The sequence below is a fragment of the Epinephelus lanceolatus genome, chromosome 15 (assembly GCF_041903045.1).
Source record: "Epinephelus lanceolatus isolate andai-2023 chromosome 15, ASM4190304v1, whole genome shotgun sequence".
NCBI lineage: Eukaryota > Metazoa > Chordata > Actinopteri > Perciformes > Serranidae > Epinephelus > Epinephelus lanceolatus.
In genome coordinates this window covers 20999942-21288299 of record NC_135748.1, presented here as the reverse complement: position 1 = coordinate 21288299, position 288358 = coordinate 20999942, and the positions used below count along the sequence as shown (strand labels likewise).

Genomic DNA, 288358 nt, shown 5'->3' with positions numbered 1-288358 from the left:
AATGTTTTTTCTTAAGTCCACTTCACCCAAAATTATTTCGATCTCCGCTTCGGAAAAATTATTTTTTCTTTCTCTGTCTTTCTTTGTTTGCGCCATGACTGACAGGTCGACTGGATGCACCTACACCTCCTTATATGGTGGTCATTGGCTATTCATGGGCGGGGATTTATGCTAATTGCTGATTACCGGGAGAGCGCTGTCACTTTACGATGGATTGGCATTCATGATCATACACACGTGTTTACGATCAAATCTGAGTTTCCCGCGGCGTTCCTGAATCCAGAGTAGATTTTTAGTAGAGTAGGCTTTTATGTGCAAATCTACACACAGATTTACTCACTTTTCATGAATGAGACCCCATAAGTTTTCTCCTTAAGTATGACACTTAATTTCTCCATAGCTGAGGAACTTACATTGTTGCACAGAATCCCCTAAAGTTCTCCTTTGTTAAGTAAATACATTTTAACTCATTTACTGCTATGAAAGAGATTTAACAGCAGCAAAAGTTTCCATGGAAATTGTTTGTTTGCTTGAATTGCACTTGTGATGCCTGTTATTGTCTCACAAAGTTGGCTTATATTTATGTAGTGAAAAAATGGCAGAAGACGACAATAAAACTATACTGGTCAGAAGAAAGATGGATTTTACCTCTGGAGGAATACAATCTTAGAAAGCACAAACTACAAGGTAAATCAAATACCAGAAATCAGAAAATGATTGTAGAAAGAATCGTATCCAAAAAGTGTATCCATTGGGTTCTCTTGGTCACAGGATACTCTCCTCAGGGTGTCAGTTTTTTTCATTTATCACCATAAACTTGTTCATGTTGCAGTTAGGGTAGAGTCAGAGATACCTCAATTTTTCTTTTTACATTGCTTTACTTGCTAAGGGCTTTTGTGCAACGGTCTAGGGATTCCATAAGTATACTGTAAGACCAAGACAAGGAGAACATTTTAAAGAAACCTTAAGGAGAAGACTAAAGGGTGTTTTGTGAAACTGATTTTATTCTGACAAAACCTTAACTAGGACTTTAAGGAAAATCTTAACGTCAGGTGCTTTGTGCAACAGGCCCCCGGAATTTAAGAACAGAAAGTGTATGTTGGTGGACCTGCCAAAGAAAACTTTGGTCAATCAATACCATTCCTACATTTTAAAGCAGAGGTATCAATTTGCTTACCTAATTCCTGGCAAGACATTTAATAACAGTATTTCCCAAGATGGCAAATTATCTCTTTAATATTGTTCTTCTATGTTGTATTGGTACAGTTTCTTTGGTCAACCCACCAAGATCCAGCGAAATACCTGTCAACATGTTGGAACTATACACAGTTTGATAGCCGAAACATTGCTAATATTACAAAGTAGTGGCTAAAATCCTCACAATATTTCAAAATATAAACAAATAAATTGTACAGTGCTTACAATGATCGAAAACCAGACACTGTAAGAGAGGGTTTATGCTGGCTAATCTAAGTATGTATGGCTTTGTTTCCTCTCTTAATCACTCTAATTCAAAAGGATGCTGCGCAGCATTCTTGTAAGATTTCTGAGACGCTCTGAATGTCAGGGAGTTCACAAAAGAGAATGAGATATATCAAGGGCTGGCTGTGTGGTGGCACTGTGGGACAGGCTAGTGTTTCTGCAGATGTGAAGGGCAGTTTGAGGACAGCAAGCTATAAATACAGAGCGAGCAAACAGAAGCCCTGACCCAGTCCACTGGGAGTGAGACTCAACTTGTATGTGAGCACTTACAGTAGCAGACACACTGTGCTAAAGCACTGAGGTTATTGTTTGTTAACTTCATTAGGTCTGCATCCACCTAAGTGCTTAGGAATTACACAGAGTGTGATGTCACATCCTGTAGCTTTTATATTATTTATAAGCTGTGCTGATGCGATACTGTAACCAGGGCTCTGTTTTCAGGCTGCACTTTATAGCTTTGAATAAGAATTACGGTCCGTGTAAAAGCATTTTAGCCTCACAGTGGTAACCACAATACATTCAGAAACATTCAAGAACAGGCATTCACTGTTGTAGGTGTGGCCGTGGAAGACTAATGGCAACAGCTTAGGCACAAGGAGTTTCAAACCACACTACAGAAATTACAATGAAGGCCAACCACTAGTAGTATTTTAATGATTATACATTTTGAACACCCCAGGGAGCGGTGCATACAGGCTCATGGGCCAGCATGTAAAAGGCTGGGGGATAGAGGGGGTTTGAGTGCCGAATTGACTTTTCACAGCACGCCCTCCGAGGTAATCAGTCATTTTGACTGGCAGTGTTTGTGTTAATGTTCACGCCTGTTCAGTGGCCCTCTGCCTCATGCATGTTCCACCAGCAAGTTCCTTCCTGCCTGGAAATTATGTTGTGATCTCTCACTCCACCGAGACAGTGCCGCAGAGTGATGCGTGTGTCCTCCTTTGCCATGGCAGCAAGAGCATAACCGTAACCAAATCCTCTAACCTGTGCTAGGGAAGAGTACACAAGCAGCCTTTGTCTCTACCCACACACATATCAGTATGTAATTTCCCCCTATCGGATCCTCATTGGCTCAAGATAAGACAGTAATAGCAGAGTGAACGTCAGGGTTGCTTTAGGGTTGAGTGTCTCTGTTGGTGGTTTTTTAGTCGAATGAAAACATCCCCTCTATAAACATTATTAAAAAGGAAGTGTATCTCGATGGAGGATTTCTCAACGCTCCCTGGGTTTCTCTGTGGCAGGTCCTTCTATCTGCAGTGCCTGTGCTCTCTCACTGACTCTTATCACTGCTCACCCGTCCCTCAAACAAAACCTGTCAACAAACAATCACAGCAGGAAGAGAAGAGGTCACCTACACCCACATACTGATGGCTTCCTGCGCCTCTGCCCCAGTAATGATATCCTAAAGAGAGATATGGGCGCATAAAGAAGACAAAGCCAACATATTCAAGACTGGCCCTGCTATATCTACAGTGCTGTAAAAACAACATTATTTAGGCGCAATGCAGTCATGAGATAGATGTTAAAACGGGAAAATAGGATTATGGCAGTAAAACAAAGGACAGAGTAAATGGAGTTATGGAATTCTTCCATGTTATTTTTTATGATTCAATCATCGTTCCCAATGACCTTTTTACCACTGCTGCCTAGTGGTGCCATTGTGCAGGTTGACTCTAAATGCTCAGATTGAAATTCAATTATTGGAGATATTAATCTAATAAACTACACAACAACAGATATTGTAGCAAAACAAGATTATAGTTGGGCATTTTGCTTTGAGCTAAATGTTAACGTCAGCATGCTGCTCAAGATGAAAGTTATAACATACTGATATGTAGCAGATACAATCTTTACCGTCTTGTGTTAGCATGCTCATGTATTTCATAGATTTTATTCAGTTTTTGTTGCTGATTCCATCTCCCTACATCTCTGTGTTGTTGTTTTTTTACATGGCTGCAAGACAAATTTCCCTTCGGGGTCAATAAAGTTAAAGTTGAAGTAACATTCGCTAAGTAGCCCAAAGTCCAAAGCACATCTAACGATGATGGCAATGCCATTAGTTTTGCAGGTATTCAGCCACAAACCAAAATATAGTGGAAACCAAGCCTATATGGATCAAAAGCTTAGGACAGAATCATTCCTATACAAATGCTTTTTCAGTCATTCGCTTATCAAGTAGTCGCTCACATGTTCATTTCGGGTCTTTTCACACAAGACAGTTGTAACAACTTGTCAGGTGTCATCTCTGTGCTGTTGATTTACCTGTCTGTGTGCTCTCTCAGGTGATTGTTAGGGCAGCTGGGAACACCTGAGAGTGCTCCAGGTTATTTAAGCCTGTGTGCAGCTGGTAGCTCAGTCTTTAGTTCAAACTCCACTTCATCTCCCCTCCTTGGTTTGGTTATGTTTTGCTTTTATACGCCTTTACAACACCAGCACATTTCCACTCCTGCACCACATACATTTTTGACACCACTGACTTCCACACTCCACACTGTTAATATTACATTAATCTTTAATTTGGTCTAATTTGACCGGTTTCATTTGATTAAATAAATACATTTTGTTCAACTTTATGATAGTGTGTCTCTGTTTGCTGTGGCCATTTGAGCTGGATCATGACACAACATCTGGAAAACTAAATAAAACTACAGTAACTCTATACATTTTATTTCATTTTTTTTACTTTACTCCCATGATACTTTGCCTCGTATTAACCTGTCTGGTCCTGTGTGGCTACCTGAGGCTGGTGCTGTGTGTGCATCGTTAGGAAGGTTACTTTTGAAGTGTGATAGGTTAAAGATTACCAGTTACCCTGTTAAAATGTAATACGTAATTTTAATTATTTTATCAGAGTGATTTAACTTTAACATGTGATTGCTTTCTGATGACTCTTCCAATACATATTTTAAACTGGGTGAAAGTTTAAAAATGTCCAGAAACATCCTCTGTCAAAAGAATCGGTGACTCAGCCTTTTTACCCTAACCACTCAGCAACTCTCAAAACTCAGCAATTTTTTAACGGAGTCTGGTACCTGGTCACAGATTTTTGTGTCTCACCTGGCATTCCTGCACTGCGAAAAGATGCAAAGCAACAGAATGGTTATTATATTCTTCATCTAAGCTTTTTAAAGAAAGGAATATAATTGGATGAAACCCCTTTGTAATCACCAGTATTTTGATTAGTAACTGTAATTTAATTACATATTTTTTTGCAGTTACTGTAACAGATTACAATTACATAATTCCATTATATGTAACTAGTTCCCCCCAACCTTGAGTGTGCGCAATAAATTCATGACCGGAAAAGAAAGTCATTTTCTCAAAGGTGAAACGTAGTCTCCTCGAGGCCTATGACAAACTGCCAAACACGAGCCAACAAGATGCAACAACGGAATTCGGTGTTCTTCAGGCTACTCTGTGAAGTCATGGCTGCTAGTGATGGAGACAGAAAACCAGTGCAAACAGTAAAAGCACCTGTGGTTAAAGCTGCCCTCATCAACTGGACTCATAACACCCAGTCATGTTATAGCCCCTTGAGTGGGCCCTTGGTGAGCATTTGAAAGGGCTGTACTGTAGGCTACTGTATTTTGAGACAGTCGATACAATTCAGTAGATAGAGAAGCTGTCCATTTTATTACTTTATACTCATGTTATGACTATACAAATGTGAATTAGGTGGTCTGCAGGAGAAATAATAAAAAATGCTTATAATGATCAATAAACTGCTTGTCATGAGAATCCGTCCTCTGTGAACTTTGAATGTCTGTATAAAATGATCCAATCTATCCAATATTTAATATATTCTACAGGACAGGTGAAATATTTGACTGCTGGTGGCACAAGGGAAAAGGTCATCTGATGTCCAAAGTCACTAGGATTCATCCTCTGGGGATCAAGAATGTCTGCAGCAAATTTTATGGCTATCCCTCATATAATTGTTTAGATACTTCGGATAGACTGATTGACAGACATTACTATCCCAGAGCTTTATGACTTAAGCATAAGTTAAGCACAGTTATGCAAAATAAATTCATCAAAATACAAAAGATAGTCAGTTTCTTTTAGCTCTGGAATATTTAAAAAAGAAAAAAATAGTACTTTAAAATGGAAACAACCAGTACAAAGAATTTTTGTTGTACAAAGTAGAGCAAAATCTATTTTATGTTACACTGCCACAAAGCAATCAACTAACCATCAACAGCTGAGCCTTTGCCAGTCTTGGAAATGTATACTGTCACCTAGAAAATGGTATGGCGACAGGCCATTACAGAAGAGTCACATTATTCTGACTGCGTCACCAGCTGATCTATCTCCATGAGGCTAGGTCGAGCCACTTGATTGACATGGCGAGCACAATGCTGATCTCCAGCACTCGAAGCAGCTCTCTCTCACTGTGTCAAGGACAATTACAGGGCTCCTCAGCTGCCATCCAGCAAAACGCTGCTACATGTATCCAATACAAACAAGCCAAGCATGGAGAGATGGCAAACCTCTACAACAGAAAGAAGATAGTCCAGCCATTCAATGTTTTCTGGCACACAACACACTGCTGACTGGTGTCAAAATGACCATTTGGAGAGAAGAGGCTGTCACTGTGAAGGAGGGGGGAGGAGTCTCTTATGCTGAGATCATTTGGCACTGCAGCTGTTGTGGTAATATCAATTAACAATCTTTGCTGATAGCGACAGTTAAAGCAAGTTGTTTTATTTGGGGTCCCTTTGTGCTTATACCTTTGTCCAGGCACACCGAACATCAATTATCGGACTACACATACTGCTTTGAGGTGTTAAGTCAAACAAAAGTATGTATTCAGTGTGTTTACTGTGTGTGATCATGATCAACAGGAGATCAGCTAAAGAATATGGCCACCCATAGACACAGCATATTTGCTGGCTCAATGGCTGTAAACCTTAAATTGATTTTCAATTTGTTACCCTTTCTGTATGGTGACCTCACACTATATGATGCACTTACTGGCTGCCTTTTCCACCTAAAGGAATATTTCACTGCTGGAAAGATGGTCTTTTTATAAACTGGGCTGTCTGTGTGGTAAAAAGATGCTAGTACTTTTTTAAATTGGTGCTACATGACCAGAGAAACGGGAGAAAAGGGCTGTGGCATTGGCTTTTGCTCAAGAGGTAGAAAATCTACAACTACCAGAATGCACTGCAAAGCACCAGACCAATAAACACTGTTGGTAGTGGATGACTCAATGTGAGCTTTGCCATTTTTCCACAGGAAACTTTATGGCAGCCAGCTGGTAATAAACAATCTCCGATTACAGTTAAACAGTTAACTAAAACATGTTTATGAAAACATTTTAGGCAATATATAGGCTATACAGTAACAGAATCTTGGTTCATATTTGATCAACACTGCTTAGTTTTACCATCTGATTTGTTTTTTCAGCCTCCTTTTTAACAATACAGGAAACAGTATGGCGAAAATGTTTGGTGGAAACGGGGCTGTGTGTATTATGACAACAGAGTGAAAAAATTGAATTTCCCTTCGGGAATTAATAAAGTATATCTTCTTCTCCTTCTTCTAGTTTGGTCTGAGTTTGAAAGAGAGAGGGGTGGGTCTCTTTTGCAATCCACTTTGTGTCTGTGGTGGGGAGCATACAAAAATGCAGAGGTACAACCCGTAGTTCAAGCAACAGACCTAGAGCTGACAAGAATCCACTAGATAACGCAAAATGCATCACCCAGCAGATTTGAGCTGAGAGATCAGCAGGAAGGTTTGGGCGCTGATAAGATGAAGGAAGGTTTACCACAGTTACGCATGCTACCCACATTGTTATGATATGAGGGTGGTTGAAAAATCTGCAAAGAATCTCACTCTCACCTTCACATATTTAACAGTATGTTCATTCTGCTATGCTGGGAATCACATGACCACTTGTGATCACAATATATAGCTCTTAATACTGGTACAGTATTATGATACAGGTGTTTCACTGATATGCAATAAAGGGTGTAGACTTTAAACTTCAATAAACAGATTTAATAATCAGATCTGTAAAGTTGTATATAAAACTTTAAATTAGTTTTTACATAAATGCAATGAATGCACTCACTTTTAAAGTGTTTTTTAATTAGTTGCAAACACCGTTTTTAATATAAACAAAACAATAAGAAATCCCTAGATATATTTGTGGTACAAAACTGCTCTAGGACAAAGAGTGACTGATTGAATTCACTTATTCACCAAGTCCATCTGATTACAGTTTTACTTCCGGCACAATTACAGGTCAGAGAGTTCACTCGCAGGAATATCTGCAGTGTAGTTTTCCCTTCGTGCCCTGAAGGCAGATTTTACCCTTTGTAAAACTATGCCATATAAAAATACCTGCTGGGTTACAGAAAAAGTGCTATGGTTTGGATGAAAAGCCAGCTCATGCAATAGATAATGATAGTCATGAATGATAATTACAAATGCGCCATCTTGTTAAGTTGTCATTGCCTGTGCAGCTTGTAACCTCAGGTCCTGTTCTATCATGCAGCGCCTCTCCTTCCACAGTTAGCGGTGTTGCTGCCTGTCCTCTATGAGAGGATCCTTTCACAGCACCCTGGCACTTCCCTCCCAACCTGCACCCAACCCAAACCCAGATAGCTCAAACCGAAGCCCTGTAATCACAAAGTCCCTGCAACATTTATGACCCAGTGAATCAGGAGCATGGACAGATTTACCCATGGGCCTCTGAGGGCCTGTTCCCAGCATCTTCCTGACAAGATCAGACACAACCCCCTGCTCATGACAGCTGAAGCAAGCCTCAGTGAGGGATGGCTTTCCTTTACAGCACCACCTCACCTAACCTGATGCAAATGTTCTTCTGAATTTATCAATAATTGAGAAAATATTGAGACCAAGGAACAGAGCGGAGGGTTCATTGTAGTTTCAGCTTATATTAGAAGCCACGGCATCCCCAAGCAGCAGGAAGCAGACTTCTTGCCACCTGTTATGCGAGCACTCCCACATGGTGCATTTTGGCCGGTTGATGTTCACACTATCCACAAGTGAGACTCTCTGCTCAGAAGTAGCGGACACTAACAGACACTTTTCCTGATCGATGCTCATTCTGTGTGTCACGAGGGAGTTGGAAGCACTTTCCCTGCTCTTCCCTCTTTTGTTGCTGTCTTCTCTTTTCTCCTCCACCTCTCTCTTTATCTCAGCCTTAAGTCTCCACGGGTTCTTCCCATTAGCCACTCTGCCTGCTTTCCAGTCTGCAGAAGTCTCCTTTTAAATCAGTCTGTGGAGTGACTGTAGCCTGAGGGCCTTGAGGGACCGCATCCTCACCATATCCATCTTCCACCTGGAAAACAGCAATCAAATGGCCTTGGAAGAAACTCATTACTGTCGTATTCCTCTGCGGTTCTAAATTGTGATTGGAGGGATTGTGAATTTCTTATCAAGTTTTCAACAGAGCAAAGAAGCATGGAGAGATGCATACCATGTCTCCTAGATTAATCTGGGCTCGGCTGATCCCAGCAAGTGACAGCGGCGGGAGTCTCCAAGATGCCAAGCGATGCAGCTCAGAGGAGCTGATAAACATAGCACACAACGCACAGAGACTCTCACTGAGCTACAATATGGCAATGTTTACACTTGCTCCGAGCCATGTACTAGAAATCCTGCCCTGCATAATCAGGGAAGTTTAATTTAATTCCCTGTAGTGTGTATCACCTGACAAAATTAGGATCCAAACAAGCAGAGCAAGCTATTGCTGAATTTTCCTGCAATCGTGAAATGAATACCAGCTTGAATTTAATATATGAAATTAATATAATGATTAATAATGTAGACAAAGCTTAATGTGTAAATATTAACATTCTTTTAGGGCAATGCAAATTAGAATTGTTCTGAATCTGAAGTTATGGCTCGACAAGTCTGTTTCCTAAATTATTTCTGACTAGTGTATGAACTGTTTTTGCGTGTGTGTGTTCCCCACAGTGCAGGTACAGGAAATACAGTAAATAAATACAAGATGCAGGAGCTCTAAACTCTGAATGCACCTGTCCCATGTAGTGAAACATAAGGGATGACTTTTCTGTGTACTTACAGTATGTGTATGTAATTAGAAATTCTCAAACTGCCCATTATGGATCTCTTAGCAGCAGGAGGTGACAGAGGTACCATGTCGTCCACTCATGATCCCTAATGAGTGCTGTTTCAGACACATAAATTGCATTCATGTGTCAATCAGTGCTCCAACAGGAGTGCTCCTTGTCCCATCTACTCTCACCATCTGATATGGGATTCCAGCCCGAGGCAATTTAGTCTCCGATGCTCCTAATAAGACATTCAGTCCTCCCCATTTCTCATTTACCTGACATTGTTCAGTAGTTGAAGCCATTTCCTGTCCTCATGACCCTTGGATGTCTTTCACTCCGTATCATCTGACATCATGGTTGCAGAATTCAATTTATAGAGGAGAGAGCATCCTGGCAGGGGTGTTCACAGATCCTATGAGATCATGTTGTAGAGATAATATGCAGTCTTATGTACTAAAACGAACTGAAAGTACCAATTTCAGAAAGTTGGAGATAGAATTGGGCAATATGTTGGCATTATATCAATACTGTGCTAATAATAATAATAATAGGATAGAAAAATGGTAAGTGCTGCCTTTACCTGGTTTTAAAGGCTGCATAAAAGAATTTCTCTGAACTTACCAGATTGTTCTTCCTGTTTTATTATTTTCCTTTATCCACTTAGTCAGTATACTCACATTATTGATGATTATTTTTCAAATATCTCATTGCGTAAATATTTTGTGAAAGCAATAACAGGTAACTCAACAATATCGGCATAATATTGATATAGAGGCATCTGGTAGGGCCATTCCATATCTATCATGTGAATGGAAGCATTCAGTGGTGTACACTGCCCCCAGATGCCACAGGCATGTCGTATAGCCATACTTTCAAACCTTTTGGTGGGATCTCGGCAGGCTGAACTGCAAACTGTCTTAGGGCCTGTTTATACGGTTCCGTATATATTTCTGAAAACAGGTATTTATCTTTGCGTTCTATCATTTACACATAACCGGCGTTTTTCTCGTCGAAAACGGAGATTTTCAAAAACGGCTTCCAAAGTGAAAGTTTTTAAAATATCCGTTTCTGTGGAGACGTATAAACAGGATAGACGGAGATTTTGGAAAACGATGACATTGCAACCCAGTTCATGCATGCCCATTAGGCGCCCGGTAACCACAACAACAATGCCGGATATATGCCAGGTCATTTACATTTTATTAGCACTTTTGGGACTACTTCGAACTTACAAATGAACTTACAACTGCTGCATCAACATCACCACTGCTACATCGCCGAACAAAGACATCTACTGTGCCCAATATTAGTAAGTGCATAGCAACATTTTCGGTGATTTGGTTTTTGGTTTTCAAGCACAACCACATAAAGAGGCATTTTTTTCTCGATCTGGGCACAAAAAGGATCAAAGGCAGGTATTATGTGACTGGCGAAGTTGTGATAATACTTGGGTTATTTCGGTCGATACCTTAAAGATATTGAGTACTGATACCCAGCCATAGTATTTGGTCAAAAATATTTTGATGTTTGATTTCTTCCGTATCGCCCAGCCCTAGTTAGAGACAATCAATTTACATCTGAAAAATGCATCATTGCAGTTTTACTGCTTGAATGTTACGTGAGGGTCAATTAATTATTCAATTTAGATATTAATCTCTGAATCAGAAAAGTGATTTTAATTCAACTCACTCTGATGTAAAATGGAACTGTTTGGTTGAATTAGCCTGGATTTGCATTTAGTCACACACTGCTTTCCATTTGATTATACACATCGCAGCCAAACAGAAAACATTTGAATTGAAACTCAGATGGGTGCATAACATTATGGTTTTTCTGAGCAGCTTGTTTAATTCTCAGGGGAAATCAGCTGGGAGAAAACAAGCAGACTAATCTGTCAATAATTGGGGATAATTTACAGCTAAAGTATGGACATTTCCAAACAATAAAACTATTTGCTGCTATTCATTACAAACTATTTGTTATGTGGAGGGTATCTCTTTAATTGGACCCAGCATGTAATCGATGTGATTTCTGACCAATTGCCCATGAGTCATCTCACAACAACAGTACCAGCGATCACAAATTTACACAAGTGTCAATACACTTTGCTAAAATGATATATTTACTGTATTTCCATACGCATCAATTTTAAGCCTGTTGACACAGTGTATTGATCTGCCTATGCCCTACGGAATATTAAAAGCCTCTCTCAGGTATGTGGATGTCGTCGTTTGGCTTTAAGCCCAAATTCTGTATGACAGCAGCCTGAGGAGGTTACTGTGGTTTGAGATTCAGGGAAGTAATGCTGCCAACCCATTCATCTGAATCATATTATGGAAGTGTCCTTCCCACGAGAGCATGTGCACGCTGTCATTCAGGATGCTCAGGTGTTGCTCCACTATCATTAGTGGTCAGTGTTTCTGGGAAGAACAGCCCAGGATGTGAGGAAATGCAGGGACGGTGGTGGTGGTGAGCTGAAGGGCTGTTGCTTGGAATGGCTCATGTTTTCCACCTCTTGGGTAATAGCTATGGATCGCTATGTAATCATCGCTCTTTGTTATGTGCTACGACTTGGCTGCTGTGCTGTGATGGGGGGTTGCAGAGGGATGAGGCTGCCAGTACAGACCTGGACCATAGTCAGGTTGAGAGAAAAAAAACCCAAAGGAAAATACATGCAGTTAATTGTATATCAAAACTTTGGATGAGCTAGAAAAAAACCCATCTGCACTTGAAGAGTTGCAGAGCACATTTTCAAGCAGCAGAATCATAATGGAGTCACAAATTAGGTGTTGCTTTTGGGAAGCTTCTTTGAACATTGAGCAAAAAAAGCACAGGTGACCTAGAAATCAGAGTGGAAACTGAGCAAACAACTGAATAAAACAGATCATTAATTTAATATGGAAAGAGGTGAATTCATGTTGAGGCATCTTGCACTTCTGTGCCAAAACATTATGATTATCATCACGAAAGGGAGAAAAAAAATGGAGGGGCACTGGGTTCATACACAACTATTTTCCTACACCACATTTATTAGAGGGCATGCTCTCATGATGAGAAAGAGAAGCTGCTCTTATTTACTTACACTATGATTTACTACTTGGCAACTGTCTTTTTCAAAACTGCCTGAAACAATTTCATTTTTTTTTCTGTCCTTGGGACTGGCCAATTAACGACATGATGATTGATAAATGATAACGTCATCATCACTACGATAAAAAGTAATTCACACATGCATTTGAATATCTAGGTCATGTCGTCAGGAGGAATTTCCCTGTCACGAAATATATCAGTGACCCTGCTGTTCTGCCAAGACAGTATTTTATGTAGCGCTGCTTTGGTTTGATGCTACACCAAGGAAAACAGACATATCAGACGTATCCATAACATTTAGTGTTTAAAACCCAAGTAATAAAGACAACTCTACAATTAGCATCTCACTGCCTCCACAAACCAGTCAAGTGGCAGTTATAGTTTATAGCCACGTCTGTCAAGACTCATATGTAACCATGACAGTTGCAAATGCTTCAAATATAAATGTTGCTGCAAAGAAGCTATATATTCCGAAACCTTGAGGCATTCTTGAGATATCAGATTCACAAGAATGGGATGGATGGATGGATGGACAACCCTAAAAACATAATGCCTCCGGCCACGGCTGTCACTGGTGTGGAGGCATAAGGACATGTCAGGAAAATGTAAAGAACAGGACAAAATGACTCTGAGGGAATCTCTGGTAACAGCTAACGGGCCATACACACCAAGAATGATATCTGTATAACTATAACCATAACAATGTGAGCTTCCACACTGATGAAAGATAATGTTCTGTAAACAGTGGTGCCAGCTACATGCTGCATGATCCAGATATGTTGGCAGGTTAGGAAATGATTGTCTGTCAGTGTTGTCACCGTTCATCAAACCCCTGTAAAAGTTATGATACTGTTCACCACTGATCTGATATCAATATGTGCCCTAGACTTCACGTAAATTAAAAAAAAAAGATCAAATTAAAATCCATAATTTGCAATGACCAGCTACATCTGAACATCACCTCGCCAAGCATAAACATCTACAAATGTGTTTTGCTACTGTTAGCCAACTATAACTGCCTGGGAAACAGTGACACAAAATGGGTCGGTTTTTGAAATGAAAAGTCATGTGGGAGACAACCCCGCACCAGTCAAAGCTCCAAAGCGTGTGGTGAGGAAATATGACCCTGAATACATTAAATTTGGATTCATAATGGCAGGCAGTGATGCTGAGCCGAAAGCACAGTGTGTTGAATGTGGTGAAATCCTGTCAAATGAGGCGCTAAAGCCATTGAAGCTCCAGAGACACTTAAACACAAAGCAACCGGGATGTGCTGGGAAGCCAAAAGAATATTTCTTAAGGAGAAAAGAGGGGCTTCAACAGAAAGTCATCACAACATTAACAGCTGACAGAGGCATAATATAAATTTACAGCACAGTATTTTTTCTCCTTTTGTTGTCCTGTTATTTGGGAAGGTGGTCCTCGGAATTTTTTTTTTAAATCAATCAGAAGCGGGCCTTACCCTACAAAAGGTTGAAAACTCCTGGTTTAAAGAGCTGAAAATGCTCAGAGACTGGGGCACAGAGGGGGGTACAACATCTGACAAAGGAGCGGGATTTATGTACCAGCCACATGAGCCTGATTGCACTTTAATCCTTCAAACCTCCAGGATTAAACCCCTGCTTTTCATCACTGTTTTTTTCCCCAGCATTTGGTCAGTTTGTTGTATTTTTATGGTGAACATGTTCATATTTTTGACTATGTCATTGAGGGGATTCAGTGGGGGCAAACTGAAATCAGGATGTAATACTGCCCTAATTATAGGATTGATCTAAAAATCTATTTCATAAAGTTTATGAAGAAAATAAACTGTTGAATAAAGTTTGCCAAAGTTTGTTGGATTATTATCATTCCTCAAATACCAATATCAGTCTCAGTGCAGCTCATTGTGCAGCTGATGGTAACATAGTGGGCAAAAGTTCATTTCAACAGCACAAGAAGTGACTTGTATCAAAAGAAGAGCTTACTGGCTGCACATAAGTAGCCACTGGTTTTAAGCAGGGTGCCCTCTCTTTGCCCTCCTGATCCATGTGTGTCCTCCTCTCACCTCCAGATCTGAAAAAATGTTGTGGAAATCTGAGAGTCATGGTGTAAAACAACTGCAGAATTGTTAAAATTTGGTTAACACTACTAAATTATTATTCATGCATAAATCTGGACACATACAACTTAAAAAATGTTTTAAACCAGTTGGTCAACAACAGACAAACCATTCAGAGAAAAGTATATCTGCTTTTCACACTATTACAATCAATCCACACAAAGTAGCAACAGCACACATATCTATATAGCCATATAACATTCAACCATATAGCACCTAACACCATGGCACACTTTACATAAATGTCACAAGCCAATAAAGGATCTTCTCCACTTCCCCTCCAGGATTATGGGAAAGCCTGTTCAAATATCTAAATGTCAACTGCGCATAAACACTTTCCAATCACGCTTTATGCAAGCAGCAGCTGGGGGGCAGGGGTCACACACATGCTTTGTCAAGCCCTCAATCCCCATTGGGGTTTGATCACACCACATGCACAGAATTCACAAATTACAGAATGGAAACATCTCATCATGCAACAATTAGTCACTGAAAATACAATGGAGCTCAAGGGAAGACTTGGAGATGTCAGAATAAAAAATAGTATAAAAAAATGTTGTTTTTAAATGTTTATCTGCAGATTTGGGTAGTGACCCTGAAGATAAAAGCCCCCACTTGTGACAGCAGCGAGCAGAGTTCAACTACCCTGTCTTCCTGCAATCCTCTCATGTGTGCCGGTGATGATGTCTGCTGGCTGCCTGTCATCACCGCCCCACCAGCACACATGTCATTATTGTCACAGCAGATGATGGGTCATTTGTGCCTCACAGGGGGCAACAGGCATCGCTGGACCTTTTCTGACCCGTCTCCTAATTACACCCTCAGGATATGGGAAGAGCCAATCAAGAAATGGCTGCTTGGATCAGCACTGTCCAACAGTGGATCTCCTGTCTGGTTGCCAGTCAGATATGAGACTACTGTTGTCCTGCAGACATGACCGCAAAATCTCAGGAAAGAGAGGATCTCCTGCAGCTTGGAGACACACATAGGCCTTGAAGAAGCTACTCAAAGTACTGGGCTTTTTAAGAGGTTTGCAGAGTGTTTCTGACTTCATGTCCACTGGTAAGATGATCTGTGGGGCTAATGCAGATGAGGTCTTTTTAGTTGTGTTTCCACAGGCTAATTGCCCAGGTTATTAGCATAAATAGCAACCCTTATGCCCTAGACTGGGAGGAAGAAATCCCTGCCCAATTATTACAGCCACTGCTATGGTGGCAGCATGTACTCCCAGCAGCCTGGTTAATACTAGTGTTAGCTAACAGTTCAAGAGAAGGCAACAGCTGGCAGTCTGGTCTTAATGTAGACTTGTGAAACTGCAGCAAGATATCTACAACGGTCTAGCAATGCTAAGATGATGGTAGGATATGAGAACATTCCTTTAAGAGGGACTCACTCAAAAAGAAAAAAAAACAACACATTTTGTAAGTGCTTCATATAATAGTGTGTTGACTGAATCATGCTTTCAGCCCCAAAGTGCTACCCAGTTCAGTGGCATATAAAATATGTTTATATGTTCCATTTGCAGTATTGTACAGTATTTGGCGGTATGGCTCTGTTTTGGGGCCTCTCTGCCTTTCCTAGGTCTACAGTACATGTGCCTACGTGGAAAGCCTAAGGCAGGGAGAGCAGCAGCAAAGATGCCCCGGGAACAGAACAGAGCAGCATCAATGACAAACAGAAAGGATATTGATAAGTCAGACACAGCATGAAAAAGAGGAGCTGGGGTGGAGGCAGGTTGCAAAGCTGCTTGCAGAGGAAGCAGCAACAGTAGGCAGGCCAGAGCAGTTTAAATAGGGCACCCTGAATGAGATTCACCAATAGGTTGCATAGAAAAGAATCATGTGATCTATCAGCTGACTCCCTTCCATCAATCAGCTGCTCCATCAGTTGACTGGGCTATCTGACATCAACTTATGTAGCTGGGATGTGTGCTGAGCTTGATGTGTGTCCTGCCTGAACTGATGCAATGCTCAATATTTGATTTAATATGAATTATCATTTCAAATTGCTCTTACAATATTTTTTTTTTGGACAATATTAAACCTTATAGAATAAATTGTGCTCAATTGTGCCTGTTTTCTGAATGTTTCACTTTTAGACTAGCTGAACATTTTAGATTTTAAATAAACATAAGGTAAATTAGTTGTTCATCTCTAGTTTTGCTCGGGATGAAGGCAGGAAGTGCCACGTGGAGACTTTATGTATTAAATATTAAAGTTGTCTTTCCGAAGTTCTTTACCAAGCTGACAACAAGCTAACAAGGAAGTCGAGAAGATGTGTCCAGAATCACCCTCACATTCACTCATTCACTACTCCCTATATACAGTAACACTTAAAGCTTGCAATGATGTGCCAGGTGGCCTGCTGACCATTTTGTAATTGACAGTTAAAATTTATTGATTCATACTGGGAGTTTTCTTTCTGTACTTGGAATGTAAATATACCAGAATGAATGAAAAAAAGCATCAAAATAAAGCTTGTTTAGGAAAAAAGGGGCCAGGGGAGGATCCCCAGACCCTCCAGCAGAGGTCTAGCCTAAGCCCTGAATGTTCTCAAATCCTAGAAACGCCCCTGCATACACCTGACTTGTGCAAAAACAGAAAATTCAATGAAAAAATGGATAGATGCCACCTCATACCAGTCCTCAAGCACTGTGCAATGCTTGTTTATTTACTGGCCCCTGCCCCCTGGCCTCGATTTTGCAAAAGTGGCCCCTGGAAAGAGCAGGTTGAATATCCCCGGTGTACTGGTCATAAAACAATAGAGATTTTTGACACAAATCACCATTTGGGTCATCACTGACAGGTGCAGTCAAATGATTTTGGACATAGTCCATCTTTGAAATGATAAAAGAAGCAAGTTGTCTCACTCTGACAGGTGCAGAGAACCTAACCAGAGTCAGGAGATTTCATTCCGAGAACCTAACCAGAATCGGATGACATTCAAAAAGTGTAATTAGCAAATAAGTGAAATCACTTGTGTGCATCCACACCATGACCTTTAAAGGTTTTGTTTTACGGTTTAAAGAGTTTATGTTTTCAGATGAAACATTTTCCAGATTGTAACATATATCCAATTTGAAAATCACTTCAATCACTATCAATATTTTCACAACTAGTTTCTAAGTTACCATGGTGATCTAGCCAGGTTAAATGAGAGCTACCTTCCTGACACTGAAAATTCTCACTCAACATACCTGGCTAACCAACTCCTCTCTATTTGTGGTACACCCCTCTAATATACAAATTTGTTGTGGCTCTAGAACTGTTAGATTTCAACCAGCTTGAGCTCAGGGGATTTTTCTCCTCGCTGCAAATTTACACTGACTACTGCAGTCATGTGCTGTTTGTGTTTACACTTTCTCAGCACTCCCAAACAGATAAATCCAATGCAAAGAATAAATGTGCAAATACTTCTGAATCTGTGTACATGAGGTTGCTTTTACATTTATGTATTGCTCTCACATTTTTACACAGCGTATAAAAACATTTCCCAGATGTCAGCCTTCACAAACATGTTTATATATGAACAGTTAAGTAACAGGACCCTCCTAAGGCAAATTAGACCATTTTTAGTGGTAGTACCTGAGTAAATCTTGTGGTTATTTGCAGTTGTACTACACCTAAGTGCAAAAGCCGCCAGCAGCAGAATGTTATTCTGGCTTTAAAGACTCAGCAGGGGGAGATATTTCAGTGCTGTGATCCATAGAATAAACACTTCATTCACTCCTAACTCCACAGGGTCAGTTGACTGCACAACGAGGGAGAGGAGAGAGGAGATCTCACAAGATGCTCAAAGATATTTCATTACAGTGTCAGTGGCAAGGTTAAATGAAAGGTAGGCTCTTAATAAATTGTCTGTACAGTAGGTATATCTGACGTGTTGGTCTGTGTGATAATCTGTAGGTGAGTATTTATCCCCCTCATGGTTAAAGAACATCAACAGGTCATCCAGGGTAACAAGAGAGGGATACACAGAGTATCCTGTCATTAAAACTGGAATGGTGATCCAGGAAGAAAACACTTAGACCTTTCAGCCCCTATCTTCTGTTTTTTATTCACTCTTTCAATCCCTCTCTCCTCAGGCTGCTTAAGGTTCTGGCCCCGTGCCAGATCAGATGTGTGCGAGCACTTCTCCTGTTTCTCCTGAGGACATGCTCAACGTACAAATTATTCAGCACCCTTGTCCCCCTACCAACCCACCCCAGAGTCCTTTGTCAGGAGGATCACTGCGCTGCAGGGCATGGGCAATAATAATAATAAGCCTGGGTACAAGCACATTCTTAGGAGCCAACATGAGCCAAGAACAATAGGACAGGCTCGCCTGCATGGCTGCTGTCATGTAAACAACAGCTCTATGAAGTGCTTTTTTCTGCACATCGTACCCTTTGACATCTGAATCCACATTACTCTTAGAAAGACAACAACTGTGTATTGTATATCATGAGGGAAAGTCATTAAGGTGTTATTGTGAGGTTTGCACAGCCAACTCCTTTTAGATACTTGGCTGCTGCTGTGTTTGCCTAAGAAGGCATGCTACACACCAACTGTATTTCTCATTTGACCTTTTTGGTTTCATTACCTGTGACTGATGAAATAGTCTTTCATATAACACATCTGTTTTGTTCCTGATGCAAGGTAGGAGGTAGTTAGGTCAGACAAAGATGGAGAATTGGGGTGGTAGGAATTATAAATCAAGTTTAGAAAAATTCATTAAATAGCAATCTGCATCTACTTGTTATTGTAGTCTAGTGTGTCTCATGGGCATTAATAATAAGGATGATGTCTGGTGTCATGTTAATTTCACAAATATTGCATTTTGGCCTCTCATTCAGTCTATTATATGAAAAAGAAATCCTTAATAACTATGCCTTAGCCTGGAAAAAAAGAGGATATTTTTACTGTGAAAGTCACTAATGTTTACATCTGACTGATAGATCCTTTATAATCATGCTGGCAAAATGCTTTTCCTCCAAAACAATCAACAATGTCCATTTTTCTGTGATGAAATTGTGAGTCAACCATTATTTATGTTGCATTACTTTGCAGCACGACTGCTTCTGACGAGACCGTAATACAACAGAACCAATGTACCAGATAAGATCGGTCATTCTGTGCCTTCAAGCTAAGCATCCCAATCAGTCAGAGGACAATATATGTCCATGTGTCTGACTGGAATATTGCGTTTGTAAGCCTGGACCTCGTTTCTAAGACAATCTACAGCCTAGACATCTCTCTATCCCTCAGCTACTTTTCATTTATCTGTTTCAATATCCTGTATCCTGATGAGGCCGGGAACGGGGTGTTGACCTGACGTTTAAATCCCAGGCGAGTCCATTATGGTAAGACAGCAAAAAGTGCTGATAGAGGAGAGAGATACAGCTCAGAGGACAAAGAACATACACGGCCACCTGGCTTTACGGTCCAGCAGGACTATCTTTGTTATGTGTGTGCTGTTGGTGTGTAGAATATCTGCCTGTGTGTGTGTGTGTGTTCATGTGATTGTAATGCACAGACTGAGCCATGGGGTCACCAGAACATACCATACAGAGAGTTATGGTCAGCTCCACTGTGCTGCCTCCATTTCCCAGTGAAGCCAAATCTCTCCCAGCGGACCAAATCCTGTCAGATAAGAGCCGACAGCTATCGCTCCAATTCATCCACCCAGACACGCCAGCTCCGTGGCGGGAGAGATTACTCCGAAGGAGAGGGTGACAGCCCTATCTCTAGGCTTTGGGGATCTGTGTGGCAGTGTCTCGCTTATCAGACCTGCTCTGATGTCTCTTTACTAATACATCAACAATGACATCAGACACTTGGAGACTCGTATTTAAATATATTAGTATTTCAAGTTCTTACCAACAAGCAGTTCACCAATTTTAAGTTACGACAAAGACACCGAATCAAGCTTACAACAATAAATGACAATCAGTGCAACCTTCTCAGGTCAGTTTATTTAAAGGCCAAGTCTGACATCACCAGACTGATTCGTAAATGCAAATAAGTCTGAACCTCTCGGTTAATTTACAGTTTCCAATGTTATCAAGCAGCAGATCAAACGACTAGACGCAACTGGACAGACCTACAACCAGTCAGATCAATGAAATACATGATGTAGTGCTGAGTGATGGAAAGATGTAAACATACTACAGTGTGCTGAAATGAGCTGTGACGGTATAACATCAATAAATCTGAATGAGTGCCTTCAGAAATCGGAAATAGCACTTCAACAGAAAGTTCCACATCAGCCGCAGCCATCTTGGTTGCTTTCAAAAATGCCTCAACGGCGCTCCTCTTTACTAAACTAGATTTATGCTCAGTGTCGTTTCCTCAGCACGAGCCAAAAATCACGTCAACACATATTTTGCGTTGAGTGGGAAGGCTCCACAAGTTGTCAGTTATCTTATCAAATCCACCCCATATTAGATCATTGGTTGTGATTGGGCCCAAGCGGGTCAGGTCGGGTGGAACTCTGTTTGAACGGGAGGTGGAGCAGACGTATCTGCCAGAGCAAATAATACATGTGCTCTAAGGTTCATGTGGTTCCCAGGCTAACTGAAGCCATTTCTCATCTATGTGTATGACATCAAATATTCTTACAATACGATCTGACTTGATTTTGACTCACAGGCCACAACTGTTACACAGAAAACAACATATTTCACATCTAGAATGATTAAAGTCTAAAATACATTGTCAGTACAAAGCCAAAATATGTGCACTCAAAACATAAAAACCCCTATAATCTAAAAGCAGACTAAAGCACATATCTGCCCATTTTAAATAATGAATTAAAGCCGTGTATTCACCCTCATTAACTCTGGAGCTCGTAAAAGGACATATAGTGGAGAAGCTTTTTACTCTGTTTCGCATATTCATTAGTTTCAATTTTCAACAATAAATCCGACCTTGGAGCCACTGACCTATGGGCTTGTAAACATAAAGCAATTTCCAACATGCTCTTAAAATGAATAGCAAATTAGTAGTAAAAAGCCACATGAGGTAATGAAAAATATTCATTGAATATTTAGCCTTAAGCCGGGCTATTTGAAAAGCCTGTTACAGGGAAGTCTCAAATGTTTTGTGGAGCAATGCATCATCTCAAGAACCACTACCGAGAACTGAAAATAACATGAAAAACTCACCGACAAAAACAAGAAACGACTCTCAAAGGGTTTTATGCAGTATACCTCGAACGGCATATTATTGCAAATTACTTCTGCAATGAAGTGAAACAACACTCACACTTAGAGTTATTAAGCTGCACTTGAGCAATTTAATGTAATCCAATGCAACAGTGCTGCAATAACTATGACTTTTGTAAAGCTTATAACGTTCAGGGTTTTGTTTTGTTCAGAATTTATGGTCATGTTTGAAGTTGTGGATAGCGCTGGTGTTTAGTGCTGCACAATTATGGCTTGCAGATTATCACTTTTTTGCACTTTCACAATTAAATATACAGAGTACTACTTTCACTTTTTGATGTGCAACACTTCTTTTAATGTACAAATCTTTGCATTAAAATAAGACTGGTCCTTGTTTGCGGTGCATCAATTGTAAATTTCTCCCAAAATTAAAGCAACGAGCACTGCTGCATTCCTAATAATAAATAAATAAATAAATATGTGCATCAAAGTACGACTTAAATAAGATTCTTCTTCACCTGGCAAAGGCAAAAAAATAATTAAAACTGTACCCAAAACAGCTTTAGCTTTAGCTAACTAAAAATAAATATACCCTTACAGTTTGCAACCAAATGAAAACAGTGTTTATTGGACACATATCTTTGGCCAAATGAATCGCCATTGCATTTTTTATTTAAAGCAGCTGTGCGGAACTTTCCGTTTTCGTTGATTATAGCGCCCCTTTTGATCGAAGCGGTATGACATCCACAGCCTGGTGTCGTAAAATTCCGACTGCAGCCTTTGGCTTCATTTGTAAAATCTCGACTGCAACCGGCAATTACTGCATGCATTTGTTTTGGAGAGCGAGAGGAAAATCATAAATGTTCTGGTGTAGCTCTGAATTTCTTATAAACTGAGGACAACTGCCTGCTGTATATTTGTGTTCATGGTCACAGTCACAGATAATTTTGTGGCATTTGTTGTAACGTTACTAAACAAAAGAGGTTCACATCAGCTAACGTTACATTTAGCTTGCTTATAACTTCCATGTCGTCATATACTGAAGTGAAACAACGTCCAACAAGTTGCGGTATATTCTCTAAATAAATACAAAAATTACATACCTGTCAATTAGGAAAAGGGCCAACTCGGGGTCAGTTTTAAAACCTTTCAATTCTCTCAGCTCTCTCCACTTGGTGAATGCCCGACCGAGGTTTACACGCGTTTGGGCTTGAGCCCTATCACTGTCCCGTTTAGCCTTCTTCTGTTCTTCTGTTCTTTTAGATGGTGTTCCTTCTTTATCCACCATGACATCGAAAGTACAACCAAGTCTGGTACATCTGGTAAAACTGTTACGTGTTCTGCAATACCCACTGCGTACCGCTTACTCGAAGAACACTCTCTGTAAACACGGCTCTTCTTCTTCTCTCAATTTATTGGCGGATCGCAAACAACTTCCAGGTGCATACCACCACCTACTGTACAAGAGTGTGCAATGTGTCCGAAATCATTCACTACTCCCTACTACATATCATTTAGCCTGTTTCTTAAATCCTACTCGTAAACACGGCTCCTTCTTCTTCTGTGGTTTAATGGCTGCGGGCCACTGCGGGCGTGCAGACTTATTTCCGCCTCGGGGTGTTGTATTCTGGTTTGCTGACTTCCACTGTGTCCGACCCGACTGAGGCTACGCTAAATAGCCATATACAGAAAGGCTTTTTTTGTCACTGTTGGGTTCAAATAAATATGCGGATCTTCAAGGGGGGATGATACGAACTAGGGACAGTTTCATAAATGGTAAAAAGTTCCGCACAGCTGCTTTAAGTCTATCTTTGTGAGCTAAATGGACACATATACACTGGCGTATTTTTTATTCTTTTTACAGCGGTCACAGTGCCGTGACAGGCTGTACAACATCATTATTATGCATATCTAAGTTGACCCTGGACGGGGATTCAGGTAATATTAGCATCATCATTCTTCTTGGCCTTCATGCATCCATCTTACTGCAGTCTGTGGTGTTTTTTAGGTGGTCTACATGTCAGTTGTGTCGGTGTGCAGCACCAACACAAGTCTCATGCACTTTTTGCACATGATTTGTCCTCTCCTAAATCAAAAATACTGACCAACAACGGATGATGATGGTTGATTAATGGATGCTTTTCGTTTTGCCCATTTGCATTTCCAAAAGTTTTTCACAGGCTGCCACTGCAGGGTGCGCGTGTAGCAGCATGACAGTTCTTCAAAAGTGGAGGCTGGCTGTTAGTTTAGGAAGCTCTTGATTTAATATGCAGCTGAGTTTTCAAAGAGCGGAGCATTCCGTCTATCGTGTTCATCTAATTGTGGGAAGCCAGAATTGTGATTGTGATTAATATTTGATTAATTGTGTAGCCTTAGTGGTGTTGGATTGGACTCAGTTATTGTGTGTATTGTTATTGACATTTGGGACAATGGTGTTACAGGGTTTTCCCAGCCTAATGCCAAAAAGCAGGGTTAAAACAAATTAGTATGAGCATCACTAAAGACATTGTTACAGAAGGACATAAGTGAGAGACAGAAATAGCTGTGTCTGCTCTTTCAGTACATAGAGCTGCTACCATACTGTCACCTTCTGTGGCCTTAATGCATTAACTTTTCTAATTCATTTTAATTCATAAATGTGGAGGTAGAAGTTTCTGAGGACTTTTTATTGTCCAGTGGTTTACAGTCGTTCAGGCAGGACTGGGTTTAGAAAGAGGGTGTGATAACTTCAGCTGCTGATGGTGCAGATGATAGGCTATTGATTTGTTGGTTCATTGTTCTGCTGGCTCCATAAAATGTGACTGACAGAAGCTTCCAGACTTTAAAGCAAACCCAGCAGCTCCTTTCTTTAAAAGTCATGATCCAATGAACACCGAAACTATATGCAAAGCCAGCCATTGTTCCATATATCAGATGACATTATTAAAATCTTTTCTCCCCCCAGTTGCTTTTGCACTAAAAAGAACTTCTCTTCATCTGCATGCTGCTAATTCATAAGATGGCAAAGCAGGCAGTTCCCATTTGTGTTACATTGCTTCTTTCAAAGCACTGACCATCCAGCACAGCAGCAGCGTTCAGCAGAGCCTGAGGGGATTTTATTAAAAACACAGAATTCTCAACCTCCAAACAGATGACTGGGATAAACGCACAGCTTTCTGTCAATTATTATCTTGCTTTCCATTGTACACATTCCATTTACAGAGATAACGACTTCTCACTACCCCCAAAAAGCACTGCAAAGTGGGCTTTATGGATGAAATCTCTGCACCACACAGGTATAATTGCAACCTCCAATCTGACATTAAACCACTCAAAACGTATAATGCAATTTGTCCTTTTTCTGCGAGTTCCATTTAACAAAAAAAGCCACAGAAACACACTCTGCTTCATAGAAAGCTGAGCTTTTACAACGTGCATGTGCAAAGGCTAAAAAATAAAAATCCCTTGAGTGAAAAAAAAAATTAAAAACCTTTGCAGAGAATCAATTTTAACAATATTCAAAAGAGGAAATGGATAAGGATACATGAATGCAAAAAGTTATCACTTTTAAGGAGATGAAAAGCAAAGTCAAAAACCACATGCAAAACCCGGATGCTCTCTGAAATAAAATGCACGGCTCACAATTACTGGCAATTACATCACACTGTCAGATACTCCTTAGTGTTTCATCTGATTCAAGGAAACTAAATATTCTGAGTTGATCTTTAGATCACTACATGCAACATGACAAACTATTAAAGGTGCTGATGGATAGCAGAAAATAACTAAGGTCTTACTGAGGGGAAGTACAGCAAAGGAGTGAGGAAGTGCGATCTTTTAGCCTCTCCATTTTCACTGAGAAAGCCTGGAGGGCAGATCCTATTAGCCACTGGGGAACTCTCCCCTCATATCTGATGTTGTTTTATCACAGTAGAGCCAGGGGAATGGGGGAGAATAATCTCCATGGAGTACTGTGGCACTCTCTTATTCAGCAGGGAAACGAAAGTACAGCGGTGACCAGCATTCCCCACTATTTAGGACATCACTGAAGGGCAAACACATGCTGTTGAGGTTGACATGCTCATTTAAAAGGGCATGCTTGCTGTGGCTCCTGACCACTGCATGAGGGAGTATGCATCAGCATGCTTTTACTGCTAGCTCACCTAGCACCACTGAGCTAGCTAACGTTACAGCTCAGCCGAGGAGGACACCATTAATGTTTATATCATGCGCTGTCACAAGCACAAGCCTCTCTTCCATGAGTAGATGCACTCTTCCTTCTGCACAGTGATACAGTTGGAGGGTGTAGTTCAGTAGACAGGGAATAGTTCCTACATGAAACTGCTCACAACAAGGTCTGTGGATTATCTTGAGTAACTGGGTCAAGATTTCTGGAAAGAGACATTGCTGGTGAGTTTTTAAAATGTGTTTCTTTGGGGGGGGGGGGGGGGGGGGGGGGGGGGGTTGCTTTGAGTAGCACAAGCCGAGCACCATCTAGTTCCATAATAATCAAAAGAAGGCAGACATCTCTACAGCCTCTCCAATACTCAGCAACTCACACCAAAACAGTCTAGATTAATAAACAGCACTACAGGTATTTTGGGGTGAACTGTCCCTTTAAGAACACTTAAACTTAACTTTTGATTATGCACGTAATTAAATCTCATCTTACTCTCTTGAAAGGCAGGTGAGCATTTTACATTTCAGATATCTGAGACAGCTATCATGGTTCAAAGAAACTGTCTCTTCTGATGTGGTAGGCCGCTTAAAACGTGCTCGCTGCCTTCTCCAGGCCCAAGTCATCACCTATAGTAAAGGTCATGGGCGACCATGATGGATGGGTACTGCTGTGGATTTAATTTAAAATAAAGAGCAATAAACACAGGGCTCGAGCTAGTGGCACAGGGGATGATGAAGGATCCATTAGTTAAGCAAAGGTCGCAGGCTCCTCCCCTGACAGTGGCTGTCACCATCAGATCACAATCGGTGACATGGGACAAGGGGCCAAAGAGGGTCACGGGGTGACATCGGTTCCACAGAGGTTCCTCTCTGTCAGAGCTGTCTTGTTTATCAGCTGTGTCAGAGAGGTTCAAGCTCACACCTATTGGTTAACGATAAGGGAGTGACCTCCAGGAATCTGAGGTTGTTATGAATACCAGACAGTGTTGTTAGGATTCAGAAACTGAGACGCATTTTAAATGTCAGTTCATTGGCATGCACAGAGGGTAACCTGTTAGCACTGAATTCAAAGTAAGGAGGAAATCCTCTCCTGTGTTTCAAAATAACAAAACAATTAATGGCAGCAGGTGTCCCTCGTGATTGTGAGTATACTTTCTGAGTGGGAGCGTGCATTTAAATTGGGACATTAGGATGCATTTTATGTGTAAACGCACTGCACAGTCTTGATTTAAGTGAGTGTACGCCAAAAGCTAAAGATAAACAGTGCTTATAGTTCACAATCCATGTCAGAGCAAACATTTTGAAAACACTAATGCTAAAACCCGTGTAGCACATGGGTAATTTGCTGCCTTCGAATGCTCCTCACTAATGGCATTTAATAGGTTCAGGGGGCCAAAAATGTGACAGCATGATGTATTTGGCCAACGAGCCAAGCTAATGACTGCCATCAAATGTGATTTGAGTTTTCAGCCGTGGTTATCTCAGTGGAGCCCAATTTATTTAGTGTCACCTTTTAACTACAGCGTTTGGCATAGACACATGGCCAATGAAAACATGAGTGAAGGCTATCTCCTATTAGCGGTGCTGATTGGCCAGTGATGGAGATATCTCGTTTGTTTCCGATTTACAATATGAAGCCTGATGGCGCTACTTGCCGCAGGAGGAGGTGACAAATAGATGAGGTGAGAGTCTGGACACAATATGACAAACAAGATGACGATTTGGGCTTGTTGATTGTGAAAAGTTCAGATGTGACTGAGGAGCTGTGTAATGCATACTTTAAATGTTAAGTGGAGAATGATGAGGTCTCAGATGGATAGTCCTCATCTTTTTCAGCATATTGATACTAAATCAATATTTACACCTGGTTAATCAGAGTTTAACAGTCAAAAAAATTAGAAATGCATGAGCCAGTGCAACAGCATACGTGTGGAAAATTTAAAATGCCCAATGCAGACTGGTATCAGCATTTCATATTTTACATAAAAAGAAAATTACACATAAAAACAACTACCGGAAATCATTAAAATCTAACACGGACATGCTCCACACACAACTTTTCATTCCATCACTTTTCTTTGCTCTGTCATTTGCAAAATACATGTATTAGGTTTCCTGAAATGTGAATAACACCCCCCTTCTCCGCTCTTTGTAAACAACATCTGAGCAAACAGACATTCTTTTATTGTTGTGACACATTCCCGAACCACGGCACATTCATTTTGCTCTCTTCCATTTGACTTTCACTTATCAGATGGCTTTTTAAAAGCAGACCCGTTTTTGAGCACTCCCACACTCGCAAGCCTTTATCAGATTACCATTCATTTACATGTATAATTATTACAGCCGCTTCAGGAGCCGTTTGCTAAAAAGCTTTATGCAAATTGTAATTAACGGTAATTAAAAACCAGGCTGCCTTGAATGGGAGCCATGGTACCAGTGCATCATTTACAAAACCAAATTGAATCTTATGACTTTACTGTGTGAAATCAGCAGGGGGTCTGAGCCGGGGCTAAAGATGTCCTGTCTGACATGAAGACCAAAGACCGTAGCAGCGAAGTCGTATTGCTACATGTCTGGATGTGAGCCAACTGTTGATGCTAATCTTTAAATGCTGTAATTATTCACTCAAACAATTAAACATCAATATACGCAATATGTGAAGATATGAAACTCAATGCCTGGGAGTCCTGCTTTCGGATTTCCCAGCCGAATAGGCCTTTAAACTTTTAATTGATTATAGTAAATTATCTAAAGTGTGTTCAGCTGGTGTGTGTGCCCTTTCCTTCCTGTTTCACAATGACGTTTTCTCTTTCAAGAGGACTGACTGATGAAGCCAGTGACAGATCATTGTAATCACCATCTCCTTTCATCTAGCATTTAGTTTAATTGTGTGTGAAACACCTCAGTTTCTTAACAGAAATTTTAAAAATGACTGCCAATCCCTGCTACAGCTCGCTCTTGTTTTGGACAGCATCCCAAAAGATTAAAGGCAGACAGACAACCTTTTTAGGCCTGCACACTTCAGCTAATGCATTTTGTCTCTGAAACAGCTGCAGTTGACTGTCTCTTCACAGGAACACAGACAGATACACAGAGAGGGTTAATTGAGCACAATTGCAGCTCTGGTGGAGCAATCCTGGATCTCTCACTGGATCTTAGCCAACACAAATACCACAATAATGTCATATCAGAATACAAAATCACCTGCCAAGAAGCTAAACATATATTTGAACATAACAATGCAGTTGACTTGCCTAGACATTATCTCTGGGAATGCAAAAAGAAAAAGAGAAATGACTTACAGATCTTAGAGGGCTCACAGGTAGGCTGCTGCAGTTAAACAAAAGGGAGAAAATACTCTTAAAGAAGAATTTAACCGCTGGAAAGTAGACAGTAGACAGACAGATACTTTTGAAATTGGTGCGACATGACCATAGAAAATAGAGGAAAAGGGCTGCGGCATTTGCTTTTGCTCAAGAAGTAGAACACCTACAACTACTAGAATGCACTGTGCCACACTGGACCAATAAATGCTCCCGCTGGTTGGTGATGTAATGCTATGCTTGGCCGTTTTGCCACAGGAAACAATATGGCAGCCAGCTGGTAAAAAATTATCTTGAATTACAATAAGCTAAATTATGTTTCTGAAATCATTTGAGGTGAGAAATAGAAAACGCAGACACAAAATCTTAGTTCAGATATGATCAACACAGCTGAGCTCTACTGTTTGATCTGAGTCTGGTCTGCATTTGCTTCTATACTCATTGTGTCTGTGGTTGCAGGGATTCGAAAATGCTTAAGTACAACCTATAGTTCAATCAACAGCCCTAGAGTCAGTGAAAATCCACTGCATGACACAAAACTGAGCTGAGAGATGAGCAGGGAGATCTGGGCGCTGATGAGATGGAGGTAGGTTTATCACAGTTCATTTACACATGCTACCCACACTACTACGATACAAAGCTGGTTGAAAATCGGCAAAGAATCCCTTTATGCACGGCAGCTTGTAAACAACTATGGGTAAAATAGTAATGGTAGTTTGCCTTTACAACAGAGCTTACTGTCCTTTCTCTCATGAGGCATCAAAGAAGTAAAGCCAGTTAAAAAAGCTAATAAACTTCAAAGGGAATTCTTTATGTAAACAATATGGGCCTCCAGTTGTTCTCCTTGGTGAGGACATGCTTTTTAAATTTGTTACAGATTTGCTGTAGATCAATTCCCTCAAAGGGAAAAACACACTAGCATAATGGTGCTGTCACTTTTTAGTGTCGCTCTCTCACACAAACATGACCACATATAAAAGTTACCACATGGCCTCACATGCACTCCATGGCTAACACGACAGAACTAAAATGTAAACTCCAAATGTTTCACTGGAATCATCAGACCGTAGTCATCTCCATGATTTGGGGGAGTATATACTCCTTATCTCACAGCAATGTGCCCGTGCAGCATAAATGAGATTAGATGCATATGTTGGGACCAAAGCTGTCACTCAGCATGCGTGAGGCCAAAGTGAGCTACTGAGTTAGAATCTTAAACTATGCAAATCCCTCTTAAAACCCTGATGTTGCAGTGCGGTAAAATCACATTTGGATTTCTATGTTAATGTTATTCATTGATAGTTTGTGGCTGCATCTTATGGAATTAGTAGAGTCCAAATTACTATTGGAAGAAATGTCATGTCTTTCTTTGAATTTCCTCTCTGGTTACACTGGTATGCATCAAAGAAATTGTTTGACATTTGGGAAATATGCTTACTTGGTTTCTTGCCGAGAGTTAGATGATAAACTTGATACTACGCTCATGTTTGTACAGCAAATATGAACCAGCTTATGCTATCTTAGTTTAAGACTGAGACGGGGAAACAGCTAGCCTGGCTCCGACCTAGTAACAAAATCTGCACCAGCACTTCTAAAGCTCACAAATTGAGACCTTATATCTCATTTGTGTAAATTCATACAAAAAAAATCCATTTTGTGGAGGCGCCATTTCTATTTTCTTTGGACACAGCCCAAGGCCAAGCCTTCAAATTGCATGTTTTGACCAATCCAAAATCCCAAGATATTCAATTCATAATAATAAAAAGCAGGAGAGAACATAAAAGTTTCACAATCTCACATCTGAAAAGCTGGAGCCAGCAAACAGTTTAAAAATTTTTCCCTGATACGTGACTTTGACAAGAGAGTGGTTTCATCTAACTAAGAAACTAAACTGCATTTTTCCAAGATGTCAAACTATTCCTTAAATAAGAGTGACATGTCTCCCTTCACTATGTTAACAGGCATCTCAGCCACATTTTCAGCGAGGCAGCTACACGAGAACACTAGTCTACCTTACTTTTGACCTATTTTCTTTGCTGTGTCCTGGACTGAACTTGGCTGCAGGCTGGCAGGAGGAGAATGGCACACCTCACACATTTCACACACATCTTCCATTCTTTTCAATTCCCTCTCCATTGCTCATCTGTCGGTCAGCCGGGTATAGATATCAGGCCTCGCTCTATAGACTCTATACCCACATGTCTTAGGGCCATTAAACTGTCAGCCAGGATTTACTCAAGATGGGCGGAGAAAACAGCCAAGAAATTATCTCCTCCTGCACATGTAAGGGGACAAAGAGTGAAGAAAGGGAGGGAGACAGAGGCACCAGTGTGAAGAAAAACGCTTGAGAGTAAATAATGTGTATAACAGCACGTGGTGATTGACTCTTGATGGCCAAGCTCACAGCAGGAGATTATGACTATACAATGCAATTCAGCTACAAGGAGAATGGAGATTTAAGTGAAGAAGAAATGAAGAAAGAGAGATGATAGCTTGTTAGGGCACTTTCCATCAGCTCACATATCAGTATCCTTAAAGCAATTGTGCATAGAGCTGTTCTCTACTCAAGAATCTCTTGTTAACAATATATTAATAATTTTTATTCAACTGTAAGCCCAAAAATGTGGACAACTAAACCATTACCATGGGTAAATGCTTTAATGTGCAAGTATGCAAAAGCTATTTCACAGCAAGCGCAGATTTTCATTGGAAAAATTCAAACAGAAATTCATAAAAACTGATTTGTAGGTTTTTATGAATGCTTGCAAAGCCTGCATTTGTACAGAAGAAAAATATTCAGACAGATTTTTATATCAGTGGATTTCTGCCTGTGGAAAAATAAGTTGGACCAATGAAATCCTTTGCTCTAAATGATGACGTACCTCCAGGTCATAGCTAGCTTGCTGCCAAAATGGGGTAGCGTCTTATCAATTTGGTTCCTCAACACCTCGACTAGCTAATCAACCAAGTAAAGGCCGAGTTCGCCTAGGAGCAGGGATACGATGAAGATGATAATGTAGCTGACATGCATTTGCTAATATGTTGGTCACAGAACAAGGCTAGCCACAACAGCCAGGGTTAACATCAAATTCGGGGTCGCATTAGTTTATATACTGTGTTCGTCTGGATAGGACATTTTCCCACTGGTTAATAAACGTGTGACAATGCCAGTGTTACCAATTACACTGGACGTTTCACAAGAAAAGATATTCGTTGATGATGCTTAGTATTTGTTAAGTGCTGCACTGAGTTAGTTTTGATTTCAAACTGAACCTTTTCTACTGCTGCAGCTTCATATTTAACTGGGAAAAGACAAGTCCACTTTTATGAGGTGATCACAGGAAATGCAATGTGTTTGTCAGTGAGATTAGCACTACCACTGTTCATCAAAAATGTGGCTACAAAACAAGACAGTGGTCATTTTCAGCATTTGTTGACAGTAGGAAGTATTGCAGGAATTAAGGAACAAGAAGGAGCAGCCACATTGAGGTGTGAGAGGAAAAGCTGCAGGTGACAGGCTGAACACCTCCAACTTCTTTGTGATGTGAATCTCCTTTTCTATTGCTAACATCATCAGATTCTCTATTAGCATCGGGTTTAAAGTCGAATAACTGCCAAATAGGTGCTTTTGCTTTTCACTTTGACACCAAAATCCCCTGCCATCTTTTTGTCGGTCCACTCTCCATAAATGAATCCAACTCCTACTACTCTGTGATGGGACTCTGCTGCTGTTCGGAGCAGACACTTTCAGTTTATAATTGAAGTGTCTGACGCCTAAAGGGGCGGTGAGCAAGTAATGTAATCGATGTAGTCTTGAACACAATGTTACATAGGTAACACCGATAACGCCGGCAGGCCTAAGACAGGAACTACTTAGAGGAAAAGTCATTGGGCCTCATTTACGAAAATGGAACACGACAACAGAGATAATTTGTACTGGACCCAGCATACATAGTTGCCATGCAGAAAATTTGCATGCAGATTTTTCATATTCCTGGTGAGAAATTTTAAATGCGAGGTGTTTATAATTTGCATGCTGGTTTTGGGGTATCAGAAATCTCAAAATCTGCCATACTGTATGGCAAATACCCCTTTGGCTACAATAGTGTGAGTCTATGATGTTCTGAAACAGAAGCAATGGGGCACTGGTGTACAGACAGGCACAGAGGCTCTAGAGTATTGTCACCCACTTCCAGCAGAAAATGCTCAAAGATCTCACACTCTGTCGAGTTATTCATAAACCTCCCTCTTACCAGAACACACACACACACGCGCGCGCGCGCGCGGTGGAACAAGGTGTGACGGACTGAATGAGGCCAAGGATGTGTATATTGATGGCTCTATCAGGACACTACTTCTCATAAGGCATCATCTGCTCACTTATGTGTGTAATACTGACAGCTAGAATAATAATAGCTGTCAGACATCAGTGAGGGAACTGTTGGACCTTCACAGCACAGAATATATTGCACTTGTTTACCCTGTACAGTTTCTTAAAAATGGTGGGTCAGCAGAGCTTGAGGACTACTCATCAAACCTAAACCTGCTCAGAGGAAGGTGATACCTGCTGCCTCTGACGTGACAGATGCTAATGATTCCACATCTGCATGCATTATCTCAGGTTTTGTTGTAGAAGCTATGCTGACTGAGAGCATTGTGATGCAAGACGAGACAATTTTATTGTCTGGCCTGGAGTGAGGGATTAAAAATCAGGACTTCTGTTGCCCTTAGCGTTGCAGTTAACTCTACAGCCTATGGTCACAAAAAAATAAGGAATGGCTAGTTAATCAGACATTTCTTCAACTTGTGTTACAATATTAATTTCAAAATAAGATAACCATATAAAGTGAAGATGAAGTGTAATACAGTGCCAATGTTAGTCAGTCAGACCATCCAGGGTTGCTTGAAAAAAAAAAGACAACAATTTTATCATAGGTCCTATAGATATTAGTAAATAAGTGAGAGGTATATAAAAAGAGGTAACCACCATAGAGTTCTTGTAGGCCTCCATGCTGCTTTCTACTGCTTACTAACCTGGAGTCTATTGCCTATTTTTAGTGTGTTTTCCCATGTTTAATTAATTTGGTGGAAAAGGGGTATCAGTGAGTTTTTTGAAGCCTTTAATTCAAAATATCTTTTTACAGAAACAGCTTTTTTTAGTTCAACCTTTTTATACAAGATTGAACTTTGCATTTTTATCAGGCTGATAATGTAACCGTCATGTCATTCTACTCTCTGGTTGGCGTTTCCCACCAACCCTCACTCTCCACTGCACTCCCAGATATTGAATAACCTTTAAAAAAATACTATCTGATTCTGCAGAGCCTGAAATAGGGCAAGCAGACACACCTTTAGGCTCCTGATGTATTATGTGTTACTGTGCATTGTCAGCTTATCATAGGGATAGGTAGGAACAGGCAGATTTAAGAACATCAATCACTGAGGCAGTACACTCTTGCATGAAAAGAATTATAAAAGTCCGTAATTGTTATTCATGAAAAATACAATCTGACAAAGTAGGAATTTCCGATCCAGAATAGGCTTGCCAAGAGGTGCAGTGAAAGAACATGCGCTGCTTTATTGACAGCCCAGGGGAACATGATTCCCTTCAATGAATATGATTTGGCATATCCCCATCCCACGCCTTCAATAATTTACAGTATTGATTCGAAACAAAGTCATACACTGTGAAGTGGATAGAGGAATACAGTGCCTTCATTTAATGCTTTAGTGATCTGCAGAGTCTGATTTGGTACACAACAACCGACAACACCAAAACATACATCTGAATTTGGCCTGTAGGGAGCGGTGACACACGCATCTGTCAATGTGAAATAGGGACTCGAAGAAGAAAGATGATATTCACCACTGATACTTCACATGTGACATCCTGGTGCCACCAAGCAGCATGATGAAATGCATTATGGGCCAAATAAACACAATATAAAAAGGAATCACTTAATATACTTTTTTGAAGAGTCCTACAAGTTATTAATGACATTGCCCCACGTCTTTGACATTTCCAATCAATTACAGATTGTATCCAGGTGATTTAATTTGATTTCCTGTTGCAGTGGAGCGATTTTGGGATGCACGGCATTAATCAAAGAATTATGCGGAGTGAAACACAGGGGAAGCCTGTTGTCACTGTTACAGCCAAATCAATCAGACTGTGCTGAGCCCCCCTCTGAACACACAAGCCATTTTTATTCTCCTGATATCTAGGTGTCTTTCTGTGCGTATCCGTGATACACAGGCCTTCCTGCTGTGTTTGACACAGTCTTTTCTTAAACACCAGGAATATGTCAAAGAATAATAGACATATATTTAAATTATATATATTTTAATTCAATCTGGTCTATTTCAGAGGTAAAATAATGCATTTTATGTGACATAATTCCTACACCTGGCATTTATATACTCTTTTTGTATTACCTCATTCTTAACCAAGAAGTACAGAAGGCTTCTTATATTGTGCATTATATGAGTTATAGAGTGAGCTGCTTCCTCTATCCCCCCCGGCACTTCAGAATAAAAGGCTTATAGCATTTTTTTCTTATTATATGGAATATCAAACGTGTTACATCCTTTTCCACAAGCCCACCAGTGAATTAAACTCATCGCTCTCATCTTGATGGGTCTCATTCTTCTTTCTCCAGAGAGATTGATGCTTGTACTCGCCAGGTGAAAGTCATATTCTACCACCCACTTGGTGCATGTGTAGGTCTGTGTGTGTGTGTGTGGTTCTGTACACAGTAGGCAGAAAGCTGTGAAGCCAAAATATAAAACAGTTAACTCCCAAATCCGACCTCCATGTGTTCAAAGTTGCATCAGTGTGTAGGTAGTTAAATCTGACTCATGATTTACACCTGGAGCTTTTCCAAGATGCTCATCTAACCGCAGAGCAATTAGCACAGCGCTCCCAGACTGTTTTCACTGTTCAGCTTATCTGATCCCATTGCTAATATAACCTAACAAATTGAAATCAACGCAAAACAAAAGGTCACTAGTGGGCAATTTCTTTCAGATACTGCAAATGATTATCTAATATATATGCCACAGACCTTGGCTTGACTACCACGCAGCGCTATCATATGATACAAATCAGTGGAAGCGTACGTTTTTTTCTGTGCCGTCTGAATTCGCTTCATGGTAAATCATGTGGAAAGCCTTCTCTTTCTTTAGGTCTACCAGCAGAAATCCAACAGCAACCCCCCTGAGATCCGACTCCATTCACACCTCTGAATGACACACACTTCACCCAGGCTGGGATGACGAGTATAAATTATTAAATCCAGGCACTGTCTAATCTCTCCACTTCATGAAATGCTGCACTTGCTTCATGAGCAAACCCCAGTGACAGCCAGACGCTATCAGCGTCACCAAACCATCTTTGAATAAGTATCGTATTGAGAGCGATAACGTTCTGACAAACAGTTAGCTAATAACCCAAAGTGATCCTTTTTTAATTTGACTAAATCGCATGGAGTCCCTCTTATCAACAGTGTCATATGTTCTGTGTGATGCCTCTCCAACAACAGGCTCCCAGCAGGGGAGCCAAGGATTAGAGGAGGATTCCTCTGACATCTCTGGAAAGCAGACTACACAGCCAGCTGTCTCCAGTCTACTGGCAGAGGCTGCAGCCCATTCAGACCCAGGCCTCTGACTGAGGCACACGCAGGCCGCCAAGCCAGCTGCCCAGTAATTAGCCTATTAAAATGGAGATCCAGGTACAAGTAGAACAGCAATATGAAGATCAACCACGTCCATATCTTAAGCCCTGGGCAATGTCAAAATGGATTTGTACGGCAAGTCTTTCTTCTTTTTAACCGCAGACTTCAGTCATATTTCCAATCAGATCGTTGTCCAGCTATGGTAAAATCATTCTTATATGGTACTGAATCATACAGCTTTGCTTTTCATCACAGACTGATTTAACACAGTAAAGTTTGGCATACATTTCGGCACAGCCTTGTAAATATAGACCATCTCCATGGAGTCATCTCCACTGCTTTGGGAAACACATTTAAGAATTTTAGCTGGATGAACTGAAACTTGCAACTACTTGCAATGCGCCTGTCTGCAATGTTCTGAAAACCTGCCAGTTTACACCAATCTAACTAGACAAGACTGCATTTCATCTCCAAAGTAACGACTCTATGTACTTTCATTCCTACAGTTGCATATCTAGTAGAGATAAAATGATGAAAACAACAAAATGACCTTAGCTTAAGATGGACAGTATTCATAATAAATATGCCACAATAATAAAATAAACCCACGCCAATAAATCACTCAATGTGTATGTGAGACGTGTGCATACAGTGAGCAGCAGCAGTAACCCACTGTCAGACACGGACACACAAGGATGACTGACATACGTGTCAACAGACGCAGGGATGTACATGAGACAGACTCAGGCTTGGCGGGGACTGAAGGCTGTCGTCAGAGAATGCCACAGCAAGTGAAAACGCTTTGTTTAGGGGTGCAACTTATCATTCGCATTAGTCATTAATCTGCACATACACTTGGTTGCCGATTTATTAGTACAGTAGGTAAACCTAGCTAGAGCTAACACAGTCTGAACCAGCCTTACATTATATCCTACCTCAATGAATATGAGTTTTAGTTGGAACTGTTTTAGAGTTGTTAATTCAACTGTGTCATCATATTGGAGGATGTGGTTTGTGGTGCTATTCAACTGTATTACATTATACAGAGAGGTGTTTCTGTTATTATTCCCTGTGCACAGGGAAGCCAAACATCGTATTGCAGATACCTCACATCCTCAGAGTTTGAACTAATCCTGATTTAGGGTCCCAAGGGCCGGCCAAGACATATATAAGAAGTCCTTTATTCCCTATGCCATACAGGCATTGAACACAGAATGACTGTGGCAATGAAACCTTGTTATATTTACAAGATGTGCCCTCTTTTATTATTTATATAACATTGCTGCAAACTGCCCATTTGCACTATTGAATCTTCAATATTGTATGTCTGTATGGTGTATTGTTTATGTGTTTGTATGCACCTTTGCTGTACTTGAGAGAAGCCAAAGACACATTTCCACTGAGTGTGACAATAGAGTCAATCTAATCTAATTTAATGTTCATATTTTTTGAGTGATTGATAATTTGGTCCTCAAAAATACAAAACAGAAAAACAAATTATAGGAAAAATGCCAAGAAAAACAGCACAGATGCCATTTCAAAGTGTGGCATAACATCCCAGAGCCCAAGGCCACATCTTCAAATTGCTTATTATGTCGAAACTCCACAGATATTCACTTTACAATTGTATAAAATAGAGAAAAGCAGGTGATTCTCACATCTGAGAAGCTGGGAACAGCAAATGTTTGGCATTTTTGCTTATTGAATAACAAAAATCTTGAACTGGTATCAGATTTCTTTAAAGGTTTTCTGTAAATCAATGTGAGTTTTGTCACATACCATCTGAACTAGCTTTACACTGATAATAAAACCAAGAGTAGTCCAGAAGAGAGTTTGAATGAACCACCCGTATGACATCATTAACTCCAGCGAGAGAGACCATCCCTCTCCTTGAGGAATTGCTGCGCGTCTGCACATCAGTTATAGAGGAGACATCAGTCTCTGGTATAACAATGTTGAATCACTGGCTGTATCAACCGCCTGGAACGACAAAATTAAGCTCCTAAATTTCCCTAACAGTGTCTGATGAGTGATGGATCCCTCTAGCTCCCGGGCACTCTCATCCTTTACCACAGACACGCTGATTGTCTTTAGATGGTTCTGTGTCTGACACACAGACTGATAGACAATGCAGTTGTATTTAGTGAGATGCAGAGTGGAGCAGTTTAAAAATACAAAACTGAAACTGTGCAAAATGATCTACAGTGTATCTTTATGTTTCTTTGACTTAAAGGGACACTTTGCCGATTTTCAACCAGCTTTGTATTATAACAATGTGGGTACTATCAGTAAATGAACTGTGGTAAACTTCCCCCCTTCTTACCCTGCCCAAATCCCAGCTCAAATCTGCCAGATTTGGGTGAAACATATCCAGGAAGTGGGTGCCATACTGTTTCCTATTTTGAAAAAACAGAGGCTGAAAAAAAAACTGAGATGAAACTGTAAAACTAGGCAGCACTGATCAAATATGAACCAAGATTCTGTTGCTGTATTGCCAATTTCTCCCCTAAAATGTCTTCAGAAACATATTTTAGTGCACTGTTTGGCTATAAAACAAGAGTTTGTGGACAAGAAGTGAATGCAAAACTGTATGTGCCATGTGTTTCCTGTATTGTAAAAAAGGAAGGCTGAAAAAACTGAAAACAGACAGTTAAACTAAGCAGCACCGATCAAATATGAAACAAGATTCTGTGACTGCGTTGCCTATTTCTCACCTAAAATGTCGTCAGAATCACATTTTATCTTACTGTTTATCTGTCATTTGAGATCATCTGTTACCAGTCGGCTGTCATATTGTTTCCATGTCAAAACAGAAAAGTTTGCACTACCTCTCCCACCCGGGGGATCATTTATTGATATGGTGTGGCGCAGTGCATTCTGGTAGTTGTAGGTTTTCTACCTCTTGAGCAAAAGTGAATGCTACAGCTCCTTTTTTCTGTTTTATCTGGTCATATAGCACCAATTTTCTACTGCATAGACCATATTTTCAGCAGTGAAATACTTTTTTAAAAGGGTATTGACAACATATTAAAGTGGTCAAATGGTGGTGTGTGTGATCTGAATAAATTTACTCACTTTTAATGCTGCAGCAGCTCACACTTCTGAGGACATTAATCCAGGTAGCTCTCATTAATGAAGTGTGCATTAGACTGTGAATTGGAAAGCGCAAATGAACAGAATAGATACATTAAGTATTGATTTACGCAGGAGACGCACACTAAAAAGCTCTGAGGAAATGTATGCGTCTCACTGATTGGACTGGGAACGGCACAAACCAGCACTTCCATCAAAGATGATTCAACCTTTCTTAAATGCACTGTGACGACACGGAGCAAGAATGCAAGCTGCCTTCAATGAGCATCACACAAAACTGTGGTGATAGTTGAGAAACTAAATGATGACAGAGAAGATTGCTCAGGTTAATTTTCTTGGGCTCTAATCTCCCCATGCCTCGGCTGGCAGTTGAGTGAGGAGCTGAAAGTAGAGCACTAATGATGTACATTTAACACATGACCTGCACAGACATGCCAGCTCTTCTGTTTGACTTCAGAACATCGCATGAAAAATTTACATTCTAGATCACCTCAATCAATACTCCCATTAAGTCCTAATCAATTGACCATTAACAAGCTGTTTCTCAGAGAATCGCTAGCCAAAGATTGCCTCCGACTTGTTATGTAGAGCAAAGCACACGCACTGTAAAACTATCAAGTCAATTATATGAGACACAAGTCTGAAGCCGAGCTCGGTATATGTTCTAAAAAGAGCATACCTATTCAATTTGATTGCTGAAGGTCATCACATCAATTTTCTCTCTCTCACAAACATGTCAATCTTTACATAAATGTTTAATGACCCTGAGAAGAGGTCTGAAAAGGGCTGACAGTGTAGACATCCTGTTATTGCCCCTTAAACTCTCTGAAGTCATGTAATAAAGTTGCATGTGCAAGACTTTCTCTGGTGCAATCGAGTGAAGAAATAATGTGAAATGTCAAATCATGGCTACCATATGAATTCCTTATAGTAAAAAGTTACACTAATTAGCTCCCTGACAAGACTTCTACATGAACAAGAACAACTCGAAGACAGAAAGTAGTTGATTGAGATTAAAAGCATATTTTTATCCACATATACATATATATATATATATTTACACTCACATGCAATTTAAGTGTGGGTGAAGTTTTACTTTTTTATCCTGTCATGGTCCATAGTGTTTGAAAGAAGCTTTTACTGTTTACTCTGCTTGACGGTACAAAAATGAAGGAGGGTTATGTTCATTTTCATTTGGCTGACGATAGGGTAGGGGACCATTTTGAGGGGGGCAAAAAGGTTCTGTTTGTTCTCATCCCATATTTTGTATTTTATTTCAGGCCTTTGCAATATTATAAATAGTTACAAAGGTCATTATTTTAAGTAGTCAACTTTGACTTTCACAGTAGTGCATAAATGTGCACTCTGCCATATGCAAAGCACAACAGTTCTGTCTCTGTATCAGTGATATCATTAATGTGTACACTGGAGCTGCACATTCGAAGTTCTATTAAGATAATAAACTTTAAATTTGGGTACACAATTATTTTAACACAGTCAAAGATGTAGAATTTGGTAAGGGCAATAGAGATATGCCCCTACCAATATCCAGTTACTCTCTAATAAATTAAAATTAATAAATTCAAAATGTAATCACTGTTGTCTGTCAGTGTGTAGTTAATGTTTTTGATCCACAGGAGATCTTGTTCTCCAAGGCGAGTCCCGCCTCCCTAACCCAATTTTGCTGTAATGATTGGCTTTTGCGTTTCTTGCTAAAGTGTAAGATGCTGTAGTTACATCTGGTCGTAAGAAGCACCATCAACTAGACATGAATGTAGGATAAGAGAGGAAGTCACCATCCTTAAACTAACAGTTCTTGGCACTAAAATACAGGACAAATCACGTCTCAGATTCATTCTGTAAGGGATAGCGCTTTTTTTTTTTTTCAACACAGGACGATTAGGCCCCCTGACCCAAATTCATTTTAAGTTGCGGACTGGTGTCACGGTTGGTGTGACCCTATTGTGAGATGGTCCCTAGTCTTATATTTTGAATTGTCACTTGGGGTCTCATTTATAAACATTGCGTACACTTAAAACGCATGCCACTTCCCACGCAGAAGTTGTGATGTATAAAAACAGACTTGATGAGAGCAACTTTGACCCATGCTTGCCAACATATTGGAGACAGGAAATTGACTATGCAGATGGTGAGGTGGAAACCTGATTGTAGAAACTGAAATTTCTAAGACACGCCATTTTTGGCATTTTGTCCATATGTACATTTTTAGTATGGATCCTGCGCCTAAATTGTGTTTTTTTTCCTTTCCTTTTCTTTTTTTAAGATATTAAAACCAGGCCTTTGCCAAGGACTCAGCCTACATGGGGCGCATGCTCTACCAGGTTAGCTTAAGTTCATCTTGATTTTTGTGTTTTCTTCTTCATAAACATATTTCCACCATGAAATAACGCAAAAAAGGAGCAAATTAGTGCATCAAAAAAATCACCAGAATGCAGACAAATGAATGGTTTAAACCTGAAAATTTCCCACGAGAAGACCCACAGACCTCGCGACTAATATGTGTTCCCCTCCAGTGTTGAAATTAAACCTATGCCCTTCAACCTAGCTGTATTATTTTTGACATATTTTGGGGATATTTTTCAAAGTCAAGATGATATAAATATATGGCTAACCCTGGGGATTATTTTGCTTCTTCACAGGTGAAACATAAGGTCAGCCTTGCTCGCCCCCCCAACAAAACCTGCAGTATCAGCGATGTGAAAGCTGAATCTAGAAACACTCCGTCTCTATATGGCCTCTAAACAGGCACAAAAAGCTAATCCTACACACTGCACCTCTAATCTCCATATAGAAGACAAGTGCACAAAGTGGAAACAAAGATGGTTTTATCCATGCGCTCTCCCACTGTCTGGGCTCCAGAGGTGTGGGTGCAGAGATAAACGAGGTGGAAGAGGGATTAAAATGTCCCCAACGTTGGGGCTGTTTAATTGAAACCTCCCCTGGGACACCGCAGAGGGGACCGGGGGGCGGGGAGGCCGTCCAGGGAGCCACCTCTGGGGTTCCTCGTAGGTGAATCCATTCCCTCATCGCCTCTCAATAGGAGATGATGAATAGTGTGACATCAGTATCTCGCAGGGGAACAGGCGTGTGGCACTGTCTGCTGGAAAACCTGAGTGCTATGTGGCCTTTGTGTCATAGATGGAGCATGGGGGGTGAGGGGGGGTGTCCTGCTGTGATCAATAATTTATCAAAACATTAAAAGCATTTTCTTTTTTTTGACAGGCCAATTGGAGCATCTGTCTTATAAATAGGAAGGCAGAAAGAGTTTCTTTCAGGGATGTGGCACACTTTTCCATTTATGGCCTGGCTGGAAACTGTTCACACACATCTTGATGGGGAAAAATATTAAAGGGGCAATGCAACAGTTTTCTTGCATTACAGAGAGTGTAGGATCAAGTGTTTCTGCAGTTTGACCCATATTAAACATTACAAGTCAAGATATCTGCGCCTCTGCTGCATTGCTTTTGACTTCTTTTTAAATTTCTCTCTCAAAATTGCTTAAGTACACATTTCTTTATCGTAAAATTATATCTTTGATAAGAACAATGGACCCATTATACATGAGAATCTGCTGAATCTGCTGAATACCTTAATTAACATTTTCAGTTTTATGACAATGAGGTTCTTGAGGTTGCTGTCCCATACAAACACCTTTCAATATGATACAAACTAATTAAATAGCCTTTCAATATTTTTTTCATTGTCATCAGGTGTTGATTAAACATTATGGTAGTTTTTTGAGGCCATAATTTGTAGGGATGCACCGAAATGAAAATTTGTGGCCGAAGCCGAAGCCGAATAATATTAAACGCTTGGCTGAATACCGAGTATCGTTGTTTAGTTTTTCATTAGTTTTTGCAGATGAACCCTCTCCAGATTAGTGTTGTCACGGTACCAAAATTGGATCCCACTGTACGATACCAATGAAAATATCATGGTTCTGAGTAGTATCACGATACCACAGCGAAAATGAGGCAGATGTGCCTTTTGTCATTTATGAAAAGATAAATCACTTTTCTATAATATATCACTGATATTTCAATGGAATAAATTACTTACTGACTTATTCATACTTCAAAAACAGCATCAATAAGTAATTAACATAGGGGGGATCAAAATAAAATAAATAAATACAATAAGAATCAACCAGCCACCCTCCTCCCCTGACAAGTCCCTTCATAAGTAAAGAACAGTCCCTAAAGTGCGGTGAGGTTTGTGGGCCGTGAACGGCTCGTTTCTCCTCTGACACGTCACATACCTGTGTTCAGCTGGCTCGGCTGTTCACGTACTTCTGGGCAGTCCACACGCCAAGAAGAGGATATTATTGGAGCCGACTTATCCGTCGCCAGTAAGCCGATGGCCGCCATATTTGACAGGAATACGTATTCCTGTCTGTGTCTGTGACCCCCGTTCAACCCACAATCAGTGGGATTCGCCTTTCGTTTCTGCTGCTGGTTGAAATCTGTAGGCTGCTCGCACAGCGTGCTGAATGATTTAAGCCTATTTTGCTCGCTCAAAACTATTTTTAGTTGCAAATGCGAGTGCAGTGATGGATCGCCACACTGCCGACATTTTACTTCGCACGTCACGGCACGCTGTTTGATTGCGTTATCAAAACACGCTGCTATTATTCGGCCTTGCTTTTAACTTATTCCACCGAATACCGAATGTGTGTTTTTTTTAAATATTCGGCCGAATATATTCGGTTACCGAATATTCGGTGCATCCCTAATAATTTGTACTGTTTTTGTTTTGACAACCACAACATGGAATTTTGCCCTTACTTTAGGAGGGTTAAAACCATCTCTCACCAAGCCCTATACCTTTTCATCCGCATTTTTTTCGGTTCATCCTCTGATAAAAATCATGCACAGAAAAAGTACACGCTGAGTCCAGTGTCTTTTATTGTTCTATTCGTTATGAAAATTCGCAATACCAGACACCTCAGCTATAAGAGGGGCTAAGCTATCCTCCCTCTCTGTCTCTATGCGGTCCACATAATCTATTACATCCTTCTCCTCGCTTTCATCATCCATCTGAATATTACCGTCTGACCTGTTGAAAGTAGGCTGAGTTGTGCAATAGACTGTGCACCCAGTTCCTTTCTTTGCAGATGTATGTTCTCTTTGTCAAACACTTTTCTAAAGGCTTTCAACGAATGTGAAAAAGAAAGCAGTAAATCAAACACTATAATGTCGTCTGAAGTTTCTGAGTTAGTTTATAAACGTGATTGGCACAATGCAAGGTCTCATCTACTTTTAAAATGACAATTTCTGAGTAAAAAATATGGATTTGGTGTGCAAAGGCCTTAAGAAGAAAAAGCAGTTTAAAATCCTGTCACTGAGGCCACCCCAGTATCTGATTTTTGTGCTGCCCATCCCTCCTATAATAGAGCACTGAACCATGCGACATGTGAGTGATGGCTTTTGTCAAATCAATGAGATGTGAACAAGTGCTGTGATAATGTTGTTAGCGGCATCATTTTCTCTTGTTCCTGGTTGAGCTGTTGATTGATAGAGGTGGTCGCCATTCTGTCCAAGGTCAAGAACTGAGAGTGTTAGACATAAACTTGCTGTGCAGTAGGTGTCCTTGGGAGTGCACCACAACAAAACAGCAAGAGTGACTATCGAGCTGTCAGGATCGCTGACACGTCAGTTCTGAAAAGGACGCTTGAAGTCAGTGGATTTCATTTTTTAAAAATATCTCCAGCAAGGGGGAGTAGATCTACCGTTCAGCCAGTGTGCAAGGATGTGAAAATCAGACAGATTTATTCCTGTGAGATTCACCGACACATCAGTGACACATCAGTGCTGTTAAATGCATCCAACTTTGACCGATGAAAAGCAAGGGAGATGAATAAAGAGCCTGGAAGCCTGGAAACAAAGGCAAAAATGGTTTCCCAGATCCATGTTCATTGAATGCTGACAAAAATGGCACTTGGCTTTGATTCACAGTAGATGCAGTGTCCATCAGGGTGAGAGTCACAAAGACTCACAGCACCCATTTGATGAAAAGAAGCTTCTTTCTAACACTAACGTTAACACCACTTCTCTTTCATGACGAGCTAATATGGTTATAATGATTCTAGGAAGAGGTGTCAGAAGCAGTTGCAGAGGCGCTAAAGTTGAATGGAGATTTGTATAAACGTCAATTTAATCTCAGTGCTTAGTTTGGCTTCTGGTAATATCTTGAGAGTTTTTTTCATTGGTGGTACTTTTAAACAAAAGCTTTAAATGGCTTAAAACACTGAATAGCCCATCAGCTCTATTGTTACTTTCTACATGGCTCGGGGTGGTGTGATTATGTGGGTGCTAAACTCCTGTCAGTCTTACTTCACACATAACTCACCAGTGTATACCCTTGTTTGGATTTTTAATTAGCTAAATGGTGAATATTAATTAGATGAGAAAAACTATTTCTTTTTGTTTAACAGATTAGAGATGCTTACTCGATTCTCAATTAGTTGCTGAAATTAAGCTGTATGCATTTGTTTGTGTGGAGCCCAGTTTGCTCCAAAGCTAATACCCAGTATGCAAATTTTGTTTAATACAGCAGTGCAGGGTAATTCAACAAGAGAGACAGAAAACAAATGAATCAGTCTGGGTTTAGTTCCTTTGATCAACAGAGAAGTAAAGCATGGCGGTCATTTTCAAAGAGAAAGTTTGACAAATCATCACTGTAGCATCAGGAAATCAGGGACTTGTTTTCCTCAGGGAAATCTTTGGTTAAGCTATTATAACAACAAAAGGTTCGTGGGACTTCTAGTGAGCGGTGATGGGTGAAATGCTGTTTCCACACTACAGTAAATCCAACAAGTTTTACTCAAAATTCTTTTAACAAAACAATATTTATGTAAAATGAGAAGAAAATGTTGTCAGGGTGCACCTGCAATTAAAAGGCAGTCTGTCTTCAGTAACATATGAGCCTCAAACAGCAGCTTTTATCCCTCAACCTAACAGTTTTCTTTTAATTGAATAATGTTTATGTACTGTAGGATAGATTTTAATGTCTCCAAATGGTAAATGTTGCCACAGAGTGCACACTGTGCGTGCCTCCCAAGTATAGATGCATAACCATATAGATACAGAATACTGCTTTACTGTTACTAACAAGAATTTAGCACCAGTGAGTCAGAGTAGTTTCCATTAGTGGCACAATGACATACAGAACACTGTAATGGATTATTACAAAAGGAGGCAGGGTGGAAAATGACATCTTCACTTCTGCTCTTAACCATCTGGTGGCACTCTTCCAGCTTTTAAGGACCCAGGAGTGTGCACTACATGTACAGTCCCATAATGGGACCAAAAGCTGTTGCACCCACTGAACAAAGGCTTTTGTGATGGAGATCACATTCACTTTACTCTTACAGTAACACAATCAGATAAAGCATCCATGCACAGTGCAGCTCCTGTTTACACTGCCCATTCTTATTTGTTCTGTTATCCTGAAGTTCAAACACAACCGAATCAAAAATGCATCATCTGTGACAATCACATCATGATTAATGAGATGCATCATCTAATGATGATATCAGTGATGAAGACCAACTCTGGAGATGACATTTCTGCACTGAAATTCATTATGCATAATTGGTGAGTGGTTTCATGGTTAAGATATTGTAATAATTCAGATTTTTTCTTTTTTTGGATGATCTTTAGAATATTAATGTTTATGCCTGATTATCATTTTCCTCATACTGGTTGCACTAATTCTCTGTAGCTTCACAAGACTTACTGATAAGACACACATATGTGTGGTCAGATAATATCAGTTGCTAACACTATGAATGTAAAAAACTACAAAATATTCATGTGAGACTTAGGTATGGATAAAACTCTAAAAGATGGAAACACTTAACTGCACTACGATGTGTCCAAATTGATGAGGCAACATTGTGCCAGCGGAGTTAATGCAGCCCTTATGGCAGCTGTCCTTTGTGCAACATGATGATTTAGCAGCAGTAAGTCGCATCATGAGCTAATGTCTCCTACAGAATCAGAACGGCCCTTGTTGTGAGGGGACTTTAGCCGAGCCCCTTTTTTCTCTGAGTGGCGGCGACCCCCTCTCTCCACGCCCACTGTTTTGACTGTCAGCAACCCCTCCTCTCCTCCCCTCCTCAGCCCTAATGAGCCATCTCCTGGGGCAGGGCTTTAACCCCGCTAGGGGTAAAGAGGCCATCATGTTGCTCATCTAAAGACGACACATAGCCATGACTTCCCCTAATTGTGTGCCTGTGTTGGCTCATTTGTTTTCGTCGTTAAAAATTCACCCCCATATTTTCCCCTCCCCACTGATAGACCGGCTGTAAGCAATTTGGGGGAGCAGATCGTCTCTGCTGGCTTGGGAGGGCTTTGAGGCCTCTCTCCCTCTGATGTATGGAAACACCCACAGACACAAAGACAGACTTGCAAAGTACAATGAAAATATTAAACACAAACATTCTTCATTATGCATACACACAGACAAACACACACTAGTGCACACACACACATGCCGGTGAACACCCTTGGGAGTGTTTGCATCTGTGGCGAATTTCAAAGTAGTAAACATCAAACCCAGACTGACTGCGACCTGTAGGAGAGAAGACCTTTAGCTGGCACATTAAATATTGATGTGGTAAAGTTATGCAGATTGTTTATTGACCGGCTTCAGAGAAGAGATGGGGGAAGGAAAAAGAAAAAGAAAATCACCCCTGTCTGGCCACCTCCATTTCTGGTGTAATTAGTTTGGTTTCTGAATACTATTTAAATGTACTTCCACTTCCTGACAGTTGTGGGCTGTAATTCCAGAAACAAGCAAACAATTGAGAAATAATTTAAAAATATGCTGCCTTGCTTAAGTGCTTCTTTGCAGTAATGCTCCGGTTTGCGCAGAATGGATCCCATGAATGAAGACACAATTAGTCTGTAATACCTCAATCACACACAATTACGGCTGATTCAATGTAAACACGGCCCTCCCCTCTGTCACTTGACTTGGCTGTGACATTTGCCAGGTGGTGTTTGCCATCACCATGCTCAGGCTATTATTAGTCTAATGCCCTCGAAGCATCCTGTTTATCTGACTGAAGGCAATTAGTACACATCAATGCTGCATCTTCTCACAGACGCTAAAGTTAGTAGGCCTGCAATTTACGCAAATCTTGAGTTCATCAATTTGGAAGTGGACAGATTCAGATTTGGTATATTTTAGGAGAACATATTCAGGTATAACAGCAAAAATAAACATTCATTCAATGGGGTACCCTCTAGATGTGGAATGTTTCATGAAACTAAAGCTGAATCTGCAGATTACTGTCTGAATAAATACAATTTGTCTGTAAAATGTCAAAAAACTGTTTTCAGATGTCTTGTATCGTCCCTTCCATAAATGACTAACCAACATATCATCACAATGAAGAAGCTGGAACCACTGAGTTAGGACATTTAAGAAAACAGTTGCTCAATAATTTTCTGTGGATCAACTTACTGATTATTCAACTCATTGCTGCAGCACTAAAGTCAGTGTAAATAAATTAGGGATTCAAATCATTTATCTCAATAGAATCCCACATTGTTGACATATTTATTAGCTCAGTGGTTCCCAACTGGTCCAGTCACAGGGTCATGGGGTCTAGTTTTGTCTTTCGTCATTAGTTCAGGGTAGGGCATTAACAGAAAAGTCGATTTGTCGACATGTCGACGTCAGTGGCACAAGTCGACAACCCCCAGGAAGAGTTGACAAGTCGTGTGTTTTTTCCCTCTCTCTCTGTGTGTGTGCTTGTGTATGGAATGCAATTGCTGCCTCTGATTGGCTTACGCTGATACTTTATCCTTGACTAAGTGAACATACTCGGGCGTACTAAGCGGAGCAGACTCCGCGAGGAATGTCCGCAGTCATTCGGGCTTTCATAGTCGAGCGCACTTCCACGTTGTAGTTTCCTGTAAAAATCCCCGCGATGTGAAAAATACATGCCAAGCAGTCACTGGTGCACAGAGTGGAGTCTGCGCGGTCGTAAAATCTGAGCTTTGCACGGACAGGGCTTGCCGTGTCAATGTGATGACGTCATCAAATGACTTGTCGACTCGACTTAGACTTTATTGACAGATAAGTCGACCTGAAAAAAATCAAAGTCGTTCATGCCCTAGTTCAAGGTACACACAGTTTAATTCATTCAGCGTCATACTTAGATCTGGCCATGGTGTCGAGTTAGTTTGTCTGTCAAGTAGCTGTCCATTATTCACTCGTTCTACTGCAGGAAACGACACTTCAAAATAAAAACTGTGCCACAACATTCATGTTTGTGAGTCACTTGTGGTCCATTCAGAATGGACCCGAGACCCACTTCTAGACTGCGAACCACCAGTTGGGAACCACCCTCTTAGCTAGTTTCATACCATGCTGGCGATAAGTTAATGTTCAACAATGCACTGCCAACACGTTTTCATCCCAGGTCATCAAATACCAACACTTTCTCGTGCCTTCAGCATGTGATATGGACTCTGAAGGCACCCTTTGGTGTCTTTGAGACACATCCTTTCAAGTCTGTAGGCGACACACAGCTGTCTCCTGGATGAAATCCGCTGTAAAATGTTGTCAGAGTTGTCCAATGGTAGCAGCTTGGTTCATTCAACAAAACTACTTGTTTAGGTTTTGGAAAAAAAACATGTCATAAGAGTGACATCAGTACGTGACTGACGAACATTTGTTACTTAGAGTCATGTTAATACAGCATTGACTTTATGTTACAGCGGCACTGACTTGGTTTCACACAGGAAACAAACAGCAGCATCCTTCGTAGTGTTTGTTTGACCCATCCACCAGCCCTCCCACACACCATTCACAGACTTTCTTGCTCTTTATACCACACCAGTAGTGCCTTAAAAAGATGTCAAAGGGTGCCCTCTGTGTTGGACTCACATGCTGCTGGGCATGACAGGGCATCAGTATTTGACGACATGGGAATGAGAACGAGCTGGTACTGTACACGCAGAAATGCTGGTGATTAATTTGCACCGTCTACTGTACATCAGAAAGTGTAGGACTGCAAATACTGAACGTTAGATCTGAGTCTCTAAAGAAGCCATATGTTGCAATGGATGTATTCACACATGGACAGTGATTTGTGTATCCATGGATCATTATGTCACCGTCAACCCACGTCTGAAACGGTTTTAACGGCATCATTAACTTCATCTATTCATGGCGCTAACTGATCTTGGGGAGAGCTATGCTTTCTTTCTTCTGTCTGATTATCAGAGCTTTATCCCCTCTAATGAAGGGGTAATTAATAACCAATTTGTAAATATTAGATTACCCAACATTTGTAAAGCAGTTGGCAAATCATGGGCAAAAGGGCATGAAGGATACTCTGAGATAACTGAGATAGAAGCTGGAGAAAATCAGTGAGGAAATAGATGCTGCTCTGCCTGCCTTGGTCACCTCACAACCTGACCTGAGTAAGCAGCTGATGAGCAGATGGATGGATGTGTTTGGATGTGTTGTGCGTTAAGATCTTTAATAGGGAAAAAATATATAAAAGGCTGAAATTAATGGCTTCATGCTTAGTGCATGTTTTCTATTCATGCAAAGACATACAGTATACCATACAGGTATGATACTAATGAATGCTGAGGTGTTTAAAAAAGGTGCCAACTGCATAATGTTACATGCCTGATGAGGATATTACTTTTTGTCCTGTTAATAATCAAAACTGTTAAATTCATCTTAAATTGCATTTCAAGTACATGAGCATGAGACTCCAGGAGTCAGACAGCTAATGATGTCAGCTTCCTGTGAAAGACACATCCTACTGTCAGACAGCGCTGACATGTAAATTAATCTTACAGTGTTTAATCAAGGAAGAGATGCTCTATTGTTTTACATTCAGACTATCTGCTTCACAGAGCAGGGATGATGAGGAGGGAAGAGGGTTTAGAGATGTAAGGACAGGCTGAAAAACATAATATGATGACTCAGATAGTGCGCAGTATAAACAGAGGAAGGAGAAGATGCATTTATGACTTTTTTTTTTTCCAGAAATATTCCCAGTCTATTTCCTTATCTGCTCATTTTCATGTTAATGTCACATTCCACCGTGTAATCTGCAGTCACTGTGAAATCTCACATCTACCATTAGGCATGGTAGGTGACATTACAGATCAAATCCAATTTGCACTAAAGATTTACACTGTGCAGGCTCACTGTGTGATACCTTGATGAGTAAAAGGAATAAAAATCACTAAAACACACCCAGGTGAGTCACCTAAATCAGATACTGGGCAGATACTGGCGCCTGTTCTGGTCTCCAGTGCCTGGCACCGCCTGGGTGCTGTCACCAGCATTACACAATGTTGTGGCATGTCCTGACCTTCTGTTCATCCAGCCAGCCCAGCATGAGCACATTGCTGGGAACGTGTCCAAGATAGGCAGCACCATGTGGTTAATCCCAAGGAAACTATAGCGCCAAAGATACCCACACAGTTGGCACAGTGGAGGAATATGACAGAGACATAGCCTGGGTACCAAATTCACTACCATGTTTCCGCTTTATCCCAGAGAGCTGGAACAATAGATAAATACAGAGAGATAAAGGGAAAGACAGTGATACAGTGTTTTTGCCTTAGGTGAGACACCTTTTACTGTCTTGACATGACAGAGAAAATAGAGATCAGAGAAGATGCTCAGGAGAATGGGCTTGTGCTTTGTGTGTGCATAGCTGAGCTCCAGCAGCTGACACAGTTGTTCATCACCCCTTTTTTCCAGGCTTCTGTTATTTCACATGCACACAAAAACAGTCATGCAGATGCACACACTCACTCCTCCAGCAAGTACACCTACACTTACAACACCACAGACGATCACAAGCTTGGGCAAAAGGTCCTTTTCACAGCTCCTCTTGTGTAAATCAATAGCTTTAAAAAACAGCAGACAGAACACTCCTCATTTTTGCTCCTATTTTCGTTGATACAAGTGTTTCTAAGGATGTCACCTACTTTAAATAACAGAAAAACAAAATTCTGTTTGACACACACCCAACAAGTTGAGAGTGGGTAAATCAATGCTGGCAGCCATGCGAGAGTGAGCAGACATTAAATAGAGTCAGTGTCAGTTTACCTCCATGTTTAGGTAAGACAATCCCTCTGACAAAACACACGGATATCTGCCACGCTGAGTGCAAAGTACACACAGAGAAAATTGAATTAGTGCCTGTTTTCAAGTGTTGCCAGCACATGAATGGATGTTATGATGGGCATATGTGTCCATACCTACAGGGGATACACTGTGAGAGAAACACTGATGAGAAGAGTGCGGGAGAGAAGGCACATGTTTGTGTGTGAGTGTATGTAGGTGGGGGGGATTAGCCTGATTGGCATGCAGGTGGAGTACTGCCTTCTCTGAATGCAGCAATATTTTGCAGCAACCTTCTGACAAGCAGGTGCCACTCAATCACGTGAGCCCCATTCAAACCCGTTCCTCAAAGCACAGATGGTGCAGGACTGAATAACGATTCCACCGCTGTTATTCCTCCCGAAATCAACACAAACACATACAACCATAAACAGTATTTCATTTAATAAAAAAGACAGCTCACATTCAGCTCAGTAAAACAATGAACCGCTTCAGCTTAAGTTGATAAAGACACAAAATATAGAGCAAATTACTCCACATGAAATTATGTGTACGAGACTGTCTTCTCAGCAATTCATACCAACATGACAGCTTACAGTGAAATTCCCTGAGCGCCAGCAGCTGATCTCTACTGTTGCACTGTGCCTTCAGGCGAGGTTTTCGAGAGGTAACTTCCATTCCCACCCTGCACTCACACTCAATATGGTGACACAGAATGTGTCAGAGTCAGACTCTACTATCAAGCTCCAGATAATTGTGTGGCCTCATGGAGAGCCGGCACATGGCGTTTAAATTCGCCTTCAGCTATAAGCACACAGCAGCACTGTCAAAACCAAAATGACAGGAACGCAGACAAAGAGAGTGAAGACACTGAGTATGCTGCCTTAAGGGAACGATATAACCTTTCTTAACGGGTCCCTTGTTGAAGAGTATTTTAGGGATTTTGGAACCAGAGCAGGTATCTTAGATTGTCTCACATTTGGGTGGAAACCAATTCCGGTGACAATTGTATCAGAGACTTTTTTCCACAAACTGTGACTGCTGTGTAGATTACAAACTGACACCTCTCCGGCCAATCCAACAGAATCCAACACCTTTAGATGTCCTTTAATCCAGTTTATCATTATCACTCTTTCCTCCTTTTTTTCCTTCCTTTCATTTGTTCCCTTTCTCATCTGTGCCCAGACCACGAAGTGACACCTGACCCTGTGGGTCCCCAAGGTTAACGCAAAGCCTAATGACTTTGAAAAGTGACAGTGCCATTTCTGCCCGTAAAGCAGAGAGAAGGGGAGGCAGTAATTGAAATTTCTAAAACTGAACAGGATCAGCAAAATTGAGGGAAAGGAATTAAATACAGCAATCCTTCACAATGTGACATGAAGTTTCTATCATCAGCTCTGTAAACAACTGTCTTCGACACAGTGTTTACTAAAGGATCAAGTGTATTAGAAGAAGCTATGGCAGCCTTTGTCAAAATCAATGCATTGCAATCGAGGGGTTATCTCCGGTCTGAAAGGTGAAGCCAATGCAGTGCCTTAAACTTGCACTCTTTCTAATGGCCACCAGGGGGTGACACCACTGCTTGCAAAAGAAGTCTGATCGTATATAGGTCCATGCAAAAATGACCCTACCTCTTACTTTATTTGTTACCACAGTAACTATTTTCCTAAAGAGTTTATGGTCCCAATTACTAGTTTCAAATCTTCTTCTACATAGAATGATGTCATTAGGCTTGGGCGGTGCAAAGGTATTACAGTATACCAGGTATTCAGAAATCCCTAAGGTATGATTTTCAATACCATCAAAAATACAGTTGCTACTCTGTCTGAAACTGATATGTAGATGCTGTATTGAGGGGATGTATGGTAGTGCACAGCACGTGCCACCAGAGGTCAGCAGAAAAGGCAGCTGAGCTGAGAAAGATGGCGACTGCAAGTGGTGGGGATAACATTACAGGACTGGTCAATAAGAAAACTGCCTCTGCTCCTTTTTGTGAGTTTGGCCTCGTATATTTTTATCTTTAGATGACTTCTTCCACCTACAAAACCATTTTAAGCCACATTTTATGCAACACACAACATCTCTGTTCAGCTCACTAATATGTCAGTATCCACTGCGGCAACAAGTGTCATCGGGTCCTCCAGCAAGAAGGGCACATATTTCCTGCCTATTCTTTATTGTATGGGCTATAAGTATTTAAACCCAGAGAGACTTGTCTTAGGGGGTCAATTTCATACCAGAAACACAGTATTGTAGGTTAGACATCGACATACTGTACATGCTACAATGATTTCTATCCCATGTAGCTCAGCTTTTACCATTGTTTTGTACACAGATACTGTCATACACCAGATACCATCCCTAAATGTCAGGAACATTCAAAGGAAAGCCTCCTCTGCATGTTGTAAATGATGGTCCCATTTGGAGTAAAATAGATGATTAGTGCAGGTTATGATTTAGGGCGTGGCTATCTTCTGATTGGCAAGTCACTACCACAGCGGTGTACTTGGATTTTCAGGCAGATCCAACCCTCACTGCTCCACTCTCTTGTTCAAATAAAGTTACTTCTGGCTTCAAAAGAAACTAAATGCCAAACTTGAGGAATCAAACCAGGAGTTTTACAAACCAATATTTGATGTCATGGTGGCTGCATCCACTTCTTTTTCACAGTCTGAGTGTCAGCTGTCTGCTTCACCGGTCAGTATATCTCCCAAACAACCAGGACCGAACACTAAAATGTGCTTGTATTAAAATTTTGCCCCCAATGTATGTACCTGTGGATAACTGAATATTATGACATAGCATTAATTTGTGAATCCAAGGCTTTTAAAGTTGCATCACAGATGACTGATAGTCTAGCTAAGTATTTATGTTCTGCTGTTCATTGCATTAATACATACTGACACAGAGGCATCTGGTCAAAATGATCAAAACAACAGAATAGTTTGTTAATGATTCCTGGCCCTACTTTATTTTCTGTTTATTTGTTTGCAATTGCTGCACCATTTCAAATGAAATCTTTCTTGATGGGAGAGGATTCAGTGTCTTGTCATGGAGTAACTGCTCTAGTTTATAGTCCTGCCAGCATTTCGGATCCGGAGGGGCTTGCAGTAACATGCTGACACCATTTTATCCATTTAGTTGAAAATGAGAGGAGAGTGCCTTGCAGTTTTATGATCTTATCCCACTTGGCGAGATTTCTGTCGCTCCTGGTATGTCTAACGCCCAGGGCATGGAAAATAGAAAATATGCTCTAGTGCTCTCCCTCCCTCTGTCTCTGTATGTGTGTTACAGTTACAAACACCCACACACAAAAATGTTTGTCTGCACACTAAAATATTTGTGTGTAGGTGTTTATAACCCCTGAGTGCCTGCCCTTTGCTTAAAAAAACACAGCAAAGCTTCTGTACTGCTGTACCTGTCATCTCCAAGCCTCTCAGCTACATTGTTTACCCCTTCCTGGTATTCCTCCCTCCTGGACTGAATGGTCCGCTATGTGCAGTGTGAGTCAGCAGATCAGAGGAGAAGGCAGGCTTCAGGTTGAGTGCTAGCTGTGTTTAGAGTCAGAGCCAAACCTTGGCTCCATGATGAGTGACCTGTAAAGAGGAGTTGACAGTCAGAGACACATACCACCTACAGCAGTCAGCTACAGACTGTCTAACACAGACCTACATCCTGAAGCCCTCTGCCCTTTGTGTGCCACCATGACTCCAGTGGTGTTAAAAACAGAAATATTCCTGCATTAGTTCCTCAAAGGTAAACACATCCTTACATATTGTAAATGTAGCTACTAGGTGTGTAACAACACATGTGCTTGTACTGAATCATTCAGTGTGAAGCTTTTGGTTTGGTACACACTACAAAACCACTGATATTTTGCATTATCCTCTTACATTTGGAAAATAAAATACACAGCTTAAATTGTGTTTAATAATGTTCTTAGTGCCACTGTGCTCAACAAGTCAGCCCACAGGACAGAGGAGGCAACATACTGTCTGTCCCTCCCTCCCCCAAACCAAACACTCTACACCAGTGAGACACATGAGGGGCACCGCATGCTATGCTAAGCTAGCTCACTGCAAGGTGGTTAGTAATGCCATTACCAGACCAGAAATAGAAGATCATCCTGGTGTTTGGAGCCACTTTGGTTTCACTGTGAATTATGAGGGCGATGGCGAGGGAGTGGTGAACAAAAAAACAATGGTATGTCACATCTGCCGCACGACAGTAGGTTACATAAGTTGGAATACTTCAAACATGTCAACTAATTTACGCCAACATCACCCCAGTGTGTGAAACTAGGCTGAAACAAGAAGCAACACAAACACTACATGCTAACGTTATCCTAGCAGCATTTAGGCAGCCATTCCCAACTGGTTAAGACAGGGTAAAAGAAATTGCCACAGTGATTCCTACATTTATAGCCACGGACATGAGACTCTATTCTGTAGTGGAACGCACAGGCTTTATGAACATGTCTAGTGTATTCAAACCCTGTCACACTGTTCCTCCACGAGCCTATTTAAACCAGACCATAATTCCTGCTTTGGACAAAAAGAAATGCTCAAATGATTATGATGTTATTCAGTCAGGAACACTTAAGTCAAAGAAAACTTTAATTCCATTTGCAGTGTTATATTCGGCGGTACGCCTACTTTTGGCCTACGTGGAAAGCCTCAAGGCAAAGAGGTCACACCTCTCTGCCCTTCCACACGCAAACAAGGAAAACCTGAGGCAGAGAGAGCAAACCTCCCTGCCCTTCCATGCGCCTACATGGAAAGCCTAAGGAAATCAGAGCAGCAGCAAAGACCCCCTGGGAGAACGGAGCATTAGTGACAAACAGTAATGACATTGGTAAGTCAGACACAGCATTAAAAGGAGGAGCTGGGGTGGTAGAAGGTTGCAAAGTGGCTTGCAGAGGAAGCAGCAACAGTAGGCAGGCCAGAGCAGTTTAAATAGGGCACCCTGAATGAGATTCATCAATTGGTTGCATAGAAAAGGATGATGTAGCTGGGAAATTTCTCTGGCATTTGTTTATAATGTTATTCTTTATTCTTTATTTAGGATCCCCATTTGTTGTACACAGACTTGTTGTACACTACTCTTCCTGGGGTTCACACAAAATACAAAAAACATGACATTAAATTATCACATTGTTGATACTTTACAACATCAACAAAAATAAAACAAAAACAAGATACAGCAGTAGTTATCTCAGTCTGTTTTTCTGTAAAGACGGACATCTGGAACCCCGTGAGTTCTTCTATACTGTCAAACATAAAAAAAGCGCCGTACAAATGGCATGTAAACCAGTTCAGGCAAATTCATTTGTAGCATACAACAAAACGCCTCCAAGAGCTTCAAATAAACCTTATAGCCATAGGGTTGCAGGGTGTAGTGATGGGGGAAGTGCTACAACATAGCAGAGAGACAAAGAGAAGAGCACCACCAAAAGACTATCTGTGATTACATGTCATAACATACCGTGCTGAAGACTGCGGGTGTCCTGCCAGAGTGTAAATCACTGCCTCTGCTCCCTTGGGCTCTTCTCAATAGGTGACAGCTCCAGACCTTGTCTCACCTACTCCACACACCTCCCCCCTAAAACACACAGTGACCAAAGTATAAACACTCCGCATAATAAACACAGAGACAGGATGACAGTTAATGTAATCTCGTATCTGTGCTGGCAGTTAATCAAAACTTCCTGCATATAATTACACTGGAGGAGAGGTGGGTTGTTAAGGTGGACATATATAACTCTCCTTTGGGTTTCTTACTTACAGAAATAAGATAAGACAAATCAGCCATTAACTAAACTTATTAGAGTATCATTTTTAGGAAGTAAAAGTGTAATTGTGTTAATGGGAGTGAAAATAAAAATCAGATTAAGCTTTAATGAGTGAGTCAAATATTATAACACAATAATGCAATTTAGCTTTGATCCTCTCCAAAAAGAAGAACAGACATTTCTATTTACATAAGTATCATTACTTAAACTGATCATTTCTGGTAAATAATGCATTTGTTTAGCAGATAATTATCAAGTCCGAGTAGAAAAACTGTTGGACGCACTGTGCATAGAAACATTGTCCCACTGCTTGGCCAGAGGAAATCAAAGGGCAAAAAGAATTTCCGCCTAAGTCGGTTAAATGAACTATATCAAAGGCTATGGTGAAGATTTTTTATTTTCCGCAGTGAGACAGATGTACAGAATGCCATGAAACCCACGAGACACCAGGCTCTGAATCCCTTCTTCGCACAAACACAATAATCACTTAGTGCTGCGAGTGACAGTTCTGCTTTGTAACAGAAATGTATGTGCCTGTTTATCCTCCATCTGTGGTGGCATCTGTTTCATATTGTGCTCTCTCTCGGTTTGCCAGTGTTTGGCATCAACACATTTCAAATGTTATTTTTAATCCGAACACACAACGAGAGTCAGGGGGGCTGCCTCTTGCTGTATGTAAGGTTTGTTTGGTTGTATGTGCCAATTTTAGATGACAAATTTGAATCATACTAATTAAAACCGGTAAGTAAGGCTGACTGTCAAATTGATGGCACGTATGTGTTAGCTCCAAGAATAAATGACTGCCCTTGTGGTCTCATTATTGTGTGTGCCTTTCAAAAGAAAAGAAAAGGGAGCTCTTCATCTGTCAGTGTCAGGTGGAAGTGCATATAAAAACCACTTGTGCTAAAAGCCAGGGTCAGTGTGAACCTTATGTCTTCCATGTTCCATCTTCCACAAGGTCGAGATCCTGTCAAGTTCAATGACCCTGGTCAAGATTACGGTCACAGGACACAGTGTGTTTTGGATGGATGTCCATCTGTAAGCTGGCCACGAGGGTCACGGACACTTTAATTTGATAGCAACAGCGTGCTTCACTATGTGCAGCTCTCTTACTACTACTTGTCTTGGATTGCAGTGTGGCATGTCATGCAGCCATAAATTTCAATCCAAGACATAAAACTGTCCAATCAAGACCACACAACTACTGCTTAGAGGTGTTTTTCCCTATTTTGCTTTTAAATGTCACCATAATTACATTTTAAATTCACATTTCATCTGAAGCAAAACTTGTTTGTTTACGGTTTACATATTTTTCTTGGGTGGTGTGTTCAAACATAACCAACAAAACTATCATTTGCTCCGACATGCTGGCAGCCTTTAACATACATTTTGCCTTTAAGCATGGTCCAGATTGAAGAGTAATGGAGCCTAAGAAATCAAAAGGGGTGCTAGCCATGCTAAAAGAATAAGAAGTGGGATTCACCACACACCATTTCACACATACTGGACCCAGAGCAGCCGGAGAGTGTCAGAGGTATGTGCTGTTCAAGAACCTATGCATTTATACGGGCTTAACCCTCGCTCAATACAGAGGGGGATGGTGCACTGTGCCAACCATGAAATGAACTATTTCTGAGACATATCAGTTTAAAGAAACCAATGCAGCTCCACACACCTGTAGGGCTACAAATTCCACTCCTGCTGAACCTCAATGTAAACGTGCAGTACATGACAACAGTGGTGTGTACACTATTGTGAAAAATAATTTTTGCTTTTAATACTACCTGAGGGCAATCCATCCTCACAGTGCACCCACCAGTAGTGGAGGATTATCTTGGGCGTCTAAACCAGTGACCATATATAAAGATGGACAATGTGTCTAGACTTCCTCCCACTGTACTATGAAACCAATATATTCTGGATATGGCTGCTGCGATCTAAAAATGTATCATTTTTAGAATTTATTTCGGTCTGCAAATAGAAATAAGGACATCATGTATTAATCTACGAATTCACGTAAATAAAGCCACAGCCTCTCACAGGAAATGGCTTAATTTAGACACTTCTGCAGTCCGAAAAAGATGTAGGCTGAAGCTACAGCTTCTAACACCTACCCTTTAAACACTACATCATATTTAGCAATCAGTAACCAAACAAACCAAAACATGCACACAATAGCAATGAAGACAAAATATGACTTACAAAAGGCAACTTACACACTTAAGGTTCCTGTACCCTCTTCCTCTACGTCAGTATTAAAGTCTGAAAATCCATTTTCATATTTGATCAATATATTATTTTTAACACTTTCACTGGTGACGTCATTCGAAGCCAGAGTCTGTGCAGTAAAAATCTCCTGGGTATTGAGTTCCTGCCCATACAAACTTCCAACCAATTGTGAGCAGCACCATTGATCCCAAGCACACCAACTGGCAAACACAGCTGTCAATCATAACATCAAAGATCCTTTTTAAAGTTATAAATTAACGTATAAATAACATAATAAATCAGAAAAATGAATATCTGAACAGACATAAGAACTACCTTAAATGACAGAAACCATCTTTTGGGAAAATTTTATTTGAGAGGGGGTGGGGATTTATGACCTATACTGCAACCAGCCACCAGAGGGCATTCTAGATGTTTTGGGTTTATTGTTAACTCCTTAATAACGAATCTAGATTATGAAGGATTAGAATAATACAAATAAAGTTAATGGCATTGTTTTCTTGACTGAATTTAGGTAGCCAGCAGCCGGTTATCTTGGCTTAGCATAAAGACCGGAAACAGGGTAAACAACTAGCCTGGCTCCAACCAAAGGTAAATAAATTTCACCTGCTAGTACCTCTGAAGCTCATGGATTAGCACCTTATATCTTGTTAGTTTACCATCACAAAACCTGAATGGTAAAAAAGCTTGGGGGGTGGTGGGGTGGGGTTGTTAGCATTTGACAGAGTCCATTTGCCACTGTTTCCAGTCTTTGTGCTTAGCTAAGCTAACTGACAGCTGGCGGTAGCTTCATATTTATCATTATATTAATGTTCTCATTTAACTCTGGGCAAGAAAGCAAATGCGCATATTTCCCAAAATGTTGAACTGTTCCTTTAAAAGTATAGTAACCTTATAGAAATAATATGTGACTGCACATTGTGCTGTTATAATGGAAACTTCCTCTCCCTTCATTTTCTTAAAAAGGAAGCTGCTGCTAACTTGCTGTTGAAAAATTAATTTTGACACATTGGAAATGGGTCTGAAAAAGGGATGCAAGTTTTTTTAATCTGTGCTGTGGGTCAAACAAAGGCCACATCGTTGCAAACTCAATAATGAATGTTCCGATTTAAATAGAGTCACAGCACTAATTAACCAGACAGTTTTCCTGTAAAACCAGAGGAAGTGACAGGAATGAGCCAGACTTAGCATATGAGCGAGGTGTGGCCGCTCAGCTTTCTTCTCATCTGCTCTCATGTCACCCTGCTGTGCGTTGGTATTGTAACACTCGATGTCATTACAATGCAGACAGAGTAAAGAGATGTGAAGAGGTCAGTTTTACCATGCAAAGCTGTAAACCTATTTCATGGTGACTTTCACGAGGCTCTCACTACCCTGTCACTCTTTATCTGCCTAGTAGCCGACACACCACAGCTCCACCATAACCTCTGACCTCTCTCATATTCACTACTTGCAACCTCTTTGAATTTCAAATCCAGCTGGAGTCCAGGAAGTTGAAAGCTCAGCCTTTGAAGTTGGGTGTGATTAACACATAATAACAACTCCATTTTCTTTTTTAACTAATCATGCTTCAATAGCATCGAACAGCTGCACTGTGGTCATATTCACACAGACTGAGCTGGCTTTATGTGACAGCATTAGGGGGAAAAAAAAGCTACTCATTTATGTGGCCATATCCCTGTGAATTTATAGACCCTGCTGCAATGGTGTTATTGCTTACAAAGGTGACTAATGAGCATGAGGTGAGAAGTGAAACTTGTCATTAGAGTGAAGAATATGAGAGGGGCAAGCCGAGAGGGTCAAGCCTTGTGTGAAAGGAAACAGGGATGGTGATTGAAACTGCCAAGTAAAACTTGAGCTATGGGGTTGTGATTAAACTGAAAGGACAGACATTATGGCCCTCCTATCATTTAACACCTTGATTGCATGCCTGCCATGTCGCTGTCAGACTGACTACTTCATCAGACAGTCTTTGTCTGGTACAAGTACCCCATTTGGTCCCGGGCCCTTCCCTGGAGACCACAGAGGACAAAAAACTGGTCAGTGAAAAATGTCCAAAATTTTATATATCTGAGGCTTTGCAGTTAACCCTTAACAGTATCACTAAAATGGCAGTATTTAGTGTGACTGAATAACTCAACGCTCCTCAGATTATGAACTGTGATATGTGACTAATACAGTGGTAAAAGTAAAAGAAAAACTCATCGCACAACTATGATTTGATAAAAACTGAAGTCACAATGTTTCATTGACAAAATCAATTATTTATAGCTGTGCTACCAGTGTGGCTTTATGGATGGCTGTCAGTTGGCTGGTGAGTGAGTCCACCACATTGATATATCTGAACAACTACTGGATGGACTGCCATGAAATTTTGCACAAACATTCATGTTCCCCAGAGAATCAATCCAAAATGACTTTGGTGATCTCGACTTTTCTTCCAGCAACACTAGCAGGTACAATTTGTCTACTTATCCAGTGAAAAATCTCAACATACACTGGACGAATTACAAGAAAAGGTTATACAGACATCAAATAACAATTTCAATTTGTGCGATACTTTGTTTTATGAGCAAATACCTGCAAAACTAGTGCGACTGCCACCAGCCTCAGCTTTGTGTTTTGTGTTAAATAGCAAATTGTAGCATGCTAACTAGCAGTGCTGGGCTGGGCAACTGTAGCTCAAAGGTAGCGCAGTTCGTCCACTGATTGGAAGATCAGTAGTTTGATCCCCGGCTACTCCAGGGCGCATTTCAAAGTATCCTTGGGCAAGATACTGAACCCCAAATTGCTCCCAAAGGCCATCGGTGTGTGAGTGAGTGTGAATGGTTACTGAGTTACAGGTGGCATCTTGTTCGGTAGCCTTGGCCACCAGTGTGTGAATGGGTCAATGTGACATGTAGTGTAAAAAGCGCTTTGAGTGGTCGGAAGACTAGAAAAGTGCTATACAAATGCCATCCATTTACCATTAACCATTTTAAATCAAGATAAAAAAAACTGGTAAACATATCAGCTAAACGTTGGCATGTAATTAGTTTGGTGTGGCAGAATACATGGTACGGAGACGCACGAAATGTGGAACTTCTAGGTGTGCGCTGTAAGCAACATATGCTGAGGTTAGCACAACAAGTGGATTAACGTGCAAGTCAGTCAAACTAAGGTGAGCAGAAATGAAACCCCAGAACTGACAGACACTCCTGCAGGTTCCCAGCAAGCTACAACAGCAACAGAGAGAGAAGTATATAGAAGACAAGGACGATGTGTGTCGGCATTGGTCCGCCATTATAAGAGAAGTGAATGGAAACTAATTAACTGATTAATATTTGCTATTCTATTTATTTTGTATTTTCAATTTCATAGCATAAGAGATTATTTTTCTTATGGTTTTATAGTCTGTTGTGACCCATTGTCTTTTGGAAAAATGTTCAGTGTACATAGTTTTATACCCAAGTGTTTGAAATGTTCCCTATTTTCATACTGAAAATAGTTCACCAATGTTGCCAGTGGGTAAAATGCTACCTCAGACTCCACAAGAGGATTTTGTCCGTCTTTGCCACTTGAACTACTGTGTGTTACAAATAAATGAAGAGAAATGCATCCATGTTCATTTGTTTTTTGTTTTTGAGGGATCTTCCAAATGCGACTGAACTGTGACTCCCAAACCGTGGTATGAACCAAACTGTGACTTCAGTGTACTGTTACACCCTGACTGATGTTAGCATGTGCCTTTTAGCACAGTGTGTGCCACAGCTTCACAAAGCCGCTTTTTGGATTCTGCATGCAAGTAACATGAAAAGTTTATATCCCCAGATGCCTCAATATTGTTTTAATGCTGTTCACAAAAAGGTCTGTAATCAAGCTTTTTCTGTTTGTTTTGTTTTTACAGGCTGCACTCACCATTAATGAGCAGGAGTACAAATGTTTTCAGCCAGTATTATAGGCCTGGGTAGAACAGGGATGAACTGATACAAAAATTACAGTTTTTGGTGAAGTATTCCCATAAGATGGAGATTAAAAGCCCATTTTGAATTGAGATAGGGAGCAAATTATGTCCAAATCACTTCTCCTCTTTGTGCTTTCAATAAAAAGCCTCACAAATTGGTAAAGGGTTATGGGGTGCCACATCAAAATGACAGAATAATTACGGCAAGGGCTATTTCATTGGTATAAAAAGGGATTGTGAATAGAGAGAGGCCACAGAGGTGGTCTATCTGTGTGATGTAACAGTTCTTATATTTCATTCTGCATTCTCTCAAAATAATAGAGTATTTAACAGCTTGTTACAACATTCAAAAAAAATGAGGGCATAATTTATTGTACACTTTTGGTCTACATCTTCATTCTCTTTATCGTCAGTGTTCATAAAGCTCAGACACCCCATTCTGGTCCCCACCCGGGAGGTCTGGCCCTCCCAGTGACCCCAGCGTACCCCGTCAGACTAAACAATGATGCTGGGTCACCTCCTCATGGCCCAAGACAGATGGCTGGCTCCTCTCTGCGGTCGCCACCATGGCCAAGGTCACCTCCCCTGCTCTCAGTGCACCTGCACCCCAACACTCCCATCATCATCATCTTTATTCCTGCTACACCTAGCACACGCCACTGCGCAAACCCTTCCCCCCTCCCATGTTAACAGAGGAGAAAATGAACCATTTAGATTCTGCTGGTGTGTGTCACACCATGCTGAGAATTACATACCACCTACAAAAAAATACCTGTTTTACAACAGTGCAAATACAAAACCACTCAGATGAGGAAAATCTCACCAGAGGACATTTTTTTAAGAGTTGATCAGTTGATAGATGTATTTCTACAGTCATTACTGAAGAGCTGCTCTGTTTTCACTAATGAAGATGTGATGCAAGGTTGGCAAAAGACAACAACGGAATGGAAAAGCAATGAAACCACACTAAAATAACGTTAAATTACAACAAATGCCTCCCTTGCATTACCTCAAATCAATGGGCACCTGTGTCGCTCCACAAAATGCTCCACAGCAGACCACTGAAGTGGGGGAGCAGTATTGACGAGAGGCTGTGATCCATGAGACAGGCTACCTGTCACCATCACTAGAGTCCCTCCCTCACGCATTCAATACAGCAAACCATCAGATCAATGTCCACAGACACAGTCCTCCCCCCTGCAAAACTAATTATCTGAGCATTTTATACTGCCAAGTCCCCTCCACGTTTTGTTTATGCAGGCCGCAATTAGTCAAAGAGTCAATAAAAAACTGGGGGAGGTACCGGTTTCAGAGGAACAATGGCAGAAGGTGAGAGGTGGAGTCTCAGAAAAGCTGCCACTGTACTGACAGCACCAGCAGGCATGAAGGCATTAAGGCAGGGCTGAATGTGTGACAGAGCAGACTGTATACTGGGAATTTTTTCACGACACCAATCTCCAACACGGACTGTTCCTGTGAGTTTCTCAAGTCCGAGTGAGGTGCCAAAGTACTCTGTTCTGTAGCATCAATTCCCCAGAAGTGTGATGCTGCTGGGTCTTTATATCACTTCAGCACGCACAATTAAGTTGCTGTGAATATTTATGACGGGTTTAAAGACATCCTTCCCAGTCCCCCAGGTGTCACAAAGTGGCTGTAATCAGGATTCAGAGGAGTCTCCTGCTCTCTGTCGATAGCCTGCTCGTCTACTGAGAGCTGTAAAATCCAGAGCTCCACTCTGCGTCTAAAGGTCTGGTTAAGTAGCAGAAAGCTACATTACAGCAGCAGCTCGGGTTCTCATACTGCCATTGCCACCATTAATGCTGGATATGCACATAAGAAGTGCAGTTCTTCCAAGTTTCTCAAAAAGAAAAGCTATTAAACAGATGGGGAGGATAAAATAACTGTTGATACAATGGCGCCATTAGACTTTTTATATACACATTTTTAATTGGAGGCTGTAAACTCTACCAAAGAAAATATCATGATAACACTTTGTCTCCCTATTTAGCATTTCTAAGCAGTATACACACATAAAATAAATGGTTTATAAAGACATTACAATAAAAGGAGTTTTAGTTGTTGAAGAATACATAAAACACATATCTGCTTAGGCTACATTATAGTGTTTTATAAACAGGCTGTTCTCATTTCGTCAAAGGACGTCAAATAAAGCGGTGTTTGATTACGACGCACAAGACACCCTTTAGTGTACTGGGCTATCAGCTAACTCCAATGTAAACCTATCCACGGCATTGGGGTTGGGCACCAATCACATGTGAACTGATAAGGGGGATCGGTGACTGTAATTTGGTACCTGTACTCAAATTGTACTTTTTTTCTGCACTTAACTTTCTCTGTGATAACAGAAGTGTAATTTTTGAACAAGCTGCAGGAGTGACAGAGTGAAAAGCAGTTCTGCTCCTTTGCTCTTTTCTAATCACACAATGAGCTAATCCCCTGTTTCCTTCTGTGTGTGTGTGTGTGTGTGTGTGTGTGTGTGTGTGTGTGTGTGCGCGCATGTGTAATACTAGGCTATTACTAAAACAAAATAGAAAAGAGACCAGACATCAAAACTACTGGGGCAGATCAGCACTGCAGTGATAGTTCTGGCTGAATGGGAAGCCGACAGAGTGGCTGACAGAGCTCTGTGGACGGCTTCCCGGCTTTGGGGCGCTTCCGCCTCCTGTCTGAAGTTGAACCTGGGGGCTTCACAGAGCTCTGTTGCTGGCCTTGGAGGTCCGTGGCTGGCTTCCAGGCTTCAGGGTGCTTTGTGGCACTTCCACCTCTTGCCTAAACCAGGTGATCTCCCCCCGATGTGCCCTCAGGGACTGGAATTAGGCCCCAATGGATTTCAACTGAATTTGTACTTTTTTTTTTTTTTTTAAATTGGTAAAAGTTGAGTGTTCAGTATCCAACGCTAGCGGCAATGACAGAGCGAGAAAGTCAGAGGGGCAATGGATGGGCCAAAAGACACAGGACTTACACCCAGGAGACTGGCTTTCCTGTCCTGTGTGAAACATTGAGGGTTTTTTTTAACATCACATGTCATACACATCACATACTTCAAGTGACATGGCTGTTAACTTACGCAAGTTATGTTGCAAATGTGGTTTATTTACAGAGTAGTTTTGTTGCTTAAACCTAAAGTAGCTTTGGTGACAAAACCATGTAACCATGCATATAACAAACTGAAATTGACATGCTGTCCTTGATCGTCCAAAACTGACGCTAGAAGGGTACCTAGAATGTTATAATTTGAAGCGTAGGGTCACTGACCAAGCTGCCATGCTGGTTATAAGCCAGTTATTAAATGTTTATATACTTTTTATAAAAGCTAAATGGGGCACTTTACATAAAATGTTACACATCATATAACAGATATTAATGAATGTGAAACAGTCAATCCAAAGACTACCATGAGTGTAAATTTTGCCTCCTGTGTGTGTGTGTGTGTGTGTGTGTGTGTGTGAATGTGTTTAATGCATTTCTGCTTGAGTGCAACACAGCAGGGGACGGGAGAGCAAAAAGATTCAAATTAGACTTTTTTTCCACGGGGATATAATGATTGTGTTCACGGCAGGTCTAAGGCCTGCCATCTGTCAATAGAGCTATTTTGGGTTCGTCTGAAAGCTCACCCGTGTGGTTGAAATTCTGGAAGCAGATTCACGTAGCAGATACAAATCTGCAGCTATGTCTATCCAAATCCTGATTGTTATGACAGATAGTGAACATTGTAATGCTCATGAATGGTGACACTGTAACTCTACGAAGTGGCAGAGCCCATAGATTTCCATGTTAACAGTAGAGCAGTCAGTGTTTAATTTCCCTCTAGGGAACCACTGAGCATGGGCCACCAGCTTGTAAAACCTAAAGACCTACACACTGCATTTCTTCGTGTGCAGTCTTATCTTTAATTAAATTAAAACCTTGATTTCCCCAAGCTGAGAGTTGATTTCCTCCTGGTATAATTATGCAGGTCTAATGTGTGCACTGGTGTGTTTGGTCACTGGCAGATGATCTATCCAGAGAGCATTGATCCCTGACCGTCGTAGCTGAGAGCATTCATTACCTTAGTTTACATCGGATTAGAGCATACCAAACTACGACAGTCAATCTTATTATGCCCAACTAATATTTACCAATGAGACGTGTACATTGATGCTGATGATAACAGCTCCATCTATGATAATTAACAGTTTTACAGTATTAACTACTTACAGTTTTAACCAAATCATGTCATTCGACATAGCATTTGAGAATTAACACTTATGATGGATAATTCCGGTCCTTGTCTGTTTCTGGGGATAATTAATATACACCTATGTGATAACAAATGACATGAACTGAGTATCACCACTTCTGCCGTGGCTAAAAAAGGTCAACCTGTCCACTAATTTGGTCCAGATTGAAATCTTAAGAAACTGAATCGACTGCCATGAAATTTTGTCCAGACATTCATGATCCCCAGAGGATGAATCACACCAACTTTGGTGATCCCCTGATTTTTCCTCCAGGACTACCATAAAGTAACTTTTTTGGTTTTTAGTATAACAACTTTTTGATGGATTTCCATGAAATAAGGTCCGGACATTAATGTTCCCCACAGGGTGACCACACAGATAGTATAAAAAAATGGATATAGCAACCCAGACATGACCCATTGGTTTGTGTACGTTTTGAAGCCTTGAGCTTGGCATTTTGGCCGTCACCATCTTGGATTTTTGGAGCCAGAAGTGACCATACTTGGCCTGGAGGTTGGAGTTGTCGAGAAGCAAGGGATGGATCTGACTGAGAGCCCAAGGACACTATGCAACACACAGCCTGCCACTCAAAGGTTGTCATGAGTGGGGAAATTAGCCACAGATGCCAAAACAGTTTTTGTACCAGGCTGTAGACAAGTTTATTTCTGCTGTTAAGTTGGGCATTTTAACATGGGGGTCTATGGGGATTGACTCGCTTTAGGAGCCAGCCTCAAGTGGCCATTTGAGGAACTGCAAATTTTGGCATTTTCAAGTTGGCTTCATTTTTTTTTGAGGATGACCTGTAATAATTTTGGTGATATGCTAACTTTTCATGAAGCGTCTTCATCAGGTTAAAATCCTCTCTCCTTTCAACAGTGTGTTTTGCAGTTAGGACAAATAACATAAAATAAGCCAACATCTTGTTTATGTTGCATATATTATACAACACAAAACTGTAGGTGTTTCAGCTGAAAATGAGTGATTTGAAGCTTTGAAAGTGACAGATATTTCTCATCAGCATTCAGGACTAGGGAAGCTGTCAAGTAATGGCAGTACATATTTTAAAAAGCACAGCTAGAAATATGCCAATTATTATTGAGCAGCACATAAGTATAGTCTAAAAATTATTATTGAAATATTACTCTTTTACAAAGACTAAAACTAGCTTTTTACACTGGTTTCTTTCATTTTTTTAGGATGACAAGGGTATTAAACTCCCAAAGCTTATGAGTAAAATGATGGGCTACATGTCAATCTCTGATTTTTCTTTGTTTTCTAATTGTTTCCTCTCAAACATAGGGAGTAAACAGTATGTGGCTTGCTGACTAACTTCCACTGCCCTACAGGTATGCAGACAATTAGGAAAGCCTCTCTGTTTGGTATTATTCCCTGCAGCCGCTCTGCTGAAGGCAGGAGAGTGGTGGTGCCTTTTAATCAGCACCGACGTAGGAAGCTCCCATGTGTGACCAAAGCCCACGAGACAATCTAAAATGAGTCAAGAAAAATAAGTTAGCCCCATACTCCCTCACAATCTGTGCTTTACTTCTCTTGCCTTCTCCCATTTCTTAGCCTTTCTCCAATTGCTCTGTGGCATTAGGTTGGCGACTCCAGCCTCAGTGTTATCTCCAGACAGCAGCCATGGAAGCGAGAGCCAAAGTGTGGAAAACACAAGATCCTGTCTCAAACGCAAACTCAGAACGGAGCCTTATCAAATGCCAGGTATGCCTCAGATGCCTCAAATAGCTTGAAAAACATCAAAAACCTGCCATACAAGTGCTGCAGACATCTGTGAGCAACTATCTTCTCTTCCATCCATTTATCCCTGCTGATTCACATTCAGGATCACTGAAGCTGGAGCTTTACCCAGTATAAACTGGGCGGAAGGCAAGTAAACAACCTGAACAGGCCTCCAGACCATCACACAGACAAAGCATTATTTTCTTTCCCATCTTTAGGGAAGAGTGTGCTGTTTTCACATTTGGTTAGGACTCACCATCTGAAATTAGGTTCCCCAGAACAAATCACAGTAATACTAAGCGTTTTTTCTTCTATAATTTGTTTTGGAAACAAAACAAAGGGTTCCCAAACTCAAACAGTTTCCTGACATCCTCTGCACAGCAGAAGGAAGCTTCCTCCTCCCCTTATCTTAGAGGAAGACGCTCTTTGTTCTGAACACAGTGGTGAGAATCTTTGACAACATCAAAGAGTTGCAGAGCGTTTCTCCAACTGGAGTGCTAATGAGAGACGACCATCCTGCACGAGTGTGATTACAGCAGCTTCATTAAGGGGTGAACTGATATCACGCGCTCAGCTCGGGAACTGCTGCCTTTGGGAGCTCTTCTCCTACACAGAACTCACATTCATTGAAGATCAGGTCTGTCAGTGATGAGTGACTGGGTCAAAGCACTTCTCAGATGACGTCTGATCTTGTGAAAAAACAATAATGAGTGCTTTCTATTGTAAAATTTTAAAAAGATATGGCAAGCATGTTGAAAGAAGACTACATGTAAGATTACTATCCAACAAAGGCAAACAGAAAAATCTCTACTCTGGTGCAAATTCTCCTCAGGGTGTGTGCAGCGGAGCCGTTTATCATTACCTTGAGAGCTTGATAGCTACTCACTCAAAACAGAGGGGAATGGGAAAAACAAAAGGGACTCGGTTAGCACTACATGTCACAAAACATAAACTCAACAAATCACCAGAAACCAACTGAGAGTAAGAAAGAGGGTAAATGAGAACAACTTGACCCTGAATTTCATTCCTTCAGCGAGGGACAACACAGTAAGAGTTTATTTCCACCACAGTCTTCAGCAGTCAAGCATCACAGCATCGAGCCTCTGTATTTACAGCCTGGCCATGCACTGACATTGTTATGGATTATTCTGCAAAATTGGTTTGGGTAATTTATCGTGGTTTATGGTAAGATTAATTGCTTGACCTTTTTGGCCATGTTTGTGCGGGAGTCCTAGTGTGCGTGGGTGTGAGTGTGGAAGAGAGGGAAAAATAGACATGTTCATTTTGCAAAATTCTGCCATTTCTAAAAATCTAATCATAAAAAAACAATGTATAAAATACAGTTACCAGATGAGTGATCACATTCACTGACCCATATTACCTGCTATAGAGGCTTCTAGCTGAATCAATTAGTGACAATAGATCTGACTCCACCTTTTGATACACAAACCACTGTCTCCTCCCCCTCCTCTTCCTCTAAATGGGGGTGAATGATTCAAGCCTCCCTTCACGTCCCCTCCCTCATCCTATCTTGCTATAATTATTTGAGTTGCATTAGGTCTCCCATTAAAATTAGCAATGTTTTATGGTAATTCCTTTTAAAAAACCCTGTTGCTGAGGGAGATAATTATCTTGATTATTCAGGCTCTCATACCCAAGATGCATAGGGCACAGCCTCCCGTTTGCTTGGGGCCGTTCTTACCCACAAGTGGAAATAATTGAAATGTGGCAGATGTTTAATTATTGCTATTTTAAAACACAGTAGATCGTAATGAAGAGTGTATCGTTCTAACATTACCAAGTATGATAATCACATATTTCATACAGGCTGAGAGTAATTATTTTCTTAGTAATTCAAATGTAGAACTAGTGAAATGTTTATCGACTTCATGATTCATCACAGCGAGAGAAACCCTGAATCAATTCCAGCTGGCAGCAGAGCAAAAAGAAGTGATTGTAGACTCCCTTTCAAGAAGACACATATAGTATTGACACCGAGATAGCAATTCGGGACAGTGACATACACAACAGCAATATGGAAAATGTCAAGCCCAAATATTACAGCAGACAGGAGCAGAAAATACAACATATCATATATGATGATGTATGGTACGTGCAACACCAAGGCAACATGATGGATCAGTGGTCGGTTTTGAAAAAGGCTTTCCAGTAGGACGCCAAAGGAAACATGCTGGCCTGATATGATCTGGAATTCTCTCAATAACAAGGGTAGGCACAAGGGCACTGGTCTCAAAGGACATCATCTATTATTCATCTGAAGATCTTATGAATTAACAATGAGATAATCTCACCATATATGTTTTACATCATAAACAGGAAAACCACTATTATCACTGAAAGTGTCGTATTTTCTCACACAATTATAATTCTAAAAGGGACAAGTATATGCTGCACATAGGCAATATTAATATTTGATTAAAATGGAAATAAGAGGGAAAATCTTGTCAGATCCATCAAGTCAGTCATCTAAAATTAGAGATTAATTACAGAGAGGTTTCAGTTGATTGTAAGTGAAGGGGCAGTACGGCTGCTGTATCCTTGTAAATGACGAACTAATATGTTCCTTTATTATAGTGAACATGGGCATTGTAGTTTATTTGAAAGCAACCCTACAACCAGCATCCTGCTGCCAAATATACTCACCAACACACCAAATATGTATTAATCCACTGCTAAAAAATAGTCCCCAACAAATACACAACTTACTTGTGTTGGAGTAATATTTGCTGAAAACTATAATTGCCACCTATTTGGGAGATGGTTTAGCCTTTTATGAAAATAGATGTGAAGTGTATTTAATTGTGACCTATATTTAAGATTTACATTGACTATATTTACATGCACAGTAATAGTTCAATATTATTATTATATGACAATCTTCTGAATTTGACACAGGTCATGTAAACAGCATACCTCGTTTGGATATTCCAAGTGAGGCTTTTTTCCAAAAGTAATTGCTAATTCAACATGTGGGATATACCGATATCAAATCAGGTTTTGCAAGCGTTCTTTGGACATGTATACAGCAATGTTTGGAATATGAGGTTGGTTGTTTTGTTTTGTTTTGGAGACACAGCTTCTTTACCGTTTACAGACAGCTCTGTGCATTGTCATGGATACACAAACCACATAGCCAACAGTTTGCAAGGCTGGAGTTGAGATGCATGCCTAAAAGAAAAGGTCATATTTCTAGTCAGAGGACAAAACACACCTACTTTTTGAAAGTACTTGAAAGTATTGAGGCGGATTAACACATCGTCAGCTTTGGTCTTTTCACAGGATTTGTTGACCATAGTGGACAGATAGAATATGACTTCCTTATCCTTTAAGACCAGATAAGAACTGGCCATCATACACCTTCACACTTCAGGTAATAACATATTCTCATCTTCATATTAATTAGCATTAAAGGACCCCACAAAGGTGTCCATCTGTCTTTGTGCTTGTGAGGGCAGATGTCTCTCACCCTATGGTCCACCTCTCACCCTCTGAGCCTCCCTCCTCTGAAGCAGGTCTTTTAATTAAAACATTGTAGTAGGACTGTACCATGTGTGTAACACCCCCTCTTTCCATTAGAGGAGCAGGTCGAGCCCAGCATCAAGCTGAAGTGGATGCACAGGGCCTGCCGGGACAGAGATGTGATAGGAAAAGACATGATACAAGTACTTCACTGCAGGGTGGAGTGAGGACATGAAGACACGGCCATGGTCCAGCTGTCCCTCACATAATGCCAAAGAAAACATTCAGTGCACCAGCAGACAAAATCAACATTTAACTAATTTGCTAAAGCTGAACATTCATTTAATTAAAATCAAGCGCAGGATGTGATTTAGGGCAAAAAGATTGAAGCAAGAAATTACAATTAATCTTAGCTTTTCTCAGCACTGATTTCTGTAGAATTTGTCAGCGCTGTTGGCTTGTCAGTCCGTGAACAGACAGAACTACAATATCCATCATGTTTTATGGACAGTTCAAACAGAGAGCGACAGCAACAAGTAAAATCAGACTGGCATGCCCCGCGGCTCTCTGCTCCTCTCATGGAGAGGTAGCACCCTCAATCAGTCACAGAAACAACCATTGTTCACATCTGTATGCTCACTGGTGTAAATGTTTAGAACAAGCTATCTATGTAGTCATTATGTTACATAATTACTGCAATGAATTTCAATTGGAGCTATGATCAACATCTTATTAGATGGGTGTAAGTCAATTCCACAACCTGGTCCAGCTGAGACTTTGTCAAGAACAGGTCCAATGAATTTAAGCCATTGTCAACAAAAAAACCAGACATGATTCTATAGGTGTAAGCAAATAAACTATATTAATTTCATCAGGCCTCACAGTGATCTTATACTTTGTGTACTTTGTGTACTTTGTGATCTGGGACACAAAATAAGTAAAGTGGATGACATCATCATACCAGCATTACTGTGGTTGGTGAGGTTCGAGTCTGATAAAGGCAGACGCTCTCAATTAGTAAGCATATCTGCAATCTCTGAGCAAACCATTTTCAGATGCAATTTTACTCTTCCAAATTAAACAAAGTTGAAGAGGTGCATTTGTGGAGGAGAAAGATTGACATTTGAATGAAATTGCTCTGAATGCAAATTGTGCTGATAACTTGAACATATGTGTAGGTGTTACACAGCAATTGCATATGGGACAAGATTTGTATGCAGGTTTTTTTCCCCAGGAGAATGCAATTACAGACCAATTTACACCCCCTCATTTTTCTATGCTGCATTTATCTTCAGCAAAGTGCACTTGGGTTGAAATGAAGCATGGCAATGGTCTCTGTTTATGAACGCTATCAAAACACACCGGAATTGTCTGCCATATGCTCCACCATGCTCAGGTTGCCCATCAAAATGACTTCAAATTAGAGCGAATTCATCCCTCATGTTCCTATTTGATTTGGGCTTTCACTCTAAGTCCACTTAGCTTCAACAGATCACTGCTAATTGGTGTTTTTTTCCTTGCTGGGTTGGCAACCACATTGCTGGAGCATTGCACATTTCTTGTTGTCTGAATGTCTACAAGACATGCTTCTGTTTAGCTGTTAACACGCACGCACAATACCACATTTCACACTGCAGCACATGGAACTGTTTTCCACTAATGCTTCTTTGGATGAGTAACCGAAGAGCAAGGGTAAATCTCCCGAAGTGGTAATATGTCTACAAATACTATTTAACAATGCCTGATGAATATTCAGAGTTCTCTTGCCCAGGCAGGAAATCCCTATCAGCCATTTTACAAAGTATAGCACATAATTATGTCACCTCTAAAATGGAGATCTAAGGCCCAGTCTTGTCTGATGCCCCCCAGCTTTTAATTAACTAAATTACTGCATACTTCTCCCCCCATTGATTACTGCTATGGGGATTGATTTTTTCCCCACAAACACACATGCACAGAACTGCTGCAGGTGTGAAAACTAGTTCTAATGAGAAGTGTTTAAACTGGAGAAAATCATGACAAAATTAAAGTAAAATATAGACATTGTGCAGGATCCAGGTTTCATCCCATCATTTGACCTCATTTGCAAATCAAACGTGTTACAGTTTTTGCTAGTGGGGGCATAAAAGTCCTCTAAGCACAGATAGAGGACAGATGTCTGGCTATAACCACAGTCTTAGCCTGGATCACCGTGGGGTGACACAGAACCACGGCACACAGATTACAGTTTATGACTGCAGCGATGAGGGGGAAACCATATTCGCCCCACCTATGCTGCTATATTACCCGACACGTGAGCTGGCAAAGTTGCATCTATTGTCCTTCATGAAGACGGACATTTTGAACGAGAGTGAAATTGAGTAAGACTGGATGGAAAATTGCTGGCAGTGTTTTGCCTCCTGGTGCAGAGGGAGTGTAGCCTTAGGAAAGGGTGGTGTGAACGTGATCATTCAGCAGCACTTCCTCTGAGTCTCCAGTTACTGATCAGACTGGTTCTCATTTCAGCCCCTCCTTAAGGTCCTTTGCAGTTTGAAGTAGCGTTATTACGAGCTGAGTAATAGATCTCAGTCTTCAACCACACCTTAATTGAAAGGTAATGATTAAAGGCCGTTAATCAAATAGTCAAACTTCGCTAGCTGCTACACAGGTAAGGCTTAGAGGAAAACAAATGTCAAGAGAACATATGTTATTAGGATAATATACAAATCACAACATATTTACTAAAGAGACTATGTGAATTAGATGGTTGTAATTCCATACAGGAATACTCCCACTAACTGTATGGTTTACAATTAATCACATCATCATACAATGCGAGACTAAGCCTGAGGCTTCCTTTGAGCGAGCTGCGGGGCTTATGCTCTCTGAATTACTGTTAACTACACTGAAAGGCTGATAAGACAAACTGAAACAACAATTCAAAACTTGTAAGTCAATTTAAATACGTACTCATATGCAGGCACAAACACCATTTTCCACCTGTTAAACTCCAACTGACTGTGAATCTATTGACTTTTCTCTTGCATCAGAGGACACATCAGATGGCGACACATCCATCCAGACGCTTGCTGACCATTATCATTTTCATCCAACAGAGCAAATGCTGCAGCTGTATGCATATGGCACCTTTTGTGACATTCAGAAGAGATGATTTGCAAATTTCTCCACCACACTGACATTCAACAACACGGGCTCCATGTTAGGATAGGATCTCTCTCTCTCTCTCTCTCTCTCTCTTTTTCCATCTCTGCCCCCCTTCTTCCCCTCTTGGGCTCTCAGAGAGATGGTACAGGCTGCGGCTGCCACAGCCCTGCTGTCAGACTGCCATAGCAGCATCTCTCTCCCCCTCTCAGCCCATGGGGTACAGCTGACAACACATGATCCTCAGAGCCAGACAGCCAGCTCGAGCACAGCAAGAGAGCCTTCAGCTAGTGCTGACATATTCCAGGGCCCATTTCAACAGATGGAGTTTTTACAGGTACCGTTTGGGGTAAAATACCTCGCTTGAGGGTACAGCATCTGGTCCATCACAAATTGGATGGTGTACCCCCTCCTACCCCCCCTCCACCTCACATTTTCAACCCCTATCACCTCACTCTTTCTTGCCTTTCTCCTTCCCCATTATGTCGTAGATAGGTACTGTCCATTAGATTGAACACTACATCGCTTTAAGTAGAAAACTCTCGCTGTAGAGGACACACAGAGCCGGTGAAGTATTACTGTGTTGATTCATTTTCAGATAAAGTTTCAGTCCATAATTTCTACCAATATAACGCACTGAAAATCTCAAGCACTGCATCAACAGATACAATTCAGTTCCACTCAGATTTTTTTTTTCTCCTCTGCTCGGCTAAGGTCTATGACATGACACAGTGTTAAATCTCATTTCCGCGGCAACTTGAGCCTTGTGGACCACTCCAAGTCTCCATCACTCACGCTGCGCTCAATAACCTTGGACTCATATTTCTCTGGCAGTGATTTAACGACTTGCAAAATTACATTGCGGTTGGTTGAGCCTGTGTTGATGTTGATATCTCTACTCTTTACTGTCCTGTGACCTGTCAGTCCACTCCTGTTATTTATCATGACTTACGCCGTGACACATGAGCAACGCCCAAACGGCCATTCATCTCTCTGTTAAATAATACGCGCCTGGGCCCGGTCCAGATCAGAGGAGCAAGGTGAACTATGAGGTTTTGAAAACTGCAGCAGATGAATTACAGCCATCAAGGAGTTCCTCTGAAGTTGTGCCACCAAGCGTCTTGCTACGGCCTGACAGGCTGTAAAACGAAATTTACACATGCAAGGCAGTTACTGTGGTTAGATTAGTGAGCTGCTTAATTCTGTTAGATGGAATTTATGTGTTTTTATATTACAGAATGCCACAAAATTACCAATGTCTTGCGTAGGAGCTGATGCAAATACTGAGCTTAATCATAAAAAGGCACTGGAGGAATTTTAAACAAGAAACACACTTACTATTGTAGCGTAACTACCTTTTCACGCTCCTTTGTTTCATATGTCACAGAAAAGGCTAAATTGGAGGTTCGCTGCATAAAAACACAATTGGAGAGAGGGAGAAAATCAATATTTGAAGAGTCTCGGTCTGTGCATTTTAAGTAGTCTATGGGAGAAAAAGCATGCATATTCCACCATGTCTGAATTATTAACAGGTCTACGGTTTGACTCAGTGTTGTTGGAGTATAATGTCATGAATGTAAGAGGAAAAAAGCAAAATTAACTGTCAGCAATAACATGTATTTAAAGTCTTAGCAGTTGCATTCATTTAGTGGCAATACATACACACTTGTTATGAAATGTGAATACATTTTAGAAAAAATAGGGGCAGTTGTTGTATGTTCAAGACTACTTTAAGATACTTTACATGAGTCGTAATGAGCACATTTAAAAATATATTGATACCCTTGTTTATCTTGGTCCAACACCCTATTATAATATAAATATTCTGGGAAGCATTACTTTCACTTGATATCCCCAGTGACTTCTTATTCATTTACTCATACTAATCGTTATTCAGTCCGCACCACTCCTTCATGGTTATAACCATATACCGCACATTTCAGGTAATTAATTCACTGAAAATGTGGTGCAGCAGCTAAATACATGAACATATACAATACTGTATGCATGGAATGATACACAATTTGCATTTCAACATGCTGTCTGTGGGCATTTTGATGGGCCCACCTTGCTTCTGCCAACATGGTTTTGTACAGCAGCGAGGAAAGTGTGGACAGAAATCATTGTCACCATAATGAGGGCTTCACTAGCGCAACCTTTGTTTTACAAGAATCTAATTTTACTATTCATCTGAATGGAAACACAGCAAAATGTCTCTAACAATACATTTCACAAGAATTAGAAAACTGAATGTCCTTTTTAACTGAACACTGCTGAATAGAGTTATGTTATTTTGAGGTTTGTACTGTGGGTGTGAATTAGATCTCACAGACAGGATGAAAAGATGAAGGCTGACAGGGTAGGCAGAGACATGCAGTTCCTTATTAGACATCTGAGGCATGGATGTACTTAAGGATTCAAAATTGGTCTTACATAAAGAAATATATGGCATCCTATTACAAAGACAATCCTACAATAATGTTACTGCAGAATGTTCTTTTATTCCTTTGTCACATCTGATGACGATATGATAGGCAGCTCCCACAATGAGATTAACGCTGATATGACGGCAAGACAATCATGGCAGACAAATGGCCTGTAATTCAATCACTGGTGCAGGACATGTCATGTCAGCCAGTCTATTGACTGTGACAGGCTGCACGAGGTGCTGGCAGACCTATATTGACCCGGGGCACACTAAGTGCTGATGCATCATTGTGGAAATTACAATGAGACAGGTCTCCTTCACCTTTGACAAACAGCTTAGGAGAGGAAGACCTAAAAATTAAAGAGAAGAAACTCATACCTTCTATTCCACTAGAATTAGTGAGTCTGTGCAGGTTTTTTAAAATCGTGTTAAAAAATACATGGTAGACTGCTTTCCCATTGCCAGCAGACCAGAGCTGTGTATACAGCTCTGCAGTTGACAAGTATACCTTTCTGATTTTTTTCCATTTTTCTTTGGTTTGTTTTGGTGTGTCACGTTCTAAGTAACCAACAGGCCAGAAAGTAGGTTGGTAAACAGTAAAAAGCATCTTAGAAGCCAGTGAAAAAAGCCAGTTGTGATTATTTCTTTTTTTTAAAATATCTGTCACTTATACAGTCTCTCTTTCAAACTCAGTGCCGACTAAATGGAGATGGACGGTGTTTTGTGGTGGTCTGTCATTGCGTTGTGCCGGCAAAGGCTCTTCAATTAGTGGGTCCACGTGTATTTTGAATTTCCATCACTGTTGACTGAAGCTACAGGGGACAAATTCCTGTTATTTGTCTCAGAAGTTAGGATGTCCCCTCATTGTCAACCAAATATTAGTCGATCAGAAAGGTCATTAGTCACAGAAAAAAAAAAAAAAAAAAAAGTAAAACTCTATTGGGAGCTGCGCCTTGTCAAAATACATCAAAACCTACATGATTAGACCATGTGGGAATTTAATTTCAAAGGACAGATACATAAAGAGGCCACGACAGGAGTCGTGGAGGAGACGTTATAAACCAAACACAGCCGACCGATATCCTTCCCCTCTTCTGTAAGTATCGGTCTGTGATACATACAGAAAAGTTGATCATGTTAGTGCAGGGCTACCCAGAGCTTTATATCTGTCCCACAGACGATAGGCCTACAAACTTATAAACAGCGCCTGGAAGAAGATCAGCTCTGCACTCAGGATTTCAGGTAAATAGACTGTACAGAGGTTGTTAAGATTGCTTAGCAACCTTAGACACAACCTGCTGCTGTACTCTTGAAAGCTGGCACAACAAAGGCACAAGAGTAGCGCCTAGCACCCGACTATCGCATTTTCAAGGCGGTTAAAGATGCTGCATGTGTACGGCCCCTAATTTACAGGGCTGGTACCTGCGGTTATTACACAGGCTATTTTTTTTTTTTTTTAAATATCATTTTTTTCTGGCATTTTTGCCTTTAACGGACAGGACAGAGTGAAATGGGCTGAGAGAGAGAGCGGGGGGGTGACACGCAGAAATAGTCGCAAGCCGGAGTCGAGCCTGCGACCGCTGCAGCGAGGCATCACCTCTGTACATGGGGCACCGGCACTATCCACTACGCTACTGACGCCCCTACACAGGCTAGTTAATAACATGTCGAGTCGGGAAATGCAAAGTGTGGAATCATTTTGAGAAGGTGAAGGATGAACCCAAGGTGATATGTAAACTCATCTTCATTGGTCGACTACAAACATGACGTATCATCTGAAACATGGAAGTAGCTACATGCCCATTAGCCACTTAGCACAATCATTACTGCTTTGCCGACAGCGTCATTAACAGGCAGCTCGCTCAGTGTGTGACGTGCACTTGTAGATAAAATATAGGCCTATATTAATGAAGGTTCATTAGTACGGTTTTGTATTTCTCTGTAATGTAGCACAGTGTTAACAATGTTACTGATACTATTCTTTCTCCTACTTTCAACTCAAACCATTGTGTTGCCCTGCCCAGAATATATAATTTGATAATTAAATTAATATCATAAACATGCAGGTGACTAGTCAGCTAATGGCCCTATATGATGACTATTGGTTGACGAGGAAAATTCTTCGTTGGGGGCAACCCTAGTGGAAGTGTTTGATGATTGTAACCTTTCCTAATAAATACAAAATCCAGATCTTCGTGTGTGTGAGTGGGGGTTGTATGCAGTGGGAAAGGGGCTTCAGTGCACCCACTCTTGAGCGGGAAATATTGTAATTTTATTATTCTTGGTGCCACAGACAGCTACGTGGAGTATATTTAACACTGGCATAACAAAAAACAAATGTATTACACAAAATATAACACAGAACACAAAACCAATCTGTAAAATGACCTATGAGAGAACTGCTCAGGTATCTGGAGAAAAATTACATTTCAAAATTTGAAAAATCACTTCTAAATTCCCTGGAATACCAGTATTAGTGGTCTCACTTACCCAAAACAATAACTACTGCTACCATGACAGACAAATCCCTGTATATATTAGGAAGTAATTTTAGTGAAGTAATATTAGAAGAAAAAACAACATCCTATATCCCTTCAGTTCCCATTTCCATCACAGCTCAGCTGCACACACAGCCACACCAGATCCAGATGCCATTCATTAAATAATTTACGTCCGGCTGAGATGAACTTTGATTTAATTGATCTGGGCAAGCCTGGTGGAGAAAAACTGATGGGCCACAATGTTTGGATTTGATTCAAAACTGCAAGACAATCAGTGTGTCCAGAGGATTTACTGAACACATTACAGCAGGAAACAGAAACAAGCGCCCCTCACCAGCATGACTAATACCATTACAAAACAAAAACCGTAGTTTGTGTTTAGGTAATTACTGTTCGAACACAGTGATGGACAGAGTAAACACTGTTGATTAACGCCCACATCCATCCGCCATGATAAAACACACAGCGTCATTCAGCCTATTCATTTTACTGCCATCTAAGCCCTGCTGGTAATTGAAACATGTTTTGTCCAATTTTTTCCTCTTTTCCTGGGGCACAGCTGAGTCTGATATGCATAGCTGCCCAAAAAGGATGCTCATCTAACATCAGAGAGAGAGTGTGTGTGTGGAGGGGAGGGACGAGGGTGGGGCTCAATCATGGAGAACTCTTAATCAATTTTCTTACCTTTGTTCAAAGACACTTACAAAGGCTTCTGCAGAATGAAAAACTAACAAAGAAAGGTGGAGGTAGGCAGGTACTAGAAGTGACAGACTGCACAATACGGCACATAAGAATGGGCGAAGGTAGGTGGTGATACCTGTGCCATGACACCTCAGCTGCACAGCTTGTATGAGGCAGGTGTTGCCAGCCTCAGGGGTTGGACCGTCTTTCACCTTACTGTACTCGATATTATTCCACCGCCCGATGCATGCAGAGTAACACAGACACCGTGCACACAAACATGGGCAAACAACTGTACACACAATGAACAGAGAGGTGGATGGGGGTGGAGACACAGGCAAGGCGAGCAAAAGAGAAGGCACAGCACAAAAAAAGCTGCTGCTGCTGCTGCTTGTGTAAATTGGCTGTTGCTGCCTCCTCTTTGCCAGATTAACTCCACAGGGCAAGGAAGAGGAGGAGGGAGGGAAAGAGTGCGAGTGGGGGGCTGGGTTCAGTCCTTTCATCAAAAGGGCCTTTCTTTCCCCCTTCTCTTTCTTTCTCTGTGTGAGGGAGTGCCAACTCCAGAGTGGGCAATCCATTCTGTGATTGCATGTCAAGAGGTAAAAGCTGCATTGTCTACGTTAAAAATCACACCTGACAAAAATAACAAGCTTTGCCCAAAGTCTTGAGCAACATTATGCATCAATCACACTCTTCCACATTCACAATTTTGCTTAAATCTGGTGCAACAAAAATAAACTGCAGAATTTGTATGGGAGTCCACCCAGTGGAAGCACTTAAAGCAAAGGCAGAGCACTGGAATAACAACAAATTATATGCATCATCCTCACGTCCCATTATTCCAGTTCGAGCTCCTGTGTCCTGTATTAGGGTGTGCTGTTTCCAGGCTCTATGGCCAGGATGTTTTAATCTCTTGTGCCTGGCCTGAGGCCATGAGGCCGACCCTCAACCCAGAGAGACAGGTCTGCTGACACTCCTCTGCTCTCTATTGTGGGGCTGTCACATCCCTCTCTCAAATCCCCAGCCCACTTCTGTCATCTGCTCTCCCCTGAGTGGGTGTAATTACATTAAGGAGTCAATCCCTGCTCAAACTTCCTCTACCCACATCTCCATCCTGATGCATATCTTAGCATTAGCTTTTCCATAATCCTGACCTTGGGCAATAATAATGACCAAGGGGCCACCCCCCCCCCCCCGTTAGCTCCAAGACTTTGCTCACCTCCTCTAGAAGTAACAGCTCACTCTGAAACAAAATGTAATTAAGAAGTATTAATCTGGTTCAGTTTAGGATTTAGTCAAATATCTGCTAAAAACCTGTGGTTGAAATGACATTAAAAATGGATCCATGTCTGTATAGATATAAAAGAGATGCAATATAATGTACTGAATGAGATATGGCCTGTGAGGCAGAGTTATAACAATAGTAGGTTTAAGTGGGTGTCAATGACAAATTTCTGAATATTAATCTTGCTGTAAAAGACAAATCAAAGGCAAAGGAAGGTGCAGACATGCTGGATAAATTATGTCTCATTCAATCCGGAGGGGTTGAAGTTCACCATTTTAATCTGATTTGGGAATATTCACCCAGCTTGATAACTGCTTTAGCACCAAACCTGTAGTTGTAATTACATCACTTGGTTAATATCAGCATTCAGCTACTGTTAATCTAATTCTGTATGAAGTGGGTGAGCATTGCTCTAAAGTTGTCCAAATTGAGTTACAGGCTATCGTTTTCAGCAAATTCACCCAGATTTCCACAGCTCTAAATGGATGATTTGCTGGTGTGCAAAGTCCCCGAGGAAATCAGAGCCTGATAAAACATGAAACTAAAGTGACAAAAGAATTGCTGCATCAAAATAAAACATTTGTCATTGCAGTTTTACAGCTGCTTTAGAGTGGAATATGTAGTATTAATAATGAGCTATTTATTCTTGCTTCATCATAGTTCAGCAGAAATAGATATAGAGAATAAACTTGTTACATGCTGTAATATATTTTAATAAAAGGTTTTGGAATCCAGTTTGAAGTTATTTGACACTATAATGATTTTTACATATCATCACCAATACTCATTTCACATGGGCTACAATAAAAAAAATTGACAATAAAATTAGAAATCTATTCAGTCCTTCCTACGTTTTTTAAGCAGCTCTGATGTCTGAGGGATAATTGTAGTTCTTTCACATATCTGTCACTGCTTGAGTCTTAAATAATGACACAATATGATGTTATGGAACCAAAAAAAAGATTTCAGATCAGTAAAATTGTTACTTCCACAACTGTAAAGCGAGGATAGCTGAGGAAATACTGCTGTAACAGCTTCCACATGTTTGAATTATCTCATGAAAGATCAAAGTGTTGCAGCCCTATGTTCAATCATGTACAGCCTCACTGAATAATTCTCCATAATTCTTCCGATTGATTAGGTGGGAAAGATCAGCGGAGAGTATTTGAAACATCTGTGGCATCTCGCATTGCTATTGGGGAGTAAGAAAAAGAAAGGAAAAAAGTTCCAGCAAAAGCGAAGGCACCATCCCTCTCTTCTCCTTATACATACGCTTCAAAAATATTTACCCATTCTCTGACTTTGCAGGGAGGAAAAAAAATGAATTTTGCATGGATTCACTCCAAAGACAAAAGTGCCAGGTTTGTGAAGAAGGCTGGCATTGTCATGCCCCCCAGAATCCACTCCAGACCCCCCGCAAGGAACCTCGTCTGAAGTTACTCTGAGAGGAGAGGAAATGCCTGCCTGCCTCATCGAGGCCCTGCTACTCCATATTCATGTGTAGATTTGGGGGAGGGGGGGACTCACTCATCAAACACGGCAAAAAGTCAAACTCTGAGCAACTCCTTTTTTGGATATGAGGGCTTGTTTGATGTTTGCAGGGGTGCACTGTCATGGAAAAACTACAAAATAACAGGCACACTACTGTGTTTTCTTTTGTGGTGCAGAGAATTAGTCCCCCTGTAGTTAGTTCCTCATATCCATGAAAAAAAAAAAAAAAACTTCAACATATTTTGTGTGTGAGATTTTGGTCACAGTGACATAATGCTTTTATACAACTATCCATTCATTTTGTGATCAAGGTGCGTAAATAGTGTGCAAAGATCTTTGTTTGGCAGCTGTTAAAACTGACACTTAATTATACAGTTCACTTGCACATTTTGCCAAATGTGAAATACATTAAAGTTACAATCGCGACGATGTGCGTTTCGTTCTCCTTGGCAGCAGCTATAATGGAAAGCCGTAACTGCAGATGTGTTTTTGGATCTCACTTTCCAGAGATCCAAACAGTGTTGCCAGTGTGACATCAGTCAGTTAGCATCAGTCAGTTAGCAATAATAATCAACGACTCACAATGCTAGGTGAGAGCAACAGTACACTGCTTCACATACAATTGAGCTGAAGACTGAGTGCTGCATTAGCTCCGCCTTCCCTCTCTGGTGGACTATGGAGCTTTATCCCTATCTTTAATCAAGAGAGTGGTCTATCAGTTTGAGAGCATTATTTATTGATTTCATGTTCAAAAACCCTGCCCTCGCGCTCAAATCGCCTCTGCTTGCACTTGGATCTACTGTTTCTGCTCAAACTGTGTGCTCGCACTCAGATACCATGTTGCACGCACTCAGATACCATTTGCTCGCGCAGATTTCCTGCTCGAGCTTCGGCTTTTCTCCTCGCGCTCAAACTGTTTCTGTGCGCTTGTGGAATTTCTGCTCTCAGATTTCTGCCCTGCGCTTGGACTTTTTTGTGTAACAACCCCGTCAAAATCCCCCAACCAATAGAATGCCAGATTTACTGTTGACCAATGAAATGATCCCTGCCTCCTTGTGGGCGCGCTCGCCTTAGTTTAACTGGGTTCATCCACTCCCACCCTCTTCCCTGTCGGAAGTTATTTTTCAACAGTCACCGGCTCATTCATATATTTTATATATATATATATATATATATTCAATTCAATTCAATTCAATTTTATTTATAGAGCCCAATATCACAAATCACAATTTGCCTCACAGGGCTTTACAGCATACGACATCCCTCTGTCCTTAAGACCCTCACAGCGGATAAGGAAAAACTCCCCAAAAAAAACCCCTTTAACGGGGAAAAAAAACGGTAGAAACCTCAGGAAGAGCAACTGAGGAGGGATCCCTCTTCCAGGACGGACAGACGTGCAATAGATGTCGTACAGAACAGATCAGCATAATAAATTAACAGTAATCCATATGACACAATGAGACAGAGAGAGAGAGAGAGAGACAGAGAGAGAGAGAGAGAGAGAGAGAGAGAGAGAGAGAGAGAGATGCAGGTAATGACAGTAGCTTACAACAACATTAATGAAAGTAATAATATTATAGTTATAGTTCTGGCTACTGTGGTACAATATGTTGAAAGTATGTATTAATATCTGACAGTATACTTGTGTGACAATAGTCATATGTGTATAATAACAGTAGAAGTATGACTAATGACTAATGATGGCAGCAGCAGCAGGAGGCATCTGGCAGGACCACGGCAGCAGCACAACCACACACGTCACGCTGTCCAGGCACCGCTGCGGTATGAGTTATTCTGAGAGACAGTGGAGCACAAAGGCTATATATATATATATATACACACACACATACACATATACATACATATATATATATATATACATATATATATACACACACACACATATATACACACACATATATATATATATATACACACACATACATATATACATATACATATATATATATACATATACACACACATATATATATATATATATACACATATACACACATTATATATATATATATATATATATATATATATATATATATATATATATATATATATATATATATAGTCGAAGACAATTACAGCCGTGTGATGATATGCAGTACAACGTCACAACCTCTCATGTGATATTGCTTTTATACAATAGTTCAACAACAGCTTAAACAGCAATGCTGAGTAAGGAAATGTCAACAAAAGGTGATGAAATAAATGATTTAAGTATGTTATGTAGCTCCGCGAAAAAAAAAGTTTCCCCCAGTCTGTTGCCAAGCAACGCAGCACACACGCCAGGAACTCACAAGCTACTTTGTATTTACATTGATCTGCAGCTGTGTAACTTCGGCCAGTTCAGCTGATGAAACGTTGGCAAACCTGGATGTTGGCACGGCCGGATTCGAACACACCTGGAGGTCTGCACAGAAGAGTCCTGGCTTTCCTTTTCCTCGTCCTCTCCTGTTGACCACTCATAATTTAATTCAAATGTAATTTTGGGGAAAATATCCATCTTCTTGGTGTAACGCTAGTGTCAGTTTGCGTCAATGTAGCGAGTGTGACAGTTGGTTAATTAACGGTTGTATTTATAACACCTGTGAGTGGAGTGATTTTACTGTTACAAGTCCCAGTGATGTTATACTCTATATCAGCACTCACCCCAGATAGCACACCTGGCCGATGTCGGCCCGATGTATCAAGTTTAGATCGTTAACACATAGCAGGGAGAACGTTTGCTCATTGCCAAGTCGTCGCTGAGTCATCGGCCTTTAATCGAAAATGACCACCACGCGACGTTCAAATGTATTCATATGATTCGTTATCTACGACCATTATTCATTTAGGTTGGACTTTTCAAACTACAAATAGGCTATTTCACCTTTCAATGTGAGAAATCAATGCTAACATTCAAAACTAGCTTGACTGTTACCATATTTCGTGTGTAAGTGTGCACAATGAAGAGACAAAAGTCAATTTGACAAACTTTATTTTCAAATTTCCACAAACAATATCTGATGGCCAGTCCGCTTCTCCTGGCAGCCTGCAAGACACAGAAAAGATGATGAGCACATAACTTCAAGAAACAAATCCCAACTTCACCACTGTATTTTTTAAATTATTGTTTTGTTAGCATTTCAGCTGTATTTTAGCCAGATTGAAGGCTTTGGGTCCGTCACTCTCCTTAATTTATTGTTGGAACGGTTAAATTATGAGATCCGGCATTAACTCCATTAACTGTTAACAGCAGCTCAACAATCAGTCCTTCATCTCGGAAAAACAGTGGTTTCAAAACTGCGCTATTACCTGTAGCCACCGGGTCAGTTTGCTTTGCAGAGGAGGAGACCTCAACTGATAAATTGCTCATAAAATCACATTAACAACATATCGAAGGCATCCTTAAATTTCACTATTTGACCTCCGTGGTCCTCTCCGTTCCTCTCACCCACAATTGAGCACCCGTTCTAGGATACACAGTGTCGGCCCGCCCGGCCTGATCTCCGCGCTCTTCTCTGCTCCTCTGCCGCACTTGAGCATCCGTCCAGGCCGCGGAGGTCAGGCCGGGGGGCTGCGGAGGTCAGGCCCGGGCGGGACCATAGATGAGTGGATCCCAAGTCTCGAGCCCTGCCCGGGACCATGGGTGGCAGCTCTGGGCACTTCCACTTTAACCCAAAACGAGTGCTCACGATAACCAGATGAGCAGATAACGTCAGCTAGGGAAAATAAAATGAAAACACCATAGTTGTAGCCTGTTAGCTAATATGAGCTAAACTAGCTAACAGCTAACGAAAGATAACATTAGCTGGTGGGGACCTGTGCTATATACACCCAATCGTGCCTCGCCACTCACCAGGAACCTCTTTTAACGGTCACAGAATAAACAACAAAGCTATTTTCTGCCAATTTATTCCAGTTAGCTTATATGAAACCAACTGCGATGAGATGCTGTGTCCCGCGAGCTCAGTTCCAAACAAACACCGCGGAGATGAAATTCTGTCTTCTGTGGCGACTTCCGTATGTGGGCGGGTATATTCTACGGCACTGGGCCAACCCAAAGCCGACGTTACAGAGACGTTTGATGAGTTGGGACAAAAGAGTATTAAATTTAAAGATATCATATATATATGGCGCACGTGTGTAAATGAACAGTCCCTTTATTCCAAAAGTGGTAAAGAAAGCAAGAGAAGAACATTTAATTTACAGGGCTTTCCCTGGAGGGTGGGAGTGGATGAACCCGGTTAAAGAGTACTTGCCCGGCCGGGACGCTGTAAAACTAAGGTGAGCGCGCCCACAAGGAGGCAGGGATCATTTCATTGGTCAACAGTAAATCTGGCATTCTATTGGTTGGGGGAGTTTGACAGGGTTGTTACACAAAAAAATCCAAGCGCAGGGCAGAAATCTAAGAGCAGAAATTCCACAAGCGCACAGAAACAGTTTGAGTGCGAGGAGAAAAGCCGAAGCTCGAGCAGGAAATCTGTGCGAGCAAATGGTATCTGAGTGCGTGCAACATGGTATCTGAGTGCGAGCACACAGTTTGAGCAGAAACAGAGTAGATCCAAGTGCAAGCAGAGGCGATTTGAGTGCGAGGGCAGGGTTTTTGAACGTGAAATCAATAAATAATGCTCTCAAACTGATAGACCACTCTCTTGAATAAAGATAGGGATAAAGCTCCATAGTGGACCAACCATTGCTGGGTGATGGAAAAATGCACTCCAACCTTATCACATATTGATGTTTAGTCATGGACTTTCCATGTCCACATACGACATGCAAGGTACCCCGGGTGTGTTGGTTGTCGACACTCTGGGACGCTGTGTCAAGTTCTGCCTGTTACATGCATTGTCTTCTTTCAAGATACATTTCTGTTTTCACTGGAAATTTACCGTTTGCATAGAGTCTCTTTCAAAATAAACACACTACATCGGTACAAAACCGCGCGTTGACTTTTTTTTTTTCTTCAACAACAAACAGACATGGTTGGGTTTAGGCAACAAAAGCACGTGGTTGGGTTTAGGAAAAAAGAACAGGTTTGGCTTTAGAATCTTACTGGACGTGAACACAGCTCTCTCAGGTGAAAGTCGTGGTTTGTTGGACCCATCCATCACCCCTCCCACCCCAGTCGGACATTTGCCACTTTAACTTTCATCCAGTCTCGCTGCAATTCCCCCTGATGCTGCCTGGCACCATTAAACTATAATGGCAACCGGCCTCGTATCATGCCAACATTAAAGGACGTCGTCTTTCATCAGTTTCTGATGCCACAAGTCACTGCCCAAGTGCTGGATTTTGACGACTTCGAAGTGAGACTGGGCTCAAAAATGTGTCACTACCTGTGCACCACTTGTGATTTTTCCTGCGAATGTCACCACAGACACCAAGTTCTAGGGCTGTCGATTCGAGTCATCAGTCAGAGACCCCTCAGTTAACTGAGATTCCTCAAGTTGAGCAGTAGCTGTAGAGTGAGCGCTCGTCACTTTGACGTTGTTCTACAGTACAGGCAGCTGCAGACACAGACCCAGAGTGAGTCTGAGAAGATGGAGGCAGCTGCTCTTCCGGAGGAAGAGAGGCTTTGCCCAGTTAGGCTCTGAGATAATGTTATCTTCTTCCTTTTGCTTAGAAATGGTGAACTTACAGCTCTCTGGCTTTAGCTCAGTGGGCTAACTTGGCTCGTTCAATATATTATGTGAACATAGTTGTCACCCTGAATGCCCCACTGGAGCCATTCGAATGGTCAAATTTTCCTATTGAGCAGCCAAATTCCATGTGACTGACAAAATTCTAAACTGGATACAGCCCTACCACCCACCCTACCTAGTCTGTAGGAGAGCAAATGCAGCGGCTATCATCACTGAGCCATAGGCTCAACCATCATTGTGTTATCTCATTCAGCAATAGTGACTCAGATATCGATTTAAATTAAAATCCTCAAGAACTATACTGTAGTCTTTGCCACATGAAGTGTAATCAATAATCCATTCTTCAAAGTTCCATAAACAAAAACACACATCAATGCAGAGGTGATGCTGGATGTACATATGAAACTTTGGGTCATATCTTAATCTAAGGCTGCATTCAGACCAACAACAGCACTGCATCGGAAAAAAAAAAAAACACAAAAGAGGCTGCTTTGATTTTGGTGTCTTGCTACAGATAATAAGAAAATGAAATACAGAGATGTTCACTTCAAAGCAATATCAGATGAAAAGACATCATGCAACAGTTTATATTCATCTACGACTGGATTTTAAAACCTACTGCTTGTAAGATAAACACAGTCAAGTAAATTGCATTTCTATAGCCCCAAATCCCCAAATTTCCCTCAAAGGGCTTGGCAATCTGTATGCAACCCCACAAACAGTGCAGCACTACAAGCTTTCAGTACATGCTACAAGGTACCCAGTAAGGTTGGAGGATGTTGCACAGCAGTGTGGCAGCAGCTGAGCCAGGAGCAACTTTTTGATGGACAACCCTGTGTTTTTAGCCAGAGCCCTCTGTGGCAGCACCTTGCTTTGCCAGTGCATTGGTCTCTTTGAAAGAGAATGTGCCTGTGTTGTTTGACGCAGTGCTATTGTTGGTCTGAATGTGGCCCCGGGATACACACGGCATGTTCATGTGTATCACAAACCAAAGGCATAAAGGTTCCTATTCAAGAACACTACAGATGGTTAGAAGGTCTTTCTAAAAAGGCAACAACACACACCAAGCACTTGTGTGTGTGTTTCATGGCTGTGTATGGCTTTGTCAGGGAGGACAAGAGAGGATGGGGCTGGCTGCCAACAGACTGCCAAAATGCCCTCAGTGCAGAGTCCAGCTGCTGATTGTGCCATTTAAATGTGTTTTGCGTTTTGCTTTTACCCTTCCATTTTTTCCAGAGATGGAGATGGGGGTGGGGGGGGGTGGGGGGGGGGTGGGGGGGGGGGGGTCGGGGGGGGCGGTGCATTATCATCTCGGATTACTATTCAAAAACTATTCCAGTTTTGGGAATTAGCCATATACCCCAGAACAACTAGCCACTTTTCACACTGTCGTTACATCCAATTATACTGCAGTTCTGTAGACTCTGACAATCATACTCAAACATCTTAGGGCGATCCCTACAATCTCTATAGTGCAGCAGTTTGTCAAAAGTGGGTACTGGAGTTTAATATGTGCCCTCATTTTTTTAAATGAATAGATGTCAAAGCTTTTCTTCCCCATGCTGAGAGGGGGCAGTTTTCTATGTGCTAAAGTCCATTGCAGCTGTGCACAAGTGCCTGTCAACGTCTCAGCCAAGATAAACTGTGTCTGCATGTAACTGCATCCAGCCTTGTCACATGAGATGTTTGAGGCTGTTAACACTGCTACACAACTGCAGAGTAATATAGGACCCAATCAAATCTGCAGAACAAGCAACAAACTGAGAACCCAGTGTTTTTCCTCTCAAGAATTGTTTGTCTTCTTGACTTCTGCCGGTTGTTATCGCGTTACCTTCTTTATCAGAGCATTTGGAGGTTTTATGGTGATGTGATTTATATGGGCTTGTGGCACGTTAATGATGCCAGGGAGCCTTGCCTGCCATCCATATTCATGAACAACTGTGTTTGGGGAGCTGTGGAGATGGAAGGAGGAGGAGGGACCGCCACACGTCCGCCAAAAGTCTCCCGAGCACAAAGTGTGGATGGTGGAGCTACTGAGGCCTCGAGTTCACATGCCTGTAGGCACTGGCCCACCTGTTCATCCAGACTAGTCGCATTCCCAGAGAGAAGATCAATGATTACGAATGAACAAAGAAACAACATGCTGGGGTCTGGATATTCAATGTGCAATTGCCAAACATTAAAGGGACAGTTCACCCCAAAATCAAAAACAAATGTTTTCCCTCTTACCTGTGGTGCTAATTATCAATCTGGATTGTTTTGGTGTGAGTTGCAGAGTATTGGAGATACTGGCTGTAGGGATGCCTTCTTGTAAATATAATGGAACAAAATGGAAGGGGACGACACTCAGTTTATCGTGCTCAATGTACCAAAACAAGTACATTTTAAAAACTCAACAGCAATGCCTCTTGTGTCTATTTTTTTTAAACCAAATTGCACTCACCAACCTTATCACCGCGCAAAAGGAAGCGTGCATGTACTCATGGACGAAAGGCTTGTGCACATGACAGCATGTGATATGAACATTAATGGCATCCTCCTCGGCTGAGCTGTAATGTTAGTTAGCTCAGAGGTGCTAGGTGAGCTAGCAGTGAAAGCACAGTTTCTTTCGCGCATTGATACGGTTAGCAGGTGTAGTTTGGTGGAATGGAAATAGGTTCTACATGAAACTACTCACAACAAGGTCTGTGGATTATCTTGAGTAACCGGGTCATGATTTCTGGAAAGAGACACTGCTGGTGAGCTTGAGAGTCATCTAGTTTCAATATATTTGAGCGAAAGCAGACATCTCTACGGCTGACACCTACAACACTTGGGAACTTGCACCAAAACAATCTACACTGATAAATAGCACTACAGGTGGAGGAAAAAATGCATTTTTGAGTTTGAGGTCAACTGTCTCTTTAACCTTATGTAATGGTTACCTGCAGAGGATGCAAACTTACAGACTGTACCTAATCATTAGTATGGTTATATTTGCTTTTTTTAACTTCAAGAATTTAGTGGTGTTTTTAATAATCAATGTGGGTGAAATCAAAAAAAGGAAACCCACCACTGTAGTTTAACCGTTTTTAAAATTAGCATTATTTAGATGGACTCTAAATATTCGTTTTTTGATTAGGTGTCATTTTCCTACTTTGAGATGTCCTTGTCACAAACGATCTGGGTTACTGTAAACTGCAGTGAACAGTGAAGCAGGAAACAAAATGCATGTGGATACAACATTCATAAAAAGCTCTTCTGCTCTTTTTTTCTATTTTTCTGTGAATGGTGAAAACAGAAGCTGATGAGGCAAATCATATGGAATTACAGAAACAGAACATGACACATGTGCTACTGCAGGGAGTCATAGTGGTAATACTTTACAACCATCTTCTTAATCCAGTCATAACACATCCCTCCAAAAATGCAAAGCCAGAATGAAGGATGTAACCCTGTAGTTCACAGTTAGAGTAACTGCGTAATTTGGACAGTAAGACACAAAAATCAAGCCTGATAGCTTTCTGTGAGCCAACTGGGAGGACATCACCCGACTGCATCTCACAGCAACAGATTGGCCAAACAGGGTTCACTGTATAATTCCATATTGAAAATCAGCATGGTAAGCACATCTCTCACAAATTGATGAGTTCCCCACGATGGGCACTAAAAATGTTCACAACTCAAATGTGACTGTAAAACACTGATATTACAGATTTGCCTATCTAAACGCTTAACTCTGAGGTCTGGAGCAAATTTAAAACCGCCATTCATTCTCGTCTATATCAATAGAGAAGGCAGCAGGATTTCACGTCCTATTAGTGATCATGACCTAATCAATGAGCTGTGCCTTAAAACAGCTGACGGCTAATTACGAGGGCAGCTCTCTGTGTGCCATGCCATTCAGGTAACCAGTGGTAATTAAAGAGGAGGAAGAAATATCTGTTGAAGGTTGTTCGTAGCGCAACAGAGGCAGTGCAGAGTGAATTGCATGGACACTCCAGGGCGAGGCCTAATTTGCTCCTGAGCAAATCAATAAAACCATTTCATCTCAGTTGCTATGGAGCAACATATACTAAAACACAATGAACATTACCTTGGGGAAATTCGCACCAGAAATTATCTCACTGCTGCTGTTTTGAACAATGTCTTGTTTCTTCATTTGGAAAAGAAAGAGGCTGAGCGTTGTCAAGGACATTATGTTTTGTTCTACCCTCAGAGGGGCTCCCATACAGTTTCATTACCGTAACAAAGAGGACCAAAGTCAAATTACTTTCTTGTACCACAGTACGAAATAAAAAACATGCACTTTTTTGTAAAAATGAGCCTCACTATATGACAACTAACTAAACAGTGTTATACATTCTATGATACCAATCATAAAAAAAGCAAGCTGGTAACCAGGCGCTGTGATTTTAATACCTTTGGGATCTGCATAACTGTACTAGCTTCCATGTGGGGCTCCACAGAGAAATATAATCATAAAAGAAAATAATTAGCAGGGTCCTGTAGAATAAATGTCATCCATGAATCTTGATATCCGGAGATCTTTGCAGGTACACACACATGTAATAGGTTATTCTTCACTTTCAGTATACAACTATAAACTTTTCAAGTTTAATGTTTGCTGAAAATCTCTGTCACTGTCATCCAAAAGCCCATCCTGTGTTTCAGCAGTGCTGCTCATTACTGCAGTGGTGAGAGGTCCTTCACTCAGGGTGACGGGAGTGGATGTGTGTTTCTCTGACAGGTCAGAGAGGTCATACTTTAAAGTGAGCTAGATGAAAGCTGGAGTTGTGAGCTCAGGCAGCCGAGAGACAACACTGTTGACATGTAGGGAGCAACCACTGGCAGCCATATGTTTCAAGTTGTAGACAAGGGTCATGGTGTTGAAGTGTCAGCACATGAGGGGGGCCGGTCGAGAATGCCTTATCTCACTGTGCGACTTTAAGAGTTTGTCTCTCAAACTGAAACTGAACCTCAGTATGCTTCATCCAGACCTACTTTGTCGAATGCAGCAGCAAACTAACAAGAGTATTCATTGATCAGGAGGATGACTGTAAAATCAGAACTGACTGATTAAAGTATAAACTATAAAGTATAAACTATATTATATTATATTTCTGAGTATGTTTGCACTAGGCAAGTACCAGAAATGTAGAAGTCCAATACAGGTGAAATTCCACTAATCTCATTACCCAATGTGATACCACGGTTAAAAACAAAAACAAGACAATAAATCCCATGCATCTAAACATACACTCCTTTATTAAAACATTTCAATTAAATTTTATTTCTTTATCATTTTATTTTATTTTATTAATAATCCCTGGTGATCTGTCTCAAATGCAAAGTACTAGTGTATGTGGGTTTTTGAGATTTTGTGTGTAGAGGACACATTTATATGTAGCCTACAGTATATTAACATATTTATCTTCTGTTGTTGTTGTTGTTGTTGTTCAGCACTTGTACATGTAAGATGCGATGGTTGGTCTATGTGGTCTTTTGTTGTGCTGCCCCTCCTCTACTGTGATTGGATGACTGGGTAAAAGTGACATTGAGGAGGGCAGCATTTTACCCAGAGATGAACATTTTTCAACTCTTGGTGACCAGGAAAAAAATGCTAAATGGAAGCGCTCAGCGCAGAATAGATGCTCAGCATCTCGTCACGCTGCTGGAGATTGTAGCATAGTATAAATACACAGCACTCCCATTGCAAAGAATTAACAAAATATGCTGGCCTCAGGAAAAATGCTTTTTTTTCAACAAGTAGAGGCAGAGCTGTCGTGGCAGCTGCAATCGTCACCATGTTCAACATGTTCTTCTTCTTCTTCTTCCTCTGGCATTTAAAGGTATACTAGACCACTTGCAGGTAGGCTTGGGTGGTATCTGTTTTTTCATTACTTCATATCTTCCCCAGGGTATCAGTCTATGAAACTGACAAAATGACAAGAGAAATGTAATATACTTACACATATTTTCCTTATTAAATACCGAGAGACAACAGTACACCTTCTGAATTCAGGTTTCTCTCTTTCCCGAACTATGACTAACGTTAGCTTAATTGCCCAGTTAACTCATCCTAAAACACACTAAAACACACACATCCACAAAAACTAAATAAAACTCACCAAATCCGTCTCAGTTAGTCTTGTTTGTAGTCTACTTAGTTAGTTTTCCCGAAGTCTCTCTGCTGTCGTGGCTGTTTGTAGTCTTGTATTGTTATCCCCACTACAGTGTCTTACAGTAAAGCTATTCCACCTGTGGAGACCAGACACTGACCTCTGCTGGTGCGTGATGTGCACTACATACAATGAGTTTAATAAAGACAGCGCCTGTATTGTTGACAGCACTGAAAATCATACTGTCAGAATTTCTAAATACCCTAATATACTGTAAGACTGTGATACAACCCAAGCCTACTTGCAAGCACATATGCTGCCCAGTCTGAAATAATTGCATCTTGATACCTACTACACCTATGGTACTGGAGAACAATAAGTACCATCACGTTTTCAGAATTTTGGCATCGACTTCGTACCACAGTATTGGTTCTCATGACATCCCTACTTTAAAAACATTTTGGAAAATACATTAGTTTCTGCAAAAAGCGCTCCCCTTTAAATATTTACTCATTTCATATAAAACCTTTGAAGAGCACAATAATATACCTCATGTAGCTCTTTCTAGGGCACTGGAATAAAAAAAGACCAGCTACTCTAAGTATTCTGCTATATTGTTCACTTGAATGGTACACAAATTGTTTCTCTTTGAACATGATTGTCAGCTTTAATGAAGCACAAACCAGACACAAGTATGATCCAGTTTATCAGCAATTCAGAGAACACATTTATTCTCCACCTTCTTTCTGGCTATGAATGAACAGCACTAAAAGAGAGGGGGGACTGTACCAGCCTGCCAACCAACTCAAATAGGCAAACAGCAGGACACACAGTCCCTGCCAGACAATCCACCATCACGGCAACTGTTGCCACGGCACAGAGCTGCCAGCCTACTCTTGATTAGCGAGTGTCTTGGATGTGATTGGCTACAGTATGAATGGTGAGGCAAAGAAGGGTCTTAAATGTTGTGTAATTAACCTCTTCACTTGCACATATTCCACTTCATACATCACAACTACTGACAGCCTCCTGTCAGCAACCTGCACCAATCAAGCTCTAATCTGGGAGACAGAGAGGGAATACAAAGAGAGTGTTTGGGCTGTCACCACTGTGGTGCATCTGAAACTGTCTGATGAGACAATGCACTGTATCTCAGTGTTGACAATGAAGGGGCCCCTCACTGCTGCAATGGAAAAACCCAAAGAAAAAAAACGCCTCACAGCTATAATCATCATCATCTACATGTGTAAATGAAAACAGCACACATAATCAAAAGGTGTGAGTGAGGGGCAGACGAAAGCATCAACCATAGAACAAGGCTCCGTCTGATTGGTGGATTAACCCGGAGGCTGGACCGTGACAGTATGATTATATTTTTTAGTCACGGTAAAAACATGCAAACTATGAATGCAATGCATGTGGTATCACAATAAGGTGAACCAGAGTGAGAAAAATACAAAAGAAACGGGAAGAACAGAATCCAAATATATACCATTGTTATTGCATGAATTACACTGCAGGAAATTCTCCTTTCTTTCTGAGAGGAGTGAAGACACAGTGTTGCAAAGATCTCCAATCACATGTGATATGTAATTACGTTCCCATGGTGTGTGATTTAGTGTGCAACAAGGCTACTTCAAGTTATAATATGGACACAAGAACAGTTTGAGTTTCACGCTTATCTGCCAGTTTGTAATGCACGCCTTCCGCTGCTTTTGAGGTCTGCATAAAACCCTACAATGTGGTGTTGCCGATTCCAAAGTATGCAAACAAATCAAAGAGCATATTGTGTTAAGATACTACTTGGATGGATTTCTCACACTTAAAATGGTTATTTACACAAAAGGCAGCAAGCTTAATCCAATGCATAAGGGTTTCTGAGAAAGCAATCACAAGCCCTGAAAAATCAAACACACCTCTTCAACAAGGTACACAAAATGATTCTTCCTGGTTAAAAGAGAAAGAAACACATGCAATTTTGCTGTCCAATGACGACTACAAAGCCAGGTCATTTTACTAGCAGCCATAATGGAGACCTGAAATCACATAAGCCTTTGCATTTCACAAGTCCTAGTTTATTTGGGAAAAAATAGAAAAGTGCAACGCTCTTATAATCTCACATGAGCTGATCTAACCACCAAAAAAGACAGGATATAAAGAAAAGTACTGAATGTGAAGTCATCCAAGCAGAAAGACGCTTAGAATAAAATGTAGTCTGCAATCTGCTGATGCAAGTATCTCCCACACAGCCGGTCAAAATGCAACACCCAGGTGCTAATCTTTCTGAAACTATATGCTGATATATGATTTTATTAAATAAGAATGACTGCAGTGAGTAAGACACGCTACCTACTTAACACACACAACATTCCGTTTTGTCTTAACCACGTCGACAACCATAACATTCTGACCCACCTCTACAACGTTACATATCTTGGCTGTTAGCGTGACCCTTGATTCCCACACAGAGCACAAAGGTACCAGATTAAACAGAGTAAAGACCTGTCAGGCACGAGCCTCTCTCCTTGTGTCCTTGGGCTACGTGTCGGCTCAGTGGAGTGGGGAGCCACCCTGTAGCCTGGGTTCTGCTGTCCACCAGATGGCTGCTGCTGGGAGCCAGCTAAGAGCCTGCCTGGTGGCCACTGAAACTTAAACGTAAAGGGGGCTGCTGGTTATGAAGAAACGTCTTCAGACAGACTAATTAAAAAGGTCTTTTTCATCACGCCTGCCCATCTGTTAAGAGAGCACAACCTGATGCAATGGCTGGCTATTCAGTTTCACTGTGCAATTAACAGCAATATCTCAGCGAGCACTTTTTCTGGAATTACATTATTTAGCTTCTTCTATGGGAATAATGAAAGTTTTTATGGCCGGTTATCTCCCGAGTGCAATTTGAAGATCTTTAAAAAGGCGGAACCCTTTTTAAAAAAACACCAAGTCATTAACCTGACTGAAGTGTTCTGCAACATATCCAACAACTGATGTAATCAAGGACTTTACACTGTCTATTTTTCCTGCTCAATTGTGTAGAATCCTTTTTTTAAATCATGAATATTCATTGCGCATTAACTCCTCACATCAGTATTCGAAAGGCATTTTAAAACAGTGTTTCTAAACAAAGCCTTTATGTAAATCAGCAGTTATCTACAAGCAATCTGGACCAAGGGACTACAGGACCACTGATAGAACAAGGTCAAACTAGTGATGGAGAAAAGAGTTCTCCTCGTCATTCTTTGACAAGGTCAGTGTATTATGTACTGACCGAACATAATGAATGAACTCGCATTTTGAATCACATGCTGTAGGGCTGTAACAGTTCATGTTTTTGTTCCAAACCGCCACAGTGTGGGGGTCACGATCTGGTGCATGCAGAATAATCAGTTTGCAGCAGTGTTACCAACTTGGCACCTATCTCCTTAGATTTAGCGACATCTCAGACTATTTCTGGAAAGCAACAAGCAACAAATTTAGCAACTTATTCAGACCATCAGAAAAAAAGACAGATATATTCTGCCATTTATTTACATGCATGCAGCTAACAGTAATCCAAGTCCATGTCTCAACTACCAGCAGTGCCAGGTCTCTTTCATGGATGTATGAAGAGGCCTGGATACAAAATTGAAGGCGGGACCTTGTTCATTCCATGAAAGTTGCTCAGTGGTATATGAAGCCAGAAACATTCAGCTGCAGCTTTAAAAAAAAAAAAAAAAAATTCACCCAGATGATTGGCGCTGTTTCCACATTACTGGGCCCATGGAGCACAAGTGTTTAAAGTGTTACATATTTTTTTTATGTAAATAGTTTAACAAACATGTTGGTGAAGATTCTCAGTCATGCAGATCATGGTAATCTTAAGTGCTATGTCCTGGACAAGACTTGCTTGAGTTTCTTGAAGACGTTCAACCTCTCATCCAAAAGGCTTCTTCAATTCTAACTAACCCTTCGTTAAGCCCTACCACTTTGTGATGGTCCGACTGTAACTAACAGCTAACTAGCTATTCTGAAGAAATATAATCAGAGGCCTACTTTACATTACATGGTTCAAGTGACCCAATTCCGATTTTTTCCTCTCAAGTGGCACAGATCGGATCTGTAACATGAACGTGTAAACAGGAAAAAAACGCATGATATCGGATATTGTCACATCAGATTCAGGCCTTCTTCATATGTGGAAATATATCGGATATGAATCAGATATCTGCCAATAGGTCTGTGATCTAAACAGACATAACAGATATTTCCTGGCAATCCACATCGTACGTCATGAATAATGCGACGACAGTGCATTTTGATGACGTGTTCATGAGCAAGGGAAAGGAAGGAAAGCCAAATAAATCGCACGTCAATCAAAAACTATGAAGAAAAGCACAATCTATCCCGAGTGAGACAAACTGCTTGACCCCGTCTCGAGTGTACCAGCAGAGAACCTGCAGAACCGAATCAGCAAAAAAAACACACCAGGCTACACAGCCTCTCTACCTGAGCAGCTGAAGCTGTGGCTCGCACCCTCGACACACAGACACAGAGACGGTGCTTCTGTATGCCAGCCAAACGTGTGCGCAACTGTGAGAGATAAATATGTGAGGTGTATGCTGCTTTTCTATCTTTCTTTCTTTCTTTCTTTCTTTCTGTCAGCGACATACACTCCTAACACAGGACGGGTTGTTTTTATTGACTGAGTTGATTATTAAGCCATAGTGATGCGTAGATTGGCTCTGATAGCACCTGAATCAGCACGGACATTTCCACCGCTCTGTGTAAGTTACCTTTTAAATTATGTGGAGCAGCACCAGCTTTCCAGGTGATTTATTCTTTAATGATTAACTTCAGATATTTAAAGTTAGTCCTTAAAATTGCTTTCAGTAATGTAAACATTTCAATGCGTGCAGTAATGTCACTGTAGCAAATACCGTGGGACATTTACACAGTGGTCAAGAGTGCTGGACCAGAAGTGTCGCACAAAAAACACGGAAGCTGGCTGCGTTCTGTTTTGCTTGTTTCTGTGAAAAATAAGGTGAATAAAACATGTAAACAGCAGTCAGGAAAAATCGGATATAGGCAACCAATCGGAATTGGGCATCAAGACATGGTAGTGTAAAGACAGCCAGAGAGAAGTAGACAGAAGGGTCTATAAAATGCACTTTAAGGATATATATATATATATATATATATATATATATATATATATATATATATATATATATATATATATATATATATATATATATTGGCTACAGATCACAGTGTAAAAGTGAACCACCACATCACTGGTGATCGCCACAGAAGACAATGAATATAAAGGGAAACTTTGCCGATATAGAACCAGCTGTGTGGCATCGCAGTGTGTGCAAATGAGCGGTGTCCCCATGCCGCTGACAGCACCCAGACCTCTGCTGCCGGACAAGCAGGGATCTCCGAAGGAAGTCAAACAACGTTCATCTGCACACAATGCAATGACACACAGCTGGTGGAATATCAGCAAAGCTTCCCTGCTTCTCTTCACTGGTTTCTGTACAGCAGGGTCGGCCTTTTTTTCACTGTTATAATCATTAAAAAGCAAAAGCAGCATGTGCAGTAGGCTATATCTTCAGTAGCTAGCTAGCTAACACTAGACTTTTCAGGGTTTGACTTTGAATGTATGTATGAATGTATATCTTTTTCCAGCCTCTCCAGGTAACGAGTATTTCGCTTCAAATCCACAAAACCAGCCTGAAATTGAAGGAAATCTTAAACAATTGCATTAGAGTAAATGGAGCACAGCTTTGTTGTTGTTGGACCCTGGTCTGAGCAAGCCTGATGCTACGTTATGATTGGCCAGTCTGTGTCCAGGGGCGGGTCAATGACTGGAACAGAGTTGCAGGCTTTAACCTCTGTGTGGGTGTGAACCCTTACAGGGTAGCCTGCGACTCTTAAATGAGAGGTGAAACCTCTTCAAGAAACTCAAACATGTCTAGTTGCCTACAACATAGCACTTACGATAGTTTTCCAAACCTGCCAATGGACAAAATGCCACCTCAACCCCCAGCAAGAGGATTTTGTGTTTCCATGACACTTGAACTACTATCCGTTTAAAATAAATGAAAAGAAACGTAACCTTAAATATAATTTTTTGTTGTACCGCACTAGCACCAAACCATTACTCCTAAACTGAACCGTACTGTGTACTGTCACACTCCTCACATACTGTCATGAAATCTGACGCATCTTGTGCAACAAAAGAGAAAATAACGTAAGGAGAAAAAAATGTAACTCTTCATCCTGGCAAGAAGATAAAACCCCTCCTGTGACTCATTCCTCCACCAGCACTTTCTGACTACCAAATAGGATGACACTGCCAGTTCACTGTCAGACAGCATCAGAGACTGGCTGTGCGTGCGCGTGCATCTTCATCATCTCGACACTCATTACTTTGCCAGCTTGCAGGTCAACACATAACAGGCTGTTTGAACCCATGACCCGCATCCTGCTCCTCATTACCGTTCAAACCAGATAGGCTGGATGAGGACTCGGGGAGTTCAGTGATGGTAATACGAGTGAGATGATTCACATTACGGTTTGTACCAGTATGGTAAATTATTAGCCTTACATCATCTACATCATTACAACCTATAATGGCAATGCTTGCCAGTTCCCCAGCCTCTCTTACCCCAAAGCTTGCTAAATTACATGTAGTAAACAAGGTTAAATCTTCAGTGGTAGATCATTTCAAGTTGTCTCTGTGAGGCTAATTAATTCACTTTCACTTTATGGATTGCGTTGGTTTGATTTACTGCCTGTGGCGTTATCTCAGCTCAGTGGCATGTTGTTGGACTTGTATGGCCACCCATCCTGAATTTACAGTACATATGGGGGAAAGCCTTCAGGACTACAACTCCTAAAAGGTTTCTGTCTTGGTGCAAAACTCCTCACACATGCAATCTGTTGTGAGGATGGAGATGTCAATGGTTACGACCCCCCTGAAGCACGACCACGCAGGCAGAGAGATCGTGTGTGTGTGGGGCTTAAATCGTGCCTAGCCTCTGATAATTTAAGGACTTTTCTTCACGGCAGCTTGTTTTAATTACTGAGAATAAGTGGCAGCATTTGGTCAGGTTTATGGGCCTTCTTCAAAGAGCAAGCTTGGTTAAGACAGACCAATCTGTGGGACTGCAGAGCTGTAAATCCAAAAGTGAGCAACTACAACCACTAACAATGCCCAGGGCTGATGCAAGAAGCCTAACAGAGGCGGAGGGGGGGATAGAGAGAATTCAAAAAGGCTGTTTTACTTAAATATATCTGAAGCTAATTGGCATTCAGTCTGACTAAAAACATTAGGTCATCCAAAATGTGGAATACCAAAGGAATTAAAACGTCTAAACGCAACTTTCTTTGAGAGAATTGGACCGGCATTTGTAGGATTTCAACATCTTTTAAGTGTCAGAGAGAACTCTCGTCTCTGCTCTGACTTAGTTTTGACAGGAGAAACCACTTTGAACAGTACAGACACTGGAATGTAAGAAGACGATAATGGAAACAAAAGACATAAGACGTGAAGAAAGGGAAAGATATCAAACGGACAGAGAATTGGAGTGGATTGGGATTGCTTTTGGATAAAAATTCAGAGAGGAGTGAGTTAGAGTTCACTGCTGGGTTGGGGTGAAGGGTGACAAGGGACTCCTGACTTTTCAGTGAACTCATTCCTGCTCTCATGCAAGACCCAACTCCCTGCTAATGATGAGAGCCCTGAGGCAAAGTGGGCTGGGACACAGGGGCTGACTGTGCTCAGCAGCCATCAGACGTCTGCAGCAGGCCTGGCCAACTGTTTCCACTCAGACACCGACTTCCTACCAGCAACGAGGTACAGTCTGAGCTGACAGGATCTTGAATGATTTGTCAAAAGGCTTTTGCTGTCTGCAGGCTGAGGACTGACTGAATACTAATTTTAAAAAGGGTTACAATTTCCTACATTTTATTTGCCAAAATCACATGTGGTGGCACATTTGATTTGATTCCTCTGTACAGTAAACTCTGTCTGGGGCTGTCTTCATACGGTGTCTAAGAGCACCAAAAACCACTAAGCCTGAACGAAATAAAATCACTAGAAAAATTTGATTTGAAACACAGTGACCAGCTGGTCTTGCAAGTCCGCCAAATTAACCTCTTATGCTTTTGATCAAAACAGAATTAACCAGGGGGAGGCAAGATGTTATTGCACAGCAGGGTTCAAGTTCTAGCTCAACACACTCACACATCTACAGTAAAACACTCAACAGGACTCCATGTATCACACTGAGCAGAAGGCCCTCCTGATACAGAGAGTAATTAATCACTCTGGACCTGCACTCTCTCTTTTTATCTCATTTCCTATTTATCAAACTCAGTGTTTTAACAATTTTGCCAATTTCCTACTGTTGATTCAAGCAGAGACAACTGTATGTTCTCCCACAAGCAGCAAAATGTCATCCACAAAATGTAATTTTGTTTGGGAGTTTGCGAGATATATGGTTCTTAAACACTCCTCCAAGCTAGGCAGTAATAATATATATACACAGGCGGGGGACACAATCCTCCCCAGTATTCAAATATGCTCAAAACATCACCCTCAATATACTGATAGAAAAATAATTGCTCTGCTACGCACTGCAGTGCAAAATAATTATTTACAAATGTAATCATGATCATAAATAAACTTTACAAATTGCCATTATTATTACGACTGGTTCTATTGTTAGTGTATTGGCGTTCTGCATTTGGTTTTGTTCAAGTGGCCCCGCCATAACCCTGGAGAAGCCGTTGTCTGTCTGCTGTTGATAGGTACAATCAGTGTCAATGGTGAAGGTATCATAAGTATACCTGGGTTGCAGAAGGTGTAACGCTGCATTCAAAATGGTCTCCCCCAAATGTTAAATACACTCACCAGCCACTTTTTTTTTTTTTTTTGGTAGGCCTACACCTTGTTAGTACCGGGTTGGACCCCTTTTGCCTTCAGAGCTGCCTTAATTCTTGGTGGCATAGAGTCAACAAGGTGCTGGAAACATTCCTCCGAGATTTTGGTCCATATTGACATGATAGCATCACACAGTTGCTGCAGATTTGTCGGCTGCCCATCCATGATGCAAATCCCGTTCCACCACATCCCAAAGGTGCGCTATTGGATTGAGATCTGGTGACTGTGGAGGCCACTGGAGTACAGTGAACTCACTGTCATGTTCAAGAAACCAGTTTGAGATGATTTGAGCTTTGTGACATGGTGCGTTATCCTGCTGGAAGTAGCCATCAGAAGATGGGTACACTGTGGTCATAAAGGGATGGACACGGTCAGCAACAATACTCAGGTAGGCTGTGGTGTTTAAACCATGCACAGTTGGTACCCCCACACCATTACACCACCACCAGCAGCCTGAAGCATTGATACAAGGCAGGATGGATCCATGCTTTCATGTTGTTTACACCAAATTCTGACCCTACCATCTGAATGTCGCAGCAGAAATCGAGACTCATCAGACCAGGCAACGTTTTCCCAATCTTCTATTGTCCAGTTTTGGTGAGCCTGTGTGTATTGTAACCTCAGTTTCCTGTTCTTAGCTGACATGAGTGGCACCTGGTGTGGTCTTCTGCTGCTGTAGCCCATCTGCTTCAAGGTTCAGCGTTCAGAGATGGTCTTCTGCATACCTTGGTTGTAATGAGTGGTTATTTGAATTACTGCTGCCATGCCATTTTATTGAACCAGTCTGGCCATTCTCCTCTGACCTCTGGCATCAAAACTCAGTGGATATTTCCTCTTTTCAGACTCTGTAAACCCTGGAGATGGGTGTGTGTGAAAATCCCAGTAGATCACCAGTTTCTGAAATACTGGCACCAACAACCATGCCACATTCAAAGTCATTTGAATAACCTTTCTTTCCCATTCTGATGCTCAGTTTGAACTTCAGCACGTCATCATGACCATATCTACATGCCTAAATGCACTGAGTTGCTGCCACCTGTTTGGCTTATTAGCTATTTGCATTAATGAACAGCTGAACAGGCGTACCTAATAAAGTGGCTAGTGATTGTAGGTGATTACAGCCCTGCCTCCAAGAACAAAAATACAATCTTTATTATCAACCTGCATACTGGGTCCAGACATCACTGTAACCTACAGTAGCTGACAATTATATTGACTCAATTTGATGTTAAAACTGCTACAACGTACACCTTTAGGCAAAGATATAATATGAGCATGGAATAAACCAGCAGTGGTGTGTCTTTTTGTGTGGTGTAACAAAATAGCCAGCTCATTCTTTACTTGTTACCTCCTTCACAGACAGGTTTATCTTAATTAAATGATTTTAAAGTACTGCGTAGGGACACAGGTGCTTTCAATTAGGGCTAATTAGACCTCTGCTCAGGCTAATGTTGGACACAGCTATGCTAGCTAGGAAATGCACGAAGTCGAACGTTAACGTTACAAATATAAAATGCTAACGGTGTAAGCTAGCTGTCAGTTGAACCATATTAAAAGAATAAAAAATAACGTTAACTCATATGGTGACACTACCGTCAGTGGTGTCTAGCCGTGCATTTACCTGGTGGTTGACTTTGTTTACAGGTGTCTATCTGAGATGTCTGTCGTTATCCCGGGTCAATACTGGTCCATGGTCACGTTATGTTGTTCTGGTGCTAACTTAACAGAGACATATTAGCCTCCATTTGCAAAATGAAACCTCTTGATAAAACTTCCCCATAACTCTGGATAATCCACACAAAAAGGCGTGAACACGTCACCTCACGTCACTTACAGGGAATAAACTGTCCACAGTGTGCTCAGGTGCATCAGGAGAGCCAATCAACAGTGACACGCCCACACAGAAGAGGTCAGGGGTCATAACACTGGCATATCTCCATATACCTTGATGTTTTTAGCCAGTTATTTGTTATTTATTTTTTAGTCATTTTTCTTACAAATATAGTTAATGGTTGACTTAGAATTAGAGTCAGAATTATTGCTGAGGATGTGTGTAGACCTTTTTTTATTTTGTGCAACAAAATTAATTTAAAATGTGGCCTAATTGTTACATTTTGTCTGATGCCTACACCACCATATCGCCTTCTGTGTTATTTTATGTTCTAACTAACTAATGGAATTCTATAAAGATAGAAAATCAGCATTCGTCACCACTACAGTGTGTCAGACAGAGGTGAAAGAGGGGGTGGCCTCTGGGGCTCCAGTCCCATTTTTTTTTCTCAAAAGCTCTGAATCTTTTAGGTTTTTAAAATATCATCCACTTTGTGTCATTCAGATTAGAGCCCTCAGTCTCAGCCGAAGCCCCTGTAATTTTTTTGGCCCGTTTTGAACTCTAATACAGAAAATGACATATGCCCATGCTGTTTATCCTACTATGCTATTCACTGAAGAATGTAATATCACTGAGTAAATTTTCTTCTGTTGGTATAACATTAAATTTAGACTATTGAGGAACATACTTGACACTGTTGGAGACCCTTTGCATTTAGAACAGCTCATGTTATTATGGCATGGATTCAAATGTGTTCACAAAATTCCTGCCCTACCAAAGTTATGTCACTTAAACATAGTGACATGAGACAATGTATGCCTCTTTTAAGGTAGTGAGTGAAAATTAGTATTGCTCAACATGTGTTGTTTTATGGTTTCTGATTGATGAAGCCAGTTGGGGAAGAATTAGATGCAAAACAGGATGTAAGCTCTACAGGATGACTGTTTTCCCTTGGCAATTTTAATGGTTTCCCAAATAAAGTACAGATTTTTAGGTATTCAATCATTTCAAATGGCTTGAAAAATTGTGCATATTGTTGCCGTAGATGGGAAAAAAGTCTCCCATACAGCACAACTTGGCTTTTTGATCTTCCATCTCCCACACCACTTGTGCTCAGATTTCCTTACTGCCTACGTCACTTACCTTAGAAGGTCAAGGGGCACAGTGCACCATTAGGACGTCCACACTCTCGCTAGCACATTAGCAGTTGTGTCAGTACAACTGGAGATATTGCTTTAGCAGAAATCAACACATCTCCATCCATAAGGCGAAAGGACGGATGTTCACGCAAAACTTCATTCAATTTATAAAACGGGAAAGTAGAGCATTAGCCCCTTGTCACCGACATAACCGTCATAGCCAGCAGTGATGTTGTTGTCCTTGTCAGGGATGCTTCAGGATGCATTAGCGTTTACGCTTCAAAAGATATGTGGTCAAATACATCTAAGATCACCTCAGCAAATGGTTTGAGTGATCGCATCACAATGCTTCCTGGTGGTTGTTACACTTGTCCACTGTCAACTTGTGATCTGATCTGATCACTCAACTCACTTTTGTGGCTCAGGTTGTGAATGAGACAATTATTGAAAAAAATATTAAAGAGCAAGTGGACCGGTCATATGATTGTTTGTAGAGAGAGTGAAGTTAAGCTGAAAAAATGTAAATGGTCAGATTTCCCAACAAGATTGCAGACTTACAGGGAGCGCCGGTGGCTTAGTGGTAGAGCAGGCACCCCATGTACAAGGCTGTTGCCACAGCGGCCTGGGTTCGACTCCAGCCTGTGGCCCTTTGCTGCATGTCTCTCTCTCTCTCTCTCCCCCCTTCACACTTGTCTGTCCTATACATTAAAGGCTAAAAAGCCCCAAAAAATATCTTAAAAAAAAGATTGCAGACTTACAGAAACAGTGCTTTCAGCCTTTTCTTCTCTGCAATGGTGTGTGAATAAACAATCCCATGAATATCAAACATGTGAACTGTGGAAAAACATCTAACTCTGAATCATCAGTAAGAAGAAACATTTTATTCACAGGTACTGTAAAAGTAAAACACAAGCTGCCATATCATACATTTATACACAGGGTTTGAAAATCCTATACAAAAACAAAGATATTCGAAAATATGAGTTTTGATATGAAATATGACCTCACATATAATAATTTCTTGGAAAAAAGGTCTTGGTTTGGTAATAGTTATTTAATTTATGAGCCTAACCCCACATTAGTGAAAACTGAAGTTATTGTAAAAAATTAGAATGGTAAAAATGGAGTAGAAATCATCCTTAAAAATGACTAAAAAATCTCATGCAGCATCTTCAGAGAGGGCCTGAGAGAGTACATCTTTGTAAAAGAAAGAACACAAAGTCAAATTTGTCACAGATATAGAAACCAAACATACCAAAATACAACAAAGCCTGTTTGTTTTTCATCACAATCATTTTCAGCGATCATCTTTGTTCTCTCTGTGTCAGCCGTTTGATTCATAACAAGCACATTCTGGCAGCTACAAAGAGCTGATATCATGATTGATTTTCCTAAACAATGTCCCGATCATTTGCTCTTACTCACTGCATCATCTCACAGGAAACTAACAATTCTTGAGTCCTTGTTTGAGACACTGGATCAACTTTGTTAATAATAATAAAAAAAATTTTAAAAAAAGTACAGGGGGCAAAAGGGGCCAAACTGTGTTGCTGCCCTAACGTCAGCATTGAGGTTGTTACAGTGGTTGCAGTAAATGTATTGGAATGCATAGAGCCGAGGCTTGGTAGCGCTTTAAAGAGTATTTTCTAAGAGGCTTGTGCTATCTCATCTGTGCCTCTTTGTTTTACAGTGTATAGATAGCACCCAGTTCAAGCCCATTTGGAGAGAAACTGGGCTCACTGATGAGCGCTGCTATCAGTGTACCCACTCATAATGCTATCCTCATAGGCTAGTGTAGGGAAGGTTAAGTCTCTCAGGGTTGCATGACCACATACTGTATTGAGGCACCGGAGAGAATGGCTGAACCAAGAATAATCACTCACTATCCATCACAGTGGCCCTCTGATTGATATGTTTTGGCGTAATCTCTCATTTTCAGTGAGATAAACACGGGCGAGCACAGCTTGAACGAGCCCTCCGTCCCCCCCTGACATGACTGCTGCTCTACCTTAGTGCATCCACTGAGACCCATTTTGATCAAGGCAACTGGAGGGAAAACATTCACTCAGCCCTGCTAGCTTTCACAGGCCAGCTGGCGGGCGATGAGTGACAACAGCAAATGCAGTCCTTGATGAGATAACATAGTCCAGTTTGAAAATCTAGAAAACTACAGAACCAGAGAGTTAACATAAGGCGCAAGAGGCTGAAAGAACATGGATAAAATGCTGACTGAGGTTTGAAACAAGAGAAAAGGCAAAGTCTGGGAGCGCAATAACATTAGCTTATTGCTTTTTCTTTTTTCCGCTTTATTTTTTTCCCGTAAAAGGATATTTGTACACACCACATAATCATATAAATACACTATACAATGCAATATAAAATATTTTTTCTTAAAAGCAATATGTTCAGGGTTTGCTTAGGTACGCTAAGGATACCTGCACCATATGAAAAATAATGACTCAAAGCAAAACAATACAAAAGGCACTTCCAGGTGTTGTTCATTGACTCTTGAGTTAAGTGATGGCCACTGCTTTGCCATTACAGGCAACAGCGTTTGTGCTCACGTTTCATTTCTCTCTCATGTCCCGGACAACGAGGCACTGTAGCTGGGTGGTTAAGATTTCCTCTGTTTTCATGCAAAGATCCACTCATCGTCGTCGTCATCATCATCTCATCTCCGTCACTAGTTGTTCTTCATTCCAGTGATAACTATAGACTGACTGCTACATTTTATCATCCTTTGTTTTCTCACTTCCTCATTTCTCGACCTCGACTTGCTTTTGTCCTCACACTTCGACTTCACGCAGTCCCTCCTGAGCACCAGATTTTGGCATGCTGATGTCAAAGCAGGTCACCATCATGACACGGGACTTGCATAGATTGACACAGAACTCCAGCTCCTCTGTGGCCTGCGCCAACGCCTCCAGGTACTCCGGAGACTCCTTATCCAAATTCTGGTCCACCTCAACTGTCGAAGAGAAGAAATTAATGTTTGGTTACATGGTTTGTCTCTATAGATCTTTTAAAACTGAGACATCAACTCACAGTAAAAGAACATTTAGCAGTTACTTACACTCTCCCATCCACTTGCTGGGGTCCATCATCAGTCTCGCCTTGGTGTCCTCCAGCTCCTCCAACAACACCTCATACTTTGCCCTCAGTTCCTTGACTTGCTGTTGCCTTCTCTCCAGCATCTTCAGCTTACTGTTGAAATACAGCAACCCCTGAGAGAAAACGAGAGGGTATTAAATACAGTTACCTCAAGAGCTCAGTTGACTTAAGAAGCAGGAAGTAAAAAGTCAACAAGAAGTTCAAACGGGCACAGCATAAAGTAGGAAAACTGCCAGTTACAGTCAGTCTTAAAGGTAGTTGGTAACTTCAGTCACAATCACTGCTCATGAACTGTGGTCAAACTGTCGAACTAGGCAGCGCTGATCAAATATGAACCAAATTTCTGTTACTGCATTACCTATTTCTCACCTCAGATGTTTTCAGAAACGTATTTTAGTGCACTGTTTAGCTGTAAAATGAGAAAGTTGGTACAGTTGGTGGGAGGTTTTTGGTGCGTTGCTCAACTATTTCCAACTTGGTGGCCAGGTCACAAACGTTCTCATTTTACAGCTAAACAGTACACTAAAATATTTGAGGTGAGAAATAGGCAATGCAGAAACAGAATCGCCGTCTAGGTAGACAGTTTGACTGCAGTTCACAAGCAGTGATTATCATTTACAGCTGTGTTAGAGACTGATTGGTTGTCTTTGATGCGATTCGGTAGATTCTAGTGAATGCCATTACAGGCAGTAAGAAGAGGAGGGGGGACATGATTTTTTTACAGACCATCTGTCTCATGTGCTTCATTCAGATTATAGTGATAGTTTAAGCAAATATGACGCAAAGTTATTTTCATTAAAGTTACCAACAGCAGCTTTAAAGCTAAAATAGAAAACCCTTTGGCTGCCATCTTAATTAAAAGTCATGTTTTATAACCATGACCCCAAAGACTACACTGATTTTTTTTTTCTATAAAGTAGCCAATTACAATAAAATGAAAAGAATTTTGCTCTAAATGTGAGAATTGTTCAGGTTAAGTAATGTCAAAATGTTTCCTCCACCGTGTGCTGAATTATGAAAATGCTTATGTAACTACTGTAATACACCCTGTGCTGCTAACAATGAAACCTCATTTACCATTACAAATTAGCTCACCTTGTCAACATCCTGGAATGGTTGCTGAAAAATAGAGGGAAGAAGATGAAACAAGTTAGCATGTTAAATGAGACAGAATATTATATGACTAGCATATCATATAGTATGTGAACAGTGTGTTAATATACTGTAGACAATAGCTACTGATGCAGATGCACACTATTCCAATGCTAATTTTAAAATAGTGAGGGAAAGTCACGAAAAGCAAATTTGTCATTCAGGCAGTGATGTCAGGGAGAGAAAAATGAAAGATCTTTTTTTCCTAATTGAAAGTAAATCAAACCACCATCCAACTGATTTAATATCTTCTCTTAACAAATCCCTGTCTGGCTGCGCCGAACTTGTGGGAGCAGTTAATGATCCACAGAAAGGAGGCAGCTATAAAAAGCGATCAGGCGGCCAGTGATGAGTGCTAGCGGTGAGCTGATTTGGGCTTATGCTGGGTGCCCCTGCATTCATCACACATTCCCTGACCAGTCTTCTCACGCCATCTCCACACATACACACACACATGCGCACGCACATACACACACACACTTCACCAGCACTATCGTCAGCAGAACGCAGTCATCATCACTTATATCCAAACCAATTAACCCTCGTCAGTAATTGCCTCCTGAACTCTTGACATTCCTGAGGAACGCTGCCAAAATACCAAGCTCTGGGAATCTGAACGTAGACATTTTAACTCCGGGATTTGCCACTGAGCTGACTGAAGGTCAGACGTCTGAGACATGTTATTAATGTCTTGTTCTTTAAAAAGAAACTGGGAAGAAAGGAGCTAAGACATTCCCACAACACATGTCAATGCGACACATCTTGAGCATGCACACCATCAATGTCACACATGCAAAATATTGCTGAGGCTTAGCGACAGGGATTCACAAGACTTTGACCCAGACATAACATCATTTTAAACAAGTATAGCAAGTTGTACCAGCATGTAGAACAAGTCCACAGTGACCCTCTGCTCACCTCTGTGGTTTCCTCCTGACGCCGCCTCTGGAGCCGCTCCACATCGTCGATCTCATACACCTTGATCTCAAAAGGCTCCTTCAGAGGTCCTGACATCGGAGGCAAGTCCACCCACTGGCCTGCTGTGCCTACCTTCTTCCCCAGGGAAGAGGAGTCTGGGAGGGGTGCCGGGATAAGCCGCCTTCTCTGGAAACCTACAAAGCATTGCATATGGTCAAATAGGCACCAGTTGTGTTGTTGACATACAGTGGTAGCATTTGCTGGGATTTATGAGTAAATATGTATGAGCCTCACTCTGAGATGTAAAGTGATGCAAGGCTTTACACCGAGTTGTGGTGATTGCATATTTATAAGGGTTTCATGGGTTGCTATTCTGTATCTACACAGCCCGAATAAATTCAAAAGGTTGGTTTAACACACATGAATTTAAATTGTTATATATACAAGGTTACAAAAAACCTGAACCAGGTCGCTGCTGCTCCTGTTCCACTCATCTTATTTGATCATCACATAGTTGCAAGTTGTCTTGTTTGAAACATTCATTATCATTTTCCCATGCACTGTAGGCATGAATAATGTATTCTGCTGATTCAGGAGAAGAAAAAATCCAATGAAACTCCAATTCGTGAATGTAATAAGAATGGATTCATAAAGTTAGAGCCGCTATATGGCTAATTTCCTTGGAGAGAGCATTAATTTCTGGATGCTATTTCATTTGTGCAGCTTCACAGGCACGCACTGTTTGATAGCTCTCACATACACTGCTATTACCAAGTTTGACATGTGTGAATATTACCTGTCCCTGCATTGTGTAAAACCCCAAAACCCCAAATTAGTTTCTCACCATTTGCTCTCTTCTTGGGATACTTGGAGCTCCTTGTTCTGCCTGAAGATGACATGCCGCTCTCGCTCATGGAGTCATGGGCAGAGGAAGCGCTGCCCGTGGCCTCGCTGTCACGGATCATGCTTTCATATCCGCTGCTGCCACCACTGTGGTAGAACAGAGCTGTGCGGCCCATAGCTGGAGGCAGCTCCCCGCTCAACACACTGCTGTTGTCGCTGCCATGGCCACTGCTGTAGCGCTGAGGCCGCCTGGGTGCTGTAATTTTGCTGTACGGAGAAGGCAGCATGGCTGTGGGGGATTTGTCATCACTCACGTTCACCCCGCTGTCATTCCCGCTATCAGAATCGCCTGAACCTCTCATGTGTTTGCCTGATATGTTGCCTGTTGCCAATTCGCTCACACGGCTGTTGGCAGCCCTCATGGCCTGCTTCGTGCCCATGATAGTTCCTCTCCCGGGCTTACTGCTGACAGCAGCAGTTGTTCGAGGAGCTGACGTCCGTCCTGATGGAGGGAGGTTGGCATTGGTATTTCTGGACACTGGGGCGGCCAAAGATTTGGTGGAGGAGCTTAGGCCCTTGGAGTTGTTGACTGACAGTGACCGTGCCTTACTACCATTGACTGCTCCTAATGCTCTGGGATTTACAGAGGCTTTTACTTGACCAGGTTTGCTAAGACTTCCTCCACTGGTGGGTGATGGGCAGGTAGCTATAGGAGAGCTGGATGAATTAGGAATACCAAATCTAGGAATGGACTTACTGGATTTGCTACTGCTGCTGCCCAGACTTGCCCCACTATTCTCCCTACTAAGCGCAGCTCTGGAACCCGATAAGGACAGGCTTTCACACCTTTCTAGGGACATCTGACTGCCATAATGCTGCCCAGCCTCTCCTCTAGGCCCTCTGGCCTTCAGGCTGGAGGTAACTTTGGCTGTGTTGAGGCTGGAGGTTTTGAAACTAGTAGAGTCCACTCTGTGACGTACCTCGAGCTCATCCTCCGATACAGCTGCCCTTACTCCAGAGGCCCTTCCTGCTTCCCCATATGCTGACTTTAAGGCACTTTGGGGCAGCAGGATCTTAGTTTTATGGTCAAGACTGGACTTTCTCACTGGAGGAGGGGGAGGTGAGGTGCAACCAGGTTTGGGAAGGTTGCTCGCTTTTGGTGAGTTAGCCTTGTTGTTTTTCCCCAGGGAGGAGTATTTAAGGCTTGTGGTAGATGCAACAGTATCTTGGGTTATCTTGTAGTCAGTGGAGGAATGGATGACTGGTACTGTTCCCAGGGTGGTGGCACCTCGTCTCAGCTGAGGCATTTTGCTAGGTGGATTCTTACTGGCTGACTTCTCACAGCCGTCGACCACCCTCTGGGATGAGGTAGACCCCTGCACCTTGGGTGGGCGAGGTACACTGTTGCTGGATGTTTTGCAGGAGGGGATGCCACTGGGGGGATTTCGGAGAAATTTGCTGGTGCTGCTGGAGTCGGAAAACTGAGGCTCTGGGTGGTTGTCAACGCGCTGCCAAGGATCGCCCTGCTTCGCCTCTTGCCTTGGTGGCTCTCTGTTGCTGCTGCTGCTACTGCTACTACTATGAGAGATGGATGAGGTAGGTTTAATCTTCCTGGGAAGGCTGGAGTGGACAATGGAGGGGCTCTGTGGGAGTTGGGAGGAGCTAAGCGAGTGAGCTTTAGTTATTTTAGATGTGAATCTGAGGGAGCCTTTGGCTGATTCCGGAGATGGGGGGCACTTTGTCAAGGATAATTTGCTTGAGGCGGCACTATCACTGTCTAGTTCAGAAAAACCAAATCCACTGTCATTTAGGGAGTTCTTGGCATCTCTAGGGGAGGACACACAATGGAACATATCCAGGGAGTCAAAGTAAAAGGCAGCCTCTGGTCCCATGTGTTTGGCCTGTGGAAGGAAGACATCTGTGGAGTGAGCCCCTTCGCTCTCCAAGGTGCAGACACTAACCTCACTCAGCCACGAGCTGATAGATGAACCCCTGCTATCTATACACTCCATTGCTCCTTCCTGGAGGGGTGTGACCACTGCGATGTTCACCTCTGATCCTCCAAGGGTTGACGTGTAGGCATCAAATTCATCATTGATGCTGCTGATGATGCTGACAGGTCGGGAACCAGAGGCCAAGGCCTGAAGGGAGCAGTCACTGTTAAAGCTGATAATGCTGGATGGCCGACCCTTATCTACAATACTGCCTATAGACAGCTCCTCCACTACAGTGAACACCAGCTCATCCTCTCCATTCAGCTCCACAGGCTGCTGCAAGGTGACAGTAGCTCTAAGGATGTCCCGATCCAGACATCTCTCCCTCAAGGCCGAGCGCACCTGGCACACCTCCACCGGTGCTCTGAGCAGAGGGGAGGTGTAAGGATCTCTCCTTTTCACAGCTTGGTGGCTCATTCCTACAGGAGGCATCCTGGTGCTGGATCTTTCCTCATTGTCAGCATTTTCCTTGCTGGAGTCTCTCTGCTGTGCAGGAGGTGGGGCTGGTTTGGGCAAAGCTTTCTTGTTGAAGTACACCTTCTCCCTCACCACAGGCTCAGAATTAGGCCCTGAAGCAGTTGCCAGTTTGTTAATGCTAACTCTGCTTTCTGGAACCAACGCTTTCTCACCATCAGCACTGGTTCTGCACACATTTTGAACACTGTCTGATGCCATTTCTGCAGGTGTGCATTGCATCTTGGTATTGTCCAGTTTAGATTTTGTGTTGGGACTGCAGGACGGTTGTGTGGCAACAGATTTGGGGGATTGTTTGGGTGAGATGCCCTCTTGGGTGTAAGAAATATTTGCTACAGTCTTTGGTGAAACAGAGCCTTGGCTCTCCTTAGATTTGTCGGCCTTGGGACTAGCCTGGCTTCGCTTGCCCTCCCCAACAAAGGCTGTGGGCTCTTCACTGCCATCTATACACTCCAGCCTCTCCTGCAGCTCAGCAAATGTGTTGCATTTAAAGAACTGGTCTCTGTCCAGAGGGCCCTCTTTTGCAGGCTTCTTCCTGTTCAGGGAGGGGATGATTGGAACAAAGGCAGGTGGGCCTTCATTGTCACTAAGCTCCCTGTCTGAGATCGCAGTTCCCCCAGGGCCCACGTAAATGACAGTGTCACAAGACTGTTCGCTACTGGAGGAGTAGTCTGGGTCACTGAGCATGGTGGGCAGGTCTGGGTCCAGGGCTGTTGTCCGAGGGTGGAACGGCCTGAGGTGGGGTGGCCGACGGATCCTCCCTTCCTCACAGGAACTCTCCCCTCCAGATGAACTGGATGCATACTGCAAAGCAGAGATAAAGCAGAGGAGAAATTGGTCTTTTAGGCTTTAAAAATGATCTCATTAGGTGATGACAGTAATGTGATTCTATCTTATTACAATATTAATGTAGCAATCTTTCTTACAAAACCATTTTATTCCTTGTAATTCACAGCAGATTCATTTCTTAACAATTTCATCGTGAAATCAATCTCAGGGCAAATATTAATTCCTGTGACATTACCAGTCGATATTTATCTAAAGGTTAAAAGTGCACATCAATAGTCACACAGAAATTAATGTCAATAATATAAATTGCTATATGTGGACTGCATTATAATCATGCCAGACTGGGACCAATACCAAATAAATACATGCTGTCATTCCACCTAATTATCTGGAGCATATATTTCCCTAATCCGAAGGAATGCATTACACACTTCCTTGGGCAATGGTATTGATTACATGATTATGTGTTGAGGAGCCGAGAAAAACTAGCTCTGAGTTACTGCACTAATAATCTTTCATTTGCAGAAGCATTCACACATTCATTTGCTTAATAGCTCCAAAATTACAGGAGGAAGAAAGATTTAGGGACGTGAGTTGTGGCATGAAATATGATGAATGCAATTAAAGTTGCACACGCACATTAGGAATGTAATTGGTCTGATAGCAACACTTAAATATAATGTTAAATAACAATTACTCTGCATTTATAAACATAAGCGGCATTAAATGGAACACAGTTATTGTAGGGATCATTACTTAGAAGTATTACGATTTGAGATGCTAAATGCCTAACTTGTAAAAATGTACCCACTGGGTTTTCATACATATCTTCATACATACTTATTTATCAGTTTATCACTACATATGTTTCACCATATTTACCAGTGCTAATCTGTTTATTAGTGTACCTTAGTCTTCTTCTTCCTCATGCGGTGGATGCGAGATGCCAGCTGGATGGTGGTGAGTGAGTCAGCATAGTTGGCGGGGGAATCAGAGATGTGGGCGATCATGGTGGTTCTGCAGTTGATGTTGCCAAGGGACTCCCTCAACAACATTGTCAGTTTGCTGTCCCTAAAGGGTTCATTTACACTGTTATTAGCTCGCATGGCACAGTAATATTTCAAAAAGACAATAAAGGTAGCTGACTTGATTTTCAGGAGGAGCCATTTTGAATTCTCTGAGCTGACAAATACTCCTGTGACGAGTCATTACTCTTTTAATACCTGAGCAACTTAAATATAATCTTGTGCAACGCCGGTGAAAGCTATTATATGAGGCTAACTAAACACACTAAATAAACAGTCACACAGCAGAGCTGCAAGGCTGACGACACATGCAGCAACTTGCCTGAAACTATTACTTATAGATACAACTTTACAGAAGCTTAAACACAGTAAAAGAGACTGTAAAACTAATGGCGGTTTTCTTACCTGTAAGGTACATGTTTTGCTCCATTTGCTAAAGCCATGATGACATTTCCCAGTGCGTTTAGAGAAAGACACAAGCCTCCCCCTCCGTCTCTGCTTTTGCTCAAGATCTTTTCACAGCTTCCGAGGTCGATGAGGTGCAGCCTGCTCCGTCCGCCTGACACTGTGCCAATGACAGAAGAAGAACCAGGTGAGCGCAGCGCAGACACTCCCTCTCTGAAGTCAGCTGCTCACGCACAGTGCCATGATGACAGGAGTGGCACAGCTCAGCCCAGACTAGACCGGTGACTGTCAGAGCTGTCTGATTTATTTATGAGTAAGATTCTCACACTGAAGTGATTCAAATTGCAGCCTGGCTGGTAAACTCCCACCAGATGTGTAATTCACAGTAACAAGGAGGCGCACATACAGTCCCCTTCTTCTGATTTAAAATACAGCGAGAGGGAATCGGCTGTCATTGTAAAAATCACAGGGCTACATTTTGTTATGTGGGCGACTGATGTAAGTGCTACTGCAGCAGCAAGACATTAAACTCCTGTCAGCAAGGCTTCAAATCTTCATTCGCTCTCGACCAAGGCACAATACATGTATACAAACACATTTCTTTCTTGCAGTGGCCACAACCAATTCATCCATAAACATCGAAAATAAGGGACTTGTCTGATGCTCCATTCATTCTTGTAGTGCAATTTTCTACCACCTAGCCCACACACAAAAACATCTTATGATTATTCAGTGTGAAAGAGAGGTCACCGTTGAATAGCTATAATTAGGTGAGAAAGTGTTCAAATAAATAGTACCGCAGTTAAAATCATTTCAACACATATGCTAGACTATGTGTGAAAGTGCTGTGAAATTGAACAATGACCACATTAGTTTATTGCAGTGGTTCTCAACCAGGGGTCCAGGGACCACAGGGGGCCCTTGAGGGAGTTCCAGGAGTCCCCAGAAAAATGGGGAATTATGATCCCAATGTAATTAAGAGTCATAAGAGTGAGTATTCAGATCATGGGTTTCCTTTCCTCCACGTTTATCTCTGCAACTGTATATGACAGCTATAGAATTCTGGTCTACACATATCAAATTTGTATTAGATGGAGGCTCCTGAAGCAAATCTTATCAAACAGGGGTCCTTAACCTAATGTGTATAATTCTGGAAATCTTTGACATAAAACAACCTGAGAACCAGTGGTTTATTGCATAAAATGTGAAATGACAAGTTGTTGGAACACTTCCAGAGCTGTAGATGTGGTAATGTTATGGTACTAACTTCCTCCCTTGCCACTCTTCTCCATGCGGTACTGGTAAATGTGCAGAGTGAACAGCATGTGGGAGTTGCGCCGCTCCTCCTCTTCTACATTAGGTCTGCTGGTGCTGCGTGCGGCAATGGCAGCATCCAGGAAGAGGGCGGCTTTCTCAGCTGTCGGGGCACGTAGCTCACTCTGATTCTGGAGCTGTGGGGGCGGGAGGAGACAGAGAGCAGGGTTAGGGCAAGCAACAGAGACCACATAGGGCTTGAGAAAGAGGACAGATGTGAAAAGGATACCGGAGAAGAGAGGGGAGCCAGTTAATTGGACCCCGGTACACTTTCTTGCCCATTAGATTGGGTCTCGGGGGCGATTAAAACAGCAGATATGCACACAGAGGGAGGAGGATTAGGAGAGGTAATTGTGGAGCAGGAGGCAGGGGCACTACGCTCACCATGGATGTGATGATGGTGGTGGTGAGATACAGCACGACAGGAGGGGAAAAGGAGGAGACAGAAGAGAGAGAGAAGGTGGGGGGCATCATGAAGGAAGCCCACACGTGGCTATTGAGAGGAAGAGCAAGAAGGCGCTTCACAGAATAGCACAGCCTTTGAAGTCAGGGTCCATGCAGATCCCCCAAAAACAACATCTGACAGCAACACCTGTGAGTGCCTTCAAACCTACAGTGTTCCACCATCCCCCCAAAAACACTTCTATTGTGCTGCAGAGGGCTAGCGCTAACACACGGGTAATAGATGCTGATGGATGCTGACAGCAGAGTCAATACAAAGGTAAGAAGAAAGCCATCAATACCACAGATGGGTTTGGTGGAAATATAAAGCGAGGATTTGAGAGGCGGCTAGGATAGAGCGAGGCGGACCGGCAAGTCCTGAGAGATAGAAAGCACACACACATACACACACACATGCACTCACAAGAAAAAGTCAAACATCTTTTGGAGAGGAAGAGGTGGATCATAGACAGAAAAAAGATCAATACTCAGACAGACTAAGACTGTATAACCCACAGAGAGAATGAAAGGATCAGCCAACAAAGAAGGATTCAAGAGGCTTCTCACCTGAGTGCCACAGATGGGATCCTCTCTCAGGTGGATGCCGGGGGACTGGCCCTCCTGCAGGCTGCCTGTGGACACCTCAGACAGCAAGTCCTTCAGCTCCTCATCTTTCCCAAAAATTTCCACCGCAGACACTCGGACAGAGAAGCGTGTGCCCGTCTTCTCCTTGCGCTCATTGATGAGCTTGAAGAGCCAGGAAATGGCACAGGGCACAATGCCTAGGCTCTGAGTGGAGCTGTCCTTGCCAATCATGGTGTATGTCTTGCCTGGGGATGTGTGAAAGAGAGAGGGGGATGGAAATGGAAATATTGCCTTGTGTCTGAAAGGCGGCTACACTCACTTTATGTTCAAACTAAAATTACTCCTTTCATCAAGCTGTCTGGAACCAGCAGAACGTTGGGAGACGAATCGACATTGACATTGGCTATTTTCTGATGGTTATTGTGTTTAACAACTGCTGATGAAAATGAAATTAATAGTAGTTGATGTGGGGCTTTGGAGGTAATATCCAGTATGTGCAAAATAAAAAGAAAGCTAATCCAAGGACCCATTCCAGAAGCAGTAATTCGGTGGAGAATTATACCTGGTGGAAACAGCAGCAAGAAGAGAGCAAGCCCTTCAGCCTAAGAGCACTGCCCAGGCCAATTACTAAGATTTTAATTACAGGCTGAGCCCTGAAGCTTGGATGCAGCAGTTCACCCCCCCTCCTAGACTCACTCCCCATTCCTTTCCTCCAATCTCCCATTCCTTGACTTACCCCAGTGCACCGCTAAGCCAATTGTGGACATCAAGTGCAGCTAACAAAGAGCAATGAGAGTTTTCTTTAGCTAACAAAGGCTCTCGTCTAATCTCTTGCCAGTGGAGGAGCTTACCGAGCTTGACTTGGCCGAAGCAGAAGATGCAGCCGTCTGCACCGTTCACCACAGACTGGATGACCTCAGCTACTGTCCCTGAGCACACCTCAGCCTGTGTAAAAGAAAAAAATCACACAGAGACCCTCACAGTCAATTTACAATTCAGCCACATCCAAGAAATACCATCAAACAGGCATACTGAGAACAATGAATCCAAAACGATATCCTATAAAACTAAACAGTTATTTGGCATCGGTTGCACCCAAATCGCATTAATGGCGTCGGTATTTTTCATCACTCAGGAGTACGTGCGTTTATGTGTGTATGTGTGTGCTGCAACGTGTGGCTCATTTTTGCAATCTGTTTCAGCATGGGTCCTCTGGGGCAAGGCTTCTGCAGCAGAGGCTCTTTCCCCATACATCACACTGCAAACAAGGCCTCTAACAGCAGAACAGCTTGCTGTTACTGTTAGCCACCAGCAGTGCTGTCTCAGCGGCACAATCTAGCAGCTTGGCCTCGGCTCTGCAGCAGCAACATTTAGGCTTTAGTTATCAGCAGCTTACTTAGGAAAATATTTGGTCCAAGTAGGTGGTCTGGTAGAAAAACTAAGGCTCTCATCACTGTGGAGACACAATACTCTCTAATCTGCTCTCTTAGCTATTTACAGTTTACTGCACCAGGGGAAATGCATCAAATACTTGACCTCAGATTTCTGTCTCTATCTCTCTCTAAGATTTAAGCTGTGGAGAGAGCAAAACAGGTCTCCTCCCAAGTTAGTATATCGTAAACATGTATCTGACCTTTGTCTTTTGATCTCGGTGGGTATGCCTGCTCTGGGCTGCAGAGGGCCGAGGTTAGATATAGCTGTTCTATGAAAGGAGAGGTTAGATATAACCGCAGTGGATTCAAATCATTCCCCAGAGGGCTTAAAAGGCCCAGCTGTTAGGCCCACACTGGTAAGAATGCCCTCTGACCCAAGACAGGCATTTTTCCTCTAAGCCCCTGGCCACACCCTGCCATGAAGACATCCCTTTGCCCTTGAGAGGCTGAATTCCCACTCGACACCTTAATAAAACACACACATGCCGGAACACACACACAGTACATATCTCCCGCTGTCCCTTACTTGTGAGGCATCCTGGGTAAAAACAGCATCGAAGGCGAATATCTTTGGGACGGCCACAGTGGCAGATCTCCTGTGTCCTGAACTGGAGTGTGGGCTGGATGCGGGATCGTAGAGGGTCAGCTGCTTCTTCCTGCTGTCCACTTTCAAGAAAGACTGAGACTCTGAGGAGTCTGCAGTCTCCAGAGACGGACAGATACGCATCATCACTTTCACCTACATCACAGAGTGAGACAGAAAACAAAGGAAAAAAAAGGTGGATTAAAAAGTGAGAAAGCATAACTCATAAAAAATGTGCAGACGGACTCAGCAGAGAGATGTAAGAATGCATTTTTCAGGTTCAGCACAGAGAAGGAAAAAATACAGACCAAGCTTAACATCTTTCACTTACAGTTCACTGGCAGAGGAAAGAAATGTTTTGTAGGCTCTCTGAACATAGGTTATAGGTATTCAAACTGAGAGCATGGCTCAGCGTTGTGCATTAACATCACATCCACTATGTCAAAGGTGATGGACATCGACGGTTGCCATGGAAACACTCAATCTCACATTGACTGGTGAACCGGATGGGTCAACACATTGCCTAATGGTGTCAGTGAAAGGCAGCAAGGTGCATATTGAAAGTCACAGCAGAAAATGGTGGAAATTAATGTGTGTGAAGCGCCACGCTGGGGGATTATCCCTCTAGCAGGGTTGTTTTTCTGGACCAGGAGCAGCTCACCAGCATGGGAGTGCAGAAGCATATGGCCCCCCTCCTATCCAGCCTACTCACTCTTCCTCCTTCTCCCCTCCCTCCTCCCCTATGATGCCTGGAAAATGGCAGCTCCACATGAAGAAGCTCGAAACCCACCCTGTTGCACTCTGAAGCTTGATATTCATAAAGTGAGCTTACAGTCTTAACGCATTCCACAGGTCATGGTACAGCTTATCATGCCCGCACTGCACGCTAAATAAGATGGTGACTTATATCATAGGGTGTTGATTCACCACTGCTCTGACAAGCCCATTCATGTCTAATGTTATTGCCGTGGTTACAGGAGTCTGCCTGTTATAAATAGTGGCACCCAGGACTGTAGTCAAGACCAACTTGATGGAGTCCAGCAAGTCAGAGTCAAGATCAAGTCCAAAGGCCGTAGAGACCAAGTCAAGACAGAGTCCAGAGAAAAATAAGTCCAGTTCAAAACTATAATAGTAGTGTATTTTTTCATTGCTAATATAGTGATTAAGAAGTTAGGATTGACAGAAATAATCCGTCTATATACAAGACTGATCTTAAATTTACATTTGACTTTGTGCTTCCTTCTTTTAACGAACTGCTCACAAACTCTTTGTGGCTAGTGAAACCAAATTTAATTATGGTGGAATTTATGGACATTTGGCCATCTAACGTTAGCTGTGGAAACTAGCTAGTGGCTGGCAGTAAGTGGTGTTACTGTTAGCAGTCTCTAGCAGGAAGTGCTGAGCTCAGAGCTAGCGTTTCTTGCGAAATTGGCGCAATTCCAGAAAGAAGAGGCGGGAGGAGGGGTAGCCATTTGCACACATCGTCTTGGTAGAATCAGGCAACATTCTGTACAGCTGATCCCGAATCAGCAGCCAAGAACAAGCTGACTAGTTCTCAGTAGCTGAGTCTGAGCCCAACACCCTTTCCCACCAAAATTAGCGCGCGAGTGCAAGTTTTTTTTAAAATATGGGGAAACCTGTTAAAAATAGATGGTAGACTGCTTTTCCATTGTCATCAGTCGATGAGTGTGTCAAGTTCGACGTCATCAACAATCCAGAAAACAGGTTAGCAAACATTAGAAAGCAGCATGGAGGCCTGTGAAAATATTACGGTGGTTACTTCTTTTTTGCATCACTTACTTATTCAGTCTCTCTTCCTAACTCAGTGCTGACTAAATTTTGGACGATGCTCAAGCGCTGCTTAGATTGAAAAAAAAAACCAAAACAGTATTTTGTGGCAGCTGGTCTTTGCATGGCATTTGCAAAAGGGTCTACCTGGGTGTTGTATTTCCATCACTGCCAGTCGAAGCCGATCAGAGCCAGAGCCGATAAATACCAGTAACTACTGAAGAGTCATTTGTTCCAGGACCAAATGCCTCATGTTAGTGGGTGTTAGTGGGTTTTTTTTTTAGTCCCTTTCCAGTGAGAAAGGGACTCAAAACTATTCAGAGTCCAACTAGGCATGAGATCAAGACATGTGCAAGACTTCCAAAAAATATGGACCGGACTCAAGTACTACGGTCCTAGTGGTAGCTCTTTGAAAGCAAGCAAGAAAAAATTTCACCATTATCTTGCCTCTACCGTGCTGTACAGATGTACTGCATGTGGTTTGTGTGGGTGTGGTCATGCTTGTGCATGTCAGGCTATATGACACCCTCTTTTACAACCACCTTCTATTGTAATTCTGACAGCTCTTTATTGCCTTGCAATCTGTTGGTCAGAAATACACCTCTACGTATATCTCCAAAGGCAGTGCAGAAATCTATCCATGACTGACAGGAGATATAAACGGCTCTTGGGATATGTATAGCAGTCTTTTGAGTCCCTGCCAGCTCCCTGAGTGTTTAGTGTTACGCCTATAGCATTATATCAACAGAACAGTCTCTATATCCTACATGTGATAGGGAACTCAATCCTGAGCCATTTCAAAGCTTCTTGAAAAAGTTCCTATGATGCCTCTCAGGCATTGAAATAAAAGCCTTAAAATATAGCAAACTCCCTTCCCTTTTTGACAGAGGACTGTTTCACTCAGCATGGGACTCCACCGTCTTCACACCTACACAAAAGGCCCATTTTTCCCACGACTAATGTATAAATATTGCTGTAAACCCAGGCTCCAGCACTCTGAAACAAACAACGTCACCCCTTTTTTTCAGTGAGTGAATTCATCTTGCATTCTGCAGGCCAAGTGCAAACTCTCTTTGTGCTCCGCAGGGGGCTGTTATCGTGACTGACGAGTGCATATGTTGGGTAAATTACATTTGCTATGACATTTAAACTGGGCTTCTACATATGACTGCTGAGTCTCTGTCTACCAGACGGAGGCTAGTAGGCGAGCTAATGTCTCAGTTTTATTTATGTTGGCAGAGATCAGATACTGGAGGCCACGGAGGATTGGCTACAGTATTTTCACACCTCGGACTCTCTGCTAATGGTCCTGTTTCCCTGTCCCTTGATCCCCCACAAAATCCATTAGTGAGGCTTGGCATTTCTCCATCCACTCAACTGTCTATGCTTGAAAGAACTGTGTCTAGGTCAAAAGTGGAAAAGTGGAAGTGACCCACATACGGTTGATGGAAACGAGACATTCACCAAAGTCTCAGGTTGAATAGAAAACAGACGCAGGCAAAATCAATCATGGGGAGGCTACTGGAAATGTTATTGCAACTAGGACTCCACAAGTGAAAGAGACAGGGACAAAGAATCAAGGTAAGCACATTGATGTATTTGCTTTATATAAGAAAACCTAAAAGTCTGGCCTGATAGGTTTGGAACAGTGTCATAAATCTTGATTTCCCCTTTAAAGCCAGCCCATTTAGCTGCACAGATGTACAGTATAGCTCAGGTGTGGGCTTGAGGAGGCTTGTTAATAACACAGGTTTTTTTTTATGAAGTCCGTGTGTCAATGAGAGATTTACAATATGTGGCAAAATCTCAACCGTCTGGATACCTGGCAACAGAAGCGAGCATTTCCTATCCAGGTGGGATCTAATCTTGTTAGGGGACTTCTTCTGCTTTAGAAATACAGGACGCCAGCTCAGTCAAACAATACCCAATAAACCACAAAGGAAGAGCGACGTGTTTGTACAGCTTTGTTTAATGACCATCCTATTGCTGCCAGCCTGACTTTCATCATTGCACACTGCACCTAAAATGGAATTAGAAATCCTGCTGTGAAACCTGACTGCAGATTTGTGGATTATAGTTTTCGCTGCCATTCTGTGTTCAGACAGAGGAATGCTGGTCTCACAAACTGCATGAATTCATGACATTCCAAGAGGCTTATCTCATCTGTGTGGACTGGACCAGACGGCATGCTGCCTGTGGACCAGTGCGTCGCCACCCTGCATTCCCCCCTTCAAACAGGGGTCTGTGTGTATATACTGTATGTTTGTGTGTGTGGTTGTCTATGTGGGTGATGGGGGCAGAGCCTGTTTAAAAGCATTAAAATCACACAATCAGCTTTGAGTATACTGATGTACATCTGCTCTCACCTTTCCCATCCCTGGGTTTTCTTTCACTTTGGACACTGCTCGTAGCAGGCATGGCGGAGCAGGGGGCGGCGAGACCTGCAGGATGCCGCTGAAGTTGGTGGGGTAAATGGAGGGCTCCTGTGGGTGGAGCAGTGAGGGCTGGTGCTTCTTCCGCTTGGAGGACAGGTTCAGCTTCTGAGCTGCCCTGTAAAGAGAGAAAAAGGGGTTGAAGCCAAACTTAGGAAAAAACCCCTTCCATAAAGTTCATACATAAGCAGTTTTATTTTTGCTCAGGTGATGTTTTCTCCCAGCGTGGGACCCATCCAAGAGCTTTTAAGGGTGTGCTGCAAAGCCTTTCGATATCCAGGGCTGAAACTAAAACATAAAGGTCAACAAGCTCCTTTTACTTCCCCTAAAGAAAACATAGTCAGCAGGAGAGCTACACAGTGCTACCACTCCCGACCATTCCACACTCTACAACTGCTTTTCTTCCAACTCCCACCTCAAACTCCCCTACCAAGAAACATAATTCTTCAACCCTCCACTTCAACCAGGGCATGTAGAGTGCTCTTACACCTTGATTTTTTTGAGGCAGAAACCGCAAATCCATAAGATAAGTGATTACCACGCGATGCTCTTCGCCTGTCAGGGACCAAATATAGGCTGTCACAGCAGGAAGGCACAATAAACGCATGCATTTATCTTGATCAAACACAAAACAATTGTCATGGACATGACAGGCGAGGACTGCTGAAACACTGCCCTCTGGGATACAGCCATGCCTATCATCCTATTACTAAAGCTTAGCATTTATGACAGAGCATGTTCACCCATTATTTAAGTCAAAGCTGGAGCGTGTACTGTTTGTTGGGGGTTTTGATCATTTGTATTAGACTGGCTGGCCAATACCAGCAGTTGAGAGGCACAGGTAAACTCTCTCCTCTGCCTCATTTGACAAATGTCTGCCCGAGCAGTTCTGCTGCGCTGGCATCTAACAGAACCCTCTGCTGTAACTGAATCCAGCTTTTTGACAGGCCTCTAATTAAAATCTACTGTCATCCTGGCCTCTTGTCTCCTGGAGTCAGCACTGAGGAGACATGGATTGGTCACAGGGCCAACTGAGTCGGGCACATGTGCTCTTTTCTGTCTAAACTTCTGCAACTCAAAGGACAGCACCAATATCTCTGCAAGGCCTGCAGGGAATCTGGCCAGACTTTGAGTGGTTCCAGGTATGGCATCACCCCTGGATCAGCTAACAACCATCCCCCTCAGCTGGAAATTCAAGGTCAGGGAGGAAAGTAATACTCAGAGGAAATTCAAATGCACTCAAACGGTTTTCACTCAAGCAGTCGGATTTCAGAGCAATGCAGGGAAGACAAAGAGGCGCTTGTCAACACGGAGGGAAAGAGTGGCACGGGGAATGAAAGAAAATTTGGAGATTAAAGATGAGAAATCTGCAGAGCAAGGGGTTTTAGGAGAAGTAAAAGAAGCAGAGCATGTGAAAGAGCAAAAAAGGGCAGAGCCAAGTGTGTCCTGGTGTGCAGCAGTTTCCTAATAGGCCAGCCTTAGCTCATTAGTCCTGCTCTGGGCTCCTCCGGACAGGACTGGGTGGGCTGCTGCCAAAAACACAACACACCCACCCCCCATTCCCTCTCCCTGCGTCCCGGAGTGACAACCGGCCCCCCTCTTCTCCTCAACACTCCCCTCTACACTGTGCGCCCCCTGCAGCGACAGCCCAAGAGCACAATCAGGGAACACACTGCCGGCTGATGGAATAATTATTGCATCCAAGAAGGCTACAGGAGAAGGGCTCTCCCCAGGGAGCTGCCTATGTGTGATAGCATGCGAGACGGATCGTGTGACTGAAAAAAAATGAGATGGAATAGATGAATGTGAGATGGAGAGAAAGAAAGGGGAAACTACACCAGAGAACACGTGGCTGTGTGCGACCACATGTGTGTATGTGTGAGTGTGTGTGCAGGCTGGTGAATGTGTATGCGCATTTATGAGAGGTATCCGCAGCACATTCATTCAAGATAAATGTACCCTGTCCCTCTGTCGCTTTCTCTCACCTCATTCTGTCTCTTTCCTCTTTCAGCAAAGAGATAAATCAAGCATCAGGAGTCACCATGGAGGAAAAAAAACCTAGCACACTGATTTATAATTGTCTTGACCAGTGAGGAGCACTCACAACCTAAAGCTGAGCTCGTAACCTTGAGGTTTAATTCATGCTACACAATGATGGCCGGTGCACGTGTGTTCTTCAATGGAAGGTGAGAAAAAAGGATGATACTGCTGTTTTTTTTCCACCACAGCCACACAGACACAAGGAAATTAATTGCTTGTCACTTTCTCTCTCTATCTCTCCCGCCCTCCTTCTTCCTCCCTCTCGCTGCCTTGCCCAACTACATGATCAGTCAATGGAAAATAGGCGGTGAGGAGAAGCTCAGATTTCTTTGCCCGTAACAGCTTGTCCACCTGTTCACTCCCAATCTCCATGTTAATGAAGCTGTTTCCCTGCACAACTTGGTCTAAACGTTCACAGGAGAAACTCTGATATCAGTCATTTTTAAGTTTGTACTAAATATCCACACACTGCATATGCTTTGATGAGTGTTACGCAAACTGAACCACAGGTCTGTTTCAACATGCACCAGTAAAGAAAACGCTGCAATGGTGTACTTACAGCTCTTTCCAATCCATTATCTGGTTTATGCTTATAGTCAAAAAACAGACAACTGATTAAGTTCAACTTTGCAGTCCATGTCTGTTTTGTCACTGTTCTCCATTACTTGCACATTCGATACGCCGGCACAGTCGCCGGGAACAGAGCGAGGCGGGGCTGCTCACTAGTTGGGGGCACGGGGGTCCTCTTTGCTCCGATCGCAATCATCGAGGTTCCACTTGATTTCACAGAGGTTTGTAAGAAGCTGGGGAGGCGGAGGAAGAACCAGGAGGAGGAGGCGTGGGCGTCATAGCTACTAAATGGAACAAGCGCCAGGTGGGGCAGGGTGGAAGTGGGCAGACAGGATGAGTACCCCACAGGAGGTTCACAGTGAGGGGCGCAGGTAGTCCAGAGAGCTTCGTAGGAGGAGGTAAGGAGGAGGTCAGGATGAGAAGGAGCACCTTCTCTGTTCAGACGCCACCAAAGCAACTCTTTCCATGCTTCTTCTCCAGAGAAAAAAAAGTTCAGCGTCAGTTCAGAGATGCAAAAACACAGCAACAGCTTGCTCTCCAACTCAGTTTTCCACTCCTTCTTTCACATCCAATTCTGCATTCATCCCACAGGCTACACGGTTGTCTCTCATTTAGTAAATCCACTGTGGTGTGTCTGCTGTGAGTGGCTGCAGGTCCTGATGCCCAGGTCCTTCCCAGAGTCTCTGCTGCTTACAGGCAGGAGGAGGGGCAGAGAATCAGCACGCTTGGCTGGGCTGGAAGATTTCCTCGGGTGGCTGAGAATGAGGAGAATTCCTACTCCTGTTCCGCCTCTCGGTCCTTCTCCTGCTATCGGAGAAATGCTGGCAGCTGTCCTGCCGTGTCTCTCCCTCACTCTCTCCCTCTTTCTCTCTCTCTCTCTCACACACACACACTCCCTCCTCTCTCCCTGCCGCCCTCCTCTCCCTCACTCTCTCTCTTTCTTTCCTTGGCCCAGCCCCTTTTCCCTCCGACTGCCAGACGAGGTGTCAGCGCTCGATTGCTGGCTGCTCGCGGCGCAATTTGCGAGTATTCTCTTTCTCTCTCAACCCACACACACACACACACACACACATACACTGTCTCACACAAACCCCAGCACACACACACATGTATGGCCCCCACCACACGTCACATGAATACTTAATGCATACAGGAGCCTTCTCTTCTTTTAGGGTCCCACACTTCAAACAGATTTGGTTAGTATGCCTCCTGTGCATGCATGCATGAGCACGAGGGTGTGTGTGTTCGTGCGGCTAGTGAGTGTACACTCGTGCACATTTGTGTTTTGTTTTGCCTTTGTTGAAGGATGTAATTAGCCAGATGAATGAGAGTGTTATTAATCATAAGGAGTGACACACAGATAAGGAAGGATATACTTAAGAGTAGAAAGATGGATTGGCTGAATGAGCAATGCTCTGACTCAATCGGAAAGCTGAGAGAGATTAAAAAAAAAGAGTGAGAGTGAGTGAGAGAGAGAGGAGGACAAACAATGAACAGATGACATCTTAGAAAGGCAGATTTATGCCGGCCAGGGAGAAACAGTGCAGCCAGTCAATGGTCAAGGGTAAAAAGGGGAATGAAAGCGCGTGAGTGGGTGAGCGCTGGGGTGAGAGTACCCTGTATTCCCTGGGCTGCCAATTTACCAGTAAGCCCTCTCAGCCCCCGACCAGCCAGCCTTGTTTGAAAGGCTGCTGCTTTGGCTGCAGAGTGCCTACTACAACATATCGGCAGACAGAGTGGGTGTGAGACTTGCCAGATGAAAGTACATTCAACACAAACCCACACCGAGCTCTCCCTGCCTCTCTCCCTCTGACACAGTGCCCCTTATATGAACTCTGCCGGATTAAATTTTGGAGGCAAAAAAGAGCAGAAAACCCACCGCTGCATACCTATTTGGAGAGCACAGTACACTGTAGTAATGAAGCTGTTTGATATATCACGTAACCTTTATCTTCCTCCTTGCCACAGTACGCTTACCTCTGCTTTTCGGTGGTGTGTCTGAATTAATTTGCCTGAGGTGGGCTTGGTTTTAAAGACCAAGAATCATCTCCTGAAGCTTTGCCACTTGCTACTTTTACACTGAATCCATTTGAATCATGACTGGCAACAGTCAATGAGTAGGAGACAATACTAATGTGGTCACCCTGACAGTACAACCAGTCATTATTCTCTCACTGCTGCTACCCTTAGATTTCAAGAGTTATATATCAAAATGACGTAATATTATGGAACAGCCACAGTTGGAAGAGTCCTGATAGCCTCTCTGCTCCATCACTGTCTCCTTATGAACAGACCTCAGGGACAGATAATGATTGTAATATATATAAATGAGCCAAAGCAAGACAGATGTAAAATCAAGGATCGTTTGGAATAAAAGGTCTCCTGGTGCCTTTGTTCGGGAAAGGACATCTAGATTTCGTCCTTACCTATAAAGGGAGTGACAGTGAGTGAGGAGGAGAGGAGGTCAATGACTAGAGAACAGAGAGAGCAGGGAAGCTGTGACTGCCCGCTGTTTTCAAAGCTTCACTTTGGCCTGCTGTCAATAATCGCTCCAGCCCTGCTTTCAAGCTTTGTCAAATTAACAAGAGAAATTCCTCTGCCCCAGAGAATCATTAGCTAGCGCATCCATTAGCTTGTTTGTGCACATTTGTCTCTGTTCCCAAGCTATACACCTCTTTAGGTAGCTCCCTTTTTGTGGCTAATTACCATGTTTGCCACGTTTACTATCCTTGACATTTCCTTTTTGTGATTCTCCTTTTTTTTCCCTCTGCAGACAAGATAAGGCCGCTCTGGCCATTCATGCAGGGATCAGATCAGTGGGTCTGATATCAGACTGCTTTACCCCCCCACAGCTAGTTTGCCTCACACTGCTGCTGATTAGCAGGTCGGCATAGCGCTTCATGAATGGAGATGGGAATACTGGGCTGCTGCCAGCCTCAACACCATGCAATGATAATGACTACAGCACAATGAGTCAGGCTCGCTAGCTGCTGGAGACTTTCAGAATTTATCCTGGACTCAGCAGTAGAGGCATTTGTGAGATTTCTAGAGCGGATATAGGTGCGGGAAACCATCCCAGACAACCATGTTGTCAACCATGTTTGCATTTAGGTTGTTACATCAGGTACACAATTTTTCAGGCAACTGGCAGTTGAAATATGTCCTTTCACAAATCCTCCTAAACACACAGCACATATATGCAACAAGAGGGTAGTGCAGGGTCAGCCATGAACTTCGCCCCTGGAGCTATTTGGGGGTTCAGTGCCTTGATAAAGGGCATGTCGGCAGTGCCCAGAAGGTGAACAAGTCTCCACTGACTGAGCTACTGCCAAATGACGCGGATATTTTATTGGTTTTAAGTTGGGTTGTTAATAGGGCTGCCCCCTAATAGTTGACCAAACGTTAGTCAAGCAGAAAGATCATTAGTCGGCAAGATTTCATTGGTTGCTTTGTTGCAGAAAAAAACCCAAAAACAATTGTAAAACTGTATTAGGAGCTGCGCCTTGTGAAAATAAAACAAAACCTATATGACTGGACTATGTGGGAATCTAATATGAAAGGACAGACACAGGAAGTGGCCATGCTCAGCAGTCAGACAGGAGTCATGTTAATTTCCAGGGCTGGTACCTGCGGTTATTCCACAGGCTAGTTATTAACATGTCAGACAGGAAATCCAAAGTGTGGGATCATTTTGAGAAGGTGAAGGATGAACCCAAGGTGATATGTAAACTCATCTTCATTTGTCGACTACAAACATGACGTATCATCTGAAACATGGAAGTAGCTACATGTCCATTAGCCCACAGCGTCATTAACAGGCGGCTCACTCAGTGTGTGACGTGCACTTGTAGATAAAATATAGGCCTATATTAATGAAGGTTCATTAGTATGGTTTTGTATTTCTCTGTAATGTAGCACAGTGTTAACAATGTTACTGATACTATTCTTTCTCAGACTTTGAACTCAAACCATTGTGTTGCCCCGCCCAGAATATATAATTTGATAATTGAATTAACATCGTAAACATGCAGGGACTAGTCGCCTAATACCCCTAAATGACAACTGTTGGTCGACTAGGAAAATTCTTAATCGGGGGCAGCCCTAGTTGTTGAGTAACCAAAATCCACTGTGTTCCAAACGTCTCATGCCAATGCCATCCTGACATAGAATAACAACATTTAATCGTGAGGTATGGAAATCAAGACCCAAAATGTCATAATGTTAACATCCAAACAATGAGAAATTCTAATGCCGTCAGACATTTAAAATATCAACCTGATTCCCAAATTTAACTTCTGTCCAAAATAAGAGTCTAACATCTTTCTGACATCATAGCGACTTCCGCTGCCAGCTGCTGGGATGTTGTTGTGTGCTGGAGACAATGCCAGGCCCAGAAATGCCATATCAGCAGATGCTTATGATTGATTGGGCGGATGTGTGTTGGTCTATCAGGTGAGGTGCTCTGTTTTGGAGTCATAAGATAATCAATAGGAAGCCTCCCCAGAGCTAAAATCAGTACACACTGTCTTATTGATGAGCTGCCCTTGACACGATCAAACAGCCCTGTGCCCCAAAGGTGTGTGTAAGGGAAATATAAATCCACCACCTGAGCAGTCAGAGAAATATAGACTTCAGTTCAGTCAAAACAAGAGCACCAGACTAATGTTTAGCCTCCACAGTGCAGACAGACATTGCTTACATGATTTGCCAAATTTGATTTGGATTACACCAAATCTGCATCTCTGTGCTGGCCTCTATGGCCACAGTCCCAGGTCAACTGCAGCCTTACCCAGCAACCGCTTAGCTTCAGTGGTGATTAAGCGACCATGACATCAGCCTGCGAACACACACACAGATCCATGTGGCGCACAGACAGGGGGAGATGATGTCATACTCTGCCAACCAGCCCTGGCAGCAAGAAGGCCCACCCAGACAAGATTTACTAGTGAGGTCAGGATGCCGATCATTAAGTATGAGACGAATGCTTCCTCGCCATAAAACCCTTTTTCGTAGAGTCAACCATTGTGGCTGATACTAAATGGGTCAGTGAAGACAGTTTGCTGTGAGTGTCAGCATCCCACAGATTTATGCCCATTCATGTATAAATATATGCATTACCCCAACACTAAAAGCTCAGAGGGTCACATAGGGTGGGCTCTTAAAATAACCAAAGAAATATGCGGATTCCGGTTACCTGAGACACAGCATTAGGCACATGGGGACAATAACAGAGGCACAGACTGTTGAATGTACGACAAAGCTGAGCTGAGGCTCCTGTGTGGCGCTGGGGTTTAGTCTGGTAACGAGCATGTCTCCTTTCTAAAGTCCCCCTGCAATCAAGGGACCACTGGTATAAACATTAATTTTTCTCACTTCCTCTTGCTTATCCTAAATCACTCAAAACAAAAAATGTCTGAGGCTTAAACATTCTGAATATAGTAATTAATCCTGGAATGTGATTCAACAAATGTTAATTGTGGCTAAAAATGTGCAATTTTACTTTACAGACGCAGCCAAAAAAATCTCCCACCTGGACATACAGAAACAGACATCTCCCCAACGTGCAGCGTGGTTATTTTATCTTTAAGATTACCATCAACAAAAACCCAGATCTTTCCAGTCATTTTGAAAAATGTGTTTCCTCTCTCCTTCGGCAGCCCAAGATACATTAAAATGGAAGGGAGAACCAACAGGCTTATCTGGCTGTCAGTTGAATCTTATCAATCCAAAGCTCTGAAGCTTTTGACTGACTGCCAGTGCGTTTCCTCCTGGTTGGCTGTTTTAATGGTAGTCTGAAGGTAGAGCTCCGACTCTCCTGTGTCGGTTTACACAACAGTAGTTTGCAGGAAGTGGCCAAACACCTCCAGGCTAGGATTTAAACACTTCCTATAAATCCTCAGAGATAGATAAACTGATCCCAGCTAAGCCACACAGCTATGAATGTGACGTCCAGTTAGCTGGGCAATATCAGGATATTGGCACGTTCCAAACATGTTGGACCAAGGCCTTTTAGAAAATCTCTTTGTTCCAACAAGGTGTTCAACGGGCCTTTTGTTCCTGCACAGTGTCTGGCCTTGGACACAGAATACCAAATGGGGCATCATTTGTGTGCTGACTGCTGACAGCCCAAGGCTGCACGCACATCTTAACTGAACCAGTCCCTGGCCAATTAGGTAAGGCCAAATGCATTCATGTAACATCTGCCAATAGAATGTGTTGTCATAGAAAAAAGAAAACATTCCCCACAAAAACTGATGTCGCCTTGTGCAACTAACTTATCATATTCATGTCATAATGCAGATTCAAAGAGCTCTTCTGTCAGAGCGAGAGAGGAACACGCAGCTTTGCGCAAATAAAATCCTAAATTGTAAACCTGTTCTGTCATGGTCTCCTCAGAACTCTTTTGAAACGGTCTGTGGACTGAGCTGGAAAAGGAGGGATTAGTGCATCCTCTGGAGAATAGCTTGAATAACAGGGGATCATTTGAAACACAGGGGAAGAAAGAAAGGGAGTGCAAGTGGGGAATGGGGAAGAAAGCAGCGCAGAAGCGATGAAAAATAATAAATTAGAGATCACTGAGATGGAATAGAAGAAGGAATCTCCAAATAGAGGAAGAGGAAGGAGGAAGAAAGACAGAAAGAGAAGGAGCAGCAGGGTGTACAGCCAAGTCCTCCCTTCGATCAGTGGGCCTGGCTCTGTGCCAGTGAGGCGCTGTCCATGAGGAGGTAAATCATTTTCTGCCTGAGAAAGAAACAGGGAAAAATGATCGTTGGGGCTGTGCCACAGCCAGCTTGGAATTGCTTTATTCCCAAAGATGGGAATCCCCAGTCGGCCAAGAATAAATGGAACAGTTGGCGCCAAAAAGTGAAAAAACTCATCAATATTCACGAAAGCCTGGTTGGGCGCTACAGTACATCAGAGTAAGCAACAGTAGATTTAAGCGCTGCCTTGAATCAACACAGAGGTAAAAACAACTTCTTCATGCATTTATTCTGATTTTAACGTGAAATATCAAAGGAACTATGTAAAGCAGATTAATCTTTTGTCTTTGGACATCAGATTAAGAAGAAAAGCCAACACATTCTCACTTCCCAAAGGACTGCGCAAACACGGTCCTCTGTGCCAAGGTTAAACCCTTAATGATGGCGGTAGGAATATTTTTGGTGCAGTAACGCTCCAGGAGTGTGTGACAAACCCTTCTTGTGGTTACACTGACATCTGGTGATTTTGTGTTTAATGCTCTGCCTATAAAGCACTGCGTCTCCAGACACCCTACACAGTCGCCCCCCCCAATCCCCACACTGAAAGGCCACAAAGCTCTCTTGCCAAGTTAGGAGCTTAAGGAGGGCTTAAGACAAGAAAAGGAAGGAAATTTAAGCGCGAAAGTCAGAGGCTGTAATTCTATTTACAGTTCATTTTATTGTTGTTCCGAGCATTCAGGTTCACATCTTGCTAATATGGTCTTAACTAGCTTGGACACAAGGCCATGGAGGGGTGAACAAAGCACATGGCATTAGCTCGACAGGATCTATTTGTCAGTCAATGAGATAAAGGGGCAAATTTAAGGCCCCTGGAGGAAAGAATCGGAGATACCTGCAATGAGAGTCAAAAGGTCCTCGAAGGAAAATCTCTAGCAATTGACCCTAACTTATTTGTAAGGGGCATCCAGAAAACTGCAGCTTCGGCGGGGGAAATGCTCAGCTATTACGTCAAATTTGATTCAGGCAGCAAAAAATAAAAAGTCTCAGAAGAAAATTCACTTTTTCAGCTGATGGGTGACAGATGATAATGAAGACATGTTCTTCCCTGCTCTGCAGACTGCAGCCTCCCCACCCCTGGCACTGCTGACAAAGATTAACAGCTGCTTTCATCTCTTCCAGTGCATTTTCGCTCGGCTCCTCAGACACTGCTCCAGGTATTCTGCTATGCTCCTCTCTCCAAGGCTGCAATAACTGGAATAACTTCACACTCTCAATGCGCATGTTGAACTCCGATTCACCCGCCATCCCACCCACGCCTCGCCTTGAAAACCTCAGGAAGGCTGTTCAGCTCAGGGCACGCAGAGAAGAACCCTCCACAAGTCATCCCTGACTGACATCGCCCATCTTCCCTCCAGCTCAGCACCCGGCGGAGACGGGATATTTGATATACAAGAGACAAATGAAGACTATTAGCAACATGGAATGCCCCCCTGATGAAATATAATGTCCTCTTAGATTAATACATACCACTATATCTGCATGGAGAATAACTTAAGAGAGTGATGAGTGTGGGAGAGACAGACAGAGAGGAAGAAAGCCAGCATACTTCTGCTCCACTTCTCTACTTCATTAATCACTTGCTGCCAGGATAAGACACCTAGCGATTATTTATTTGCACTTCTCCACACAGAGGCTATCACAACAAACAGGCCCGCAGGCTGCTGAGAACATTTGGGAGTGATTAATCAGTGGGCCGTCCGGAGAGACAGAACGCAGGGGGAGGGGAGTTCTAACATGTGTTTCTTAATCTTTCATCTATATTCAAGTCAATAGGCAAGCTAACAAAAACTAGAGGGCGTCCAAGTCAGGTGAAATGAGCTGTATGGGCAGGGAGATGGCCATGATAGCAGACAGTGACATGTCTTTAGATGGAAGGAAAAAAAAGATCATTTGGATCAATAGGCACACCACAGATGTATAAAGAAAACGGGAATACCAATCTAACTGCACGCAGAAATGTGTCCCTGAGAACAGCCGTTAAGACGTGAGTGACTACAACCACATTATTCAAGATAAGCAGTTTATCCTGTATCACACACTCATAAAGTCAACCACAGGAATAACACACAGCAACACTCACTGGGCCACATAGAGCGTATGGGGATAATGGGATTTTTAGCACACTGCAGCTGGCTCTCACGTGCTGGGTCGTGAACCGATTACAGGCTATAATCCTCTCCATTCAAGACGTTGTGCATGAGGAAAGCAGCAACGGAAACACAGAGGGGATCAATCATACTTGCTACTTTAACTTCGACACAGTACGGTTTCTCACGGGTCCAAAAAGAAAAGGTTGAGGGCACAATATTCTACACAATGACTCTTAATCTTGACTAATTCTCCACTAAGAAGTACATTTTCCTGCAAATGTAATGTGGAATACGTAGGCTGCTAAAAGCGCTATTATGTTTTCCCTTGCGTTTAATGTGGATCATTATGTAACAAGTAACAAGCATAGCATGCTTGCTGAGCTCCTCAACTTTGCTCTTTTTCTTTTTTTATTTTGTTTTATTGTCATACGCCCAGCAGTGTAGGAAGAAGGCCAACAGGATAATCACAGAGCCCAATCAAACCCCAACCACAAACTGTTCTGCTTGCTGTCATCTGGCAGACGGTACTACAGCATCCGGTCCCGCACCACCAAGCTCAGCGACAGCTTCATCCCTCAGGCCACAAGACTGTTAAACCCCTGAGCTCTGAGCTCATCACTTTGACACTACCTTTAAACTGTCACTTTACCCTTATATACTTCAACTTACTGTTTACACCTCTGTATATACTGTATATATTACCTCATATTATGCATATACAGTCACTATATTCCTATTACATTCTGTTTACAATCAGCTTATAAATTTGCAATACAGTCTACACAAATTTATATTACTTCATTTATATTTTAGCCTTACATTTTAACTTGCACTATATTATGTGTGAGATTCAGATCTTGGTTTTACTCTGGGGATTTTCTTTTTTAATTGATATTTATTGAGCATTGTTAGAGGCAGCCCGAAGCCTAAGATTTTTCACTGCCAATGACTGCTTCACTACAGCCCTTTATACTGCCTGTTCAAGGTGGGAAAGTCGCGTGGTTATTCTGCCTTGTCGATCTGTATAAAAGGTGCGTGTGCGAAAGGGGGAGGCTGAGTGCAATGAAATTAACAGCCTTGAATTGATATCTGTGTACAAAAGACAGCCAGCAGGACAGGCAGAAAATTTGCATTTCTTTGAATAGCAAAGAAATGATCAGCCCTACTCTGCCTCTGAGTGGCTTACCCTGACATTCTTACCCTAGCCCTACTCCTCTTGCCTAACCCTAACCCACCCAACCAACGAAGGCAACAAGTGCTCGCCAAACAGAGGGAGAACAGGGCAGGTCATGCCTTTGCTGTCCTAAGACACGCGCGTGCTCAGACGGGATCATGTAGACTAGTGTGATGTTTTGATGATGGACATTTAAAAAGCAGCTTATAGCAGTTAGCAGCTAACTCAAAGAAGAAAAGCAGCAACTGAAAATGTCTGCAAACTGGGGAAGGGCCTTAATACCCTCCAAGCAGAGGACGAGATCAGCCACCATATAACAGGGATGATAAATGGGGTGTCGGTGGCTTAGTGGTAGAGCAGGCGCCCCATGTACAAGGCTGTTGCCGAAGCGGCCCGGGTTTGACTCCAGCCTGTGGCCCTTGGCTGCATGTCACTCCCTCTCTCTCTCTCCCCCTTTCACACTTGTCTATCCTATCCATTAAAGGCTAAAAAGCCCCCCCAAAAAAATATCTTGAAAAAAACAAAACAGGGATGATAAATGATTGTTATTGCCATGTTATGCTGTTTTTATTGTTTAAAAAACTGCTGATGCGTCTGCTAAATGTCACACTAGAGGCAACGCTGTTGTGTTAAACATCATGCCTGTAACTTTTGCTTCCATAACACTGGCATACTATCTAAAATCACACCCTGGGAATGCATTATGCTGGCGTTGTTTGTTTATTTGTAAAAACAAAAAACAAAAAACAAAGCCAGCTTAATGAATGGTATTCATTATGGCTCTATTGCAGGACCCCTGTGTAAAAAGGGCTTGAAGTTGTTGCTGACATGTTAAGAAGAAAGAACTCAAACTTGTATTAGATGCATCAATCTACAGTGAAGCCAAATGTTAATTTTATCCATTTGTAGATAATGAACCCAACAACATACAAGATTTTTCATCATCTCATCTCGTCAGTCCCACAGTTCCTTAGTTTTAATTCCACACAGTTGCCATTTGGCTGTCTGAACTACTTCAACCCCCCAGCAACCAACTACCCCTTGATGGAGGTTAAAAAAAAGAAAGGCGATGTGATGATGGTGAAACATTTCAACAATTGAGGCTGTGGGTGATGAGGTAAACCACCTGTTTTGACAATGGCCTTATCCTCAGTGGTAATCTGAGCTCCATCTGTAAAAAGCTGGGCCCTACCCACTGACTAACATAAAGATAGGGGTGCTGCGTGTGTGTCTGAAAAAATTAAGCACGAGCGTTTGGGGAAATCAACTACAACCTCTGATTAGGCAGCTATTAGTTATTCATGTTGAATAGAAGGCCACGGTGAAGCTAAGCACTGAGGTGCAGAGAAGCCCCACCAAGAGCAATCTTTGTTTCTCTGGATTGTAAGACATATAAAGGCAGCTCATGGGAGCAGAGGCCACAGGCTCTATTCTGCATCTGCTCACAATAGGTCATAAAATTTGCGTATTCCCTGCCACCAGCTATTGCAATTCACTCTTTCTTATTCCACAACACTCTCACGCTGTGTCTCAACCACAATGCAGAAGTGACTGCGGTTGTAATGGCAAAGATAATAGACTCCATTTGCATGATACCTTTCACTGAGGGAACACTAAAGAGGTTTAGATGGTACCCCTCAGCCCCCACAGGCCTGATGCATAATATCCATTCAACAGGATGGGGGTAAAGAGAACTGAGCAGAGTCGAGCATAATAACTAAACACCAATGTGCCGATCATGAAGCCGCTGTGGGCGACTATCAGAGCCGTTATCCAGTTGGGGAATGCCCAACGTGGGAAGGCAAACAGAGCTGGAAATGGATTGCTGCGGAGGGCGTGATCTCTCCTGCCCACATTCAACTTGTCACACACAACCTAACATTTTTGATCATCCACACTAACATACTGAGAGACAAAGGCAGCTCTATGTTAGGTGACAAGCCTGCAGGACAGAGGTTTGTGCTTCACATCCTCTCATTTCTCCACTGATGAAAGGAATCCATCAGGAGTGGATGGCAGTGCTTTCCCCTCTCCCCTCAGGGCTTAGTACACGTGGACCCAGGGTGAATGCACAGGCTTGAGTCAGCGCTTCATCTCTTTGTTTGTCAGTCTGCCCTCCACTACCCCCCTGCAGGCCATATGAGTGGGCCAGACAGACTTCCTGACTCAGGGATTTATTTGGGGGAACAGGGGAAAGGGCACTGGGGGTTATCCCTCACGCAGGCTGAGACAAACGCTCAGCTTTTCTTTTCTCGATCACTGGAGCTGTTTGCCATTCATGATGACAGGCACAAGTGATTCTACACTGCCTGCCACAACAGTGCCCATCACCCTGGTGCTGCAATGGGCACATCACTATCACACCATGTTATCATATCCCCGGGAAGTGACACAGAAAGAGTCAAGGGAATCCGCCACAGCAAGTCCGCAGCAAATTCTTCTGATTATATGAAGAGCAGCATACAGAATCCAAATAAGAACTTCAGTCTATACTCCTGTGCAGCATGCAATATATAAGAGTCATGGTCTTTTCTGTAACAACATTTGACACAGTAAAGATTAGATCTGTATCTCTATATCAGAAAACAATGTTTGTTACGTGAGAATCATGGAGGATTATGAGTCACAGGGAGGATGAGAAGGCGCATGAGGGTAGTGGGATGTATCTACCTGCTGTAGATCCCCGAGGCTGCAAGGCCAGGCTGGATCCCCATCAACACCTCAGCCTTGACGGTGCCTGACAGGCCTTGGATAGATTCACACCTGGGCTTATCTACAGGCTACAGCCCCTTCACGGCCTCAGCTGGTGCTGCCGCTGTGTCTGCCGCTGCACGGAGGCAGCCATTAGTCCCATCAGCCTGATTATGGCAGGAAAATGCCAGCTGGTGTTTTATCCAACAGTAAACAAAGACAAATACCACCGAGCAGCTCAACCATCCCAACTACCACCCACTCAATACTTCTGATGAGCCATTCGCTGCCCTGGGCATGTGTTGCTCAGATTCAACAGATTGATATGAATCAATTCTCATTTGTCAGGCTCCGGAGGTAGAGGTAGCATTAACATTTCAGCTCCACCGTGGCTGTTTCCTCAAAATGGAGCCAGCATTTCAGCTGTATGTTTTCCGCCACGCTATACATTCTGCTCACACTCTCGCTTTGGTGGAGGAATCCATCTCGCTGCAGCTTGACAACAAAACCATTACCCTCTCACCTCCAGGGAGCAGACAGTCCAACTCCAACTGCACAAAACTGCACATTCCACAGAGCGGAAAGGAGAGAGCGACACGGAAAGAAAGATAAAGACAGAGAGAGGAAAGACAATGCAGCTCAACAGGCAAAATCAAAAACTGTCACATAAACATACATTTAGCTGCACGTGTAATACAAACACGCACAACAAGAGCATCACACTTCTAAGTGAGCTCAATGTTGTCTGTGTACAACATAACTTACTTGACTCCCATGGTAGTGAATCCAATATTCCTCTCCGCAGGTACAGACCTCCTGCCTCCGATGCTGTCAGAATTCAGCATCAGCCCGAGCATGCCTTCTGAATGACAACATTTACAAGCACATTGGTCCCAGGCATGCAGCCAGCATCCTGCTCTGTATCTTTATCCCCCTGCCATGTGGGCCAGATCCACCGTGCTCAGCAGACCCCTCGCTCCACATAATCTGTCCTGCCTATTTGTCAGTGACAAGAGATCCCTGCTGTCAATCATAGTGCAGCCAACCAAAAACAGCACTGGCCTGCTTTGTCTCAGTGTGGATCAGTGGCATGGGGTAGTTACATTGGGCCCCTAATGCAAGCTATGAGAGGCCCTAATGCCAGATTTTGCATCTTAACTATACCATATATCGTATTAGCCCCTGGTACGGATCACCCTGGCTGTGAAAGAAGTCAGTACTGTATTTCTCCTGGCACCACATGCTAGCATCACCACTGTCTTTACAAACAGGATGGACTCAGTTGCCTAGTTTCTCATGGGAACTTCATAAACAATCAAACAATAAACTGATCGGACAATGGACTTCAGCAAGGCATCCGACATGTGTTATTCAGAACAAGAACAAGCACTCGTGACCCTGCAGTGTTTCCACTTTGCACCACGCATTGCTCATTATTGTAGAGACTAAATTATAGACCAGTGGAGTGGAGAGGGCTATTTCAACTTCCTGATTTCCAATCTCCACTTTTTAAAGAAAAAAAAAATCGGTCACATTTTATTCCCACAAGCTAATGACTTGTTTCTATGGTTACTCACAGCAGCCTGGGGGATGAAGGGCAGAGTGAGCGTCGCTGACACAAAGGCAGGGTCTTGTGTGTGTGCAGGAGAACAGAGGCTAAATGGCCCTGCTGCCACAATTACAGGAGGATTCCACCTGCACAATCACAGTCATTACTGCGCAAACACTCACCTGGGCAGCAGCTGCAGGGCGGCGATGGACGGCCATAAAACCACTTCCTCCTGACACTCCTCCAGGGCCACATTCCAGCAAACAGCTGTCTGCCTGCCCCTGAAACAGCTTGCCCGTCTGCCTTTGTGCCACCTTGGAAGTCTCTGAATCTATACCAACCTGTTGTGTCTCCAAGGTCTTCTATACTCTTCTGTTCATGTATCATCACAGTGAGTAAATCATAATAAGTCTCTGTAGCTTCCCTTTAAACAAATAAACAAACAAGGGAGCAACAATAGACCATGGTAACTGTCTCATGCTGATATGCAGAAATGAGCACGCAGAGAAAAGTAGGCTGCAAACTGAGCAGTCGACTCTTCGCAGCAGTTTGCGCTGAGAAATCCCACGGGCCCGATGGGTAATAAACACACCGTCACAATCAGCAGGTGTTAATGGAACAGAAAGATGGGCAGAAGGATCTGCAAGGCGGCAGTTAGCCACACCGTCTAGCTCCTGCTGTGAGCTCTGCCTGGTTTCATTACACAACGCTATGTCAATACACTAATCATATGCTCTGTCACAAGGCAATCAGTGCTTAACGTGCTAGTCAGCTGAACACGTGGCTCTAAATTCATTACCCCTGCCCCCAGTAATACTCTGACACACACACACACACGTACACACACACATACAGATAATGATATGCACACATGCACACGCCATCCGGTCAGAGTTTGACCCTTGACTCTTCCTGTCTCCCTGCAACTGTAAAGTCACTCTAATTGCCAATTGGTCATTACTGACCCCGAGGTCATCTCTTAGCATTCCGCAATTACCAGAGACAGGAAGCAGGATAAAAGAACGATTTCATAACTGGAATCTCAAAATTGCCCTGAAACATACATCCATCGTGTGATCAAAGATGTTTTCTTGTTTCTAAAAAAAGAAGCGTCACAAGATAGTATTCATAGCCGCACTTTTATGGGAAAATGCTCACAGGAGCAACAGCACGGAGAGAAAAATCACATCTTTATTCATCTATATAGCCTGGCAGGTAGAAGGGTTAAAGATGCTGACATTCATAAGTACAAATGAGGGATGTATGCCCTTGAATTAATAACTACTCCCTTCAAGTTAATCATTTGCTCTCCTAAATTTATAATGCATCCATGCAAATTATATTAACAATCTGTTATCCCATAAAATATGTGTCAGGGATGTGAAGATAACAAAATGTTGCACAGCCAAACCTCCGAGAATATTAACTGAAATGATTGCTCTGACTTAATAATAAAAATCTGGATTTTTTTTAAGTGGGGTTGAATGAGGTAGCTATCCATAGTCAGTGTATTACATACAGTGGATGGCAGTCAGAATGTTGTGAGTTTGGAGAAGCAAACAGGTGTACTCCCACGGAAAAGGAGTAATGTACTGCTGTGGACAGGGGCAACAGGAAAACGATTTTAACAACCTAAAAAAAACAATATCAGTTGAAGTGTGTACTACTTTTAGCATATATTCACTGCTTTACCTTGCCTTCAGAGAGCCTTCTTTGATGGGGGAGTGAACTGAAACTAAAACTTATCTATGTTCTCTTCAAAGCCATACTCCTTTAACAAAAACTGTAATTTTACCTCGCAAAACAGGGGAGCTGCTGGTCTTCCACTGCCTTGACCAGTTAATTTGTTTGTTATTGTATAACTCTGGTACTCTAAAGTTAGTTCAGATTTACCAAAGTCACATAATAACACAAACTAACTAACCAACTGAGGCAGTGGTAAACCAGTTACTCCTGTTCTGTGAGGTAAAATTACTGTTTTTGTCAGTGGAGTCTGGCCATTTTACAAACAGAATAGTCACGTTTCAGTTTCACTTCCCTGTCAGAAAGAGCTGTCTGATACAGCATAAACTTACCTGTTATTGATCTTTTTTACAGTGGGACTGTTTTTAGGTGGCTATCATACATTTTCCTGCTGCCCCCCTCCACAGTAGTACATTGCTTAGCTTCCATGTTAGTATTCCTGTCTGCTTCTCCAAACTGGGGCGTGCTGGCCGCCATCTACTGTAGGTAATACACTGAGTATGGATAAGCACCTCATGCAACCTCCCCTTGAAAAAATCTGAACTATCCCTTTAAAGCTTTTATTTTGAAGAAAAGTTGTTTGGCAGCACAATTGAGTAGTTCAGGGGCACCAATCCTATGGGGACGCATTACTTATTTGTGCACAGAAATTGTCAAAAACATGACTCCAACCTGCTGGTCTCTGTAGTTATAAAATCGACATTTATACTAAAGTGATTTTTAAACTCAGCAGGCATTTTATATGAAACAAATTAAATGCTTTTTTTGTAACCAGTTGAACGGTTGACTTATTTTTGCGATGAGAAATTTAACGACAAATCACTTTTGTTCACCGCGCTCTCCTGTTCTCTCAGCAGCAGACTAGCTAAAGCAGCTAGACTCTGGCTAATTGCATTCTAATTAAAATTTCATCTCTGAGTGGAACGGTGTTAGTGAATGTCAGACAAGTGTCTAAGGAGCCCTCTCCACTCCATTGGGGTAGAAACTGCTGTTTGGTTATTCTGCTCCTACGTCCCAGGCTCTCAGGATTTACACATGCATCCCTCTAATTGTATCTTTTGAGAACAAAAAGGAATACTAATCAGATATGAGTTTTCAATCACGTCTAAAACATGAAGGACACAAGCATTTTAATAAAAAAAATCCAAGCGCTACCAACAAAGGAAAATCTGTTGATTGATTCAATTTGTTTGGACTTTCAGGGATTTACATTTCAATCAGCAGTGATGTACGAAAAAGATGAAACAAAGACAACAACGAGATGATGATGATGATGATGATATTCCTGTTGCAGGCCACAGCTGCAGAGGGTCAGGAAAAGGGTGTGTGCTTCAAATCAAGCATCTCCACCAGCCTTTTCTGTATCTGCGGAATGTGATGCTGTTTAAAGCTGGCCCTTCATCATTGTGTTTCTCTAGGCCAAGTAAAACACCACATTCTTGGCAGCAAATTATCTTTGGGATGAAATGAAAGGTGGAACCTTTTACTGTGCTTCCACCTACACCGCCTCTCTGCCCCACTAGGACCTGCTGCAGGGGAAAAAACAAGTCCACCTCCCTCTTTTTCCCTGCACTGCCCGGCTAGACACGGCTCTCTGTGGTACTCTTTTTGAGCTCAGGTCCAAAGAAAACATGAGAACCAATAAATCAGTGTCGGGAATTAACCCTGTCTAGCAGAGGGGCCGCACCTCGCTGTTGTTCAGGACTACTGCTCTTGTGACAGGAAGTGGTATGCACAGGAAGTTGCGTATTTAGTTGAGGATCTGGAATGTCCCCGTTAGCCAAAGAAGAGGCTTCATGGTCCCACTGATATACTTGCTGACCCTGTGAAAGCTGGCAAGACAAACTCCATTTGGGGTGCTTGGAGAAAAGCTAAGCTCCACAGTGATCCTCCATGGTCTTCCTGTCACACTCCACAAGTCCCTTCACCTCCTGTGGTGCAGAGCTTCAATGGTCCTATGCATCATTCTCAGCCAGCCTCCCTTTCGCCAACATTCATTATGGCATAGCACTCCTCAGAGAGAAGAGGCAGGGAATGTATGCACTGGCCGGCCTGCCAGGGAAATCTATCACTGACAATATAGCACATTGCACCAGCCATCCACCCGCCTGGAGAGGGTGAAGTATTCTCCGGGGCAACAACAACACCAGAGCCAAGCAGTGCTGAAAAAGCCTCGCTCAGCTCTGAGAAACATGGGGAGCTAATGGTTTCACTAAGATACAAAATAACTGTCTTGCAAAGCTGCAAAATCTGAAGAGCTATTTTAAGTCCAGGACTCAAAACAAAGAAGAAGAATAACTAAACATGACATACCTCAGGACAATACTCGGCTTTAACCTAAGCCCCTTCGTGAGACACTCCCTCTTCATATCGAATTATGTAATTCTATTATCCATTCATGGGCAGTGGTGCCTGTAACTAAAGGTTCAGTTAGTCCCCTGATGGTGCGTATCCCAAGGCAATGCTATAATTCAACCATGGCAAGAACAACATCTCCATGGGATAGGCATCCCACATGAAGTTATGCCTTGAACCACGACCTTCGACAGACATCTGAAGGCGAGTCGGTGCATATCTCTTCTTTTTTACACCTACTCACACACAGGAGCCTGAGTGCATGCAGGTGAGTACGCACACAAGCTCGCACAAACACTAAACACTTCATTTAGCACCACATCAGCTCGATCTAATCTCCAAACATTTTGAAAGACTCAGCTGTGGTGTGATTTGACAGAACGATGGGGAAGGTGCGTACCTAATAAAGAAAGAGGCCGCTGCAGATGAGGAAGGAGAGGGGGAGGTGGATGTACTGGTGACGGGCACTGGGAGTCCCGGTTGGCTGGAGCTCCTCAGTCTACAGGGCGTCAGGGTGCTGCTACTGCTGGTGGTCATGGTGGTGACTGGGGCCTCCGAGGCTGTGACATCCCCGTCTGCTTCCCCCATCAAACCCTGAGCCTGTTGACACACAGATACAGAGATAAGACAACAACCATCACTTATAAGTTTTACTGCTCCTGCCCACCTTCCTTCCACTCCATTTACTCCCCCTGTGCCACAGATGGACAGGCAGCTGCTGCAGCCGGCACCGGTTAGCGGGAGTCAGCAGTATCCACAGCAGAGAGCTCCCTACAGAACAGCAAGGATGCTACACCATTCATTGATTCTGGCAACACTCCTGAGGTTGCTCTGGCTGTAGCCTACTGTAATTAAGGAATAACCCACATTTAATTAGTAATTAAATCACAAGCAATTTACTTCACTCTGCACCCGATTATATCTATAGCTCCATGGCTAATTTGGCACTTTACTCATCAGCGACGAAGAACGTTCATCCCGCAGGGTGAGTTATACTTGGCGAGTTTAAACGGGAATAAACAACATCAAGAACAATCTGAGAAATGAGATTTGTTCCATAAATGTTTACGAGGTATCGAAACTGTGCCTGCGTGGGCACACCCTGCTCTGGAAGCTGAACAGTAAACAGAGGTGAGCTGCATCTGTTTCAGCCCTTGGGCTCTGGGAACTAATGCCAAAGATACACTGGGTACCTGTATGTCTTCATATTTGTTACATATGTGCTGCAGCAGGTCACCTATTAACAGCTATGCCTGTTGTGCCAGCACAGTAGGTTTAGAGCTAAATATAAAGACACGTGTTAACAAGATTCCTGAAAGCTTCTTTTTTCTTGTTGCACACATTTCCAAAAACATATATAAAGATTATTATTTTGACCATGCACATTAAAGTTAAAGTATAAATCTCTATGAAAAGGCTTTGAAGGAATACTTTAGCCCTAAAAAAACATTTGTATAGCAGTTGCTCACCCCATAGTCGTGTCGAATTCGGGGAGTAAACTTTGTTCTTATTGCACGCCTCCATGATAAACGAAGAATCCAAAAACAGAGAAAATTTATGATGAATTGAAGTAAAAGGGGGCCACTTTCACAACAGCAAAACAATATAAAAACATCCGTTTACATACTCTCACACAACTCATGCAGTATAATCCAAGTCTCAGTCTGGAGTCACCCAGTGATTTAAACCAGTAAAAACTGTGAATAAATCAGTTTCCAGCACTGTTTGGCTTGTCGAGTAGGGGCTGCTAACCAACCCAAAAATGTAAAAATGCAAATGGCCCTATCTAGAGCAGGTGTTTGGTTTGTCTGTTTTGGGCCACGGCTAACGGCTCATTCTAAGGCAACAAAAACACAACAATTCTTTTTTTCAGGTGATAATTCACTGAAGAAAATTATATCATATTCCATCTCTGCCAATATATCCCCCTAAATCCTGCACGCTGGACCTTTAAATAGTTGTGTGAGAATCCGTAAACATATGTTTTGATATAGTTTTGCTGTTATTAAACAATGCCCCCCATGACTACAATTTATCCGGGATTTTCTTTGTTTTTGGATTCTTCGTTTTCGTAAAAAAAACAAACAAGTTTTCTTGCCAAATTCAATGTAACATGGGGTAATTGACATAGAAAGCATCATTTAGGGGTTGGAGTATTCCTTTAACACTGACCTACAGAAGCATAGTCCAGAACAAATATATGCTGGTCATACACTAAGCCCTCTAGCCCTCTGCTTCTGTTTAAGGCTGAAGCTAAAACTGGGGTAGCTTAGTGGATGTGGAGCATAAAGATTCGGCTGGAGCTCTGGAGCCTGCAGTGGTTCACTGATTGCTCATAGTCTAAGTGAAGGAGTGCAGAGAGCTAATTATACAAGCCAAAAGCCAACTCAGAGGCTATGCTTCGGCTGGAGTCACCATACTGACAAAAGGTTAATCCTCACCGGAGCCGCTATTTTATCCTGTGAGACAATGATCAATAGCAGCTGACAAGAACCGGTTCTGTGGTTTTTCAGCATCGGAAATTAAATAAATAAAGGCCAAAGTTTTCCTAAAAACATTTATAACACTGACACATGAACATTGCGTAATCAGCAAGGACCTTGAATGGAGCGCAACGCAGCGCTGCACCCTTACTGCCATTTGACAGGGTATGTATTATAAACACAGTTCAGGCCCTCTGCATATTTACCACCTTGGTGTTTGCCCTAGATTCATGTTTGGCAACTGAAATAACATCCTTTACAATCTTTTTTTCATAAAGTGTCTGGCCTTCTATTATCTGCCATTTGTCAACATGGGCCCGACAGCTGCACTATTTATATGCCAAGCCTGACATGTGAATGCCATACATCAGGATGTGAGGACATGCTTACATTCTGACATTCACATGAGAGGGCTGGCTATTGCTCTGCAGTGTGACGCCACGATTAGCCTTACACGCAGTACAATGTGTTACTATATTAAAGCACGGTCGGGCGCATTATCTTCCCCCTGAAAAGCTTCACTGACCATTTGTCAAACAGTGGACCTGCAGTGCATGTTCATGAATTCCCTTTACCCATTCCTTCCTTTCGAGCTTGTTATCAGAGTTAAGAATCACAGCCTTGTTTTAGAGGTCTGGTTTTGCTCTCGTGAGACTTCATCATGGAGGTTAAGTCTGATATCAAGCTGCGGTATGTGGAGTTAGGACTTGAGAAGTACACTGCGGGAAAAAAAACTGGCTTCAATGAGCCAAATACAGATCCTCACGCAGACGCCAGAGCGGAAAGCCTCACACCATGCGGGTGTCAGTGACGGGTTAGGAACTCCCATTACACTTTGGCACGAAAGACTATGGCACTTCACACGCAGCTATACAGGAAGTGGGTATGTGTAGCTCATCAAATCTGTCACTGATTGAGTCCATGTAGTTTTTAAAATCAAGTGGTGGTGAATTTCAGCCGCACACAGAGACAGCAGCTCATGAGGTGTGGGCTGAAAATTGCGAAACTATGGATTCAAACACATAAATATGGGTACACACACACTCACTTGAGCTCATCACAGTGCCTATCAGAGAGTATTCCCCATGGTATTAAGACTGGGCCGCCCAGCCAAGCTGCTCTCTGTAGCCTTGGACCTGGAGTGGCCCTGATTCTGGCTGAAAAGAACTATCTATCCCCTGGTCAGGTAATTAGGCCGTGTCAGTGGAGCCATGTGTGCTCGCCCGTTTGCACCAAGTTCCAGTAATGAGCTGGCCTTCCACCCTTTAACCCCCAGCTCTCCCTGATCCCTTTGCCTTGGTTTGCCACTGGAAAGAAAAGGCAGAAAAGGGAGTGGAACGAGGGTGGGGGAAGCCAGAGAGATTTGTACATAATGGAGAGAGTCAAAAGAGAGAAAAAGAGTTCGGGAGAGTGTTTCCTGTGAAGTCTGAAGTGAGCAGTGTAGGCCAGCACCCTATCAGCAGAGCATCTTCTCATCAGCCACTGAGAGTACCAGGACTCCCTCGTGACCTTTGATCCCAGTGGTCAACAGACGATTACACTGGGGTGAAATAGGCCTTGTGTTAATCCGGCTGTCGTGCTTGGCTGGCCTCTGTAACCAACACAACCCAAGTGAGGTGAGAATCGATTTCTAACAATACTGGAGTCCTTCCATGTGCAAAAAGGACCAAAGTCAATCACCCTGACATTTAGCTCATAGACAGAAAATGCCCACTTTCTTTAAGCTAATATCAAAAACATAATTGCCATTTTTTTTTAATATGTTTGGCAAAAATCTTCCTTCCCTTTCCTTCCTGTGTCCTTTTCTTCTCTTGTCATCGTCGCTTTCTGTGGCACATTGCCATGTGAGCACAGCTGCACCAAAGAAACAGCAGCCAAAATCATCTGCTGGGCTTCAAATTGGTGGCAATGGAGCAGGCCGTGGCAGCAGGCAACCAGAGGGCCAATAACGGAAACCCTCATGGGTCAAAAGCACTTTGTCTTTATAGATTAGCGCACATGTGGTTGTGGATTTAATGGAGCAAAGGGAGAATTGTAGTTTTGGGTCAATCAATTTCTTGTTACGAATAGTAGGATGACACCACTTGCAATGTGTTTAACTGATTACTTTAAAGGGACAGTTCACCCAAAAATCCATATTTTTTTTCTCTTACCCATAGTGCCATTTATCAATCTAGATTGTTTTGGTGTGTGTTGGAGATATCTGCTGTAGAGATGTCCAACTTTTGTTGAATATAATTGAACAAGATGGCATTCGGCCCCCAAAAAAACACATATTTGAAAAACTCAAGAGCAATGTTTCTTTCCAGAAAGCATGACCCGGTTACTCAAGATAATCCACAGACCTTGCTGTTAGCCGTTTAATGTGGGAACTATTACTGTTCCACTGAACTACTTACCCCTGCCAACTGTATCACTGCGCAGACGGAATCGTGCATCTACTGCTAGCTCACGGTGCACCACCATGTTAGCTACAGCTCAGCCTAGTAGGATGCCATTAATGTTTACATTGCGCACTCATGAGCACAAGTCTCTTGTCCGTGAGTAGATGCATGCCTCCTTCTGCACTGTGATATAGTTGGCAGGTGTAGTCTGGTAGAAAGACAATATTTACTACATGAAACTGCCCACAACAAGGTCTGTGGATAATCTTGAGTTACCAGGTCATGATCTCTGTAAGAGACATTGCTGCTGAGTTTTTAAAATGTATATGTCTAGCGCTCTGAGCACCACAAGCCGAGTGCCATTTAGTTTCATTATTTTCAAGACAATGCAGACATCTCTATGGCCGAGATCTTCAACAGTCAGCAACTCATACCAAAACAATCTTGATGGATAAATAGCACTACAGGTAAGAGGAAAAATATGTGTTTTTGATTTTGGTGTGTGTTTACTGCTTGAAGCTCTTCATTAAAACAGCAAATAACACCAGGAAATACTTAAGCAATTCTGAAACTGGAGCTTAACAAAGTTGGGGTTTTACGACAGACTGAGAAAAGTGCATTTGTGTGCCATTTGCTAAATTCAAGGCAGCTACATTCATATGAACCAGCGTCAGCCATTTACAAAGAGAAAGCCAGATAGTAACAATTCCAACAACCACAAACATCATTCCAGATGTTAACCAGAGCCTTCTCCCAAATGGGAGATACAAGGTGCCCTATAATGGGCTGTGTGTGGGAGCGCCCCAGGCTCCCTGTTTGACAGGATTTCTGTCTAACACACACGAAGTCCATCTCTGCTTCTTTGTCTGAACAACACCGCATGCTTTCCCCACAGAGAAACCAAGAGGGAATCATGAATTGAAGCTTGTGCCTTTCGGCACAGCGTAACTCCCAACCCTCGTGAGTGTGTGTGGGTTTTTGTCATGCTGAAGGATCTGGTTTTAATGAAAGAAACAAGCTTGAGAAAATAACCCCCATTTCTGCTGTGTTTGTAACTTCATGTCCTGAAGGGACATTTCTCTCTGTCCAATGAGGGCCCCAGCCTCAGCTATGTGGCACTGAGCAACTCATCCCAGCTCCAAGGGCCACTAATTGCTTTTAGACACATAGATGGAGAACACAAGTCAGCCTCTCCCGTCTGTGCCAGGCCATTTGATTTGCCCTAGATTGCGTACATGCAGTTAAAAGCTTTTGATGGCCTCCCATAAACCATCTCTGAAAGCAATTGTTGACATTAAAGGGAGGAGTGAAAATCTGTCTTCAATTGTCAAGATGGACTAACACTGCCAAAACTCATAACAGACTGCAGTTATCAAGAGTTAGAGCAGAAAATTTACAGTTTATGTGTCTGATGGGAAATATTAAAGTGCAAGAACTAAATGTTAGCACTTGCTGTTTGGTCTGTACACTGAGTCTGCCTGGTGAAGAATGTCACACAGGTTTGTCAATCAGGTCTGAGACCAGATGTCCCAATAATGCAGGAAGAGACACATCAGTAAAAAGTTTTATATTAACAGCCAGAAATATGGTCTAACATACCAAAAATCAACACCTACAGCTGTTACTATAAAACTCATGTAAACCTGCAAAAACATTATTTAAAGTCGTTAACAAGGTACAGCACGATCTGTCCAACAGCACCAAGAGTAAAACTCAGGAACTTTCCAAGACTCTGAGACATCAAACGAAACACAGACTAATGTTTATCCAGCGTGAGGGAAGAGTTATGGTGACGCAGTGGGGTGGTCATTTGAAATGCCCTTGAGGAGAAGGTCAGCAGATTAGGGTTGTGATGACCTCTGACCTCAGATCACTCAGACTCCTTGACTACTGAGGAATGAGAGGTCAGCACTCCAGCAGAATTCTGACTCACAGATCCTCTGCAGGGCTTCATCTCCTCTAAAGATCTTAAATGTAACATTTGTTGTGACAATGCCTATATTATATCAAAGATGAATATGTCATTAAGCATCAACAGCCCATTTGACTGCTGAAACCATTTCTCAGGACTGTGGGGGCGTGATCAGATCATGTTTGATTGACAGCTGACTTTCAGCTGAAGTTATCATTTGATGTTCTTGTCAGTCACTGGCGTTAAAATGTTCTGCTGCCACAGTATAAACCACCAAATCTATCAAAATGGACCCTACTTAGTAAGAAAGCTAACAAGACTACCAACCAACTCTGTTTTTTTAAACTATACCACTAATGCTTTTAGCATTTTCCTTTCACTTACATGACACGCTTAGCATAAGCTTTTCTATGTGAAACTTTTGAGCTCATTATCAACTACCCCTGTGTTCTGCTTGTCATCCTGACTAATCGCTAACAAGCAGACTAGGATAGACCACCCATATTTGTCTTTTTACTGAGTTATACCATATCAACTTATCACATCCGGAATTAATTCACATTTGGGTGGTGTATCCCATATATTTTTCAGCTGAACGCAGTACCTTTTAAACAGCATGCATGGGAATAAGTTACAGCTTTTGAGAACCAGTTGCAGCGGCTCTGACAGTCAGTTGCTGTCTGTTCTGCTGTTCTGACGTGAACCATTGTGCAACGCATGCGTGTAAATTTGATTGGCACAGGATTGGCTTTATCTGAGACTGTCCGGTTGGTCACCAGTAATGGCCGATGAAGCTGAAAATCATCCGATTCCAGTCACCAGCCAGTTGATTGGTGCAACCAAACCTGAAAAGGGACGCTCAAGTACCATAGCTTAACCTTTACGTTACCAATTATTGTCAGCTGTTTGACACTTTAGGAACTTAAGGTCATTCTACTGTCATTCAAATGGATGAAAGTGCATGACATGTACAATAAAGTTGAAAAGGACACATTAAGGACATACCGGTTTGGGCTGAGGGATGAAGTTGTTGACCCTGGAGATGCTCCACATGCCCTCAAGGTACTGCTGTGCCTGAATGGTGACAGAGCTCACGGATCCACTGATCTGCCCTCCTGCCACCGTCACCTGAACACTCGTCTTGGGCCCTGAGGTGACAGAGGGGCTCTGTGACCAGCCTGGCACCCTGTGCCGCTCCCCTAAGGGCAGCACAGAGTGGGCAGCTGGTTGGCTTTTGGGCAGTTGTCTTGCATGGACACTGGAGGACGACACAGTGAATCTCGCAGGCTGTGGTATAAAGGATGGTGTGGGCAGGTCTGCCATGTCTGTGCTGAGGGTGAGGATGGGAGCATGGAGCGTCTGCAAGGCCTCCTGCCTCAGTTGGTGGAGAGGTGTGGAGCACACCTGGCAACAGCTGACACCAGCCTCATGGCTCCCAGGTGTTTGGAGCTGCTCAAACAAGAAGGTTGCATATCCAGGGTCCTGCGGCGAAAACACACACAAGAGAGAAGCTTTAACATAACAACATGCATGCAGCAAGTTGATCTCAATCATATCTCATTATCTGTTTTTTGAAAGGATTTCCTGTATGTTGTTCACATTTTCCAGGCACGTCAGTGGTCTGCTAGCAGTGTGGTCTCCCACTGCCCTCCGGGACCCTCACACCCCTTCTTTAACCACTTCCTCTTTTTCAGGCTGGTTGTTTGTTTAGACTGAGATGCTTTGCCTGCATGCAATTTCAGACTGCTGATCAGGTTCACCAGGCATGTGCTTATTTCACATGCTGGGTAGGTGAGACCAAACAAGCCAAATGTGAGGAGACAACTCTGAAATAAGGCTCTGGGGGATTAGATCCCACAGAGACATTCCTAACAAAAAAAAAACAAGTTAAATGTGTCTACTATTTGCAAAGCTTTGGAAATAAGAGGGCCGAGCAGATTTCAGCTTATTACTGCTTTTAGAGTTGATGTCCAGTGGAGTTTTGTCCTTTCACTTTGTCTCTAAGTAGGCTCCCTAGGGTGTCCGTCTCTGCTTGTAAGGAATGACAAAGGAAAACAACAGCTGAGGGGACTCTAGCGCCCAAAGCCATACAATTTACATATGATAAGTGTCCCAGCATGAAAACATATGATAAGCCACCAAATGTGAAAATAACTACCTCCTCCAGGAAGCTGGAGTCACGCGGAGCTATCAGTGAACTATTCAGATCTTGAGTGAGGATGGAACATAACTTTCTCTGTGTTTTAGGGAAACAAACACTCACACACAAACACTTACACTCACACACACTGACAATACAGTCTCTTAAGAGGCATAAAGGGGCACTAGGCTTCTGCCCAGTGGAGTCGTGGCCTAAGACAGAAGCCCACAGCCCATACATAAATGTTTATGAGGCCTTTGCTCCGTGGAACCTCCGAGGTGATCAGGAGGAGTGAAGCAGCGGGGAAACAGCAATCCTCTGTCCTAATGCAGTGCCACTTAATATAGCTAACCCAATAGACTCAGAGACCAAAGAGGCAGGCTGTGGGACTCTAAATCTCCTCCCTATGAAAGCAGCTCAATACACAGACTTTTAAATGACCTTTCTCTGCAAACACCCACAGAATTATGATGATGAAACCTTCCTGCAGTTTTACAGAAAATGTATCATCTGTGCATTTTCCTTATCCTTAAAAATGGATAGGAAGAGGAATCCTCTGAATTTTACTCTGTGACTGATAGGCATAATCTCCATATCATTTCACTTTACTTAAAGGGCAATCATGCGTAGGACTGCAACTGGGTTGCCAATGTTGGAGTGCTTCTGGTTAACGATTTACTATATTGGCTACTTACTTCACACATGGGCAGGCACGGACAGGATGCAAGCACAGCAAAGAAATACACTCAGGATGTAGAAAACCCCATAAATCTCACAAAGACGGGCTGACGACCGGCTGATGGTGGATCAAGTGCGGTATGATATCAAGTGAATGTTGATGCCATAGTGAGGTATGGATTTAAATGTAAGAGGCTTATAAAAGGAAAAAAAAAGATTTCTAATGCAGCTAGATCCTGGCACGTGAACGATCTCTTCTGCGATGCTCAGACAGGATTTTTATGCACGAGACGGGATACTTCCATCAAATAAGATGAAAGAGTCTATGGTAAATTGGAGCTAAAGAAAACACCGCTGGCTGCTATTTCACAGTCTAGTCTGGCTTCATGTACATGCTGCCTAGACAGGAAATTGAAGCAAAGTCATAACCAGTCAACTCCGCCCTTCCATCACCCCTCACCCTTTACCCTCCGACCACCACCCCTTTACCCACCTCGGGGCACTGGTGGATGGAAGAAATCAATTTCCCTCTCCCTCTCTGTGCATTGTTAGGTGTTGATTTAGGGGAGCTAATAAAAAGACACACAAAGCTGAGCCCATCTGCTATTCAGTTAGCATTCTGGAGGTTAGAGAGCGGGCTTCTCCTGTAAAGCTGTCTGTGAGCTTTATGCCCAGTGGAGTGAATAAAGGGTCAGGGCCACAAGGATTATGAGCATGATGGCGCTGATGATGAGGATGATGATGATGTCTCTGGATGCGGAGGAGAATGATGTCGTTTTGATGAAAACTGAAGGCCACAGAATCCATCTTGATATGCTACATGGGAGGTGGAGAAGAGGATATCAATAAAAGGACACTAAGACCAATAAATCATTCCCACATCACTCAGAGAATGTAGGTTCATACATAAAAATATGTAAATCTAAGGCAGTAAAACTGAAAAGTCACCATGCAGTAGCAAGCTTAAACAGTTTACTCTCATGTTGGCGCTAACTGCTTGAGAGCTTGTGCATAAGCACAAAGTGGAAAACATGAAGCACATGATGCATGAGTGCACCCGGCCCCAAAGCCATATTGTTTCTTTTATCATCCATATGATCTATTACTGACAGGTGCAAGTGGGTGTGAAGAGCACCACTGCCGAGGAGACATATGTAACGCACGGCATCAACACCAACCAAATGTTCAAAGCGGTTCCCGAGAGGCGTGGAGCTACTTCAGGGCTCTGACTCCTCGGCCATTGTTCTGCACAAGTGGGAGACGGTTTTGGTTTTCAGCCGGAGGTTTTATCCGTAGAGAGAGTCAAACTGCATGTGTGAGGATAAGAGGACAGAGAGAGAGGGAGAGGTGGGAGGAGGTAGGCCGAGGTTGTGGCCCTTGCCTGGAGGCTTGTGGGTGGTTGTGTTGGTTTACTGCCTGTCAGCACTGATCTTTATTAAACTCTGGGGACAAATGTAGTCAGATGCTATGGCCTTATTATGGAAAGGAGGTGTGCCGAGCGCACTGGGGAGAGAAAGCCCTGCCTTTGGAATGAGCCCTTCGCTGCCCTTAGAGACCAAAGTTTGTCTCTGTCCCTCACACTAACTGTGATGAAAACCAGAGCTGCAGCAGCAGCAGCAGAAGAGAAAGAGAGCCACCAGACTAACTGACTGTCTCTCTGGGCTGATGGAGAGTGTCATCACAGACAGCCCGTGCCCAGAGGCTGATGGAAATAAGCTCAGCCGTAACCACTTACTGTATGGCTGAGGAGACAGGGAGAAAGATGTGCATGATTTCTCTCCCGTGCCTCCTTACGGCACAAGCGGGGCAAAGTCACATGTGGAATTCTTCCTCAAATCGCACCTCGTTTCGTCAGTACACCTTTCCTCTTACCAGACAAAGTGAAACCGCCTTCTGACTCCTTTCCACATTCAGCGTCTGATGTACCTCTGATGTGGAGTGCGGGGCCAGATGCAGCAAGCTGACTCAAATCAAGGGAAGGTCATAGTGATTTGAAATGCATGAGGCTCCTCGCTAGCCGAGAGACTTTTAGCACGCTCCATTGAAAGTAAAATACCCTGGGAAACCATATTTTCTATTTCAGTTGAGCCCAACAGATATTTTCCAGACATAAAAGCTCCTGTGACCCACTGCCGCAGTGGCAGGAAGAGACATGAAGCAAATTATATCAATGTGCATCTATGATGAGAAAAAAAAAAAAATGAAAAGTTCTGACATACTGGAGCCTGCAGCTTGTCAGCTCGTATCTGAACTGTTTTACAGTTGTCGGCAATCTGCAGCGTTCTGTCCCAGTATGATTTATTTTCTTATTTCAAACATCAGCCATAGTGCAATCTGCCCAGAATCAGTCCAGTCACTATTCCTCGATCCTCCGTGCTCATTGTAACGGTTCAGAAAGTTGAGTTTATGATTAAATTGCTCAGTCTTCCTTTACTTCCTTCCCCCTCCAGGTTTCTCTTTTATCATTCTACCAGCATGGAAACAATCCTTCAAAACTCATTACAACACCACGCTGCTTTATGTCTGTCCTCATGAAACTTTGTTCTCACCAGCACCAGTCCTGTTTACACATTACAATTCTTCAGTACTTCCTATGACTGCATTTCTTGTAAAGCCAAGACCACACAGCAGCTGCCAAATCTAATGCCCTTTCAACTCCTGACTTTCCCTTCCTCTGCTTCCCCGTAAGGATGCGACCGAGCCGATCTCTGTTTACTTGCCCTGAGACAGTGTTGACCCTAACCACACACCGTCTCCTTAAGTCTCAAAGGGATTGGCCCCCCAATAAACCTGCAGGAGCCCAGTCCAGATCCCGGGGTGAGGACGAGAGCTTCCAGCAGGCATGCTTTCCCACAGGTAGCCCGGCTCACCCTGACAGCCAAAGTCAGGAGAAAAACGAGCACAGCTGCTGGCCTTGCCCCGGGTGAGCACAGGGCATTAAGGCAGATTACATTCCCAGGATAAAAGCAACACATCCAGTGGTGTAATCCCTCTCTGCCCCCTGCTCCTTCTCAACCATTCCCACCACCTCCACTTTTAAGGCGACCGACTCGACTTGGATCCCCTGAAGGAGCGGAGAGCTGGAAGGCCAGCGACTCTGATTAGATATCAGGTAGAGCTTTTAGTGCAGCAGCAGATCTGGGATACAGACCATTAAATTTAACCACTGCCTGCTCGGAGGCAGAGAAGACAATGACTCAGGATGTCACACTAGCATGCTATTTAACTCTGTGGGAATGCCTTTGGTAGAACACAAAATGGGACGGCTCACCAAATCACATGAAACAGATGTTTGCCTCCTGTTTGCTGACTTGACAAGATTAAACAAACCTGTAATAAGACTTTCCCCAAACAAAGTAAGGGAATCTGCAGCAACATTGTCATTACCTACCTGATAATAGTGCCTCAGACAAGAAGCACACAGCACTGTGGTAATGAATTCATTCATCCTGTGAATAACTGCTTCATTTTTTCTGTCACTCTTTGGGGATTTTATTGGAGCACAATGAGATTCCATCAAATGATGAAATATCTCTGCTGCTTTCTCTGCATTTCTAATGTGAAATTTGGCTTTTGTCAAAGTCAGACTGCGTTTAGACTCCAATCACATTATCTGAATTGAAGCTTCCATGAGAGATAAAGTTGCAAAATGGATTCTGCTCTTGATTACAGAGGCTGATCTTTCACTGCTACTTTTTTTTATTAACTTTTGTAAATCTCATGAACACCTCATGGGTAAAGATATACTATGCTGGCTTTCCCTAAAGAAAATATAAAGACTCGTACAGACGTAATCCCTCTAAATCACAACTCATGACCCATTTGAAGTATGTGGCGGTGTATCTTTCTGCAGAGACTCTGCCCTCTGCCCACTTTTCTTAGGTCTTCTTATTTTCGGTGTTCAGGACGTTTATGGGCGTGTACCCCTACAGCGCTTGGGTGAAGTCTGAGCTTTATAAAACGGTAGTAACCAAGTGCTAAACCGTAAGTTTCAGGCATCCAAGAGACACAGCACTTAAAAAACGCAAATATAATGAGGCGAAATGCCAAACAAGACTTTTATACCTTTAAATATAGGTGAAACACCAAAAAACAAGCACCAGTTGAGGTGCTGAATATTGAGTCTGATTTTGCAATATTACATTTTTCTCACAGAGATAACATCACATAACATGACCAAATTGCAATTATCTTGAAGACAAACTGCTTACTTACAAAGTCAACAACTATTTCAAATGGACAAACGTCCCCGTTTTTGAGCAAACAGACGATTACCTTGTTTAGAGAAGTGCATCAGATTCTTGCATCAGAGTTCCCTTAAATGACCAGCCAAGTCTCCCTGCATCAAGCATCTGTTCGTGTGGAGACGTCAGTCTGTCTGCCCTGTGTGATTTAGTCCTTTCCTCCCTTTAACTGTCAGTGAACGGCTGACAGAAAATGCAAATAGGCTTTACCCCTTAGTGACACTTTCAACACATGATAGCCCCACCTGTCCAGAATATCACAGCGGCACATCCTCCAATGAACACTTTCAGGGTCGAGCCATCAGAATGAGCACACAAGATTTGATTTCAAAGTGACCTTTTTTTTTTTTTTTAGAATATCTTGATAAGATCCGGTGTGACATGTCGCTTTGTTTTGGGCTTGCTCGCACCGTGATACAGCTCATCCCTGTATCACGCTACACTGCAGCCTCCAGCTTCTCCTGTCATCCATAAAAACAGATGTCGCTGTCTATCAAAAGTAAAAAGGCCATAGATCCGGCTGACCCTCAGGTTAAACATAGATAGAGTCAGATGTAATCGCTCATGAGTCTTTGCCAAACCACCCTGCAACCATTAATGACCTCACATAATGATGTGTCACCACTCCATATGGTCGACCCATTTATCAGGGTGAGGGTGCTTGTAGCTTCTCTTACTGAAGGCAGAATGAGACTCGCATACATGTTTTTATAAAAGTGCAATTACATTAAAGGTTCACTAAACGAGGCTGCTACACAAGAGGGAGTGAAGCACGTGCATGTGTGCGTGGGTGTGTATGTGTGTCCCCTTGTGTGGCTGTCTCTTTACACCACACCCGTCCATCACTCCAGCCTTTCGCCACTTGGCCAGTTAATTACCTTTTCCTGTTCACTCACGCACATCAAGAAAACAAGCCCCTTTCAGACTGTTTGGACAGACTTCATTCTCCTTCTTCCCTCTCTCCAACATCTCTCTCTCTCTCTCTCCTCTGTGGACCCAATGCAGCCTTCACTGTCTCAGCCCCAGATCCGTCAAGCTTTCATTGGCTTTGGCCGAGGTCAGGCTGTCGGGAGGTTCAGCCCAGACTCACCAGCAGCAGCTGCCAGAAAGACGTCTCCATTCACTTCAACCCAATAAGACACTGATTTCAGAGATGTAACAAGGGTGCAAAGGGAGAACAATATGAACTCTCCCTCCAAAGTTTTCTCATTAGTAAACAAAAACTAATGCTCATCTGCATCACCAGATAAACTTTTTTTCACCTGAAATATTTTCCACATCCCTGCCCATTGCTGCTGTGGATCACGTCAGACGGCAGCAGGGCTGCTAGCTACACTGTCCTCACCAGGGACACAGTGGATTGTGTTTATGTACGCTTCCACCAACGATTGTGCACCTCTAATTAGAATGGCTGATTTTTGGCTCAGAGATGCTCTCAGGGTAGTTTCTCTCTTTTGCCCAACCTGGCTCGCCTGTGGAAACGAACCAAAATGAGTACATAATGAAAAATTAAACAGGCAAGCTGGAGAGGCAGGAGCCAGGTGTTGCTGTAAACTGCAGGTGAAAGCAAGGGCAGATGGGGGGGGGGGGGGGGGGGGGTGAGGGGATGGAGGTTGAAAACAAGGGAGGAGGGTTTAAAAATCCTCTGGCACATTCTCAGAGCGCATGGCTAATGAAAAGTAGGGATTAGTATTTGGTCCTCTCCTCTGAATCTGCTATTTTTTGGGGTGGAGTGGGGGATGGATTCAGCAAGTCAGCGTAAACTCCCCGCCAGATAAGCAAACTTTATGCTGCCGTTACACAAATTAGACCTAGCCTGCTGTGAACCCCGTGTGATGTGCATTGTTTTTGGACATATGCCTCGTGATATAAAGTCTGTAGAAGTGTATCATTTCACTTTTCCCCATGGTCTAGTGTTAAAAAAGTAAACAAAAATTGGAAAAAATTGTAATATGGAATCACTATGCTTAGAAACTGCTATACATATCGAATCAGCACCCATGTATCATGATAGTATGGAATCAGAAATAAGCATATCATCCTAGCCCTACTATTTTGCAAGAGGATACATTAGTAAAAACATTCGACCACTTGCAATTTGAGCATTTAAAGTCAGAATCAAAATGTCACCACTGTTCAATACATCTGCAAAGTCCTCATTAATGTGCAGCGTGAAACTCAAACAGTATTCGGTATCCATCCACTGGAGCTCGTTGAGAGATCTATTTCTGTCCAAGAGCCCACTCTAAAACACTCACTACAGAATAGAGGATCCTGATACAATAGTTCCCTCCAACAGCCCAAACCACTACTTCACTTGTATTTCAAACCACTATTCAGTCTATGCGCAGTGATGACAGCCACCTGCTTCTCCTCTGTCTGAACCGTTGCACCAAGAGAGCTGCATTCACTGCAGTTTGTTCCACAGGAGGGCTTCTTCGTTTGGACTGGGAGACAAAGCGCTCCCAGTTCCCTGCAGTTTATTTTCAGTGAAAACAAACTGCTGCTAAAGCTTATGGCAACTAATCTCCTCCGCAGGACTCCCTCAGCTGCACGGAGGTTTAACTGTGACGTGCAAGTGTGTGCGCAAATGGTTAATTATCAAAGAAAAATAAAAAGGGAGTTACTCATGCTCACACAGAAGTAATTGCATATCTTCATCAACATCCTCCAGATCCCATAATAGAAAAAATCTCAGTCTACACGTCAACAACATGATATGAATTAATAATTTTTAAATGAACATTTAAATGCTTTTTGATGCCAAGCAGTGCTTACACATATGGATCTCCTGGTCTCATCTCATATGGTTACTGCAATATTTCAGCTTATACACCTTGTGCAAAAATGCACACTCCGAGTCATGAAAATAAAGCGGTATGAAAGTGATGACAAGGTGAAATGTTGAGTATCCTGCGACAATTATTCTCTCCACTCTCCTCTTGGAATGGACGGTACAGTAATTATGCTGGCAAGCTGCCATATGAATAAATATTCAAGTTTTCTGTTGCTGCTGGAGTTTCAGTCTCCCTCCCACTCCCTCTTTACACATGGAGTGACTCTATAGATTCGGTCTGTGAGGGGAAGCTACATAATGAGGCACTGCAAGTGGTTATTGTTGAGCATGGCACTTTTTTGTTTGGCAGATATCTCAATTTTCACTTATTGGCCCATGTGCCAGCGCGAATATGTGCGCAACAGGGTAAGTGATTAGCAGCACAAAGCCGCGGGGACTATAGAACGAGCTAAAGGTTAGTCCCCCATTTTGGCTCCTTAACCGTGTTCATACAGCAAAGCACAAATCATCCTGCGCCAAGGTGAGCGGTGCTGAGCGTCCCAATCCCATCCACTCCCAGTCTGCAGAGCATTATCTCAGAGAGTGACATGCTTTGTGTCTCACAAAGCTGCTGCGTGTCGGCAGAACAATGGAGCAGCAGAGTTGCGAGCGGCAGAATCAGCCTGGTGCAACAGCCTAGTGTAGGTAAGGCAGAGAGAGGGGGGGATGCTAATTTATCATGAAAGATGTCATTACCATGCCAATGACTTCTCAGAGAACACAATTATCACTAATAATAGAAATTTAAACATCAGCCCAGGGCTTTCAGCCAGGAAGGGTTGTATTAATGGAAAACTGTTGTCTGTTTATGAGAACTAGTTGTCGAGCGCTGGTGAGAGCACTGGTAGAGAGACACACTGAGATAAGCGCTAACCATTATCTGTTTTGTTTTTTTTCCTCGCTAATTGAGATGTCTAGACACATTCAATTGAACATCAGCGAGATAAGGAAGTAGGCTGAACTATCTCGGTGGAGAATAGCGCACACTAATCCACTTACTGAGTCTGAAGGATTTTCATTCACCATCCTAGAAGACGTTTGGCTTATCAAAATGTTTTCACATGCACATTTTGCCACTTTGTCTTTAAGGAACAATAGCGTCCTGCAAATGGCCTTATGGCCCGCGACAAAAAGCAACTCCAACCATTTCACTTAATTTTCGAATGAGTTGGTGAGGACTGGTTAGGCTGACAGCCAGATTTATTTTTTCCCTAAATGATATTCACTTTTCACTTTTATTAATTCATATGGGGAAAATGATTTTAACATTTTATCCTGCTTTAGTTCATCATATTTTAAGTTAAAATAAAGACAAAAAAAAAAACACATTCCTCTTGTAATACTGAACAAACTGAAACACTAATGCTGTGTCTCAAATCAGATACTTCTGTACTTAGACTGGCCAACCACTCAAAGCGAGTCACATTCACCCATTCACACACACGTTCACACACTGGTGGCCGAGGCTACCATACAAGGTGCCACCTGCTACTCAGCATTTAACACACTCAGACACTGATGGAACAGCCATCGGGAGCAATTTGGGTTTCAGTATCTTGTGCACAGAACAAGTGAACGACGTGCTCTACCTCTGAGCCACAGCCATCCCACCATGATTTTTTTCTAAACCTAACCTAAACTTTATGTTAATGAAGTAACTGTACATTAAGGACGTAACGTCATTCTTGGGGAGCTAAATTGGTGGATATCATGCAAACTGTTTTTCATAGGATATTATACGAACCACTCTATGAGAATACATTGATTTTTTTTACTACCATTAAACTGTAATAACTGCACATTTTATCACCAGGTATTGATGTTACATGTGTTGGGGCGTAGGATATACAATTTAAGTTACGTTTACTGTTTATGCATGTTTGGTTGCTATTTGCTGAGCAGAAAAGCTGTCAAATGTTGCGATCGTCATTTCAGGTAAGTATGAAACGGTTGTGTTTGATTTGAGACAACACTACTCAAAATTTGCACACTGAGCAATAAGTACATATTGTACACAGCACACTACATGTCAGTGTATTAATGAAAGTATCTAATTTGAGATGGAGCACAAGAGTCCACAGCAATGCTAGCAGCTCTGTGAGGCTGTAGCTAGACACAGTGTTGCTGTCAACTATATGCTAACGTCAGCTTGCTAACATATAACAAGGAAAATGTTAACAAGCTGATAATAAGCAGGTATATTGTTTACAGTCCACCATCTTAATTTAGCATGTTAGCATGCTAACATTTGCTAAAAAAAATTAGCTCCAAAGATAGCCGAGGCTAATGGAAATGTGATTAGCTTTGCAGACATTTGGTCATAATTCTAAAGTATTGGACACACTGAAATTTTGACCTGCTGGTGGTGCTACAGGAAAACAGTCATTATGGTAATTTTGAACCAATAATTGTTGATATATTTTGGTGAGAACCAAAGATGTGGATCAACAGATCTACCAATCGTCAGACACTCGGTAGAGCCACGCTGCTAGCGTGGTTAAAAAAGACTAGTAGAAGTAATGCCTATTCCAGCAGACACAGGAGAAAGCAGACTAATTTGCAAAGGCTTTGTAACTCATCCACCTGTTTGAACGAGCCTCTACATGACAAAGAGGTCTGACAAATCACCATCTACGGAGACACAAGCTAACTGTAGGAGACTGCCAATCTAGCCTTTTCTCAGCACAACCAAACACAACACAGGGAGAGAGTTACAAAACCGTCTCTATTCTCATGACAGGGACGCCAACATGGGCGGACAAGGACATTGCTGCTGTCATTTCACATCGCAAAATGAAGAGATAACCTTGGAGTTGTTGGCAGCTTTGTTGAGTTCTGTCTTGAATTGTGCTCTTCACATTCTTTAGGGGCTTTCTTTCTGTCGGCTCATATGAAATGTCACAACACAGCAGAGCTCGGTGAGAGCTGAGGAATTCGTTGTGATGGAGAAACACGCAATCCTGAGAGAAATGGAAGGAAGCCGCAGGTTCACAGCTGAATTGCATGTTCGGAGGCGCGCGAGGCAAGGACGGAACATGTCAAACAAAGTGAAACTGGAGAGCTTGAGTCTGCGATGAGATTTATATTTTTGGCTCAAGGGTATGATAGCATTCATCTAAGTCTGTCTGCCTACATAAGCCCTGAGTGATGCGCTTTAACTGCACTTAAGAGCATGAGAAACACACAGTTAAGAGCAGTTAAATAACAATAGTCACTCAAGGAGGGAAGAGCTGTAGGGTTTGCAGCACATGGATTCAGACTAATGGATCTTTTATATATTTATGAGTGGAGAATGGAAGTTAGCCAGATATATCATTAAGTGTGGGGTGTACATTTTTATGCATGGCTTCAAACACTTTATTTTGTTAATTTCCATGAAGTAGACTGAAGCTATTACATCACGTCCGACTGAATCACATGCCACATCTGTGCCTCTTTGAGTTGTGCGCGTGCGCACACACACACACACACACACACACACACACACACACACAGAGCCATATGTAAAGTAGGTCTGGAGATGCAGAAGCATGCCTGGTCCATTCTCAGGGTTTGATTGCAGGACTGAAGGGTCAAAGGGTAACTAATTGTGCGACTTATGGAGGTCAGCATTGGTGTGGCCTTCTGCCAGAGCACTGGAACACCACCTGAAGGTCTGTCAAGAAAGACAAATGAACTCCGACCTCTCTGCTGATGACATCGACCCCAGTCAACAAGCACACGCCATATCTTAATCTGGGTCACGGAGAAAGGAGCAGATCACTGCTGCTGCTTTGGACTCTACGTGCTGAAGGAGCTATTGCTGATGTTTACCTGTCTGGTCTCATGTTCAGATATTCACCAAATACCCAGACAAAAAAATCTCATTCTCCATGGAGGTCAAACTTGGCAAGTGAAGCTGTAGTAGTGGTCTATTGCTTCTTGGGTAACATAAATAATATCTGTGGTCATCCGAGGCCTCAACACAAACTGCTGAGAGAACAAAAAGCCTGCTTGGTGCAATCTGGTCAATCTAACAATAGCATTCTTGTGCAAGCAGCTCTTTCTTTTTTAGAGACCCCATAAAGAGCTAAAGTTAGCTCGGCCTTCAAACTCTTGGAATTCCACACAAGAGTAATTCTCAGTTTTACACAGCGACTCCCTAAGCAGAGCCGAGCAGGAGATGGTTATCATTTTTCAACAGTCAATAATTAGCCGACTCCCTAATCAGCTGTTTGTGCTGCGTGCCTGTCCGTGCCTTCTCATTTAGCCATATCACAGCAGACGCCGGGGCTTTTACCTGCCTTGCCATCAGCAGTCAGCCACCGCCTGAACCACACTGATAGCTGACTTTACTGTCTGGAATGTACTCGCACTTACACCCCATAAAAGAGCATTTACCAGGTCTAGTGTGTGTGTGTGTGTGTGTGTGTGTGTGCGCCATCCTGTTGTAAAGAAGTAACAAATATGTATGATGGATGGATAAAATCACATGACAACTCCAGCCTGACGGAAAAGGTATTGTGATGGAGGTCTAGGGATCATCCAAAGAAAAGGAGTGTCTCGCTTTCATGATTAACAAAATGTCAAAAAGGATTTCCCTTCCTAAACAGAGACCACAATCGTGCAAGGCTGCCAGCCAAAGCCAGATGGACGTCTCCCTCTCATTCTCTGCCTGCTGCTCCTGCACTGTTTTGGAGACAAAAATGACCCAGACCTGTGTCAACAGCTGGGAAAAGCATCCCTTGCTGTGTTTCGTGAAAGTGATAAAAATAACGCCATGAAGTATCCCGCTGTGGGTTACACCCTGAACGGGTCTGTTTTTCCTGGCCAGGAGGGTCACTGTCAGGCAGAGCTGGACCTCCAGCCAACACACATCAAGGCAGCACTTTCCTAGCCTCCATTTTCGCCCCTGTCTTTTCCTGTTTTGACAGGAAACAGGAGATGATAACATAGTCGCACAAACAAGCAGAGATTGCCTCCGACCTGCTGCCTTGCTGTCCTCGTGTGGCAGTGGACGTCTGTTTTCTTTAGAGGGCCTCGTGTCCAAACATACAAAAAAATACACTCACTGTCTTGTGCAAACATGGACACCAGGCCACTGTGACGCACTGGCGTGCAAGCAGACACACCTGACAGACAGACAGACACACACACACACACACACACACATCACTTACACACCTGTCTTCATGCCAAGCTGAATAACCTCTCCAGAACCTGGCACAGTTCGAGCACTTCCTCACAGACTCCCAGCAGCGTGCCAGTACAGCGTCACACAAAGGAACGCAATAAAACAGACCACCAAAGTCACGGACACAAGGCTGAAAGAGGGGAGATGAAAGCCGCAGTGGTCGCCACGGGGAACCAAACATACACTGCGGAGGTGAGCTGGGGAGCAATGTCAATATCTAGCAGCAAGAGGAAGGGTGGGGTGGGGAGCAGCGCTGGCCAAGGGAGGTGTGGATGGGTAACGTCTCTTGTCCAAGGCTCTTTTTGGAATGTGGGCCTTTTATGTTGTCAGGAAGCACACCGCGGTGAGACACAACAAGTGGAGTGACGGGGCCATTAGAGGGGCTTTGTTGATGGTGAGAGAAGCTCAAAGGAACGGGACACTTTGAATGCCCTCTCTGATCCCCCACTAGCCTTTGTTTATGAGCTAATTAAGCATTGTTCAGCTGCCGCTGGAGCCTTGAGCCCTTCATCCCCATAGCGCCACCATGACTTTGAATGGCTACTGTAGGGCTTTTACAACACCCTCTATAACTTAACAACTCGAGCAGGAATCACTTTCTGAGCTGCTTTGGAGTATGGGACCCAACCTCTGATGAAAACTGCACATCGATATGTGTACATTGTGTTTATGAATGTGTGTTAGAAGTGCATAAAAGAGATGGAAACACAAGTCAGGTGGAGTCTGACAGGTCAAATCCAGTTCAAATGTGGTCTCCAGTGACCGCTTCTGTGGGAGTTCAAGTGTGCCCTGGTTTCACCCCTCCATTGGACGCGGCAGCCAAAACAGCCTCTCACTCACAAAGAGATGAAGACATAAATGCCCAGTGTGGGACGAGGGGAGGCCGAGGGGTCAGTGAATGGACAGAATAGGGAGGAGGAGGCTAACGTCTCGCTAGATGGATGTGGTAATGACCGTGTGACAGCAGTGAATAAATGCTCCCACAGAAAGAGAGGCAGTTTTACAAAAATGTAATACATTATGTGCACAAATGCATTTACCTGTGTTTGGGGTCAGGGGCAGCACATGAAGAGGAAAAAAAGGTACAAGAGAAAATCATGATTCGTGCATTTACAACTTAGAATTAATATTTGCTAGGCAGATGAAAACCACAAGAAAAGATTAAAAGAGCAATGTGTAGGATTCATGTGGCAGCTAGCAGTGAGGATTGCAAATTGTAACCAGCTGAAACTGATCCAGTATGTCAAGCTTGAACTCCCAGTTTGGATTCCACGTTCATTTTTCAAAAGGTTTTTACATGGATACAAATTATCCACAGAGGTCTCTTTCTCTCCAAACTTAAGAGTTCTCCAACGCTGTTCAGCTTGTCCAGCCGCTAACCCAGCACCTGCTGATCTGCGCTCACCTTTTTTCTCTGATAGCTTTAGGTCTAGACATTCAGGAGGTTTTTACAGTGAGACGAATATCCGCAAAAGTCTCTTCATCTTCAAAACAAACAGACCCAATGATTTGAACCGGTAGGAAGACTGAATAAAGCAGTTTCATGTTGAAAGTCAGTGTTTTTCTGACGCTGTTTGGCTTGTCGCAGAGGAGCTGCTAACTACATTGGCTGAAGCAAACACATAGATGGCACTATCTAAAGCCAGTGTTTGGTTCATCCAAACTGGGCTACTATAGAAACATGGCACTGCAACAGGGACCCGCTCCCTATGTAGATATAAACAGCTCATTCTAACGTAACAAAAACTCCACGATTCTTATTTTCAGGTGATTATACCTTAAAGAAAACATACTTATCATATTATATTCCATTTCTGCTAATATATCCCCCTAAATCCTACACACTGGACCTTTAAACATGTTGATCATATGAATTATATCCAAACAATTCATGAATTTAAGCCAAAAGGTCAGCATTGCTTTGTATGACTAACACCTCCTCTGGAAACCAACACGTTGCTTTAACGTCAAACTAAAGCTGACACAACCTGTAAAATGCAGTGTGTAAATAAAGCCACACATTTAAGTTTGACCACAAAATATTTTTACAGCACACTAGCTGCCCAGACTTGCAGAGAATGACCCTGGCTTTGTATATTTCGGTTCTTAAGAGCTGCTGAGTTGCTGCTCTTGGAGGACAGAGAGGGGGAAGGTAAGCTGGACACAGCAAGAGGTCAGAGGACTGAACACAACAGCAGCATCCATTCCTCCTCTGAACAACACAGCTATGCAGGATTCCGCCAAGGCCAAAGACACAGGTGTGCTCCCCAAGAGCTTCCCTTCTTTTCACTGAGGGAGGGAAGCATTTCCGTGTTGCACCGACACGTTCAAAGGCATTCCAGCGATGTTTTGGTATCATGCATAAATTTAGAGCAGTAAACAGCAGCTAGTATCTATCATGTTGATTTAAATGTTTCTGAGAGATGAAGTTATGTATGTTAAACACGCCACATTCATGATTTCACAAAGAAAAAAGCCAGCATGTAGTAACCAAACTGAAAGCAGCTCCAAACATACATGAAAAACCAAGCCAATCTAACCACACTCCGTTGGGCCAAAGAGACAATTCTATGGATAAACATACACACACACACACACACACTTGCCCACACACTCTCTCACAGGCTTGTTCTCACACCCAGCATGGGAATCGGGCAGCACTTAGCTAGGGGGTCTGCACAGTGAGGCCCAACAAGCAAGTTCCCAGAACAGCGAGGATAGCTGGGCTTTTATGGACGATGCTGAACTGATACTGAGCAGCAAACGCAGAGGATGGAGAGGCAGTTTGGGACTCGTAAACAGAGAGGTTTAAGTTTAAGTGCCCGACACACACGAAGGAGATAAAACAGCCCAGAGCTCTTCAGCGGAGAGAGTGACATCATAAAATAGAGCGGCAGTAACAAGAGGGGAAGCATAAAGGACGGATCTATTAATGGGAGTCGGATCATGGGAGAGAGGCAGGGGAAGGTTTACTCCACAAGCATCCGCTGGGAGTAATGACAAGCTCAAGATGGCATTGTTTCTCAAGACAGTATATCTCAGCTGATCTGAGTAGAAATCTAATTATCTTCAATCAGATTGTTTTCTTCTGTGACCTCCAAAGTAAAGGTGTTTACCATGATAGTTCACAAGCAGCAAAAATGCCAGCCAAGTTCATCACTGGCTGAGGACTGGCTTTTATTTTACTTTGCTGCTGTTTTTTTAAAAGTTCAAGGCACAGATTTTACAAGTGCTGTACGAGTGCCTCTTTCTGTCTCATCTTTATCACTGCTGCTACTTATCTGGGCGAATCACTGGATGAGACAGACATATAAAGGAAGGCTGTCAAGTATGAGCACTTCAGGCTACACTAACAAGAGTGTCTCAAAGACGGGATGAAAATCTCTGGGATATTTTTAAGTCAAGCAGCACGAAAGTAGCAAAAACCACACTGTATCTCAGCCCGTGCCACTGGCGCGCAAAAATAATTGCAGACTGGGGGCCGCTCATTTTAAGTTAGCATGAAGGTAGTGGTATCTTGTGAAACTAGACAACCTAGGTTATCTATTGGTACTCACCTTGTTGGCATAGTTTGTGAGGAAGAGGGCTAAATAATGCTCCAAAGTTAGGCTAAATTTTGGCGAGGGAACAACTGGCACGGCCATTTTCAAAGGCGTCCCCTGAGCTCTCACCTCAAGATATCTGAATGAAAATGGGATCTATGGATACCGACGAGTCTCCCCTAACCTTGAGAAGGCTTGTTCCCAGTAAATGTTTTGTTCCTAACAATGTTCGCCTTCAGATTAAAGCTGTTTGTCTTTTTAAGGAGGACAACCAGTCTATTTGAAGAACAAGGAATCGCCTAACATGGAGAAACATAAAACATAAAAACAGGGTTCTTGTGGAGCTTAAAATGTGAACTGTATTGATATTAGTCTGCACATCAGATAATTAGTGATATTAACTGTAAAATAAGAAACCAAAGTACATCAGTATGCAATTCCTTAGCTCTCCAAATTGACATAGTTTTCGACTAGCCTATATACTTAAATAGCATAACGTGATATTCAGTTATGGCTTTTGGTTTTGGTGTGCCACCCCAAGATTTTTACTGGCCCCATCTGGCCACCCCTATGTAACATTTCTGGGAGCAGTACTGGCCCTCGCTACTTTGGAAGCATCTTAAATGTTTCCCCATCTGAGAAAAAGACTTCACCTGCCAATCACAGACAAACAATACTGCTACTGTATCCTGATTGACTTCTTTCCGGTGAAAATCCATTATGAAAACCCATACAGCTGAGGTTGACCTTTACAGTGTTCCGCCAATTGAGAAACTCAGTGACACAGTTTTCTATGGGATCGGAAAAAAGCAACTTAACTGCCATTTTTTTAAGAATGCATTGCTATGCTATTACCTTTAAAATGCCAGCAGGCAAATTGCAAGTCAAGTCATTCAATAATAATAAAGAAGAATGAAGACTGAAAAACACAAGCTACACTTCTTTTCTTTTGCTCCTTCTGACTAGCGAAGGATAAATGTTTTGGTGCATTTCTGAGGTTTTGGATATTCATTAGATTGACAATGCAAATCTAGGAGCTAGTAACTGAGTGAACAGTAGTTTAAGTGGCATGTTAGACCCTAATATAAGCACAAAACTGGGAGCAAGTCAAAAAACAGCAGGGCCAAGATCAGAGCTAAAGAGAGCTTGTACTCTCATCATATTCCCCCTAAAGCTAAGGCCGTCGAGTACCAGAGTAATGGCACTGGCCAGTCACCTTCTCCATCACCTTCTCCATTAACCAGACCACCACCAGGCCTGCGCGCTGGAACGAGGATAAAACACTGACTGTAATAATGCAATCATAAATTGGTAGCAGTTAAGTTCAGAAAGATGGATGACTTCTGCGGCAAAGTGGAAAGGATGGAGGGACTCTGAATGTGCTTCATCTCTTTCTTTTTCCTCTGGTACTTACACGCACATTCACACATCATCAATACACACACTCATCCTGGCTCACGGAGCTGGACACTCAAGCATGAAATGAACATGAGCAGCGTGAACTTTGACTGGCATTTTCACACTGCGACCAGGATTTATGGAGCACTATATACGTATCAGAATGAGGTCCTGACAATAAAGAATGGCCCAACACATAGCTGGGGAGGCCGGCAAGACGGGTTAACACAACCCATCTACCAATCACAACACAACCCATCACAATCCATCTACTATTACACAAACACAAATAGAATAACACAGAGATGCATGCATACTGTCACCCAGACATATATATAGAAATATGACATGAAAGCACGCTGATGCACCCACACAGCAGCTGCACAGTTTACTACTGGTGGTCAATGTGAGGCTCCTACAGGAATGTACCGGTTAGCTTTAGGAAACATCAAGTTGCACCCAGCAGTAACAATCAAGCAATGTGATTACTTTGCTAACAAGTACACAATAGTGTCTGAGAAAGTGTATTTCACTATACAATAGGCTGTAATAAAGATGAATGACTTGAAAGCTCCCCAAAAGTTAAGCCAAAAAAACCTTGATCACTCCCTGGTGGCTGGCTGCAGTGCAGGTCATATACCCCGCCCCCGCCATGTAAGTGGAAGGGACATGGGCAAAAATAAAAGACTGAGGTATACTTAAAATAATTTTTTCCCAAAGATGGTTTCTGTCATTTTAGGTTGTTCTTATCACACTTATTTGTGCTCAAGTGTTTGTTTTTCTGATAAGTTTGGTTTTAATTAGTCATGACGTCAAATCCCTTTTTTATAGCATCAAATAACTGACAGCTGTGTATGCCAATCGGAGTGCTCCCAATTAATGGTGCTGCTCGGGACTGGTTGGACGGGTGTATGGGCTGGAACTCAATCGCTACTGCACACACTGGCTACAAATGATGCAACTGCACAAGATGGCGGTGGCTACATCTAGGATATTTTGGCTTCATTTTTGTACATTGGGAGGAAGTGGGGGACGTCCATATTTATATACAGTTACTGTTCACTACCTTATAGGAGCTTATATTGACTCAATAGATATCTGTGAAGAAGGAGTTATCTAACAAGGATTTCAAGCTTTCTAACTGCACCTGTATTTAGCCACTAAACAGTTTTCTCCCTCGGGAGTTGGAGGAGATTAAAACAGAGCTTAAAGCAAAGTGAATATGACATGCATTTACTGTAGAAACAACATGGCGGACTCTGTGGAAGATGACCCGCACTATATGTAGCTGTAAATGGCTCATGCTAAGGTAACGAAAACACAATTCTTATTTTTTTTAGGTATGAATACATTGTTATTAATATCATATACCATTTCTGTCCATAGATGCCCCTAAATCCTACACACCGGACCTTTAATTTCAGCAATGTTACCAATCCTATAAAACATATCTAAACATACCTTCAAACTGCATGCAAGAATGTTGTATATAATCAGTCATCTTTTAGTAATTTCACTTTGTGTAAGTAGGAAAAAATTACAATTCCTGCAAAAACAGAGAGAAAAAGACAAAAAAACCCTCCTTAAGTGCTTTGTCCCTGGCATATTGACAATGGTTGTTCAGAAAAGGGATTAGGGATTTTATAAATCCACTTTTGCAACATCAACATCTAACACTCAATGCACCACGCTCTGAGGGTAAATATTGCCAAAGAGGTCATCTTCTGAGCTGGCAGGTGAGAAGGAGTAGCTCTATTAACATCTGCCAAAGAGGAAAACAAACAAGGCAATGTTGAGTCCAACTTAGGCACCATACTCCACTGATCCACTGTTTGCTGTGAGCAAGGGAGCCACGCCCAACAGCCCAGAGTTTGCTGTCTGCATATCCATCTTGGCAAGGACACACAGCGCTGGCATTCTCTTTCAGCACATTGCTATAAGCCAGGCGATTTGTCTGCTACCACAAGGCCTGCTGTCAATTGAGCACGTTTTATGGAGCCAGCAGGAGATTACCTCCAACTCAGTGCTCCTCGGTGTCTGTGTGCCGTCTTGAAAATTTATCTCAACAACTATGTTTTCCCAATACTCTGAATCAGACTCAATAATGGACTGCAGTCTGCCTGGATCATGCACGTCTCACTTCACCATGACATATGGAGCCAGGCGGTAGGAGCCCCGAGATTGCATAAAACACAAATACATGAGCGCATACTCAGAATCACACACACCAGCGGCTCGCCCTAAATTAACAAGTCAAACTGATTAATTCCCACCAGTTACACTTCTTGTTGAGTTTGTGTTCTTTGCTCATTGACATTTCTGCCTTCATTGACATTTCTGTTGCTTCGTTCTCATGCTCCGTAGACCTGTGCTGTGCTGTAACACATCGCCCTGTCAGCCCAGACAACACATCCATTGTTTCATTTCAGTCTGGCTCATTGTAACACATGATCCTTCACCAAACAGCAGCAAACCCATTCAGACAAGCGCTATTATGCATGGCAATCATTCCTCAAATACACTAACAATGGGTAAACAGCTAAGGAATATAGGTGTTGTCACATTCTCAGCATTACCTGGTGCTTAAATTCAAAGAATTCCTTGAAAAGACCCCTAATAAAATAAAACCAAGGCCTCAATGCCTGAGTGAGTCACATCTGAATTAAATCAGTAAATATACACCTGTGAGCAGGTACTTTAAATATTATTGCATTAACTCAAAATGAGGGCATATCTGTGTTCCCAGGTTTCTCTACTCCCAGGATCCTATGTTCCTATGTCCAGCTGAATATCCTCTTAATATGACACATTAAGGAGACCTTTCAAAGGGATTTATGCTCACAGCAATGCTTTTTCCCTAGGACAGATGTTAACTCTACAGTGGTGGAAAAAAGTTTTCGGACACCCCATGCATTTGTGAAATATTGCATTAAGAATCACTCTTAGGTCTTCAAGTGCAATTTCTTTTAGTACAGTCACAGCCAAAATAAATAAATAAATCCTAAAAAAGCCATTAAAAACTTAAAATTGATTGGTTCCATAAAAATACATAAGAAATTTTGAGTATTGGGTCATTTTGGTACCAGTGATGAAGGTCGTTCTTTTTATTAAAAGACACAATTTTTGTTGCCAAGCTTCGTGTCTACATAAAGCCAGCACATTTGAAAGTTCTTCAGACACAAAAATGGCTAAAACAAGGAACCTAAGGCAGGAAACACGCCTGAAGATAAAGATTCTCAGCCAGGAAGGGTACAGCTGCCGCCAGATAGCCAGGAAGTGCAGATGCAGTCCTTCAGCAGTTGGATACACTCTGCAGAAATACAGATGAACCAACAGCTTGGAAGACAAACCAAGATCTAGGCGTCCAAAGGTTTCTTCAGCAAGAAATGACCGCATCCTGATCCGCATGTGCAGGCAAAACCGCCGAATGACATCACAGGAGCTTCAGCAGCAGTGGTCAAACCAAACTGGTGTCCAGTGTTCCACCCGCACTGTACGTGGCCGACTTTTAGATCATGGCTTAAGGTCCTACAAGGCTAACAATAAACAAAAAAATATAATTTGTATTTGTTTGTATCTGTCTAATGCAGCCACACCTTTTGAAACACAAAAAAGATTTTTCCACAAATATTTCATTATAATATTTGAGATTGTGTAAAATTTTAAGGGTGTCCGAAAACTTTTTTCCACCACTGTATGTTTCTCTCGGTCAATATGCTGAAATCACTCACCTCCACCTAAAATCCTTCTGATGGTATACCAAACCTCCATACTCGAATTTGCTGGCAAATCAAGGTTCTTGACTTTAGACACTGATATCTCTACAGTGGCTGATTGGATTTTAACCGTCCCTGCCCCTTCGTTCTTTTGTCATTTGAACTTACAAGTCTCTTACAGTGTTAGTTTATATCGAGAACATCCACATGACTCTGGAAATGTTGGGAGCTGCGAACATAAAGATCACCCCCTAAAAATGACCACACATAATACATTTGTGCAGTGCTAGCTAGCGTGTTTCTAACAAACACATTGTTTTATCGCTTTCTCACTGAGAGTTACCATTAATCATTAGATTGATACCCCTCTTATAAATGTCTTTTAAATATTGGGCTACACACAGTAACCTTAGCTTAGCGTAAAGACTGGGGCAAACAGCTAAAGTTAGCCTGGCTCTGTCAAATGGTAAAAAATATTGTTTTTACACTTAGGTTTTTATACCAATGAAAATAAATGAAATATGTGTTAACTTCTGAGCTTTGAATGTGCTGGTAGGCACTTTTGGACAAAGTCAGGCATGACTCTTTTCCCCCTGCGTCCAGTCTGGCTAAGAAGCTAATCTCCTAGCTAACTAGACTAGTAGTTAAGAAGCTAGTTTAGCTAGCCAGGAGGTTAGCTTCTTAACAACTCTTAGCTAAGAAGCTAACTAGACTAGTTAGCTCAGAGGCTAGCCTCTTAGCAACCTCCTAGCTAAGAAGCTAACCTCCTAGCTGACTAGACTAGTTAGCTAGGAGGTTAGCTTCTTCGCCACTGGTCTAGTTAGCTAGGAGTTTCCTGCTAGTCTCTTGGTTCTAGCTTCACACTTAGATGTGTAATAATAACTAAATACCTGATGCCAAGATGGCGCCTATTCGTGACAATGGAGTTGCTCACCCGGCGCATATTCCAAAAAAAGTTTCTAGCTTCCAGGTTTACTTCATCTCTATGCGGCTCACTGAATATGCGCAGTAGTGTTTCCTCTGCTGGCCCCATCCTTGAGTTCCTTCTCAGCTCATTTTTTAAAAGTTTTACAAATATAAAACCTCCATGGATCAAAAAAACATAAGAGAAAGAGTCATGTTTGACCTTGTCTTCAGTGCCAGGTGTCTTGTATACAGTTTTACAGTGGTGACCACTGGGGAACAGCAGATTTTTTTCACTGCAATACCGCAAACGGCCACTGGAAAGAATTGGAAGCAAGGCTGAGCAGCTGTCTTCGGGGCCTGTATTTAACAGACAATCGTGAGGTATTAATCCTCTCCTCTAACTCTTGGCATGAAAATGTATTTTCCAAAATACCAGTACTATTTCTTTGTTAAGAGCACATCTCTTTGTCAATGCAACAGGCCACTTCAGGCCAACATTTACAGAGACTTAAGAAAAGCTAAGGTGCTCTACCAAGCGTGAAGCCTCATGGCCTGTGGTAGCTTATTGCTTTCACATCAGCTCATTATAAGGTAATTGTGCAGCTGGTCTCCCAAAGTCACATGCTTTGATTGAACGTCTTTACTGAATAGCTGTTGAGGATGATAGGTCCGACTTTACATATTTGACTTTAGTGAATGAGAAAGGCACTGCAGCCTTTACAATAACTAAAGGCAGCAGAGTAAATTCCCAGGTCTAAGCAGCTCTAAATAGCTCGTCTCACCTTGACAGGTAACTGAGGGAACATCTGGATGGCTCTCTGTAGACATTATAGTGGCATGCAGCCGCACCAGGAAGGACCAGATGGCCAGAGGAGGACACATTCAGGTAAACTCTGTGCATCTGTGTGTGTGTGTGTGTGTGTATGTGTGTGTGAGCTCACATGTGCACATGCCTGTGTATGTAGATTATATGTGTGTGTATGTGTGTGTGTTGGGCATCTGCTGAGGAGCCTCAGTCAGCTCCTGTTTCATCTTGCCTGCCGTGGATTTGCTCCTCTGAGCAGCTAGCAGCAGAGTGCAGACATAAGGAATGGCAGTTATTCCAGGTGGAGAATTCCTCATCCTCCTTTGACAGATTCCCTCACTATCCTCCTGATGAAAGGCGATGAGCATCCGCTATACTGCGGCTCACTTTCCATCCGGACCCATCAGCCCTCGCATCTGCGCACCCTGAACCCATTTCCTGCACTCTGCCTCACAGCAATTTACCCCTGCAATTGCAATAAGTAGGAGACTGGGCAGCAACAATTGGGGTCAATTCACTTTCAGCTCACCAAATTAAAGATGTAAAATGAAACTGCAGTAGACACAGTGAAGATGTGGCCTTCATTCCAGAGCTGCTTGAAGATTAGAAAAAAAGGTTTCTGGCCAGTGAAAGTCGGCTACTTTGAAAAGCAGGACCAGCTGTGAAAATCTGGAAGTAGGAAAGTGAATGAGAAACTCTTTACACTCCCTTAACTACTACTGACGGAGTTGTTCCACTGTCTACATTTAAAGCACGGCAGCTGCAGCTTCCAGGTGGAGAGAAAGGCTGGAAAATAAAGGAGATGAAAGAATTTTCTTTGAGGACAATTAAATTCCCTGCGTTATTTGAACCAAAAAGAGCCCTTTGTTCTATGCCACTGTATCCACTGTACTGTATGTAACACCTTACTGTACAGTAAGCACAGCCTCTTAGTGTTTGAAAACTCTTAATACTACTGACAACAGATATGTTAGTTTCATGCTCTACTAAATGATTTTTGACTCTACTTTGAGAAGTACAACCAAGTTTTTCTACAAAAGCCTTTTATTTCACTCAGAGGTCCAGTGTGTGGGATTTAGTGGCATGTAACAGTAAGGCTGTCCCCCTAAAAGCTTTGAATCATCAGTCGGAGACCCCCTCAGTTGATCGAGAGTCTTTAAGTCTTTGTTTTTCTCTTTGTCAGTCAGTGTGGTCAGGTAACAAAAATACAATGGTTCTTACTTTCAGGTGATCATAAACTAAACTGCCTATAGATGCCCCTAAATCCTACACAGTGGATCTTAAACAAAAGATGTCAAAATTCTCTAATGTTTAATTTTAAATGTAAAAATACAGCCTGGCAAACCTTTGACTTAAATACTTAACTGTCTAATGAAAGAATAAGTTATTAATATTATGACTCCAGCCAGACATTTGATGCCAGGTTTCAGTACCTCACAGTTTTCAACACTTAGTGCTACAGACACATTTTGGTTCAATACCCAGCCCTGACAGTAGGCACAAAAGAAGCAAACACAATGCATGCAAATGTGTGACATGAAGAGGTGTGTGACAGCTGAAAGAGTGAATGAAGCTGTGGAGACTTGAGGTAAAGTGGCAGTGAGCAGCTGCATACTGCTGAGGCTCACAGATACAGTGCAGCACGGTAGCGCCATGACTGATGTCTGTGGTGTCTGCACCACTTGACACCAGATTATTGCTCTGCAGTTTAATACAGCCACATGCCATAAAGCAGAAGTCACACTGCATGCAGGGATGAAGCGAGGGGACAGCTCAGCCCAGAGAGTCTCCTCTATTCTCCTGTCTCCTCTCTCATCTCCTCCCCAGCTCTCTGGAGTGCATGCACTGCTGAGCAGGCACACAGGCACACAACACACACATCACAGAGAGCCCCAGGGGCTCAGGTGCTTAGAGGTGAATAGAATAATATGGTCATGCTCTGTTTTAACTCGACGTTAGCTCAAGTTTCACAACCGGAGGGTTTTTTTCACAGTCTTTTTTCTCCATCCGTCTGCCAGTCACTCTGTCTTGTCATCTGCCCTCCTGCAGCGAACCTGGCAGTGTACAACTGTTCCAGCCCAGGTCGGCCCCCTGAAACCCTAAACCACCATAAAGAATGGGAGAACTGACGGAAAGGTCAGAGGTCAGTCAACAGAGGAGAGGTAACACTCCCCCCATGGAGTCGCCTGAGAAACAGTAGCCAGGTAGGCACCCATTCACCAGCACCCACTTCTTCTCTGTCTCATGAACTATTTCTTTTACACTACCTTGTAAAGACACACTCATCTATGTACAGTAACATTATCAACAAAGCAATTTTGCTGCAGGCTCCTTGGCCATAGCAACTGAACACTCTGTCCCATTTCTCCTTTGACAGCTATACAAATCCATGAGTGGGCAAACAGGCACAGAATGCAATAGAAAATGGCATGCAACACACACACATGGCTGTGTGGGATTAAGTGTTTACCTCACACAAAGTCAAACAAACACAGATCATAAAATGTCCCTGACTTTTTGGCTGGGAAATATTTTTTGCACAGCGTAGATGATTAATTTCCTTTCTTCAGTGCTTCGGGAAACAAAACGTGACTCGTTACATTGACATGGATTCACTAATAACTCTGCACGTAAAGTGGATCAAGGGTCAAATGAGGAACAAAGCAGAAACAAATCAAACATGAATCCAAATGCGATTCCCATAAATGCGAGTCCCATAATTTATGAATTCAACATGAAAAATCTGGCAAAAGGCCTCATGGTACAAATTAATTCCTGCAGCTATTCACAGTCACACTCGTACACACCATCCATAATAGACTTGGACACATTGTGCATACATCAGCAGAGCACAGTATTCATGATTAACAGGCGGTTGGTTCATTCTCTGTCACCAAGATTTAACTTCATTACACCTTCATCTCCATAGTGAATGCAGTTTGCCTACATCCAGAGGGCAAAGGTCATCGGAAAGGTAAAGCCTGGCTGCAACTGACCTCAACCTCCGACAGCTCAACCTAATCCAACTGTTCAAGCCCTCACAGCCCTGCAGGACGTTCTCTGTTAATCAGTCAGCATACTTGTGGAGCTCACAAGGTCCAAGACTGCTTGTATATTCATAGGCCTCAGTATTTATGAGCGGGTATTAACACTGCTGACTTTATCACTGACCTGCAGTCTCTGCAACATACCAAACCCCAGTGTGTCCGCTCTGGAACTCTGGCTTAAAAAAGAAAAAGACTTAATATATTTCCATGTTCCAACCTTTAGTTTTATCGGTAAAAATTCAGACATTATGGCCTTTGAGGGCAACAAGCACTTAGTATGCTCAGCTTAAATCCTGAAAGAGTAGTTTGACATTTTGGTAAATGTGCATATTCACTTTCTTGCATAGAGTTAGATGAGAAGCTTGATGTCTGGCAATAAATATGAAACTACAGCCAGCAGCTGTTTAGCTTAGCTTAGCATAAGGACTGGAACACATGGGGAAACAGCTAGCCTTGCAAGCTGCAGTGTTAATCCAGGAAGTGACTGCACCTGACCAAGAAATAGATCATTGTAACATCGCAATATGTCATTTTTTAATTATACAAATAAGATATAGTTTGCTACCTGCTGAGCTTTCAAGGTACTTTGGACAGAACAAGGCAACTGCAGGTGTTTCCTTTAAAGTTTAAAGTTGACTACAGTGTTTTACTTTTCACTTTTAAAGCTTTGAGCGGGCTAGCTCCAGCACATCTCATGACCTTTAACATCATTACTGTCCTACTAGAACACTGGGGTCATCTGATAAGTTGCTGCTTTCCATCCCAGAGAGTCATTGCAGGCATAAAAGTGAGCATACCTTTTTTTTGGCCGAAGTTGTGGAACTGCCTCCCTTTACGTGTTTAATCATCTCCCACCATCAAATGTTTTAAATGCAGCTTAAAACCCACTTGATTTCTCTGGCTTTCTGTGACTTTCAGATATGTCAGTATGCATTTTGTCATTGCCTTTGTGTTGTGTGGAAATTTTCAGTACTTCTTCCTTTTTTCTGTACAAAGCCGGCTGTTTTTAAACTGTGCTACATAAATAAACTGACTTGACTTGACAGTCTTTTTGGCTCCAACTCTCCCTGAATGTCATCTTTCTCAGGGATCAGCGAATACAATTAAGGTCAGCCTTTTCAAAAAACAGATATCAAGTGACAGAGCTTCTGTCCAAACTGTGACTGAGGGGCTTGAGCTGCTCCAGCCTGGCCACGGGTGAGGAATCATACTCCTTACAGGTCTCCAGGCTACTGGCTCTACACAAACTTTATCACCTATTGTTGACAATGACGCTGTCTTAACTTCCTCATGAGATTGGCATAAAAAAAACACTTTCCTGTCATTTAATCAGCACCACAGCTAAATGTGAAGTACCCTTGTCAGGTCAGAGACTTACAAAAAGCAGCTAGCATTTATGAGCAGAGCCTGGATCTAATCCAGAGCCTCTGATTACAGTAAGAAGCTAATTGGCTTCTTTGAAGCTGAGGTTTATGTGATCGTCGTTTTTCATATCATACCTCATCTAGCCACCGTGTCCAGCCACAATAAACACCGTCTGCAATTATTGAATCCAGACTGTCTGCTATTCACCACTGAAGTTAATCCTTACTGTAGGTTTTAATTATGCAAATTAAGTAGGTGAATTCCCTTGATTAGATCCAGTCTGGCGGTTGTCAGTGTCTCTGCTCTTTCTGCCCGTCCTTTTAGCAAAGGGCATTTTTTCCCAGGCATTTTTTTTTAATCATCTGCTGTCTGAATAACATAAAATGTGCCAAGACAGCTGAGACTTAAGGTTGGTAGCTCAAGGACATAATTCCAGCAAAGTTAATTTGGGGTTGAGGCCTTCAACACAATGTCATAAAATATTTATAATTAGAAAATCATTGCAAATTAAGTGTATGAGAGGGCAATGCAGTTGCATGCGCAGTTTAAATAGTTTCAAGAAGTTGTCAAACACAAGACCATGTGTGCTGTTGCTCTTTAAACGTAGCAGGCACTCAGAGGCAGGAAGCACAGAAATTTTTAATTGCTGCCAGTGGATGTGGACGCATAAAGAAATAATTTGTCATCCTGACTTTTCAAAAGCTAGCCAAGTGGTTTCTGCGCAAAACTTTTACAGTGTCGTTGACATTGTTCACCCATTCACCTCTGGGCTACAATGAGGAGAGAAAGGAGCTTTACTTCCCTATATTTGCAGGACATAGTGTAAGCAGGTTCCTCTAGACCCAAACAGGAAAACACAAAAGCTGTCTGGGAGGCTTCAGTGTGTGTGTGTGTGTGAACAGGGAACTTTCCCTCTAGTAGTTTTCATGCAGAAAAGCACATTCACTCTACCCAAACACTCTTCCTTGAATTTTTATCCACTCGCTACTATACTGTATTCAAACAATAAGTCTGCAGGCAGGGTGAGGGGGAGAGGGATGTCTGGGGACCAAGCCGACTTCCTCTTCGCAAAAAAACGGGACGGCAGGCGGATGGGGAGGGAGGGGGAGTGCGACCTCGGGTAAACAGTCTCTGCTCTCGTTTTTTTTCCCATGACAGCTGCAGACACAACACTGGCCGAACCCTAGCAGGTATCCCAGACACACCAAGAGGCCACCTGAGTCGCCCTATTGACCTTCTTCCCTTCATGGAGGAAGCAATTTGGAAGCGATCATCCATAACCGCATCCATCCTATGAGGCCCAACAGGTGGGCAGCTCAAACTCACAAAGACAATGGGTTTATTATCCCTCCATACCATAACCACGGTACAATAAAAGTACCCTGCCATCACTGTTTGCTACCCCAAAATTAAGGCCCCATTTAGCCATCAACAAGTGCAAACTAGGGGGGAAAGGGGCTGCCCCCATCTCTTTCTACAACACAGAGCACCTGGTGAAGGCCACAAAGCACTGCTGGAGGGTCCCACACTAAAAAGGGGAGGTCAGTTCCCATGGCAGATAATGGCAGTCAGGGGTAGGCTTAATGTGTTTACAGGGTGGACTTACCTGATACCTGAACATAGATCTGATATGCTCAGAACAAAGATTAGACCACACATGCAGATGTCTCAAACAGAGAGCCCAGGTGCTTCAAAAATGCCCCCTTGTCCCTTGTCTACCTGCTCCCGCATGAGCATCAGGCGCAGTGGGATTTGGGGTGAACCTTGAAGAGCTGTAATCCAATCCAACTTTTGGACTCTCTCTCTCTCTAAAACAGGACAACAAAGGGAGAACCGACCCGAGGGCAAACCCGGCCCGTCGCAACAACAGCAGTCTCTGGGCCTATATTTAACAGCGGTGGGAATTGTGGGAGCAGCCATACAGGAACACTTTCAATGCACAGCGAAGGTCGACTGGGACTTAACTTCCTCCTCAGTCTCCAACGTGAGCCGCTCGCTCATTTTCAACCCCACCGACCCCCCACACCCAACAGCAAAATAAAGAGATAAGCATTGTTTAGCCAAACAATGGGCCACTTTCAAAGGCTCAAAAGCTTCCATTTTCACATCCAAGGCCAGCATTTGAAGTCAAGCATGCAATAAACAACTTTACAAGTGGATGGTGAGAGCCTTCTTGGTACAATTATAAACCACAGAGAGGGTCGGATTTCATTGTCCATAGATACCAGCCTTAAGAGCAGGTGCAGATGGGCAGGAGAGGCCAAAAGACATCAGTAGTGCTACAGAAAGGTGACAGCAGCTCAGAGTGAGAGGCTGCTGCCAAAGCTGCGTTTGCAGTGAGTAAACAGTGAGTTTAATTAGCTCAAGTGGACTTTTTGAACCTATTTTGACTTTTATTTAACAAGAAAACTGTGAAATAACTTTGCAGCTCAGGAGGAGTCAGTATTGCAAACTATTAAGGTGTAAATATTTGCAAAACAGTTTGAATTTGAAAATTAAATTGACCTATAAGAGTGTGGGAAGAAAGATATTAAACCAACCTTAAGTGAGTTTTGGTCTGCCAGGGCAAGCGCCTGCTTCTTCAGCTCTGTGACTTTCTTTTGACATTGCTGGCAAAAGCCTCCCTTCTCCTCCGACTCGGGGATGGAAACGGAGCCGGCGCCCTCAGGGGGAGGCCGGCTACTGCACCGCGCGTCCTCCGCAGAGTGAAGTCTTTTCCTGGGGGTCACCGGAGAGTCTCCACTCGGACATCCCTCCACCTTCAGCATGAGGGGAGAAAAGTTTAATTAACTTCGATTGCAGGAATAAAAAAGGTCACACCTCCAGTGCGCTGGAGCGTGTGGGAGTGAAACTGTTTGTTTGTACCTTGACGACCCGTTTGAATACAGAGCACCTGTCCCAATGAGATGCAAGTTGTGCTGCTTTTATGTTCGGTGGAAATCCTGCTTTATACACTTAATGATGTGCAGTGAGACACTTACAGTGAACATGCGGTTGTTTGGGTCCCCTCCATCAGGATCTGAGCTGCCCCCAAATGAGCTCATTCTCCCAGATCACGGTTACACCTTCAGGTGAACGTCTTCAACTCAAAGGTTTTGCCGCTGAGAGACGCGGGGCAGAGCCATAGGCTAGACTGAAGACCTGACTGAGGGTTACCAGTCATCTGTCAGATTGTACTGGACCAGTGACTGCTGATCGGAGGCAACTGGTGAGTGTGTACGATAAGTTTGCAGCGGAGTAGTTTTGGGACAGGAGGGCACTGAGCGGTGCGCAGGAGGCGGTGTTACTCCTGGAATGGGAGGGCTGAGGAAAACTTTTCCTGCGCAGGGTTGGATGGGAGGGGAGGGATGGGGGGACTGTAAGACTCCTCAGAGCTGTTAGTAATCCATAGACCACTTTGAATTGTCTGTGTGGTGAACGATGATATATTAGCCTACTAATTTAACCCCATAAAACACACCCTCCGCCTCATTTCTTCTTGCTCTGAGGCTGGGAAAATCATCTTATTCCACACTGTCTAACAATACCACACACTGTACATGCTCTGTTCCCTGCTCTTCATTGGAGCCATATGGTGCTCACACTGAGAGAAGCATTCAAACTGCAGACTGCATGATTTTATGGTTTCATCACTCCATGACAGAAATATTGTAGATGTCTTAAGCATCATTTTATACACAATTTCCCCACATGTTAGGTATCTTTGCATGGGTGTAGATTTCGGGGAAAAAACAGGCGGCACGTCCCCCTCCAAATTTAGAACATGCGCATTTGTCCCTACCTATAAAAACATGAAATGGGTCATCCAGCTTCCTCCCACAGTCCAAAGACATGCAGGTTAGGTTAGCTGGTGACTCTAAATTGCCTGTAGGTGTGAATGTGAACATGAATGGTTGTCTGTCTCTATGTGTCAGCCCTGTGATAGTCTGGTGACCTATCCAGGGTGTACCTGCCTCTCGCCCAATGTCAGCTGGGATAGGCTCCAGCCCCTCCAAGACCCCTAACAGGATAAGTGGTTACAGAAAATGAATGAAGAGCAACTGCATTTTTTCTTGAGTTTTATGTCATAAAGACAGTCCTGGAGCACATCACTACCTTGATCTCCAAAGTGTGATCATGCAGGAAAATACATGTGTCACCCCAGTGTTGCAATGACACCAATGCCCTTGCATCTTTGGAAACTTTTGGATCTCTATGTGACTTTGAAGTCAAATTCTGTGGGTACTAATAAGGAGTGTATACCAGGCCTCAAGGGGTTAAACGGTGGGTACCTCTCCTCATGATCAAGGGCAACAAGTAGCCTACTACTATTCTTAGAAAGCTTATGAATGTACATCCCCTCCGAAAGGATCATAAAACTGACATCATTTCCATATTCTTCATTGGCGTAATTTCCCCATTATGCACATTTCCCCACAATAAAAGGTGGATACATTGACGGTGAGTAAACAGTCACGGTTCTTATATCACAACCAGTTAAACGTTGATGAACTGGTCTATCAGACCACCTTTAAGAGAGTAGTACATAACAGATCATTTCTGTTTCAGCAGTGTGGAGCTGCTCAGTTTCAGGAACTGTTGCCTCTCCTCCCAGGTGCCGCACAGGCTCTGTATGCTGTTGGTGTCTGGCGCCATCCTCTGGCAAAAATACAGAACAGCACCTCTCAAAACTGGAAGGGTGGAGGTACTGAGGTTAAATATTTAATTGGTAAACTTTTAATATTTCATGCGGGTGATGTAAGCGACAGTAGCCACATGCGCTGAGATGGTTTCTCTTTTTTTTCTGCCCTCAAACGACCTATTTAGGGAAACACACCATCTTTTGTCTTCAGGCTGTGCAACTCCAGACAATGTAAAGGGGTAAATTGAAAAGTATAAAGTACACAAAATATATTAACATGTATATAAATACATTCCCATTGTCATTTGAAGCCATTTTCATGTGGAGTTGCACATTTCTTGAGGCTACAGAAGGATTGTCTGAACGACGCGCAAAGATGTATGTTAGGAAATAGAAAACTAAGATCATGATCAGTCATTATTAATATTCACAGTCCAATAAGTCATCAACCACAGGCATGTTTATATCAGCTGGGTGTTCATTGACAGCAGTTTCTAATTTGATTACCCAATTTCTGTCAAACCTTTTGGCTATGCGCTTTGCGCCGAGCAACAATTTCAAAGGACAAAGTTCAGCCCTGGCAAATACACTTTTATTTGCAGCACAATTTAGTAAAAATGTTTGATAAGACCTTCTGATGATAAGTGAGATGCAAGGATGGAGTTTTGGGAGCGATAGAGGGGACTAAGGATGCTGCGAGGTGCTGCTCAAGGTCCTGAGTACTGGGCAGGAGCCGTCAGACGCACATCAGTTGTCCATCTCTTCACTGTTTCATATTTATTTTATAACATGTACCCGAGCATGAGATCATCATTTTTTGTCATCTGTGTTTCAGTCATCCCTTTAGGATACTCTTACCTTTGTTTTCCTCTTTAGCAGGTGACTTGTAAATCCAAATATGATGTCGGAGTCAACGAAGATTGTCCCCAGGTCTATGACGCTGGGGTTGGGCTTCCCAGCTCCGGGAGACCCCGATGAGTTTGGCAAAGCCATGCGTAGCCTAGAAAAAATCCCACTCCTCCACTCGGGAAACCTATTTGACTCGTATATCCATCTAATTCATTTCTCTCGTACCCTCCAAAAAGATCCACAAGGTTTTTTAATCCGGACATCCAGTGACTCACGGTGAGCGCTGCGTACACGTGTGCGTAAAATCACCTCTCAGATTTCCAGTGGTCCGAAAAGACAACAAAGCAGTACAATCCATCCGGCGTGCAAAATGATTCACATCCAGTCAAGCACTTTTTGAAGCCATCCCGAGGCTGGTCATGCCTGATCTCTGAGCGCTGCAGGTCTGAGAGCGGAGCAGCACCTTGTGCATGTGCTGCGCTCTGTTCTCCAGCCCCCCTCTCTCTATCTCTCACTCCCCTCTTCTCCTCCTCACTCACTCACTCACCCTATCTCTCTCTTTCTCTCAGTCCCTTCTGTCAGACAGTGATGACCTGCCCTTCCACCCAATTTGTTGGTGCGTCGTTGGTAGCCCCCACACGAAGATGTAAAACACTGGCCATAACCCCTAACGACAGATTCCCTATAATATTCTGATAATATTCATGTAGGGACTTACAGTGTGAGGTAATGACCTCATCACAGCTTGCTTTATGGTATTCCTTTCTCTTATAACAGGATACTGCACAGTAGGGTCATAGTGTTGCTTTATAGCATCATTTTTCACAAATAGGAGAGATTTCTTACTTACTATGATGATAAAGACCAACTGGAGGTATATATATATTTTTAAATTAGATCTGATTTGATTTTGATTGATTCTAATATACTTTATTGCAGGCTATATAAAAATCTAATCAGTCAAAACGGGCTTTGATATAATCAGCTTACACTGAATCAAACTCTTGTGTGACCTCTGAGCATCCAGCTTACTCATTTAAGGTACTTGTAGCTATTGATGATAAATAATGCATCTGATGTCTACAATATGTGACTGCCAATCAATATTCAATGAATAGCTTTCACCATTTCTGGCCGGCTGAGGCTAGTTATGCCACAGATTTAATAGCTGAGGCCAGTGGTGTGTGGCTGTGTGGATGTAATTAGGCTGACTGTGCAGTATTAAAGAAAATGTAAGTGTCTGTGCTTTTAATGGGGAAACTATCTAAAGTGGAATCCACAGAGCAGTCTGTCAGCTCAGGTTTTAATCGTGTGGATTTGAAGCAGTTTCTCTGGGAGCTACACAGCAGAGAGACAGACTGTAGTGATGATGTCATCCACATGGAGCTGCGCCACAGTGAAAGCAGTGAGACAGTATGACAGCAGCACTTGTGGTGATTATACTGAGATATGGGCATGTTTTCTGATTCACAGCTGGAAACTGCATTCAAATAAGACTCATTCTGATAGTGACATTCAAACAAAAACTGTATGACTCTGTGTGTAGTTCAGTGTTGTTGGATTAAAGGGATATTCTGTGTTTTCGTATTGTACTCTAATTTTGCTGGAGAATTCCAAAGAGAGAGAGATTTAAAAAAAAAAAAAAAAGGTCAAAATCAAGGCCGAGATATCCTGACCTTTAGTTCCTAGTGGGTCCAGCTCCAAAAGCACTGGATCATACATTTCCCATAATGCACTACACCATCCCTGCTCAGTAAATGCCCACATATCCTCCTGAGACCCTGTGTCCTCATATTAGGACATCACATTTTGGGTTTACTTAACCTTAAACTTCATTCTCCTTAATTTAAATCTGTTGTCCTTGTTCATGGACACTTTTTGTGCCATCTAGTGCATGGTTGTAAGAGCACAACACACTAATCCATGTAAAAACAAGATGGTAGCCATCTCTGCCAAGTCAGTCTGCGGTTGATCCTGACACAAAAGTGGACAAGGTCCAAAACCTGATCACAATTAATGGTTGTAACTTGTTTATTTATGATTAATACTGCTTGTAGTTTGATATGGCAACAAATTTAACTAATTTTAGCAACAGTAACAAGATAAGACACTGTTAATTAGGGAGTACTCGTTTGAAGACATTGGGACTTAATTATTGTCTCATTTGAGGACACTGGGATTTAATTGTTGACAATGTTTAGATTTTTATACTTTTCAAGGCCCACTGATCCCGGATAGCTCGGGTCTCAGAAGGATATTTCAAACTCCATGCCCTCAGTTTGTAACATCAGCTTTCTGTTAAAAAATGTATTGGTTAGATAATGATATCACCATGACATCATTTGGATTACAAAGCTGCTTCCAAAGCTGCAGAAAACATACAACTGTTTTCATAGGTTGACTGTCAGAAGCTTAATTATACCAGTAAGCTGATCTTGACGGGTGAAATTCAGTAGGTGGAGTCATAGGTGCGTTACTGAACAGGTCTGCCTGGCCCAGGCCCAGGTGGCCCCTAAGCCAGAGTCTCTGCGTGAAGTTGTTGTTATTAACTTTGCATTACTTGTCAAAGGGCTTAGTCACCATATCAGTAAAAGAGCCCAAAAAGTCCTAAAAAGCTTAAATATTCACTGTGAAGATGTTACAAGAAAACAAACCCCATCATGAGTGACTGTTTCTATCCCCTCTGTTTAGACTTCCAGTACTCTGTGTAACATGGACCCTTCTACTCTGTGGGGAGAAACAACTGTATGTTGTACCCTCCCTGCCAGGGTGGGTGTGGGGGGCCTTTTTCATCTGCAAACCCAGGAACCCATTGTGTCATAATCCGTCCATGGGTGGAGAGTCGCTTCAACTGAAATGACACAGTAGCAATAGCTTCAGGGAAGATGTATTTAGAGTGGGTTTTCCCTTTAATCATTTGATAGCCTGGATTTAGCCCAGTGACGCTTAACTTGCAGCCCGTGGGCCAAATCTGGCCCGCAATAGGGTGGCGGATGGCCTGCCAACCACTTTGTAATTCACACTGAAAATAAACTGATTCACACTGGGATTTTTAAAATGTAAATAAGGTGGTAGAGTGCATACAAACATAAAAGGTACCAGGGATATTATTATTCCCCCCACACAAAAGAGGTCTGGGCTAGGCTCCAAATGTCCTCAGATTCTAGGAATGCCCCTGCCCACACCTGTGATTTGCTTTGCCTCTTAGGAAAGATATTAGAATGATAATAATGATCATAACTGGCCCCTGGTCTCCTGTCACTTTGGGTATCTGTTGGTTCAAAGGCTGAGTCCAGATGGATGTCAAAAAAAGTTTTATCTAAACTTTTATTTATGTACTTGACTGTTTCTAAGGGTCAGTGTGACAGAGAGAAAAGTTTGTGGGTGCTTTTACAAGTTTGTATTTGTCAGCAGGTCAGAGATGATTAAAAGAATTATAGACTCTCACATTACAATGATGCTTTGACAGCTGAGCAGAGGGGGTGAATAATAAATAATCTAGGCATGAATAAATTATTTTTGATCCCACAAACACCAAACAATCCACGCGACTCATCACCCCCTCATCTCACTCACACACAGGAGACACACTTTTTGTGAGGGGGGGGGGGGGGGGGGGGGGGTTGGTTGTCAGCAGACCGATAATTACAATCCATAGTAAAGATGATTTACCACGTCCGTCACCTAGCCCTCCCCACCGGAGGAGGTCTGGGTCTTCCTCGGCCGCTGATGAAATTCCGGGGACAGGATCCCCCTGGGACTGCCTGTGCTGCTACATCTGCTGCTGCCCTTGCGCATTACGCACAGGGGGAATCGCTGTGGGCATCTCATTAAAGCTTCTCTTATGTCTTATCCCCTCGCCTGTGAGACCTCTGCAGCTCCTCCCGGTGAACGGACAGGCTTTGTGAGAAACGTTTAGCAAATATTGATAGTTCTTGGCGCATGGAGGAGATCAAAGAGAAGAGGAGAAGGGGCTGTCTAAAAGGAGAGGGGGGAATAATCGGTGCACAGTGCTTTCATGAATCATTTATGTAGTATAAAGTAGCCTATACCTTGGGAAAAGGCATTTGGATTTTCTGGTGTCAGATTTTGAGTCTTGAGGTCTAGTTTTCCCATCAACTAGTCCTGAAAATAAAAGATCTGAATGCAGAGGTGTGTGTGTTTGGAATTTAATGAAGGCATTTACAGTCTGACTGAGTCTACATTTGGATTAAAAAGTGGTTTAATCAGTGTAACAGAGAACAAAAGTCTAGGAAAGTTAAAGGTTAAAAGCAGAAATAGGTGACTCTTATCCAGCGATGGAATATAACTATGGTATGTACTTTTTCTGAAGTACTGCACTTATGTACAAATTGGAGGTACTTTTACTTTACTTGAGAAACATATATTGTACTTTTACTGCACTAAATCTGTCTGACAGCTATAGTAACTATATTTATTTTCAGATTACAATTTTCCCATACCTTCTTTGTCTGTGTCTGTGTGGAATGTAACTAAATAGATTTACTCATGTACTGCACCTAAGAATTATTGTGAGGCAGGGGCGTAAATATAGACAGTGCAGCTAGTGCGATTGCACTGGGGCCCATGGGGTTGAGGGGCCCGACTGCCACCTGGAATACAGTAATATGTATGATAATGTGTCCAATATCAAGTATCTGCAAGTGGATGTAACGTAAAAGCAGCAGTGAAACACACTGTTGCTAAAATATATATATACACCTAAAACTATGTGTGTGTGTGTGTGTGTGCTTCATAACTTGTAACTAGGGCATAATAGGGCCCCTCATAATAGCGTGCACTGGGGCCCATTGTCACTACCTTACGCCACTGTTGTGAGGTGCTTGTTTACTTGAGTATTTCAGTTCTTGCTGCTTTAGACTTTTTACTCCACTGCATTTATTTTACATTAGTTACTAGTTACTTACTAGTTACTTTGATTCAGATCATCAATGCAAGTATAATCAACTTAAAAATTATGAAGTATATTGTGGATACAGATAAAACTTAATTGATCCCTCGCTGAAATTCACAAGCTTCCGAGTTGTGTATAACGTAAACTGTTACCGGCTGCAAAACAAACACTAATTTATCAATATCTAAAACTCAAAAAAAGATCTGAATACTTCCTCCACTGCTGCCTCCTGTCCAGTGAAAACAGTTTATCTCTAAATTTGGTGACTTTGAATTTGAGAGAGTCTGATGAAATGTTCCTTTATGTGTTGAGAAAATTCTTATACTTTTCAAGTGAAATAAACTCTTTAAAACCTCTCTTGAATCCGCTGAAAAATGCACAAAGCTGAAAACAGGGCTGTTTTTCTATCACCCTGAAAAGTTGACTTTTCAGAGATAAGTGGTTCTCACAGGACAGCCACGCTGCAAACATATGATGGTCTGATGGAATATGATGCATTGCTGTAAATGAAACTACCCAACAGCATTTAAATAAGTTAAAATTAGAGCAACCTTAAATGTCAGCAGTAAAATGCAATATACACATTATTGCAGCAGTAATATTAATCCAAAAATATCATATATAATAGTAAAACATTGACCATTTTCTGTACAGTGCTTAAAGTTAATTACTTGTAGTGGAGTATTTTCACAGTGTGGTATTTCTACTTTTTCTTGAGTAAAAAAAAGTACTTCTTCCACCACTGTTCACATCTGATTACCTACATTGGCCAAAAAAATAGGCATTATCCTTCTCTAGTCCTGGAAACGAGGTGACAGAGGACACTGTGACATATTTACCACAGCAGCAGTGAGTTTCAGTACTCTGGAGATCGACCCTCCCCACAGACTCTCGGCCCATCATCCCACACGGACTCAACAGAGACAAATGATTCTTTATTGACTTGTTTTAATCAGTACCTCTGAATAGTGGCAACAGTAAAGCAGCAAAAAGACGGCTGTTACTGCAGCAGCAGAGCTGTTAAAAAATTTGCATGTGTGCCAGCAGAATGAAAATTACTGAAGCCTGATGATTTTTACAGCCCCCCACAGCTCCTGGACTGCAGTTGGCGTGGAAACACAAGGGGGCACAGTGAGAGTGAAAGACAGAGGGCGGCATTAAGGAAACTGAGAAGCAAAAGGAAATCACAGTTGTTCTAAAAATCACTAAAAAAAAAAAAAAAAAAAGTCAGGCCTTGAGAGACGTAGTCCTCATTAAAGATCCATTCAAAGGCAGCATTTTCCCAAGCTGGCAGCATTTGTCTGACTGGTCAAGTGGTCCTAAACATTTCACAATTTTCTCAAAGAACTGTTGAACTGTTGAGAACCACTTAATCAGAGGGACCTCACGCTTCTTCAGGGAAAAGTCTGTCCTTCAAACTGTTGAGTCCACTAGTGAAAGAAAAAAAAGACAGCAGCTAGAGTTAGTTTCCTGAAACCGTGTGTTGTGTCACTGCAGCAGATTTCAGACCCTACATGTTACAGAAGAAACTACTAACTGCTTCATGTAAGAGTGCTTACCTGGTGAAGGTTCTTGCGGTGGTGTTTCCTCGGTGTCATCCCAGTCCAGACTGAGTGACTGCAGAGTTAAGAGCTCTTTATATAGTGTTTTTGGGCTTGGTTCATACAAGTCTCTCATTCAGGCAGGAATGAGGCCCATGCTGGTCTGACCGGCTGAGCTGGGTTCCACCAGCAAGGAGCACGACGGGGCAGCCGCCCTCAAGACAGAGATAGCAAATACCAGCCACTGCAGGCTGATAAGTCACGTGGACGTATGGAATTTTTATGTCATCTTTGTCTCCTGAGTCTGTCTCATTTCTGGTGGATTTATCTCCCAGTCAGACAATGACAGCTCACACAGAAAACGCTCCATGTTTGGGTTTGATGTATTTCTCCTAAAGGCCTACTGCAGTCACAATAGATCCAATTATTATTCAGGACACATTTCTTCAGAGAACACAAAGGGACTGTGCACACTAAGAGAAATGAACTCCAACAATTGGTTAGACGTGCGCTAATTCATACAGAAAACCATGTCAAATTGGAAATTGCTCAGGAGTCCTTAGCCAGGAGCAGTATATGCACAGTTTCATGTGAGTTTCAGCATTTGGTGCAACAAAGCAGCAATCACAGGAGACATTGATTTCAAACAAGAGATTTATCTGTGTTGCTTTTTCCCCCCACAGAAATAAAAAGACCAACACATCACTTTTACACACAGCTTTTTTTTTTTTTTTTTTTTATTGAAAACAGTGGGACGGCATTGTGAACAGCAGGATAAATTTCAAGTCATTCAAATGTGTTTGCACTTCAAAGTTAAATTAATCAGAGGAGATTCACTTACAGATGTTAACATTAAAGTGTAAAAAATATGACCTAGATTGGTTTAAAAAAGTAAATTATACCAAACAAGAGTGGCAACGTTTAACAACGTTTACTTGTCGCAGCACAAAGATACGGAAAACACAGCATGTTGTTTGTTTTTGATCACAAAAAATATAAGACGAAGTTCAAAATACACAAGAGAGTGCACAGAAACTGCGGGCGGTCTTTATCTAGCCTCACACAATAGTCTGAATTTCTCTTTTCCATTTCAAAGTGAGATATGCGACTCTTCTGGCTTGGTAGTCGGCACGAGAAACAGGATGGATGAGTCCGAAAAGTAACTACGGGTTTTTGCAGTACCTGTTTGAGCAACAGGAAGTGAAGATCTGTACTTCAGGGTCAGTGGACGTGTGCTACAGTAAATTAACATCACAGGCAAAAACATTTCCATTAGTTTACATGATACTTTGCAGCTTCTCCTGTAAAAATAAGCATAAATATAAAATCTGTGAATACCCTGTAGGTTCAGACATCATGAATATATTGCTATAGCAAGAGACAACATTACTTTATGAAGTAACGTCACACTAGTCATGTTCTTTAAGTCTTTTGGTACATATATAAAACACAATTTATCCTCCACCCTTCACTGCTGAAGGACGAATGGGAGGTTTCAGCACTCTCCATGTTAAATACAGCTGAGGTGAAGTTCACCCTTAATCCCTGATTGAACATTCATATTCAGGACGATAATACCTTTCCACATGTATATACTTCTGTGCAACAATTAAACACACACATCTAGTGTTGCCTGTTTTTGGGGCAGCGTACACTCAAAGTAGTGCTTCACAATGTTGTGCTGCTGTGAGTGGGCTTAGAGGGAAACACTGTAAGCAGTGTCAGCAAATCCGAACATTCAAAGTGAGAGCAGCTCTGTCGCGTTCAACAGGACGGTGGACCGTGTGTAGATGACAGCTTGGGAGGAAGTGGATGCAAGCAGCGTAGGCATTCCTGTTGGTTTAGGTAGCGTCAGCTCACAGTCCTGTTGGAGGGACCGTGAACTCGATCACTCCGCTCTGACACAGAGACAAAAGAAACAGGATTAACAGGGAGCACATGGGGGGGATGACTGCTACTGTGCACACATAAGCACAAACACACACACACACACACACACACACACACAGATTCTGTTTACACTTGGTATGAACATACATTCTGGATGATCGGATCACAGTTGGACAGCTCTAAGTACAGGTGTGAATGTGGCAAATGCGTCCTCGATACATCTTAAGATCTGACCGCTCAGACCACATTTGGATGTGGCCACATTCTTTCAACAGTGTGTCCTAGGCCACACTGAAGGACTTCCTCAGCTAACGTCCTTGCTTATCTGACCCCCGGATAATATGTTGGTAGAGTTACGCAGACGCAGAGCTGAGGGACCGTCTCTGGAACTGACAGTGAAAAGGCTTGACTCTGTTTTTAAAGGGATAGTGCACCCAAAAAATGAAAATTCAGCCATTATCTACTCACCCATATGCCGAGGGAGGCTCAGGTGAAGTTTTTGAGTCCTCACATCACTTGCGGAGATCCAAGGGGAGAGGAGGTAGCAACAAAACTCCACCTAATGCAGGCTTACAGTGCCCTAGATTCAAATGTCCAAAAACACATAACTGAAACCACAAAATATCTCCATACTGCTCGTCCGTAGTGATCCAAGTGTCCAGAAGCTCCGACATAAAAAGTTGTTTGGAAAAATGTCATTTGAACTCTGTTTTTAGCCTCATTGTAGCCTGTAGCTCTGCCTCTCTGTGCACCGCGCTCACATGTGCACACTTGCGCGAGACCGTGAGACATGGGCACCGCGTTGATGTGTGTTCACATGCTTTCGCTGGTCTCGTGTGCACGTGAGCGCTGTGTACAGAGAGGCAGTTAGAGCTACAGGCTACAATGAGTTCAAATGAGGTTTTTTTCTAAACAACCTTTTATGTTGGGGCTTCAGGACACTTGGATAACTACGGACGAGCAGTATGGAGATATTTTGTGGTTTCAATTATGTGTTTTTGGACGTTTGAATCTGGGGCGCCATAAGCCTCCATTAGGTGGAGTTTTGTTGCTACCCCCTCTCCCCTTGGATCTCCGGAAGTGTTGTGAGGATTCTAAAACTTCACCTGGGCCTCCATTGGCATATGGGTGAGTAGATAATGGCTTAATGGAATTTTCATTTTGGGGTGCACTATCCCTTTAAATCTGTTAATCACTTTATTAATCATATTAATCATATTAGCCATGTGATGCTATCAGTTAACCTCTTCATTGTGCATACAGCTGTGCAGACTACCACCACAGCAGTAGTCCACAAGTGGCGCTTGTCTCATGATTAACGGAAAGAGGGGGGGGGGGGGGGGGCCAGGACAAATCAATATGCTGTGCAGCAGCAATATGCTGTGCAGCACTACAATTGAATAAGACCGTAGTCATTTTGTGTAGCACAACAAACTTCCTGACATTTGGTTGACAACATGGAAATGATTCACGTGTTCATTTACATACAAAGTGTTGAAGTTAGATCTGATCGAAGCGGTCACTCAAGACGCATTTTAATGTAGCTCTGTCCCCCACCCCCACCCCCATGCAAAAATACTTGTCTGACTGACGTATGCTCTTAGGTTTTTATTTTTATTTATCTGTGTGTTTTGTTTCTCATGCAAATGTACTTTTTGCAAATGTACTTTCTGCAATTTGTTTATAATGCCTGTGCCTGCGGCAACCCAATTTGCCCATATTGGGACATAATAAAGTTGAAGTGAAGTGAAGTGACTTGCGGTTGGACCACCCAAGACGCATGATAATAGCAGGTGTAAACAGGCTCACAAACTGGTCATCCTGGTGTAAAGCAGCAGGCTGCACTGGTTTCGCATTCAGAGGCACTGGTGGGCAGGTGATCAGGTTTTATCTGAGGAAGTCCTGATAGAAAGCAGAGGTCTGAGGCATGCTTAGCTTCAAATTATAAAGTACATAATTGCTTCTCAAAATTAGGGCTGCAACTAACAATTATTTTAATTATCAATTCATCTGGTGATTTTTTTGGTTGTTTGTCATTATTTATAGACTAAAGGATTAACTGATTAAGCATCTTAAAATAAAGAAAAATGCCAGTCACAATTTCCCTTGGATTTACAATGCTGTTCAATAGAGCAAAACTAAGACATACTTACATAGAAGAAGCTCGAGCCTGTAAATGTTTGACATTTCAGTTTTGAGAAAGGGATCAAAAGTGTTTTTGTAATCAATCAACTTTCTTTTTTAAATGTAAAATCACTCTCTTTCAGCCCATCTTTTCAAACCTCTTTTAGTGCATTTTACACGGTATTGTGTATGTGTTATATAAAATACAATTATGCACAAGCAGGGACTACTGAGAACTCTCTGTGAGGAGTCTGATGTTCTCCCACTGTCTGCATGTGTTTCCTCGGGGTGCAAGGTGAACTGGCAGCTCTGATCTGCCTGTAGGTGTGAAAGTGTTTGTTGTGTACACGTGTGTTTCACTCCTGTGATAGACTGTGACCTATCCACAGGAGTAGCCTGCCTCTTGTACAATGCATGCTGGGATACACAGGCTGAGCAGGATAAGCGGTTTATAAAATGGGTGGAGGGACTGACAATGGACACAAGAGCAAGTACAAGCAAGAAAAAAGGGGGGTGGCGGCAAAGAAACCATGCTAGAGAGGAGAGAATCTCATGCTCAAAGTGGGAAATGCACACACTGGGAGACAAACGTTCATCACATCTCATTTACCTCATCATCATCATCATCATCATCATATTCATCAAACTCATTAAATTCACCAAATACTGTCTGAAATTAAACAAAACAAAACATGTAATTGAGGCAATTATAGACAGAGAATTATATCAAGAGTGTTACACTGGCATGCAAATTAAGTTAAAGCCATAAAAACAGAATGAGTGGAAATGACATTCCCATTTAAATTAACGTATCAGGATGGTTAGAGCAGCAGCTTTTTATACTGTGTGTGTACTGTTGTCATTGTAACTGCTGTAGCCAGCTAACTTCTGTGTAAACAAACCAACTCAGTGAGGTGAGATTCTGCAGTAATGACAAACTAAGCAGTGGAGTAGTAATGTTACGTTTTCAATTACTTTAAAAATATTGCCATTTATTGTATGTTTGTTGAAACATGATGAACTGTAGCTGACTCTGAGGAATGAGTAAGAGCTGCTGCTCAGTGGACAGCTGAGAGACCGTGGGGATAAACAGCATGCAGATCAGCATGTTTTCACATCTAACTCTGTGAATTACAGGTTTACTTCAACAAAACCAGCCCTGATGATTGCTGGAAAAGTGGACTAACTAGCTAGATGAATATCAAGACTAACTGAGATGATTTAGTGAGTTTAACGTTCTATGGTTAAACCTATGGGTGCTGAAAGAAATGGAGATCTAGTCTGGAAAATACTGGTTACCTTGGCCTTTTTGCTTATAAGATGAGTTAAATATGTCACCACTTCAGTTTTGCCGACAGCCTGGGCCTGTGTCAGGTGAAGAAAGAGAAAGAGAAGCAATAAGACAGGGTTTCACTTTATAAACTGTGTCATCAAGGTGGAATACGTGTCGCTGAAGCCCACCTGTTGCAGTGCTGTCTGTCCATCATAGCCTGGTTTATTCAGATCAGCTCCAGCAAGGCTCCAGATTTCCAGGCCCTCCAGGTCACCAGTGGCTGCCAGGCTGACACACAGGAGGACATGACAGAGTTATTGCAACAAAGGACTCTGTTTGCCAAAATCACTGTTTTTCACACAATCAAACCGCCGACTAATGAAAGACAAGATGTTGTGTAAATAGACTTTTCCGAACCTGGGCCAGCACAAATGACTATATTGATAATGTTGAACCTCATGACTCAGATGTTTTCCTTTTATCTTACCACCAACACAAGCCATGCTCATCGTACCTTATGAAAGGCGTGTTCCTGAAACTCTAAATTCAAACCATCTCGACAAAACCTGTCTAGTGTCTCATGGAGATAAATAATAGGGCCGGTGTGTGGTACATTTGCCTACGCTAGAAACAAAACAGATCTGCAGCTATGCTGCTGGGGAGCATTCCTACAGTTTGTGTAACAGCGGGACGACTGGTTGAACCTGTGTCAGCTATGTAGGATGGGTCACTGCGATGATGGTTGAGCAACCAAGAAATCTGTGACTGTATATGTGTGCCATTGTTTGAAGGCATGTTTTTTGTGTGCGTCTCACCTGCACAGTTCTGTTCCTGCTTCCTCCAACTTGTCTCTGGAGAGGTGGGCTCCTGTCTTCCGCAGCAGCTTCACAACCTCCCTGTGCCTAAGTTAGTCAGAGGACATGCAACAGAGCTATGTGCTTTTTACTGCATACTATGAGCATATCATTCAGTTAAAATCAGCTGATACTGACATTATAAATTGATAAATCCTGTAAGGATAACTTCAATGTCATGTTTTCAGACAGTTTCATGCCGTTTGACTCATTCACAGTCAGTGCGGCAGTGACTGTAGTTTGGCATGTAAGAACAAGTTCCTTATCCCCTGCACTGAGCCACCCACGCAAAAGTCACCTGCATTGACACTAGTGGTGACAGGAAACTTTCAATAAAACAAAAGGCCTGAAATGGTTAACCACTGAGCAGCTGATTACATAAATAAGAGCTGAGCTTGCTATGTAATAAAGTAATTTACCGCAGAGTTCAAACTGACAAAGGTGTAGAGGTATGTAGAGGTACAGCCAAAGAAACAATTAAACTTGATTTGAAAGACTTCCTGTAAGGCGCAGAGAGCCAGTATCTCTCATCTGTGAAACTGGGAGCAGGTTGGTAGGACTGGTTCAGAGGGCACTCCCCATGCTTGTTTTTTAACCCTTCTCTCTGCCACTCCTTATATGAGCATCCGGCTGTGGTGCACTATGAGATGTCAAGTGACATTCAAAGTGCGTCAGGCATGGTGACCACCTGACACCTAAAACCCAAAACTCCAGTTCTATTAGTGTCGTCTCATGAAATACATTTAAGAAGGGCAAAGCCAGCCAGCATAGGAAGCACAAGGGCAGGTGTTTATGCTCCAATGCATCCCTCCACCATCACAAAGGAAACAGGTCTGTACTTGCAGTGCCAACCGTTAAAATAGGACAACAGCCATTTGGCACGGCTTCAACAAATACAACGTTTTCACCCTGAGGCTCAACATCGCACTAAAACTGAAGCATTAAGCGTGGCTTCTTTCCCTGATAGACATTAACAGCAATGTCAATGAATGACAAAAAATTAAAAAACAGCTTTGGTAAAAATAAACACCGTCTAAACTGTCAGATGACAATTAGCCTAATTAGTTTATAATTATTGCCTGGCCTCTAAACTCCATTACGAGTTGCTCCCCTGGTCTCAACCCCCCTCTGACAGCCGCTGCTCCCTTCCTGTCATTTAAGCAGAGCCAGATTCCCTACCTTGCAGCAGCTCGTTTAATGAAGTCCCCTCTATAGCAGCTATTAACAACATATTTTCAGGAAACACTCGATGGCTGCTAATGGCCAAAGGGGGATTTTAAATGTCGTGTTTGCAACTTCATAAATGATGTTATTACTTTAACAGACAGATGAAAAACAAACACATCAGCCCTTATTGTTTAAAAGGAGGCGAGTCTTACCTGAAGCGTACAGCGTTGCATAGAGGTGTGTCCCCATAGCGATCTTTTGCATAGACTGTAGCCCCATTACTCAGTAGGTACTGCACCAGTTTGAGGTGGCCCTCACAGGCAGCAATATGGAGGGGTGTACGTCTGTCATAGTCACCCAGACACAAGTTACTGCCCTGTGACGAAGACAGACATGAAAATATAAGTGTATCTCTTATTGTCAGCACATCTAAAATTGATCCACTCGAATGTTATCGGTGAGATCAGAGCCAGATACAGCTTCTCCCTATGTGCCATTGAACTTAAACTAAAGACATTATAATAAATCACACAGTAAGAGACAGACTGTTTTCCTTTGGGACGTGCTGACAATAACAAAAACACAGAATATTGTCAGCCTTACCCTTTAATAAACTGTGCAATTTCTGTAACCCTCTTTATTACTGTTCAGCAGCACACGTAAAACAGAGGCAACAAACAAATAAATGAGGAGTAGGAGGATAAATGAAAATCAAACTGAAAAGGAAATCCTTATGGACGAGGTTCATCACAAGCAGCGAGAAATGTACTACACGATTTCTTGTGGGTGTGAACACATCGCATTTGGTAGCAGAATCTGTCGACAGAAACTGCAGGCTAATCCGAGCAGCCACTGCACACAAGTGGAGCCGCATACATACATGTACACGTGACCGCTGGGGCGACTCTAGGCCTGCCTTACCAGTCTAGCCTCATGTTTTGTTTGGCTGTGCGCCTGTGTATGTCTTGTGCCCCCCTCTAATACGGAAACAGTGACCCTGGGAATTTGTTGGTGAACCATCAGGTTTACCTGGGTGCGCTGACCCTACAAAACAAACATGGTGGAGACAAGTCTTGTGAAACGCTGCTCTGATGGCATGAGAGTGTAGCGCTTGGGGTTGCTTACCATTTCCTTTAGGGCTTCGATGGCCTCTATGTCACCGATCTTAGCAGCAGCACATGCCAGCAGGGGGGTCAGGGCATCACGGATGGCTTCCAGTTCCTTTAGAGACCACAGACTTTAATTTAAAAAATGCTACTTGTCTGCATGTGGAAAAATGAAGGAACTTCACCTTTTAAACATGTTTTAGAATAGTCTTTGCATGAGTGCAATCATGACAACCTTTACAAACATGTCTGCACTTTGTCTTCACTAAACTTGTCAAAGTAGTTACATAATCGACTTATTTGAAATTTTTAAATGCGAGTTTGCTTACATAAGAAGGTCACCAACTTTTTAGTCAACATGATCCCAGAGTAAATAGCAGGGTTTTCCGGTCTATCATAACCTGGGTGCAGGGTTTTTTTTCACAGCACCAAAGCTGAATGAACAGGAAAAAACTATGCTGAGCCTGAAACACACTCATTGCTGTCATTTCTAATTGTGCGCTTCTCTGGTCATAGCTAGATGGTAACCCCAGATTTGCGCAAACCACGAGGAGATTTCATGTTCCATATTTAAAGTCATCATTTTAACCCAAACCATTATCTTTCTGTAACCCTCACCAAGTGCTTTTTGTGCCTAAAAACGCGGCGTTGACACACCATACAACAGTGAGACATGAATATTGTCAAGCAGCTTGCAAGTGTTTCATAAATCTAGGATTACTGTCTTGCCATGGCCTGCTTCTATCCTCTCATTCATTTCACAAACTTACCTATGTTTTATTTATTTAGGATATTTTAATCTTCTTTTATTGCAAGAATTAAAAGTTTATTGCTCTTTTACAGGGTGTACTCGCATTATTATGCCATTCAATTGTATTTCTCAAACAATGAAAAGAAAAGGTAGCTTATTGTTTGGTGAAGTAATGGGTAGTTACACTATTTAAAGTTTCCGTATTGGTGGTGGCCTCACCTCCTTGCAGCTGATGCTCAGAGACTTGGCGATGACCTGGATGAAACGGCTGTCGCTCAGACATAGCTTGGCTCCTGCCAAGTCAGCGCTCATCTCACCTCGCAAGTTCTGAGCCATCATCTGGACAGAGTAACACACACACACATAATTATTATTGTAACATACATGGTGATCCTTTAAAACATCCTCTCTACAAAGAATAAAGTGTTAGACACCAACCTTTTTCTTGGTTTCGAGCTCTGTATCCTTCTTGGCCAATACGTAGGACAGCTTTGACAGGGCAGCCTCTGGAGTCATGTCACCACCAGCTATCAACCCTGCATCCATCAACACCTGAGAGGTCATAGAAAATTTGAGATTTCATTGATTCACTTTTACTTGAGGAATTTATCATTCACAGGGTCAGGATTGACTAGTAGGTAACATGACGTGCCTTGCCAGTGGCGTAAGACGCAGACACGGTCCCCCTCAGACACTGGGTGCAGTTGATAATGATGACACCAGAGTCTGTGGCCTTCTTTAGCTCCCCCAACAGGTCAGGACGGTTATCGGGGGCATTTCCGCTGCCGTAGGTCTCCAGGACCACACCCTCCATGGGCGGCTGCAGGAAAGCCCTCACCTGGACAGAGACACACCAATAATTCACATTACAAACTCCCATGATCTACTACTAATTGAACTGGCCTCTCAGCTGTGTGGAATCAAATTGAGGAATTAGTATTCCATGTTATTTTTCCTGCAGCACCCTTTCACTCCAATGCACGAGACCGTCCACTCTCCTAAAAGCCCATCTGGTGCCGTCTATGCAACCAGTATCTCAGTCACTGGTTGGCTGGCACCAGGAGGCCCTATACCACATCATTAGCCATGGCGTATGACTAGAATGGCAGATGACTGAAATGGCAGGAAGGAGAGCAATTAATCTGAAGGTGTTAGCAAGCATAAAGTCACTTGGCAAGACCAAAGCAGTTACCATAAAATGTGGGAAGAAGGTGACATTAAAAGTGCCAGGTTCGGTCAGTATTTTTTGATGTGATAAGCAGTTTGACAAGAAATGTTTGGACGCAGATTACCAATGAAGCTCGCGTACAGCAGAGACAGCGGGCACACGAGAGCCTGGTGCCTAATCAAAACAGTGCCTCATAAAAGGCAGTTAAAAGGCTGTAAGGAAGTCTTGATAGCCGAGCTGGGCAGTGGGAGCAGATTGAGACAGTAAAGTCACTCTCCCAGCAGCTTCTGCAGGGGGGAGGTGCAGCTAAATGTTACAGTATCTATGCCAGTCCTCCCTCTTTACAGGGTGATTGGTCATGGCCCATAACTCCTTCTCATCCTTCTCCGGGCTGAGCTTTGATGCCAGTTTACATGACCGGGAAGGTAACGGAAGACGGATAATAGCACGATTAAATTAAAGTTAACTATATTTTATTGCAGTTAGACAAAACAGCAGTTTTGAGCAGTCAGTTACCTTCGAAGAACATATCTCTAATTGCATTTTAATGCACTGAGAAGAAAAACTTGAAATGTGAAGCATGCTGGTTACATTTCTCATTTACTCCTTTCATTATTTAACAAAATATAACTGGTGTAATTAACAATAAATAATGGAATAGCATATGATTATAATTTTCAGATAAAGTGACCACAAAGGATTGTGCAAATAATTATATTTAAAGCAGGTAATGAGTGTCTGGAGCGCACCACAAACAGTCTGGACATGTCAGTCAAGTGTGTGCAGGAAGCAATACATCAAACCATGAGCTGCTCAATAGTTCCCCAAAGAGAAACAACACCTATCAATTATTCTGTTGTGTGACATGTCAACTAAAGACCAAGGACAAAATGTGAGCTCTGAAAATTAGGTGGTTGTTACAGAGTAAACATCTCTGGTCCATTTCAGAGTCAGAGCGACTTACAGTAGCAGCAGTGATCCCTGGGAACAGCCTGAGCAGGCCCACGTTCCTGTTCAGCTCAGTGCTGACTTGAAACTTTGCAGTAGTGTTTGCTCTCCACACTGTATCCCAGTTGACTAAAAAGGAAAGGATTGAGAAAACAGATTTTAAATGAAGGAAAGTGACATTTATTTTCCACACAAAAACAGACCCGTTCCACCATCAGCTTACTTGTAATGTCCACTTCAGCAGTGGCCAGAGGAGGCAAGTTAGGGGAGGCGAAGGCATTGAAACTGCCGGTATCCACCTTGGTCACACGATTCCCTCTGTAGAGTTTGTTGTGGAAATACAGACCCACCTGAATTGGACAAAAATACATTGAACGTACATTTGCTCTTCTGTGAAATCCCTTTAATTCCACAGGACTTCATATGTAAATGAAAACCTGCGTGTAGACCTGTAAAGATGGCATTGGTTTATCATTACAGTTCCAAAACAGTGGGCCAAATCTTACACACAAATCCTCCATATAAATAGCAGTGTGGGGATGGGAGATGATGATTAGTTGAAATCATGTTACGCCCAAAAATCACCTATGATTATTTGTGTTTTACTTTGCACCCCGATTATCACTGGTTAACCACCCAAAGTGGAGTTGGGCATGCCTTTAATGCACTTGTGTCATGTACTTAGACCATGCGTTTTAGATTGTTTAAATAGGGCCCTTAGTCTTATTAGTAGACTCACTCAGTGCAGTATAATTAAAGTCAATAGACAGATTTTTTAGTGCACTTCAGCCATACATAAGTAGACATAAATAACACCTTTAAGTGTTCTTCCTTTTCTGATAATTGTTCAGTATTGCCAAACCCTGTCATCAGGAAGCATTCTCATCAGACAAGTTATTTAGGAGTGCTTTTATTAGCTTTCACATGCCACAGTGCTGACACCTGACTTTCTAGAACACACCATATTCTCTCAGCACATATACAAACATATAAGGTTATAATATTACACTACTGGTGTTCATCTTGAGTCCCATTTTTAATCTGTCTCTCAAATTCAACCATTCTTAATTTTCCCTCTTTGAGACTGCCAAATTCATTTTCTCTAACAATAATATGGTGTAGGTGAGTAGCATTCATGTCCCATCTCCATTTCCTCACCTCAGGAATAACAAACTGGCCGGCAATCAGCAGCGCCCCCAGCAGGTTGTCTCTGCCGTCATTCCTCATCTCATAGATCGGCACCTGAAGACAGAGCGAGTCTTATCTTAAAAGGGCAATAAAAAATGTTGCAGACGCATTCTGTCTTTTGTTGGTTATATCCTGGAGGACAGCAGCTCTTACCTGTGATCCGGTGAGAATAATTGGTTTGCCCAAATGTTCACACATAAAGGACAGGGCAGAGGCTGTGTAAGCCATCGTGTCTGTGCCGTGGAGGATCACAAAACCATCGTAGTTTTCATAGTTTTTCTAAACAAGGAAAAAGAAAACAAGATGTGGATCATTATAGATGGCAGCATAAATGCAATCACCATTTTTCTACCATATGATAAGCTGTACTTTAAGAGCAATGTCAATATTATAGGATTGATTGATGGGTTTTAGAAGCAGTGAAACCTGACAGTGACATGGATTCAGCAGCAGGTACCTCAATGTCCTTTCCAATCCTACCCCAGTCATCTGTGGTCATATTGGAGGAGTCCAGCAAAGGGCTGTACTCCAACACATTGTAGACTATCCTCTTATTGTCTTTACTCAGCCTGGAACAGAGAGACATTTAACTGTAAGTGTCTGTTGTTACAAAGTTTGATTATCATATATACAAAAAAAATAAAACAGAACCAACAGTCCAAAATAAATCAGTAGTTTTAGTCTCTGCAAGCAACGACGTTCACTCCAAAACACATAAAGGACACATGGTTAAACAAACAATTGTTATCTTCACTGTGACGAATGATTATTTCTCTTCATTGTGCTCTTTTAACAAAGTTGGATCGGGTTCTGGTTACATTTGAGAAGTGAGTTTAAAGAAGGGTGAGGGAATGCTCAAAACCAAGCTGACTTTATGAAGCGAGACAAAGTCTATTTAGCCGGGCCTTCTGTCTCAGCAGCAGGGTGCCAAAACCTGTTTCAGACACACAGAGAAAAAATTTTCTAAGTGTAAAAGGGAGGGGCATGGTTGGAATACTCTTAAAGAGCATGCCGTTTCTCCTCTCCACAGTGAAGACTTAATGTTCTGTGGAGCCTCACCACTGTTTATGGTAAATACAGGCGAAGCCGAGGAACATTAAGTGACTGGTTTGAAATATGTTGAGGGTTATTTGGTGACTCGTTTCAGGTCATGGCGAAAGTCCATGTTTCTTTGTCACCCCAATTACAAGACAGGGAGCCTCACATGTATACATATTTATGTCGCCTCTAAATGGAGTTTAACTCCGTCATCCCGCGCCCCCACCTGCCACACTCCATATAAAGCAGCATGACTGGCTAAACAGCCATGGAAAGATTTTCTTTTTAATCTCCCTTTTAAAGAAACAGAGCAGGACACCCCCCACATTACCACAGGGCAGCCTTATAACATGAAGATAGACACTGAATGGAACAGCAGGGGGACAAACACGCAAGCCCCAGTTCACCCAACCAGGGGTCCTACAGACACCCTTCTAATTAGCTTTAAGTCCACACACGACCCTGGAACATATGTTGTTGATAATCTTGAAGCCAAAGTGCCACTAGGAAACACTATTCAAATCACCAATTATTCATCTATCTTGGAGTGTACCCTAAGGTGTAGCAGAGCTACACATTAGCATACCCGTGCTAAGATGCCTCATAGCTTAAGAATAATGAATGTCTGTGTGTGTATGTGTGTGTGACTGGGGACTCAAGAAGTGGAAGAAGAGGATTGGAGTTGGGGGGGGCAGACGGCCTTGTGGCATTGCCTCTCAACATCACATGAATAAAGCTTTTCAATAAATCAATAAACTAATTCCCTCCTTCAACATAGGCCGGGCAACTGCATACGATCAACAGTACTAGACTTGTATATGAGCCTGCTTCAGTTGATATTAACGCTACGCCAACTCAAGGATGAGCAAACATTAAAAAGTGAATCCAGCTCTCACCTAAATAAATAATTTAATAAAACATGCTCACATGTTCATGTTAGAATAAATATTAATATAGTGTTAGCAAAGTTTTGATATTAGTCCATGTAAACTGATTGCTAACCTAAAAAGGTCCAGTGTGTAGGATTTTAGGGGCATCTACTGGTTAAAATGGTTTACAATATTTATAACTATGTTTTCATTAGTTTATAATCATCTGAAAATAAGAATCGTTGTGTTATCGTTACCATAGAATAAGCCGTTCATATCTACATATGGAGTGGGTCTTCTTTTACAGAGTTTGCAGTGTTTTTTCTACAGTATCCAAGAATAGACAAACCAAACACTGGCTCTATTTAGTGCCATTCGTGTTTTCAGCCACTGCAGTTCTCCTACACGCTTTGCACATGTGAAAGGTTTCAGTTCTGCGACCTCACCACTAGATGCCACTCAATCCTACACGCTGGACCTTTAAGACAAACAGGAAGCTCTTGTATTTGCTAGAGGCGTGAAAACAGTTCGAGGCTCAAGATGGTAAAACTTAACAGTGCTCCAACATTATTTATCACAAGCCTTGTTAACAGATCACAAACCTCACAGTTTCAACACTGCCTGACGTATGGATACTTTATCTTTACCATACATCCCACTGCTGCTCAGCCAATTTTCATGGTGGCAGTCAACATGAAGGGGATATGGAAATTAGTGAGCAAGGGTACATTTCTGCCAGAGACACCCCCACTGTCACTGACAATTACTGCAATTAAGAAGCCGTTGATCAGCTGGGGAGGCCCATCACAAGGGGCTCTGCTCACACTGTTCCACATGCACTTAGACATCAAGACGCTATGGATTAAAGAAACAGCAATAGAGTAGATTAGCCTTGCTTTTCCCAGCATGCTAGCAGCAGCTTTCCACAAACTAAACCTCGGAAATCTCAGCTGGACCACTCCTCTGCCACGCATTAAAGCAGCTGGCTCGTTGGTGACAGAGGTGACATTAGCAAGATGTAAAAATACTTCAGGCAATACACAGCTCCCTGCTCCTGTGTCCTTCCTGGTATTTACTCCTATTGCCAAAGGCCACGTCAGCATGCATTTCCTGTCAGGCAAGCACACCCAATCGCGGGTTAAGGACAACAGAGACATCACACCACTCTCAAGCAAAGTGCAGGCACACACAGTGCTACCAGCACTACAGCACCCGTGATATAGACGGCCAGCATGGGGTGTTGGCTTCCTGTTAAAGCAAGAAAAGCAGTTAAGAGTCATTAAATCCATTGAGGGCAGTGAGCTGCTTCCTTTCAGTCCAACCAGTTAATCTTTTTCTGATGAACTGTATCTTGCACTGTATGATGACCATAATACCAACTGTACTTTGGGGTATAAACTAATAGTCATAATTTTAAGATGCAGTGTTTGTTAATTCTAACATGATTTCACCTATTTGACATATGTCATTCTCTTCACACTTAGTCCTTAAAAGTAGCCCTTAAAGTGAAAAGGACTGTGATAGGCTTCCTTAGGTATTTAAGTGATAGACATTATCAACTTTACGTGTGGTAATATAAGTATAAGGAAAATGAAGAACACTGCATGACAATCCTTACGTTTAATATTAGTGATAAACATTTTGAATTTGCAAATGACAATTACCTTTGTTATTACTGTAACCTGATTTGCATACGAGTACAGCCAATAACACTTACTCACATGATAATTGTCCAGGTACCATATAATTACACTTTACTTTAAATGTTAATTAAACACTCTGAAATATTGCAGTGGAAAAAAATAAACTCCGATCACTGGGACACTGGTAAATAAGATTAATTTGACATGATTATGAAGCTGACTTTAAACGATTTAAAGTTTTTTTTTGGCATCTATAAGATAGCTACTAGAAACACTCTTAAAGTATAAGATACTTACATAAAAACAGAATATGAATCCTTACACTTTGAAGATAGTGAGTATATGGGAGTATTTTTGTTTCTTTGTACAGACATAAAAGTGCATAAAATCCAGATAGATAACAAAAAAGAAATGTGTCAGGAGAGGTCAAGGCTTCTACAACAAACCTCTCCTCAATTTAAGGAGAATAAAACAAAAACAAAAAAAAGGAGAAAATGCAAAAACTAACATAAACTAAACTACCATAATTTCAAAAAAAAAAATGCCACAAAAGAAACACACTGAGGAGAAAACTAACCAATTCGTGGACAACTATCCATTAAAAAGTAAGGAATCAATAAAACACAATGTGGAGAAAAAAAAAACAAGAAGGAAAAATATATATAACATATATGATATATACAATACAATATATAATGTATAACACACATCAAGAAATAATAAGACATCATGATTAAGTGTAATGATCATTTCCTTTTAAAGTTTTCTAAGGAAAACTTTTAAAAAAACTTTAAAGTTGTCTAATTTGTCTGAATGTAGTTATAGCTATGCGCTGACTGAGCAGGGAGGAAGTGTGGGTGCACTCACGGCAGGACCAGGCTGTTCTCAGATCCATAGTACTCATACAGGCAGGTCTGCTGGGCATACAGCTCATCGTGGAGGATGGGCAACTTGCGCAGGCCCTGCACAAAAGCATTAGCTTTTGGGGCAAGTACTGTGGGGTTACAGAAACCAAAAAAGGGGGTTATTGTAATATTTCATGGCTTGCTCTCTGAGGGATTACTGCTCATCAGTAACACTTAAGGGGAATAGGACAGGGATTTGCAGTAAGCTCAACACCAAACATCAGTCTCATACTGAACCCTAGTGGTAAATGTAAGAAATGACATTGTTGCACAGGCTGAAAAATCTCCTTTAGTTTTGATTCTTATATACTCTGAGTTCTCTGTCTGTAGGCTAGTGGAACAGGCACATTTATAAAAATGTATAACATAAAGTGAAGAACTGTGAGTACAATAGGTACAGCACCACTGCTGTTGCAGGAGAACTGCGGTTCAGTGCATGCTAATGAAAGCTGCACAAATTCCTTACTACAGTATCATAGGGAATTTATACTTCTGTGTTGAATCGACGCCATAGATACGGTGTAGGCTCGACGTCAACGTAGAGCCTACGCCGTAACTTATGTCATGTCCCGATGACGCAGACCTCCTGTCTGTTTCTGTAAGCTGAAACCAGTTCCCTCTAACTGAGAAACAACATATGGCAGCTGACAGCCACTATGATCATAAGCCCTGAGGATATCACGGGAGCTACTGTCAGAAATCAAGACTTCAGTAAGAGTAACAGTAAAAGGGGAAAATGGTCCTGCAATCATAACCATAGAGCACACACAGTATATATCCAACAGTCCAAAGTAGACTCAATTCATGTTTCAGTTACTGGGACATAGCCTTGGATTGTTTGTGTGTTAAACTGGCCAACTGAATGACCATGACTAGACATTGATGATCCCATGATGGTGTTTAACCCTAAGCCCAACCCTAACTGATACAGGAAATAATTCCTGAGCAAAGCAATAACTCTGTACCACACCTCACCTCTGACTAACAGGGAACTGTCAGCTCTATAGTTTTCTGTCTCAACCAAGCTCCTTTCTGTTTTGCTCTTTAATAACCATGCACATGGTGAATTTGGACATCTTATTCTCCAACTCTACCTCACTGCATTCTTAAAACTATAACCTCAACAAAATCTGCACGTGTTTAATGTATATACCACTGGTATGTTTTCCTGTGGACATACAGTACAGGCCAAAAGTTTGGACACACCTTCTCATTCAATGCGTTTTCTTTATTTTCATGACTATTTACATTGTAGATTCTCACTGAAGGCATCAAAACTATGAATGAACACATGTGGAGTTATGTACTTAACAAAAAAAGGTGAAATAACTGAAAACATGTTTTATATTCTAGTTTCTTCAAAATAGCCACCCTTTGCTCTGATTACTGCTTTGCACACTCTTGGCATTCTCTCCATGAGCTTCAAGAGGTAGTCACCTGAAATGGTTTTCCAACAGTCTTGAAGGAGTTCCCAGAGGTGTTTAGCACTTGTTGGCCCCTTTGCCTTCACTCTGCGGTCCAGCTCACCCCAAACCATCTCGATTGGGTTCAGGTCCGGTGACTGTGGAGGCCAGGTCATCTGCCGCAGCACTCCATCACTCTCCTTCTTGGTCAAATAGCCCTTACACAGCCTGGAGGTGTGTTTGGGGTCATTGTCCTGTTGAAAAATAAATGATCGTCCAACTAAACGCAAACCAGATGGGATGGCATGTCGCTGCAGGATGCTGTGGTAGCCATGCTGGTTCAGTGTGCCTTCAATTTTGAATAAATCCCCAACAGTGTCACCAGCAAAACACCCCCACACCATCACACCTCCTCCTCCATGCTTCACAGTGGGAACCAGGCATGTGGAATCCATCCGTTCACCTTTTCTGCGTCTCACAAAGACACGGCGGTTGGAACCAAAGATCTCAAATTTGGACTCATCAGACCAAAGCACAGATTTCCACTGGTCTAATGTCCATTCCTTGTGTTTCTTGGCCCAAACAAATCTCTTCTGCTTGTTGCCTCTCCTTAGCAGTGGTTTCCTAGCAGCTATTTGACCATGAAGGCCTGATTCGTGCAGTCTCCTCTTAACAGTTGTTCTAAAGATGGGTCTGCTGCTAGAACTCTGTGTGGCATTCATCTGGTCTCTGATCTGAGCTGCTGTTAACTTGCGATTTCTGAGGCTGGTGACTCGGATGAACTTATCCTCAGAAGCAGAGGTGACTCTTGGTCTTCCTTTCCTGGGTCGGTCCTCATGTGTGCCAGTTTCGTTGTAGCGCTTGATGGTTTTGGCGACTCCACTTGGGGACACATTTAAAGTTTTTGCAATTTTCCAGACTGACTGACCTTCATTTCTTAAAGTAATGATGGCCACTCGTTTTTCTTTAGTTAGCTGATTTGTTCTTGCCATAATATGAATTTTAACAGTTGTCCAATAGGGCTGTCGGCTGTGTATTAACCTGACTTCTGCACAACACAACTGATGGTCCCAACCCCATTGATAAAGCAAGAAATTCCACTAATTAACCCTGATAAGGCACACCTGTGAAGTGGAAACCATTTCAGGTGACTACCTCTTGAAGCTCATTGAGAGAATGCCAAGAGTGTGCAAAGCAGTAATCAGAGCAAAGGGTGGCTATTTTGAAGAAACTAGAATATAAAACATGTTTTCAGTTATTTCACCTTTTTTTGTTAAGTACATAACTCCACATGTGTTCATTCATAGTTTTGATGCCTTCAGTGAGAATCTACAATGTAAATAGTCATGAAAATAAAGAAAACGCATTGAATGAGAAGGTGTGTCCAAACTTTTGGCCTGTACTGTATATTGTATTCTAGTATTGGTACGTTAGAATATTTACTGTGTATTATGGTATATTTTTGTTACTGTGTATATTATAGGTATACAAAAATGCAGGATAATACCGGCACAATATTGGTATTGGTTGGAATCAGCCAATATGCTGGTAATATTGGTACATCATCGGTATCAGCCCATCTGTTGGTGGGCCATAATTAGGTGGGGGAAAAGCGGATATATCAATACTGGTATACTACAATTAAGTTGTTATATGCCTGCATATCAGATATTGGCAAAAAATCCCAAATCATTCATCCCTAATGCTAAGGTTTTCTTTTTTACATTGATATGTATTTTCTGCTTTCTGTCATATTTGATACTGTGTTTTTACTGCATGCCTATGCAATGCCTACAATAACAGTACAAACGTGTGTTTGTGTGTGTGTGTGTGTGTGTGTGTATACAATCATCAAAACTTTTTCTTTATGGAGTGAGTAACTACAAAGTGAGTAAGACAAGACCATATCACACACAAGGTGAATGATGGATAACCTTGACTCCAGCTTGTACCTGAAGTTGGTGGGACCTTTGATTGTTATTTAGCCTCACAACATGCTCCATACTGAGAATGTTACCCAACGCCCAATGTCAACATCTAGTTATTCATTGAGAGAATCTGACGTGTTGCTTCAACTCCATCAGTTGGCTGCCTCCAGTGTGGATGGAGTCCAACTTGCTCTGTTATAATCTTTATTGAAGCTGCTGGCCCTGTTCATCACTGAATAACGGTAACGTTACATTTGTAGTAGTAACTGTTACGTAGTTTCGATTAGCATGTTAACTGTTTGCTATTCCAAACCAGTCACTTAGCTAAGAGATAAGCTGGCCGCGAGACTATTTTAGGATGCACACGCATGCTGTCACACATGGCTTACTGTATGCCTCATGCTCGCACTAACATGTGAACACACACCACACCTGCTAACTGTCTGCTGTAGCTGTGTTAGCCATGCCACAGGTGTAACAGTACACTGTACATGTTCGTATAACCATGGTTACCGTTATCATGAAGTGTCATCCCGATGGTTCCCCCGGTGTTTATGACCAGGACTCGCGCCTCGACGGCGGAAGGTGAAGTCACCGTCTCAACGTGCTCAAACGAGCTACAGCTCGACAACTTTCTCCTTCGGCACGGATGCAGAACATTTCTCGCAGGACCGACATCATTCGCCTCTATCACATTCAGAGTCGGCTGTGATAAAGCCCGCGCGAGTGATGTCAGGTTATTGAAGCTGGAGTCCGCCATGATGACTTCTGTGAGTGAGCCGCGGTGCTGCCCCTTTAAAACAGGTCGTGGAAAGTATTTAAAACACGGTGGTCTTCACGTGCAGCTGTGGGCGCGCTGTAAGACGGTGTAACGTTTCTCCGGTCTGTTACACGAAAACGTGACTCCCATTCTTTCTCATGGGATGGACTAAACAGAAGGCGGCACCATTTTTTATGTGAGTGCTGGCTTACTGTACTCGACTCCTCCTCAACAGGATCCCTGGCTGTAATTTTGCCCTTGAAGCGTTGATGCCGTGTCCACTCGACGTCACCAGTTTGGGTGTGGCCTATAAAGGGCAACAAACTTGATGACAAGTGTCTCTGCATAACTCCTGTGTGTGTCAGTGTGACGTGAAAACTGCCTGACATTATATCTGAATCATAATCACCACACCCTCAGAAAAATGATTTACGACTGTGTCTCAGTTTTTCCACTTTTAGTCAGTCTCCCACTCACGTACATTTTTTCCATAATTTTCCACTAAGGTGGAAGCTGTTGAAGAAGCAGATTAAGTCATCCCCTGCTTTACAACCCATTTACAGTCTGCCAGTGTCAGTGCCTCCTCAGCAGCAGGGCCACCCATAGTGTCTTAAGGTAGAAGCCTTATACAGATTCTTTTGTACCGAAGCTGCTGGTTGACAATATGTTGCACAATGTTCATTATCTTTAAATATAAGCACAGAAAGTATGCATTGTTATTTCAGAGAGCTGTATTCTGGTCAGGGTGGAAAAGCATCCGAGGCAGTATTTTACATGCAGTATCTACTCACTGTTTAAACTGCAACATTAGGTGTGCAAAATCTTCCAGTGGGCCGGATTAGACCCTTTGGCGGCTGGTTCTGGCCCCCAGACCACATGTTTGACTCCCCTGATATAGTGGCTATGCTATTGTAAAAGGTGACATTTCATCGTAATAACTTCATTCTTGATATTTATTCCAGCATAACTATTTTAGGGTAAACTAATCAAATTTTTTGTCACTGGAAAATAGTGATGTATGTATTTTTATTAAGTTGGACATACAAAGTATATGTGTATGCAAAAGATACTTTACTGTAATGAAGTATTATTACTTCATTACATTACAGAGCGACTTGTAGCAGAGTATTTCTACACTCTGGTACTGCTGCTATTTTTACTTTGGTAAAATATCTCAGTGGCTCCACAACTGCTTCTGTTTTGCTTATCTGAGTCAGTTATGTTGTGTAATTAACCCGGTCAGACACAAAAAAAGTTTTGTAATTGTGGATTTTTACTTTATACATTAAAGCACAATGTCAATAATCAGCAAAAGAACATTTTTTGATTAGTATACGTAATTATGTTTTTCCCCCCACCCACTTCGGAGGATGAAGGTTCCACCTAATAGGAAAAATGACAATAAATGGTTTTAACAGACCTTTTTTTCAACAGAAAAACATAATATTATTTATTTTTCATTAATGGCTGACTCAGATCAGTGAATAAAAAGATGCTTTAAAACACACTGCATATATAATTTGTATTAACCTCATCATCATTACTCAATAATCAATCTTTTTTACATGTATAAGTAATATTACATCTCATGTTTTCTTTAACTGTTCAAACACAAATTATGCACTTTAACAATATGATAAATAGATTGAAATGTGCCTTGACTGCTCCTTGCCTCATGGTCAGCCATGCTCTTCAAAAAAAGGGGCGTGGTTCTACTGCAGTCCCCTTTAGATGATGTATGACACTGTGATGGGTTTACAGACATCCCATCAGTGGAGTCAGGTGGCAGTAATCATGGATCTATACATTCTAGAAAAGTTATGTCCATTGTAATGGATGGTGATGTTACTGGACAACACATCAGTAATCCAAGACTACAGGTATACCACAGTGTAAAACACTCATTGTATCTCTGCATTAGAACTCACTAGATTAAAGATACAAAACTTTTATCTGCAAAATGCACTTCCTTGTCAAAAGTACTCATTATGCAGAGTGGCCTTTTTATAGTGCTGTGGTATTGTATATATTTTAGCTTGTTGCATTATAATAACACATGTAACATGACATGTGGAATGTAAAGCAATTACTGCTGTATTTCTGTGCATCTCTTAACTCTTAGTAGTTTTTACTTGCATTTCTTACTTGCATCGAGTGAAGTGATATTTCCAGGACACACTATAGGATAAGAGGTGATCATGAAGAATAGGATAAATGTTACCTGAGGGCTCCAGGGTATTGTTGCAGCAACATATCTGACAACTTGCAGGACATATCTTGAATAAAAGTAGGTTTGTCTTCCAGAATCCAGAGGAAAAAAAGGTTTGATTAAGGAATTATTTGTTGTTAAATACTAATATCTGCCACATATCTGTTATATCAAATGACTCAATAATCATCATTTCTCTAAGTGACTTTGTTTGTTTGTGTCTGAAGTGAGCCACACTTAGTGCACTCCATCTCAGTTTATTAGTAAATTAAACAAATATGATTTAGCTGTTAATGAACTGTGATCTGAGTAAGACTGTAAAAATCAGTGGATTCTGTAAATGTTGAAAAACATCGGCTAATGTCACATGCATGTAATGATTAACTATGAGGGGATTAGAAGAAGAAGTAAAAAGTTTAGTTAAAGTTTTGGGGAGGAAAGCTACACGAGTCAAACACAAAAACAAGGTCAAATGTATCACAGGTTGCCAAGTACCAAGTACCACAGCCAGCTGGCTAAGTTCACTATTGAAATGAATGACTGAATCACTGTAAAGAGACAGCAGTCAGCAGTTTGACATTGCAGGGGAACAGGGTGGTGTAGAGGGAAAAGCTTGCCCAACACCAAAAGTAGGACCAAGTTATGTCTCAAGTTTTAGCGTTCAAGTCAGGACAGGCAAGGTCCTGAACTTTGAGTTTAAAGTCCTGAACGAGTCATGATGTCCTCTTCACCAATAAATCATGACTGCTTTTTAAAATTTGTATGTATTTGTTAAAAATAGTTTGTTGGTAGCTGTAGCGTCTCCATCTGTAATTTTTGACCTACACAGATTGCATACTGCAATTTGTTTTTTGTTGACCAGTTTTTTAACGTTAATGAAATTATCTTTGGTATCAGTTTTTCCAACTGACACTCACGTTAGTTCCTCATGGTTATCTCCTGCAGCTTGATTGGATGCTGTCAGACTGGTGGGGAAATGGATCTGGGGAATTAAGTGACAACTTGAATAGCATTAACATAAGTTGATTTAGGAAATTAAGAGGAATTAAGTGGTTTAAATAACATGCTTTTTATTCTTTGGGCTCGGGGGAAGGGGTCAAGTATTTTCAAGTCAAAAGGCTCAAGTCCAAGTAAAGCCATGAGTCATTGGTGTTGAAGTCCAAGTCGAGTTACAAGTCTTTTTTGATTTTGTCCAGTCTAAAGTCATCAAATACCACACCTCCGTCTAACACTAGTCCAGGTCTAGTCCCCAGTCACCATTGTTGGGAAGGTTACTTTTGAAATGTTATAGGTTACAGAGTACAAGTTACCCTGTTAAAAAATGTATTAAGTGTTATAACTATTTAATTACTACTGATTACATTTGATTACTTTTTTTTCAATTACTTTTCTAACAAATATTTTAAACTGGGCAATAAGGCTGAAAAATGTCTGGAAACAGGCTATGCCAAAAGAAGACATTCCTTTAAAGTGAAAAGATTCAAAGCATCAGAATGAATGTTACACTCTACACATGAACTTCTCACTGGAAAGAATATAGTTTAATGCATCCCCTTTGTAATCACCAACACTTTGATTAGTAACTGTAATTTAGTTACATGTTTTTTTCTCAGTAGCTTTAACTAATTACTGTTATGTTTATTTTGTAATTTAACTACTGTAACTAGTTACACTGTTACACTGCCAGTCATAGGCCATGAAGATCTGGGCTTGAGCACAACTGGATCTTGTTTTGTCACTGCACTTACAAGTTGGTCAAAGTACCTGTTTGGAGGGATTTGGAATATGGGGGGGACAAACAAACTTATATGAGGAGCTCATATATGGTTGTCTACACCGTCACCTATAAAAACAAGGTAAACAAATCAACTGATACCAAGTTAAGTTTCTAGTACAATATAAAAATGAATAAGTTGTGAAAACTCATCCAAAGGCAACAAACTACTGAATTCATCACAAAGTTGCTCCCTGGTGAGCAACACAAAACAACTGTCCGTTGACTGATGTAGGACAAATAATGAAAGTGGAAGATGCCAAAAGAGTGAGGAGTGGTTGATGTGCATGTGTATCTTTAGCATGGTTTGCATCATTTCACATTGATTTATATATTTCTTAATCATTTTTGAAGGATTTTTTATGCCTTTATTACACTTAGAGAGATGACAGGGAATTCAGGAAGGGAGAGAGTGGGAACAACATGTAACAAAGGACTGAACACACATTGGGGATATTGCTGTATTGTCAGTGCCCCTATAGGACCCATATTGTTTTCAACATACAGAAGACTATGAAACCAATGAGACTGTCCAGTCTGGTATGAACTAAATATTGAGTGAAATCTGAAGTCATAGGTCCTTATTACAGCAGACGCTTGTCATAGTGGGAAAAGCACAGGTGAAACAAAGTTTGTTAAGGATGGCTAAGTCGCATCAAGTGTCCAGGTGAGCCAGCATGCACAATCCCAGAACTCTAGTGATGGCTTACCTAAATGGAATGCAGTCATCTTTAATGGTATCAGTGACACCTGTGCTTTTCCTTCTATGACATGACAAAACCTCTGCTGTGAAAAACATCTATGATAAAAAATAATTTCACAGAACATTCTCTCTTCGAAACAACTCTTTAGAAACCAACATGGTTTGTTTGTTTAATTTTTCCTAATATCCTTTTAACATAAATTTCTAACAACTAGTAAACCTCACTTCTGTCAAATGCTATTTTAAACTTTCTGTTGGAGTCAAACCCTAAAGTCAGAAACCTGGTCATTTTTAATCATGAGAAATTAAAACAGAAAATACATTTTGAAGAGGAGATGGCTGCACATCAAGCTCCAATGTATTTATTGTATCACCACCAGCTTTTCATAGACACACACACATCACCTGATCCAATGAGTGACATCATCACTCAGTGAGAAGGTACATCTGAGTTTATCCCAAACATTTATTAATATTAGAAAATAATTGAAAAACCAGACAAACATCAACATCCATCAACATTTTGACAAAAATTGGTATAAAATAAAAGCTCATAAAATATGTTCCATAACATTCGTCTTAATAACTCAACATTAAAATGCTCATTTTAAGGGTAAATTTTAAGGGCTGCAATGAAATGGACCAATGTGCCTGCATTCATAGTAACTACAGGAAATATATATAATAGCCTGACTGAACAACAGAACAATATAATGGCTGTTTGGCCTGAATAAATATTTCATCCAAACTGTCAGGGTGTCCACAGATCAAATAGAACAGAGTCGTAGTTCACAGCAACTAGAATAACAGGATAACCTGTGCTTTTCCTCTTATTACAAAAATATGTGCTGTGGAAAAAGTCAACATATGATGATGTCACTGATTGTAGACTGCCACCGGGTGATATGTGTATAGCTATAAGGTTGTGTCTGATACATTTGTCAAACTTAAAAAAGTCAAAATCTACTACTCAAAACACCTGTAATACAATAAAATCATTGAAATTAAGTGTGCGGTCATGCTCTCTTTATGTCATTGACACACCTAGCCCTGAATTTTTAAGGTGTGCTTTCACCAGACAAGTCATAGCTTTTTTGAATAATCCTGTTTTAATGCCATCGCATTTGTCGGCCCAGAATACAACACTCATGTAGGCCTTCACACAGAGTCAGGCATGCATGCGCGCACATACACACACAAACACACACATTTAACTTGTCACTAAAGCCTGTCTGACCACTTACACATTACTGTATACACATGCTGTTTACATATCCTCAGGGTCCGACAAACTGCTACTGCACTACTGACACTTTACATTCATTCTGTATACTGTCATTTATATCTAGATCTTTCTAAATCTTTATAACACTGTCTTATGTAGTTGTCCTGCGTAGTGCACTACATGTTTATACCTTGTTCTGTCTTTTTCACCTGTTGAGTATCTTGTTTCGTGCCCTGAATGTTTGCACCACTCCCACTGAATGTTGCATCAGTCATGAGAACCAGGAGAACCACAGTTTTGTGTCTCTACATACTGTACTGCACTATAAACAGATGGATCACAGTAAAGTTTCTTTTATCTTTTCTTTTGATAAACATTCAGCTCAGACTGCATTACTAGAATTCTTATTTGTCACATTGCTGATGTCAGTATCTCAGGGTGTGGGGAACTGTAAAATATACACTGATGTTACATAGATGATAACACTTACACATAAAATATATTGTAGCTACATCAGTTAAATAGATAAAGGTAACTTAAAAATAGCCTTGAAGGCTACTTACTCTTAATTTATTACAGTGAAAGTCACTGTTATACCCACCAGCTGATGTCCGAAGTGGTGCGACCTTAACAGGTTGGAAATCAAAATGCTTATGGGGGTAGGTTTTGTTTTAACAATGGGAGGAACACATATAAAATAGGAGGTTTAGGGGTCTCCATTAGAAAATTTAAGTTTCACACCCTTAATTTCTGGAGTAGTAATTTATGGAGTAAATGTCTCTAATTTTGTCAAAATAAAATTGGGAGGGTGGGGTGGGGCAAATGCACATGTACTGTGCTTCGTGTCCCTTGTGTGTCTCCCCCAAAATCAACACCTATGTAATAAACGATCAAAGTATATGACCAAATTTGGCATATTTAACTGCAAATAAACTGCCAATAAAAATATCATTAATAGGCACTCAGTATTTGCAGATAAAGAAGCAAATACATTGAATGCAGATTTTGCCATCATACACATGCTTGTATGCTGGCAGCAACAATACAGGCAGGGCAATGGTTTGTTAAGTGTAATTTTAGCAAAACACCTCATTAACATTCCTCACCACACAACAGAGGACTGTCCAAATCAGACAAAAGGAAATGCTCAATATCATTGATACATGGGACTGACTGACTTCAGGTGGCCTATGTCTGCCACAAGGGGGCGTTGCTACCCTTTACATTCATAGAGAGTCACCAGACTAACCACATTAAACATTAGACACTGAAATATTACAAAGGGAATGTATTTTCATCAATATGTAAATAAATATATTTTCATATTTAGTGTGTTAATTACAAAGACACCTAAACGAAAAATACTGACGTCATTTGAGGGCACAGTTTAAACAACGTTACATTTCAACATCATATATACATTCTGTTATGTATAAGGTTGACAAATAACTAGATATATGGTGTATAAATAAACAACGTAACATTTTATTTGATGTCAGTTTGTGTATTTCATTGTTTCTGCTGTGAGTCGTTGGTGCCCTCGGCAGCAGCAGTTGAATGAAGTCGACGGGAGGAAGTGGCGGTTTATGCAGCTCCACACCTTTCCGGTGTAGCAGCGCTGCGACCAGCTCGACTTAAAGGAGAAAGACGAGAGCTGGGTGTACTTATCGAGACAGGAGGGGGAGATAGGAGGTAAATTGCTTATATTTCAATTAAGTGTTCAACTTGTAAAGACGCGAGGCAGATATTTTGTCAGTGTTTTGCTTGTAATTTCAACCCAGATACGATTAGTTTGCCACAGCTAACTACCGTTATCTACTTAGCCTAAGGCTAGCTTGCTAGGCAACAAGCTAGCTAGTGTTAGCTTGCTAGCCCTTTTTAGCAGCCATGAGCGGTAGCTTGCTAATTTGGCATGTCTGACCCTCCTCCTAAATCTCTTTTCAGGGGGATACGGAGTGGAGTTTCATGAGTGGATACATGTGTTGCTGAGTCACCGAGGGTTTTTATCGAAGACGTCCCTTTCGGCGCGGTGAAGTTACCCGGCGCGACGCTTGATGGACTAGCCGCAGAAAGCTGCTTTTCTCCTCCGGTAGCGGTGAAGAGAACAAGGGCGCACCCGATGAGGAGGACCGCTAGACACAAACACCAGAAGGAATTCACAAGTACCACGGCTTTTTCGGGGCCTTATATACACGCCGTGTCTGCTGTCTGCAGTTTCTGATCGCCACGGTCCGTCTTTGTCACGCAGCTTTACGTTGAATCGGGTAACGGAATGAACGTCCTGCAACAGCTGCTGCCAAGTTCTTAGCCTGACCGTGCCATGTTGTGTACAGGCCCCGCAAACATTGTGATACTCTGAACATAAATGTCCCAGCACTTCACAGGGCGCACAGACTTTCACGTAAAACGCCTTTAAGAACTGTTTGTTAGGTTTTGAGATGAGTGTTCATTTTTGACGTGTTTTCTCCACATATGCTCTTCACTGAGTCATGTTTTCACAAGTCAGCCCATAAAACTGAAACTGTAGTCAAAGTGAGTAACCATCAGCACGCGATCAGACATTTTTCTCGTTAGGAACAAAGTATTTATGCACAAGAGTTCAAAATGGGGAAAATGCTGTCTAAAATATTTGGCAACAAGGAGATGAGAATATTAATGCTCGGACTTGATGCTGCTGGAAAGACAACAATCCTTTACAAACTGAAACTCGGACAGTCTGTCACCACAATCCCCACAGTCGGCTTCAATGTGGAGACTGTCACCTACAAAAATGTCAAGTTCAACGTCTGGGATGTTGGGGGCCAAGATAAGATTCGTCCTCTGTGGCGACACTACTACACGGGCACCCAGGGGTTAATTTTTGTGGTGGATTGCGCGGACAGGGATCGCATCGACGAGGCAAGGCAGGAGCTCCACCGCATCATTAATGACCGGGAGATGAGGGATGCCATCATCTTGATATTCGCCAATAAGCAAGACCTTCCGGATGCCATGAAGCCACATGAAATCCAGGAGAAGCTCGGATTGACCCGCATCAGAGATAGGAATTGGTATGTTCAGCCCTCCTGTGCGACCACAGGTGATGGACTGTATGAGGGCTTGACATGGCTAACCTCAAATTACAAATCTTAATGATTGAGTGCTGACTGTTTTAGGTCAAAACTATAATAACGTTGCAAGTAACAAATAACTTCTCAAAATGAGTATGGTTAAGACAAAGTTGATTATCTCCCATTTATTTTTAATACTACGTTTACCCCATGACTAATTTATCTTTAACTGGGTTTGCTGGCTTAAAGTTTGCTTGTACTCTGTAGCAGGCCTATATCACATTCATTATCTTGGGGCTTGCTTGATGAATATTGAATTAATTGGGCCTAATGTTAAAGCCACAGAGATCACCGCCTTTGCCTGTTATTTTCCCTGTTTTGTATGATTTTTCTAACAAAGCTGAAGAGTTTGTCCTCATTCTCGGACTCAAACTTTGTTTCAAGGTTCTTCAGCCTCTGTTGCATTGAAGTTGGATCTTTTTTTCCCTCTAAGGTGAGATCTTTAATGTCATGTAGCATACTTGAAGGACTTTGACATTTGTTCTAACAGTGCTGTGATGAAAAGTATTTCTTCTCAATGGTATTGACTGCTGCAAGGAGGGGGGGTGGGGTGAAAAAAAAGAGAAGTCTCACCATTGCTTACATTTCATTGTCGTCAGTCTTGACATCAGAGAAACAAAATTACTTCAGATATGTTTTGTTACCCCTCCCAATCCCCTTATGTGGGTTATATAGTTTACTGATTGACCTTTTGTGTCATGTCTTGATACCTAATTGTGCTGAATATTCAACAAATAGGCCTCCAGTAACTCTTAAACATGCTTGTCGGGATGCATTTTTTTGATTTTTGGGTAACACGTAGTCAGTCGACTCAATCTTTCCAAAGGAATGTCATTCAGCTCTGAGCTCTCTCAATCTGATACCACAGTTGATTAGTCTCAGTATTGGGACATTATATGATAGCCTATATCTGTAGCATGAGTACGAAAGTACAGTAACCCTACATCAGAGTCCATCTGTCGTGCAGTCAGAGGGAGCTGTTGACTGGGGGGAATGTTGAAGACACCCTGTTGTGCAGCTCTTATTTTGACTGGGGGGAACCATGTACAGAACAATGTCATTGTAATGTCTTATTAAAAAAGTGATTTTAAATCTGTTATGTCTGTTTGTTTTTTCAAGGATTAAAAGAAGTTAGCGTGATTAGCTGATGTGTGATTCTATTTATTGGTAAACAGCTTGATATGAAGAGTAATGGTTAAAAAAAAATACAATGAGAACGTTTCAAGAATGCTCAGACTTCAAAGTCTGCTGTGTTAAAAAGCTCTTGTGTTTTAGTGCTGTTAGGCAGATTCTTCATAAAGGGTTTATGTCCACACTCAGACGAAGTTGTTGGCCTCAGTTCCCTTGCCAGTAAATGGGAAAATGTACAAAACAGGAAGTCCAACTGGTCTTTCTGGAACAACAAATGAGCCACATGATAGTTAGCATGAGAGTTGGAGGGCCAGCGGAGATATACAGCTGAATTGTGAATTCTTTTTGAGTGTTACATGTTGGTTGCGAGCCATAGTTGAGTTGATGCTGAGCTGTCAGATTAACTTCCTGAGTGTGTTTTTGGTCGGGACTGGCATTAAAAAGCGAGTCTCACTTGTTTTTACTGGGTTAGAACAATGTGTGTTTGAGATGACTAATGCAGGGCTGGTGGAGAAATGAAAATGAATAGGATAAAAATGTGATTTGTGAGTCAGCTGTAAAGAGACACTGGCTGCTAATGAGACCATTTATTGCACTTTTCAAAAGAAAACCACGTGTTGGACTTTTCACATAATCATGAACATAAGTGTGTAACAGTGATAAAACTACAACCATAATTTGTGTGTATTTATATTATCTCTTAAACGTGGATGTGATCTTCGTCCAATCTTTAGGGAGTTTCCAACATGCTTTGTTGTTTCACTTTCTACTCTGCTAAAATACTGACCTTATCTTATTCTTGCTGCATATATTTTAGTAAAATATTCCTTTAAAAGTTGAATTTATCAGTTCAACTGTTTACTAGTAACGGCAGACACAACTGGGACACAGTGAAAGAATGTTTTAGTTTCCATTAAAGCTGATTAACAAGTGTGTTTGTACTCCTGACAAAGACAGGATTAATGGTGACAAATGGTCTGACTACTGTGTTTAGGGCCACAGAAGATTAGTTCTTATTACTCCGCAGATTTTTAAGGATTTTTCCACTCAGCACACTGACGGGCACTGTTTCCACTGTTTTACACATCAACATATGCTCAAAAAGCAGTGTTTGCATTTCCAATAATAGGACGCGCACTTTGTCCCTCAGGCGTACAAGTATTTGCAGTGTTCGCTGACAGTCGGACGCTATCCTCAGGTATACACGTGTCTGCGTCCATAAGGCTGTACAATCATTGTGTGGAAAATCTGGTGCTGAGCAAGTTGCTGTACAGAGGCTCCAGGATGTTTGCGTTAGCACCACAAAGGTTTCCGTCAGACAGGTCAGGTGACACAGACAGATATGACTCCACTGCCACAGAAGATGTCTCGCACAACCCACACACCTCATGCAGCCGTGATTTAAGTGCTCCTTAAGAAAAAAAAAGGTGTATAATTGAAATGATGAGCAACAAACACTGCGAGTGGAGAAAGCACCCAAGCTTCTGAGGGTATCTGTAAATACTTGCTTTCAGTAAGGGCCTGGTCAAGGGCCTCCATTAGATGCTGATGGCAGTTTAATTGGGCTGTAATGGCCACTTTGGTTCCCACCACTTCATTACAACCATATGATCCTCACAGCTTTATTGGTAACACTAGGGCCCCCGGGGCAAGGACAGAGACTGTAAGCAATGCTTTATGACCTCCCCTCTGTAAAGATGAGACCTTCTGGCCCTTCTGTCAACTCCCTCTGTGCGCGGCTGGAATTCCTTACACTTCCTGAGAGGAAAGGTCACAGAGGGAAGCTCGGTAATAGGTGCTTCGCGTAATGGTCTCATTTTTCTTGCTTATGAAGTCTCGGACTGGTCAGCATTTGCAAAGGTGGGGTTGACTGTGGTCACTACATTAGGAGCAACATGCTCATTTAGCCAGTGGTGCATCCAAGGGGAGGCCAGAAGGGTCCATGCCCTGCAATGAAAATACCTAGAGGGTGACATGACTGTGTTTAGAGGCCATGGCGCGCTCATCTAAAGTAGCCCAAAGGTAGGGGTATTTTTTGAAACGGGACAACCCAAGGCAGCAACCACTGTGGAAAAGGGGTTAAATGATACTCCAAGGTTAGGCTAAATTTTGGCAAAGGAACAATTGGCATGGCCATTTTCAAAGGGGCACATTGAACTCTCACCTTAAGATATCTGAAGTCTCACCTAAACATAAGAAGGCACATTAAAACAGGATTGTTGTGAAATGCAAAATTTTAATTGCACTGGTATTCGTCTAGACATCAGATAATTAGTAATACTCACTGCAAAATAAGAAACCAAAGTATATCAGTGGTAATTTTTAGTGGTTGTCAACCAGCCTATATACTAAAGCAGCGTAAGTGAATTCCTGAAATTCAGTTATGGCTTCTGGGTTTGGTTTGACACCCTAGATCTAGCCACCCTTATAAAATATGTCTGGGGTTGCTACTCCATTTAGCATCTCACAAGTGAAACCAACGTCTTATTTCAGTCCTCACTGGTGTTATAATTCACAAAGTAAAAGAGGCAAATGACTTAAATGCTTCCACTGGTTTGCTCAAGAATGTGTATGACAGATTTGTCTCAGGCGGCCAGAACGCCTGTTTGTTGGGGCTGCTCCTATGACGACGACCTGATGGGATCTCTGCCAGCGCGGCCTGGTGTTTTTGGTATCACATAGGTGGCTGAGTGCGCTGCAAGTTTCCAGTCAGTTCCTCTATTCTACATAGAAAGAGGAAGAGTGGGAGGAACATCGAAAGACCCCCTCTCTCTCTCTCTCTGTGAGCAAAGTTCTGCAATGTTGGAACACACCTTTTTTTCCCGTTTGTCGCAATGACAGCTCGCCTATCATTAGTCAACTTGACAAAGATTTAAACCAGCTCAGGAATAACTGTGGCCATGGGTGTTACAGCTGCACGCCTGACGTGCCTAGCTTGAATTATGCTGGTGGTTTTCAAGGGGTGTGGTTTGTTTCTCTCACTTGTCTTCACTTCCTCTTAACTCCAGCTGCAGGGTAACACTGGTGCAGGTAGCACAAATATGTAATACCTCTTTCTGACTGTGGGTTCTGAACATAGTCATCGCCGGCTTAATGTTGGCCTTCAGTTCAACGGCCACACCCAGCTGGATAATCATTGTAGGATTTGTGATGCCTGCGGACACAGATATTCTTGTGCACACTGGTGAACACCGTTATTAAAGCGGTTTATTTATCTGCAAAATGGTAGGAGGGAACACCTACTCTAAGCCACAGCTCATACAGCTTGCTTCAGTGGCTGCTTATCCTCAAGGACAGTAACACCAGCCTCTTTGGTTGTGAAATTCTGTCATCTAGTTGAGTCCTCTGCACCTTCAGCAGCCTCCTAGAATGAGCCGTTAAATAATGAACTCACGCAGAGCGAGCTCAGTGTAAAACAAGTCCGGAAGTGGCTGAAAGTTGTTACAGGTTTCCTGCTGAGGTTAACACTTTTGAATGCCTTCTTACATGCAAACCTCTGGTTGCCTTTACAAAAAAGATGCACTCTTTTCTGTTCATAGTATAGGTGTGACTTGAGTTTGTTTTGATTGCAGGTGTTTCGGTGCAGGTTTCCTCATAAACAAGCTTAAAAAAGTGATGGTTTTAAAAGGGGGTGTACTGTGGTTTAGACCAGCTAAATACGGTTGAAAATGTGAAAACTGTGAAGTCCAAGGTGCACTCTGGGCACTGGTCCAAAATACATTCCATTCATATCTGCAACTGAAGGTTACTTGCTGTGGTGAAATTATAAATTCAGAGAACCAGAAAATGACTATGAGGTGTTGGAGACATAACCAATTTGTTTTTTAATGGATAGAAAAAGTGCTCATACACGCATTAACTACATAATTGAAGCCGCTAACCATACGGTGGTACAGTCTCACTGGTGTATAATCACGTTGGTTTTTCCACTTTAGAAACCATCCAATCTAAGTGCCATTACATGTTTGAAGCCTCGGGGCTTCTATTTATATTCCATTATGTGAAAACCTGAAATTTGTCCACATGGTTCCTCTTGAGAATTGCGGGATGTTTGACACAGCTGTGTGAGAGTGTGAACCAGCTTGTCCCTAGACTACATGTTTTTCCAGCTGTAACAGACAGAGAGTTAAGAGGATTGTAGCTGAGTGTTGTCTTCAGATGTAAGCAATGCTACAGTTAAGAGAGGAGGGGGGGGCAGGCATTATAGATGGTGCTGCAGCTTGAGGTCCTGCATCTCTTGGCTGCGAGGAACAGGAGACTAAGTGCGTCTGTTTCTGGAGCAAAATCAAATCAAATGGATGTTTTTGAGATCTTATTCACACAGCGCACAGAGCACTGACCTTTGCCACGTGACATCTAACATTTGGCTTTACATCACCTCGTCCACACTCACAGAAACACAACAGAGTGATTTTATTCCCAAAGACCTGAGTCAGCCACATGTATTCACTCACAGCCTCCACACACTCCACACACTGACTGACAGGATGATGAAGATCCATGCTAAGCAACCTCAAAGGCCTCCCTCAGCAGCTTGCCACCATCCTGTCACACTCCATGACTGACTACATCTGTATATCTGACACCATCGCTCTAATTACAGAGCAGACAGTGTTTTCGAGTGACACTGCGTCTGGATTAGACAGTTTGGACTTGGGAGGAAATTTCAGATCTAAGGCAAGTCAGGTGCTGCTGCTGCTGCTGCTGCTGCTCACACTCACACAGTCCAGATTCAGACTACTGAGAGGTAATGACTCAGGGAAACGCTACACACACACATGCTGCACCCTCCCCTCTGCAATTCTCCCCTCGGTGCTGGGCCGCTACACATCCTAATGATGACAAATACATCATTGCACTAGAATGCCGTAGGGACAGCAGTCACAGGCAGTCAAGAAACCTGTGGTGTTTCAAGGAAAGGATCAATACGCCATTATATTTTTTACTGATACCACGTTAGAGCCACACTGAACCTGTGTCACAAACAAAGTTTATTATGACAGTTTAAAATCTGACACGGCCTGTTCAGCTGTTTGAATTCTGATATAGACAGTCACTAGTGTGTATGCTGCTGTATTGACAGGATTGGAAGAAGAAGGGGGCAAGTGTGCACAATATTCTCACAGTACTGGATTTGTGTCCCCTCTCAACTGCAGCACAGCTGTCTTAACAGCACCCCACCCTCCTCTTGTTCCCCTGCAGGGGGGGGTTGTGGGGGTAAGGAGGTGGGGGTTGAGTCAGCATTGTGTTTCTATAAGCTAGTTGTCCCGTTGGGCTTTGCCTCACTGGCACCGAACCAACTCTCGCTCTTAAATCCACAGAACAAGAGTGCCACAGATTATTAGCATTGTTGCATCTCATTACCAGAGATAGGGACGGAGAGCTGCAAAACACTAATCACATGCTCTATTTGGGAATGTAGCCGAGGCCTGCTGTAAAGTTCACCAGGCTCAGATTGTCATGTGAAAGAGTAGAAAGGTGATCTCATCTGTGTGTGTGTGGAAAGGGGGGAAGAGTAGGGGGCGGGTACCTTTGCGGGATCACACACTTATGCAGCCTTCTTCTTCTATTTTTAATCAGCCCAGTTTGGTGTCTATTCTTGAGCCACTCCCTAATAGTTAGCGAGAAAATGAGTCTTCCTTTCTGGAACAGTGTCTCTTGGCTCCAGGCAGCGTGATGATGGTGACACAAAGGATCTTCTGTGTCACTTGGCTGTGATGCAGCAGAGTGGTGCACACTACACAGGCTGCACGGAGTCAGACTCTTCCTCCACCCATCTGGATTGGAGGGGCGCTGCACTGCTCCCTCATGTTTTCTTGTTTTTAAAGAACCAGGGGGGATTCGCGTGCATTGCGGAGGCCATGCAGATGTTTTCCACTATGTTGTATGTGTTGAAAGTGCAGACTGGCCATGGGTTGAATTACACATGGATCTCAAAGACAATAGCAACACACAAAAAGACAAAACAGCCACAATGAATTTCATCATCATGCCATAATTAATACACGGCCTGTGTTACAGCAGCACACTATGAGGCCTGTTCAGCTATTTATGAACTGTGTTGTTGTTACTGCAGGTTTCCCCACACAGGTAAGAGTTATTTCTACTAATAGCACCATCTGTTGGCAGAAAATGCCCCCATTCTGTCTTGGTGCATGCAGCACGTATGCCACATGTTCAGTAATGAATTTTTACGGTCACCGGCACTGACTGTAATGTGTATATGATAACAGATTAGAGACACCCCTGCTTCACTGTGGGCTGTCCTCATTTGCTTTCAGCCTCCCTGTATTCCCCTGTAGTGCTAGCCTAATTAGCCAACCACAAGAAGACCATAACTGCATTATTTTAATTATTTTTGGTTAACATTTAAGGAGGAGACAACACCAGAGAGAGTGGGAAACAGATTCAAACTGATAGAGTTTTGGTATGGGTGGGCAGGAGGATGAAATGTTGACAAAGAAAAGTACAGCTCCCCTCTACCACTCTAATCTTCCCAATAACCCCTCTGGGTCCTGTCCCCGCCACACTGAGGGACATGGACTTAATACCAGCTGCGAGTCAAATTAATTAGCTGAACATATCCTGGTCAAAGCCAAAGGAGACCTCAATAGTAGGGTGACTCAGACTGTAGCAGCCCAGCTGCTGCAGGAAGAAGCGAGAGGGCAGAGAGGGGCCACAGGGAGTGATTATCTTAAATGATCCGCTGTAGTAATTTCTGTAATTGTAAAAAGAAAAAAAAAGGCCATTAATCTCACCCTGTCGCTCTTGTGATAAAACATATCAAGACTCAGGGATCAGATTGTTTAACTATGATTCAACCCGACCACGCCTATTTCTTTCACACACATTTCAAACCTTTCACAATCACGGTTGGGATATTGGTTAATGTGATGTTGTAATAAAGAAATCTATTTGTTGGGACAGGAAGGGTTGTACTTATAGGTGGATTATGAGATAACAGGCTCCTGAGGTCAGATATGTAAAAGGCTTCAACACCTCTCCCACATAGGAGCAAGACACAGATTTTGTGGTGGTTTTTCCTGTTTTTTTGTTGTTGTTTTGCATCTTTAAGTGGTTTTGTGTCTCTTTGTTATCCTTCTGTGTGTAATTGAGGTAATTTTGTGTCATTTTTTGGTAATTTTATGTCTTTTTGCAGTCCCTTTTTATCTCTTAGTGGTCATTTGGAAGCTCTTCCTGGTTGGTATGGGTTAATTTGAGTGACATTTTTAGTGCAACAATTATTATTAGTACACAATTATTTTCACTGACGATAAATCTGTGGATTGGATAAGTTGTTTGGTCTATAAAATATCAGAAAATGACAAAAAATGTTGACCTGTGTTTTCCAAAGCCCAAGATGACATCCTAAAATGTGCTGTTTTGTCCACAACCCATAGAGGAGTAAAGAAACCTCTTTCACAAATTCTGAAACCAATTAATCAATTATCAAATTAGTTGGCAATTAATTAATTAATTCAACAGTTGACAACTAACTGATTAAGTGTTGCAGCTCTAGGCATTTTGCAGGTGAAGGTGAAGGCTACGGGGACCCTGACACTTTGGGCCCTGGGTGCCTGATAGGTCCATTCATGTACATGTGTGTTTTCAGATAAGCAAACAGTTCATAATGTTGTATATATGTACATAATGTTGCATTAACTCTACACAAGAAGCTAAAGCCTCTGCTCAAAGTTGGATTATGAAATGTTATCAGTTTTTGTTTAAATAAAGAAATCAAATCAAATTCAGGAATATTTGTGGGTCTGAGGCACTATGCCATCACAGATGTTCCTGCCGTACTTCATCAGCTGATTTCATGCATGCAGGTTAACTTTACACATCCCTATAAAGAAATATTAGGAGCATAAAGAGCATCTCATGAATCAAACCTGGCTCCTGTTGCATTCTTCTATGAAGCGATTTGAGAATTTAATGGGCCCTTCAGTGTTAACCCCACCCCGTCAACTTCAGCATTAACATTTTTATTTGGTCTGAACGTCAGAGGCCACCCTGCTTATTACACTACAGCTCCACTGTGTAAACAGAGAGCAGCATGAAAGGACGTGAGGGGCCCCTGCATGCCTGTGGGAGTACGGGGCGTACTTCATGGTTTTTGCTCAAAAAAGAACCATAATCTTCCAGCTAATCTGGGGCTTGGGGTGGAATTCCCCTCGCATGGAGGGCACACGCTTTCAAGAGAGCTGGTATATGCTATGATGGCCTCAGTTTTAAAGAAACTGGGTAAACTAGATAAAGATTAACATATGGATTGAGGAAGTGTAGTCATGATTTATTCCCCACCTCTCTTGCTGCAAGTTCTAATAATGTAGCAACAACATCATCTTCACATCTTAAGCTAATATTTAGTTTTAAGAACCATCTTGGCTCTTAAGATTTATAATCTAGTTGCAGTTTTAGCGCACAGACTAAACATTTACATATAGTTAAAATGCTTTTTGGGGAATTGAAGCAACTATTGCCCCCTAGTGCTCCAAATAGGCAACATCTGAATTTACATACATCATTGAAAATGAGAAAAAATCCTTAAAGGTGAAAACAACTTAGACAACACTTTACGGCTGTCAGTAAGTGCTCATTTCAGGAGGAAGGTCAACAATTTCAATCTAACATGGGAATGTGCATGTAATCCTGATGTAATAACCCACAATAATCATAAAAATAAATGTTTAATCATGCACAGCAGAAAAAAAGGGCAGGGTTTTATAGCAATAACGTGGTAGGTCACATTTTTGTACTCTCCTGCAGTTTCCTGAACTGTAAACTCTGGACTTTTACTGTGTTTTGCATTAAAAAAAAACAAAACAAAACTCAAACATTTGCAAGACTAATCTTCAACCTCAAACATCCAAATGATCGCCAATGAACCAGAGAGACAGTTCAGTCCCTTCCTGGTCTACAATTCATTTTATTAAAGATACAGTCTGTCAAGTCTGTGCTTGCACATGTCTGCCATCTACCTCTGCAGGCCTATAATTGCACAGACCAATGACACTGCTGATATTATCAAAACATGATGTATAGTGTAAAGAAGAAATCATTTCACAATGGCTTCTCTTTTCACTTTTTTACTCCATCACTCATGTTGTCTCACAATGTTTAGTGATACATCAGACACATATTTTTCTTTTAAAAATATAAAAGAGTGCAGATGTTAGATGTGTAGATTTTAAAGGTCCAGTCTGTAGGATTTAGGGGCATCTAGTGGTAGAAATTGCATATAATATTCATAACTATGTTTTCATTAGTGTGTACTTAATTAAATAAATAAATCGTTATGTAGCGGGTCTTCTCCCATGGAGTCCACCATGTTGTTCTAGCCCAGAGCACACAAACCAAACACTGGCTCTGGATAGGGCCATTTGCATTTTTTCGTCGGCCACCATATCTCTCCTCCACACTTGGCACACAGAGAAGTTTCAGTTCTACAGCCTCACTGCTAGATGACATTAAAGCCTACACACTTGACCTTTGAATCTGATTTCCTTGTGGTAATAGGGCGGAACAATGATTACAGTACGCACAAACAAACTCAGACTTTTCTCCGGATGTGCAGGATGTGGATGTCTGGACTGCTAAACTCTGGATCTTGCTTGTCTAAAGGGATCTCCTCACAGTCAAAGCTTTGATGCAGCAACTAGAAGATAACACAAAACACCACGTTAATACTCACTGAGGGATGACGTCAAATGTCTCAGCATCTTAATTTCTGTTCTGTTCACAACGGTTGAGTACTCACCTCAAAAAAACGCCTTTCCACTTTTGGATTGACGCCTTCTGTGCGTTGCTCATAGCAGCATATAATGCAGGTCTCTGGTCCAGAGAGCAGCTTCAAGCTCTCCACCAGTGGAGCAATGGACTGCATGGGAAAAAAAAGATAAGTCACAAAGACAAAATACAGTGCTTGTTCTGTTTTGCAACAACAACAAAACCACTGTAGTACATTACCTGCTCATAGTAGATGCAATCTGCCATAAGGACATAATGTGGGGGAGGCTGGAAGTCAGACACATCTTCACCCCTTTAAGGAGAGTAGAAATCAAACTGTTAGGATTTGCTTGCAATGTAGGACGTGCTGCTTGGATATATGATTGAAATACAAAAGATGAAATGTAAGTACAAACCATTTCAGTACCTTGGCAGTAATTGATCCACTGGTGATGAGTGCCTGGTTCTCCTGGATGTTCACCCTCAGGAGGGTCTGCAACTCTTCCAGGTCTGTCACAGTGACTTGAGCTCTGTGATATATAAGCAGGGTGAAGTAAGCAGCTAAAGGTCACTAAACAGCTACATATGTACTAATATTTTAAAACGAAACGTAAACACACACAATAAGCGGTTATCTCACCCCAGTGTTGCTGCCATCAGACCAACTACTCCAGTCCCAGCTCCGAGCTCCACAACACTGCTGCCAGCCCACACGTTCACTCCTGAGGACGGATCGTAAAATTGTTTCGTCTCTAAATATTTTGCCAGAACGATAGCAGCATCCCAAACAACACAGCCAACGTCTCCTAAGTAGCACTGCTTCAGTTTTAGCGTTGACCCGTCGTTTTTCTCAATTTCTCTCACAAAATAAGCACCTTCATCTGTGTCGGCCGCCATATTGGCCGCGACAGGAAGAAGAACAGGACTTCCGGTGTGATTTTTTTTCCAGAATAAAAGCGTAAGTATAGAACAGAATTTTACATACCTTAAAAAAAAGTATTATTATTATCATTATTATTATTATTATTATTATTATTATTATTATTATTATAGAAAAAATGCAAATATAAATTCCGTGAAATATACTTTCAGCTGCTCTGGGATGTCAAGTCAACAGTCATACAGGCCTCCATACTTACATACACACAACTATTTTCATGATGACCTTGACCCCAGATGTTGCCACAAGCTACAATTGTGATACTGAGAATGAAAACTGATGCTCATTATAGTCCATTTGTCAAAACGCTCCCACACACGTTTTTGTGTTTTTGTGTGCTTTATCTCCTAGCTGCTTCCTCTTTCATTCAAAGCTTTGTGGTTCCCCTTCACTCTTGTTAGTTCCCTCTTCTTGCCACGTCATGTTTTGCTTAACCCGTGGGACAGCTGTTACCTTTATTACACAGTGTACTTTCTAAAATGATGATCTACTGGCAGCTATTGAACAAATCTAATTAGGGGTTTTGTGTAAAACATAAAAATGGCAATTTGTAACTTGGTACAATTTTGTCGGTGATTTGAGGGTTGCTTCATGAATGTAGTTGTTACATCATATTGTCAATTCATGAACAACTGATAAAATGTCACATAAACACAGGTAGTTAACACAATTTGTGTAAAATGAGTGATGAGTATTTCCTGTGACTATTACATCAGAAATGAGTTTTCATGATAGTTTTAGGAACTTTTTATATCATTTTCCGTATGTATTATATATATTTTAACAATCATGAATACTAGGCTTCGACAAGTTCAGTGTTTTCTCCTTCCTAATGCTGTACAACCTCTGCTTTTTAACTGCATACTTTTCTAATGCAGGACAAGGCTGTTTAGCAGAGAGTGAAGGCTCTACATAGCTTGCATTCAGCTCTTTACTGTGCCCTTATCCTGTTAGATTTCTTTTTAAGTGCCTGTGTTGAATAATATTCTAAACTTTAATAATAACAAACTAATTTGGCTTAGTTTTCTTCACAGGTAGGCTATTAATGAAATGCTGAGATATAGGCCTACTGTATATTTATGAAAAAATAAAAAATTCTCACATATCCCCTAAATCCAAGAAGGCCTCACAACCTCACCTGAAGGTTTGGCAACCCCCCCAGGTTAGGAACCAGTTCTCTAGGTCAGTGGTTCTAAACTTTTTACTAGTCAGGGACCCCTTAATTGATACACAATGGGTCATGGACCCCACTTGGTAAGATTTCACTTCCTTTTCGTATTGTAATTGTCAGCTACAGTTGATGAGGTAATGCTGACAGAAGTGAAACGGCCAGAATAGTCACTCTTATTACTCTTACCCACACTGTGCTCACTTCTATGGAATTAAATAGTGAAATAAAAAAACTATTCCTCATTTTTCGGTCTCTTATAGGCATTGGTGAAAGCTAAAATCACATTAGTTTAAACTACATTTTTAAGATTCCCATGAGAATCTGTGCCCATGTTTCAAAAGCTCCCAAGACCTGAACAAAGTCATACAGGGAACCAATATTAAAGCAGCCATTAAAGTTTTTCTCCACACTTTTCTCTTAAAATATATTTTATCCTTTTTCCTTCTACTGTTTTATTTTTGATCTTCAAGATTAGAAAAATAAAATTGTGCTGTGGCTTTGAGCAATAAGGTTCACACTGCATTCCCGTGTGTGGCCTTGCCTACTTGAGGGAAAAGGGGTATCTTAAATACAACATGGACAAAGGAGTTGTCAATAAATATATGTCAGTTAATATAGACTATAGGAATGAAGTTTTTTTTAATCTTTATTGACATAAACAGACAAATGATGCCGATGTGCTCAGATCAATAGCATGACAATAGTGAGAAAATTAGAAACGGGATTAATAAAATGTAGTAATATTGCATTATGATAGGAGGGGCAAAAACATAGGTTACATTATTATTACTCCAAAGGTTCATTATACAGTTTGAGGTTCTTTTTTGTTTGTTTGTTTGTTTGTTTAATAGTCCCAATATACTCTTTGAACACGCACAGAAAGCCAAAGCAAGTGGGGGCAATCTTAGTTCCTCTGCATATTGATAAATGAATGGTCAATTAATCCTTATATATCACTTTGCTTGAAAGTGTGACGTTACGGACATGCGCAGATGATAGATGCTAGAGGTGACATTATCGCGCGCACATTAGGCAAGTCCAGTCCATTCGGTGGCGGTTTACATTACATTAGCTACCAGTGTGACTTCCGGTGACTCCACACAGGCGTTTTTACAACATATTCACTAACATTTAAAGATGTATTTATGATTTTGGTAATATTCGTCTGTTACCCTGCCTGTGAGAGGTTTTAAATGTTTCGTAGCAGCACAGAGGAGGTGGGTGACACCTCAGAGTGTGGACAAACTTGGGGAGTGTCCCCTATGGACAGGAGCGGACTAATTGAAACGACCTCATACGGTCCAGCATCAGCTTCCTCCGGTTCATCCCACCAAAGTTTAGATGAAGGCAGTACGAGCTCCAGCCATGGTCCATCACTCCCCCGTGTGGCCTCAGGTGATGGTATGGATAGTAGCGTAGTTTAAGCTAACATTAGCATCTTTTAGCTCACAACAAAATGATGTTGGAGGCAGTAAAATGTTATAATGTCATGTTAAATATTCAAATGTATGAATTTGTTTTGATAGTTGGTCATACAAGGACAATGGGGCCACAGCTGTAAGACTAAAGCCTTGTCTATTGTTAAGGCACTGCATTAAGTGCAGAAGACCCTCTCCTCATGTTTTGTCCTGACACAGGTCAGTTCCCTCATAGCCTCAGGTTAGCCAGGACCAGTTCATCACTACTTGCATCCACCTCGGACAGCTCCCTCCATAGACGTGGAGGAACACCGAAACTCATAAGGATCCCAGGGTCTGCTGGGGTCATTGGCACACACCCAGCACGCACACCATTGAGTGATCCCACCGGTACTTCATCCCTAAATGTTTTATATGTCAGTGTGGCTAAAGCGGTGTTTCTAATTCTGATGACTGTCTTTCTACAGGAACAAGTTGCTCCTCTGCAGCCACAACCTCTGGTGCCTCTGTGATTGTAGCAGTGGTTGAGGGGCGTGGTTTGGCCAGGGGAGAGATTGGCATGGCAAGTCTCAACTTGAAATGTCCAGAGCTTATACTCTCTCAGTTTGCAGACACTGGGACGTATGCCAAGGTAACCCATGTCAGAAGCTATAATGCTAGATTGTCTGTAAATCATGGCTTCACTCAGCATATACAAGGAACCCCTGTCTCAGTCATATTTTACTCTTCTGAAGGTCATAACCAAGATTCACATCTTGGTGCCACTGGAAATACTGATGCCAGACACAGCCAGTGAGAAGGGGAAAGGGACAAAGCTGTTCAACCTCATCACAGAGAACTTCCCGGTACCAGTGCAGAATAAGCGTTATAAGGAAAACACACAATTAGTTCAAACAAATACCCACTTTCAAGTCGAAAGTAGCTCACTCTTGGTTGGCACTGCTGTGAACCGTGTGTGGTGTGTCCTACCTGTTGACATGTTGTTCTTAACTGTTACTATGGGGTAATATTTCTATGTTATTATGCTTCTTTGTCAGGGAGTAGCTTTTACTGCTATCCAAAGGAAGTATTTTAATGAAAGGAAAGGACTGGAGTACATTCAGCAGCTGTGTGCGCCAGAATTTGGCACTGTCCTCATGGAAGTGCAAGCTAAGTATGCCACTGAGTACAATAAAATATAGAAATAGATGTACTGTCACACTATTTTTTTTAATCACCAAATGCCATGCCTTCTTCAGGTATTACTGCCTGGCAGCAGCAGCAGCTTTGCTGAAATACTTAGAGTTCATCCAGAACTCCGTCTACGCTGCCAAGTCTCTTAAAGTGAGCTTTAAAGGGAGCGAACAGACAGCGATGATTGACTCAGCATCTGCCGCTAACTTGGAGTTGGTGGTCAATAATAGAGACCACAGGTAAGAAGACTGAACGTTATATATTTTTGTGTAGTGCTTGTATAATTGTGTACAGTGAGTGTTCAGTCTGTCTGTCTCTGCATATCTGTGTGTAGGAGTGAGCATACTCTTTTAGGAGTGCTTAACCACACCAAAACACCTGGTGGTGCTAGAAGGTTGCGCTCGAATATTCTGGAGCCTCTGGTTGATGTGGACACCATCAACATACGCTTAGACAGCATACAAGAGCTGCTGCAGGACGAGGAGCTGTTCTTTGGCCTGAAAAATGGTCAGGAATAAGCACAAACAGTTTTAATCACACATTAAATATTGTGCATACTGAACATGAGAGCATGTTACAGTATTATAAAATCTGTTTGTTTTTGCACCCCTTAGCCATAGGTCATTTCCTCGACATTGACCAGCTGCTCTCTGTTCTCGTTCAAATCCCAAAGCAGGAAACAGTACGTACAGTACTTACAGTTCTCATGACTGTTTATGATGATCTCGTTGCAATGGAATGTCTTGTCATGAAGTGAATGCGTGTGTGTGTGTTTTAAAATGCTTAACTTACTAGTACATGTGAGATATTGGTCTGTTTTTTCATGTGCTTTTCACTACTGTTACTGTATTTCTACAGGTTCAGGTTGCTGAAGCAAAAATTACTCACGTCATTCAACTGAAACACACATTGGACCTGGTGCCACGGATAAGGGTCTGTGAAATTTGTTTGAAATCATCCTACAACTACAGATAGAATGATTGTGCTGTTATTTGATCAGAATGCAAATGATAAATCATCTAAGCTTTACACTTTATGAACAGATGGTGTTGAAGAACTGCAACACAGCTCTGCTAAAGGCATACAGCGCCTCACTGGAAGACAACAGGTACCAAGACTTGTGCATTTGTCAGATATAAATGTACTATCATGTGCTGTCTATAGACTTCTTCCATTGCATATATTCTTGTCTGCCTCAGGTTTGACATGATCCTAGAGCAGATCAAGACAGTGATTAATGATGACACTACCTACCTGAAGGGGAGCCTGAACATGCGCACCCAGAAGTGTTATGCAGTCCGCCCCAACATCAACGAGTTCCTCGACATTGCACGCAGAGCCTACACTGAGATAGTGGATGACATTGCAGGTGTGTATTTTAGCTCTTGATGTTTTTGGTTTACAGTATTTGTGTATGATGTTTATACAGCAAAGCTTATTAAATGGCATTATGCTGCACAGGGTTAGTGACCCAGATCGGGGAGAAATATGGTTTGCCAATGCGCACCAGCTTCAGCACAGCTCGAGGTTTCTTCATCCAGATGAAGCTTGAAGGAGTGCTCTTGCCTGAAGGGAAACTCCCCTCTGAGTTCATCAAGGTAGATAGTATAGTCCACTAAACACAGTGAAAACACAGAGCTAAAAAACCCACAACTGAAAAATGATAACTCAATATAATCTGTCAGTGAAGGTAGATAAATTGACCCCATCTGGACGATAACATTTGAATCACTGAATGAACAAAAGCTGTGTTTGCCACCACAGGTAACCAGGCACAAGAACAACTACAGCTTCACTATTGCAGACCTGGTGAAGATGAATGACCGCTGTGACGAGGCCCTGAGGGAGATCTTTCACATGTCCTATGTGTGAGGATATCATGACTCTTTGAGTTACAAACATGCACAGTAATGTATTGCATGCACTTAATTGCACTGTACTGAATATTGAAAGAAAAAATGATTTATACATGGGCTGTCCTCGACTAAAGAATAATAGGATTAGTCAATTTTATTGTCAGATTGTTTTTCTGGCACTCTTTATTCCACAGATGAATATGATTATGTAGAAATGTGCCTAAGTTTTAAGCGTATCTTTAAATATTGTTTTGATGCCAGAGATGTGACTATTATTGTACTGTAATGACTGATTTTTAATCCCCAGATAAAAGGCCTCAAAATAATCCCTCCCTTAGCTGACAAAGACCTTAACAACCAATTAATCAATTCATTCATTAAAAAGGGGCACTGCAAGTTTGTACATTTCTTTATCTGAGCAAGTTTTCATCTTATTAATAGCTGATTCTGATCATTTGTATGTGTTCTAGTTATTGTCCACTAGAGGGTGCTGTTTGTTAGCTATAATTTTCCTCCAGTGCTCTACCCCTGCTGCATCCTACCTGTCTCCATACAGGGTGATATGTCAACTGCTCAGCACTATACACGAGCACATCCACTGCCTTTACAAGCTCTCTGATGCCATATCCATGCTGGACATGCTGCTGTCACTGGCCAATGCATGCACCATCTCAGACTATGGTACGTATGATTCACTGTTGATTTCCAATCTCAAGTCAGTCAAACTGTCACATAAACCTTGAGGAAGTCTGATCTGTTGTCTGAGGGAGTGCTGTGTGCACACAAGGCAGCACCCAGCCAACGTCACACATGACAGCCAGAAAGCGCTCCACTGAGCTGGCAGCTCTGCTGGCCTCAGTTCTTTTGTGTGTGTGTGTGTGTGTGTGGGTTGTGGGCAGCACCAGCCCGATCAGCCACGTGGGTGGTGAGCACTGGCCCTCAGCTGTCTGAAAGTGTATCTCCATAGACATGTGCTGACTGCCTGCCCCCCTCAATCCCAGCCAGCTTGTACTCAGATTACCCTGGTTACATAAGTGTGCACTGGTGCGCTGTATTTACCGAGACAAATCTCCCCAGCAGAGGAGCTAGCTGGCTGTAACCGCTGCACACACCTCTCTCAGAAATCAGCTTTTATTATATCATGACACACCTTTCAGTTAAACAACAAGCAATGCATGAAAAACATAAATTCCAAGATGAAATCATACACCTAAACACTGAGTCACTGGTTGTATAGGTTTGTGCACAGACTCATACAGTATAGCTGTATTTTAATGCATGAAAAAAGTTATTGTGTGAACAAAACACAAACAAATTGAGGTACTTTTGATTGTTGCTTGTTTTTCTGCTGTGTCTGCCAGTGCGCCCAGAGTTCACAGACACGCTGGCCATCAAGCAGGGTCGTCACCCCATGCTGGAGCGGATGGTTGGACAGCAGCCTGTATCAAACAATAGCTACATCTCCGAGGGCAGCAACTTTGTCATCATCACTGGACCCAACATGAGCGGCAAATCCACCTACCTCAAACAGGTGGCGCTGTGTCAGATCATGGCGCAGATAGGTCAGCAGCAAACCTTTCAGCCTCACATGAATGTGGAATGTGAAGCTGCACAGTGCCAGCCATTGATTTGACTTGATTTTGCCCTTGTGTTATTATCCCAGGCTCTTTTGTCCCTGCTGAGTACGCCTCTTTCCGTGTTGCCGATCAGATTTTCACCAGAATAGGTGTGGATGATGATTTTGAAACTAACTCTTCCACCTTCATGTTGGAAATGAAGGAGGTATGTTTTTTATCATTAGAGTTGCTCACATTCTTTGACTACATACACGAGGCAAAGAAATGATTATAAGTTATGATTGACTGCATATTTACTCCCCAAAGATCTCTTACATAATCCACAACGTAAGTGACAGGTCCCTGATCATCATAGATGAGCTGGGGCGTGGCACCAGCGCTGAGGAGGGCATCGGCATCTGCCACTCAGTTTGCGAGGTCCTCCTTAGCCTCAAGGTACAGTATGCACTTATACAGTCCTGCACATACACTCCTCTCTCTTAAATGAAAACCAGATAAATCGGATTCCTGTGCTTTATCAGGCATTTAACGTCTTATTGTTTGTTGTGGTACAGCTCTCACATTAACAATAAAGTAGTTAAGTCAATACAGGAATAGCTTGTTGTCTAGTGTTTTTTATTTTTAAGGTGTGTGTTGTTTTTCGGCTGTTTGCAGGCGTTCACCCTGTTTGCCACACACTTTCTTCAGCTGTGCCAGCTAGAGTCACTTTATCCCAATGTGGAGAACCAGCACATGGAGGTCCAGCGGACACGCAGTAGTGACACTGGTGCAGAGAGTGTGGTGTACACATACTTGCTGAATCGAGGATGCTCTGAAGAAAGAAATTATGGTACAGAATCAGTAAAATCTAAGTACAATCCTGTCGAAATTGGTCATGAAAACAGTTAAAGAGCTTGTTCTTGCCCCTCTAGGTCTGAGAGCAGCAGAAATGACAGCACTTCCTTCAAGCATAATCCAAGAGGCAAAGATAATTGCCTCCAGAGTTAGCCAGCAGCTTTTGGTATGGTTAATGAAGATCAGCTTTAGCCCTTTTTGTCCCACCATGTTCAGTGGCTCATCTTGTTCTGTGTGTCTTTTATTCACAGTACATCTTAGCTTGTGCTTTTACAGCATGTCCCATATTTGTGAAACAGTAAAAGACCAGAGAGAGTGAAATCCTCTGCTGTGGCCTCTCTTGACAGATAACACAAATATACTTGTTTTATATCAGAGAGGTGCTGAGGAAAGAGACAGAATCCTTGGTGTGTTTTTTGTATTGCTCCAGGCCAAACATCACAGTGATCCGGAAACACAGAGGCAGAGAGCTGTGTACCACCTGGCCACCCGCCTCCTGCAGACTGCCAGGAACTCCAGACTGGACCCTGACAGCCTGCGTATGTATCTGAAGGGCCTGAAGAAGCAGTATGAGGCCGAGCTGCAGGGAGCAGGGCAGCCAGCATCCATTGACGCAGAGGAGGAATGACTGATTGAGCCTGAGGCGGTGATAACACTGACAGAATGAAAGATCAGTGTCTGGGAATCATCAGTGGGCATGTTGTGTTTGGAGTGACGTGTTTGATATTAAATTGTTTTATTTTGATACGTTTTTTAGGCTATTCTATTAAAAATATCATTATAATGCTCTTTTTGAAAATGTCATGTAAAATATTGCTGAAGAAATCTGTCCTGTGAAAGTGTGGCTAGGTCACAAGATACCACAGATATATTAATTTGCAATAAAAGAAATGTGGGTATTTTATAAGATACCACAGATATATGAAACTGAAATAAAAGCGATCGCCACAGTTATACTGGAAGTCCCCATTTAATGATGTGCTGTTAGTACTCGTGTTTCATGGACTTTGGTGAGTGCAATGACCACTCCCCTCTGCTTTTTCTGTCGCTAGCAAGATTTAAACACCGAGGCCGTCTCGTAAAGGCGGGGCTACCTCTTGTTTTGCTTTGCGTGATAACGGCTTGGGACGGTGCGCCCGGAGACACGAAACAAGCGTCCCCCAGCAGCCTGACTATGACCCGCCCCCGCGAACCAGAAACAGCAGATAGTCTGACGGATAGCGCAGAAGAAAGCCAGGCTGGAGCTGCCCTGGGAAGTCAGGAGTCTGCCGGAGTCAACGCAGAACAACGCCATTTCACCACTATCTAAGGGAACAGCACATTGAAGCTACAGGTACGCTGCGTTTAGCTGTCCTTGGCGATACTGGGTGTATTTATTGTCAAAAAGCCGCTCATCCCGGTCTTAGCGCAGCTAAGCTCTTTACCCAGGCCTGGGAACGGCCCTCAGGACTTCAACGGTAGAATGAGGCAGCAGACCGGGTCAAAGATTTCAGGAGAGAGGGAGGCTGGGTCACCAGCGAGACGAGGCCCGTGGGGGCTGACGTCCACGCCTCCGTGTGTGCTGAGTGCTCGTGGAAGAAATAAACTTGGGTGTTCCTGTTAACATTTTTGCTGGTCAGTTGTGTCGCTGAAGACTTCCTGTGTAATAATTGGATTGGTCGGCTAACGTTCGTACCTGGCTCCTCACGTTGGTTGGCTAGCTTTTATGTTAGCTAGCTCATTCATAGAGCTGAGCTGTAGCCACTCAGGGGCGAACTTGAGTGGCGACAAGCCCTTTCCTGTATGGCTATAACTATAGTAGCAACTACTTGTAGCCATGTCCAGGCCCCTGCTGACTAGCCCCACTTTGTTCATAAACATTTCTAGCTAGTCATGTCGGTGAAGTGAGCCTGTCGCCGACATGTGTGCTTCTTCTTTCGCTTTCATGTTACATTTCATAAACGTAATAACGTGGGACTTCAGCGCTAGCTGAGCTAACACGTCCAGGAAGATAAACTCGACACCTTTTTATCAGTTCTGCTTTTTCTTTGATTACAGGCTGTATCCACAGGCAGCCTTGTCTTGGTGTAAGAACAGCTGCCATTACGTATCTCGGCTCAGTTGTGTGCACAAGGCCGACGATTAGACATGACTGAGCATGCTGGGACATTTGGTACTCAACCATAGTGAGCTGCCCTTGTTGAATTTTGAGAAGGCTTACTGGACATCAAAGTCAAGTCAAAGTGTTGTGAGTTATTTATGGTACTCTAAATGTGCAACACTTTGTATAGGCAGCCCTGCTACATGTGCAAAAAGGTGGTGACTATAGATATGACTGTGTAACTGTCAGACTGTCCTGATGACTTATATCTAGCTTATGTTGGTTAAACTAACCTCAATGCTAAATGAACTCTGAGCCAAAGTACTTTCAGAGGATCCTTGGAAATCTTCAACTGGCTCCACTTTGGGAAGCTTTGGCTTTGAGAGTCCTCAAAGTTATTCCTAAGTTTCTGTGTCATGTTGGCATCTTTATCAATTTCCTTATGGTCTATCTGTAGATAAGCTCTTATCTGGGGTGTCTTGGTTGTACTTGATTCAATAAGTGCCATTGTTGTGGCCTACCCAGGAAGAGCAGACCACTTCAGAGGACCAGTGCCTATTTGTTAATGTTTTCCACTATAATTAGATGCCCCGCTCTGTACTTTGCTACTTTCTGTTTAGTTTATTACCACAATGCTGATAATGGTCAATTATATGTTTGTCATCTTTACAGCTTAACTGTTCAGATAGGAGCGTATTCCAATTGCCCTACCTATTACACCTCTTTGGAGAGTACACCCAGTTTTTAGTTTTTATTTCTTTATGTGAGGAATTGTGTCTTAAATTTGTTTTGTAAACAGCTGCTGTAAGGAACTGCAGGTGTAGAGACCTTTACACTTCTCGAACTTATTTATTTGATATGAATTTATTTTATCATAACCTTTCAGCAAGCATGAGCACCACCTTCGTCTGCTTCTGAGTTTGCAAAATCCCTGATAGCTTGAAGTTTTTTTGTGGTTTCTTGGACCTTTTATGTGCGTTTTAGTGCCTTTATTTGCCACCTTACAGATGTTAAGCGTAGAGTGCTGCATGGCCTGCTTTTCAAGCACTGTCTGCACTGCTTTCCGGGCCTAATAGTTATTAGGAGTTCCCTCTCTGTCCATGCCTGCCAAATCAGGAGGCCTGGCCAGCCAAGTGGCTAGATTCCGGGGAGCCAACAGCCCGAGAGGGCTTTGTCCTCCTGGCTCATTTTGATGCTAGGACAAGGCTCGGGCTGCACAAGAAAATTCATGCACCTTCCACTCTGAGGCCTGGGGCTGAAAGAAAGCAAGCATGCTGCAAACTTTTACACCACTTACTCCACCCACACTTAATATTGCCAAGAAGCAATGTTGCTTTAAGAGTTACTTCACAGCTTCATTTGGTCTGACATGGGAGTTTCCTGGAACATACAATGATGTGACATAACAAAGAATTTCCTGATTTGCTAGCCTCAGAAAGTTAGCAGTAAAACCTTTTTACCCACAATGTGTACGTAGTACATAATGTACCATAGTTTTTTTTTTTATGGCTTTGGTCTTATTTTGTAAAACTTCGGCCTAGTTGGTTCATGTCCAGGTTTTAGATGGTAGTAATCTCCCGGCCACTGAAAGGCTTTTTTTGATCTTGGCATGCTGCTTATCAGCCTTAATGTTTGGCTCCTGTCGTTTCATTGTAATGAAACACATCAATTAATGAGGTCCCAGGTAGGAAAACTAAAAACCCTCTCAAGTACAGTCTATTATATTTATCATGATAGGGGTTTTTACTCTGTTCAGAATCTTGGCAGCGCTCTCTAAACCAACTGCTTTCTCTGCTTGCAGTTGACATGTACATATATATTTGTATATTGACATTGCCCCCAGCTGTAGCCCGTGTGTGTGTGTGTGTGTGTGTGTGTGTGTGTGTGTGTGTGTGTGTGGTGGGGGGGGGGGGGGGGGGGCCCTAATGTGGAGGAATGCATTTTCTTTGACACAGATGCAATGCAACCACCTCAGGATAGTACCGTGTAGGCACTGAATACATAAGGCAAACATTCCATCAACCAGTAAGACGAGATGCCTTCCTCAGAGTCAAAGCTCTTCAAAAAAAAAGTTACATAATACGTTTTGTAGTCTATGCTCAGAGGAAATGGTTGGTGCTTAAAAGGCTAAATAGCTTTTCAGAATAAGGTACGTCAAATATTTAACAACAGGCCTGGTACATTTTTGTGTGTATTGTGGACGATGCCGTGAGGTTTTCCTGGTGGGATTGAAACGGGGTCAACATTACACTATAAGGCTAAGCCTGTCAGTCCTCAGGAAGCCCTGCAGTGGAAAGTTATTCTTAAATGTATTATCATGGGTAATCTGCTTAATCCAAATTACTAAAGAGGTCTGCTCTACGACTCTGACTCCTACGCTATGCTACTGCCACAGTTCCTGGGTATAAGATGGGGTTGTGTGGCACCTCAGGTCACTCAGTGTTGGTGCCACTCTGTATTGTTGACAACACAATGCTGCTGCCGTCACTAAGGGCTTAACTTGTCCTCGTTTTTCCCAACAGTGCTTTTATTTTTTGTAATAAGTGTGTAATTTTACACAGGGCATTGCTGTTTGTTAGTTTGCGAGACATACTCTTCAGATGAAGTAATGGGAAGTTTGGGAAGAGTTCTCTTTATTTAATACGCATTGTTAGCACTATTATTAACTTGCCTGTTACAAAATTGCAGCGCCGCTGCAGCGATTTTCACATCAAACATGCCATCTGAGGTGTAATCAGGTTGATTAAGCAGTAAAAAATGTATGTGCTGCAAGAAAATATATTTAATCAAAAAAGTTAAATGAGAGTAAAATCAGAGAACCCGAGTTCCCTGCTTGTAATCTTTTGTTAGTGTAGGAATGTTTCTTTAGACATATCAGATTATTTGGCTGAGTAACAGCATTAATTGATTTATACATATACAGTCCCCCTCATCTTAACAGCCATCATGCAGCCATTTCCTCTCTGTCATTTTTGCCAAGCAACGACAACAACGCTTACTGTTGGTCTGACTTATAGTGGCTGCTAGTGAGCAATAAGACGCAATTTGTGTCAAATTATTACTGCTTTGTCTGCATTCCACCCCAGTTCATTCGTACTGTGTAGCCTTGAGGAGACAACACATCATTCCTAAGAATATCTTTGGCAGATACCAAACCGATGAAGTCTCAGGACCTCACGCTTGACTCTGTAAACTTTGCCCGCGATGGAAGGGGAACCTCCTCTCCCTTGGCTTGAAGTAAGCTGGGGTCAAACTGCAGCCGCAGCAGGACTCAGCAGGTGACACTTGCATGTGGGTGTATTTTTGCCTCTTGCAAATCCATCCTGATATGAGTTTAGAATACCACCAATGTCGTCTTCATGGGGGTTGAAGGAAGGGAAGTGACTAAATGAGACAGTGAGCCATCTTCATTTCTAAACTAGCTGTCTTTCCGATGTTCTTGACCTATTTTGTCCCCTTTTAAGCCAGTGTGAGTGAAGGTTTCTATCTGGCTCTCACAAAGCTGTGTTTCAATTACATACGCTGTATTGTCTATGAACCTGTATAACAGTGGGGAGGATGTTAAGCTGTGTAGCTGGGGGAGTGTTACCTAATTGGATCATATCACTGACAGGGGACAGGGTGTCAGTGAGATTCCTCTCACTTGCACCTTCTCAACACTACTGATGTACCAACACCTCCACCTCCCATATCTCAATACTTGCACCAGTTCACACATCGCAGGCTAGCTCTCATGGCTGGCAGCAGTGATTGACCTCCGATGGATATGAGCAGCAAGCTTGAATCACAGATTCATATACATCAAGTCTTTGAGCTGTTATGTCTCTGCGATCACTGAATTTTAGCAGCTGTTGCCCGTTGCCTTTATTGATAGAAAGCTATTACCATAATATCATACATTCTTTATGTGGAAAATATTGGCAGATGCTGTACTGATGGTGATGACTGTGTGCAAAGTGGCCTAAATTAAATGCGTTTCTTCTCTCGTGTCTTTCTCCTTCACTTCAGAATGGCGGTGGATATCTACGACTCTCAGTACCTGCTCATCCTGGCCCCTTCCCTGGTCATCGCCCTCATGTTCCTCTTCTTCTGGCTCTTCATGAAGGAAACCTCTTACGATGAGGTGCTGGCCAGGCAGAAACGCGACCTCAAGTTACCACCATCCAAGCCAGACACCCGTAAGAAGAATGAAAAGAAGAAGAGCAAGAAGAAGGAGAGTGCCAGCGGAGGAGGCGGTGGAGGTGGCGGAGGTGGAGGAGAGTCGGAAGAGGATCTTCGGGATTTCGATATGGCTGATGGTGCCAACAGCTCCACCATGGAGGTAGAGGAGGAACTCGCACCAGCGGCTACGCCAGACCCTGCTCCATCAACACCTATTCCCTATGTGCCTGTCTCAGTTTCAACTGAGGCTCCTGCTGGTCTGAGAGAGAGAAAGAAAAAGGAGAAAAAGGCAGCAAAGGCTGCTGCTGCAGCGGCTGCAGCTGCCGCAGCTGCAGCAGCTGCCGCAGCGGCTGCAGCTGCTTCTTCTGAGGAGCCAGAAGTGAATGGCTCAAAGCTGGTCAGCCGCAAGACAGAGTCACCTCTGGCTGCGGGCAAACAGTCCAGCCCTCCCTCTCCCCAGCTTGAGGCTCAGGTCCAGGTCCAAGCTGCTCAGGCTCCTGTTCAGGCTCAGACCCCTCCCCAGATCTCTGGAAAGAAGAAGGAGAAGAAGAAACAAAAAGCAGAGCCTGGTGAGTCGCCAAGGGTACAGTTAAAAAAGGGTGTGTTGCATAGTTTCTTGTGGAAAAGATGGAAATTGCTAACACTTTTACTCACTAAATTCCTCCTAAGTCACGGTGGATGACCAGCAGCCAGAGGTTAAGGCTGAGCATGCCCCAGCTCCAGTCAAGAAGGAAGCTCCCATTGTGGCTGAAACCAAAGTTCTGGATGGTGCAACCCCAAGTGCTACCACTGGCAAGAAGAAAAACTCTGCCAAGAAGCAGAAGACCGAGCCTGGTAATGATGATACAATGGTCCCATGTGTTAAATTATGTCTCACTTTCTTTAAAATATCAGGACACATGCTTTTCACCTTGTAATCAACCATTTTTTTCCTCAAATCCAGTAGATGAAGCCCATGTTCTGGCTGACTCAGCAGCTTCTGCCAATCACCAGGCGGGCCACAACGATGATGTACCATCCAAAGGGAGCGGCAAGAAACAGAAGAATGAGACTGACAAAGGTAAGGGGGGAGAAAGCAAGCCTTATCTAGTATTTGGTTCTTTTTGCTATCCTATATCTACTGCCCAGCCATGTAATAAAGTCCTAAAATGCGTCTCTTGTGTGTTTTAACAGAGAACACGGAGGTGAAGCTGAAGGAGCTGCTGTCTGGTCTGTCCAGCCTGGCTCTGTCAGAGGCCGAGGTTGTCAGTGTGATGGCTCTCCTCCGGGAGAAGAGCCCTAATGCCTTGGATGCCTGGCACAAAGTAAGAGATTAATAAGTGATACATTTGAATTAGGTGTTGTAGCAAGTGACAATTTCACACTATTTGCAATTTGGCAGGAGACCTGGTATTTGTAGTTGGACTTGCTGTGCTTTCTTTTTAAACGTTTCATGTCTCACCACCAGTCTGCAGCTAGACCAGACCCTGCCGCACAGGAACGAGAGAGACTTCTTACGACTCTGCAGGAGGAGGCTTCCATTGCCAAGGACAAAGTGAAGCAGCTCAGCCAGGTCTGGGATCCCATGCTTTACTTAATAAAGTACACGATATGATAAATGATTTATTCCCAACTTATTCTGCGTATAGAGTAATCCTGTTTGTTTCGATGAAGAGCTTCATATGCCCCCTTACTCCTGTGCTTTAGGAGCTTCAGGTCGAGAAGCAAAAGACGGGTCGGGTGGAGGCCATGATGAGAGAGCAACGTGCAGCCATGGAGAAAGAACTCGGCAGCATGCAGGGCAAAGCACAGGGCAGCTACCAGGAGCTCCAGACCATGCAAATAAAGGTGAGCTGGACTTTGAAAAATGTGAAGGAATCCAGACCTCTTGGCATTCCTTTCAGGGCTGCATGAAGACTGAATCTTCTTGTTTATGTGTAGTTCCAGCAGGTGAGGGAGCAGCTGGAGAGCCAGATCACTCGACTGCAGCAGGAGAACGGCATCCTGAGGGACGCAGTCAGCTCTGCCACTAACCAGATGGAGAGCAAGTAAGTGTTGCATTACAATAGATAAGACCCAACTGGTCATGCTTTGTAGAGATTCATATACGTCTCATCTGCTGATCAAGGTGAAACAGTCATAGTGGTCCAATTCATATTAGAATTTTAGCATATTGCCATTTTAGCGCTGGCTTCCTGTCTCCAAATCATCCTTCATTCCTTCTGCCTATATTACTCACATTAAGACATCCATCTGTACGCCCAGTTACACAATGTGAAATGCCCCTGACAGGCTATTATAATTTAATGCAACAACATCCCACAATAATGCCCCATCGACCATTTTCACATCACTCATTTGTGCTTGTGTCCGTGTGTTGCCTGATAGGAATTCAGCAGAGCTGAACAAGCTGCGTTCTGAGTACGCCGGTCTGATGAAAGAGCTGGCAGACAACAACAGCAAGCTGCAGCAGGAGGAGCACCAGAGGAAGTCACTGGAGGTCAGCTACAAGCAGAACGTGTCCCAGCTGGAGGTACGCTAATCCAGATGCACAATGTGTTTATTTAGCCCGTGCTTCAGTTTCCCCAGCCGAGACAAAAATGAACTGAGCTGTTAAAAAAAAAAAGAAAAAAATCCTGGGCCGTGCTGCACAGCTTCAATTCTGGTTAGCGGGCGTGGTGACATTACCAAGGAAGTGGGAGGAGGTTGTAGTGGAAGTCCTGGGGAGGGCTGTGGGAAATTGAACCTGAGTTGGGAGGACTGTGTTGGCTTTGAAAGCTGGAATGTTTGAGGCTTTGTGCTGTGTAAGAACAACACTTTCCTACGAGACACCCAGATCAGCCTTTCCTGCCTTTTCATTAGCTGCGATGTAAGATGGATTTTTAAGTTGCTGGCTCGACACGGAAGAGTCTCAGCAAAAGAAGCTGAGAGCAGTGCCAGGAGCTGAAATTTTGATGACAGAAACACACAAACTAGACTAATCAATTAAAACGTCTACAAGATGTTTTGTAATTTAGATTAGCCGTTTACTGAAGCCATTTTCTCATATAAATTCCGGACCGTGTCTGGAGAGTTTCGCTTTCAAATGTAGCACACAACAGGAGATTGTCTGTATCAGAAGTGTTTTCACCTACTGAAAATAATCTGTTTGATTTAGGTGAGGAATGGTGCCTGAGTAGAGCGTGCAGGAGGCAGGACATGACACAGATTTCACTGTGGTCATGTAGCCATTTCGTAATTTGGTCACAAACAACAGACTCTCTCCATTCCTTGGCTTTGTCTGACAATTTCAGCCTCAGCCCTTACCGACAGAAGTTCCCGAGTCTTGTCATCTCTCCAGTTAGATGTTATTGTTTGGTTTCCTTTTCGTTTGTAAATCGTTCATCTTCATGTAAATGGCCCTTCATCTTCACCCTTGGATGTTTATTTTCTTCCGGTTTCGTGTGAGCGCTATGATAGAAACATCATCCACATTCCAAATCACTTGCTGTAAATTATCGGCTCTGTTTACACATGGGCTCAATCAGACATTACACAGACTTTGTACCAGGGAGCTTGCATGGTAGAGTCCATTTAATTTCCAATCCAACTGATTCAGACATTTGCATTCTCACGTACGGCTCCTCTGCGTAATGTCTCGATAATTTCAGGTTTGCAGTGCATGTGTGAAAGCAGCTTTAGTTTGGCAGATCTGGAGCTGTGAGGAAAAATAGCCTGGAGAATCGCAGGCACGTAGAACAGGTGGCCTAATGTAAATTAACCTGTCAGTGACCCCATATTAATGATATTGACAGTGAGAGGAAAGACGATTGATAGATTTAATTTGTTTACCTGGTGTAGAGTGGCGACAGAGTACTTTTTTTCTGTTATAATGTGTGGGAGAAAAGTGTTAACCAAATTGGATATCTCTCCATCCGTAGGCCCAGCTGCAGGATGCTAAGCGCCGTTGGGAAGAACTGCAGAATTTCCTCCACAATGTCAATGCTGAGAGAGAGAAACTTCAGGCCTCAAAGCAAGGTGATAAAATATATCACACTAAAAAAATGTAACCTTTAACTTGTTGCTTCTTCTGCATCAATGTAAATCGTCAGGTTGCATTCAGGAACTGATTGTTTGTGTATGTGTGGGTGCAGAGCTTCACAGCCAGCTGTTGGCAGTGGAGACAGAGATGAACAACAAGAACAAGGAGATCCAGACCCTGCACGGCAGCCTGACTGAAGCCATGGTTTCCAAGGAGCGGCTGGAGCAGAGAGTGATGGAGCTTATGGAGATGTCCCAGCACAGTATGCCTGATGACTCGCTGCAAGCCCGGGTTCAGGTGAGCTTCACAGCATCATGAAAATTTAGGAATGTAGTGAATAGCAAAGTGCATCTTTGCTTATGGGATTATATGTGTGAATTTATCAACTTGAGCTGTCACATTGTGTTCGGACTGAGAGTGTAAATAAAAGCTTCAGGTAGTGTTCACACCAGTAAGATGCAGCAGAGACGGAGCAAGTGGAGACGGCTTTATGGATAAAAATGAGATTCTATCTGTAGCGTGAGACGTGCGTGTGAAACACTCTCGCCGTCTAGACACACGGTGGATTCCAGGTGGTGGCTCTGTAGGATTGTTTCCGACTCTTTTGAGCCAAACATTTTCAATAACTCCAGAGCATTATAAAATCCAGAAGTCAAAACTGCTCGACAAAACACATGGAATCATTTAACAAAAATCCCATCATGTGTTACGTGCTTATCCAATAAAATATTCTGCTTCAGTCCATATTTGTGTATGTTTAGCCTTTCAAAAACAACGTTTTCACTGTGGTCACTAAACCATTTGCTCTCTTGCTTGCCACACACAGCGGGAGGCACGCACATGTATTTATGGAGCATGCGCAGCATCGTAACAGCGCCATTCATTACATTATTCATTTAAAAAAAGTTGATTTAATTAAAAATAAGACTTAATAATTGATCTGTTGAATCACTTTATTCAAACCGATGATTTTGTCTGATAATTTTCATTCAAAAACCTCAATAGAAGCTTTGATTATCAAAAAAAATGATATTCACTAAAGCCCTATGATTCTTGACATACATTTTATTACGCTGAAGTGCTAATTCCACATTCGGGTGCAAATTCAATATCTCTGAGCAGAGCAACGCACACTTCTTGCATACATTAATGCAGTCTGTGTTTAACAGGACCTTATGAATGAAAACAAAGGCCTTCATGTCCAGAGCGAGACCCTGCAAGTCCAGAATGAGACCCTGCAGGCCCAGATCTCTTCACAGGTATGTGGGTCAACCTCATTTATCCATGTTTAGTTAGAGGAAAAAATGCCCGCCTACATAACTGTATGTATGTAGGCTAATAAGATTTATTTTCTTCTCATCTAGGTCTCCCATGTCTCTCACATTGAGGAGCTACAGAAGCTGTGAGAAACAATTTTGACTTTTTCAGACACACAAACTACGTAATGAGTGAAACTGTTGAGCTGTTTCTCATGCACTTTCCCAACTCTTCTCCTGTGCTGTGCAGATTGGCTGATAAGGAGTTGCAGAGGAAGAGTCTGGAGGATTCTCTAAATGCCGAGAGGAGCAGTGGGGCCAGCAGAGAAACTAACATGCAGGTATAGCCACGAGAGTGCTTCATCTACAGCTTCTTATACTAACATTGCATCGGTTCATTAGTCCGCTGGAATCTGGTAAACGTGTTGTCGGCCTCTGATTGTGTTCAGAGGGAATGTGGATTGAAGGCCATGTATGCCACTCTACCAGAAAGACGGCATGTTGATTCACATCTGCAGATATTTCGGGTTGAACTGCCAAGCGGATATTACTGATTTCACAGTTTTATAAACCTAAGACAGAATTATGAGTGGTATGTCATTGCTCAAGCTACTGCAGTCTGTCAGGTGCTTTATTGTCTTGGCATAATAAGTGCTGTCTCTCTTTCCTGTCTTCTCCCCCTCTGCAGGCCTTGCACAATGAGAACATGTCACTGAAGGCAGAGCTTCAGAAACTGCAGGCACAGATTTCTGAACAGGTTCGCTACATACCTCGACTGTTTTTCCAAATTTGAAAGGCCCTTGTGTGTTTGTGTTCTTCTGTTTGACACACCCTCTCTATTTGGCTCTCCCCGTGCAGACTGCCTCCCAAATGGCTTTGGACCAGTTCCAGAAGAGGTGTGTGTGCAAACTGGAACATACTTTAAATACGTCAGCTAGTTAGGCTTGTTACACATGAAACTGATAACCCATAATGAATAACTGAATGACCTTTGGAACATTTCTTCCCTCTCAGCGTCCGGGAGAAAGAGGACAACATGAAAACCGTTGAGGACCTGCTGGAGAAGGGTCTGATTGAGGTGGCCAACAAGGAGGAAGAGCTGAAGGTGCTTGTTTTTTCTTGTGCTGCCTCACACACATTTGACTGGTATCAGCATGCTTTAAGTGACTCTGCATTTCGCCGCTTGCCTTGTAATCACAATCCCTAATGGGCGAAAAAATCTTTAAGTCATTTCTCTCCCTGATGCAGGTTGTAAGAGAAGAGCACGAGGCACTAAAACAGGAAACAGAGGCCCTTAAGAGACAGATTGCAGAACAGGTGAGCTGTCTAAAATCTTCATTAAATGGATTTTTTTCACCTTATTCTATATTCGTGCCTTCTTAAATTGTCTTTTCTCCTTATCACAGGCGTCATCAGAGTCGATAGTGGAAGAACTCCAGAGCAAGTAAGATCAGTAAAGTTGTCCTATGAGTCCCCATCCGTAACACACTCAAAGACACACAGACTTGAGGCCCAGACATACCATACCATACCATACCAATTTATTTATATAGCACATTTAAAACAACAGAGCTGAGACCAAAGTGCTTTACAAGTAAAAGAAAAAAAAAAACAGGTAACAACGCACAATCACAACTCATAAATAAAAAACATACACAGCGTCACATGAAGAACACCAATCACTCAGGCTGTGCTTGAAAAAGCCAAAGAATAAAAATGTGTCTTGAGGCGTGATTTAAACACATGCAGAGTGGGGGCTTGCCTAACATGCAGAGGCAGTTCGTTCCAAAGTTTTGGAGCTGCCACTGCGAAAGCCCGATTTCCCCTGAGCTTCAGCCTGGATTTAGGGACAGCTAGGAGAAGCTGATCGGAGGACCTGAGGGACCTTCGAGGGACATAGGGTTCCAGCAGGTCGGAGAGGTAGATGGGTGCCAAGCCGTTAAGGCACTTGAAAGCAAACAGCAGAATTTTGAAATCAGTCCTGTAGCGCACAGGAAGCCAATGGAGGGAGGCAAGTACAGGACTAATGTGCTCTTGCTTACGTGTACCAGTTAGCAGACAAGCAGCGGCGTTCTGGACTAACTGTAAGCGAGAGATGGAGGCCTGGCTAACACCAACATACAAGGCATTACAGTAGTCAAGGCGAGATGTCATAAAAGCATGCATTACAGTTTCAAAAACAGAACGTGATAGAAAGGATTTAACCTTGGACAGCCTCCTGAGCTGGAAGAAGCTCTTTCGCACTACATCATTTATCTGTTTGTCCATCTTTAGGTCAGAGTCGATTTTTACCCCTAGATTGGTAGCAGTTGGCTTCACGAAAGGTTCAATGGGGCCTAGACACACCAAAATGACACTAAAAAACTAGGGTTGACAAAGGCTGCTTGTCACCTCATGTTGCCTAAAAGTTGCACTTGAACACACTACAAAAACTACAGCCAATAGCCAACTAGCTGTATGTTCTATGTCTGCGTGAGAGGAAATCTCTCATTCAAAACGGGAAACCAGAGGACAGACAGCCAACCTTGGGCTTGGTGTGCTTAGTCCCTAACACTAACTTTAGTTTCAGTTACACCAGTCAGTCAGTGGCAGCAGCGTTGCCAACTAGCTGAGATACAGAGCAAGTCATAATTACATATCATGAAATCAGAGGCTACTACTTACTCTACTGCAAACATTTCAAAACTAATTCCCCCTGGCACTCCAGGCCACTCCCTACACTCTTCTGATAGTAATTCTCTGTTGGCACACAAGGCTGTGTATGTTTAATGTCCTCTCGTAACGGATGTCGTTATATATGTAAATATCATCCTGGAGTTCTTTATAATGAATCATTGTTTGACTTTGCTTTATAGGATCCAAGAGAAGGATGAGAAGCTAAGATCAATGGAGGAGAGTCTACAGACAGCACAAGACACCAGCTCCACCAGAGAGAAGGCAGTCGAGGTGTGGGCTTTTCTATATCAATGAAACACTGGGTTTGCACATTTAAATGACTTGTCCTGATATTGTTCATTATGTCATGTCCTACTTTGAGCTCTTGTCTGAAGCTGTTTTTGTCTCACAGGCTCTGGAGCAGCAGTTGGCTGCCCTGCAGGAAGAGATGGAGCAGCTGAGACAGAAGGAGACGCCAGAAGAGCTGACCAGTTGTGGTAGCCAGCTCCAAGAAGTCGAGGCTCAGTAAGTTAACACCCCCCCCCCCCCCCCCCCCCCCCCTCCCTTTCACACTTCAACATGTAGTCCTCCAGTGTTGCTTTCACAAATCAGACTAATGATGAGAACATCTCACCCACAGACTAGAAGCAAAGGACCAGGAGATCCAGATGCTGCAGGCTGAGCTGGAGGCAAGGACTAAGGAGCTGAGTGAGAAGGTGGAGCAGATACATCAACAGGTGTGGAACGATCTTGAAGAATCACTCACTAAGTGCAAGTTTGACACAGTATATGGTTTGAATCAGGAAGATATGTCTAGCTAGAAAAGATTTAAGCATAGTAGAGCAAATTAAGTCAGGAGGAGGGGGCTCTAACTCTTTGACAGGGATGTGGGATTCAGCACAAACAGTATAATAATCAAATAGTTCAGAGTTTTGATCATCTCTGTCCTTGTTTTAGTTAAGTCTTTTTCCCCTCTTCAAACAGCAATCCCACACAGCAGTGCCAAGCCCAGAGCTTCTTACAGCGTGAGTAGTGCTACGTGTCATCTAATACGTACATATTTTTCCACGTGCTTTCATTTTAAAGGAACTCTTAAGTACATAATGATCCATAATGAGTGGTTATGTTGTCGTCTGTCAGGTTGTCAGAGAAGGAGAAACAGGTCTCAGATCTGCAGGGTGAGCTGGCTGAGCTGAGGGACTCCGTGGAGCTTCACAGGAAGAAGAACAACGTAGGTTTCCCGCAGCCATGACCTGATCTGTGTAACACCAGTAACCGCTCTGGTCTAGCCCTGCGAGACATCATCCCCCTCCCCTTGTGTGGTACCCCCCCAAACACTCCCCTCACACTGGAGTTGCACACTGCATACATCCATACTTCCTGTTGTCCACTGCCACTCAGTCTCACTTGTTTTGCATTGCGTTCTTTTAAAACCAAATAGAAGGCTTTATTTAGTTAAGGTTGTGTTCTCAACATGATTGCACACATCGGTACAGATGTCTATTTTGATTTGGATTGCTTAAACTCAGCGTTGCATAACAGGGCTTCCAGCCTACTCTTGATATGCTTGCCATTGGCCATGACTGTTTCGGCAAGCTTGTCTGTGCTTGTGGGTGATTCAGAGCTTTAGAAACTCGCCTACCTTTTATTTTCAAGAGAGCCATTTTTGAATAGAAATGCATATTTATGTGGACTGTGTTTCTGCTGTATGTATCTCCAGACATTATGACTTTAATTTGAATAGAAAGTACTCACAGAACATTGTTACAGTACACATCTAGCAAACTGTGCATGCTGCATTTGCCCACACGAGGTGCGAGACTGGCACTCGAGGCTATTTGTTCATACTTTATTTATAGCGGTCGGAGCACGGGTGAAAAGCAGAGTGTAGAAATTTTAAAATGAGAGATGCGATCGGTCTGTTCTGTTACTCTGCCAGTCTTTATTTGAGGGTCACTGAATGCATTTTTCCTGAGGCTGAACTGAAAGTAGTATCTCTCTGGAACTGACCAAAACAGGAGCTCCGGGAGAAAAACTGGAGTGCAATGGAGGCTCTGTCAGCCACCGAGGCCATGCTTCAAGGGAAACTCGGCAAAGCTGTCAAGGTTCGACACCCCACCTCAGTCTGCTTCACTCTAGTTCCAATCTGATGCATCCTCCCCGAAATTCTGTTTTTTGCCATAATTGACCCAGTGAAATTTCTTTTTTCGCCATCATCCATAACAAAGCTGCATACTCATTTACCTCACTCTCACCCCTCCCCTCTGTCGTTTGAAGTTCTCAATTGGCTTTTTGTTGAGCTGTTGAACTACGCTTCTCCCCTCTGGAATCTCAGACTTTATTAACTTAACAAATATTTGTCTCTCTGGCGGATATATTTTTGCTTTGAGCTCTGAAACATATAGATCTCTCCCTGCCCAAAGCTCAGGCTGATGCTTGGAAATGAGTGTGCAGTGACCTAGAAATTGTTTCACTAGATGTCATTAGCTTGAGATTCATGGTAATAATTTTCACCGCTTCCTGTCTTTCTGTCATGTGACTCATTTCTAGCATGTTTTTCCCCCTCCCATTCTGCTTTGTGGCATCTGTACTGTCAATATCACCAGTTAATCAGTCAATGAAATTTGTTTAATTCACTTCGATTTTAATGCAGTTCATTCTTTTTTTAAAGGAGCAGTGTGTAAGGTTAAGGGGAATTTAATGGCATCTAGTGGTGAGGATTGCAGATTGCAGTCAGCTGAAACTTCTCCCAGTTAGAATTCCTTCAGTGTTCCCAGTTTTTGCGGGGAGCCCAATTATCCACAGAGGTCTATTCCTCTTTAAAACAAACTGACCAGCTGATTTAAAAGGGTAAAAACACTGAATGAAGCAATAAAGCTTCATGTTACAAATCAGCGTTCCTCCAACGCTGTTAGGTTTGTTGGAGATTTGTTGGGCTGCTAGGTGTGTGCTCACATTTTTTCCCTTATAACTTATCATCCGGACGTTCATGAGGTTTTTACTGGGAGCTGAATTATCTGCAGAGGTCTCTTCCTCTCCAAAATAAACAGACTGCTTTTTGAAAAATGGCTGGTAACTATGGTGGCCAATACAGAAACCTGAATGGCCCTATTTGGAGACAGTGTTTGCGTTGTCTGTTCTCGGCTACTGAAGAAACATGGCAGACTCCACGGACAAGGACCTGCTTTCTATTTTGCTATAAACTGCTTAATTCAAGGTGTTTGTACACTTAAGAAAATATACTTTTTATATTCCGTATCTGCCAACATATCCCCCTAAATCCTACACACTGAACCTTTTAAAGAAAGTATGATCATTCAAAACCTTTTAATGAATATGCAACAGTGACCTTATGTATGTTAATGCTCCAAACTCATGACTGTAAGATCTTTGTGTAACTAAATGTAAAGCAAAATCCACAGTACTGTCTCTTGTAGCTAGGTCCCTTCTTGTAGACAGAGTGGGCTACCAGATAGCCGGTCTATTAACAGTACCAGTGATGTGCGTATATTTTTGCTGTCCTCCCCCTACATTAGGGAAGGGTACATGCTGAACCATCAGCACACCAGCTGCTCCTCTGCCATCCGAGTACAGTAGAAAGCACCTTCTCAGAGCTGAGCCAGGGAGTTCCTTGGCAGCTGTTGTGTACTGTCAGTGCACGCTGGTAGCATTCAGCTCTGTAGACTCATCTCAGAGCTGCCTTGTGACACGGTTTGTTAATGTGAATAGTGGTTAGACTGCCAGCTGGCTAGTGCTTGGCATACGTTCTTCCTCCAGGCCTCAGAGTGACAGTGCATGATGTTAGCCTATTGTGGGAGGACTGATAGCTACCTTTTTTAATTTATTGAAGAGTTTCAAGGTACTTTGTGCAATTTCATGAAAACGGATTGATGCGTTTGTGGTTGCAGGAGTAACGAAGCATGTGATGTGCTCTGAATCTGAGGTTGCTGACACTTGGTGTAGGTGTGGCCTGTTGAGAGATGCTGATGTTTTCTCGGGGTAATTGGAAGTAGGAGTGAGACAGCGTTTATCCTAATGCTCTAGAATTTTAGTTAAAGATTATGTCAAGTGAATCATTCCTGTGACGTTGATTTGGAGCGGCTCGACGGATGTCTTGATGATGACTGTTTTAAAACGACATCACGGAGAGTAGAATGAGGAAGAAGGAAAGGTGGTGGTCATATCTGCTCTGATGACCACTGGACCTTGTCTTCGAAGTGATTTAACCATTTGAACAGTCAGTGCTCAATCTCCTCTCTTTCTGTCCTTTTCCCCTTTACCCCCCTCCTAACACCTTATAGGAGAACCAGACAGTGTTGGCAATGTGTCAGGCCGAGTGTCGAGATGTTCTGCACAGACTTCTGCCCCATGTGCCTCTGCCCAGTGAGCAGGTATGGGTGTTACTGAACTTTAACCTCCATGCAAATAGTGTTGAATACCTGTTAGGGCTGCACAATATTGGAAAACACTGGCATTGTGATGTTTTTTTTGTCTTTTTTTTTGTGATATGAAAAAACACAGGAATTGTTACCAGATTACTTGAATAGCTCTATTTGGAAACAATTAATTAATTATTAAAAGCAGAAAAATGTGTCTTTACTCTTTGTCTTTAGGGGGTATTTTATTACACCGAATCACCATTGTATTCATATAAACCAGGTTAAAGTCAGTGATCTAACACATTATATTAATAACACAAGTTGCTTACCATAAAGTAGGGGGGGCTCCCTTATTTTGCTCCCCTCCTGTTCCTCTTAAATTTAAGGTTGTGATCGATTACTAGCAGGGCATGCTTTGGTTGTTTATTAGACTTCTCTTGAAGTTAAATGTCAGTGTTAACGTTACCTCTCCAGTTGCATTAAACTGTTTATTGCTTCTGTGCAGCCAACACAAAACACTGCTCATTTACCATCATTACACTGGAACCTGAGCTTATCCAGACACTTTCTGCTGACTACTGTAGCTTTGAAAAAGCATGCCATTCACTATTATTATACTTAATTCCCATAAATGCTACCAGACTATGTCACATACACACCTAACCTGTCTTAAAGGGAAATGCTTTGCTGGTAACATTAGTCATGGGAAGTGAGAACACTTAATATCAAGCAGCAGAAGAGTTATAGCATGGCATGTTTGAGTTCATTTGCCCTTCTTGACATCGCGTGTCCTGCAATACGACTGTTGTGCATGCACACATCACAGTGTAGATGCTGAAATGATACATCGTGCAGCCCTGTCTAACTTTGTTGCACTTCTGCTCCTGTGTCGTGACTTATCTCCTCACTCTTCATCTCCTCTTCCTACTAGAACCATCAGGAGTGGCTCCACAGATTTGAGGGGGCAGCAGCTGAAAGCTCAGCTGCACAATCCACCCCTGCATCAGGGGACTCTAAGGTAAATAAAGGGAAAGTGTAAATTTGAACATCTTTCTTGTTAAGCTGAAGATGTCTCAAGCAACAGATACTTCTTTTTCTCTGTTGCTAGGGACTGGCTGAGAAGCTGCAAGAAGCCGAGGAAACCCAAAAGATTCTACAGAAAGACTGTGAGACATACAAGAAGGTCTTGGCAGAAACGGTGAGATGAGTTTTTAACACTTGTGCTCCCATGCTGGTATCGCTTGCCAAACTGAGCTGTCATTCCTGCTGTGTCCACAGGAGGGCATCCTGCAGCGCCTCCAGAGCAGCGTAGAACAGGAGGAGTCTCGCTGGAGGGTAAAGCTGGAGCTATCACAGGGAGAGCTCAGAGAGGTGTGTGTTCAGGTTCAGCAGGAAATGACTCCCAGGTTGAATACCAAAACACTGAGGCGATATGTTATTGCACCGTGTGCGTGTTTCATTGCATCATTCTTCTGTCTCTCCCCTTAGATGAGCCAGAAAGTCACAGCTTTGGAGCAAGAGATTGAGAGACTAACTGATGGAGCAGAGTTGGAAAATGTCAGTCTACTTCACACACACACACTGCTCAAATAACAAATCTTGCATTTCTTCTAAGGCTTACTGCCATTTTTACTTGTGTTTGTCTCGGTCATAAGTATCTCTGAACCTCTGTTGTGCTCTGTAGCTGAGAAGAGAAAAGCAGCACTTGGAGTCTGAGTTGGAGAGGGCGGAGCGTGAGAGTGCCACCTATGTAACGGAGGTCAGAGAGGTGAGCAGAAACATTCGCCCTTGTGATCCTGTTGCATGTCATTACATTCATCCTCATGGTGCAACAGAATGAGCTCCGTTGTGTGTCTCTTTCATGTCCATGGCGTGTTTTGTGTTTTGATATTTCATTTTGTGACATCCTGTTTATTTGGAGCATGTGAAATCCACACAACACAAACATTAAATACTGTTGAACTGAAAGCACACACACTTCACGTAGTCAGCTCTACCAATGACTTTGTTATACCACTTACCAGACTAACTTAACAGACTGCTTTTGGTAATTTATAGTAATGCACAGCAGGATCCTGTGCTTTCTTTATCACTACATGACTCTGCTAAATAGTGAGAGCATTCCCTTTTTGTAGTTCTGGCCTGGTCCGCTCATATCACGGCGTAGACTGTATGCTAGTAGCGCTGTCCTGGACCGACTCTCATGGACTCCCATTAAACACATCATCTCAAACTTAATTTCAGCTCAAAGATCTGTTGACTGAATTGCAGACCAGACTTGATGGCTCATATACAGAGGCTATCAGACAGAATGAAGAGCTGAATTTGGTAAGCGGTGCTCACCCTCTAGCTAGAGCTCCTTTCAAAACCATAGACTGTGTGAAAGAAGTGGATGTAGCCTCCGGGTCTGAGAAGTGAAGCCAATGCACAGGTGCCTTAAACCTGTATTCTTTCTGGTGTCCAGCAGGGGGCGACTCCACTCAAGTCAGATTGTGCACAAGTCTGTCAGAAAGTGACCCTACTGCTCACTTTATTTATTATCTCAGTAAACATTTTCCTGATTTCAATCGCCAGTTTCAAGTCTCCAATACAGCTTGTTCATTTTCTAAATTATGGTGCCACTTAGATTAAAACAGACGATAAAGCAGGATATGCTTTAGGGCACATCCTAAAACATGCTGTAATTGACAAGCTGCCACTGCAGGCAAACTGGGCGAATCAGGATAGAGGCACCCTCTCATCCAAATATGGTCACAAAAGATGGTTGCAGCTAAAATGTCAAACTGGAGGCTTCAGAACAGTGTTCCACAAACCAACCACTGATGTCACGGTGGCTGCTTCCACTTTTTTTATACAGTCTATGATTAAAGCCTATCCCTTATGGTACTCAGCAGTGGTTCTACACTAACTGCCACAGGACGGGGTTCTCCATCTCCTGCAACTGTGGGTCATCATCCATAACCTCGGTGAACGTGCTCACTCAAACCTTAACTTCAAGAATATTTTCTCTGCTTTTAGGAGCCAGGAAATATTACCTTTTAAAGTAGCAAAAGTCAGAGGTTGAGAATGATGATTCACCTTCACCCTCAGTGATACTCACAAGACTAACTCTCCCTTCTCTACGCTGGCACTCCACTTCATCTCCCTTTGCTTTGTCAGGCATCTAACAAATGGCTCTCTTGTCAGCTTGCCTTCCTTTTGTAGAGTTAAAAAATATGCTCCATTTTGTCCATCTTCGGGTCTAACGTAACTCTGCACTTTGAGCTGCATACTATTATAACCTCCTCAGCCTTCTTACAAACCTTGTCTGTCTGTCTGTCTGTCTGTCTGTCTGTCTGTTAGTCTCGTGGCCTTTGTCTCACCATGATGTTGCAGGTCGCTTGTCTGTGGTCTTTGTGAAGTGTTAGCAGTCAGCAGTTTTTTGACAGCTTGTTTGCTGTGTTCAGACCGACAATGGCACTATCAAAAAATGTTGCACCCTGATTAATTACAGTGAAGACTTGTATTAAAAAAAGTCACAGGGCATCAGCCTGCTGGGTACACTCAAGTTCCTGTTAGGTTACTTTGTAAGGTGAATGACGTAATTAAACTGTTTATCTTGAAATCAGAATGCAGTGGTGATAACTTTCCGGAGTTGTAACATCCTGTTGTAAGGTATTGCAACCCGCTGTGCAGGGTTTTGGCATCTGGTAAGCTCTAAAGTATGAATGTTTTACCTAAACTGGACTTCCCAGATCGTGATTTATCTTCTCATGAGTACCTGTAGCAACATGCTCATGTCAACCCAGCCCAGTGCTATTTTTGGTTTGAACATGGTCTAACTAGGACAAGCGAAAACGGTTACGTCTGTACAACTGATGAGCACTTTAATGTAGACAATGTTGGCAGGAGGCTCTGAACAAATGGTCGTTGTGTACACCCAATGCTAAATTATGAATGGGATTCACAGGCGGGACTGGGAAGCTTTAACGTGCTGTAGACCATGTGCTTAGTGTCTGTTTTGATTCCAGCTGAAAACTCAGCTCACTCGGACTCTGTCCAAGCTGGAGACAGAAGAGAACGAGAGGCAAAAGGTGGCTGGTGACCTGTATACGGTAAGAGTACTTGTGTATGTTTTATTACACTGCTGATATGGATCCACCTCCAGGCTATATTGTTAACATGTGCAACTGTCTGGTCCTTAATCCAGGCCCAGCAGTCTCTTGATCTGATCCAGGGGGAGCTCTCAAAAGTGACGGACAACGCTGATGACCTGATAGAAAATAGCAGTCTGTCATCACAGAGAGTAAGAGTCTGGGGCAATATGGGTGGTGTTGTAACAGTTGGTGGTTCATTTCATTGTATGTATGGCAGTTAGGTGTTTACACTGAGCTCTACGTGTGCCATTGTGTCTCTGACAGGAAGAGATTGACAGAAAGGAGAAAATGACTGCAGGTCTGAACCAGACAGTCAGAGAACTGCAGCAGCTGCTACAAGGCGTCAGCCGGCAACTCACCAAGGGACAGGAAGGGGTAAGGCCCGTTTCTATGCTCTTCTCATAGCCCAATAAAACATGACAGTTAGTTATGTCCCTGTCCGTCCTCAAAGATCGGTATGGGGGCTGATCAAGGTATTTTTTAACTGATCAGGATCGGCTACATGGAGCTCAATAGGATCCTTTGTTTCACTTCTGCTGTCACACAGGTGTTTTTACTCGCGAAACTTTCATACACAGTAACACAGTGTCAACAAGTGCAGACGTCAGCAACTTTCCAACTCAACTCAACCAAAATAAACACTGACCAAAACACAGTTCAGTCACTGAAGCAGCAAACTGGAGAATACTCTTTTAAAGGAATAGAGAAATTCCCTTTGAGACAGCATCAGGGCCAAAAAAGATTAGAGTTATTTTGTGAAAAATAAAAAACATAAAGGAACAGCTTGGATTAAGGGATTTTTTCTTAATGCATTGCAAAGCTATTCCGTTGTCAAGCTTAAACATTGGATTGATTTTAATAACTTTAATATACTTAAAGAGTGCACTGTGCGGCTTTATTATAGGAAAATAGAAGTGTCAGATTTGGACTCAGAATCAGGAGATACTCAACCTTAAATGCCTCTGATTAAAACTTGACTGGGACATCCCTAAGAACAGTATCACAGTGTTTCCGCTCACCTCAGTGTATTTGAATTGGAGTCTCAACATTTTGCTTTTTGTGCTTTTCCTCCAGGAGGCAGACAAAGACCTGCCAAAGGTATAGTGAGAAGAGGACAGACCCCCCATGCAGCCACCCTGACTGCACTACAGAGACCACCTTTGACCTTCGGTCTCATCACTACCACCGTCACACCATACTGTCACACCCAGCCACCCCATATTCCCCCAAGCTCTGTCACCTCACCTGTGCTGTAGGCAGCCTCCAACTGACTCTGGCCGAGGCGCTGGCAGACCACTCCCAGTCTCACTGATGCCCATAAGGGAGCAGGCAAAGGTTACTGTTAATTCCAAACACTCCAGGCACTGTACCAAAACACACTACTCCACTCCCACCACATTCCTCTTTTTCAGCAGCATCGCCAGTTAATTTTTATTCTAAACTTAAAAATCACATCCAGCATAATTTAAACTGCGTGGCAATCATTCCTCTGTTTAAAACACCTGTATTTTTCAATGAAATCCTTTTGAATACTACAGTAGTTTTTGTTGTTATTTGTCAAGAGAGGGCAGTGATACAAATTTCCAACTTGTTGAAACAAACTTTGGGTTTTCAGTCTTTTTTTCTTAACTTAAAGATATGTATTGTTTAAATGTACCAGTTAGGACCTGCTGAAATACACTATGTTGTTGATCTGTTTGCCTCCTGACCAGAAAACTATCACAAACTGTGCATCATCGTGCATTCATGAATTCATAGCTCCATGCATACCTTGGCTTAGTATTGAGTGGAAGAAGGGAGATCAAAAGAGGTCTCGGCATATCAGAAGCGTCACTACGTGACTGTAACTATGGAGATGCATGGACATATTATAGTCAAGTCTGTACTGCAGCTCCAGAGAGAAGGGAGTCTGTGACCCTGGCTCTTGAACGAAAAGGCCAGGTCAACAGTGTAGAGGTTTTTAATCCTACTGCAACTACTCTAGGAATAAGCGTCCCATATCATCTGTAATCAACACTCGCTATATTGTTGCTAAGTTCATTAACACTGAAGATTTTGTTCTTTTTGTAACAGGCGATGTTAATAAAAGGGATGCTTGATAAATCTGTCCAGCGTCCTGTGTCGTTTCTTTTTCTTCCGCTGCACTTCTATATCCCTGCCACTGTGGGGCAACATGCAACCTTAGTTGACAAACTGCTTTGACTCATAGCCTTGGAAAAACCTGAATGTGCAAAGGAAAATTACAAAGCTACTGCTCATGAAGCTCTTGCTGGAAGGTATAATTCTGCTCTGCAAATATTCATCTGACTTCCCTGTGCGCGATAAACGTGTTTATCATGTTGAGTTATTTTAGATAAGTGTTTTGTGTAATAGCTGAGGAGGTGACACACTGTGCTGTTTAAACTACGGAACATTTAGGGGTGTGACCAGTTTCCTGTGATGGTAACATGTTGTATAATCCCTCAGAACAGGAGACTGCTTTCTCAGCTCCTGCGTATGGATTTACAAAGTATTTCCCATCAGCAAGAAGATGTGAAAGGAAGTGACAATTCAACTTGTTGCTGGGAAAAAAAGCTTACCAAGGACAACATCTGACTTGGCTGTAATGTTGGGAGAAAAACTGTTGTGGTCACTTGTTGATGCTGTGAGTGGCTGAGTGTGAAAGTGTGTTGTAAACTCAGATGTGCTGAGTTTTCTTTTTAATGTTTTATCTTCACCACTGCCAGCTTTCTGTTCTATTTTTGTCAAAAGGATATACACAGGTTCTGTGTGACTGGACTTGATTTTGGGTACCTGCACAGAAAGCTCTTGCTCTCATCTTTCGCATGTTAAAAGGCCTTTAAAACAACACGACTGTTGGGCTGCCTGGGGGGTCAGGTCAGGGGCGCGAGCAACATGGGATCAGCACATTCTTCACATTCTCCCACACTGTCATGCTGCAGTCAGCTGATTGGAGATCTGGCTTTTACCTTCATGGAAACCTCGCGACGAAACCGGCGTGACTGTATCTTTAACACACTCGTCATTAAGCGGGTAACAGGGAGTGCCTTTCACAGCTCACTGCTGGAGGCTGCTATTGTTCCATAAGTACACAGTCTTCTTCTGTAACATAGCTGAGTCTTGATTTGATATTGGTTTGAATGTCTGGATCCCTCAGAGTAACATGAACAAGCTGTTTGCAATCAATTCACTGTATGTGATGAGGAACATTTTCTTCAGTTCTGTCATCTTTATCAGTTATAATGTGTCTCAGTTCTTAAGAAGGCCTGTCATCCTGTGTGGGTAAGTGACAGAAGATTTAAAACTGTGGGGAAAGACATGCGATAAATCTGCCTGAGGTTGCTCTTCGTCACAGACACTTACGGATAGCCTCATGACTTCCTTAGAAGGTCTGACGTGTAAAGCCTGCCAAAGAGCAGTGAGGGAAGTTAATAGGAGCTTTGTCTTTCCTATGTCATCATTGCTCACACTGTTGATCTCTATTGCGCAATTGAGCTTGTTGCGGTAGGCCTCTGCTCAGCATGCTCCTTGCCTGGTAACATTTAACTCCTCCTCCTAAACATAGATTTGTGCTCACACTACACCAGCACAACTTCAGCAAAGCAGCTCACTCCCTGCATCTGCTCTCCATCAGTGTGGTATGTGCTAGAGAGCCTTTGATCCCCACCCCCCCCAACTCTACTGTGTGTGTGTTTGTGTGTGTATGCATGCGGGAGGGTGAGTCAGACAGACATAGAAAAAGACTGTAGTGCTCATTTACACAGACAATGCCCAGTGGATGAAAGCAAGCGGAAAGAGACAGTGACACAAAAGAGCAGTAAACATTCATTATACCCACAGTTTTTAAAGTCCTGCCCCTAGGCCTGTAGTTAAAGGCCTAATGCAGCTTGATCCTTGTGCACAACTGCTGAAGGAGCTGAAGTTCACTCCTCTGTACTATTAATGGACAAGTATGTGCAGCTATGAACGGAACCGACAAATGCCACGGATTAATCTGAGTTGCATTGCCTACAAATGGAAGAACACATCAGTGTATCTTGGTGTACTGCAGAGTTTAGGTACATAAGGGTGTGGAGGCAAGTATGTTCACAGGCCCCAGCGACCCCCTACTACCTTTTGTTTTTGTGTCAAGTGTTATTGCACTTTGAAACTGAACACCAGTTCAAACAGAGGGCCATAATTGCAGAGGCAATAGCACCACCGATGGGCCCCTAACCAGTGAGGGCACCTCCAGCCATGCAGGTTCTTGTGAAAACAAGACAGAGGCAATAAAATGTTGATGAGACTGCCAGACAAAAGTGGAGAAGTGGCACATTCATCAGAAAGGCGTGAGAACAACTGCACATGTGGGATATAGGTAGGTTGAGGGGTTCTTGACATCCAACCTGTGGACATTTGGTTACATTACACAGTGTGTGAGTCATTCTAAGACGAAGCAATTAAGCAAATTACTAACCTTGGTGTTATTATCATTAGACCGATTTGCATCTTCTCACATGGAGCTGAGTGACTGATAAGATATTACAGAAGGAAATAAGCACATACCTGTAGGCTGGCAACCAACAAAAGGAAAGATGAGAATGGGAAGCTAGACAAAATGAAACGATCAATATGAGCAATGGTAATGTGAAAACAAAACTCCCAGGCATGCAGATAAAAGTCAGGTCATTAGGTGGCATAAACAATCACAGGCATTAGCCAGCTGCAATAAAGTCATAATCAAATAAGGCGCCTGAAAGGGCCCAGGGGGGGTCACCAATAAAATAAGCAAACCTGATTTCACCATCCTTTCACTCTGCATGTTATCTGAGTCAGGAAATGTACCAGCATGATTATTTTATCACCATGTGTTTCCCCCTATTACTGCCCCTCCTCCTGCAGGCTCTCTGTAGGTCTGTGTGACTTAACACAAAAGCAGCTATATTTAATAAAATTATGTGATACTTTATAGAATTGTGCTGGAAAAGAAATGAGTCATACGATGCCCGCATCAGAAGGATGTTATGACGAAATGTGTGTAAGTACTTACTCTCGTTAAATATGGGAAACTGGAAACTTCTCAGGAAAAGTATGAGCCCTTTAAGAATTCCCAGATTGTACTCTTTGTTTACATAACACAGGGTGCGATCCATGGACCATGTGAGGTCGCGACGGTAGAGATTTTTACTCCAAGCACGATAATGTCGCTTGTTCAGGAACATATTTAAAGCAAAATGCCTCCCTTTAGTTTAATTAATAAATGTTATAGCTTTATATAGCACATTTCGGTTAACAAACACGGTTTTAAATAAATATTCAATCCGGAGACCCCCTATAGAAAGTAAAGAACAAGAGAATGGTACGTTCCGGCCCTGCTCCTCGCTGTTTTTGTATCTGCTTCAGAGCGGATTCAACCGCCAAGTAAGTTACATTTTGCCATGTCACGCTAAAGAAGTTTGAGACCAGTTTATTTATAGAAAACTGGACTGGCGTGGGCACTGAGACATATGCCGCTGGATATATGATCTGAAATGAGAGCCCGTCGTGTTTTTTTGAAGGTAATTCCCCGTGATTTTTGAGCCGCTGTTAGTACTGTATAGCTAATGTTACACAGTGAAGCCAGAAGCCTCATGTTTTCGTCAAGCCAGGAGGAGCACTGCGCCCCGTCCAAAGACCCAGTGAAATACGGGGAGCTGGTGGTGCTGGGGTAAGTTTCACCTTTCTGACATATATATATTTGGGCTAACTTTACTTTATAGTCGCCTCTACGGTAACGTGAAGGCGAGTATTTACCTCGAAGTCTCACGAGAAGGCACGTACGTAGGTAACGTTAGGCTAACTGAGCGACGTGAGTTGCGAAAATAAGGTGTGAAGTTCAGTAATGTGGGTTTATTTGAGACAAACATCGACTTGTAGCCCACACAGATACGTCTCTATGGTATATTCAGAAAAATCGTCAAGCCCAGTTTAGATTCACGCGCTCACGTTACTCCACTAATCAGACACGTGCGCAATCAGAAATGTGTACATTTTCGTTACGCCGACTTGATGGCGATGTTTCAGTGTGTGATCATTGGGAAAGAAACAACAGTATTGCTTCATTTGAGCCAACCGACATCCACGGAAATAGATGCGTTCAGGACAACCAAAGAAACCTGGGTGAAATGAACCCCATACTCAGCAACTCTGACCAAGGCGCTCCCTCCTTGCTACCTTAAAGTTGGATTCATGGGGTTTTAGGAATTCGGAAGTGGTGATGGTCCCCTCCCCCAGCCCCCAGGGTTCTTCCTATTTTCAAAACTATCTGTGGCTTAAACCGCATTACTTTACATCTGTAATACACACACACACACACTTAATGTAGTTAGGCGCACAAGGGCAGGGTTTGCTTAATTTCCAAGATGCCCAAATTGGCACACAGGTCATTCTTAGGTTCAGTTCTTTGAAATCACACCTTGATTATGCCAGCATAAAGCTGATTTCTCTCCATTTACGAATGTCTGCTGTCCACATGGTCACTTAAGGGCTTTTACCACACATTTAAAAGGCTTTTGGACATCCTAAAACCAACATGAGCTAGGAGTGGTGGATGTGGATAATGTCTTTCATCACCACATGTGAAAATTTATATCACAATATCCATGTAAACTGGCGAAAGTGGATTCATTGGTAAGGATAAATTGTCCTTACCTAATCTAGCAAATTAAACAGGTGTAACCAATCCCTGTTAAGCATTTTTACTTGGAAAAAAATGACTTAAACCATCAATGGCGATTATCAAAAAATCTGCCGATTAATTGATCAGCTACTCGTTTATTTGTGTCAAACCTGCTGGAAAGTCACAGTTGACATCAGATCTTGTTTACTGATAAATCCTGATTAAAAACCTGCCCATTTTAGTCTACTTTATTGTGGGAAAGTTCTTCTAGTGTACTTAGACAGCATTTTACATGTGAGTTCTTTGGCTTTGTTTGCTAAATTTGTGAAAAAGTAGAAAAAGGTTTCAGTTGTTTTGGCACTGTTCCTGAAATTATCATATTGCCACTTCAAATTTTCAGACAATGCCCAGCCCTAATCTGTTGCTACTATAAAAACAAAGCAGTTATAGTAGCATTAGCATACATGTCCCATCCTGCCTCTGAGTAAAAACTGGTGTGGCTTTTTCTTTGTTTGTGTCAGAACTATTTCAAAACCACAACTGTGTTTTTTCAGGAGAAACTGCAGCCAACTATCATTCTGAACAATCATGTTTATATTGATAAAATGTCAGGGGAAACAGCTGCCTCAGATGATGATGGAAAACACCTGCTGTGTCATCAGTGATTGGATTTTGGCCAGTGCCTGCAACTCACTTTAAATGAGCATTTTAAGGTGTTTGTGCTGTGGAAATTACATGTATATAATGTTTGTTTGAAGCACTTGAAATGAGATGCTTATATATGCCGAGCATGGTAGAGTGTGGTTTAGTCCCCTGCCCTCCACCCATACACTCACAGCCATACTGCTTATTATAAGGGACAAAAAGTGCTGACTGCTTATTACCCCAGGCTGAACATGTGGCATGTTTGAAGCTGATACTTTTGTTCTCTCCCCTGACATAAAGACACATATTTGAATCAGATGTGACGGGTGTATAATCACTGCCATGACATCACATCCCACTGATAAAACTGATGGTAGACAAGATAGCTGACAGCATGGAACAAAGCTTGTTTGAGCAGCAGTTCCCTCAGTGGTGTGTTGCCATGACCGTGGTGGCTCTTATTACTTGCATGGCTGCCCCCCCATCTCTGCCTGGGCGGATTGGCTTGGTGCTGGTCAGTGAGGAGGAGGGGGGGGGGGGGGGGGGGGGGAGTAGCTGCGTGGGTATCCTGGAAATGAAAGGATGGATTGATCAGGACTGAGCCTTTGCCTCTCCTCAGCTTCCTCTGTCCATTGTGGCTGGGAGACTGGGCCTATTGATGAACTTTGTACATTTCTCACTAAAGAACGGCTCGGTAAAGGAAGTGTACAAATCAACTCGGGGACATCCTTGGTACAAACTGGCACAGATAATTGAGATGCAGTGTTTTTTTTAATAGAAATCCCATTCATCCAAGAAAGAGAAGAGTTATCCTTTACATTCCTCACCTCCACAACAAGGTCAGTGAAGTTGGAGCTGGTGTGGTGTCAGTGTCTTGTACAGGGTAATGTTCGTCAGATGGATACTCAAGGCGATGGCAGCCTAAATCTCAGTTGACGGATGCTCTTCTCTCTCTGTGCCATCTGGCTGCCTCCCATGTAGCGATGATGTACTGTTGATGCATTTGCACAGTTTAGATTGACCCATCTGAAGCACTAATAGCCCGCAGTTGTACTTTGCAGCATCATCTAACCCCTGTGCCATTTTCTGTGACCCTTTAAGGCCACCCTGCGTCTGTGTCATGCTAATGAGGGTTATAACAACTCAGCATATCTCCTCCTCATTCTGCTCAACACTAGCCTTTCATGTTAGCATAAGAGGTAGGAGGTGCTGTTGGCTCCTTAGTGCAACCCTGGAGGATAGGTGATACGCCAGAGTCTTCTAATCCCCGCTCCTAAGTATTGGAAGGTAAATCCGCTGTCTGTCTGGCACAGGTCAAAAGGGAAAGCGATCACAATTGGTTGGAGCGCAGCTTTAAAAAGCCTGTCCTAGCTAATGTGACGGTGGCGGTTTCTAGATGACAGAATATTGTTCCTCAATGTAATGGTGAATAATAGGAGGTATGTGTGGCATTTCTCAAAGAGCCAGGGGTATATTTTGCGGTTAGAATTCATCGTGGCCAAATGCTAAGCTGCATATCATCTTATTGTGTGTTGTATGTGAGACATCCAGGCACAGGTATCCAACAGATAGCCCCCCTACAGACTCAGTAGGAATCTGAAAGACATATAGGCCTGGCTGCTCTTTATTTAGGTGGGGAGTTTCTGGGACAGGTCGAAGGAAATTGGAGTATAGAGTCGGCACACTGTTAAATTAGCTTCAAAAGTGTGTTTATTAATGAGATCGTCAGTATCTCTGTTCCATATGAATCTGCTTTTGATCAAGGCCACATAGGACCAAAGGATTCTTTACTTCTGATGTGCTCTCTGTCCTGTAACATTTCACCAGAGTGAGTCTTTTTAAAGCAACATCTGAAAGAAAACCACTATTAAACGATAGTTAACATTAGAGGTACACTTCTACTAGGGATGTGTGGATTGGACTAGTCGATTAAATATTGCTTCCCTCGCTAGTCCCTTAAACTTATTATTAAAAGTAGTATTATTTTATGTGATTGCGTTCACATAATCAGGCACATTTCCTAAAGATTTATTTTCCTGAAGAATATTGTTTTCATCAGTGTTATTTGTCAACTCAAGTCGTCATGTTTTGTAGGATAATGTGCAATGCTCATAACACACGGTGCAAAGCGCTACACTTTTCAGCTGCATTTAAAATACAATAATAACGATTTCAAATAGCTCTTACAGTATATACAGTATTTGCTCGGACAGTGTTTATCCTTATAGACCAAATTATGCAAAATTTGGGTTGGTAAACGTCATTAGGAACATCCCTAACTTCTACACATTTTAAAACCCTCATACAATTATTTATTATCCACAATTATATTGTCATTTTCCTCCTGTTTTCGGTGTATTAGTTGTAGTATCTTCCACAGTATGATCAGCGCCTCTCTAGCTCTCTGTGGGTGGCTTGTCCTACAGGCCAGCTTTGTGCACTGTGCTGACTGGGACCATGTGTTTCCATGCCTGGCCAGCCGTGTGGAGACATGGGACAGGTGGGCTAGCTTTGGAGGGAGGTAGGGGAGGGGGCTGTTGTCGCTACTGTTGCATTTGTGTTGGAACAAAGAGGAGAAACATCGGATTGTGTAGCGGTTGGTAGAGTTAACTTTTCCATGATATGCATTGCTATGCAAACTTGAGGCTTTTGTTGGCGATATTTGCATTGTGCAAAGTATCTGTTCAGCACACCGTGGTTACATGTGAGTGTGTGACAGAAGGTCTGTGTGTTGGATGGGAATAGAGCATGGGGTGTCCCAGCTGTAGGAACCAGCTGGTGGATGGGGAGAGGAGCAGTCCTACCGGAAGGGGCTCCTTCATTCACAAGGAGCTGCCTAGGCTACATGCCTCAGAGCAGACTGAGGGGCAAAACTGATATTGAGAGGTGAAAACAGAGAACGCTCTCAGGTTCTCTTCTGGTGGTGCTGAGGCTTTGAAATTGATATCTTGGAGCTTTCTGTATCAGTGTAAAAAAAAAAACAGCTAAGAGAGGACGTGTTTCAGTCATGTGAGCCTGTTCTCCACCCAGACTGTGCGTTCCCAAAGTGATAGCAAACCTGACATGCATCTTAAAACCTGCTCCTGTCTGGGACACACCAAAAGAACAGCTGCAGTACACAGAGTTGGCACACCGAAATCACAAGTACCAGAGTGCATTATGTAATAAGAGACATTATCCAAGGTAACGCTTAGATTGCTAATAGGGTGCATTAGATTGCAAGTGATGTAATGCATGGTTAAAGCTCACTTTCAAAACACGCAAATGTTTCTAATTCTCCGTGTTTACTTGTCATGTGATTACAACAATTTACCCTGTAAATCTCATTAGACGCATCTTTTTGCAGCTACAAAAATGTCTTGCATTTTCACAACATTTCTTAACAGTTTTGCTTATTTTCTGTCCTTTCCCTCCGCCTCTTTCGTGACAGGTACAATGGCTCTCTGCCCAATGGAGATCGGGGTAGACGGAAAAGCAGATTTGCGCTATACAGGAGGACCAAAGCCAATGGTGTTAAACCGAGCACTGTGCACATCCTCAACACTCCCCAGGCCAGCAAGGTACAGATCAGAGAGTGAATAATTTATTAAACGTAATTGTCTGCTTGTATTTTGATGTGTGTTTTAGACAAATGTATATAAGCATGTAACTGAGTAACTGAGACAGAGCATTAGAGTCATTTTGTCAATATACTTAAGCAGTTGTGAATTTTAGTTGTGAGTAAACGCAGCAGATTTAGGCTAAAGGGAATCACAGCTGAAGGAAAGTCTTGGAAAAACACAACCGACTGGTTTCTCAGTGATTTCAGTAGCTTATGGAACGTGCCGTGAACTCCTTTACATTATTGTTGGCAGACCCTAATGTTGACATTTCCAGTACAATAACCGTAGTTCCTCGCTGGGCCTCATAGCTTTTCTTTGCACTGGAGCGCCTGCCAGAAATGGCCTCATCCAGTATAATACGTCTGCCTCCCTGCATTCCTGCCGTTGGTTCCCAAGCAAAACTGCTAAACAAGCTAGAGGACCTGCTTACCTCTGCACCTCTCGGAGGCCGATATTCCAGACATTTGTTGGGAGTTTAGCTTGCTGGCTAAAAGCCCTCTGGTTCAGGTTACTCTCACCTTGTGGAACCTGACTCCTGATATCAGCTCAGAGGTTCTTCTGTGACAGACGCTTGTTCTTCGCAGAGAGATTGTGCATCATTCCATTCGAGTTTGAGCTGAATGTTGTGTCACAGTGGTCTATGAAATGTGGCCTAATGTTCCTGCTAGGTTGTTTTTTTTACCACACAGCTCAACTGAGCAAAGAGTGCCCTTTACACAAGTAGTCACAGACTGTTTTAGAGATGGGAACTGCTGTGACCTTCTTCCCCTTTCACCACTGTTGCTCTTTGCCACCCCGTCACCAGGCCTGGGATTAGGAGGGTGAGCTGAGGAGGAAGTTGTTGCAGTTGCCTGACCCTGCGCTCCCAGCTGTACACACGGTCAAATATAGCCATTCCTTTAGGGACAAGCAGGGTGGTGAGCTTGATTAAAGGAGAGCCTTCTTTCTGAGCAAGAAGCAAACCAAACCACCTCACATTTTTTTTCTTTTCTTTTCTACAGCAGTACCCCCAGCCTTCTCCTGCTCCCTTGCAGTGTTGCAGTCTCATACGAATGAACTGAGAGTGCTCTGTGGCTCTGAAGCTGAGAGGGAACGCTCACGTGTCTGTGCACACTCTGGTGTTCATGATAGATAATGAGGAGCTCCCATGATGCCACTGCCAGCCTCCTATTCAGATCCTGCCCCTGCTTTCTCATCTCCCCCACTTGATCTCAATTACTGCATTTGTGCAAGTGTGATTGTTTCACGTCGGCCTTCCTTTGGGGGGCTGCATGGCTCGTGGCTGTGTTTTTATTTTCGCTCCTTCAACCGAGGGAGGGCGTGTGTGACATTTAAGGAGTGGTGGTGTTGTGCTTGTAAAGATATACGTTTCCGTTCGGAGCGTGCATGAACTTCTTTTAGCTGTAGAACAGGTGGAGCACCATTTGTTTGTAGTGGCGCAGTCGAGACAAGACTGCATGCGATGATGACATTTGTACCCGTCTGTTTCTGATGTTACAGCAGAGTGTGGTCGCGCTGATGACCCACTTTCTCTCTCCCTCTTTCCCTCCTGCACGTGACAAAGCGGGGGGCGGGGGGCTGTTTGGGAAAATGGAAATCCGCAGATTAGAGCGTGATGATAGTGGCATGTGGTAAAGTGTTGATGGGAGCTGGGTCTGAGTGGCTTTAACTCTGAGGCAGTTCAGCTGGTAGGCAAGCCCGTGTTAACTGAGGCCAGTGGGCAGTTTATGGTCACTGTCATGGAAGTGTGACTTTACATGCTGTTTTCTGTTCCCCTACCAGAAATTCTTGCCACAGATCTTTGGTTGTAGGCAATACAATGAAGAAATATTTTTAAAAGTATACTGTAAAAACACCATAATAATCCACTGTAATAAAAAGCCTAGAATTTTTTTGTTGTCGTTAAAAACAGAGTGGAAATGAGGACAAATATATATGCTCTCCCAACAGGCACATTGTTGTTGACTCTTAGGATGTGACGCATCAATATCATGCATTTTAATAGTGAGATTTGTTTTTCCTTGAGCTGTAATTTAACCTGGGCAACGATGCAATGATTGCATAAGGCACGGTTGTGTCACTCCTGTTTGTGAACCTTTGGCACTCTCCGATCCGGTATTAAAACCACAGACCAAGACATCAAAGACTTCTCCTGACTTCACGATAACACAAAACAATAAAACGCTCCCTTGTTGTTGGTATGCCTGTGATACATTTTTAAAACATGTAATTTTTGTGTGGTTAATATTGCATCACAATGTGTAGCATGTTTGTAACAAGTTGCTTGTTATATTTCAGGCTGTGAGCTGTAAAGGCCAACACAGTATCTCCTACACACTGTCCAGGAACCATACAGTAGTGGTGGAGTACAGCCATGACAAAGACACAGACATGTTTCAGGTAAATGACACTGTTGTATTTTGAATGACCTGTTGAATTAACAACTTTTGATTACGGCTGCAGCTAACAATTACCTTTATTATTGATTCATTTTAATTTCCCAGAGCCCAAGGGGATGTATTCAAATTAGGGCTGAGCGATATGGGAAAATGATCTAATTGCATTTTTTAAGACCAATAATGTGATTATGATTTGTTTGCTATATTTTAAGTTCCTTTTCTTCCTTTTATCTTCTTACTTATCTATATCTATATCTATATCTATATATAACTTAATTTGGTCTGAGTTGCAGCACACGGACAAACTGAAACCTTCACTGTACATTCACCACCACTTCACAACTTTACTGCTCATTTCTGCTCTGATTTCCAGTACCTGTCTGCTCTGAGCTCATCTACCTTCTCTCTCTCTGAGCCAGACCCTCTACACACACATTACACTTCGCTTATAACAATGTAGTATGTAAACATGTGGCAGCCTTGGCCATTTTTTTTACACAATAGTGCTGTGAGCATCAAGCTTGCACATGACATTTTTCAAGTTGTTTTCATCTTCTAGTTTCTTTGCATATGTCACATGGAGTGTTAGGCAGCATGTGTCCACGTGAAGCCCACAGGGTCACATGTTTCTAACCCTCTGGTTGGTTAAATTGCGTTGCATCAAAAAAATCTCTGCTTCTCTTACACTGGGATACTGATTTGCATTTGATTAATCCGTCAGCCCTTATTCAAATAGCTAGTTTTACTGTACTTTTTAACATTCCAAACTTAAAAAATATCTAATTTAATACTATATATGATGAAGAAAGGCATCAAAACATTACATTTGTGAAGCTATAATTAGCTAATGTTTAACATTTATTCTTGAAAATTGACTTGACATTGAAGGAATTATCAAAATAGTTGTCCCTTGATTCTCTGTGAATTTGACTAATGGTTAAATTGACTGAACTTTTAAGCTCTACAAGAATATTTGCAGCTACGCCTTAAAAAATCTGTGCACATTTAGTTGTTTTCCCCTCCCTAATCCTACACTCCCTTACACCAGTGAGTACATGTGCCCTGTATGTGTCCTGTCATCTGTCCTGTCTGTAGCATTAATCGGAACATACAGCATGTAGACAATGACCAGAGGGAAGTGAGCACTGCAGACACGTGTTTCACATCCAGCCCTATATTGTGTCCATGTGTCTTAGAACAACACTGAATAAATAGAAACACGGGCACAGCAGAGGAGGGGAAACTATTAAAAAAAACACAAGACTTCAAATTTTGAGATGGGGGAAACAAATGAGGAAATGAAACAGGGAAATGCTTATTTTTACCTTTGCTTGTTCAGCTTGAGATCTGTTTGGACATTTTTTTCATTGTTGAATCCAGTGGTCTGCTTAAGAATAACCTTGAGATATTATTTTTGAAAAAGAAAAAAGGCAAAAGAAACTTGGATTGTCTACAGCACACCGCTGTATGGAACTTTGGTAGAAAACATTGAGACACGACACACGTTGATACACACAGCAACATGATTTTCTCCGCCATTATTCAAATATCAAACTGCTAAAAAAGGCAGAACTGCCGGGAAGCAGAACAGTTCAGTTCAAATGTCTGCAGTGAATTAAAAAGAAACCTCTTTTCACCCATGCCAATATATGAACAAGGGATCACAAGAAACAATAATGTATTACAGCATGGTATTGATTAATAACTGTGTTGCTTTGTAGATCGGGCGCTCCACTGAGAGTCCCATAGACTTTGTGGTGACTGACACAGTAGCAGGCGGCCAGGAGGGAGAGGAGACTCCCATCACACAGAGCACCATCTCTCGTTTTGCCTGCCGAGTTGTCTGCGAGCGTAACCCACCGTTCACCGCTCGCATCTACGCAGCAGGTTTTGATTCTTCCAAAAACATCTTCCTTGGGGTAATTACTATGATATACCGTATCTCTATTCACACCTCTGTCTTAATGGAAGGTGGGATGTCCAGTTTGTGCCTGTAAATCTTGCTGTATACAAAGTGGACCTCCACACAGCAGATCAGTTTGCATATATGCTTCGTCTCACCCACAGGAGAAAGCTGCAAAATGGAAGAACCCTGACGGCCACATGGACGGACTAACAACCAACGGCGTGCTGGTGATGCATCCTAGGGGTGGATTCACGGAGGAGTCAAAGCCTGGTGTATGGAGGGAGATCTCTGTTTGTGGGGACGTTTACACCCTGAGAGAGACTCGCTCAGCACAGACCCCAGGCAAACTGGTCAGTAGCTCCATACAGACACCACATGTATATAGCAGAAGTGTGACTGTGACTTCTGTGAAGCAGATGTAGTAATAAGCAGATGTTTCTTAGTTCACAAATAGATTATGGTTATGAGGGTTACATGCATGACATAAGCAATCTTAGCTAAGTGAAACTAAACGTGTGTCTGCTACATCACCCTCTGCAGGTGGAGCATGAGAGTAACATCCTGCAGGACGGCTCCCTGGTGGATCTATGCGGAGCCACTTTGCTGTGGCGTACTGCGGAAGGCCTCTTTCACACTCCCACCCAAAAGCATCTGGAGGCTCTCAGGCAGGAGATCAATGCAGCACGTCCCCAGTGCCCTGTAGGTCTCAACACGCTCGCCTTCCCCAGCATGCAACGCAGCCGCGCCCTCTCCTCTCTGGAAGACAAGCAGCCTTGGGTCTACTTGGCCTGCGGCCACGTGCACGGCTACCACAACTGGGGCCACCGGTCGGAGCACGAGCCCAACACCCAGCGAGAGTGTCCCATGTGCCGGGTGGTCGGGCCCTACGTGCCACTGTGGCTGGGTTGCGAGCCCGCCTTCTACGTGGACACAGGTGCGCCCACTCACGCCTTTGTGCCATGCGGACACGTGTGTTCGGAGAAATCGGTCAAGTACTGGGCGGAGATCCCTCTGCCCCACGGCACCCACGCCTTCCACGCCGCCTGCCCCTTCTGTGCCACCCAGCTCAGCCTCACTCAGGGCTGTTCCAAGCTAATCTTCCAGGGCCCGGTGGACTGAGCTAACGGGTCCTGCTCTGGCAGAGGAGATTAGACAGGAATGCCAACATGCTGTGAAACTGTTCAGATTATTTTGTGCTTTCTTTTGTTCGTGTAAGCCAGCTGTGGAAAGGAGTAAGTCTTCTTGAGTTCTGGTCATATACTGTGGATTCTGCACAACAGAGAGCCATTACAGATTGTTCAGGGCCTCTTGTGGCTATGTGGATGGCCACTGTGGGATACAGAGACGTGGAGCACACTGGACCACAGATGCCTTGCTCCTCCAGAATGAAATACTGTTTCAGCTGTCCTGCAAACCAACTGCTTTAAAAAAAAAAAAGACTGTTTTAAACTACAATGGCTGCTGGTTTCCCATCAGAGAGCCGTGGATTTAAATTTGTAGAAGGAATGAAATGATTTTACTCTTGAATCAGACGGAACCAGATAACGGTGGTGTATTTGGTTCTATTGGGAAAGAAAGGGGGGGGGGTTATAGTTCAATTCCTGGAGGGTCTAAGACAAAGTTTTTACAGAGCCAGACAGCTGGACTGTTGGCTGGGAGAGAAGCCAGGAGAAACTTGGGGTCTAATGGCTTACTAGTTAAGTGTTCCCCATTGCTGTCGGCCCTGAACCCCCTAATGGCATCTAGATCATGTAGCTCTCCGGATTTTGGCTTCCATTTGCTGAACAAACTTAGAAGAGGGGGGAAAAAAGACTTTTTGTGTACAGAGATATAATCCAGTGCCTCAAATCCCATTAAACGGTGGGAATATTTTTAATAAACGAGAAAAGATATTTTGTCGAAGGCAAAGGGAGAGATAGTTTTGCATACGTGAGGAAACGACAGCCCACATGGATTCTTCAACACATTTTTATCTGACGGAAGACG

The 288358-nt window shown here is 42.4% G+C and overlaps 7 protein-coding genes and 1 long non-coding RNA gene across 17 annotated transcripts; 4 read left to right on the top strand and 4 right to left on the bottom strand.

Annotated features, from left to right (window-relative positions):
• Nucleotides 1-112118: 112118 nt before the first annotated feature.
• Nucleotides 112119-189914, bottom strand: kif26ab (kinesin family member 26Ab). Of its 2 annotated transcripts, XM_033642847.2 has the most exons (16): nucleotides 189707-189914; nucleotides 189266-189484; nucleotides 157881-158357; nucleotides 150497-150696; nucleotides 129058-129241; nucleotides 124847-125059; nucleotides 123739-123832; nucleotides 122870-123132; nucleotides 121815-121998; nucleotides 120548-120707; nucleotides 120026-120188; nucleotides 115862-119132; nucleotides 115018-115211; nucleotides 114043-114066; nucleotides 112910-113060; nucleotides 112119-112804 (listed from the first exon to the last, which is right to left on the bottom strand). In XM_033642847.2, the coding sequence occupies exons 1-16, from the start codon at nucleotides 189767-189769 to the stop codon at nucleotides 112623-112625; spliced, it is 6042 nt and encodes a 2013-aa protein (XP_033498738.1). In that variant the 5' UTR covers nucleotides 189770-189914; the 3' UTR covers nucleotides 112119-112622. The 2 variants fall into 2 exon arrangements, with proteins under 2 accessions (XP_033498738.1, XP_033498739.1); XM_033642848.2 differs by lacking the exons at nucleotides 150497-150696; nucleotides 157881-158357; nucleotides 189266-189484; nucleotides 189707-189914 and adding an exon at nucleotides 131723-132540.
• An 8118-nt stretch (nucleotides 189915-198032) lies between these two features.
• On the bottom strand, nucleotides 198033-198704 carry LOC144467086 (uncharacterized). The gene is made up of 2 exons (XR_013493453.1): nucleotides 198670-198704; nucleotides 198033-198540 (listed from the first exon to the last, which is right to left on the bottom strand). It is a non-coding gene; the product is annotated as an uncharacterized LOC144467086 (long non-coding RNA).
• A 653-nt stretch (nucleotides 198705-199357) lies between these two features.
• Nucleotides 199358-219900, bottom strand: aspg (asparaginase homolog (S. cerevisiae)). 4 transcript variants are annotated; one of them, XM_078175041.1, is made up of 18 exons: nucleotides 219420-219898; nucleotides 215538-215664; nucleotides 214240-214275; nucleotides 211578-211689; nucleotides 211274-211399; nucleotides 211091-211174; nucleotides 210156-210282; nucleotides 209949-210061; nucleotides 208469-208654; nucleotides 208255-208368; nucleotides 208036-208155; nucleotides 207085-207180; nucleotides 206172-206335; nucleotides 204754-204840; nucleotides 204127-204226; nucleotides 203965-204030; nucleotides 203276-203335; nucleotides 199358-200549 (listed from the first exon to the last, which is right to left on the bottom strand). In XM_078175041.1, the coding sequence occupies exons 1-18, from the start codon at nucleotides 219664-219666 to the stop codon at nucleotides 200508-200510; spliced, it is 2007 nt and encodes a 668-aa protein (XP_078031167.1). In that variant the 5' UTR covers nucleotides 219667-219898; the 3' UTR covers nucleotides 199358-200507. The 4 variants fall into 4 exon arrangements, with proteins under 4 accessions (XP_078031167.1, XP_078031170.1, XP_078031168.1 ...); XM_078175044.1 differs by lacking the exon at nucleotides 203276-203335 and adding an exon at nucleotides 202695-202711; XM_078175042.1 differs by lacking the exon at nucleotides 214240-214275 and having other exon boundaries at nucleotides 219420-219900.
• An 8137-nt stretch (nucleotides 219901-228037) lies between these two features.
• Nucleotides 228038-229779, top strand: arf6b (ADP-ribosylation factor 6b). The gene has a single exon (XM_033643487.2). The coding sequence runs from the start codon at nucleotides 228182-228184 to the stop codon at nucleotides 228707-228709; it is 528 nt and encodes a 175-aa protein (XP_033499378.1). The 5' UTR covers nucleotides 228038-228181; the 3' UTR covers nucleotides 228710-229779.
• A 9115-nt stretch (nucleotides 229780-238894) lies between these two features.
• vcpkmt (valosin containing protein lysine (K) methyltransferase) lies at nucleotides 238895-240475 on the bottom strand. Its single transcript, XM_033642296.2, has 5 exons — nucleotides 240188-240475; nucleotides 239964-240077; nucleotides 239788-239860; nucleotides 239579-239698; nucleotides 238895-239476 (listed from the first exon to the last, which is right to left on the bottom strand). The coding sequence occupies exons 1-5, from the start codon at nucleotides 240442-240444 to the stop codon at nucleotides 239372-239374; spliced, it is 669 nt and encodes a 222-aa protein (XP_033498187.1). The 5' UTR covers nucleotides 240445-240475; the 3' UTR covers nucleotides 238895-239371.
• Nucleotides 240476-242800: 2325 nt separating this feature from the next.
• On the top strand, nucleotides 242801-249459 carry msh4 (mutS homolog 4). Its single transcript, XM_078175429.1, has 20 exons — nucleotides 242801-243053; nucleotides 243296-243427; nucleotides 243544-243707; nucleotides 243811-243921; nucleotides 244114-244229; nucleotides 244315-244488; nucleotides 244584-244756; nucleotides 244864-244931; nucleotides 245108-245182; nucleotides 245293-245357; nucleotides 245449-245618; nucleotides 245711-245847; nucleotides 246014-246117; nucleotides 246662-246786; nucleotides 247467-247667; nucleotides 247769-247887; nucleotides 247989-248117; nucleotides 248337-248511; nucleotides 248594-248682; nucleotides 248947-249459. The coding sequence occupies exons 1-20, from the start codon at nucleotides 242852-242854 to the stop codon at nucleotides 249142-249144; spliced, it is 2727 nt and encodes a 908-aa protein (XP_078031555.1). The 5' UTR covers nucleotides 242801-242851; the 3' UTR covers nucleotides 249145-249459.
• Nucleotides 249460-249711: 252 nt separating this feature from the next.
• ktn1 (kinectin 1) lies at nucleotides 249712-273290 on the top strand. 6 transcript variants are annotated; one of them, XM_033642547.2, is made up of 36 exons: nucleotides 249712-249849; nucleotides 254605-255326; nucleotides 255427-255591; nucleotides 255704-255817; nucleotides 255931-256061; nucleotides 256205-256309; nucleotides 256444-256584; nucleotides 256678-256784; nucleotides 257125-257269; nucleotides 258657-258753; nucleotides 258870-259054; nucleotides 259927-260016; nucleotides 260122-260159; nucleotides 260264-260354; nucleotides 260702-260770; nucleotides 260872-260909; nucleotides 261028-261118; nucleotides 261262-261330; nucleotides 261420-261457; nucleotides 262869-262959; nucleotides 263081-263193; nucleotides 263309-263405; nucleotides 263653-263693; nucleotides 263809-263899; nucleotides 264687-264773; nucleotides 266970-267059; nucleotides 267979-268065; nucleotides 268156-268245; nucleotides 268326-268418; nucleotides 268536-268604; nucleotides 268732-268815; nucleotides 269292-269375; nucleotides 271058-271141; nucleotides 271237-271332; nucleotides 271448-271558; nucleotides 272258-273290. In XM_033642547.2, exons 2-36 carry the CDS (start codon nucleotides 254606-254608, stop codon nucleotides 272285-272287), a joined length of 3873 nt encoding a protein of 1290 aa, XP_033498438.2. In that variant the 5' UTR covers nucleotides 249712-249849; nucleotide 254605; the 3' UTR covers nucleotides 272288-273290. The 6 variants fall into 6 exon arrangements, with proteins under 6 accessions (XP_033498438.2, XP_033498437.2, XP_078031165.1 ...); XM_033642546.2 differs by having other exon boundaries at nucleotides 255701-255817; XM_078175039.1 differs by lacking the exon at nucleotides 269292-269375.
• A 3274-nt stretch (nucleotides 273291-276564) lies between these two features.
• Nucleotides 276565-287813, top strand: peli2 (pellino E3 ubiquitin protein ligase family member 2). The gene is made up of 6 exons (XM_033643241.2): nucleotides 276565-276869; nucleotides 281896-282025; nucleotides 284366-284467; nucleotides 286188-286385; nucleotides 286534-286722; nucleotides 286913-287813. Exons 1-6 carry the CDS (start codon nucleotides 276766-276768, stop codon nucleotides 287489-287491), a joined length of 1302 nt encoding a protein of 433 aa, XP_033499132.1. The 5' UTR covers nucleotides 276565-276765; the 3' UTR covers nucleotides 287492-287813.
• Nucleotides 287814-288358: the final 545 nt, after the last annotated feature.

Excerpts from the sequence above, each read along its gene's own strand:
- kif26ab (XM_033642847.2), bottom strand. The coding sequence starts at position 189,769 with ATGAGCTCATTTGGGGGCAGCTCAGATCCTGATGGAGGGGACCCAAAC. Across the intron at positions 189,485-189,706 it reads CAAACAACCGCATGTTCACT|GTGGAGGGATGTCCGAGTGG; the intron begins GTAAGTGTCTCA and ends CTCATGCTGAAG. Across the intron at positions 129,242-150,496 it reads GCGGCCTCTTTCTTTATTAG|GGCAGCTCAGAAGCTGAACC; the intron begins GTACGCACCTTC and ends CTCTCTTTACAG.
- aspg (XM_078175041.1), bottom strand. The coding sequence starts at position 219,666 with ATGGCGGACTCCAGCTTCAATAACCTGACATCACTCGCGCGGGCTTTA. Across the intron at positions 210,062-210,155 it reads TGCTGAAGTGGACATTACAA|TCAACTGGGATACAGTGTGG; the intron begins GTAAGCTGATGG and ends TTTCCTTTTTAG. Across the intron at positions 208,655-209,948 it reads CAGGGATCACTGCTGCTACT|GTGAGGGCTTTCCTGCAGCC; the intron begins GTAAGTCGCTCT and ends GTCTCTGTCCAG.
- arf6b (XM_033643487.2), top strand. The coding sequence starts at position 228,182 with ATGGGGAAAATGCTGTCTAAAATATTTGGCAACAAGGAGATGAGAATA.
- vcpkmt (XM_033642296.2), bottom strand. The coding sequence starts at position 240,444 with ATGGCGGCCGACACAGATGAAGGTGCTTATTTTGTGAGAGAAATTGAG. Across the intron at positions 240,078-240,187 it reads CTGATGGCAGCAACACTGGG|AGCTCAAGTCACTGTGACAG; the intron begins GTGAGATAACCG and ends TATATATCACAG. Across the intron at positions 239,699-239,787 it reads ATTGCATCTACTATGAGCAG|TCCATTGCTCCACTGGTGGA; the intron begins GTAATGTACTAC and ends TTTCCCATGCAG.
- msh4 (XM_078175429.1), top strand. The coding sequence starts at position 242,852 with ATGTTTCGTAGCAGCACAGAGGAGGTGGGTGACACCTCAGAGTGTGGA. Across the intron at positions 245,358-245,448 it reads GCCTCACTGGAAGACAACAG|GTTTGACATGATCCTAGAGC; the intron begins GTACCAAGACTT and ends TGTCTGCCTCAG. Across the intron at positions 248,118-248,336 it reads AGGTCCTCCTTAGCCTCAAG|GCGTTCACCCTGTTTGCCAC; the intron begins GTACAGTATGCA and ends GGCTGTTTGCAG.
- ktn1 (XM_033642546.2), top strand. The coding sequence starts at position 254,606 with ATGGCGGTGGATATCTACGACTCTCAGTACCTGCTCATCCTGGCCCCT. Across the intron at positions 256,310-256,443 it reads AAGTGAAGCAGCTCAGCCAG|GAGCTTCAGGTCGAGAAGCA; the intron begins GTCTGGGATCCC and ends CCTGTGCTTTAG. Across the intron at positions 268,419-268,535 it reads CACAGGGAGAGCTCAGAGAG|ATGAGCCAGAAAGTCACAGC; the intron begins GTGTGTGTTCAG and ends CTCTCCCCTTAG.
- peli2 (XM_033643241.2), top strand. The coding sequence starts at position 276,766 with ATGTTACACAGTGAAGCCAGAAGCCTCATGTTTTCGTCAAGCCAGGAG. Across the intron at positions 284,468-286,187 it reads AAGACACAGACATGTTTCAG|ATCGGGCGCTCCACTGAGAG; the intron begins GTAAATGACACT and ends GTTGCTTTGTAG. Across the intron at positions 286,386-286,533 it reads CCAAAAACATCTTCCTTGGG|GAGAAAGCTGCAAAATGGAA; the intron begins GTAATTACTATG and ends TCTCACCCACAG.